The sequence below is a fragment of the Rhyacophila brunnea genome, unplaced genomic scaffold, assembly GCF_057557595.1.
Source record: "Rhyacophila brunnea isolate RB1 unplaced genomic scaffold, BYU_Rbru_1.0 scaffold_1, whole genome shotgun sequence".
Taxonomy (NCBI): Eukaryota; Metazoa; Arthropoda; class Insecta; order Trichoptera; family Rhyacophilidae; genus Rhyacophila; species Rhyacophila brunnea.
In genome coordinates this window covers 31,804,207-32,052,144 of record NW_028232751.1, presented here as the reverse complement: position 1 = coordinate 32,052,144, position 247,938 = coordinate 31,804,207, and the positions used below count along the sequence as shown (strand labels likewise).

Below are 247,938 nucleotides of genomic sequence, written 5' to 3'. Positions count from 1 at the left end.
ATTATAAAGGGAATTGAGATGATTGGAATGTGTAGAATAAGACTGCATCCGTGAGGTTAGCCTGCATAGGGGGGGGGGGGGGGGGGAGTGGGACGTTTCCTGAACGCGACCAAGGACTTTTTGATCAATAACAACTACTTTTAAATTCTTCTAATAAAAGAAAATAATCCATGTCACGTGGATTTGTGGAAGTTTAACTTGAGTGTAATTGCGCAGTTTGTTAACATTAACAATGATTAAGACGATACATCAGTGAAACGGCAAATAATTTTCAACTATAGGCGCGACGAAATTTTGGACTCGCTGGCATTGGTAGAGCGAACGCCGAGGTGTGAATACGTCAATTTGTTTCGTGATGGCGACGGGGGTATTAATTCTTAAATCGTGTAAAGATGACTAAAAACGTTACCCATTTACTTGAAAAAGAAAACATGTCAATGAATATACTATTATTGTTACTAATAGAACATATGTTAAAGTGCCCACCACCACCCGTCATATATGCACAACCGTGGATATGCACGGCCGCTTTCTATGACGCTTTAAACGTGTCTGAAAGAAGTGATTTTAAGTGCTCATTCCTTCCCGAGACGGAGCCGCACGGGACTGATGCTGCAACCATGCACCGTAGATCTTAAAGAAGAAAGTTAAGAAAGAAAATTTTTGTTTTTTGGACTGGCTCTGCTGTCCGCTGACGTTAAGCGCTTTGTGTACCCGCATACTGAGTGTCACGAATTGAAATGGATGAGTCTACAGAAGAGTCGGGACTATCCCGCTCCCCATACGACGCTGCAAATTTCTCAAATGCCGCAAAGTTGGCCTCGGTTGCTACCAGATCTCCATGACCAATTGGACCCGTGTGAGGACGGACCCTGGCAAACAACTCCGCTCGTTCGAATTCCATAAGCGGGCAATCCCAGAGGATGTGTTCAACATCTTGGTGGTCATGCCCGCAGGTACAACCCGGCCCATCTACTATCAAGCCAAACTCGTGGAGTCTGGCGGCGAAGTTGCCATGGCCGGTGAGGAACTGGCTAATCCAGTGCGAAGGTTGGAGTCTTCTAGTTTGGTGCCTGCAGAATACGTCTGGAAAAAAACGGTAAGTGTGCCGCCCCTTGGGGGAGGCGGTCCACCTCGCCTGCCATGCCGTAAATGCGGTCTTGTACACAATGTCACTTACAGTCTTCCTGTAAGGATCGTCCTCGGATATAAACAGAACATTAAATGGGCGCATGTTGGATTTATATGACAAATTATATTTCGTTCGGAATGCGTCATTTGCACCCGCAACCCGCAATCCGCGCATCGCCTAGCCACGATCTCTTTAGACCATGCCTCAACTGAGGTATAGCCGCTTTAATTAAGGTTTATGATCCGAGTATCTATATATGATTATCTTTGTAATAATATTTATAGAAGGATGTGAAGGTTATATGAGAAAAGTTATATAGTTATATTATGATTTCACTAGAAAAGGCTCGCGCAGGCAATGCTGGAAAATAGGTCAAGACTCTCCAGGAAATGCAGTTATATAAAAATGAAAATAATATAATAAACACCAACCAACTTACTAATAATTAATGTATGCTCTTGACCTGATCCATTTTTGTATTTAATTATAACGTTTACGAATACTGACATATTTTTAATTTACACCGATCCCAGTGGAGCATATTAATCATTCAACGATGTGTGTGAGTGGTTATGCCGTTTGTTAAAAACTTAATAAACATGATTTTCTACAATTCCGCCTGGAGACGTATAATATTAATAATTCGTACTGTAATTATAAATTGTAGCGGATAATACCGTTATTCATAGAGGAATTACCGTAACAAAGTTCTCATCCCCGGAAATTGGTTACTAGGCAACGCCACCCACATATATTGTAGTATTAATAGAAAATAGTGCATCAATAATGTGCAAAAGTTAATTAACGTATGCATATAATATATAAAACCACACTTGTTTTTCAATACAATAAATGATCGCACTGGAGACAACATTTATTAACAACATTTCAAATTAAAAACTGAAAGAATAATAAACAAAAAGAAATAGGTTACCTACCACAATAATAATACAAGCGCAATCCCAAAAACTAAAATGGAATAGTCCAAATGCGTACAAATAAAATTAATATTGTTTCTTACGTGATCATGTTGTTGTATCTCCGTGGTTGTATACTTTACACAGTTTTTTTTAAACAAAGCTTTGTTTAATAAAATGTAATCACACTAGCTCCCAGCGACAATGTAAACACGGCCTAATTCCAGCTTTTATACGAAAGTTTTTAAATACGTCGCACCAACGAAATCTTCAGAAAAAAACTTTTTTACTATTATTAAAAATAAGGGTAAGATTTTTCCTTGTGAAAGCGCAAACTTATTTTCGGATGACGCATTACATATTTACTGGAGAGAACCGATATCTACGACATCGTCGAAATAATAATTTAGGCTGCCCGTGCAATGGGTAGTTTATAGAAACACATCATAAATCACGGAAGTGCAAGATGCATCTGTCGCAGTTCCGCATAGCGCAAATTTGGATGCGTAACTGCAACAGCAAGATAAATAAGATCGTCAGGTGTAAAACGTTCAACGTGCAAAACGCGTACAGTTTTAAACGAATGGTATTACATTTTAAGTTAATAATACATTTTAATGTATCATTTAATCTGCAATGTATAATTTCATTTATAGAATATCATTATTATAAATTTGAGATACCTATCCTATGTACCTATCAGCAATTATTATTAATATTATCCATTGCAAAAAGTGTGCGTCTAGAATCGCAGCCAGTGGATAGCTCACGTTCAAAATACCACAGTGCAATTCTATTTTGTGAGAAAATACACTAGGATATCTTTCGTAGATGGTATTTTGATATAAGCGTTTGTAGTGGGGGGTTAGTCTGAACGTGTCCGGATGAGATAACCTGCGCCTGTGCGTTCATCTTTCGCGCCGAAAGCGGGTAGCTGAGTCGGAAGGGCGAAGGAGGCAGGAGGGCAGGTCGGGTCGCATGCGCGGCAGTGTTGCTAGACTCCCTACAATAATATAATTTGCACTATGTATACATATTTCGCCCCGCGTACTATGTAGGATAGTACGCCAAACGTGTGGTCTATAACAGTTGCGAAGACACGATACTGATCGATTATTTACTCGTGCGTATTGATGTATTATTCCATTCGTAAGTAATGAAAATACAACGTGATAAATTAGTTTCATAATAATATAATATGGTATCATAATATCATAAGGTAAATAGTAGCTAACATATTTTGTTTAATTAATAATATAACTAGTGCCATACTTTGCAGGAAGAAGAAGTTCAGAAGTTATATTTAAAATAAACGAGATCTATAGTTTATTCTGTAATTTTCTGGGTAAATAAAAATCTAGCAGTTAGCAGAATAGGTCAAATACATGAACGCTAATATGCAATATGCACATATTATAATATGTATTATATAATATGTGTATACTAACATTTATTACCATGTTAATTGTTACCTTATTAGAAAAGAGCAATGCTTAAAAAAACCGGTTTCCAACCCACGGATCAAAATATTATTTCTTTGTTTTTCCATGTCATATTGTGAAAGTCTTGGATTTGTATTTTGTAAAGTTTATTATATGTAAATAAATAAATTGGAATTTTAACCAAATAGTAAACTAAAAAAATATTGATTGTGTTGTAAAATCCATTTAAACCCGGTCGCATATAGGTACAAACTCGACTGCGCGTGTCGATATTTGAATGAAATACTGTTGAATAGGGATCGTATTCGGATGGAATTTCATATACCTACCTAACATATTTCCATTATATTATACCTACTAACCTATATTTTGTGTAGTATAAGTTTATACATATTATTGAGTAGGTATTATTAAAATCAACCCGTCGACCGAAAGCAAAGAATTCGGCTGAAAATGGAAACAAACAGTACCTATTGGGTTTTATATAAATAGTAAATGGAAAGGGTAAAAATCGTTAAAAGTTACAGAGACTATTAAAGTAAGTATGAATAAAATGTTATCAAATTTAAAGGAAGAAGCCACTCCTTGGTGGTTGATAATTCACATACATAATATTATGTATTATAGAGACCGACTAGAATTTTTTAATTCACGTAGACAAAGTGGAAGAGAATGCGATTATTATTACGTCGTCGTAAAATGTATTTTTATAGAAATGTGGCAGGTGGTTGCAGATTAGTTGACTATTACAAAAAGGGATCTTGAATCTAAAAAAGGTTGGAATCTAAGAATTGAGCACAGATTTGCAATATGCACTTTCATTGCATTGTAGGTAGAGTTAGTTTTTCAATTCCATCTGTTAAATAATGAAATTAGTATGAGCAGACCCCGATGTCAATGAGTAGGGTCACTTTATTTTTCAGATATTGTACCGACGCTTAATAACTTGACAGATACCTGGTATTTTAGTGTTTTTTAGGATCGGTTTAGCCCTTATATTTTTACCCCTTTGTAGTAAAATGTACTATAATTTATTTAATAAAAGATGGCAACACCGAGGCGCGGGCGCCGGACGACTCGGCTCAGTCGCGAGCGGGTGTTTCGCGCCGCCGCGTTGCATAGTGCGCGAGTTGCGCGCTCCGCGGCGGCAGCCAACTTTCGGAGTCCAGTCTTGACTGGTGAGTAGTGATCTGAGAGCCGCCGAGCTCACTCGTGTCTTCGACATGCAGCAGTGCGGCTTCTGTTCTCTGGTGTCAGGCCTCTTGAGGAGAGCCATGTGTGTCGGCAGCAGGAGAGGCAGCGGTGAATCCTACCAGAGGGATAGCCCGGAAAGAGATCCTCCGGTAAGTGCTTTCACATGAGTAAGTTACATCGCAGCGACCGACGTGATACTTCCTCCCGTTACTCTTTATTTACCTTCGCGTATCGACGAGGGGCCACTGCACGCACTTTACGCCCGTGCGACGATTATAATCAATACATTAATTGAACGGGAGTTGACAGTCACGTGTCGATCGAAGCGAGCCTGTTTGGCATTTGTTTTTATTTATATTTTGTCCGTCTGACAGCCTCTCGGAACAAATGAATCCAAAAATCTTCATTGAAGAGAAGGCGACCTTGGGTGAGGCGGTTCGCACGCCGCGTTTACTTCTGAAGTTGTGTGTGTGAATTTACAACAGAGAGATACAACGCTCCCTTATATGTGAACGGCTGCACGTGTATGTGAGAGCCCATACCTGGATAATCATTTATTTGGAATTGCAATTGCTGTTTTCCTATACCCGTATTACGGAAGTGATCAAATAAAGCTAATGTCTTTCTGAGATGTTGATTGCATTTCATAGAAGGAAGCTCACTGTTTGCAGTGTTTACGGAAATCCAGTTTGACAGATGCGGCAATGTCGTATGGACAGTGTGCGGACTACAGATGTTTACAATCGGCTACAACTTCATTGTAAAGAGTGCACACACACACAACATAATAAAGTGTATGGAAATCATAAAAAAATGCATATTATATTCGTCGCTCGCCGCTCGCATTCACAGAAAAAACATTCGATTTGATATTACTGATTTTAGTTAATACTATCGTAATGATAACAAGATTCCATATGTTCTATTTTCATGTAAAATTATCTAGCACATAGTCAGAAAATAATTTATACACCGGGAGATAAGAATATTATATTCTCTCAAACAATACATTACAAAGTAAAGGTACACTATTAAACTAGGTAATACATTCGTTTGCAATACACGTGTGTTATTTTGGCTGTCAACTCCATTAACACAAATCTACTTATATGTCGACTAAGCAGGTATTTTGACATGCTCAATTCTTAATTAATTGTTATCCACATCACGGAGGTAATACTTTCACTAATCGTGCATTTCGAATTATCATAACATGTAGTACCAACTAATGTTTTCCACCTGTGTATCCGATTGAGTGGAATATTCGTCGAAAAGTTCATGTAGTGTGAGATTATGTCAAATTAAAATCGCCAGACTGATCATTCTCTTATATTGTACATTGAAATATTTTTGAAGGTGTGATAAAGAAACCCAATGTAGGTACTTGTATGATTACCAAAGGACAAATTAATAATAACTGGCGGTCTCTATTACTTGGTCCATGAAAAAATCCGTGATATGACTGGAATACAATGAATAAAATAAATACTGGATTACCTGACCGGCAGCTATTTTGATAGAAAATATAAACATCTTAAAAAGATGCTATTTTTCACATTATGAGCGTAAAAATCAATCACAACGTAAAACAACCAATCAACATGTAAAAATTCTTCATTAATAAGTCAGCTATTGTCTAACACTCAGAAGCAGTTTATCGAATAGAAGAAAGAGTCCATCCAAAGAAAAATTCGTACAGCTAAAGAAGAATGGATGTCCGGCCAATGCAAAGAAAATTAAAATATCCAACGAAAATACGACTCATTTAATATGCATAAGAAGATAAAAGAAACATTAGGAATTACGAGAGGAACCTCATCAACTATCTTGAAAGACGAAGATGGGCAAATCATACTAGACATAGAAAAGAAACTGATATATTGAACAACTGCTTGGGACCTATTGGCTATAATTTTGATGAGCCATTAAAAGAGCACAAATAATATTTACTAAATAATAATACATTTTAAAAATGTTAAAGCACTCGGCCCTAATAATATTATATACAATGAACTGACAAAAGTTTTTAGAAGTCCAATTAAAAATTCTAGATTTTACGAAACTGGCATAATCATTCATTAATTTTATTATCCCATTAATCATCAATCTCATTATTATTATAACATTAATCACTCACAAAAGAAAGCGAGTTTGATGAGCCAAATGATAAAGATTTTGTTAAAAATCATTCATAATAGGGTTTTTATGGGTTAAAGTACAATATACGAGGGTACGTATCGTATGCATATACTATATAAAAAGTACTATTTAAGTAAATAATCTAAAGTTAGTAAACACTTATTAATTAAAGTCTTTATAGTGTGAATAATATCAATATTGTATAAACCTATAATGACATTATATAAAAAAAATATTCGACTTTTCTATTCTGCACCATAAGTTCTGTGCTTTTCATAATTTTGTAGAGATTCACTAAAGCGTACTCAAAGTAAATTACAATGCGGCCTGCCTTAATAATTATTGTAAAGCTTTAAAAAATAATACATTTAATCTTATCGTTACGTAAGTTAAGTACTTGTATTAAATTGAATGAAGCTCTTGTGAGTTTGTAAATTATGATGGAAAAATACAATTTAACTGAGTATTGTTATTAATCTGTTCTGTTATCAAAAAGTAGAATAGGAATTACACGCCGACGACAAATTTTTGTTGGTAACCTAAATTTAAAAAAATGTTATAGATATAAACATTATAAATTATGTCAAAGGGAGGCGCGAAAAGTTTAACATAATAATGTAGCCACAGGTTTGCAAGTGCATAATTCATAACACGGCAGTTAATTATAAACTACATAAAAAAACAGTCCTATAAAAGTTATGTTGTTTGCAAACCTGTATGAAGATAGGGAGACTAATAATATTATTATAAGTACCTCATTTCTATACTATTGTCCGTGGCCCCCACAAGATGGGGACTGACAGGGCTCCAGCCTGGGGGCCCGGCGTTGCGGATCGACCAGTTAAGTGAGATAAACACGCACCACAAATCCGTTTTATTAGTAAAAAAAGTCACCTGGGGCGCTGTTTCGTTTACAAAATACTAACCTTATATAATATATGCGTCTGTGTGATACAAGCAATGCAAGTAGGCACTGTTACCATTAGTAACATCATATTTATTTGAAACGGGATTTTCTGCATTAGATGCAATGAAATCCATATATCGAGCCCGTTTAGTAAAAAAAAGCACTTTGTGTAAAATGTATTTAATGAAATAATGGCGCCAAGATTAGATTTTTTTAAAAAAGGGAGGCGTAGTAACGTAAAGTTTGAAAACCACTGTCCTAACATATCACTTAACTACAAAATCAATAAAAAAGTGATAAATATATGATTTGAAAAGAACCATGCACCTTCGTGCTTAGAGAAAGATTTTAGAAAATAAAAAAAGAATCTTGACTTGCTCTGCCGTAATTTTGTCTTTATTGACACGAAGTGTCCTCTGTTGTACCCGTGTACTGAAACACGAGTCAGGAGTTGAAACCGATGAATCTAAGTAGGGATCGGAATTATTCTGTCCTTCATATGACGCTGCAAACTTTTGAAATGCTTCAAAGTTGGCATTGGTTGATATCAAGTCGGCGTGGCCAATTGGGCCCGTGTGTGGCAAACATCGCCACTCATGTACATTTCGACCCGTGTTCTATCAGACTAAAACCGTGCAGCTTGGCTGCGAAGTCACCATGGACCTTAGACAATAGATACACCATGGACGGTTAGGAACTGGGTCACCCAGTGTGTTGGTCCTAATTATCTCATCTGAAGCCTGCATAACACACCTGTCGTATTCAGGTAGTTAATTATCCCGGGAAGTTAACTATTTTATTACACACCCGCCCACGACTGCGTTCACTCCACCCATGTCGTTGAGCAACACAGTAACACGTCTTACTTAATTCCAAATGCATCCCATTAGAATCAAGTAAGACACGTGTTAAACATGCTAACAATTATTGTAGATAACCGGCTTGTTTATGGAATTGCTCCCGTGTGATATCTGTGTTATTTTGGAGCAATAAAAATAACAGAAATGTGTTAACTGTTTAGAATAGTCTTCACGACATCATTTTCATAAAGGATTTAGCATCCAATCTTTATCAGACATCTCGATATTGTATTTTATTATAAAAAAAAAATCTCTGGATCGTAGTAACATTTTATCAGTTTCTTGATTTCGAATTTTTTAGAGAAAGAATTTGATGAAGATAATACATACCTATATATAAGTATTTCAAAATACAAAAAATTATAATATTTATGTGGACTCAAAGCATTTACCTAATATGTCGAGCAACAGGCCACATATTAACATATGAGGCCAACACCCATTAAAAAATCTTGAGAAATAAATTATAAATTTGAAATTATTCTCCGGAAAAATGCTATTGCTGACTTCATTGGTACGTACGAGTAACATTATATTATGTATTTATATACTTAAATATATTTCAGTCGGACAGAATTTATATAACGTTTCTTATACATGAAACATATCATGTATAGCTTATATACCTTGTTCACGACACAAAGCATAAATTGATTTTATACTATTATTGTCTTCTTCGCATAAACATTAAATCGATAGTATTCTCAGACGAGCTAATCATCCAAATCATAATCAATCTCGGCCAATCAATGAACCGCGACGTTTTCCCTTACTTGAAGTTACCTAGATAAAACCTATACTAAATTAATTTTTAAAAGTTATACATGCGAGTTATGGTACTTAATATCAATAATTTATATTCATATACACACACACACATATGTACTTTTAATAGTAAATATTATATGTATATACTTAGCCCTCTATAATCTGGCCAGACCAAGAGTAAAATTTTCAGCGATGCTATCTATACGAGCACTCCCAGCAATTTCGTATTCCTACTGCAAAATACTCTGCTCATTCGGTGTTTTAAAATAATTATTTTTACATTTGAAAACTTATTAAGTAATTATTATTTATTGTTGTGAAAAAATCTTTTGTATATCGATCGAATATTATTTTCATAAAATGTCATATTTTTTTGCGTTTTAATCTATTTAAATTTAACGTAAAGTTAATAACTATTTCCATTAATATAACTACCGCAATGTCAGTAAGTTTTTTTGATAGTTGCATTTTCGTAGGCATGGATCAAGAAAATAGTGTTGGATACATTTTTTTGCAATGAAAACTTCCATATGTAAATTTAGACAAGCTTTGAAAAGCTATCGTCTATTTCAAATAATTTCAGCATTACCATTTTGTAAGTCCAATATTTCCCGTTCAACAACTTCAACTTTTGCATGAACAAGTTTCGCAATTAATTCAGCTATTTTTGTGATCTTTACACCGTGCAAGCACAATTTAAAAAAAAGTTAATGAACACCGAACAAAATTTCACGAATTTGTCGGAAAAACGTAGATAATGGAATATAAATACGTTTTATTTGAAATTGCGATATTTAGGGAAACGGTAGAAAGGTTCTTCTTCTCGGTCGTTGCTTCATCGCTGAGGATCTTGGTTTTTATAAACCTATTCTACACGATTCTCTTTCAGGTATTGAATTCACTAACATATTTAGCTTAGATCGTTTATCGTATTAAATCCAGTGGCGCACCCAGGATTTAATATTGGGGGGGCCCTAGGAGGAGAATGTAAATTAGTCCCATAGGCTCCTTTTCTTCTTCAGAGCCTAATTTCTCGTTTATCGGTCTTTTGTCTATTGCGCTCGGTGTACCTGCACCATGGTCCCCACATCCTGAAACGGGCCTTCAGGCTAGGATATTTGGCGGTCCCCCTACCTACCGCTAAGATTAAAGGAAGTGTGAAACACTACATTAACGTTTTTCAAATTGTGTTTTAGTTCAAATTAAGGTACTTATACAGTGAATTATTGGCGATTTTTATTACATCTACTTTAATAATGGAGCTGTTGAGTATCGCATAATAATTAACAAAATTTATTGCACAATTATATAATTGAAAATGTTCATGGTCATGAAGCATAATAACTTAGTTTTTTTTACTATTAAAGCTAGTTTATGATGTGTGTTTATCTCACTTATCTGGTCAACCCGACACGCCGGGCCCCCCACAGCCCGGGCCCCCAGGCTAGAGTCCTGTCAGCCCTCCCCAGCCATGACCTACACCACTCCGGAATTCGGGTGGACACCGAGAATTTTTTGACAGTTCCATTAGGGATTTGGTTTCTAAAAAAACCTGACATTAGTGTTTCGAAATTTTTGTGTTAGAAATTAAAATCTAAGATAAATCTAAGATCTAATCTAAGTGCTCGGCCGTAGTCAATTGGCGGGCGCGGCGCGGCGGCGTCTTGCGAAACTCAAACGTATAACCGTGTGTATTTATGACCCAAAAAAGACACTGTCTACTAACATTTTACACACGGTTATACGTTTGAGTTTTGCAAGACGCCGCCGCGCCGCTCCCGCGCGATCACTACGTTCTTGCACTAGGGTATAGTTTAATGGCTTTCAATTTCAATGTTTAAAATCATTCTGATAATTTTCATGTTTGGGAGGTGCCAGGGCCCCTTGGCTCCCCCCCTGGGTGCGCCACTGATTAAATCAGTAAAAGTTTTATCACAAAATATTATCACACTTATCAGGCACGTGCACTTGTATACTTGTGCACGTTTTACGATACGCTGGTTTAAAAACGCTATGTGAACATAAGACAAGAAAGACGTAAGAAAAGCCAAATCAAATATTTTGCATTCGTTTGGAAATACGAACGTCTTTAATGATCAATGAATTTAATATTTTATATATTATAATATATGCTTGGAAACAGCCTCTTCCCTTGTATCGCAAAAAATAGTCAAACTAATGAAATGGGTTTCTCATTCGTTCTCGCCAACACCGCACCGCGTCACTCGTGTAATTTTTTTCCCCCAGAACCTCCAATAAGCGGCTTTCAAATGAACATAGTTACTATGTACGAGGGTGGGTCAATAATTCCTTAGAAAAAAGCATTAAAACAGTTTTTATTTTTGTATTTTTTTTTATTTCTCAACATAATCTCCTTGGAGCTCAATACACTTGGTTAGACGTTTCTCAATTTTTTTTAAACCGTCAGAAAAATAAGTTTTCGGAAGGTCCTCAAAATAAGCATTTGTCCGATCGATGACTTCTTCATTTGAAAAAAAAACGTTGTCCACTTAGCCATTTTTTTAAGTTTGGGAAAAGGAAAAAGTCACTGGGGGCTAAATCTGGCGAATACGGTGGGTGGTCGACCAATTCGAACTTCAATTCTTCAATTTTAGCCATTGATCGAAAACATGTGTGAACACGGGCATTGTCCTGATGAAAGAGGATTTTTTACCTGTTTAAATGAGGCCGTTTTTCTTCAATTTTGTTTTTTAGCTGGTTCAATAAAGATGCATAATAATCCCCTGTTATTGTTTTTCCTTTTTCCAAATAGTCAACGAAAATAATTCCACGTGCATCCCAAAATACTGTAGCCATAACCTTACCAGCTGATTTTACGGTTTTCGCCTTCTTTGGACATGGTTCGCCTTTCGCAATCCACTGCTTTGACTGTTCTTTCGTTTCGGGAGTATAGTGGTGTATCCATGTTTCATCTACAGTCACAAAGCGACGAAAAAATTCATCCGGATTGCGTTGCATGAGCGACAACAGGGCTTTAGAGGCCACCACCCTATTGCGTTTATTGTCGACTGTGAGCAAACGCGGCACCCATCTTGCAGAAATTTTTTTCATGCCCAATTTGTCATGTAAAATAGAAATGACGCTACCTTTTGAGATCCCTGTAACCTCAATTATCTCACTCAACTTTAATCTTCGGTCACTTAACACCATATCGTGGATTTTATTGATCATTTCTGGTGTAGTCACCTCTACAGGACGTCCTGAGCGTGGTTCATCCTTTGTTGATGTACGACCACGTTTAAATTCATTTAACCAGTTATAAATAGTTGCAAGTGAAGGAGCAGATATGCCGTGAACTAAATCCAACTCATTTTTTATTTCCTTTGCTGTTAACCCTTTTATATTAAAATGTTTAATAACAGCTCTAAACTCAATTTTCTCCATTTTTGTAAACAAGCAAATTTTTTTTTTAAATGTACGAGAAACACACAACAACCCGACCAATCTGATTGAAACTTCGCAGCATACTGAATCGGTAGTGCCGCTGCATGAAAACAAACCGCTTACAGTACTAGTCGCGCCACCTGTCGGCTTTTCTAAGGACTTATTGACCCACCCTCGTATTAATTTAATGACAAAATACATTCTAATGTCGCGTAATGATTGGAATGGTCTATTAAAATAAATAATGTTGCATCGGCCCGTTTCCATACAGCACCGAACTTGAAAAACTACGAATAAAATTATTTATTCATTTAGCTACTCATACTTATGTCGAGGATTGACGTTTGGCGGGAAAGTTTATACCAACAATGCCGAGTATTATTAAAGGAGTAAGTATATTTTTATCGATTACCGCAGATTGCACCATCTCTAGAAGTCGTCTCTATTTGTGGGCTTCACTTACAAGAATAGATATACAAATCATTTATATTCTCTACTCGGAATCCATTCCTCTATTTCGAGTAGGGATTGCAATACCGAATGAAAATGTCAATACCGGTTTTTCGGTATTTCTTATTGAATACCGGTATTTCTTAAACATTAAAAAAACAGAAGTAGGTCGGTGCTTATCAATAAATATAGCTATTAAAATCTTTTTAAATATTATTTTATAGAAAAAATCTACATACCTACATTTATTATGTTGACATTTAAAATATGTATTGAACATAATAGTAGAACGTGATTTTTTACAAATAATTTGAATAAGTATATTGATAATTTTAACTAAACCCCTCAAAAGTTCATCAATTGCAAATAAGTCCCGGTTGCAGGAAAAGCTTCTTAAATTCAACGCTTGTACAGTCATCAATAATTATAGAATAATTGAACATTTTTGTCACGGATGTTTTCTATTTCGAAATAATATTATGATAATTCATCGCGACAATTATGTATATAAATATATTTGATGAAATTTGTTTTATTATTTTTTCACCTCTGCTGGATTCACTCAATATATTTGCATTTTAGTAGCACATAACTTATAATTCATTTTCAAAAACGTAAACGAGTGTACTTTCTTAATACCGAAAATTCCGGTATTTTGGATTTTTAAAACCGGTATTTCGGTATTGATAAATACTGGAATACCGGTTTTGAAATACCGGTATTGCAATCCCTAATTTCGAGCATAAAACTTTTAAGATTATATAGGTTTCCATGATAAAATGTGAATATCCATAATATTAACAATATAATATATTTATATATTATTATAAGAACGTCATTTTAACAAATTGTTCATTACAATAATTACTTGACGGTGTTCATATGGTTGTAATTGCAATACAAGTGGTGTAATATAATCAAAAAATGAGTTAGTATTAGTCTATGGATTTTTATGCCTAATAACCCGTTTACACATGCATGTATTTATTGGCGGCAGTACGTATTGTCTCGACCATAATGATACAATGCAAAAATGTAACACGACTGCATGCATGGATCACAAAAGTTTAACGGCTTCTGAATTTTCATGCAATGGTTGGAACTGCATGATGTATGCGCATGCACAGTAGAACGGTAGTGGCGAACCTGCCGGAAAAATACAAACTACACTGCGCGGAGCATTTTGACGTTTACCAATTTTCACATCCGGTCAAATGGCACCATATAATGAAAATTTATAGACCAAACGAAAAACAAACTCCATATAGAGTGAAGTGTCAATAGAAGTAATTCCCAACCTTTTAGCTTTGCGAAAATGTAAAATCATTTTCTGGCATTTTCTGGCATTTTCTGCGAACATAACATCCCACGTGTTAAGTAGTAAATTAACGAATAAAGTATTTAAGTTAAAATTTAACTAATTAAAATAAAGCTTTTAAAAAATAAAGTATTTAATTACCCATGCTATAACATTGATCACAACTGTTCTGCTTAGAAGGACATTGCCAAAAACTATTTAAATAAACAGATTTAAAGATCAAATAGTAAAACATTAATAAACTAATATTAACATCCGAAATCGCGAACAAACAAGTTTTCACAAAATAGTTAAGGTTGAATATCTACTCTATGAAAGAAAGCCTTTGTAATAGTAACTCAATGGAGTTTGGGCATAACCTGATAACTGCTTTCTTGGTCATTTTATGTTAAGAGTAAAAATTGGGTCACTATAGTATTATCTTCCATTTGGTAATAACCCGATATCTATATTTCACTTAAAATGCTCAAAACGCTATTGTAATAATATGATGATATGTGAACAAATACAGTGGTTAGTTTGGTCAAAACATGACCAATGACCTTATCATAGTTTGATCACTGATAAGTGACCTTATTTTCCTAATTAGTGAAATAATTGACAATCTAATTATTGTCATATTCTTCTTCATTTATTTATTTTTAAATGTTTTTTTTCAATTTTAAACAAACAAATAAACTGAAATTTATGTGGGTAATTCAAAGCTTAAAATGGCTCTCCTGTAAATTTAACATTTTGCAGTTAACAGGTTATGCCCAAACGCCACTGAACTATATGTTATTAATACCATTAAAAAGTTGTTAGAAGTATGTCTTATGTTAATTAAAAATATTTATTACTCGAAAATGTTGAGAAAAACCTTCATCTATAGAGATTAAGCCCAAACATAAAATGACTATGTACTAATTTTCATATAAACCTGCAGAGAGGTGAGCTTACGCATTCTGTAGCGTAGACAAAAATGGCTCTTACGACAATCGGAAACTTGCTTCAGTGATTTTAATGGGAAATAGCAGAAGGAACGATATTCAGTCAGAAGAAGGGTTTTTTCTACATCTTTGGTATTCGAATGTGAATAAAAATATATTATTAATGTCATGACGAAATGTGAAAATATTTTTGGGACGTTGCTTAGTGAAAGTTTAATAAGAGTTAACATAATTTTTGTTGGGATGATATGTATTTTCTAAGATTATGAATGTTTATATTATGTTATGAATAATTACGATCGTGGCCGAAGGTTACTAATTATTATTATTTATTAGTTAATATTAGCTATTGGCAGTCACAAAAGGGAGAACAATAGCCAATGAAATTGTAATGTCGTTTTGAACCTAGAAAGAACTTCAATTATGATTTGAATGCATTTTCTATTTGTAAATATTACATCGCGATTGTTAGCGTTATCAAATTAATCATTATTATAGTCGTGACCTGATTGATAATTACATATATTATTAACTGAATATGTATATATGAATGTGTATAATATATAAATATAATTAAAGTCTTGCATCTCATAAATACGTAGGTACCTATATCGACTTGGGAATAAACAATATCACCAGAATAATTTAAATTCTATTTGAGCTCATGTACAGATTAAAATGTTTAAATGAATTATTATTTAAGTACACATACTTCAGAAATGTATATGTAGGTTAGGGATCGTCCATATATGACTTCACACCCCCAGGGGAGGGAGAGGGTCTGATGTAATGTGATGATTTGTGACAGATAGGGGATTTTATGAAATGTACCATCGCAAAACCAACAAAATTTAAGTATTGAAATCGATAATTTATTTTATAATGGTTGGGGGGGGGGGGGGGGTTAAATACTGGAATTCGCGTGACGTCTTTTATGGACAACTCATAATTTTTGCTTATTGCTTTATAACCAGGACTCTCTACCATAGTATATTATCTATATTATATATCTATAGTATAGTATATATATATATAGTATAAATCAAGTATATTATATTTAATTATATTATAGTCGATACAATTAAGGCAGACTTTATTTTAACCATGTATATGCAATGTACATTTATATTGTAAGATTATTCCTTAGATAGAATACATGTAACCTCATCACATAATGACTTGCTGACACATTGTTGCGACGTTTAAGATATAAACAATATAACTCCATAAATAATTCATATTGCATATATACGTGTTTCGTTTACATAGTGAGCATTATTATGGGTGTCTTTTCTTAGATTCAATTTGGCACCTTTATAAACGGATCATAATATAAATGACCGTGTACGATTTTCGTAGCAATACTTATACATTCTATAGAATAAGAAAAGACATTTTTTTTACCAAAACGTAATTGCAAAGAAAGATTGACCTTGTGTTCTTAATGTTATTTTTTAAATTAACAAAAATGATAACCAATTTTGCTTATTTTAATCTATTCTTAATATAGTGTACCAAAACTATTCCCTGTAATCGTCAAGTCCACACCACCGGGATCAATTCGTAGATCCAGGTGTCCAAAATGATTAAAGGGCTTATGTTATAATTGTAATATAATAAATTTGATGGGAGTTATTTCAAAACTGTTTTCCACGAAGTCTGGTTAAATATTATAAATATACTCTGCTAGACAATCCACATACTTAGGATATATTTAAAACATCGTCATAAAGGACATGAAGGGATCATCTTGTACAGGTTCCCCTACTCTTAACAGATTTCATTTTGTTGAGGGTAAATTAAAATAATGTACATGGCTTAGTTTATGTTATTTTTAATTATACGATTTTATAGCAAGGTTATACTTCTTGCAAATCTGTTTTCAATTCTTTATTTGGTACCTATTAATTATGATTTATATTGAACAACAGGAAATGGCAGGTATTTGTTCAGTTCTCTTAATTATCGTAGCATGACATAATCTATATGAGACTGCATACGACGATATTATGCTATCTCAGGAACACGAACGGTAGCTAATCAAGTCCTTTGGGATTTAACCGACATTTCTCCTGATCTCAATCTTGCTTTTATTACTCAGTAAAATGCAAACTTTTGTGATAAAAATAAAACTTCACATCTGCACCGTGTCTCTTAGCATATTAACTAATAAGATATTCTGAATTTATATCTATAATCATTCTCTATGTCTGGGTGGTTCGGGTCTAAGTTCAAAGAGTTTTTACTTGTGACAAGATGACATGAACGTTTACTATTACAATCAGGGCTTCGAACCGGAACTGAACCTAAAACCGATAAAAAACGTTATTTTTGTCTAAACGAAAACCGGAACCGAATCGAAAAAAAATCGGTAGTCGTAGGTAAGTCATATGTGCAGTGACGTCCCTAGACAAAATGCCACCCCATTTTTTATACTTACAGTATTTTTTATCACCCATATCATTTATGTTCACAATGGACGTCGAAGGGCGACGGAACCCGACAAAAAATACAGTCTTGTTAAACTAGTAGGTTGAATTGTTTGTTTAATGGGAAGATATTTTCGTTACCTATTACTAAGTTAAGGTAGCTATTTCTCTATGTACCAAATGATTCTCCTCAATTTGCCGCCCCCAAGCGACGCTCAATCTGTCTACCCCCACGGGACGTCACTGCATATGTGTGTCAAATTCAAGGCGCAAAGAAATCATAAATAATATCATTGTAATTGTAAATAAATGTAATGTACTTACATACAAAATATGATTAATTTTGTCACAGTATACAAATATATATAAAATCATGAATCGACAACATCGGCAACCGTGGGTACGACCAATTAAAAAAATGTTTATTTAATTTGGCGTTAGAGTTACTAACGTTAGAGATCTGGCTGCATCGATGTACATACGATTATGGTTCCAAGAGCCGACGATTCTGCCAAAATAATCTATGACTATCATCAAAAATGTAGAAAAGCTACATACTTCAGGCATGTTTTTCACAATTAAAAATATAATTGAATTCAACTCATAGTTCATGGATAGTATACATATACATAGTAGGCAGCAGTGGCAAAGGGTGACTTTTGGAAAGAGGTAGGCTGTGGAGATCTGATAAAAAAACACACTTGTCAGGTATACTTACGAGAAATAATAAGATAATACGATGTTACTACTAATGAATAGGTACACACAAATGACAACGAGACAATAATTTAATGAAAGTTCAAAAACTCACTGACGACATAAAATTAAGCGATCAGCTGTTTAAATAAAAGTCTAAAGTATACGCAAAACACTTTCATAACGAAAAATTGTAATTTGGCAATCAATGCGCACGCTACGCATGCGATGCGTTCATCTGGTGAACAAAAACATGCACAAATGCATACAGTGCTATTTGACTTTCCGGATGGATATAAGTAAATACCTATATGTGTGCTCTGAACTAGTTCAGTCAATACGATTCCTATTCGCGTAGCCTTTTTCATTATTAGTTTCGGATTGAAATTATTTATAGATATGACTGCATAAGTGTGAGCCCAATTTATTTACGAGTCAATGTCGCGAGTAATTTCTTATCATTTTTTTTAAGTAGTAACTATATCTATGCATTTATTTGTACGCACGTGTGTGGCTGTACCTATCTGATGTTTAATATCATAGATTAGGCAGACTATGAGCTTTTTCTGTTGGATTATGCGATTTTAAGGATTGGGAAATAACATATTTCGGTTTAGAAGTAAAGTTATTACTATTTTATTGTCATTGGCACCGTATCCATTAATATATTATTATGTGCGCGGTCATCATTCTTATTAATGCAACGGCCGGAAATGGGTCTCTGCATTTTGCAACATTTACATCTAACCAAAATCTCATAAAATCATTGACGTACTTCAAACAGGCCATGAGTATAAATAGTAGTGGCATTGAAACAATCACAGAAACTTCCAGGTTGTCAGAAAATCAGATGTACCTATATTATATTGTGACATTACCGCGAATCGAAACTGGAACGCCGAATGTGAAACCTTTGCCTTACGAATCGCACAGCGAGGGCCGCCTAATGATGAATGAAACGACTGCTATAAAAGACCCTGCTCATTTACACCAGGATCTGCTCACATAAATTATCTAATTTCGTAAACAGACGTGAATGTGGTTGATAAATTACTGTATCTACGTTTCAGTAATGGTGATTATTCCAAATCCGTGTTCTTTTTTTATAAATAATTTTTGTCATTTTCTGTTGACGTGGTCGCTTATATTTTAATGCATTTTGTCATGACCGAATTTATGACCGAGGCAAACTATATCGCGTTTTGGTTTTCGCGGTTAATTGCAAACTCCAATCTACGAGTCAATTGAAAACTCCAATAGAAAATTTTTCTGAATATATTTTACAAGATAATTTCGGCAAACGTTCAATTGACAATAATGTAATGCGCATTTTGACTGAAAAATAATTTGAAATAATCATATAATTTTGGATATCTTCAGAAAGGAAATTTTGCTTTATTCTCAATCTTAGAATACAGATTTTTAAAATAATATTATGTAGTATTTTATTTATTCTTATGATGAAGAAAAATATGGCATCACAATGACACAAATAACTTTTCTACAAAATGTCAGGCTTTGTCAATTTGCCGGACATTCTTAATTTTCGACCTTTATACACGGGCACGCCTTCAAAAACCAATGTCTTAAATTTATTATTCAATGGCATAACTCTGAATATTGATATTTCCGAACATCGCTTAGCTCTCGTCTCATGCGTCAAATATTAAAAATTCTCATAGCGTCATGAAGTCATAATAATATTATTTAATATCCACTATGTGAGCAAATCTCACTTAATTAGATGAATCTCAAGGCCGATTTGGATATAAACAATTCGCAAAAGTTACAATAAGAATAACACACGGGTTTAATAGCGGCGCAGTAGAAACATTTTAAAATAGTTACTGGAATACTTCTGAACGGAAATGAAAGGAAAACATTTCGTTCTCAATGATGTACTTAACACTATATTATATGATACTGATTAAATATATACAATGTTATATTATATTTGATAGGGGAAAGATAACGTTGTTGCAACAGTAAATATGTATTTAGGATACATATTATTTAGTAAGTATATTAATATCTCTACCTAACACAGCCAGTGTGTCATAGATAATGTGTTAATTATAGATTTTGTACCTACCTAAAGTATCATGTCTTTCACTGTCAATTCACCTTTTGATTCTATTTTATAACAGTAACCGAAAATTCTAAAAACATAATATGCGAAAGTCATAAATAGGCATATATCAAGCGACAGAAAATTGTGTTTTCCCGTTGTGTTCCTTTTAGACATAGGTACGATTCACTGGCTCTCAGGTAAATAATAATGATTTGGGTAGCGTGCGAATGTACTTTTTATAATATAAATATATGATAGATAACGAAATATCATAGGCCATTAATAAACATAAAGATATTATATGCGGGGGTGCGAAACACCCTGATGCAATTTTCAACTGGCATCCTTTGCGTGACCCTGGATATATGTGTAGTTTTTGTAACTGGACCAAACGCATATTGAACAAGTAATATGGATCTTGCGCGATCCATGGCTTCCAAGTCCCAGAATAAAAAAGTGTCTGCAGCACCGCGATTTCCTAACTATCGTCTCGTGTGGCACCAGACGACATGACGTTATTGTGACGTCTCGCTCGAGGCATGCCGCCCGCGCACAGTGTTCACCGTAGAAAATATCATGATGAAACACCTATATGTGTATGGTGACAATGAATAGCGCCGCTGTATGAGTAGCGTTATATTCTCGAGTGCTATTATCACTCCGGTAGTACGTCATAACGATGTCATATGACGTCATGTCGACCGGGCAGCTGGCACTCGCAAGTTCTAACATAGGACCCCTGATGCTTGATACAAATGACATTCTTTTGTAAACAGATTATTAATACAGATGAACGTTGTTGAAATGTGAATTAATTTTATCTAAGTAGGTATATAGTACTAATGGTGATTATTGCATATCCGCGATCATGTCCATTCTGTTAACGTGTCCACCAGTGGCGCACCCAGGATTTATTATTGGGGGGGGCCGAAGGAGGAGAATGGAAATTAGTCTCATAGGCTCTTTTTCTTCTCCATATAAATATTTTTACATAATTTCACAATACACGGCGATACATTTGTACAGTTTCTCCTAGTTTTTATTAAATTTGAGGCATAGTGGCGGTAACCGTTGAGCGTGTCATCAGCGACTGGCGGATTGGAAGTGAACCACGACCATGCTGGACATGTGTACCTAGTATGCTTAAACATTACTTAAATAATATTGGCTGTGCTACCCGCTTGGTCTAGAGCAGTGTTTCCCAAAGTGTGGTACGCATACCCCCTGGGGTACGGAAAGAGTTTGGTGGGGGTACGCGCTGCACCGGGTTATGGATACGCCTGGTGCAACAAGCATTAATACAACATCCATGCTAGAAGGTTTATCGCATGCGGAAGAAGAGCAATTGTTGGAATTATTGCTTCAGACGGATTCTTGCAAAATAAATATAAGGAGTGTACTTAAACATCATTTAGGTTGTAAATGCAACATGTGTATCCAGTTTTAACAGAGAAATTCCTGAAATACATTGCCTTTATCAACTTCATAATATCTATGTGAAGTTGATTTTTCAACATTTGTAGACATTAAGTCGAAGAAAGGAACAACCTTTGGGTGTGGAACAGCATCTCAGATTAAAATTAATAACCAGGGAACCAAATTATGATGATCTGTCGTTTCAACATAAATAATTTCATTCTTCTCATGGTTTATAATGAATGTTATTTTTTATAATATAACTTTTATTTATATTTTATTATGAATGAATTTTATTTTTCGTTTATTATTATTTTGTTTATGTACTACAAAAGGAATATATTTTGATTGTTATTAAAGTACCTATATGCATTTTTCTTTGACGAGGAGTACTCAGTGTTACGAAAATTATAGAAGGGGTACACAGATGTCGAAAGTTTGGGGAACACTGGTCAAGAGAGCTACAATATGTATGCCGAATTCCATCGAAAAAAGTGTTCTTTTGATTTACACCACCACCGTAGTGGGTGTAGTCATTCTTTTCGCCGAATGTTTATCGCAGATTTTTGGGTTTTTTATATTGAGGTTTCAACATATTAATAGAAAATGGACAAAAAAAGTATTATTGCTTTTAAATTATACACAACCTACTCAATACAATACAGCCTAATATCTTGTTTATCGGTCTTTTGTCTATTGCACTCGGTGTACCTACACCATGGCCCCCACATCCTGAAACGGGCCTTCAGGCTAGGGCAGTGGTCGGCAAACTGCGGCTTCTTTGGCCCCTTGAGTGCGGCTCTGCCGCAGATGCTCTCTGCCATATTTGACATGGCTACAAAGAAGGAGCAAAGAAAATGGAAGAGGATAACCGTAAATGTAATGTTGAATAGACTGAGACTTCGCGTTTATTCAAAACTTAAATGGCTTACCGACCGACTACTACAACTAAAAACTCGTAATTTTGCGCTAAATATTCTGTCGATGATGCAAGGAAGAAAGCAGCTGGGGAGAAGAGAAAATAAAGTTCTGTATTTCATTAGGTACTGAATAAAATCTTTCAACAATGTTAATATTGCAAGTTTTGTGGTTAGTAAAAAGATTGCCAAGAGAGGAAATCAAGAGCAAATTGAGAAATCGATTTATTGATGAGAACCTGGAATCGTGCTTAAAATTAAATCAACAACATACGAACCTGACTTACCCAAACATTACAAGGAGATGCAAGGCCATTATTCACATTGAGTTTGTCAGTCATTGTCATGATTCAATTTTATGGATACACCTGACTTACAATTTAATTTTTATTAATAAATAAGATCATTATTACGTATGATATTCAGTTTTATTCAGTGTACATACCTATAATTTAATTAGGACTTAAAACTTTAACTAAAGTTTATTAAGTAAATTAGCAGTGTACCTACTTACCACCTACGCATATAATTTCAGTTTAAGAAATTTGGCTCTCAAAAGAAATCTCAATCGTTGTACTGTTGATATTTGGCTCTATTGACTAATGAGTTTGCCGACCACTGGGCTAGGGTATTTGACGGGCCCCCTATCCACCGCTTAGATTAAAGTTATTACATTAACGTTTTTCAAATTGTGTTTTAGTTCAAATTGAGGGTACTTATACAGTGAATTATTGGCGATTTTCAATACATCTACTTTAATAATGGAGCTGTCGAGTATCGACACATAATAATCTGAAAATATATTGGACAATTATATAATTTAAAATGTCATAGTCATGAAGTGTAATAGCGCCGCAGGCGACTTTTTTTACTATTAAAGATAATTTATGATGTGTGTTTATCTCACTTATCTGGTCAACCCGACACGCCGGCCCCCCACAGACCGGGCCCCCAGGCTAGAGCCCTGTCAACCCTCCCCAGCCATCACCTATACCACTCCAGAATTTGGGTGGACACCGAGAATTTCATTAGGGAACGGGTTTCTAAAAAAACCTGACATCAGTGTTTCGAAATTTTTGTGATAGAAATTAAAATCTAAGAAATTTTACTAAAAAGGGTGCTGGAGAATTACAAATCATTTTTTGCCGTGTTGTTTGTCTAAGCCCAAGGTATAGTTTATTGGCTTTCGATTTCCATGTGTAAAATCATTCTGATTATTTTCATATTTTGGGGGGGGGCCAAGGCCCCCTGCCCCCCCCCCTGGGTGCGCTACTGGTGTCCACTTTAATATTGAGATTTCCTTTGTAGATTTTTGGTATAAGACAAATGTTTTTATGTTTAAAGCGTCCTGTTGGGCATATCCGCCCTGGGAAATATAATTGATTCATTTCTTTTATGCTACCAAGCTTTATAATATTATAATACAATGAAATTGCACTGATTATTATTGGAAAGAGAGTAAAGGTTCGATGACTCGCTATTAAACATTGAATAGTGAATATAACAATATCAAACGTGTGAGATTTACGAGCGTGACTAAAATATATACAGTATTGTAAATTATAATGTGTACCTAATATAATATGATATGAAAAGAATGTCTTGTTATTATTTCAGTAAGCATTTTATATAGGTACTATTATTTATTGACTGTATAACATAACATGTTATATTGATGCAAGAATTAGGTATTTATCTGTTTACTCGTTAACGATCTCTATGTGTATTATACATACATATTATGTTTTAAGTAACTACATTTAATTTAATTCGATAGCCTAGTTCAGGGTTGGCGAACCTTTGTACGTACGCGTGCCCAAAATTACCAAATATTATTTTTCGACTGTCTGACGTGCCGAGCAGTTTTTCATGGGGAAAAATAGTTTTTTTTTTTAATGAGGATGTTCTAGATACCTGTCACTGAACATAGCACACATAGCTTTGCCACTTTTTTCAATTACGCCATACATTTCGGCTTTTGGTGCATCCATTTTTGTGGGTAGACATGAAATTGTTTGTTCGTGTATTAATTAGTTTGATTCTTGACGTACAAATTGACATCAGAATTGCTCTGATCAGATGATGCATTCTCCCACTACAGTGGTCTTAAGCATTGTAAATCGATCAAAATTAAAGGTTCGCGGCGCGGCATCCCTCGCCGCCTGATGAGGTTAGTGCGATAATATTATATGTGACGCATGAAGCCGCCTAAGGACTGGCCTATGCGATTATATTCACATTAAATGTAATGCTTGTTCTTGAAGAGTATTTGCCTGCTATTTTTTAAACAGTATAATCTGTCATTTATTATAATTATAGGTATTTTTTCACTTGAAACGCGTGCCATAGGTTCGCTACCACTGGCCTAGTTCGTAGAGCAACTTGTTGCATTTTTTTGCTAGACAATATCGCTCAGTCTTGAGAAAAATGACTTTTTTTCAAAAAACGACACAGCTAGATTGCTGAGAGTCACGTGTCACGTAGCAATAACACTGAATGTTCCATAGAAAAAGTTTACCCGCCATTTCAGCCGCCAGTATTGTCAAACTGCCGACCACATATTTATATAATTTTGAAGCCTTATTGTCCTTTATATTTATTTTAAACATTAGATGGCTGCATAAAGTATTTTTATTACATAAAATCAAATAGTATTCTTTTATACCTCTCGATCTAATATTTTAGAATATAGTCATATTTCAGTACATCCATGTGCAGTGATGTTAAGATTTTTTCATTTATTAATTTTTAAACGCATTTATAAAACCATTAGTAAAACTTATGTTGACATTATTATAGTGAAATATTTACAATATTTTTTTTTTATTGATAAGCTATGTGATCCCAAATTTGACAAGAATTAGGCATTTTATTATTCAATAAATGGGCAATATTAACACATTTGACGATAATTCTAAAGATAGATACTGATTATAAGCTATGTTTTTGACCATTCAAGTGTGATAAACAAATGGTTAAAATAAATATAAAGGATAATAAGGCTTCAAAATTATATAAATGGATTAACTACAACGTTTAAGGAATATCCAGGCTTATGCTCTGAAAATACCGTACAATTTCCATTTTGACCTACGTTGGGCATGTGGGCCCAAGTGAATTCCAACTACCCGGTCCAGCATACAACAACAGACTACCGATATCGACTGCAAACTACAATTAGCTGCAGTTCGTGAAGAAAGCAATATTAATATGATGATCTTCCTCATGCTGGAAATTTAAGAGACGCAGATGAATATATAAAAAATAACATAGTTAAAATGGACAATCATGGTTCTTAAATGGACAACAATTTTCATTTTTGCAGTGGTAGTTTCAGACTTGAATCAGAACTTTTTTTTTTTTTTTTCTGATCACAAGAATGTCATCTACTATTGACAACAATACTCTTATAATAATGTTTACTTCAAAATTAAAAATACATTAATTTATTTCTCAGCGTCTGTATTTTTTGCAACTGTTTTATACCTTTAAACGCAGATAAATCTCAAAATCACTTTATTTAGACATTCACCGGTCTTGCAGTGGATCTTTCATAACTAAACGTTAAAACAATGTCAGATGGACATTCGAACTAACATATTTCATTTAATAAGATTTATTTTAATGTATCGTAATTCTGTTATTGATGACGTAGTAACACTGCATTTTATTAAATGAGGAAAAAATGAACCGGCAGTAATAATATAAGTATCTATGTTTATTTGAAGAGGTTTTGAATTAAACACCATTGTATCGATGCATACACATTTAAACGTTGACATTATTATAAAGTACCTAAGTACATATTATTATCACCGTTGTCATCTTATCGTAAGCATTTTCTTATCAGAGTCCAAAAACAATCTCAAAATCTTCCTATTATTCATGTCACCTGTTCTCTCATACTTTTTGTTTAATATTCTTAACTATATGCTAGAAACGTTAACCAGAGATAAGTTCATTATTGCATCAAAGCAAATTTCAATATCTCGATGTAATAACAAGGTAATAAGAAATAATTACAAGATAAAAAGAACTTTTTATACACAACGTTTTTAATTTTTCTGTTGAATCATATAGACTTGACTTGACTAGCTTAAACGATCAAAAAAATTTGTGCTTGATAGAAATAACACTGAAATGTCATTTTGACATGTCATATTGATTTCCATAGTAACGCACGTATATATTAATAATTTAGTTGCTAGGACCCCAGACCCTTAGCAACCAATGATGGTGTCGAAATAACTTTTAAATTTTCTAAAAAATCAAACATTAATTTAATTATATTATCAAAATCAGCAGTTAATTATCATAGTTTATAAATATGAAATATATCTTCTAAAAAGTTGCCGTTATTGAAGTATGCTCTTACTAGCACGGTAGATTATCAGAATTTGCGCTCAAATTGCATGCCGCTGAATTTGAGTGTTTATTTTAGTTTCCCGGAAACGTTACACGATAAATTCATAACTCAAGGGTGAAGTATACTGTAAAGTCAGAATCATACATCTAGTATTGGAAGGCTGACTAAGAAAAGAGTAGAAGAGATTTTGAATCTACGATCACAATATAAACTTTTAAGTCTTTTAAACGGACCTTACTTTCGCTAACTGTCGGATAAACATTATAAATGTTAAGTACCCTAGCAGAATGTTACAACTGATTTCTAAGCAATCTAAATATTAGCCTACCATTAGACACTGCGTTAATTACGAAATCTCAATATTAAACGGAGCATGTTTTATACATTTATAGAGTAGATAAAAATATTTGGTGTAAATCTCTAAAATAAATCTTATTGCAAAGTCGTTAGAGGTTTCATCAGTGGTGGTGTACCTATGGCACGCGAGCCACCAGTTTCACGTGAGATGATTTTGCATGGCACCCGTTTTAAGAGATAAAATTACCTATACTAATAAAATGACAGATCGCATTATATAAAAAATAGCAGGCATATACTCTTCAAGAATGAGCACTACGTTTAAATATATAATTACATAGGTCGGTCCTTAGGCGTTATGCGTCATATTCGTACTGACCTCTACAGGCGAAGGGGGATGCCTTTAATTTTGATCGATTTACAATAATTACTTGAGACCACTGTATCAAGAGTATACCTCATCTGATCGGAGCAATTCTGGCGTCAATTTGTACGTAAAGAACCAAACTAATTAATACAGTTTCAAAATTAGTGGACTGAAATGTATGGCATAATTGAACAAAGCGATAAAGCTATTATGTGTGCCATGTTCTGTATCAGTATCAGTATCTAGAACATCATCTTTTTTAATAGAATTTTTAAAAACTATTTTTTTCCCATGAAAAACTGCACGGCAAATAATATTTAGAAAATTTGGGCACGCGTAGGTACGTAAAAGCTTCGCCAACCCTGACATACATATTGTTATCTCGGCCGGTAAAATTTGTATTTTTACAAAAGCATTTCACACAATAGAACAACAATGATATACATTAAATTTATAAAGGTAGATTTCGAATAATTCTCGAATCAGACGAAAATCTGCAGGAGTTAATTTTCGACCACTTTCATCTGAGTATGATCTGTTAACGGAATCGGATGGGCTCGTTTTCGAGGAACTTTTTATTGTTGACATAGTACATTAAGTTGTTAAGCAATATAAGCAAATCACTGAATACAGTTTTCTATAGTATGTCTTATAAAGTGACATTATCCAGTGAGAGTTGTCGCAGCACCCGCATTTTAATATCATGAAAGTGGCATCCGCCATATAAGACCTTAAACGCTTGATGTAATTGTTCAATTGATTGCAATATAGCGTCTTTACGTGATGAAACACATTGCAAAGGTTTCCTACTTAAGTAACTATATTTCCCAGAAGGCTTACTCTGACTACATTACCGTAGTAGTCTTTGCTACGCAGGTAGATGCTGCGTAGAGATTTTCTTTTACCGTAGCGGGTGTTTTTATATATAAGTACATACCCAACTTACTTACTACAACTATCAACTATAGCAATATTATCTTATTATACTTGTGGAAAAAACATTTCTTTACTAAAAATGACTAAAATATAGTTTGTCGACAAATTGTAAGTGCTTTTAACAATCTATACAGGTTTACATTCCGCAAACATTTCTTGGTGGTGTTTTTATGATTTTTTATAAGGTAAGGTATAAACAGTAAGGAAAAGCGACTGGCAATTTTTTATGTTTAAGAAAATATAGATGGTTAATATATAATGTATAACAATGTTGATAATAAAAGTATAATTTAGTTCAGAGCCGAATTAGAAATCGCGGATATATTGTTTGAATTTTGAATGGTTCTTCGCTCTGTTGAAAGTTTGGCTTTGGTCCTAAATGGACATTATTATAAAATATGAATATTGTGACAATAAATTAACTTGTATTTCTTCTATCAGAAGATATCTCCTAATTTAGTAGTTGACTATCAATTTTAGGAGTAATACGACTTTATTTTATGTTAAATCATTTGATGGCAATTCCAGAACGCTCTTAATAATATTATGGCCAGGCTAGTAACTATAAAAAACAGTTTTATTCTATATGGTGGCAGCATTACAGTAATAAATAAATTAAAAATATACGATTGTTTAAAAAAAAGTTGTAATTGTTTAATATTGTTAATGAATGTGATATTCAAATATATGTAGGTATATATTAAATTATTATTTAACGGAATAACTTGGTCTTTCAAATTTAATTAATTCTGTGGTTGAAGAGTAAAACTTCTTAAGTTGCGTTTTACATAAGATTTTAATGCCGATGTATGTTAAATTGTGCTCTTTTTTGTGTATAACTGATTTTGTTACATGTAAGCAAAATAAATAGATATTTTAATTTGTAGAAATAGCTTAAATTTTTGAAATAAATAATGTAAAATAATAAAAAAAAGATACACCAATTAGCTTCTAAGCAAGAGTATTTTGAAAACTGTGATTTATTTGAAAAACGATTATCCCAGCTGCAACCAGGGAACTGGCTTACCGTACTGGGTGTGGTATAATAGGCTAAATATATCGAGTTTGTAAAAATAATACACGTGTTTAAGAATATGCTATTTTCAATAGTTATGTATTAAATTGCATTTTAGTTTGTCACGTTAATGTAACGTCCTTTCAATCTTTGGGAACATTCGACGCGGTTTTTTTTACTTGGGTTTTATGGCGGTCAGACCATAAACTACCCTGCTTCAGAACTTCGGTCCATGGCGATGGCTTTTACTTTTCTATTTATTAATCTGTTCTGTGGCTGCAACCAAATTGACTTAATAAGCACTTTTACCCCAAAACCACATAATTGTTATTGAAAATAACCTACTTGATATAATTATGTAAATGTTAATACATTCTATAGTAATTAGATTTCTTCTATAATATTGTACATAGTTTAAACATGTAGCACTCATCAGGTCCGAGGTTTGAGTCTGCATACTACCTACATTTTATATTTCGTTTGTAGAATACGATTTTTTAAAGTAGGTCCTGGCCATAAACTTGTTTTTCGTTATAAGAGTATTATGCTATCTGACGTCTTGTATATTTACTTAAATAAGTATTGTTTGGATTTTACACAAATCTTAATTTAAATACAGATTGAACATTATTATACAAACACTTCCTTTGACGAGAATTTAAATACATAGGTGCCAAACAAAATGCTAATTGTTTGCTAAATGTAAATTTGCTATCCATAATAATATATTGTATTATGATATGTTGCACATATTTGTAATTAACCATACAACTTAGTAGTAATGTTTCTATGGTATATTAAATTTATATTTTATATCGTTTCCGTGCCGATAGAATGAAACGTTTTTTTTTTCTCAATATTATCAAGAAATTTTAATATTCTACCTCACAAAAAATACTCTTCTCTTGAAAATCATTAACATACAACAATATACGAGTACCTATTACGTTTTTAAGTTTACAGTAGGCAATTCCATCCGCATATACCTACTTTCATTACTTTTATAGACTTAAAAACCTACCGTTATTTTTCCACCATTCATCAAAATATATAGCAGTGAATTTCGTCTTGTCTGTTTTATCGTTAGTTGAAAAATAGTCGGATAACTATGTATGCATGTATGCAGATAACGTAATTGATGTTTGAGTTCTGAATAAATTAGCAACCAATTAAAATAGAGTACCTACATAGATAGGTCAGTGAAATAGGTTGCCGCCAATATGAAGGCAGTTTTGGTTCATTTGAGGCAGTAGGTAGGTACTATGATGGTCTATCGTACATAACATAGATTCTGTTATGGAACGGCGGGATCAACTTCACATAAATACCCTTTATATTTTAAACTGGCTTTATTAGAATTAGATTTAGATTATGTTTTAGACAATAACTTGTTAACAATGTTCACAGTCTGATTTGATACAGTGATTGAATGCAGTCGATGCTTTTTTTTAAGGTTGAGTTAACACTGAATCGAAAAGCTATTTTGATTCTATAAAAAACAAACATTATTAATGTTACGCATGGCATTCTCAGACATTTAGTTTGATACGTAAAGTGAATACCCATAAAACAATATCGGTTAGAAGGAAGTTTGAAACGATTAACGATAAAAATGCATTGCATTCCAGTCTTTGAGATTGATAATACTGATAAAAGTATGGTGCGATATAGCAAATCTTTATCAAATGCAATTCCAGCCATTCATTATGCATTGTTATTATTACTTGATAAGAATACAAAGATACGCTCAAAGCAACTATTTTTATTTAAACATATATTTTTTATAATGCAGTCTCTGGATTATCATGTTACTGCTATTTTATATGAGTAAATAATATTAAAAGTACAGAATGATCAAACATGTCACTATTATTTCGGAACAGGTTAAGGTGTATAATATAACGTTACGCTCTACGCTGGGGATGGGGGTATACAAATATGACGTAACTTATATAGGGGTAAACTGTTTTGTAAATAAGTGTGATAATTAGGGATAGTGGAGGGTGGGGGTGTATAGCAATATTCGGAACACAAAGTTTCTGTTTTTATATAAATTTATCGAGATATTTTACTTCAAATGCCTTTTTCTGCAAACAATTTTTGGGATTAGGTTAGCTTTTTATTGCTCATGAATTTATTTTCACAGCTACTTGTTTACATGTGACCTTTTTCAATATTAGTATATTTTATCTAAGATTCATTCGACAGTCAGTTTCATATAAATCTTACTATGCAAACGTCTTTCTGGATATATGACAAACTGATCGCTAAGCGCCATGCATTTCCATAAAAGATTTTATGAAGTCATCATCGTCTTTTATACATTTTTAACTCTTCAATTTTGTTTGTAATAATGTAGATTCCATTAAGATAAATAATATATGTCACTAATTTAAATATGACGATATGCATCACATCTTCGCCACTGATATTTTTTGCTAAGTAATCGCATACCTAGTCTTCGCCACTGATGTAAAATAAAACGCAAGTACTTGAATTCGGTAAAAAAAAAACTCCCGCCAACACAATATGTTAAAAATATAAACCAGTTAAAAAGTTTTATTTAAAACAAATATAGCCTCAGAAAAATGCGGTTTGGACTAAATTATCTCACTAATTATTTTATTTAATTAATTTCCATATTTTACTTGCTCAAGACGTTTATTGCGCGGCGGTTGCTTTGAGGTTACGCCTGCAAAGAAAAATTCAAACAATATAATAGTGGCGATCACGAAACAAAAATTTAATTCCATGCTTTAGTATTCAAAACAATTCCCAAATAAATATAATAATCTTTCCTTTATGGATTATGTACGGATGCATAATAATATATGTCTATCCTTTATCAAAAAACCATTATATAAAAGCACAAACTCCTGTTTATTCGTCTTCGGATAATAATATATCCAACACACCCGTTGTGGAGTATCGCGACGCGTTTGCTTTCGGTAATCCTGCTTTGAAAATTTTTCAAGTCTGCTGTTTTTTTTAACTCGTTGTTTTTTCGAATTTTGAATTTCGTTATCTGACGAATAGTCAATGAATGTTATAAGATCGTTGAGATGCGATTTAGAAGTCCGTTATATCGAGGGTTTAAACTGTAGTGGTCATATAAGAGGTCGTTGACAATAAAGTTGTTTTGGTTTTATTTGATAAGGTATCAGAAGCCTTTGGTGGAGACCAAATAGCACTTGTTGGCTGGGTTGACCCGGTGATTTATTTCATCGTTTGCAGTTGGATAAGGGATCCGAGCTATAGTAATAGTATTTTCAAATCATTGACACGCACAATACGGCAGTGGCGAAGGGTAACTTTTGGATAGAGGTAGGCTGTGGAGATCTGATAAAAAGAACACACTTGTCAGGTATACTTACGAGAAATAAGAAGATTACGATATTACTACTAATGAATAGGTAGGTACGCACTAATGACGACACATTAATTTAATGAAACTTCAAAAACTGACTGACGACATAAAATTAAGCGATCAGTTTAAATTATATGATTAAATAATATAATATAAAATGATAAAATGATATAATTATATTTTACGTATTTTTTCAAAACATTTATTATACACATCAAAAATCATTAGATAAAAGTTATTTTTATTTTAAAAAAACAGTTTATACCCATTTATTAATTATTTAGTTTTAGGCTCTGCGATCGGAGCTTACCTCAGTTCATACAATTCAATAGACTTGGCGGGGCTACGTGACGTAAAGTCCATATGAAAAAAATTGAGAATTATTTGGAACATAATCCGACCTTTATTTACGTCAAGACATATATATGGCGCGCTGTGGTATATTTTTTAAAACCTTTGCAGATTGTTTTGTTATTATCTGTGTAATACATTCCTACACATACGGCATCTCTCGTTGGCAAAATAAATTATTTTTTAGAATATAATATAATCAAGTGATTATATAAATAAATATAAAAGAGTCACACAGCGAGGCATGGGGAGGTGCATGTTGGGCATCACGCGAAAGGACCGTAAGAGAAACGAATGGGTTAGGAAGCAGACAAGAGTACGCGATGTAATAGACGTTCCCAAACAGCTGAAATGGAGATGGGCGGGGCACATTGCTCGCGGAAAGGACGGCCGCTGGACAAATGCCGTCATCCAATGGTACCCAAGGGGTACGAAACGGCCATAGGGTCTCCCTAAAAGCCGCATGGATTGACGAACTGGTAAAGTTCGGCGGAAATACGTGGCAGCGAACGACACAGGACCGAGAAAGTTGGAGAAAGCTTGGGGAGGCCTTCATCCAGCAGTGGATTGACCCCGGCTGATGATGATGATGATATAAATAAATCAATATGCAATTAAAAAATATTTTTCTTAAGAAGGTAGGCTTCAAATAATCGCCTAGTATGGAGTCTTCGCCACTGCAATACGGGCTATTAATATCAATATCTATATAATATATAAGATATTCTGTACATAATTGTCACGCATTTATTTTGATTTCGTTTCGTTTCTTCCCATAAATGATCACCATACTGTGAGCGAAATACGTATCGTAAAGCATGTATTGTGCGTTAGACAAAAATATAGACGTTACCAAACAGTAAACAGTAGGTACCAATGAAACTTATTTACCGTTGACTAGTAAGTCAATGTTTACAATAAACCTAAACAATATTCTATTTTAAAGCAATCCAAAGAAAAAATTACTTCGAGAACAAAAACAATAGCTTCAATACTATAGTGTGAGCAAGGAAGTGGCTGAGAATTTTGGTGTCCAATAACTTGACTCATAAATAAACTCCACGAAATAACTCCACGAAAACACTTTTTTGACTTTGAATTGGTCGAAAATATAACTACATACTACCTAACCTAATATAATACCGCTATGTAAAAAACATCCTTGATAATTAATAATTAAAAGTACCTGTATTGATAATCCATGTCGCGGATAAATACGTGTTTTAACTCAAATAGTAAGCAAGACTATAATATAATAGTAATATCGTCATACATACTGATTCTCCATTCATTTATTTTACAGTTCTCTGTAGATTGAAATTACATAGATTATAGAACAATAGAGAAACATTGTTAAAGGTCATATTAGCTACTAATATTATTGCTTACAACTTTGTGGTGTGTGGTGGTGTATTAAGAACAAAAATACTACATATTCGTATATAGTTGTATTATTTAAACATATGTGTATTTCCTCAACGGTCGTTTATGACAGTAATCTCAATCTGTAATCGGCGGCACACATGCATTTATCATTTAGTAGTTCAAATATTTTTTAACATTAAAATGATAGTATTTTACACATTTGCGGTCCATTTATTAAAATTAATAAAAAAATACACAATCACAATGGAAATGCATTGAGTTAAATTTGCACACCATCTACTCTGATGTCTAAAAGAAGTATAACTTCAAAAATAAAATGATAATCTACAATACTTAATTAATGAATTGACGGAAGAAAATCTTTATCTTCCACATCATCATCATTGTTCTCACAATTGAAACATCTTAAACAAATTAATTCACACCGTACACAGTTTACATTCCATTTTGGACATAGCAAATCTGTAAGTGAATTCGTAGAATATAACAATGCTGTAAATGCATCAACGCATATCTATTTGCAATAATGACCCTTTTTGAATAGAAGTAGGTACATAGATTACATTTCAACCAAATTCACCTGTTGACGAATCAATGTATTTCTATAAACAAACATGGACGTCTGTCTATGAGCCGATTTGTTAACAAGGATCCTAGTTTATTCTTTACAGTATTCGATATCGGTTGCCATCTCTGTTACTATTTTTATGAAAATGCATACATTAGTTTTGCAGCTCAAAATAAGTGCATAGTTCATATTATATTGTATTATTACCCAATGAATTTTTGCAGTCTACTTTGTAACCTTTAAGGCCATGCATTAGTTGAGGCACGGTCTAAAAAGATCGTTGCTAGGCGATGCGCGGATTGCGGGTCGCGGGTGTAAATGACACCTGTCAAACGAAATATTATTTGTCATATAAATCCAACATACGTCCATTTTATGTTCTGTTTATCGAGGTGGACCGCCTCCCCCAAGGGGCGGCACACTTACCGTTTTTTTCCAGACGTATTCTGCAGGCACCAAACTAGAAGACTCCAACCTTCGCACTGGATTAGCCAGTTCCTCACCGGCCATGGCAACTTCGCCGCCAGACTCCACGAGTTTGGCTTGATAGTAGATGGGCCGGGTTGTACCTGCGGGCATGACCACCAAGATGTTGAACACATCCTCTGGGATTGCCCGCTTATGGAATTCGAACGAGCGGAGCTGTTTGCCAGGGTCCGTCCTCACACGGGCCCAATTGGTCATGGAGATCTGGTAGCAACCGAGGCCAACTTTGCGGCATTTGAGAAATTTGCAGCGTCGTATGGGGAGCGGGATAGTCCCGACTCTTCTGTAGACTCATCCATTTCAATTCGTGACACTCAGTATGCGGGTACACAAAGCGCTTAACGTCAGCGGACAGCAGAGCCAGTCCAAAAACAAACATTTTCTTTCTTAACTTTCTTCTTTCAGCACTACGGTGCATGGTTGCAGCATCAGTCCCGTGCGGCTCCGTCTCGGGACGGAATGAGCACTTAAAATCACTTCTTTCAGACACGTTTAAAGCGTCATAGAAAGCGGCCGTGCATATCCACGGTTGTGCATATATGACGGGTGGTGGTGGGCACTTTAACGTATGTTCTATTAGTAACAATAATAATATATTCATTGACATGTTTTCTTTTTAAAGTAATTTTAGAATTAATTGGGCCGTCGCCATCACGCAGCAAAGTGACGTGCTTCTGACTCGACGTTTTCTCGATGAATGCAAGCGAGTCCAAAATTTCGTCGCGTATACAGTTGAAAATTATTTGGCGTTTCACTGATTCGTCACCTTAAGTATTGCATATAAATATGTGGTATTTTTGAGAGTAACCGGACAATAATTGACGGTGCGAAAAGATTCACTAAATTATTATAAAAACAATAACAATATAACAAAACAATAATCTCTTTCAATGCAAATAACTAACTATTGACGATATCATAAGCATTGTAAGTATCCTTTTTATATTTTTGAAGACAAGGATGTTATAATATTTATATTTCAAGAATCTCTAATATTTTAAACAATCTACTGAGCTGCGTCATGCGATAATTTAACAATGTTTAAAATATTTCCGGTGCTTTCATCGAATTTCTATTCATCAACATTCGTCTCGTGTTGTTTATTGATATTTCAATTATTATTAGCCAGAGGTCCATAAATCTATACTCAAATGAAACTTAGTAATTGTATAGTACATTGCTCCGCAACCGGTGTGCCGCGAAATGATGCTAGGTGTGCCGCGGTGCATTACGTAAAAAAAACATAAATAATTTTGTATACTTATTATACAATACTTAAAATAGCCAAATTTTCGGACAAGGCTGGTAATATATTTGAGCACCTGCATGAACTTAATAAAACAATACAAGGTCAGAATGAAAAATGTATTTACGTGCTCTGATAAATTAGAAGGATTCAAAAATAAACCCGAACTTTAGCAGAAGGAGTCAAGACAAAGATCTCTACAAATGTACCAAAGGACCCACCAGACCACCATCGAAAACAAGCAATTAATTTTTGATCCGTCTCAAAAACATTTAACTTTGCTGCAAAAGAAATGTCATCATTACTATTCATCAATAAAAAAAACCTTTTGCAACCAATGCCAAAAATTTTATAGAAGCGCTTTACCTATAAATTCGAGAGGAATTTGTTTAATTAATAAACGACGGGACACTAAAACTGAACTTGGCCGATGTTCCATTGGCTATTTTCTGGATTACGGTTAATAAAGAATATCCTCGGAATTACGAAAAGGCTATGGCAGTTCAGGATCCCATTTTTTACAACATATCTAGGTGAGCAAAGTTTTTCAACTCAAGTTATAATTAAGAACAATAAACAGTCTCTCAGCTCTTACAAATATCAAGTCAAATTTAAAACTTTTACGTTCATTGAAACAAGCTCAGATATCACATTAATTAATTATTATGGTGATAATGCAAATATATGGAAATATGAACATTTAGTTCTTCCTCGTGTGATATTGTATGTTTAATTATTTATTTTATCAAATAAAAAACGTAAATCAATGTAATTTTGGTGCATTATCCCCTCAAGGGGGCGGAGTCTGAGTCAACCGGATAATTTAATTGTTTTATGAAAACACAAATTTTATATCACGCAGTTAGGGCCATACTATCACAGAATCCCACATATCACATAGTGAGCTCAATATCCACAACAATTTTCATATCTCAATAACTCTTTTGCTACATTTGAAACATCACATTTATATGTGTCAATAATAATATATTTCATATTTCAATAAGATTGTTACCAAAGATGTACAAAAATCACATTTTTCTATTGAAAACCCTAAAAAACAAGTTCAACTAAGTTCAGTCTACCCTACTGCTGAAAAAATAAAACTTTAAAATCAACATCAACGTGCCGTTACGTATAAACAAGAAAGAGGTTTCGTTGCCTGTTGGAAGGTGCAATACAAAACTTCGTCTTAGGAGAAGCGATTCTATCACATGCAAGGAATGCATTAGCTGCCTATACCAGGGTTGGCGAACCTTTTTACGTACGCGTGCCAAAATTTCCCAAATAATATTTTTCGACTGTGACGTACCAAGCAGTTTTTCAAGGCGATTTTTTTCCTTGTTTTAAAATTCGTGTAAGAGATCATGGAAGCACTTCTTTCATATTATATTCTCCATCACTGCACGGTTTTCCATTTTAGATTATGCTCGACGCAAAATATAACAAGCAGTTATTATATTTGAATGACTGCCGATACCTAATTAATTTCGTAAGGTTTTTTTGATTGAATATTTTTAATTGCCCGATCCTAAGGACCCACCTATGCAATTAACTGTATATTTGTAATTGCTTGCAATTTTTTATACAATGCGATTTGTCATTTACGCATGAATTTCGTTGTTTCAATTTGCACATCGATTGGTAAACATAATATGAAAAACCGAAGAAAATAGTGCATGGCTATGTCGTCATTATTTTTAAATATTATATAAGTAATTACTTACATAATTATATAATATGTATTTGTAAAACTTAACATTTTTTAAATACTATGCTGTATTTAAAATAATAATTTATTTTCTCTTAAAAATGAAACATTCGCGTGCCATAGGTTCGCCATCCCTGGCCTATGCGTTTGATCAGGAGGTGTTCGTTTATTTTCTAACGACGGCAGCCTTAGGGCAAGAGCTTCCGTGCAAGTTTATTGCATAATATCGTATTCGCGTACCGATTTGTAGAACGTATCAAAAGGTTATATTATAATATACATAGTACGTATATTATACAATGCGGACATGTTGTGATAAGACTGATAACAAGATAATGATAAGATTCAAGTCCGTCAATAGCTTTCTATCTAACATTTGTTTGCGGAATATAAAACAATTTGTAAGTGTACTTATTCGTATCCTTTGTTGTGCTACCCATTAGTGAGGATCGTAAAAATAGATGGAGACCTAAAAAAACCGTGCCATTCATTTTTTAATACACACATTATAAGTTCCATTATTAATTTAGATGCAGTAGTTAAGTGAAAGTGTCTTGCAGCTAAAATTTATAAAAAGGAAAATATGTAGATGGGACATGGACGCGAATTTTCAAGATGAAATTTTATTGCAATCTAGGTACAATCACACTAGTACGTATAGATATGATTACGAAACAATTAAGTTTATACAGTAACAATATCTGGACTAATTGGGATGAAGATTGTCCGGAAAAATAATGAAATAATATCCATCTTAGTCCCAGAATAATCATTTTTAATAGTAAATTTCGAATAAATGTATTTTTTTTACTCATTATAATATAATTATTTTGAATTGTACCTTTTTATTTTACCTACTGATAGATAATCGAAATCCTGATAACCGCGTTTCTACTGTATAGTATCCAGGCAGGGTAGTTTAGGTGGACTTATTATTTTTCAAATGCATTGGCAAGTCAATGGTTATTGTCTAATTAATAATAAATTAGGCTATACCTACACTCGCCTAATCCACTAGTCGATTAGTGGGTTATAGTAGCCTTAAATCGTTTGATATTGTATTATTAACGTAATCAAGCAATTACTTACTCTCTGATTGTTCTCTAAGCGTCTCTATCCCTTTAGTGTATTTACTGATAGGTTCTCTAATTTACTACATTAGTTAGTGCATCTGCGATACGTATACTAAATGTTCATTCATGTGCAATGCTATTAGGAATGGGCAAACTGCAGCTTTACGTAGTTCTACTAATTCTGCGGTCTACTAGACTAGAGCATGCAATTTAAAGCAATTACTGATAATTTATATTTAAAACTATTTTAATTAATCGATACATATCTACAAACATTAAAAACAAAAGCAGGTATATTTTTTTAATTCACTGAATGATACACATTAAAAGAAATCACGTTAAAATATATATTTGTTGAAATACCTTTTCTTATTTAATTTATAATTTCAACGCACCTAGTTAATAAGTTCTTTCAAAGGCGACAGAAGAGATTTTAAATATTTTGTAATTTTAATTAATTACCTAAATGTAGTTTTTGTATTTTATTTAAAAAATAAATAAATAGAAAACAATATAATATTGTGTAAGTAGGCACTATATGTATAACTTGAAATCCTTTTTATTTATATCGAATTGATCTTCGATGTACCTACCGAAACTAGATTCAATCCCAAAAACAATATAATGTAATAAACTATTTTTTTATTCAACGAACAATTCACAAGATTTAAGAATGTTACATTCTAAATTGAACATACATAATTTGAAATCATCTCAAAGAAATATATAACCAATAGATAAAATACGACGCTCACCGGGATTCAATACCGCGCCCCTGTGATTCGCGCCGAAAATAATTTGAAAACACCTCAGATCTGCCAAATCACAATCAGCGAGACCTACTAGAAAAAAATCTTCTAAAAAATATATCTGAGGTATTTTCAAATTATGTATGTACAATTAGGTATAATGTAATAAACTATTTTTTTTATTCAACATTAATTTGTAAACTTGGTGAATGTAAATTATTCTTTATCGAACATTAACATAATTTGAAAACACCTCAGATATATTTTTAGCATGTCTATCTGATTAGATAGCTCTGAGATGTTTTAACATTATTTGTTTACAATAATATATATTATATTTTACGTGCATACTACGTATTTACTATGTAATTTTGCTTATTCAAATATGGCACAACTTATTCGTTCTACCGGAAAACCTGGAAAGTTCAAAGTCACGGAAATGAACCAATGCGACTTTTCTAACTATAAGGCTTTCTACGACAAAGAGCTTCACCTTGCAAAGGATTCAAACAACGAGAAATTTCTATGGCACGGTATCCAATGGGTGAGATTCACTATATATTAAATTGGAACCTTGTATTATAAAACCTCGTTGAATGTCGATGCATCGTTCATGTCAATTTCATTTCTATGAAGAATGCGAAACGATTTTTCACTGATTCCCATAACGCAATAAATACTCCGCTTAACCTACTTCCAAATACGAAAAGAAAAAAAAGATTTGGTTAGGATCCACTGTTCTATGATTATTATAAAATTCTTATGCACTTCATCGCAAGAAAATGGAGAATAGGAATTTTATTAAAATTAAGCCTATAATATATAGGTAGGTACTTAAGATGTATGTAAGATTATTAATATCGGTTCGTGAAGCTTTAATAATATATTAGTTTATCTCTAATATAGGCGTTGATTTACAATGTTTATTTTCATTAAAAATATGTCCGTTCCTTTATGATTGCACTTATAAAATATTGGATTAATTATTATTGCTATACGTTGATTGTTCTTAAATAAAAACAGTACATAACATTAAATAAATTCAAATATTTATTAATAATAAAATTAATTAATGCTGTATTTATCAACGAGTAAAAAAGCCTAAACAATAAAAAAACTTGCCGAGGTAAGATTTAATACGTTATGTACTCGTAAATATAATAATAGATAAAATATAGGTACATTTAAAAATAAACAATATGTACTTTTAAGCCAAGACACAACACTTTGAAATGTGTAATGTTTTTCAGATGCTAACATCTCATTTTGACAAAATATGACTTAAGTCTAAAGCCACATAATTGTAAAAGACAGGAAACCATGTTTTTTACATTTGAAAAATTAACTAAAATAATTTAATTTACTGCTAGTAGGTTCTTGATGGGAAACTTGATAATAATTAATAACTAAAGAGAAAACTAAGTAGATTTATATGGTATTTTTGGATTACATATTTTTTTTTGGGTTGGCATTATTGGAATGGTGTCACGAATAAGGTGTCGGCCTGTTATCGCGTTTTATTTTCTTTCTAGTTATCCCCCGAGCGACCGACATTTCCTACTGAGCGCGGACGCACGGTGATATCAAATCGTCTGTGAAAACGCTCAGGAACGGAAAGTCGCCGGGGGGAGACATCACATAATCCAAATTCCTTCAATACAATCGAACGATCGCCCACCCGATGCTCTGTATTGTGAAGAATAGCCATGTTCCAGGAATGCTGCACGAAAATGTGGCCCATTGAGCTGTGACAGTTTTCTTCTTTTCGTATCTGTATTGTGAAGAATAGCTCTATTCCAGGAACGCTGCACACAAATGTGGTTTATTGAGCTGTGACAATTTTCTTATTCTTTTCGTATGTTGACAGGGTGCGAAATATAACACATAAACATGCACACTGATGCTGTTATTGATACATTAACGTAAACGATTTTAATGTTGTGTCTATAATGACGGTTTTATGTTAATTTTGCCTAACGAATAAACGGAAAGATTTGAGTATGTTCTTTTTATTATTGGCGGCATTAATTGAGTAAAATTGGATGAATGTTTATAATATTATACTGATATGGACAAACGGCCCACATGCTCAGCGTCGGTCAAAATTGAGTTTTTATTGTATTTTCAAACCATGATCCTGGACATTCCTTAAACGTTGTAGATAATCTATTTATATAATTTTGAAGCCTTATTATCCTCTATATTTATTTTATTACATTATTTTTATTACATAAAATAGTATTCTTTTAAACCTCTCGCTCTAATGTTTTAGAATATAGCCATATTTCGGTACATAACTGTGCAGTGGTGTTAAAATTTTTTACATTTATTAATTTTTAAACGCATTTATAAAACCATTAGTATAATTTATGACGAGATAATTTTAGTAAAATATTTACGATAAAACATTATATTGATAATCTCTGTGATACCAAATTTGACAAGAATTAGGCATTTTATTATTCAAAAAATGGGCAAGATTAACACATTTGAAGATAATTCTAAAGATACTAATTATAAGCTATGTCTTTGACCATTCAAGTTTGATAAACATCCTACGAATATTGATTGCTTTATAATAATTATTGACCTAAGAATAAGGTAGTGTTTTTTTGAAATACGCCATTTCTTTTGGCATTCCCCAGTAGTTAAGCTACAACATACGGCCGTAGCCAAAAATTGACAAACTATAATTAAAGTAGGGAGTACAACGTTTAAGGAATGTCCAGGATCATGGTTTGAAAATGCAATAAAAGCTCCATTTTGACCTACGCCGAGCATGCCCCCCCTTAAGTATACTCTTATTTCACTGATTCATAATATGATATCAATCAAATACGACGTTTGGCATAGGTATTACATATTGTTTTTAAATGTGTTTAGATCCATAGCATGTAGCTAACATCCATTACTTACTTTTAGACTATTCTCCGAGAGGAGGCAAGATCCTCATTGGATTATATATCCCATAAAAAGATAAGTTATACTATGGTTGATTCCATTATACTGTATATAAATGTTGTTCTTTGTTCGATATATAAAATATAATAGTATATATAAGAGAACATATAAGCTTTCAAATAAAATAGAATAACCTATATGGAATTTCCTTGTATCTGTTTTGTAAGGGTAGCTATACGAACCACTCAAGGTAAGAGGAATCTATCGTATTGCTGAACGGTGATTGCTTTATAAAGACGGTGACCATATTTTAATGCTGTGAATAGAGGGCATTATTGATTTATTTATTGTGTATCAATTTCAAGTTTATAAAAATATTTTCCTTCTAAATCGAAAGTTATGTCCTGTGTAGCTTTTTTCTCCCAATTTTCGTTCCATCCACGCAGTTTTTCTTTTAATTTTTTCCCCTTATAACTAGTTTTTTTCTTACAATTTTTACTCTCCATGTAACTTTTTTAATAAACATAACGTTGCAGATTTTTTCTGGGGTCGGCATAAATAAAGTACGGTCTTAATGTAAATTACATTCGTGAGTTTTTCAAAATATATCAAATTCAATGAACATCGCGTTCAAATAACGTATTGTCTCTAAAATAAAACACGAATGGTCACCGTATTTATACCATATATAACTGGATATGTTAGTGAAGACAATACTTGACATTTCTACTTGGCATTTCCTACTATACCTGACTTTGAGGTTACTGAGAGTTTCAAGACCGATTCGCAAATTTGTACCTGCTACTGTATGAAAATGTTATACTTGAACTAGCAGCACGATTGTATACAGGTATAAGCACGAGCCATGGGAAGATTCAATTTTACATCACTTGTATGTAACTCAATAATCAAAGTTTTGCCAAGGATTCTACTACGCGGGTACTGGACTGGTGGATAGCGAAACCATATTTAGTCGTTTCAGTATTGATCCCGTAAAAGTTCTTATTAAACTAGACCAGTGGTGGGCAACCTACTACCCGCAGGTTATTGAATTACCCCCACTACAGCATTTTGAGTTACCAGCAAAAAATATATCTAATATTTTTTTTAAATTAATATTTTTATAAAATTATTTATGGAATAAATAATTTGGAATTAGAATACATTGAATTCAAATGTTCAGTTCTATGGACAAATACATTTAAAGATCTTCGTCAGCATCTTGAAAACACAGATCACTATCACATGAATGCAATATGTATCATCATGCTGGGCGTCATTACCACAAAATTTTTCATGCTTAAAAAATTGCATTTGCTCTATTATCAGCATTTGGTTCAACATATTCTTGTGAGCAAACATTTTCTCAAATGAAATGTGTCCAGAATACTCTGCACCAGAGAATTTTGATAAGACAACTACGTATTTGCCAAATCTTGAAAAACTTGCAAAAAAATCAAAACCAAGGAAGATCCGTTAATAAAAATATTATATTATATAATATATTATATTTTTATAAAACAAATTTGTATTTACACATACATAATAATATGCAAATATACGTACATATTATATTATATAATATATATATATGTATATAACTATGCTTTTTAGTTTATAAACATAAATGTTTTTTTTTATATTAAAAATTTGTTTCAAACTTTTACCCACTGACCAATAAAATTTTCAAAATTGATTTTTTTCCCTCTGTCTCTCAAAAGGTTGCCGACCACTGAACTAGACATTCGATTCCACCACTGAATACTAATATGAGAATTACTTCATTTTTAAGATAATTTAATAAACTATTTAATGCTATCGACTGACAGTCGTTGATGGATATTGAATTAAGTATCTACCTATTTGGATTTTAAAATGTTCTCTCAGTGGGCTAAAACGTAATTATGTACGTATTCAAGCAACGTGTACAGGGAGTATTGAATCATATTATTAAAAAAATAATTTATTTATTCGAATAAAACACTGCAGTTGATAAATAAATAGATACGATTATAGATTACGTTTTTGATAATAATGAAACGTCAAAAACAGTGGAGCAAACTAATTAAAGTATTGGAAAAGTTTCAAATTACAAAGAGTGCAGCAAAGACACCACGGCGAGAAAATTAGCTTGAAAAAAGTGAATAGGATACCGAATGAAACTTCAGGAGTCTGTCGGTTATGCTTGTTATAAGTCGGCAGTGGCGTAACTCCTTCGCTGTAATTAGTTGACTAACTTCTTTATTTATATAACTGGGACAATATTTATTTTGCCTGCAGGAAATTTAAATAGATTTTTATAAATTATTGTATGTAAGTTTTGCGACTCCTCGATCCCATTCCGATATCTTAAAATAAAAATGGTGAAATCCTTTAATTTCAGAATTAGTTTTGAAATATTCGTATTATCATAAACGAAAGACTGAAGACATCGCAAACTATAATAAACACAGTTAAATAAAGACAGTTTAACAATAAAATAATATTATTCAAATCAATGGAAATTTCGGTTTACATTATTATAATTTAATTTAAATAGAAAAATATCGTCGTTTTCATCAATTTTTAAAAATCATACCGTATTAAAGATAAAACCGGTCATGATATTTGTCTTCTTTGTGACAATTTCTATTAATCATCTATTTGCAGTACATAATGTGTAACTTAATTATTGTGGTGTTCTATGGTACTTCTAATTCGATAAGATTCTCTTTTCCAAATCTTTTAAATTCTACTCCGCAGTCAATATAAATTTGCGAGCATTTGTGTTTTTTACAAGCTTTACTCATATTATTTAAGTTACAGCAACCAAATTTATTCCAAACATTTGACTCACTTGAAAGAAAATAAACAGTGCTGTGTTTCTGGATCCATATCCACACTAATTAATTTTGTAGACTCGCGGTGAATATAATATCTCTTCAGAAAGAAAGAATAATAATCTTAGAAAGTATCCTTGCTAAAATCATTGAAGCAACAAATTACCGATATGATAAAAGATAAAGAGGTAAAACACGGAATATCACAAAATCACGGAGAGCACAACCAAATTGTTCCGCTAAAATCATGTGACAGGCCAGGGTTGGCGAACCTTTTTACGTACGCGGTGCAAAATTTCCCAATTAATTAATATTATTGTTTGACTGTCTGACGTGCCGAGCAGCTTTTTTTAGAGAAAAAATGAACAAATAGTTACAAGAATTTTATTAAAAAGTTCAAAAATTATGATTGTATTACTGTATTTGGTTCTTTACGCACAAATTTCTCCGATCAGATGAGGCAATCTCCCACTAGAGTGGCCTCAAGCATTGTAAATGATTGTAAATCAATCAATCGATCGGGGCTTCCCCCGCCGTCTGATGAGGTCAGTGAGATAATATCGTCTCTGTTCTGGCAGAACACACTAACTGGAGAATACTAGTGTTGAGTAATTTGACTTTGAAGTTGTTAAAATGTTTGAAATAATTGTCTATCATGTGAGCTTATTAAATAATCCTAAAAAGATGACGTTAAAATAAAGACTGTTTATTTATTAAGAAGGTTTCCAGACGGTAAAGTTTGAAATAGGGAATATTTTGGTACTAACTCAATATGTCATTTTTTCGAATTAGTGTTTTCTGCCAAAACAGTGACGATATTATGTATGACGCATACAACCTAAGGATTGATCTATGCAATTTAGATTAAACGTAATGCTTATTCTTATCTGCCTGCTATTTTTTACACAATGCGATTTGTCATTTATGCATGAATTTCGTCGTTTCCGTTTGCTAGTCGATTGGTAAAAATATTATTAAAAACTAAAAGAAATACGCATGCCTATGTCGGCATTATTTTTTTGATATTATATTAAGTAATACTTATATATTTATTTGTAAAATATTTTTTTAAATTATTATAAGTATTTTTTCTTTTCAACATTTAATATTCGCGTGCCATGCATAATCATCTCGCATGCCACTAGTGGTAAGAGTGCCATAGGTTCGCCATCTCTGTGATAGGCGATGGCGATAATAATATACAGAAAAAAACAAAATATTGCTTTAAGAAGATACATAAGGATTAGGATAATGACATAAGGCGCTAAGGATTTTTTCGCGCTAACGGAGCTTGTGAATGCTATATGCGATCCAAACCCACGGAATCGATTCAGTGCCATGAATCGAATCATACAAATATTATTTCTTGCATGTGCTAAGTGCATTTTTTGTTTAGACTTTAGATGACGCCTAATTATTTATATGCAAGTCGTAACTGCTCGTGTCGCTTGCGCATGATCGATAATTTCCGATCTATCCCGATATAGTTCGTAAATAATAAATCAGTTTTATAATACTATTTAGTTGTCGTTGGGAATTCAACGGTGTATTACATGCGGTCTGTTCTAAGTTTGTGTAGTGGATCTGTGATCTTTTTTAGTACCTACCAAATATTTACAAAATAATAAATCTTTAGATAACAAATATTCTGCAAATTTATCAAGCAATCGGATAATAAATTCATATTATTATTTCTCTCTTTTTACGTACCATTTTAGTGAGGATTTCTGTTTATTATCCGCACCCACAGCATCTATGGACGGAACACTACTGGTAACTATTTTTCTAATCTATCATTGTAAAAAAAGCTGTAAGATTATCTCCACACCACGAATGCATATTTGCTAATGAAATTATAATTATAATGATTGCTTTGAAATCGCCGATTTATTTTTTTCAGTCTGGGAGAAAAATTAGCTGATTTCCCAGTTCTTCATTTTTCAGAAAATATTGATAAACGGTCAGGTCAAAGCTAATCGAAATGCTAGAATTCTCTTTTACTCTACACGACAGGTTCACTCGACATAATAACAAAACTCACATTACATTACATTACAGTGGTCAAATTATATTATCTATTAGCGAAGTGGATATGAGTTTAAAGATTAAAAAAGACCTCGTCAAAGCTCATGTTATATACCCGAATCTTCTCACAACAATTTGATTGTTTCGTAAACAGACGAGTGTATGTAAAAATGAACTATACTATATTGCAATAAGGGTGCATATTGAAAATGTCTTTATGGCAACAGATTTTTTAAATCTAAATTGAATAAGGTTGTTCTTCTTGTGCCATCCTCTATCACCATCAAGGCATTGTCGTATGCCACTCGTAGAACTGCACTCGTACCAATCACGTAGCTTCTTTAATCACATGGCATATTCCTACGATACGTAGAGCGTTGATATCGCCTTGGATAATAAACTGGTGAATTGCTGTACGATGCGAATGGAAAATTCACATCATTTTATACGTTATATTGCTATATCTATAATAGACGTATCCACTTCAATATTTAAATTTTACATGTACTTAAGAGTGTTTACCGTTACTACTTAAATGACATTCAGGATATTGAATTTATCCTTAATAATATTTTTTTTAACTTAATCTAAAATAGTTCCATGATATTACAATTTAACGTTGACATAATTTTGCGTCAGCTGTAATGATGAAATTCAATTAGGTATTATAACGTTTATGGGGTGATAAAAAATAGTTATTTATTTATTGTCTTGCCGTGAGTGAAAGAGCACGATCTCTACCCTCACCAAACCCATTTAGCGGCTACCCTTTGACCTGACCTACCCCAACTTAACCTAACTTAGCTGAGTATATGAAGGGAAGCCTCAGGGATGATATAACAAGAAAATACTTCACGCGGTTCTATCCAAAAATAAACCAAACATTTTTGTTACCTACGCCAAGTGTTAGTCCGACGATATTTGGCGTAATATAAGACATAACTATTTCTCAGTAACTAAGTACGAAAACTGCGGGTACTGTTCGGTTAAAGCGGATACAGCGGAAAACGCATTTTGAAAATAGCCGATAAACTGGATTATTTGTTAGGTTAACCTAACCAAACCTAACCTAAACTAACCCAAACTAACAAATAATCCAGTTTATCGGCTATTTTCAAAATGCGTTTTCCGCTGTATCCGCTTTAACCGAACAGTACTAAACTGCGAATAGTTTAACAAGAAATGGTTTTTACTATCGATTCTCAATGGAGTACCATCATAATTAACTAGTATGATTACATTAAATGTCAATGCTTGTTGGGTAGACGCTGTATTATTTAAAATAGTATATACCTATACATAATTTAATAAACATTAGGTTCGGAATGTCTTGATAATGAAACCAAATTGGCCTTTATAATGTATGCAAAAATTAATAAACTTTATCAGAATCTTGATTTTTGTGTCCTGTTCAATTTCGCGCGCGATTCACATATTGAAGAAATTTAATAACCTGTGCTACATTACAACACAGTAATTTTGTATTAAACAGTTATTTTTACATATTTATCCTTCTTAAAAAAATGTTAATAACAGCCAATTAAATGGGTTTATTTTTTCCCACAAGAAATATCTAAAACAATTTTCGTAAATAATATTATTGCACACTTAATATATAGGTACATTTTTTAATTAAGTGCCTACTTATACAAATAATTTACTTATATATTATATGCTATCAATATTATCAGTCAAGATCGATCCTCTACTCACTACTGAATGAAGGCTGCGTCACAACCCCCTTTAAACTTCAGGTTCCTAGCGCTTCGCTGTCACGTAGATACTTTTGCCGAATTTGAAGCTTTTGTAAATAGGTATGTAAAGCTATACTTAATACCATTAAAAAAAAACGGCCATTAGCATTTAATGTGATAAATGATTTTTACTCCATGAAATATTATGAAGTAATTGTTTGATAATGTGTTATTATATTAAACGCCATATCTTAGACCGTTGGCAAAGACATGTCCCATGATTGGCTGAAACTACCTTTTGGACATTGACTTATACATACCCTGCATAGAAAGTCTTAATATTAAACTGGACACGTAGTAAAATAGGTCAACGAAATAGACGGGAAATCACATCCTGCACCTCGATTGCAACGTATATTGAATTCATTTTTCAACCGTATACATTATAATATCGACTATCGAGGCCGCGTGAAGCATATCAAATTATTGATAGATGAAACCATTAAAAAATGTAGGGTTTCGTCTGGTTTAGATTGATATTTGCTTGTCCCATAATATGATACATTCATTTTTTAGAAGGGCATTTATAACGTTAACATAATTTTACTTGCAAATGACACAGAGGTCCGAATAATAGTTTCAAAGTCCTTGTGCCAACAAAATGAATTGTAAAATTAACAATAATTTGTATCTTATTATTGCATTTTCTGCGTCAGTTCAAAATGTCAATTGGAATCGCATGAACCAGGTCCTAGTTATTATTAATCTAAATGGAATTAGTACTACTACATATTGTTGTTTTATTTTAAGTAATTTAAGACCTGCATGTAAAGACAGTGGTACCTACCTAATCAAGTTTGATAATTTTCATGTATACATTGTTAAGAAGAAAGATGTTGGTGTTTGCTTATAATAATCTTAATTACAATGAAAATTATTTGTGTGGATTATTCGTGTTATAAGCATACGACAACAATGTTGTAAAGTAAATGCACTCACACATTCAAATAATGTATTCATTGGTTTCCAAAATAATTTATTATTATATCCAGTTGAGTCCAGGTACATGTACATATGTGCAGAATGTTGGACATTTGTATAATCGTACAAGGGAATGAGCGACAATTCGGTGTTAATTATTTTGTTAAATCAGCGAATGACACATTTCACCTCGCGTCCAGATATGTATGCGCGTATAGACAGTAAGTTTCATTGCAGTTTATGATATTTTCTTGTCAATGGAAAATCCCGGGAAAATGGCTCCGCTATAAATAAATTCGCAGCATCAGTTGCTTCTAGTTCAATAGTGAGGGGTAGTAGTACTTTATATAGATTTGATGCAGAGCTTTTTTTTCAGTTGGATTAGTTAGTTAAATCTCACTAATCATTTATTAACAATCTTCATTCGCCCAGATGTACATAGATATACGGATACCTCTTAATCATTCGATTGCATTCCCGTTGCATTGCAAATTATACTTTATACTCAATTACCGTTATATTATAATAAAAGGACTATTGTATCAATCTTATAAATTATCTTTTCTTTTTTCATACAATCAACAGCGTTACGTGTAAATAAATACATCGTCGAGATAACATTATATGAGATTTGTTTCATTGATCATTGCTCGTTGACAAAAAGTGTATGTCAACTCAAACATATTTTAAACTGAAATATTTCAATGTTTTTTCCACTAAAGCGGCACATTAGACCCACTGTAAAACAACCGACATAATAATAATTAGACACGACGTTCCCTATACACAAAGTGCAACTCACACCGGTCGATCGGGACATTGCGCAGTTGTGCGATCGTCGTGGTAAAAAAACTGTCACACATAATGATCTCTTCATTGCGCCTAGTTAGTTACATATCTCCCATTCATTGATGTGTGCGATTTGTATAAATACAACATAAGAAAATTTCCATTGCATTAGGAATATACTAATAGCACAGCGGTTGAAAAACACTGATTTTACAACTTTTAATTCACATTTCTTAAAATTTTCGTATATGTACCTACCTATGCGAATTTAGTATCTTCCAGTTGTTAAAATTATAAACTGAATTATCTTATATTCGGCCAATTGGTAAATCACCATTTCGGAGGGCACATAATATGGAGATATCCTAATATACTAATTACCGGATTGGAAAAAAAAAATAGATAAAAAAAATGTATTATTTATAGTGAGTAGAATTGACATTAACTTTGTTTTCAAGCCATTATAATTGAGTTCTGCCCAGTAACAGCCGGTTAAATTAATATCATCATCAAGCGGGGTCGATACCATAGTTCTTTGCTGCCACTAACATACACCGAACCTTATGATTTCATATTATAACCAGTGGGTGTTAGGGCGTTCCGTATCGTATGACGGCATTTGTCCAGCGGTCGCCCAATCGCCGAACGACATATTTAGCCCAATGCTATGTCATCTGCTTAGTGACCTCTTGCATGGTTGCAAATAATCGGTCCCGTGCGGCTCCGCTCGGGACGAAATGTGAGCAATTAAATATTCATTATAACGCAATACAGCGCCGTTGAAGGCGGCCGTGCATAATCCACGGCTGTACAGACACGGCGGGTGGTGGAGGGTGTGTTGACCGCATTGGCTTATTTTGTAATCTTTACGCGTTATGCTACACATCATTTTTGAATTTACCTTACATTAATAGGTAGGTAGATACCTATACTATTTACAAATTGATTCAATCTATTATCCGATTTTTAACACATATGGTATTAATTGAAACATAAAACATGGAACGAGATGATTCAGTTCAGCCGCATGAAACTAACTTGCAATCCACGGATTAAGGGTGAGCGTTTTGATGATTATGAGGCATTATCAGTAACCATTATTAAAAAACTTAAGTTATTGTTTTATTCTCCTGCTGTATGAACGGTTTTAACTAATATCCATTTAAAATAGTATTTTCATTGGTGCCCTATTTAAATGCTAAGCAATTACTTACGGTTGCAAATACTAAATCGTAAATTACATTTTAATTCTATATCCAAGCAAAAATATACTATTTGTTCACCGTGGAACCTCTCGTCCTTTGGTCGTAAGTCGCGGGTGCAATCCTGCGACTGAGTCAAATTGACGTTATTCATGTTAGTCAATCAATATGCCAACATCCTATTTCTAACGTCTAAGTGTGATTTATTAGTTTTGAGCCAATCGAGTTTGAAGATTGAATCTAAATATATATCGTCACCTCAATACTACAACTAGATAACTTGATTTTCACTGTTTTTGAGATAGCTTTTGAATATGATTCAACATTTCCTTCTCTACAAAATGATACAACTAGGTCAGAAGTTTATGGAAACTGTATTAATTTTGTATTTGAATATATTAGATAACTTTAAAACCATAAATGCATTAAAAAATAAAATAAGTATATCTACAATATTTTTTCATACAATTGAACATTATTTGATTGTTCCAATTAGACAAGCACAGTTTTCCATTTTTATTTAGAATAATAATTATAGCCTAGATTTATGTCAATCAAGTAAAGTTTATATTTCATTTCATGACCAAATCAGAGTGTTATCTAGTTGTAGTATTGAGATGACGATATGATGTTGATATATTATTATATAATACGACAGTAGAATTCCGGGTACGAAAGAAAAGCCGAAGAAAAGCCCTTTTAATTATTTTTGTAATTAACGTGTTAATTTGCATTTGAAAAGTAATTAGCAAAAACACAATTTTGTGCGGCTCGTAAGCATTGGGTTAAATGTGACAAAAACTATATGTAATTTAATGTGTTACAATGGAGTGTTAAAAATGGGATTGAAAATCAATGGCTAGATGAATTATAAATTATTATCAAACAATAATTATCTGACTGCTATAAAATAATCTATATTATTAATTATATAATACATCAGGAGCCTCTAGATGTGTGGTTTGGGATGTCACTGTGGTGGATACAATCGCGGCATCTCACCTTCATAAATCGGTCTAATCGTCAGGTTCGACAACTGTCTTAGCTGAGTCTAATAAAGCCAAAAATTACGACTGTCTTGTCACCTAATTATATTGTCTGTCCCCTGAATTTTTAGACATTTGGACCCTGGGACACCGTCTGATTTGAAGACGGTGGCTGAGATTTGTCGTCGCTTAACTGATAAAACAGGTGAGTGCCATTCAACTGAGTATCTGAAGCATCGACTACGTATATAAATCCATATAGGTAATACAGTCGCTGTTGTAGATACTCTTGAGATATCCAGGGGACTGGAGGAAGTATTTTATATATTCGGAGAAAACTAGTATATTAGCGGTTTTATAATTATTATTTTGTTGGTTTATATATATGTGGGTACTTATATAGTTTAATTTGACACTTTTTGTCATTTATTTTATTATTATTTCTCTATATAATTTATTACCTATTTCTCTATATAATTAATTCTAAATGTTATGTGGTTTGTAACTGTTTGTTTGCGATAAAAAATATATCATACAATATTAATAAATAATTAAATAATACTGAAATGTGTGTTTATTTATCCAAATAAACAGCGCGTAAATCATAACATTAAGATTTAATGTATTTTCAGTGTACTTACACGGATTTCCTTCGTTGTGGGGATAGATTACCTTATATTTTAGATTTTACCTATAATGAAAATATGCCTATACGAGAAGGCGAGATCGCGTAGGTGTAGAAATTTTCTGAGAAGTATATTATTATTCTACCTAATAAATAGCGTTATAAAAATTGAATGGTATATTTATTATATATATTTTTTATATTCATGTATATTCAAACTCATAACTATCATATAAGTGTCATAACTGTTGACACTTGTCAAGCTCGTCAATGTCATAACTCGAGTATTTATACATGGGTGGCATAAATTCCTAGTAAAATACGTAAGGAACTAGGTTCTTATGGGAAGCCGGTATTGATTCCCAGTGGGGTTACGATAGCTATTTATATACATATTGTTTTATTCTTAGATGTTTCAAGAGTGTTTCAATCCCATTTGCACATATGATGTCTCGCCCATTTGGGACAATAACAACCCCCACTGAATATCTATCAACGATTCAGACTAGTGAGAATAAATCTCATAGCATGATCCTGAAAGCTTTAAGGTTCGTTCGTAATACTACTCTTTACAAAGATTGAATGTGGAAACGTCTTGTAGATGTCTGAAAACCTTACTTACTGTTTTTGCGTTTTCTTGTAAGTAAAACTTATTTTAGTATAATCGTTGAATACCAATTCAAGGAAAGAATTTTAGAAAATTTTGATTTTTCCCAGGAAACCCAAAAATATTACAGTTTTATTTGCACATCATTATGTATCACTGTCAGTTTTCCCTGCAATACCTAAAAAGTCAATCTTTTCCTTAGAGACTTTTTTTCCCGAGAAAACATGGCAGCTATAGATTTTTTATTTTTCACAAAATCTAGCATCCTTCTCTGCTAAATAACTTCTATTATTTACCCCGTCTGACATTTATTTTGTTAATAGGAATTATTATTAATACTGGTGACGAGCAGAAAATGCCATTTGGCTTTTGTGTGACAAACTTTTTTCTATTATATATAATAGGTAGGTACATAAAATAATGGAATCACCATGGTATCCTAAAAACAGAATTCTTCACTTATGTACGTAATATATATATTTTAGTTGCTAATGCACATACCAATAATTCGTATGTTCGTACGTAATCTTTCGATTGAGAATGCTCCAATTCAATTAACATTATAATAACATTTTATAGATAATTTAGTTAACCTATTTCTTTCAATATTATATTCCTCCTGAACAAATACGGTTTTGTGCAGACGGTGATGATATACGGACGTCTATAATGTAGGGTAATTTTCTGAAGTTTTTTCTTGTTATCCAAACATACGTGTAGGGTGAATACCCTACCATCCAGCATGACAATGTATCTTGTAACATAATATTGTTAAAATTGCAAAATACTACTTGTAAAAACAAGCGATTTATGCGAGTCAATCAAATTTCATCAGAAAGCTAATTTAGCAAATTATATGATAATCCAATTAATCAATAATATCGCAAATTAAGAAGAAGAGGTTTACCATGATATGCACAAAAATTGTTTGTATGAAAATCAATCTTGCCCAATCATTAAAAGTGCATAATTGTTCGATTTAAAATCAATTTTTATTTATAATTATTTACGAAACATACATTTTCATCATCGTTGCAAAATGTATCTCACAAGCATAATTATTCAAATCAAATTATCTATGTCAACGTCATCATGACCCTTATAACAAAGCTGTATAATTACAAGATAAAAATAACTTTTTATATACCACGTTTTTAAATTTTCTGTTGAATCATATTATAAACTTGATAATTCTATGTATAAATAAAAACTTTTTATTGTACTTGATTAAAATATTGAATACATATTATAGAATACTGAAATGTCATTTGGACAAAAGAATGCATTGTCGTCGTGTTCTGATATATTCTAAAAGTTTCAAATCTCTAGCTAGTCGGAAAGTTAGTTAAAAATCTTCTATCGTCCAATACAAATCTTGGACACACAAGAAAAAATCTGTACAAATCTGGACAAACAAGAATACGAGCTAATAAAAACGTGGTAATAATAAATATAAATACGAGAGTTTTAACTGTTACCATCGGCATTTATTTATCCTTACAATTATTTATCCAAGTTAGCATTTAATATCAAGTAAATAATCAAGTAACTTGATACCTGTCACATTTGTAACAAGCAAATAATAACTTCGGCCTTCTCATTTCAACCTCACTACCCTCGTCCTTTATTCTTACCCCATACACGTATTTATTGAAGAAACAACAGGTGAACTAGAATACATGACCGTCCAGTAGGAGGGCGTCAACCACCTCGGCCATACGAGGGCGTACGAAATGTGTGGATTCGTGAAAAAAACAAAAATGTCTATTTTTATTCTATACGAATGTAATAAAGAAATTCTTTGTTAAATGAATGCTTGTTTGTAATGGTATCATAATAAAGCTCTCATATCATGTAATCAAGGCGGAAGTAATGTTTTCCATTCGTTTCAATGATTTTATTGTTTGCACTAACTACGTACAATCTTTATAACGAGATGAAATTTCAATTTCCGCCGTAAAATATTTTGTAGTTCTGCAAGAGACACGTTATACAAATACGGACAATGCTTATTTGTACAAACTCTTTGGAAGGCTTTATGAACACTTTTTTTAATTACATAATTTTATTGTATTCGGAGAGTACCTACCTATTACACTGTGTATTACACATATGCAATTCCAGGATTTTGTATCTTTCCGTGTTTTTTGTTGCAAAACATAACAATTTTTTATCAGGGAACACAAAGCTAATGGGAGGTGCGTTACCTTTGGTAGTGTTGTTGAAGGTTGATTCTCGACTGATATGCAGCCGCGATTTGTGCACGACGCTATGAACGTGTCAGAATGAAAAGATTTTAATGCCACACTTCCTTGTCCCGAAACGAAGCTGCATGGGAGTGATGTAGCAACCATGCACCTTGGTGCTAAAAGAAAGAGTGTTTAAGACTGCGGGAAATTATACGATAAACAAACACGAGTTAAAAATACGTTATTTTCAATTGATACTTCTATTTGTCATGTGGACGGAATGCGCTTTCAATAATAATTGAGGACAATCAGGAGGCTTTGTATTTCTTGCCAAATCTGCCATCAAAGTTTTGGTCTATTATACGGATTGGCTTTCACTTCCCTATCTTATTAATCTCTTCTGTCTTGTTAATCTGTCTTATTAATCTCTAGTGAAGGACCCATGTGCCATATAAAGGTTGAAAATCACTGATTTTTTTTTCTCTTTGAGTTAATATCATATGAAACTAAGATTACTTATATCATTTTGATTTTTATGATCAGAAAAAAATGAGCATCATAATAATATATATTTTTCCAATACAGTGTACAGATTATTTAAGCTTAGTTTCCAACGATAGAAATTATTCATTTTCGACCTTCATACGGCACCTGGGCGCCTAATGAAAGTGATATAAATGAAAATTGCCATTTCTTGCGAACTCTTAATAATAATTTATTATATTTGTGCAAAATAATATCGAATTGATATAAATTCTATGAGACGGATATTTAATTTTTTTTTCTTTATGTACAATTTAGCAGACTGTGTTAATTACTTTTCATCCACGTTTCAAAGCTTTTTGTATTAACGTATGTCTGTACGTATTAATTAAATTTATTTTCTCAGAATTAGAGGGTCAGAAAACGTTTTTTTATTATAAAATCTGCTTCCCTACTCGATCATAAAAATATTTCTCTAAATGTGAAATAATATATATATTAAGTATGTACAAATATGTTACGTATAGAAAATGAAGTTTTTTGTAATTTCCTTATGACGAAAGTTTCACATTGTCGTATGTGCCATTTTTCTATGTAAAAAATATTAATTATATAAGTATACGATTGACTAATATCATAATAAAAGTGAACTACATAATTATGTAGTGTAGGTATATCTTCTGAAAGTCATACATTTTGTGATGATATTTTCCATGATTATTGGGTACAATTTATTTAAAGTAAGACGACTTCGTTTATTTGCTTATGATGCAAAATTGAAATAAAAAGATAAAAGAATCCACTGTTGCTTGAAAAACGATTTAACGAGAGTGAGATAGATGTACTTAATTGCATATTCTTACATAGCAAATCAATATCCGGTACAAAGTTTTGAATGCTAATTCGCAGGGTTTGCTCCAAAGTCTACGCTGAACAGTGTTGCCATCTTTTATGTAGACAATAATAATTATACTTAGTACATTTTACAAAAAAATGTTTTAAATAATAATATTTTTGAAAAAAAAAACTATCCTAATAGTTCAATTCTTCAGAATTATTGTATGTATGTCATATTTAGCGTAAAATTGCAATAAGTATAAATTATTATTTTACTTACAGTTTGCACGGAATATTCGGGATATAAAAAAGCACATTTCTATAATATTAGTGAAAAATTGAGTTTATATTGCGTATAGTAATATTTTATATAAGAAAGGTACATGTTAATATCTGATAATTATAATAATAAAATGGTCAATGTATATATCAATGGATTGTATCACATTGTTTGGGTAATATGTGATACTTTTTAAACCTTTTTCTATGTTATTATATACATTAAAAGTTACTGCTATTTACCATATTATAAAGCACCAAAATCTATTTTCAACTCAATATTACGACATGTGTACTTGTCGTTGTTTACCTGTCGCATACTGAATTGTAATACAGTAATATTTATTATAAAATGTAATACGCTTGACACACTGCCTCTGAACATGACAGGCTGTCTTTTTTATTATATAACCACCACTAATGATGTACGTTGTACGGAGACAAATGTTTGCGTCCTCGAACGCATAATATGAAACCATGAATGAATTGTTCGTTTTATCAATATAAACTACTACAGTAGTACCTCGGTCACATACTCGTGTTACATATTATACTTTAACGATAACACATGTACCTGCACATGCACCCTCGTTAATTCCGTGATTGAGCTACTGGTTAGCAATAATGACTTGACTGACTATTTTACTTCTGCAGTACGTTACATTTTAAAACCAGATTTTAACGTATTATTAGATTACCTTGTCGTTGCTGTATTTTTCTTGAATACATATTTTTTTAAATACCCAAACTCCAATCTGTTTTATCAAACGTTATATGTGGTCAAACAATATGGCAATATGTAGGTACCTACTCATTTTTTTAATGTCAGTGCTTTATTAGTGGTGGCCTTCGTAGTCCAGTCCGTAAGGCGCTGGCCTTTCATCCAGGGGCTCCGTGTTCGATCCCGGTGAGGTCACAATATATTTATAAGATTATTTTACTTATACTACTAACTACACTACTGCCTATGTGCCTCACGCCCAGTTGTAGTGTTATAAATGGATATATATTTAATTAATTTTTTTTTCAATATTGTAGTAGGGATATTTTTCTATAATCTAAGAGTAGGGAATAAGAAAATAGAACATAATATTAAATGTTCGTCAATGTACGTAAATGTTCAGACAGTTTTTGTTTGTATACATATTATATAGTGCTCATTTGATTAAGAACTGGCGTATCTTGGACTGTAGGTACTGGATAGGCGTTGTGCTTCGTGAAATAAACGAATTATACAACGTATTATCTATCTCCCTCGAGAATGGACGATGGCTCCAAAATAGCAAATCCAACATAGTCCAAAACTATCAAAAACAAGACAGGTGATCATTTTTTTTCTATATGATAAAATTATATTTTGGAAGGTAACATAACTTTACCTAGATAAAATTTTAATTTTAAAATGTCCACGAGTTTTTGTTATCTATATGTTGGACGCTAAGCCAACAATATTAATTATAACTATATTAATAATTCAGTGAATTTAGAAAATATATTACTACAAAAGTATTTGTCTTTCAAAAAAAACGGTGAAGTGAAACTTGAATTGAACCCTTATTTTGTTTTCAATTGGTTTCTATAACTTATAACGAGCTCGAAACACCGACATAATATTAGGACGAAAACATACATTTTAGTGATAAAATAACCCAATACTATTGAATACGCTATAATGATTGTAAAAATATTAAGACATATATTATATAGCATTATACACGTAACTCTGAATGTATTATAGAAGTTTCTTAAAGCAACTATTCGCACATGTTTCTTTTAAGTTTAGTCATCCAAATAAAGTACAGCTTTTAATAAATAATTTAAAATGTATTCGTAACCATCTTATTATATGTCTACAGTAAAGAGAAACCAACTATATGCCGCTATGCTGGAGCAAAGTATACCACACAGACTCGTGAATATGGTCAAATTAAGGGTTGAGTCAAGTGTTCCGTTTTAAAATAGACTATCATCACCTCAATCTACTTTGAACGGTCTTAGACAGGGGGCGCACTTTTCTATTTAACGTGACTCTTGAAAAGGTTATCCGTGACACAAAATTGGAAGCCAATGGCATAATATTCCGTAAGTCAATTGAATTATTAACATATTATGCCATGAAACCACCAAATTATACACACTAAAATTACGCATCAAACTGAAAATCTACCAAAGAAAGAATAATGTAATAATTATTATTGCGTTTGAAAAATACTTTAATAATTTCAAAACTTATTCACAGTTGTGAAATTCACAGGTATTATAATATAGAATAAAATCGTCACTATCTCGTGGCGCAAAAGTAGGACGTTCGGCTGATGACCGAAAAATCGGTGGTTCGAATCCACTCGAAAAAAAAGCGGTACCCATCCAAGTACTATCTGCGCCTGATGTTTCTTAACTTTGGTGATCGGACGAGAACGTTCGACCACTCGGCTGGTAATATTCTGCGTTACATTTGAAATTTGTTTGTTGTTGAAAAACTTTCATTTCATTTCATGACTATTCATGGCGAGCGGTAAAACATATACATGTTAAAAAATAAATCGCTGGATCAACCTCGCTAACAGATGTTATTTCGGATTCCAAAGGCTTCTGAAAAACAAAATCTCAAGATATAAAATATACACGTAGGTTTGAATGTATTATTATAAAAGTTTCTTGACGTAACTGTTCGCACGTGTTTTTTCTTGAGTTTATTCTTCCAAGATCGCTATTAATTATTAATTGCATTCTATTAACGTAAAACTTTTAAGAAATCATTTTAAATGTAAGTATACCTACTATATTCTTATTCTAAGTTTCATGGTAAACAAGTTAGTTGAGTCTGCAAAAGTTTAGTTTCGTTCGGTAACAAGATTTTCTGAGGATGCATCCCTATAAATGTCTTGCAAATATCAGGCGGGCTGTATGTAGGTATTGAACGAATTTCCATGTTGAAGTGCAACTTTGTTCAGCAATATACATACAAAGTTAGGCGTTGTGAACTCGATTAAGTACTTAAGGAAGTGTCGTACGGACTAAAAACGGAAACGGAAAACGGAACATTTTAATTTCCTATAGTCAATAACAACCAAAAATAACATAATATTATTTCTTATTGTTTCATCTTTACATTTTTATGAGTCAGTTCAGTTATACGTACCTATATGTTAATTTAAAAGTAGATTTTTTAAAATTATAATTTAATATAAGTGATATATATGGAGGGGGGCCAGACGAGCAACGCTAGAGCTCTTCTAAACGTCTAAAACTGCAGTGCACATATTATAATGTTACGAATAAAGTGACTTGAAAATGCTTTCATCTGATAGTGGATTGACCCGGACTGATAATTGATGATGATAATGTATGTATGTAAATACAAAGTAACCCAGTCTTTTGCACCCAAGGTAGCTGATTCGGTAGAGTGCATGTTTATAAAGTCGTGGATCTCCGGTTCGATTCCGCAGCTGAACAGAATAAAATGCATATTTTTTCCAATGTGTTTGATCCAGTACAAGGTCTGAACACTAACAACCATTCTTGTAGGTGAGCGAAAATTATTTTTTTTCGGTAGGTACAATACTTTAAACGTATATATATATATATATATATATATATATATTTATAAATTTTTTAAAGGAATACACTTAGTACAGCTTTTAAGGGAGCACCTCGTTCATCTCGCCACGGAACTATACGTACTCGTGAAAGGGTGTGGATACGTGTCCGGTGGTGCAGGGATGGGAGGGCCTTCGGGCTTTGAGCTATGTTGAAATTACATTGCTTGTGCCCTATAACGTGATCAATATCATTAACTCATAATGTATTAAATCGTTTGTTAAAAAAGAATGTTGTTGGAGGTAAATATTGAAAAACCATTTTGGGCATTGAAAAAACAACAAATTAAAAAAATATTTAAAAACTAGAAAGATCACAAAATATGTATTATGTGAAGAGAAATGTAGGCACCAAAATCTACTTTAACACTTCCGATTGACAACCATATACCACCGCATGTTGCAAGTGTGAAAAATTAAAATCCTCCTGTAAAGCTGGCATTACCGATTTACTATAGTTCACCTCCCGCATACAGATACAGTATATAAAATTTTCAGATATATTATATTTAAAAAATTAAAAAAAATATGAGATTATCACTTCTGTTGAACACTAGTCTGCACATTGCACACAACTTCATAAGCATTCGCTAGCTAGCGTAGCTCGTAAAGTTAGCTCAACAGTTTAAATACATGCCAGTTTTAGTTTCAGTAGATCTAGAAAGCTTTCTATCTTTTTAGTCTTTCGTATTATCATGAAGAAGTTGTCTGTCAGGTATGTAATTGTTCTATCTTTACTTCATATAATTGTGCAGTACAATTGTATCTACCCTCAACGCCTGTCACACGGGAACGATTTACACAATTTGTTGCACGTGCTTTCAAAACGGCGCTAAGGATTATATATCTTACAACCGGATCTGGCTACAGGTATAAAACGTTTTTCAAAAAACGACAGTTATAAAGAGATACAAACGGGAAACTCTAAACACTAAATAAAATAATATTTTGGTCAATCAGACAATGTACTATCAACATCTAATTAATTGTTCTAATGAGAAAATGACCTAATTTTAATATTTTTTTATATACATATTATATACATATTAAAAATATAACATTCTCTAGTGGACAAACATAATTTTTCGGTTCGGTGATTGATTATTCAGCAAGTTAACTTAAGGGGGTACATGCTCCGCGTAGGTCAAAATGGAGCTTTTGTTATATATTCAAAGCATGATCCTGGACATTCCTTAAACGTTGTAGAAAATCTATTTATATAATTTTGAAGCCTTATTATCATTTATACTTATTTTAAACATTTGATGACTGCATAAAGTATTTTTATTACATAAAATAGTATTCTTTTAAACCTCTCGCTCTAATGTTTTAGAATATAGTCATATTTCAGTAGATAACTGTGCAGTGGTGTTAAGATTTTTTACATTTATTAATTTTTAAACGCATTTATAAAACCATCAGTATAATTTATATCGACATTATTGTACTGAAATATTTACGATAAAAAATTATATTGATAATCTCTGTGATCCCAAATTTGACAAGAATTAGGCATTTTATTATTCAAAAAATGGGCAAGATCAACACATTTGAAGATAATTCTAAAGATACTGTTTATAAGCTATGTCTTTGACCATTCAAGTGTGATAAACATCTTATGAATAATGATTGCTTTATAATAATTATTGACCTAAGAATAAGGTAGTGTTTTTTTGAAATACGCCATTTCTTTTGGCATTCCCCAGTGATATTAACGTGCGTGTTTGAACATGTATCTAACCGAAAAAAAATATATTTTCTAAAATAATTTAGAAAAATACGATGCTTGCAATTTGAGATTTTTTTTTTGATAATTTACAATTTCAACTGTATTAATTAATAAATAGGATGTATTTGAAAACAATAAAAAGATTTTTTTTAAGTCAAAGATAAACTTACAATTGTAAAAAAAAAGTGAATTTGTCACATATTTGGTACTTAGCTTTCGTTATTATTACATTATTTTTATAGTTATATTTATTATTAACTTTTCAAATTTTCACCGGTAAGATTTTTCACTAATTCATAGTTTTAATATTTTTTTTATATATATTTAAAAAAAAATTTTTTTTTATAAAAAATATAAACGCGTGTAACTTGAAATCCTTTTTATTTATAGCAAATCGAGCTTAAATATTGGGACCATACCTAAATAAGATTTCATATAAATAAAAAGGATTTCAAGTTATACACATTTATATTTTTTATAAAAATCGATGTTTTTTAAAATAGATAATAAAAAATATTTATATGAATTCGTCAAAAACCTAAACGGTGAAAATTTGAAAACTTAATAAACTAAATTTTAATAATAAATATAACCATACAAATAATGTAATAATAACGAAAGCTATGTAACATTTTTTTTACAATTGTAAGTTTATCTTTGACTTAAAAAAATCTTTTTAATGTTTTCAGATACATATTTATTAATTAATACAGTTGAAATTGTAAATTGTCAAAAAAAATCTCAAATTGCAAGCTTCGTATTCTTCAGCTAGGTTCTCTGTTGGCATATAATATGATCCCCCTTAAATAGTGTGCTATAATGTTTATTTCGCAAAGGAGCAATATGAGATATCATATAAGTATAACTATCCAGTAAAACAAAAACGACATTAAAAAAATTGCTATTGCAAATAATAAGTCTGTTAAAGTGCGGCCACACCGGCAACAAGTCGCGCGACAACTCGTTAAATTTTACGATAATTATCATAATTGTTTAAGAAATTTTACGATAATTATCATGCTTATCGTAAAATTTAACGAGTTGTCGCGCGACTTGTTTCCGGTGTGGACCCGGCATTATGTGGAGCCGGCAACATAATATTTCGTTCGTTCAAAAGCATGTTGAATCGACTCATAACATCGAGCACTTTTAATTATTCCAAATAAAAACGATTTTTGGCCAGTACCTCAATTAATCACCATTAAATTTTGATGAGATTATAGACCGTGAAATTATCTATCCGATTTACTCAAATAATAGAGGGAAAAGTTTTTAACCTTTTTTATTTATAACTGTAAACATTTGATTTTTTCGCTCTCCTGAACATTTATAATTTATATGGTGCTTTTTTGAGGCCCGTTGATATTAGCAGGTTTTCGTGAGGGATGATTGTTAGTTCCATGTGAAAGCATTCGGCAATTGGCAAACACGCATGAAAAAAAAACAACCTGTAAAATGGTCAGACGTACTACATACACTACACTCTACAGCCACAACTACTTTATTAATGAGGAGTTCCTCTATTTACTATTCAATAGTTTTTCAAACTTTCTTAGCTTCAAGATATTGTTTTCAGCGCCTCGAGATAATTATATCTATATCAACCAATAATAAAATAAAAGTGTATTTCATAAAATTATAATTGATTTGAGTTTTGTACTATTCCACGTGAGTCGTAGAATTCCATTTGACTATAAAACTCAAATCAATTAGAATTTATATTCTAATTCTGGTCGCGTATTAGGTAATGTATTTTTTTAGTTTCTAAAAACCTAGTTTGGAAATAAAACAATTTCGAATCGAAATTATATAATATTGTAAATAAAAATTGCTCATAAATACAATAGATTACCTATTTACTATTATTAATCAAATTTGTACATAGAAAACTACTTAATAAATGATAATAAGCATGAGTCTGGTGTTTTGCTACCAAATTTTTCTATATTAGGATATATTATTAATTATGTATTTGTTATTGTTCACTTGCTCTCCCTATTACTGGCCTTGTAGTCAAACGCCTCCATGTTATATTGCAATAACAACGAATTCACACCAATAATAGATGGCAACATTCATTGCATTTTTCTTGAGACTTTTCCAGCTCTTTGTTGTATTTCCTGGTAATTGGGTGATTACCGTAGGTGTGTGGTTTCTACCTCTCTCATATATCTACGTTTCGAGACCTCGTTACAGGGTTTTACAGTAAGGTAGATAATAAATAATATGTCGAAATAACTCAACACCGTGCATACTCCTGCTAATTGGTTACGTGACTATTTGAAACCAAAATCTATCCATTCTTATTTTACATTATTATCTATTTCTATATAGATTATTAGATTAATGATCATTTCATATTAACTATAAATAATAAAACTACTTATATGAATGAATTTAAATGTTTTATTAACGTACGTATACTTGGCTAAAAATACTTAACAATTGTAACATCGAGTCATTGTAAATACATATTTCTATATACGTTTTCATCATGATTCATCCATATTTCACTATGGATAATGGCCGCTCCATTTTTACAATCCGAGCGTTGATTTTAGTTATTGTTTCCGATAAACAAGATCCCGTAGACCGTGTGGTATTTATATTGATCTTTGTTTTTAATAAGTTTGTAAATTGATAATTCGTTCATTTTCTTTTTACGACCTAGTGAACGATGAACCTTCTCTGTAAAGCCTTTGTTCTAACATTAGCCACTTTCATATTTTTATTTCGCGGTCATGGTTATATTATATGTGATTCTGATTATAATATTCAAATATAGCATGCATAGATTAAATAATAATACAGATTGGGTGAAATTATGCTTTGTGTCAGAAAATAACAGGCTATCGCATCGGTTTTTTCCCTACAAATTGTGCTACTCCGTGCTTATATTGTTCGTAAAATGAATACGTCCAGTTTATAATATTAGCCAATCACGACTTAGCTTACAGATCGATTCGGTCAACAAATATCACAACATTCAATTGAATATACAATAAATATTGTTTGTGCGCTAGGTACCTATATCCACGTGGTATGTAATTAATTGCATCGGATTTTCTTACCTCCGTACAATTATTTTGCATATTTGCAAAATGACATTTTTTCTATTGGCTCTGGGTCACGTTACCGACCGACAGATTGAACATACCTGACAGCAAGTCCTTCAAACAACGCACAAGCTAGCTTACTAAACAATCTCTCGATTTAGATCGATTAAAGTTACAAGTAATTGGGCGTGTGTGATTTTCGGAACTCTGTTGCTTGGCGCATCCGGTTGTCACACGTTAAACAGCATGTGTGGACATCCCATATAAGCGGTATGGTAAATGCAGTTAGATATGTGGTCATCGCCGGTATCTGCCCTTTAAAGGTTTATTACCGTAAGCTCGGAGAATAAATGAAGTGCATTTTAGTATATACCTAAGCCATTTTTCTTGGCTAGAAAAGTGGTAGGACGTAATATAATGTAGATTGTAGAACCTTGTGTTGATTCTCAGAATTGGTTTAAACTCTGCCAAACGATTTCATAATGCGTTTTTATATTGAACTTAGTCTGTGAATTATAATATAACTTTGAATTTTCTTGAAGTGTATTATTCGGTGATCAACAATTTAATTAGAGTAAAACAACGCATTGTTTAAAAACATTGAAAACCCTACATCACTGTTTATTTAACTTAATCTAAGAATTTAATATGTTACTTTGTTATTATTCGGTGAACAACAATTTAATTGGAGTAAAACAACTCATTGTTATTGATTCTTATTAAAAGATCAAATAGACCACAAGCAACGTGTAATACTAATAAGATTGATTGTTCTTTTGTTTTGATTTTGAGTGACCTCGCCTCTGCTTCGACTTTAATTTTCCACAATGCATAATAATTTTAATAATATTTGATTTTTGAAGGTTGACTGATTCGTTATGAATACATAATAATATTATTTTGAAATAGGAAGCCAAATTTAAGATATCGCATGAAACTTTTATGTGTCAAAAGTTTCATAAGGATGTAGCTTTTTAAAGTTTAGTTTGAACATTTTTCTGAATTCGCTGCTGTCGTGTCACGTAAGTGTGTTTTAAAATTGTTGAATGAACGTACTTTGTTCAATTCACTCCAATATACGAATGCAGATTATTGTGGAAGCTTCCGAGTGCACGTTATGTTGTATACCTACTAATATGAATTATTCAAATGAATTCTGTGGAACAGAACTAGCAAGTGTCGTTCGTATACTTGACAAGCCAGTAGGGATATTCTACATACATAGTAAAACGTTTCCGTTATTTTAATTGGGCTAAAATAACACGGATATCACTATCTATTCCATAAACAAGACGGTTTCTACAATAAATTATTAAAACACAGTAGCTGCTGCGTCTTATTTGATTCCAAATGTATTAAAGTATAATCAAGGTATGACGTGTAAACAATATTTTACAGTTCTATTCAACGAAATTTGACAGGTTGCTATCAACACAATAATTATGACCGGCTGTGTTAAAAAATAATACGCCGACCTGAATACGACATTAATTTTATCATATTGATTATTTTTTAAATATTGATTTTGGAGTTAAGTGATGTGATGTTAGAACATTCCTGCAGAAGTCCTTCATTTTCGTGTTTTGAGTAGACGAAGCAAAGGTGAATTAAATATTGCATCATGTAATACAATTATCATATATTAAAACACAGATTAGAGTAAATCGTCCACGCGTAGAGTTGGGTATTTCCCGAGAAAATCTCAATCTCGAGATTCGGGATTTCCAGAAAAGAATTCTCGAGAAATCTCGAGATATCAAGAAATTTCAGAATTTCATTTCTAAAATCAGTGTAAAAACAGACAAATTCCAAAAAAATATGATTTTTTTTTATTTATGTTAAAAGACAAACACTAGAAAAAGGAAAATAAATCAAATCATTACTTTTTCTACTTACAAAATACAATTTCAAAAAACACACTGTCAATCGCTGCATCTGACATCGCGTACGCTTTTGAGACGCATAGTTCCCTGATGTTGAAAAATTGCGCTTATTTTGAGTCGACGTTGGCTAATTGTGTTAAATTCCCCGATCAGTCTTTGGACTTGATTTTCTTAGTTTTCTGTCCACTTTTTTCATATAGAAAAATCGTTTTTTTTCAATTAATATTTGATAATAAAGAAATCCCGAATCTCGAGATCCGGGATTTCCCGAAATATTAAAAATTGCAATGCGAAAAATTCTCGAGAATTCCCGAAACCCAACTCTATCCACGCGGACACGTTTATTCTGTTGAACAAGAGAGACAAATTCTAATTATTATGGTTTAACATTTTGGTTAAAGTACACAGTTGAATGATTATTATTTATTACGTATAAGGGGCGATGGTATTGCCTGTTGGTAGACACATAACGTTATGGGGAGGTGAAACATGCATATCGGAGTATCCTCTGATTCTCAGCAAGTGTCGACATAAGTAGTACTATTATGTAAACTTTACAGTGTAAAGTCACTTTAACAATGTGCATTCTTATTGATATGACAATGTATTCATTAAAATAAAATTAGAAGATTATATATATTAAAAATGCAATGCTTTCCGAGCAAAACCAACGTTGATCTCTATTAAATTATATGAAATAAGTAAGTACTATATATTAATACTTATGATTTATTTTAATTAAAAATATGAAAGTAATCTTAGAAACTAGCCAAGAGGTGGTGCATAATAATTATTGTAGCATCAAAATCGGGTTGCCATTTTCTGCGCATTTAATAAAACTGTGCTTAACTCAGAAGCTAAATTAAATATTAACAATATACCTATTACGCATAACAAAAATGATAAGATTCGTGAATTAGTGCATTATGTAGAGCAATGATACTCAACCTTTTTTTTCTTCGGGCCAAATACATATATTTGTAAAGTAACGCGGGCCGCATCACTACTGGTGTGGCGACAAAAATCATGAAACCCCCCCTTTTTTACAAAAAAAAATTGAGATTTTAAAAATTACGCGTGTTTTTTTAATTAATCGTGTGCAATAGCAACACTCTTATACCAGATCTGATGTGGACCATACTGACAATCCTCTTCGGGTGTCACTATCTGTGCGTCAAAGTCGAAACGAATCTCAAGATATACGAAATTCCTGATAATAAATGTGTTTCGGGCCGCACGTAAAAGCTTAAAGGGCCGCATGCGGCATGGAGATTGAGTATCGCTGATGTAGAGTGATGAAAAACAATATATTATTATGAAAATGATTTATTAAAGAGAACGTCAGTCTACGGGCTAATGAGCAATATGGGACAAACGTTGCTTACTATTAGGCCTTACGTAAGACTTAAGTGGACACGTTAGCAGAATATGTCTGAAAGCATGAAATTATTTCGTCAAAATATGTGTTACGTTTGGTGCATTGCATTCTGTGATAGTTTTTGTTCGGTTGAGAGAGTTGATATTTTAGTGAAGATCAGCGGTCAATAAATTTTAATACTTGCACATTTCGCAACTATGGATGAGGCGGGCCTGTTGCCAGTAAATAAAATAATAATATTTCGATGTTATACAAAGCAATTTGTTTTATTTTTTTTCACGTTGACTTGTACAAAATAAATATCTAATCCATATTGTCGTCCTTCTTTATTATGTTGTGTAATAAATTGTCAATACTTTGATGAAAATAAAATACGGCCCACAAGAATGTAACCTTCGTCGGTTTATATTTTCATTATAACATCCATTTCTGATATTCCTATGCATACTTACTCATTTATTTACATACACATGGTAATACAAATAAGTCAATCTCAGTGAGATCCTAGCAAATAAAATTATGTTTTTGGCGTAGGTATGTCATACAAATGTCCTTTTCTATTTTCTCATGAGGACAAGGATAATTTCGTTTGCGTCTTTTACAATTTTTGAAGAGGTCCTAAGAGCAGTGCTGTGCCATTTTTAATGTCATGCTTTATTTTGCAACAATTTGGGTACCTACCGTAAGATATCTGAATCTTATACGATATAATTAATCGTTGGACAAATTTAGTTATCCAGTGGTATCCAAGAGGTACAAAACGTCCGCAAGGTAGGCTGCTGGATCGATGAAATGATACACTTCTGCGGAAGTACTTCGCAACGCAACGCACAGGACCGAGAGAAGTGGAAGCAGCTTGAAGAGGCCTTCATCCAGTAGTGGATAGATTCAGGCTGATGATGATACCTCGTTTACACGTGCATGGTGTTACTGCTTACAGTATGTATTATCGCGGCTATGACAAGTTGCAAGATTACATGTATGGATCAAAGAAATTCAGAAGCTTCTGAATTTTCACGCAACTGTTGGTACCTACTTGCATGGCGGATACGAAGAAATACGAACTACACCGCACTTGGACGTTTACCGATTAACTACGAACCTGTCCGAACCTGTCTGAATCTGTCAAATATATACCATACAATGAAAACGTCTTGGAGAGACTTACCTACGTGTAAAAAGTTATTAACGTGGTAGTTTAAAATACACACCATTGGTGCAAGTAAACCCATGCTCTGGTACAGGCGTGATTGGGTACCATTAATTATTCGGTGACTACTATGTTCTTTTTGTTAAACGTGAGCACGGTCAGCTGTGAATGCACCAGGATGAGGCTTCACGATTGTTGCTCTAAAGGTGCGTGGATATCCATGAAACGTCTTCACCTATCGTTAGTCTACCGTAAGCTCCCTTCACTGCCTTAGCCTTAGGGATGTTTTGCACCATTCTAGATATTCACACCAGACTAGTATAGTTCTATCGACCTCACTTTCATTTATGTAACATTTTTCAACTTTTTATAACTACTATCTATATTTAAGGCAACTGTCTATCTACGATACCCGTACATATTGTAAAATATCAACATCTGTTTCGAGTATTAATACATTCAGTGGTACTAACAATATCGATATAATGACGTACGTAACACCCTATGCCCTATGGCCTATAAACGATATGTGGCCATAATTACATGTCTCTCGTTTATATGCGTAAGTAAACTATGGTCGGTATATGTGGCGCGACTTTACATATGTCGTTGAAACTAGAAAATTGTGTAACTCCAAAAACACTACTTTACAGGAGAGACAAAAAACATTATGGTTTCCTATACAAATGTATGGTTTTGGAGTGAAATCATCCATGATTTAACAATGATACAATTTTTCTGGAATTACAAAATTTGCAATACAGATAGATATTATCAACGGCCACTAGATGGCATTATGATGGATCAAAACGGAGTTACACAATTTTCTAGTTTCAACGACGTAAGTATGTTTCAATGAAAAAAAAGTACTATAAATATGTATTTTTAATGAAAATATTTATGTCATTATGAAGTCATATTTAACGTTAACTTTATAATGAGTTTTATTTTCATATGAATCACTGTTCTAAAATGTATTAAAATAAAGACATAGTTCGTTTCATAATAATATATATATATGTGGTTATTACTTATCAAACGTCATGTAATTTCATCTTTGTAATAGAATTATTATTATTTTAGCGTTTTTGTTGTGTGGTTGAAGACTGAATCTTGATGGAATAATAATAATATATTAAATCGTTTTGGAATAAAGATATTGTGGCAAATATAGATTCATAAAATATTAACTTTTGCCTTTTACTAATGTGTCTGTGACGATAAAATTAAATATTACAAAATAATATTATTAGCAAAAGTGTAATCATGGATATCTAACGAAACGAAATATTAATTTATTGTAAACTTTAGAGTTTAGAATAATGAGGCTTAACATATAATTTATGTGATTTATAATATTGGATGTAGAAAGGAAAAAGGACGTAACCTTCAGTTTTTAATAGGTTTTATTTTATACTAACGTTGTACACGACTAAATACACGTTGTGTTGTGTCCAAAGAATGTAAGCTGGAAATGCCGATTTATTATCTAAATTTAGCTGGTAATTTTTCAAAAAACTAAGAAGTGAAGTGGGAAAAACGAGTTAACCATCATTGTTGTTGGTTTTTATTTAATTAACTCAATAATTAATATCAGATTTGAAATATGAAAACCATCATGCACTTCACAGTTATGTCTATTTTTTATTTTAACTTTGACCGAAAACTATAAGAAAAACGTTTTTGTGCCTCCTGTAAAATTTGATTTGTCCGGAGTACGTCCTTTTTCGTTTTTAAATTCGATTTTTTATTTATATTTCTAGAATAGGTAGTGTATTAAAATGTTTTAAATATATATTTTTTCAAAGTTCGTTGATCGTTCAAGCTTATCCCATTTTCTTTTTTAATTTTAGACAAACATTGATAGTGCATTCATTACACACCTTTAATAATATTCTTTTTAGTTCTTGTCCCGGTCTCTCTGAAATCATCAAATAATGTGAGAATGTGTGTTAATTCAAATTGTAGACAATAGACAATTCGGCAGTGCATAAACACGAAGTAAAAATGATAAAAATTCAACAAAGTGGCGTTTAAATATTAAATTAGTGTGTGATCTAACACATTCTAGAGCAATAATAGAAGAGATGTGTGAAAACGCGGGTAAATTTTATGGGTAATAACATTGTTTAAATATGCACACTGCTATCTGACATTGTTTGTCTTTCATCAAAAGTTTTATATAATCCTACCAACAAGAGATTAGATACGATTAGTAACAAGATTAACCATTTGGTGTAAAATGAGCGATATAACAAATTGGTTGAAGAAAATAATCCTAAACATGATAATAACTTGATATAATATGAAAACGAAGCTAAAGAAAAGGTTGGTAAGGCAAATTGGCTGTAAATCATTTTGCATTGCAAATTCATTTATCTTCACGTGTATGCCCTAATATTTATTTTTCAAGACCGCAATGTGATACGAGTATAAACGCCACGCATTCATGCGACGTTTGTGAGTTTTTTTAAAAATAAAATAATGTCGAGGCAAGTCGACATTTTTATTTAATTAAACACAAAGAATATTACTTTTTTCATGATTAACAATTTAATAATATCTACCAAAATTGTTTTGGAATCGCTACTAAGAATTTAAATACACAAAGTTTATTTGACTCACTATGGGTATAGTTCAAATTGTTTGAGACATACTTACTGATAAGTTTATTCATATTACCTATTTCGTTTCATATTTAATTGAGAAAGTCGTGCCGGATTTAATTCGATTAATCTCTTTCAATAAATATCATTTACTCCTGGAGATCAGACATAAGGACGTGATATATCTTCTCCGTACTCTTATAATATGAAAACGTAGGTTTATCTACATACATGTTTGTTTCGCCTTTGGGCATAACGTGTAAAGATCACAAAATAAACCAATGTATAATGAAGTAGACAAGAGTACGCGATGTGTTAGAGGTTTCTAAGCAGATGGGCTGGATAATATGTCGCTCGGCGAGTAGACAATCGCTGGACAAATTCTGTCATACAGTAGTACCCTGCGGGCACTGAAAGTCGACAAGTAGGTACGCCCTAAAACCTGCTGGATAGACTAGCTCATAAAGTTCGGTGGATGTACGTGGCGGTGAAGAACTAGGGACGAGAGTTCTTCATACAGGAGTGGATCGACCCGGCTGAAGATGATGATGATTCAATATATTTAATATAGCCAGCATTGATTAAAAATTTAAGAAAAACTATACCAAATTAGTCAACCACACGATGGACAGCATCGCGCATTATCGCACCCGTCCTGCGATTGAACATTTGCCAACCATACAGTTAGATCTGTGATTAATATTTGTTTGTACGCCAATGTCTTTAAAATACTCCCATCTCCCACCAAGTGAATAAGGCAGTACCTACAGGAAATATGATATTCAAAATGAATTCCTCAAAAATTGACAAGCACAAAGGATTATTATTTCGTTTCTTTCAATTCACAATAAAAATGGTTTTAGGAATGTTTCTCTTAAAATGTAATGCTTAATGCTATGAATATTAAATTTAATAAATTTACTTTGTCGGGCGCTGTGGATATTTCAGCAAAGCGTCAAACTAGCGCGCAAAGAGATCGTGGGTTGGATCCCGACTGTTTGATTTTTTTTAATAACTCGTTTATTGATATCTCGAATATGTTAACTTTTATAGAACCACCAAAAAATAGGGCAACCTTATTATATACCGCACCATGAAATATCATTAAAAGCGCCTAGTTTCTTTGAAAAAATTGAGTTAGATATTATGTATTTAGATGGATATTTTAATGGCCAAAGATTGAACTTTAAAAAACGCCAAAAACCGTCAATACGTTTAATCAAAAATTAGGGTAAATTTCAAAACACGCTAAAATGGTTGGGTGTGCTTTTTAAATACCCCTAAAATAGATAAGTTAAAATACTCTTTAGAATGTAATAATTAAATTAATAATAAATAGAGTTTTTCTTATTTTTCTCAAGACTACCTAAATTCGTTTTAGGGGGTTTTGAAACTAGGCGCTTCATTATATAGGTACTTCATATGGTATAGTATCTTGAATATCTTATATACGATTGTATACCTCACTGGCGAGGGGTGGAGGTAGGCTGTTAATGCACACTAAACTTTAACAGCCATACTTACTTCTTTTCATTCAGCTAAGAATACAATTTTCAGATGGTGCTGCTTAGTACCTAAAATTCAATTAAGCCCTGCCTAACCATACCATACATAATGGTTTAGATATTCTATGGGCGATCTGACAAAAACAGTACCTACACATTTTTTCAGTCATACTTAGTTATTTGTTTTCGTTGAATTATGGATGGTGTTGGTGTTTTTTTAATTCATTAGCCATACGTAAACATTACCGATTAAAATTATTCTTATATCTATAAAATATCTAAAATTATATATGGTTTAATGGTATACTTTTAGATATTTATAAACGAATATTTTTTTACTATTATCTACTATGGCTTGGATTACGCAGGATTTAATTGAATTTTTAAAACTAACAAACACTACACTGCCCTTCCAAGGAAGAAGGCAGTAACTCGCAAAATTTGTGAAATTGAGTTATGAATGCCATCCGTTTTTGAAAGCTATATATTCTGTTCACTTTAAAATCTGAATTTTCACTAAAATACCGTTAAAATCCTTAGTGAAAAAATGGACATCTGCTAAAATAATACAAATTTCTTAGCAAAAAGCCAGTAATTGCACCTATTTATTGCAGTTACTGTTAAAGTAAGTTAAAGTTGGAAAAGAACCACATTATGTCATTTATATCGAAAATGTGTGAGAGTCAGTTACTGCCTTCTTCCTTAGAAAGGCAGTACACGTTGTACCTAGTCCTAGTACCGTAGTTCAATGACAACGAATACCTTTGGCTGACAAAGTTTAGTGTGGACTATTTATTGTCGGATCTTGACAGCCTACCGCCATAATTATATATAACCATAACTACATATGCATGGTTATATTACTGCAATTGTATTATTCAACTCAATCCTACCACATCGCGTATGTGCTCATACTCAACTCATATAAACGTTATCTATTACTACTATTTTTTAATTCTTGTTATTATCTAATGCTGAAAGTTAAGTTTTGATAATTTTAATCACAACGTACATACAAATCAATGTAGGTAGGTATCTTAAAAAAAATGGCCAACGCTGTATTTTTTTTCGATGGTACCTACTACAATATTATTTTTAAATGATGGTAACAAGAGATATGAATTTTTTTTAAAGAAACATAATAGAATAATTCATGACGAAAAAGTTCAACAAAGAAACGTCCATATAAACTGAGTTTCGCCCAAGTGAGGTTGATGCCAAATACCAAAACAATTTCATTGAAGATAGCCTTTGCTCTCATGTTATCATATTCCTCGAAAAAGTTGATCAAATGAGTCTCAATAAATTCTTAGGGCCGTTTCACACGACACACGTGTGTCTCGGACAGCAAGTGCAGTGGCCACTACAATTCACAATAGTTTATTTATAAATTTCATTCATTGAATCACTCGTTTATGCGTAAAAGTGTCTTTATTTAAACACTGTTTGGCATTGACACTCGTAAATAATACTGTTCTTTTTTTTATTATGGATACTATTTTAGTAATATTGACTTAGCGGAGATTGTTACTTTTTCTCTTGCTTGTTATCGTGAAATTAATATGATAAAAACCGGTATTTTCTAGCCGATTTGACAGCAGAGGCAAATACTGTTTTATCAGTAGAAATAAATGTATACACAAAATATACATAACAAAAAATCCCAAGAATAGTGCAATTCACAATCAACAGATCTGCTATAATGTGTACAACCAATTCTGTTGTAGGAAGAGAAGAATAAAGATTTAGTTACAATGAATATTTCATATTATGAAAGACTAAAGATTAAGATAAAGACTAGACACGAATATTAAGTTTCCTTCGTTCCGCCCTAACACGTTTTTCCGAAAAGAAAACTCAAATAATATATATCTTGTCAAAGTCCCAAAGTCGTCGGTCTGGTTATTGCAAAAGTGGTTTTTTAATGTATGTATTGTGAGCCAATAAGTTGAGCAAGTGGCTAATGTAATTTTTTGAAAAGAGAAACCTCTTCGTGAGGCAGCCAAGATCCACATCAGATTGTGGAGCCAATGAAAAAAAAAAGCCAGATGTGTCTCGACGCACACGACCATGATGCATACAACCAGTTTGGAGAACTATTCATCCAGCAGTGCTGATGATGAATAGTATGCGTTTTCAAAATAGAAGTATCCACATACAATCTTATTTAAAATCTATTTGATTTTTCCGCATTCAATTTTATGCTTTTGTAAAACTGTATTTTTAGTAGCCACTTATATTGACAAAATCCCTACGGCCTACCTACACAGATATTTATATATTAAAGTAAAGCTGGTGGTTACTATGGTTAATGATCAGCTGTAAGTAATATCGCAATAAAGATTCATTTGTAACAAGCTTTAATTTTTTGTTTATAAGATTTTGTTTGACTAGGCTGTATTGCGATATATTATAAGCATCAAACGTTTTTCATCGTCATTATTAAATTAATTTTTTTTTGATAAACATTTACTTACAATAGAAAATAACAGTACGTAAGTAAGTAACAAAGGCAAGGCGTCAAACGTTTTGAAACACTACATTTATCTATAATTACTACTAATACTTAAACCATACTAAAAACGTCCTGGAATCGATATGAAGTGTTGTAATCATTATTTATAACCATATTTCGTGGGATACAATGGCTTAACATTAATATTGAAACTATGCCTATACATATTTATTATATGCCATGTCAATAATATTGACATTTTTTTTTTGTATATATATATATGTTTGAATGAATGTAGTTGAAACTGAATTTTACATATTTACACGTTATACACATTATACACGTATTTCAAATTCTCATTCATGTCTTTATGGTTTTATTGTCATATCCTGCAAACGCGTTTCCACTATAATATAATACTGCCATAATATAACAACATTGGTTATTTAAAGTGATTGAAAAATGAATTCTTCCTGCCGATGGTCTAACATTGACCTCGATATTCGGACTTTTTCATGATGTTAAAACATTTTAAAAATAAATATCAAATTCAAATCAAATCAAATTTATTTATTTTACATATAATGAACATAACAAATTATAAATTCAAAGCGTTCACGACATGACATAAAATAAGTTTTAATAATTTTTTAAAATAAAAATACAGAGAATAAGTAATAAAATAAAAGTAGATAGATGGAAGCACACAGAGTGAACTTTGATAGACCCTATCTTAAAAACTTATAAAACAACGTCCACCTAAATTCACCCTCACGTAAGTGGAATATATCAATATCCGAAGCGATGTCATTAAACATGGTTACTGCCCTCTCAATATACTTAATCAGCTTTAATAAAAACAAAAACATACACTTGACATAAAAGGAAACTATTATTCTAAGTTTTTACAACATTTTCACCAGGGGTTCGAACCGGAACTCAACCGACAACGGGAAAAACTATTATTATTGTCGGAACAAAAACCGGAACCGAAATAAAATATCGGGTTTTTTGGTTCGGTACGTGTTCAGACATGCGCGTTAACATGATCTTACTCCCACTCCAGTTGTCGTAGGCGTAATAATTAATCACTCGGAGCTGAACCCAAAACCGAAAAAACCGTTATTTTTTCGGATCGAAAACCGGAACCGAACCGATAGATATTTTTTTTACTTGAACCGGAACGAAAACCGAAACGAATTAAAACAGCGGTTCGAAGCCCTCATTTTATTGAAAGTCAGTTGCGATTACGTGTCAATGTTAGAACATCGCAATAATGGTGCATAATATTATAAATTCACGTTCATATTATTTGACCTGTTTTGCATTGCATTGGAAAAACGCTCTATTATTATAGTTTAGGGACGTCAAACTGTTGTGAATGTGATTAAAGTTGAGTAGTTTTTAGACTCGACTTTCTTAAATTTACTAAGCTTTAAAAAACTATTTCATCAGGCAACATTGATTTGTTTTATCGGCGTTCAAACAGGTTGGCGAGAATATTAATAAAATATTTTACATATGATATATAAATATGTGTAAAATATGTGTATGAATAAAAAAGGTACTTAGGTAATATTATTGCATATACTTCAATGAAAAAAGAACGCCGCTATTTTCACCATATTTGGAATCGATGATAAAACACCATTACACACGTGTAAAATTTTCTTATAAACCTTGTCTTCAATAATTGTCTGAAGTCTTCAGTTATAAATCGAGAATAAATAAATAATATACACCAGACAAACAACAAATATTTCGAATATAATTTGAGAAACCTCAGATACCTACTATACCTACAAGAAAAAATCTTTTTTAAAAAAACTACGACGCCCGACGTGACTTGAACCTGTAACCACTGAATTCGCGACAATGTGCTTTACCGTTTCTACGGGCATTCTACTTAATTACGGTGAATTTAACTAGTAGTTCTTACATCAAATGCTTATCATATTGCGATAATGTTGGCTATCGGTTTGTTGTGTTTTAAATGAAGGCATCGATTAAGTGTTCTAAATACTAACCGATACCTGCGTTTCCATTATATACACAATATTGCTGTCGACAGCTATCGAGGGTAGTCTTTCACATGTTTGTATCGAAGTATTATAATTGTTACAATAAGTTAGCCGTCTAAATAGTCAAAACCGTCTATCTCGCTCTACAATTTAGCACACCAAAGAGAGGTGCTGTTAAAACATAACACTAAACTTGTGTATAGAATAGATGCGCTGGATCACTCCAAATTTTAGTTATAACTATAACAATGTTCACAACGTGACATAAAAAAAACAAAGAAATAGTACCTATTAGAAAAACTGTAAAGTGTGTAAACTTAGTAAATTTATGATAGCTAGTGACTCTTTTTTATATATTTACATTAAACCATTGTGTAAAAACGTAAATATTTAAGTTTTTGTTTTATTATTCAATTTATATAACAACCAACGGTTTTCTTCAAGATAATTTAAATATGACAAACTTGCAGAAAAAAGTTCGCCCACCTTGTAAAGTTCACTTGCTTTGGTAACAGACGACTTTTAATTGTTACAAAACAGAATAGTAAAAATAATTAAAACGTTAACGAACCCCCCTTTGTTGATTTGGTTGTTGTTTGCTATTCTATATTATTCACAGGGTCGAGCCGTATTCCTTTATCTGTGCTTTGATATTCCTTAAATGTTATTTATTTTACTTCTCGGTATTACCTATATCGAAGTTATGGGCGTATACTTTCTGTATTCACATCAGAGCTGTTAGAACCTCTATTTCAAAAAAAGGTTCGGTTCTGTAAAAAAAAACAATATCTTCTTCTTACTGGCGCTACAACTATATGTGGGTCTTGAGCCCCTCTAGCAAATGCCTCCTTCCAGGTCTGCCCAGAGCCACTTCCCTCCATTTTAGGACGCCCAAGGTCTTTAAATGCAACTCGACATTACCCCTCCATCTTGTACTAGATAGACCTGGTCTTAGTTTGGCTTCTTGTTTCCTATCCATCTTGTGTACATGGCCCAGCCGGCGGCCGAATTTGATGGACTGTACAATGTGTCGGCCCCTGTATAAAGCGTACAGCTTGTAATTGTATCTTTGTCTCCCCCCCCAACTGTGTGTTATTGTATGGGTCCGAAGATACCATGCAGCACGCTCCACATGCCTTTAGTTATGTACCAGGTCTCCGAGCCACACACGACTTATTAGTATTGTGTAACAGCCTTATTAGTATTGTGTAAAATATAATAAGAATAGATTCAATCTATTCTCTACGATCGGGCCAGACGCAATCTGCCAATGTAATTTGAGCTTAACGGATGTGAAATAACAGGCAACCGATCTTCATTTTCGCAGGACACTCACATTCAAAACGCTGCTTCAAAATGTAGTGTATTGGGGGAATTCCATTTATTAATCTGTTCTGTGCACATATTCTTCCGGATTACAAATTGTGGATGTCTTATCATATTAGTAGAAAACTTTCATAAAACTACTATTTGTATTTATTATGCACACTTCTTTTAAATAACTGTCTCCTTTATGAATGAAGCCATGAAGAAAAGTAATTGAATAAAAATATTATAAAATTAAACATCATGAAACAATAGAACCCTGACATTCTATTCTTAAGGGGTTTCGGTCCCGGTGCCGGTTTCAGAATATTTATAGGGTTCTTACGATTCCAGAGTTCGTTTTCGGTTCAATTTCCAGCTCTGGTTTGCATATTATGCATGATACTTCTTGTACTATAATTATGATGTAATTATATAGTAACCGTGTTATTACTATATGACGGTTGTTAAAACGATAGTTTTGATATTCGTTGGTGATTTAAAGCTTTTCTTGGAAATTGTTACCTTATAAGATTGTCGCTGAATACGACTTGACATACATACTATCTAATAATATATTATTTATCATGCGACGTAGGTACTACGGATATATTTATGTCAATTGATACTTTTAGAAGCAATTTAAAATTTGGAAACTGATAATGACATTGATCTAGTGTTTTTTTTTATATTTAGGTAATTTATTCATTAAACGCGCACGGTGGCCGCGCGGCTTAAGCGTTGGACTATAACGCCGTGGGTCCCAGGTTCGAATCCTGGGTCTGGCAAGTACACATATTGTTTTCAATTTGTGTCAGGGTATGGACCTAATAGGTTGAGCAAGTGGCTGACATCCATTTCTCGTTAAAAACAAAATCTGTCTATACAAACATCTGCTCTGTGGAGGCCCGTATGATCCTATTAGGATCGGACATGATCGAAAGAAGAATTTATTCATTTAATTATGACGAAAAAAACTGTCCACTTTGATGTGTGATAGCTACCTCAGTATAATATTGTTGCCAGGAAGGAAAAGGACACTGTCTTGTGCAAAAATAGATTTTTGAGAAAAACGCATTTAAATTTTTTTTTGGCTGGTGGAGGTTATTTCTAAATATTTTGAAATGAAATTCAGAACACAGGCGACTTATTACCCAAAGATTGAAATACTTACAATTTTTTTTTTATTTCTCATATTTTATGAAGATTTTCTTTACAAGGGTCTTTTTCTGAAACAAAATCTTTTTTTTTTTTTTGTATAAAGTCCTTTATACCGTTTAAAATAATTACACATACTTAGTACCCTTTTCTTATATTATTGTTGTATGCACTGCACATAGACCGGCCAAGTAGTAAAATGGATATAATTTGGGTCTTTATACTGAAAATAAAAATGATACATGGTTTCCGTATCGTATCGTAAGAAGGTATTAAATTAATACCGGTATTGGAAGGAAAGTATTGTCATGGTATTAATATTTTTTAAGGTAAGTATAAGTTTTCTTTTACTCAAAATTGTTCTGTAAATTCAGTGACATTTGTATCTGCTGACTATTTATTGTAAAAAGTTGGACACAATAACAAACAAGAGGCGGCCACCCCTCATATGTTAGCAACTGGACTTCAATATCTATTGATATATTGTAATCTTTTGTCGTATCATAAAGCCTCAAGAGGATTATTTTTCCGATATTCAACGTACGGCACAATTCTCTCGTGAATAACGTTTAATCTTGACATTATCTTTGAGAGAAAACTGACGTTTAGTAGTCGTAGGTATATGTAGTTACTATTTTGTGACAAAGCGCTACAGATGTTGGGCTTTATCTACTTTGAAGTGCTTTCAGTGTATTTTATTTTTTATGCAAGAAATTCGACTCCACACATTATTTTAGTTTACTGGTTAGAGTGGTTAGACCAGTGGTTTCCAAACTTTATGTTACTACGCCTCCCTTTAAAAAAAACTAATTTTGGTGTCTCCCCTCCCCCCTTTATTTCATTACATTTTTTAAACCTTTTTAAATAGTCAACAATGTACTAACACAAAAATGAAAAAAAATATACACAAATAAACAACGTTTTACTACTTCATTTTTAAATTACTTAATTTGTTTTTCATGCGACGAATGTGCTTGTTTATTAGCACAATCAATTTCGACAGTAGTCAATCCAAATGGTTCATTGACAAATGGATTCTATCATGGGCCCCACATCCGGAAGCGGGCCCCTAGGCCAGGATCTTTGGGGGGCACACCTACCTATCGCTGAGGTTAAGGGTAGTGTGGTGCTCTAATGTAGTGTTTCCTAAATTATACACGGGAGTTATCATTTAAGTATATCAATCATCATATAGGTATCACATCAAATTGCAACGCACAACCACATATTTAAAATATTTAATAGCTCTGAAACAAAGCAGCACCGCAGGCGACTTTTTTACTATTAGTAAAATAATGTGAAAAGTGCATTAGAAAACTAACCAAGAACTCAGTAAATAGAATTTTATGGAGACATGCGAACTTATTTTTTTTGTAATTTTGATTTCCAAAGCTCCATTTTTTATGAATGCCTTCATTTTTTTTAAAACAGTGAATGCATTAGTGGTCCTTGCATTGATTTATTCACTCATTTTTCACAACCAAGTAGACAAGTTTAACAACAAAATTATCGTTCCTAAACAAATTTTTCTGAAATTTCGACATTATGATTTGACCCTTTTATTTCACTTTTTCACGAGATAGCCAGCGCGTTTCACAATAAGTATAGGAGTGAGGTATTATAAAATTAGTCTCCATATTTTCAGACAGGTTTGCAAACAACCTTTTATAGGGCTTTTTTTATGTAGTTTTATTAGAGTTATGAGAGTATATGATTCATAACTTTGCACTCCGGCTCTAGGATGAAAACGATGTAATATATTCTAAAAATATGTTTTTTTACATAAATCTTTTTATTTATTTATTACTACATGTATTAATACATTATTATATCATTTGATCTAATTTTATGCGAGGTATTCAGGCAAAGTGGCATATCAGTGTAGTAAAAAGTGCAAAAAAGTGCAAAGTTATAAAACGTACACTCTACTAACTAGTGTTTTGACTCATAATCACTCCATATTTTTGTTATTGTGCACTTCCTACTATTTTAATAAACCATCGTTTTATTCAACGAATAATTTTGCAAGATTTAAGAATGTTACATTCTTATTGAATTATTCGTTAAATGAAAAAATAGTTAGTACTTATATAAAATAATGAAATGGCGGAAATATTCGGTTCATAGTTTCGCTTGTAGAATAATAGTACCTATGTCAGTTTTTGACAGCATGATGAAGCGAGTTCGATATGCATGTTTAGCCTAGATGATTTTGTTGCATGCGCCAAATGATGGAACCAAAAGTATCGTATCAATAATGTGTTCGACGGTACATTACTCGGATATATTTAATGAATGGCAACAAAATCACATTGCACAAGTAGACGTGTTGTATTCGTGTCGAGTTTGTATGCTATGCGACACTACTTACTACTCTCTTCAAAGCTTGTTGGAAACTTAACCGAGGCCTTCCCAATCCCCTGTACAATTGAAACTGACAGACAATTAGGAAAACAACGATGAGTGCTTTCTTTTTATAAACCACCGCGAACGTATTTTTAAAATGTATATGACAATTTTCTTATCTTCTTCATACACTTTTAATAATCTCCACCAAGGGAGAAACGTAAGTCAACATTGCACAAATTAATTGGTATAATAATAATATTCTCAAAGCGGTAGAAAAGATTTTCCTTTAATGAACATTTTACCTTGACATCTTAAGTTGAGATGCATATGCCTAAGGCTATACCTCAGTTGAGGCATGGTCTAAAAAGATCGTGGCTAGGCGATGCGCGGATTGCGGGTCGCGGGTGCAAATGACGCATGCCGAACGAAATATAATTTGTCATATAAATCCAACATGCCTCCATTTAATGTTATGTTTATGGTAGTTCTCGGGTCAACATAACTCGACGGCCACCCACGGTTCGTTTTGGCCAGACCTCAGTGCGTTTCTCCGAAAGGGTTACGTATCTGGGAGTAATTCTTGATGACAAGCTGTCTTTCGTTCACCATGCCAAGACGGCCGTCTCTAAGGCCAATTCGGCCTATCAGAGAATGGCCCGAATGGCAAGCAGCAATTGGGGACTTAAGCCTAGAGCCCTTAAGGTTGCATACGGCGCAATTTTCATGGGAATTGACGGTTACGCCTCCAGCATTTGGCATTCCCGAGTAAACTCCTTAACTCTCGTGAGACGCGCACTACTAAGCGGGCAGCGACTTGCGCTGATCTCGCTTACCAAAGCCTACCGCACAACTTCTACTGACGCGCTTGCCGTACTCGCGGGGGTGCTACCCCTCGATCTGCACGTCCAAGTCAGAGGATCGATCACCCTCCTCTTGAGGGGGATCAGCACAACACTCGCCGGTGTCCATCTGACACCACCGCAGAGATCCGAGGACGTTCCTTACAGGAAGACTGTAAGTGACATTGTGTACAAGACCGCATATGCGGCATGGCAGGCGAGGTGGACCGCCTCCCCCAAGGGGCGGCACACTTACCGTTTTTTTCCAGACGTATTCTGCAGGCACCAAACTAGAAGACTCCAACCTTCGCACTGGATTAGCCAGTTCCTCACCGGCCATGGCAACTTCGCCGCCAGACTCCACGAGTTTGGCTTGATAGTAAATGGGCCGGGTTGTACCTGCGGGCATGACCACCAAGATGTTGAACACATCCTCTGGGATTGCCCGCTTATGGAATTCGAACGAGCGGAGCTGTTTGCCAGGGTCCGTCCTCACACGGGCCCAATTGGTCATGGAGATCTGGTAGCAACCGAGGCCAACTTTGCGGCATTTGAGAAATTTGCAGCGTCGTATGGGGAGCGGGATAGTCCCGACTCTTCTGTAGACTCATCCATTTCAATTCGTGACACTCAGTATGCGGGTACACAAAGCGCTTAACGTCAGCGGACAGCAGAGCCAGTCCAAAAAACAAAAATTTTCTTTCTTAACTTTCTTCTTTAAGCACTACGGTGCATGGTTGCAGCATCAGTCCCGTGCGGCTCCGTCTCGGGACGGAATGAGCACTTAAAATCACTTCTTGCAGACACGTTTAAAGCGTCATAGAAAGCGGCCGTGCATATCCACGGTTGTGCATATATGACGGGTGGTGGTGGGCACTTTTTATTGTTCTATTAGTAACAATAATAATATATTAATTGACATGTCTTCTTTTTCAAGCAAATGGGTAACGTTTTTAGTCATCTTTACACGATTTAAGAATTAATACCCCCGTCGCCATCACGAAACAAATTGACGTGTTCCCAGCTCGACGTTCTCTCTCCGAATGCCAGCGAGTTCAAAATTTCGTCGCGCTTATAGTTGAAAATTATTTGCCGTTTCACTGATGTATCGTATTAAATGGACGAATCGAAAACGTCATGTTAGTATAGAGTAAGTTTTGTAGAGTTAGGTATTTTTAACTACGGCGCTAACTTAATATCCCGACTCTAAAGATCAGTTATTGATTATGTATTTTAAACCTATTCATTGCATGTGTCCGTTTAATGTAATAATATAACTATGTAACGAATTTGGATATGTAGGTTCCTAGATAAAGTTACGGCTATGGTATAATAGTAGTTGTAATAGAATTTTGAGGATGTAATTCGCTTTAGGCTGTTCCTGCATCCTATCTATATTTGTCGGGCTTTGTGGTCAGCTTCCAGTATTACTGAGGCCTGCAGTTAATTTGAGAAATTGAATTATCTCGTGAACATGACGCTACGAAACAAATAGGCCGTAGTGATGACGTAGACGTAGCTAATCTGCAACGACAGGTTCTCTATGTCATTTTCACGGCATAATAATTATATTTCGCCAGATTTCCTGTGCCGTATTAATAATATACCATCAAAATTCAAAACGATGCGGACACATTGTGTACTGAATAAAAATTGTATAAAAATAATAAAATTAATAAATGAGAAACCATGTAGGACGTTGAATGTACTAACGTATTGGTAAGTGTGCCAGACAATGTGCCAGATAGGGTAAGAACATAAGCCAGATGGCAGAATAAAATGCTAGATTAACAAATGTGTCACAATTTTAAACACCATTTTACAAGAACAATATCGAAAAAGAATTTAATATTTTACAACTAATAAGATGGGTCATAAATTTAAAAAAATCAGGTAGGTAAGAAATTAGTCGTCATTCTGTATGTAACATTTAGTGTATTATTTATAATATTATGTAAGTATAAATATTTGTCGTGATTTATCTGTACGCAAGACACCCACAGACGCACAAAAATTATCTAATTATAATGTCTATGTATTGAACACACTGAATGCCAGTGAGCGCATCAACAACAATGTTGACCGATGACGCTGCCACCTGGTATTTTTTTCTAATAAAATATAAAGTACGTAAGACTAGCATATTGATTTTCGAGCAAATATAGTGTAATATTCTAGCTTTATTATGAGGCTGTTTGCGATGTCGAAAAACGCTGGATTTAACGCCATACGCCAGATGGAAATTTTGTAGGTCGGTAGGTAGATATTGCCTATTCAAAAATGCTAGATCAGATCTTCTTTTCGTACCTATTTGCTATGCTGTTTTCTTACCAGAATCTAGAATCAAGCGACTCGCATAGGTACTAGTGCCATGATAGAATCCAATGTTTATCGGTACGAATACAGCTGTTAGGTAAAGTTCACACGCTAGTTCCATATGTATATTATCTCGGACTAGCGGGCTCATAACGTGAATCAATATGTGAAATTAATAACAGTTGTTACGCCTCAAAAACTTATTAAATAGTTCAAATATGTATACAGTGCTTCCAGACTATTCATCCTTATTAATCGATAAATTTAGCTTAACCCTAAGGCCGTCGAGGCTACAAAGGACTACGTCATATGAGTGGATTTGATTGATGAACTATTGATATTATGTATTAAAACCGTCTATAGGCGCAGTAGGTACTAATATGTAAATAATTTATCTACTAATCAACTAATATAAATATGGCTAGATATGTAACTCAACTGAGGAGTGAAAAAATACATTTTAAAATCTAGCAACAATATATTATTTTGTAAAATGTTTTACTCCGACCCTAAAATTAAATAAGAGGATCTACCACAGAACAGGTTAATAAATATAATTCAGATAGGCTATACCCCCAATACACTACATTTTGAAGCAGGATTTCGAATGTGTGTGTCCTACGAAAGTGAAACATACCTACATTATAGACGTGCAATAGTGTCAAATACTCCAATATTGAATGGGCGTCAGTGCATAAAGCGAGAGCAGTTGTAAGAACGAAGGACAAGCTTGGAACGATGTATTCTTGACACGTGTTTAAATTTATCCTATATTCTTCCACACTCTTGATCGGTTACCTGTTAGTCCATACTCCACACCCGTTAGATATTTCAGTTCCCATTAATTCTGTGTTCCCTGGTACTTATAGTTATATTGTATATTATTAAACATATTATTCTGTTCTGATCTGTCCGTATTGTTTATTGACAATTTAATGCTAGCTACAAGAAATAATAACATCATTATTAGATATTAATAATATGTTTGTTATATATTTTTATTTTCCAATTTAATAATAAACCGATACCAGTTTCATCTGACGAGATTGGAAATAAATTGACGACAAATAGTTTAATAACAAATTAGACATTCTTAAAATCGGGTTATTTAGATGACTTGGTGTAGGTACCTACTTATTTACATACCTACTGATATATCCAATTTACATATTGTTTTTTATTCTCTGCGTTTACATATTATATAAACGTGTGTGTAAGTATTATTTTACTACAATATTTAAATTTATTAATTGTAATTCTATAATAGGTACGATGTAGATTTTAACCACCTCACAATGCGGTATTTAACAGATTTAATTACAATCATTGGATGAGGTGTCACATGAAAGTATTACATGAAAATTGTCATGCTTTCAGATATCTACTTCATAAACAATGATTAATAAAATTGTCCGGACGCGGGATTCAAACCCGTGTCGACCCAAAGTTTCCACGACGTAGTAATCTCTATTTTAATTTTGGCATCTATAATAAAAACTTCTTATTTTTGTCCATACTAAGGGTAAATATCTATGTACATATTTTTATAGTCATGGAAATCTTTCTCAGTCGATTCAAACAAACCAACCCGTCACTCGAGTGTCGAAATAGTTTTCGTTGCGGCTAAAAAAATAATTAAGTAAACCATGAAATAAACAACATAAAAGAAAAATCTACTCCCTACAATGGTAGACCGCCACCGCCGCACCTTTCAATGCGAAACGATGAGGATCGCACACGAGCGTCAACTGTTTGCAACCACTGACAAAGGGCTGTGAAGGTATATATAAATGGATGAGTGCTATGAAGATGCAACGTATGTTCTTGTCTTATTGTAAGAATATTTGGTGCAAAAAATTAGCAATTTCGTTTTTCTCCAATTTTTTCTTGTAGAAAATCAAGAGAAATTAATATTTCAATAACTATTGGGTTGCAATAATTTTTCGATAAGGCTAATTTATCTGAACAATAATAAAAGGGTCTTCGTAAACAACTCTGGCCATACATAAATGGTTCTGTTCATGCATATTTCAGTCTTTCGTACCATCATGAATCCGGATGAATGTGGATGAAAAATGAACTCACATACGTTGCAATAACGACAGATATTGAAAATTCACGTTTATATAATTACGTTATTTTTGTCCCATTCTGCTAATGAGTGCGCACGTGTTCTTTTAAACGCGACCACGTACAAATACATTGTAATATATTATAGGCTGTTCAAAAATGAACTTGCATATATTGCACTGACGGATTATTCTGCAAACTTGTCCACTTTAATAGTAGGTACTATCTTCTATGTGTTTCATGTATCTTTAATACTCTCTTTTTTGGCACTACAAACCCGGTTGAATATTTGTCGCCTCAAGCAGACTAATCCATCCTTCTTCCGCTCTCCTTCTTCAATCATCGACCACTAGCGCTTGCAAATCTTTCTGAATACCACAAAGTAACCTAGGGGTCCAAAGCAAGCAACTGCTTGTAGATGGTTGATAATCGGTCCATCTCAGGCGCTGTGTTTCGGAAAATCTCATGAAGTCATGCTCAACAAAGAGTTTATGGAACCCACGATTGGTCAACGACGTCGCTATTTGATGCCACTCTTTCAGAGGTGACCAATTTTTTATTATTATTTTCTACCAGCTTCAATGTAGATGCTACATAAAGTCTATTTATAATATAATTTTTGGCTGAAATGGGTGACAAAACATTGTTATCTAAGTTAGTTACCATGGTAACGCAATTTGTGCTATCAGTCAAGTATTTCATAGTTAATAACACGATTAGTGCATTAAAAGTATCATGCTGACGTACGATATGATATTTGGAATTAAAACGCACTTATTTCTTAGCAATAATAAAATTATTAACATTTTCCTCTTTTGACCATGTCCGATCCTAATACGATCATAATAATATGGGCTTTCACAGAGTGGAGGTTTGTATTAAAAGATTTTTGTTTTTACGAGAAATGAATGTTTGCCACTTGCTCAACCTATAAGGTCCATACATGGTACATACTTTGACTGCAAACACAAATTGAATAACAATACATTGTATATATGCCAGACCCAGAATTCGAACCTGGTACCCTCAACGCATAAGCGTTTACATACTCCGAACTGTATTATGTCAATTAATTCATCATTCGGAAACACCTTAGATATACGTACACACCCATTAAAACAAATCTTGAAAAAAAAATATAGTTGCCGGACGGGATTGAATTCACATCCATCGGATTCCAACTAATGCGCCTTATCAATTTGCCCACAGCCGCAACTGTTCTCAAGCGCCCACTACGAAGTATTTAATAACGAAAAACCCCCGATTTAATCTTAAAAGTATTATTTATTAAAATCGTAAATATATAAATATTTATGTTATTTAACGAAAAAGTTTTAATTCCACTGTCTGTGAGTAAGTTCAAGGATTACCAGTGCCAAATTTGTGCACTTGTTTAGGTACGTATTTTACCTTCTGGCAACTGTGTTTTTTAAAAAACCAGCTTTCACCTGCTAAGCGACACAGCACACTGCGAGTTGCCGTTTAGGCTCCACCACTAAATCTCAAATCCCATTTTGAGCGCAATTCGAACAAAAATTGGATACTTTTCTGTCGGACGAAAGGTCATACAGATTCTACAGTTGATGCAACACTCTTAAGCGACAAATCACATTGAAATTCATCAATTCCATTTCTGATGAAGGGCCATCTTCTTGAAAATTTTCGACGGTACAGCTGGATAGTTTTTCATTTCGGAGTCCAATAATAAAATTTGAGAGGCAAGTTTATAAATGATAAAATTAATATCCTACACGAGCTACCGAAAATGCCGCCGCGAGCTACCGGTAGCTCGCGAGTGACCGTTTGGCGATCACTGGTCTAATCTAATATAATTGCGATAGTTTGTAGCCCTAAATAGCTGTCGCCGTCAACTCTGAAATTATAGAACTAACAAAAACTTCTCATAGCATTATTCATAAATTATTTAATATATCACGTGTTTCGTTCTCATAGTAATACTGGGCAAACAAGTAAGACCAAAGAACATTTGTGAAAATTTCTGCAAACTCAAATTTTGTGCATTCAAACACGCATAATTCGAATCATTCATTATTTTTGTAACAGTAGATATCTACATACTGTGAATGTAAATATCTTGGAAATTTTGGCTTACCTGACATTGTTCTCAACTAGCAACATTATCGTTCATGTTGCTCTTGTCAACGGTGAAAACATCGTCCATGAAGTCCGTGGTACCCGTCGTCCTATGACCCATATCAACGAAACACGTACAATTGTAAGTTATATCGTAATTTTATCGCAAATATGCCAAAAATACTATAATTTTCAAGAATTGTATATCAAAAATGTTACTGTACCTACATGAATACTATACTTTTTATACCCTTGTACTATATAATATAATCTGCATAGAATACGATGACAACACTGATACCAACTTATAGATAAATTCTATAAACATATTTATAACTACCACCAAATTTCTTAAAAAGTTTAAATTAAAACGTTTTTTCAAACGGCATTTCCTATAATTAATATAATAAATACGTCTTAATAATGTGTTTTTATGTAGGCAATTAATTTAATCTCGATTTTGTAAATTGTTTATTAATTGAATTGTTGTTGATAAAAATAATAATGCTTAACATTCTATGTATGAACCAGCTATAATTAAAATTTTCTCTCATACATATTTATTTATTTGAAATAAGATTTCGTAAAAGGCGTTTTATTACTCAATAATACTTATATTAATATACTATAAAATATATTGTGGTTATTGAAGACAGATAGATACTAACAGCATTATATTATTGCAAAATTAATTTGGGGTAGAAAACGTTCTATTAATACTAAATTGATCTGTTGATTTCGATCAATTGGTACTTAATGAAATCCGCTGTCATCTTTTTGACCAATTCGTTTATTTGTCTCGTCGAATTTCTAAAATATCAATATAGCACAAAATTATAGCTTTTTGCTGTCAACAGTGTTGCACTGGCTGTTGAGAAAAGCCGCTTAATTGTACGAACAATATTAGTAGGTATTTTAATTCTTTGATTTCCAAATGTCCACTGATGGATTATGCGTCTCTTGTTTTTTCCATTTCGATTTGTTGTGCCCTCCAACTCGGCTCAGCCGATTATTCGTTTATCTAATAGAGGGTCTTTCAATAATTCGATGTTATTCTATCATGCATTCGTTCTAGAACTTTTATTTTCCACCTGTAATACATTATATACACGTGGTCGGGCCATTGCCACAGGTCATTGTCAATGGTGGGATTAGGAACGTGGAGGCCTGAGGCACTGACTGATTTTGAGGCCCTCCTCACAATAAAAAAAAAAAAACTCTAAATTCCTTACTTAATTAATTACATACTTAAAATGTCAATATATATCTTTACTAGAGTCAAATCCTGCAATGAAAAATAATAATTATTGAGGGCGCAGTGACACAATAATATTAGTGGTTTATTTTTTGTGTAAAATTAGTTATACTATGTCATCGAGTTGTCGTATTATACGCCCTTTTAGTGCTGGGATTTTGTTATACTGGTTAATATTTTTTAGATACGTGTCTATTCAGTTTGTGATTTTGATATTATTAATAATTTTATGACTGATTTGAACTGTTTCGAGACCCCTTTTTTAAACTTTTCTGACGAATCGATTGCGTCATCTGCAACAAATAAAATCGCCGCTGGTAAAGGTGTATATTTTCAGTGACAATTATCAGGTCGTAATATCAGCTATCACATATCTCAATGGTATGGCATCGGATGAAGTTTAAAGGACACATTATTATCTTGTCTTGATCGCCACTTCATATTATGTCGAAAGATGGCAACCGCCGTGTAGCTTGACTATCGTATCTAGGCCCGTCAAAAAAGTTTCGATACTTTTAAGTATCGATTGACGGATATTTCGACACTTTGGTGTCAATACTTTTTGTCAGTATCGAATGATTTGATACGTTTTCCTCGTTAGAATATTTAAATGCTTATTTTACAGTATTTTAGCCATTATTTTCAGTTTATTTTTTGTCATTTTGCTCCAATTTTTTCTTATTAAAATACATTGTATAATTAGGTATTTAACATAGATAATTTAACAGTATGGCGTCTGAAACAAGAGTCTCGTTATATTGGCTAGAATTGCTAGATGCTCAATATAATATTATGTTTGATATTGAATATACACTTTGTGTACTTGCGCTATATTCCCACTGACTTGTGTCAAAGGGAGAGTCCCTAATAAACAGATGTTACAAAAAAACATCAAAAACCATTGATTTGACGGTGTGAACAATTACAATTCATAGATAGAGCACAATAAATCTCTATCTATCTAGTCTAATCAGTACTTAATTTAAAAGGTATTCATTATTTATTGATACAAAAACATCCCTTGCTATAGTATTTAACAATATAACATAATTATTACCTACTGTGGAAATTTCGTCAGTTATTGACTTATATTAAATTTTTACTTATGTTTCAATTTAATTATTTGACAGTTGTTTTGACCAATGCTATTTTCAAACATTTTGTACCAAATTAACGTTGTAAGTAGGGAAGTCAAAAACGTATCGATACTTCGATACTTTTATTTCGATACCGCTACCAGTATCTATACTTTCTTTCAAAATAACGGCCCTAGTTGTATGAAATAAATTCGAAGATATCGAAATAAATGGTGCCTCAGCATTCGTGTTATGCAATAACATTACCTATATTATGTTTTAAAAGTTAATACGTACATGTCCGTAATAATTTCATTGAGCTGTTTAGCCACGCTACTTGGACAGAATGCATTCTGAATAATTTTGAATAATTTCATCAGAGCAACGGTTGAAGCATACAAATCGTGCTTCTTTCACAGACTCCTCGTACTATTTTTATGTTAGTGTTATGTATTCACATACGTCTTGCCTGAAATACGTATTTTATCACAGGTTATTAGATCGGGCATCGAAATCGGTATGGGCATAGCTGAAATTTATTTTGACAAACATAACACGAGGTAATTAAAATCAAACTGGTTATATCCACACCTGCATAATATTTCTCTTCTTACATGACTGCACCTCAGGTAGAGCATATAGACACCACGCGGCGGCATATCACGTAAGGTTAGGTTACTCTTATATCCTCGTTACTCTTCATGTTATATCACTACATACCCAGTATATTCTCGAAGCTCAGTATACAGTTGCTCTGAGCCTTTGTTAGACGTCACGACTCACTGCCATAAAGCAGCACAATTAACGATGGTCAATGTTGTTCGTGAGACCGAATCTACTACAATACCTACGGTATCTTATCAGCATGCTGATATTTATTGATTGAAGCTGAATCCTAAATCGTCAAGGCCAACAACAAAACCAGGATCCAAATGTTTGAATTGCGGTGCAGGAGATGCATGCTGAAAATAAATTAATACTCAGCAAAATTGAAAAGATAAAAATATTAATCAATCGAAATTTAAGACATCTCGACTACCTGCTTCGGATGTATTTTTCAGGAAAATCATATTGTGACAGGGCAGTTAAGAAATATGTCTCTTAGCACGATGGTTTGACCAAATTAATATATCCACATGCGGTTAATTATAAGTTGAAGCTCGTCGCACAGCGGCTTACCGAGAGAAATTTTCAATTTTCAATGGCGGAGAACTGTCCATGTACATTTTAAGAAACATACATAAATATAAACAAAATATAAAGATAGCTACCGTCAGCAATGAGATAACTTTTATGAAAATTATGATACATAATAATATGTGTAAGATTAAATAGTGTACACGGAAACGCTTCCAAATGCTTTCATCCAAACGTGACTAAGCAAAATTGACAGCTTATGACGAATCAGTTCAGCGCATACGCATAGATAGCACCGAGAGAAACTAAAAAGACATGTAAATTTACACCGGTTTATTTAAAACTTTACTGTTAAAACTTTCTGAAAAATTTATATTACCTATGTACCTAACAATCAGCGATATCAACTAGCTTGCAAAAAATGTATCTAGCGTATGGCGTTTTTATTAGTGTTTTTTGATGCCTTCAACAATCTTTAAATGCGCTCAAAATAAGCTAGATATTTAGTTTATTTATTGAAATATTTCATGAAGGTAGGCCGGTACGTGAGAAATAAAACAACACAATGAAAGAATATGAGCATTCTTGGTGTTATAGTATAATGTATACGTATTATATTATAATGGTATCAGATATTATTTTAATGTATGCTTAGGCATGTGGCATCCGATTGACGATTATCGGGAATCCACTCTCTGGTATTTACCTAATTATTACTTATCGTAGGTTGTTAAATTAATTAATTATTTTTTGTCAATTTTGAAATGAATTTCTGAAAAAATGTGATTTTTACCATTTTTTTTGAATTTTCAAAAAAAGAATTTCAAGTCATACACATTTATATTTTTATAAAAATCGATGTTTTTCTAAATTAATATAAAAAATATTTTAACTATGAATTAGTCAAAAATCTCTTAGTCAAAAAATAGAAAACTTAATAAACTGAATTTTAATAATAAATATGACTATAAAATATATGTTATAATAAGATGGGGAAGTAAACAAAATTCACATTTTATAACATGTTTCTTAAATTGTAGGTTTATCTTTGACTTAAATTTAATCTTTTTAATGTTTTCAGATACATATTTATTAATTAATACAGTTGAAATTGTAAATTATCAAAAAAATGTCTCAAATTGCAAGCTTCGTATTTTTCCGCTGGGTGCCTCTTTAAAAAAGGCTCAGTAAAGGCTTCACCTTAAAGCGTCGTTGAAAGTTCCAAAAAATCCGATGCGTATTTTTCACAATCTGAGATTTTAAGTGTAAATTATTATTGCATCACAAATCCATTATCGCATTTTTTACACACCGTGTAGGTTTATCGCGCAGGCTATATTTCGCAAAGCTGCCTCCAAACATCTCATAAGTAAATACATGAAGCAGATTCGTACGCATATCGATCTACTTATGCAAAATAATTTAATACTAAAAACATTTACTACAGAAAATTTATGTTTTTTTTTTTTTGATTGGGTTAATCTTTATCGTATTCCTCATTAGTGTTTGGAGCCTTGGGATTAGGGATTGCAATAGATACCTCCGTAATGAAAATATTAATACCGGTATTCGTTAAAACACGTAGATAAATAAAACCATAAAAATCTCGTTGTAACATTTATATTTTATAGCAAAAATATGTTAGTAATTAAATATTATTTTGACCTTTGAAAATATGTAGGATAGACAAAAAGGATTTTGTTTTATTATTTCACTTTTGTTGGATTCAGTAATTTTAATTAAGCGTGCTTGCTTTTTTACCGTAACAATTCCGGTATTTTGGAGTTTTATAACCGGTATTTTGATATTGATAAATACTGGAATCCCGATTTTAAATTACCGGTATTTATTGAAATTCCTACTTAGGTGCTTCAAACTTAAACCACCATTTTCAGCGGCACTAATAGAATGTCCACTAATCCAAATAGACCGCCTGATTACATATACGACTATAAACCTAATGGGTATATAAATTTTAATCCTTATGATTACTGTTCATGATAAGGCTCTTTATCAAAATCATCAGCCTGAACTAATCCTTTGCTGAATGAATGCCTCTCCAAGCTGATTCCATTCCTCTCTGACATGTTCAGGTTGAGTATTCTGTCGATCCAGCTGTCACTCAGATTACCATTCAGATATTTTCTACCGCTTGAGTACCACTGCATTCCTATACCTACTATAATAATATGTCCAGCGAGTGTGTTCTTCGAGCTATGTGTATGCTAATTTCCATTTAAGGTTGTTATCCTAGTCTAATAAAGGCACTAAGTTACAATCAGAGACATAAAACAATAAAGTTGACATACTTTGGCCACATCATGCGGTTTTATCAAAAGTGCATGCGAATTTTACAAAATGTTATTGCCGACAAATGTAGTTAAACATTATAACATGCAGGATAAACCATCAAATTTACATTAGTATCAATCGTTGGGTTGAATAAATTCTTGGAAAAATTGATGTATCTATTCACCTGATTAAATATTTGCAATTCTCAAATATTTTTGAGACAGTCTGTCGTAATTTCCTATAAGGGGCGGACTTTTAATGCTTTTCCCACTTAAGTGACCATATTTATTTGTATTATGGAACTAGAATTTTTCTAACTCCTTGTATATTATTAATTTATTATTATTAGATATTCTTAATACATACAATAATTTCAACATGAGGTGTCATACTATCAGTATTATTTATTTTATTAGTTAATATCGAATGTGTAATCAAACACCCAATGTATAATGGCCAATGGGGTAGAAGAAAGCTTTTGAATGCTTATCTTAATCTTAATCTTTCCATTCTTATTTACACTGTCCTTTAAATGCGTCATTATTTTTGTATGAAGTAAGTACCTATATTGTGTTGAGTTACACTTATCTTATCAATCTTAACATCTAAGAATGCACTGCATAATATTATTAATATTATTATTTAATATAATATTGGTACCTGCCCTTTAAACTTCAGTATTGTCTCGACCATAAGACTGTAAATAAGTGCATCTAGTAACCGTTACGAAATCATTGTCCAACACAATATTATAATCTAATATATTTATATTATATCACCATTAATAAAGCCAGTTTAATTAATATAAATTCGTGTTTAATGAAGTTCATCTCGCCGTTCCATAACGGTAGGTACCTATTAATAATTATAAATATCTACAGTAAATAACGATAGTGATCGTTTCGATACAAGTGACGACGAAGATTTGTATACATTTGATAATATTGATTTTGATGATGTTGAACGTGTGTTTATTCAAAACGTATTTATTCAAGGAAGACATTCAATAGATCCAGAACAGCGGTTAAATCACGTCAATCTAGGTACGTGTTATTATGCCTGATGTACAGAACAAATATAGGGATTGCGTTGTTTGCGGTTCTAATAGGAAAGGAAATCGAAGAAAACGAACAATATAGTATTGCAAAACCTGCGTTAACAAACCGGAACATGTGGGCGGATGCTTTGAAAAATATCATACTCTGAAAAAATATTCTGATTAGTGTAAGTTACATTGGTTTAAAGTTTAAATCGTAAACTATTTTTATTGTTATAACAACATTTAAAATAAATATCATTACACACCGTGTACAGTGATCAAAAATAGTGGGATAGCTTGTTTATACTTTCTACCCAAAGGTACGCCCTTTTTACGTAAGTAACATAAATTATAACAAAAATTAATACGAGACGTCATCTTGAATATTACAGCCAAATAATAGTTTGCATGCGAACGAAAATGCAATAAGTCACAGGATAATTAAAAAGAAACTGCTCCAAGAATGTAAGTTTCATTTACGGTTATATTACCTGTGTTCTGAACTATTCACATAATATATTGGTAATCAATAGATGACTATACAACATCTTAAAAGCATACGTATTACTTTTAGTAAATTTAAGTCCAATAAATCATTTTTTTGCGAATCGTAGCAAAAACCCATTGCATCAGTAAATGGTCATACGAATCGTCAAATCTAATGAAGTTTTTTTTTAAATATCAAATTTAGGAAAATGAGTTTTTCTTGTATATAGACAAATTTATTGACATTTTTCACTCGCTGGATCAGTAGTTATTATTATTAGTATAAACATCACAAGTCGTCTAGTTTAAACTTCTACAAGAATGTCCCGAATTTCGGTCAGAGTAGGTAGCTAATACGTTTTGAAAAAAATTGAGCAAAGTGGGAAAGGTTAAATTATTTGAAAACAAAATCTACTACAAAAACATTTAAGTATATGGCACATTGAACATTACCTTAAAACAGTTTTGGCAATAACTTATTTTTATATTACACTATTGCAAGTATTCAATTGACTTAGGAATAATTTCTAGTAATCTATTAAATTGTGCGATACAATAAGTATGTAGCCGAAAATAAAGATTCATGTTCTTATGAGAGAATTTTGACTGGAACGCTATGCATCAGTTCATCATTCAGTGTAGGTATTACATCTAAGCAGATAACTTTACTGTGAAGAAAAATTAATTATCTCGGTTTCGCGAAAACATTTCGAATCATTGTTACACACTTATTTTGTTTCTTGTGGTAAATTGTTGTATCTATGTAAATTAGTAACCTATTATTAACTAACGTGTTTATTTTGTTTTCTCCACAGAAATACGATACAGTAATAACAGATATCCGAGATGAATTATTGAACGGAAGAATGTCTAGTAAGTATTAAGTCCTATAAAATATATAATATATATATGTACCTCAGAGCCAGTGTGTTTCAAGTTCGATTTGCCGAAAATAAATATATAATATAATTTGTAGATAAATTACCATATCATTTAAAGCTAACTAACAAACCATAAAGCCATAAGTAAATTAAGTGTCATTTTTTGAATTAAAATACACTGGCTCTCGATTATATAGATTTATGAATTTAAGTACCTATGCTACTAAACTCTAAGTTAATTTATTGTATGCGCAGAAAAATATTTTTTAAAGATAACTACTTTTTTTAATTCAATAATTTCTGTAACACTATAACTAGTAAAGTATTTTTTTGCAGTATTAGTAATGAATTAACTAATGGACAAAGTATTTTTTTCAAAAATGAAGGAACCATGAATTATTATTATTAATTTATCTCAATCTAAATTCTTTGTTTGGAGATCTACAATAAACATCTGTGACATTCATTTTAATTTGACATATTAAGTTAAGTCTGTTTCATGTAATATTTCAAGCGTTTCATTAATATGTATTTATTATATATTGCATGCAAATAATTTTGTCCTGAACTTTTATCAATTTTAAACAATGCAATGCGATGAGTTTTTATGCGCGAATATAATTATGAAATTATGCACCATTTAATATAATAATACTATGCTATTCTGATTTTACAATACAGCTGAAGCGGTTTTCATTTACGTATAGCGTTGCGATACAGTTGCGGTACGAATTAGCTTGCAATTTCGAATCCGGCTGGAACATTTTCATCCCGAAATCCAGGAATTAGCTTTTATATGGTTTTCATCAGAAATTACCTATTGTTGTGATGTAAAGAAAGATATATTAACGGCCCACATGCTCAGCGTAGGTCAAAATGGAGCTTTTATGGTATATTCAGAGCATAACCCTGGACATTCCTTAAACGTTTTAGATAATCTATTTATATAATTTTGAAGCCTTATTATCCTTTATATTTATTTTAAACATTTGATGACTGCATAAAGTATTTTTATTACATAAAATAGTATTGTTTTAAACCTCTCGCTCTAATGTTTTACAATATAGTCATATTTCAGTACATCCATGTGCAGTGGTGTTAATTTTTTTTTGTTTTATTAATGTTTAAACGCATTTACAAAACCATTAGTAAAATTAATTCACGTTGTCGAATTACAATATATAGGTATGTATTTGGATAGTTCTAAGATATGTTTTACAACATAACAACTTACTACTGTCAATATAAATAACTCAATTATTACACAATTTTTTTCCACTCCATTTAAATAAATATAGATAAAGAAAATGGTTAGTTTCTCAATAAATTAGTACGTGTCGTCGTACGTAGCTCAACTTAATACCATTCAGTTTTTCACCATTTATGGAAAAATTTAGTCTTATTTTTTCATAATATTACAAGCAGGTTATTTTAATAAATAGTATTTCTTTAGACATTTATTACATTTGCTGTATATATTGTTCCCTTCTATCCTACTAATGGGGATGATAGCTAAAAGATTGTTTTTTAAAGCTTATGTAATATAAATATACGTGTGAATTTTTGGAATTGTGGGATCGGAAAAATATACACATCTATTTCAACCATCACGAAACGTAAAATATTTGTATGGATTTTTTTTCCATTAGCAAAATTTTATGTTTTCATTAATCCTGGGATTCGAGATTGAAAATACATACCCAGAAATTCTAGGGTTGAAAATGATGTCTGGGATTTCAATTCCTAGTCCGTCATTTTCCTTTCAAATGGTTGCCGATTACTGGTAATTTATGTCTTGTATTTTACCCTTTTCAGTGGATCCAAAAAATGCTCGCAACTTTCCGTGCGGAATTCCAGACTCGGACCTGGCGCTTCTGTGCTCGCTGGATACGAGCTACCACAGGAAATTTAATTCCGGAAAGTTCCTGACCATCCACAGGAAGAAGAATAAACATCTGACTACCCGCAGCTTGAAGCAGGAGCTCGCTATGCTGGACGATCTCCAACATGGTCAAGTTAAGGTATAACCCATTTTAATACATTTACGAACAACTTCCAAACAATGAATTCACCGCGCGGAAAAATTCAAAAGCTTATTAAAAAGCTTATTAAAAAAAACTATCCCTTGAAACACTAATATGTTTTAAAAAAGGTTTTAATCACATGACACTACACAACAATAAGAGTTTATTTATCACAATTTGCATCACGTTTTAATTATAACGTTTGGTGTATAATCCTTTAGAGTTTTGAATAAATGGAGCTTACAGTCAATTTATCAGTGTTTTTTTTCATTCTTGAATTAAACACCAAACATAAGGTAAACACATAAATGATCATAAGTATCCTGGAATTCAAATATAACTTCGTTTTTGGTCTGCGTCAAATTGTCCGCGGCGGTCCGCACTCATTCATGATAATAATATGATGTTCAATTATCATCAATCACCCTTCAAAACTTTATGAAATGTATCAATTTGCGTTCCCAATGCATACATATAAAACAGGAAAAAGGAAATTATCATTTTCGTTCCTATAGTAGAACACGAGAGCCTCCACATACTGAAGTTTATATTAACGTACTTTTTACGAGTTCTGTGTCAAAACACATCACATTGAAAGCAATTATTGTGATTTTACCGGACTTTACATCCGTACACACAGCTTCATAGGCACGCGCGTTGGGTATTAAACGGTGACCATTAACTACCTACATAATATTATTAATAGCAGTGATGGTCACTGTCAGTTTATTAGTGTCTTTATTCTTAACCTTATTATTCTTCTCTCACACATTTTGTGGATTGTTTGGATATATATATATTACTTTTGAGGTTATTTAAAACTATATTGTTTTTATCGTTGCTTTTACAGTGTTATTTTATTATTCTTAATACACGTCTAATGCTTCTATTATGACTGCTATGTACCAATCAGAATTAGTATTATATTAACGGCGCGAGCGAATGATGTGTTAATAAAATCATATACTTATTTATTTTACTATTTACAGACTAGTATTAATATTATATTTGTAAATGTTTTATCACAATAAATTATTGATACATACAACAAAATTACTGATGGAAACTTACTGTCTACTAGAATTTTCATATTGCAATACTAAAAGATTAACTTAATACAATCTGTTATTTTAGCGTTTCCATATTTTATGTTTTTGTGTTGATTCAACGCGTTGTATATAATTGCACATAGGTACATAGATAACAATAATATTAAGTCCAATGATAATATTATTAAATTAAGATGCTATATTGCTGCTTGGTATTTATTTAATTATATTATCAAACAATCATGTACTTACCTGTTATTCATTTAGCTCAGTGGTCTCCAAACTCAATAAGGATGTGAGCTTCTTTCATAAATTGGAATTGTCTTCTGAGCTACTTATACAATATATTCCTTCTTTATATTTTTTATCATCGTTCTTTATCGTACCATACATAACATTATTATATTATGTACTTAAAATAAATTAGGACATCGGACTTATGACTTACCGACTATGACGTACTATGACGGTACTTACCAATAAAACATAAAATGCATACTTTTATAAACAAAATAATAATAGAAAAATATCTTGATATGAGTGTGAGTAAAAGTAAAAATAGTGAAATTAGTGAAAAGAATGGCATTCACCTTCCTCCACATTTTTTATACAGATTCTATAGTTGAGGCAACATTCGACAAATCACATTCAAATTTATAAATAAGATAAAATATCCTATGCGAGCTACCGAAAATGCCGCCACGAGCTACTGGTAGGTCGCGAGCGACCGTTTGGCGATCATTGATTTAGCTGAACTAGTCATGAATCGATTTTACTTGACAGAGATTGCTAATGTGAATGGGGGTTTTATTAAATTCATACTAATTAATTATTTTGTAAGTATGACAAAAGCGGTACTATTATTATAATTAATTAAGATTTAATAGTAATCAATGGTAAGTATTAACTAATTCATCGTAAGTACCTATTTAACATATCAATAATATACAGCTGTCACGCCATGAGTTCCGGAAGCCTGCATATCATTCTGTTATCCGTCTAATATGATACAATGATTGAATTGATTAGGTTTAGTATGCTGGTTTGATTTATGTCATTAAGGCATGTTACAAGCAGTGAAAAAGTTGGGAAACTCATAAAATATTTATTAAATTATCAGCATTGATTTTACCATAAATTATTTAATGTTTTCTTGCGCTAGCAACAGCTTAATTTTTATTGCTTATTCTTATTCCGAGATTTAATGGGATAGTCAAACCGAGTTGCAGCTTAATGTGTTCATGACACCAGAGTGAGACTAGACTGATCATGCCAATGCAGTTTATTGGTTCTTTTCATGCACCCTATCACCAGAATTGTAATTTTTGCAATATTAGTCATTATGAAAATACGATGCATTTCTCTATTTAAAACTCAGCATCATCATCAGAAGTGCAGAGAACTAGTTTGTGTTATGGCTTCCTCAAATAACGTTCTCTACTAAGTATTTCTCAACCTTTTTACACCTGCGGACCACTGACAATAAGAAAAACGTTTTACGACCGCTAACACAGAAATAAAAAAATATTATTTATATACTTAGTAACGTATAATAACGTCTGATCGCGATTGATTTCGTCACGTAAAACCATTAATCTATTTTAATAACAAGAACAATGCACAACAACTTAAAAGTGCACGGGTTTTGAAGATCTTATTGAAATTTAGCATAGGCATTTGGACGCCAAAAATTCGCGGACCACCAGTGACCAGGTTGAGAAACACTACTTTACCTGCCTCCATTTATAAAACAGCTTTTTTACAATTTAGCATCCCATCCCAAGCATTCGCTCCATTGGATTGCTCAACATTGCTCTCTTTACGGTTCATTTATGTTTTTACAATATACATTGCCTAACCAGCGCAGTATTACAATATCAATTTGTTAACGCTAATATTATACATATTATGGATATCTAATCAATATATTATAGGTACCCATTTTAATTCTAATAAGGATTGCAGAATACCGACTTGTATAATTAATATTTATTAGACATGAAACATTATTACTAAATAGTGGATTCTGCCATCAGCTGACAAATTATACTTACCACTGAATAAAAATATTTGCCAAGGTTTCTAATATTATATACTTGCCAAAATGCTGATAACATACATATTATAAAATAATATACCTACATGATGGTATCTTTACATATTGTGAAGACGTTATGCTTTAAAATATGTTAAGTGTGCGATCAATGATAATCACTAGTGTTTATTTTTTTTTCTTCTGATTTTAGTATTTTCGCGTAACTACTTATGACAGATTTAATATCTACTATCTTTGCATACTGCATAATACAATAAACATAGACTAAGAATATAATATATTATTAAGTAATTTAATTAATTACATATTATGTTTTTCATACTTCCTCATTTACATTTTTGCAGCAACACTGATTTTTATTGTCTTTTACGAATCTCTTGGACCAGGTTTTGATATAATTTATGGATAAATGTGAGGTACTTGTGTGAGTAATTAGTTAATATATTTTTATTATTCTGTGAGGAATTATATTATATTGTTTCCTTTCAGGCAAATGAACAAAAACAAACTTCATTAATTTCGTCGATAATGCCCATGGGTTGTGGGTTTTTGGTGGAAATTGAATTTTAATTTTAATTGGTATGAGTTTTCCGCTATTTCATAGGAATCGGTTTTAGCGATTCCGGTTTTACCCTTTGACATCGCCAGACCCTGTGTAGGGTCGTTCCATTTCTGGAGAAGCCCCTTCCTAGTTTTTTTCCGCCAACATCCGCCGAACTTTCCATTCTGATTTTCTGATTCAGCAAGTTTTAAGGTGGCCTTTGTTCATTTAATGGCCCTTTGGTACTACGGTACAACTACGTTAGTCCCAGCGTTGCCAACGCGGCGTTTTTTCTTGACATATCGAGCGTTTTTGAGGGTTTGATTTGCGTTATAAAGAATGCATCTAGAAACAGATTTTAAAGTTTTTGCAAAATGTTTGAAATATTCCAGACAACCTAAAAACGTGTCGATTTTGATTATGCTCGTACTTTTAGGTGTATTTTTACGGCCCCGACCCCCCGCTAAAGTCTTGAAAACTTCATATATAGTGCCATAAAATCGTAGCCAAGATAATATAATGGTTCTACTATATGTTATCCTCCAGCTTCGGAGTATAGGTCAAGCACAAAGTTGTGCTACTTTCCTCGGTTCATCGTCACGTAGTACCGCTGCCGGGTATGCGGAGGTCGGCCATGGCGACGAAATCCTTGAGGCTGTGCCACAGCATCGCACTCTTTAAGCCACGTGAAATGCCTCTTCGTAATTGGATCAGTCACCAAGGATTGACGTGTCATTATTACTATTGTATTCCGAAAAGCGAAATCCGAATCGCTCAAATCGATTTAAACATATTTTTAGGTATCGTCCTTTGAAACCGATTTCTTTTTGCTAGTTGAAAGAAGATTTTTTTTTTCTGAATCCAATGGGATGTTTAATTTAAAACAGTAAAACATTTATGGTGATAGTGACTTTCACCTGAACAGCTACAATATCATACGAAACTCTGGATAGAATCTGGAATTTTGCAACGCATTGAATATTATCATATGGCAGGGTTGGCGAACCTTTTTACCTACTACCTTTCGACTGTCTGACGTGCCGAGCAGTTTTTCATGGGGAAAATGAAAAAATATATTTTTTAAATTCTATTAAGTAAAAAAGTTTCAAAATTACAATTGAGTTCTTGAGATTCTATCTTTCACCGTGTTTTTAGTCTTTCTATATCTTTTATTCTTTGAATAATTTTTCCATGTTCAAAGAGATCGTTTCAGCATTTTAACCACGCTTCCTTCATAATATATTCTTCTTTATTTCTTGCATTTTTAGCGATTATGTTTAAAGCAAAATAACAATCAGCTGTTTATATTTGAATGACTGCCGATAAATTTCATCAGGTTTCTTGATTGAATATTTTTATTTGTAATTGCCTGATTGGTCTCAAGCATTGTAAATCGATTAAAATCAGAGGTTGATGACGCAGCTTCTTCCGCCGCCTGATGAGGACAGTGCAATAGTGCGATGCACAAAACCCAAAAACCGACCTATACAATTATATATTTACATTAATTGTACAAACGTAATGCTTATTGGACATACCTACTCTCTTGTGAGAAAATAATATATCAAAACCAACAGAAAAAATCTTTTTAAAAAATGTAAGGCACCCCGAACCTGCATCTCTCAGGTTTCACGCGATAATTAGAATGTTACATTCTTAAATCTTGTGAATTATTTATTAAAAGTAATTAATTAAAAAGTAATGCTTATTCTTCATTTTTTTTACTATTTTTTTATACAATGCGATCTGTCATTTATGCATTTCATCGTTTCCGTTTGTGCATCGATTGGTAAATATTATTTGTAAAAATAATATTAAAAACCGAAGAAAATATGCATGGCTATGTCGTCATTATTTTTTATTATGTTGTATTATGTATGTTTATTTGTAAAACTCTTGTATTTTTAAGGTAATTTTTTTCTCTTCAAAATAAAACTTTCGCGTGCCATGCAAGATCATATCGCGTGCCATTGGTCGCCATCCCTGCCATATGGCATATATGTATGTGATGTGAATAATATATGCTTATCTTAACCTCTTTCCAAACATCAAATTGTTGCATTACAGTTTTATAATAATTATTCAAAAATTTATTTTGTGTTTCAGTGCATTCTTGATCAGTCAGCATTCTGGAAATTCAATGCATTTACGCTTGAGACTGTGTCTGGGGGTAATACCATAGTTGTTTTTAATAATATAATTACTTAATATTGATGGAGTATTGAAACATGCTGAATGGTTTTTATCGTTGTCTTATTTATTTTGATGTTTTCAGGACGTTCCCTCTCGGTGCTGTGCGTTCATCTCTTCCATTTTTATGGGCTCATGAAGCACTTCGACCTCGATGCAATTTCTGTTTGGAAAATGTTCAGTTTGATCGAGGAAGGTTACCACAGCACTAATCCGTACCACAACTCGATTCACGCAACAGATGTTACCCAAGCAATGCACTGCTTTCTCCAAGAGACAAAGGTGAGGAACGATGAATTATTTTTTATATTATTCAATGGGAATGCTCACTTGAAAAGACTTGACGAAACTAGGATACTATACAATATACATTAAAATGGCTCTTGATGTAAGGATCTGGACTCATCTTTGAAAAAATTTGAACCAAACAAACCTAATGGTATATAACAAAAAGAAGAAGAATTGTCAGTGAACTGGGATATTGGTAATCTTGTAAACAGGATGGAAATGGAGTAAAAGCTTGTTAAATTAAGTAAATTTTGCAAGAATTTGTGATTGGTAAAATACAAAGAAGCAACAGCACTGTCAATGAAGCTATGGGGCTTCATCATCCAGAATCAATGGCGGCTGATAATTACATAATTAATAGAAGCTGCAAGCACACACATGGTGAAAAGCCAACCAGTAAAATATAGCCCCTGTCTCGGCACGCTATTATTTTCATGTGAATTATCTCTTTTTGCGAACATTCGTTTGTTTTTTTCAATTGTTACGCAAGTTCATAGTATAATACTTGTTAATAAAATATAATTGTAGGGTGAATACCCTACCATCCAGCATGACTTGGCAGAAAACCGTTAATTGCAACAATGGTGATCGGAAATTGTTCTCTTTGTAAATTTTGTTATTATTTTCCTATCACTTCCTCTAAATAATTACAAACGTTATTGCTTGTATTCTGGTTTCTCTATTTTAACAAGCTGGGTAAAATTATTACGATATGGACTTAGGATAGTGTTACCCAGAACAAAGACACTATGCTCAATGCTGTACCTTTTACGATTTTCTATATTTTATAAGTTTAAAACACTTGTTTTATGTAAAAAAAACTTATGTTTCAGATTTGCGAAAATTTGGAGCCGGTTGAGATAATGGCGTCGTTGATCGGTGCTGTAGCTCATGATGTTGACCATCCTGGCGTGAACCAGCCATTTCTGATTGCCACTTCCAATCATTTGGCAGCCCTGTATCAGGTAACAATATTTTCATGGATTCCCAACCTTTTGGTTGGATGACCTCTTAAAACATTTTGTAAAATTTCAGGGAATCTGGATGACATATTACATATGACATGTTGACCCATAAAACAGTTTCAAATATAAAACAAGCTTTTACAAATTCTTACAAACCTAGTTGTGAATCACTGACTTTATATTATAATACCTACTGTTAATAATATGTATGATGATTTTAGCTATTGAATATTGAGCTCCTATTATTAAGCTGTCGCTCGACAAGTGGACTACTGCTGGATAAATACCGTCATACCAGTGGCGAAGGGTGGATGTAGGCTGTAGAGATCTTAACATAAATAGTTCACACTAAACTTTTTCAGACATACGTTTGTGTTTTCATTTAACTATGAACACAAATATCAGAAATTGTTGGTTACTTTTTAAAATTCAAGTGAATCAATGCCAAACCACCCAAGGACCACTAAACGACCACAAGAACGCCGTAAATCCCGCTGGATTGGGGATGTCTTCATCTAACATTGGATCGACTGCGGCTGATGATGGTGATGATAATTTTAGTCTTAATGACTCCAATTTCAAGATGACTGAAAATAATTATGTGATTGACCAGTTAGGAGAACATATCCAATCGGCTTATAAATGTTTTTATAAAAATAAATGTAATTTGCAGCAACACTTTCATGAGACGAAACTGTTAGTTAAATTATCTCCACATGACCTGATATGTTATATAGCATACTATGAATCAGCCAAATTTTAATAAAATTTAATTTCAAATTTATTTAATGGAAGAGGTAAAGACAATCAGTCTAGATTTTTCAGGTCTATTATGGAACGTCATCTGAGGGTAAGTGGTGTAGAAAGAAATATATTTTTCCGAGTTGTTTGAATAGCAGGCGTTCGTGAGATTGTTATAACCGAGCATACATAGTGTGATGTGGGACTAAAATAGAGAGTTACAGGTGGGACTAAGAAGTACTTGTGTGAAAGAGTTTGACGCTAATAGCGATTTAAGAATACTGCACAAGGAGATTCTATATAACACAAAAATATAGACTTAAATATCAGAGCGTTGGAGCGGAGCTCGGAGCAGGAGCACAGAGCAGGAGCACTGGAGCAATGGGGGATTTTACTCGGAGCACCGAAAATTTGTAGTGCTCCACTGCTCCGGATGTTTTTTTTATTATTAAATTTTTGTCCTAAAATCCAATGAAAATGGTATACTTTGACACTTTGTAGCACTGGAATTATTTGAGATATGGTAACACTGCCGAGTGATAAATAACCTCACTTTTTTAACAGAAGAGGCAAATAATGAGGGACGATTTCCTGTCGGAAATTTTGTTTAATACTTTAATAGAATTAATAGGTAATAAAAATGACGATTATTTCAAACTACTTATTTTTTTAACATTTACTTATATAAGTACATATAATATTTATTAAAATTTTTTATCCGGAGTGGAGCAGACCATGGAGCGGAGCCAGAGCAAGTATTAGGTCCCCGAGCGGAGCAACTCAAAAAAGGGTCTGCTCCAACTCTCTGCTTACAATAGATTACAATAGATAAGAATGATTCTATATACGAGATAAGTTTGGTAAAAAAGTCAAACAATTTATTTTTTAACCCCCTTTAAGTCCTTTAGGACTTTTCATACAACATTTTCCAATTTACAAATTTGCAAAACACGGCGATGACATCCTGATTCAATGAAAATTTCTCCTACCAATCCAAATTTTTAAATTCGTGATCAAATGGGAATATGGCAGATTTTTATGCAATTTTATCATTGCGATGGTCGCAAAACAGAAAACTATTTTTTCCATTGCTGCGGCGAATCTATATGATTTAGATGGCTGACAAAATGTTAACTATGTGTTTGACCTGATTGAAATTTTTACAAATCATTTGAAAAATGATATTTGCCAGTAGCGATGTTACTTTACGAATTGTGGCTAATAATAAGGTCAAAATGCTAAGGGATGTTCTGGCAGTAGTGTGAAAGATGGTTAATTTTGGACATATCAACTGGTATATCTCTGAATGTTTTGCTTTAAGAACTCATCAGTGCTGGAGAACCACCATTGGCGGACAGTCATCGGCTGTGTGGTGGAAAGTGGTGTAGCCGAACAAGTGAAAAGTGTTTGGCCGCAACTGGCGACTCAAATCAGCTCTCTAATTCTTGCTACCGATATCACCAGGCAGAAGGAGTTCTTGGCGCGTTTGAAGGTAACTGAAGAATACTGAAATTAATTATTTCTAATGATAAATGAATCCGATATCATTTGGATATTGCTTTTTCAATATCTATTTGATCCAGAGCAAAAACCCATTGGGTTGAATAAATGACTAGCAATCATTCCTTTTAAAATATCCTCTACTCCACGGAGAGCCTAAGCTCTGAAGCGTGAATAGTATACCCTTTTTTAAATGGGTAATCAAAGTTTTCCTGAGTTGAGATTCATATAACTCTGATGATGGCCGCTCGGCTTAACCGTCGGCCTATAATGTCGTGGGTCCCAGGTTCGAATCTTGGGTCTGGCAAGCACACATTGTTTTTCAATTTGTGTATAGACCTAATATCGAAGATATCGAAATTCAAAGGGGTCTCGGAATTTCTCATATTCTTCATTACTTTTTTTTTGGTGAGAAGCAAAACCTATACATTTTCAACATATTATTATGACAATGCGTACTATATTTTTTTTCCAATATACTTTAATTTCTTGGACCGCATACTATAATTCAGTACAAAAAGATGGCAACGCTGTTCGACACTAACAGTGTATACAGTGCACGCGTTAAGGCCGCCTTATGGACTGTAGGTGTTTGGGCTTCTGTGGAGAGACTGAGGTTGAGTGATGGCCATCTCTACTACCATATTACTAGTTGAAGCTATAAATCCTGAAAAACATCCAGCGCCCTTGGTGGGGAACATCTGGTAAAGCTCTGCGCAGATTTTGGAATATATTACATCAATATCAGAGTATAGGTAGTTTGCTCATGGTGATAGTCGGTATTTGACAGAGTAAAGATTGAAGATCATAACAAATAAATTATAAGATAAAAAGGACTTTTTATATACAACATTTTTAAATTTTCTGTTGAATTATTATGCTCAATATGTTCAAACTTGTAATATGAAGTAAATAAAAAACAAACAAACAAATATAGAATAATGAAATGTCATTTTGACCTGTAACTTGATATTTTAATGTTGCCATATAAAAAAATATTCTAGGTTATTGTGAAAAAATTTATATCATTATATTTGATATATCTGTTTTTTGAATTCGTAAAATTTAATTTTTAGTATCACTATATCTGTTACGAAAGAAATGTCTACATGAAAAATAATCTTATACGAGTATTAAGAGAAGATATTGATAATAAACGAAGCGAGAACATTTGAGGAAAATGTTGCACCAACTCAAATTTGAATTTAAAAAATCTATTTCCAACTGGTTTTTTTTTTGATGAAAAGATATGATATAGTTCTATGGCGCAATAAATATATACAACTTATGCGAGATAATAGACATAAAGCAAAGAGGCCTGTCATTCATATAAACGACATTTATATTCACCTATAATAATAATATGTCGCTAAAAAGTACTGGCATTGTCAGGAAGTGTAAGGTGTCATGATGCATGATTCTTTAGGACGATTCATAATAATTCATGCTTGTAGGGAAAACAGCTTTTATTAATAATGGTCTGTTAATTAAGTCAGGAGATAACCATGACGATGTGAATTTTAAAAAATTTTCACATTGAGTAGATACCCAATTAATACCTATATTGGAAAAAAGACTGCGATCACGTAGGAAAAATATTACGAAAATGAAATTAGCATTGATAATATGGACAGTTTAATTATATCGTGCAACAATGCAAATAGTGAAGAAAGTGTTTAATATGTTAAAAAGTTGCGAAATTTTAAGGAAGTGGGAAATAATATCTTCCAATCCTGGCAATACTCTCACAACACGAGCGCAGCCTCGGAGCCTCACGTTAAACTTGTTGGTCTCTACCTACACAATTTAATAAAAATACTGCAAATATGATACCAGCGAGGCCTGGAATCCGATAGCAAGTTACGTAAATGTTGATGCTAATGTTAATTCAAATGCAAATGCAAATGCTAACGCTAATGCTAAGCTATTGCTAATTCAAATGCAAGCACTAACGGTAACGCTAATGCTGATGCAGATGCTATTGCCAATACCCACTGCCAATGCTGATGCTGATGCTAATGCTGCTGATGCTATTGCCAAAACCCACTGCCAATGCTGATGCTCATATTGCTAACGCCAAAGACATTGCAAATGATTATGCCGATACTTATGCTAACGCTAATGCAAATGCAAATGTGATAAATGATAATGTTATGTAATGTTATTGCATAATGTTTAATTTGTAATGCCTCAACGTCCTTAGTCAGTTAATGTTGAAGAATGACAATGGTAGAGTGTGGTAGACCACTACTAGTACCTAAATAACACCCTACTTTAAGTTAGAGATGCATCGTTTAAGTCTTAAAAGATAGCATGGATAAAGAAGCCATGAGATTTGTCTTAACTTTGATCCGCGGTTGTGCATCATGATTTTTGTGTCATAACCACCACTATATAGTTTGGAGTTTGGACTATGTATTCTTACATGGTATTCTAAATTATTTATGTTTAAAGCTCAATACGTATTGATGGTGGTTGACACAGTGCATAAGCCGATTGTATCGCATTTCATTGAGATATTCAGGATGCATAAGATGTTCAGCGAGAGTTGATTTCCTGAAAAAGTCATCATTCATCATAATATCAATAGTTTTTTGAAGAATCTACAGTAAAGTTGTCCAATTGAACGAATCATAATTGCAACGATAAATGTGTCCCCCGATCATCACATGCTACACGTTAGCAACCAAATAACGATAAGCATATTTATTAAAAGGAAACCAAGAGCTCATGAAACATTGTAGGACCAGTATTCCGTACCGATTCTGAAGACTACGATACGTCAATGAAAATCTGTATTCAAAGGTGGAGTGCTTTGTTCTGCAAAAACTTCGTAGATTGGAGTGGCCAAATACCGTATATTGCCAAAGAAATCATGTTCTTGCAGAAAAGAACATTGTCGATGATTATTGCGTCATTGCCTTATTTAATATCACATTTTAACATGTATATGTCTTACCGCTGGCCATGCTATTAAAAATGTATACACAAAATCCAACGTTACGCAGAATGTTACCAGCCGAGTGGTTGAACGCTCTCTTCCGATCACCCAAGTTAAGCACCATCGGGCGCGGATTGTACTCGGATGGGGGACTGTTTTTATTTTCACAGGAAAAAATAAATCGCACTCGGGTGGATTCGAACCACTGACCTTTCGGTTACCAGCTGAACGCGTTACCTTTGCGACCATAACGACGATTTTACTGTACAATAACTGGGAATTTCACAACTAGGAATAGTTGTGAAATCAAGTTGGGTTATAGGTACAACAATAATTTTGCCAAGGTGTAGGTTCGGATCTCACTTCAGACAAATATTTTTATATTTTATATTAGTATTAATGTGTTTTATTTTATTATTAATATATATTTCCTAAATTATTAATTTACATTATACGTTAATAAGTGAATACGTATTGTAATATGAAAAATAAAATTGCGAGTTGCCCTGGTGAACAATTTTCTTTTCTTTGTATTATAAAGTATAACAAACATATATCCATAAATGGTTCGGTGGTAGAATGCTCGCCTGCCACGCAGACGTCCCGCGTGCAACTTTTTTGTATTTTATTATTAGTATTTTAGTATTTCTTAAATTATTAAGTAATTTATATTAATTGTATTTAATTATTAATATGTATTTTAATTCATCAAGACCTGCTTAGACTAAACAATTATGTTTACTGCTGTAGATGAAAATGTCTTGTCATATAGTAGTATTTTTTTTAAAATAAAAACGCACACACTTTTTTGACTGTTATCTAATTTAATTGACTTGGATTTAGGGTTTAATCAATTTTGGAAAAAAATATTTGGTTAGTGGATAAATGCTGAGTACCTCCGCTACATGGAAGTACATTGGAATGTGGATATGTGTCTTCAATCGCTTTCAGACATATACATGTTCCAATGTATTTCTGTATAGCGGAGGTACTCAGCATCAGGCTACTGATGCATTTTACTTTATCTTTTATATTTTTTTATTCATCACATTAGATATTTTCGTTACAAATTCCATTGTTCAGTGTTTACTATATGCTCTCTATAGGTACTAGTCACTAAACAATCTATATACTTACAATTGTATGAATTGGATATTTGACAAAAAAATGCTATAATATGCTAGTAATTTCCTTGCTACGTAATATGTACGTACAATTCTTGAATGTGGCTAGTGATGTGAACAGCGGAGGCCATTCTGCCGAAAATCTAAATCCTATTTAAATAATTTCAAACGACCATAAACCCTCTCTTGCGTATAAATAATTGATTAATTATTAACAATTGAGGTAGGTACCGAATCATAATCACAAATAAAATATTTTGTAGGAATTCTGGCAGTCTATTTATATATGTACTAAATCAAATTATTCTCCTAGGTTATTTAAAAAGCAATATTATGTTGTAAGGAAGTACTCATTGATTTTTAACTGAAAAAATATATCCGATTCAAATGTTTTAATTATCGTGTGAGCATATTGTTTACATTCGAGTTTGGTATTGTGCATGGCTGTCAGCACTACATAAATACTGCTTTAACATGAATCACCAAGATTCTACATTCAGATTACATATTTTTTTAATTTTGAATAATTTAAAATATATATTTAATGATGACATATGAACGAGAATGGGCGTGGTGTGTAAGTATCTGAAGATATTAAATTTTGTCATCCGATTCTAAATTCTCTACTCACGTAGTTACTAAATATATTGTCTTACTAAAGATCAGAAAGTTTTTGTCAAAATCTATGTATTATCTTTATTTATTTTAAAAAGTAGCTGTATTCAACAATTAAATATTGATAATGAAATATGTTTTTATACATAATTAATATTTCTATATTTTGTATTATTATTTGTTGATAATTAAATTCAAAGAACTACAAAATAACGTTTGGTTTATACTAAACCGAATATACCTACCAGTAACTACCTATTTCTCAAATCATAATAATTATAATGACAATGATTAGATGACTACGGTTCATTTTGGTTCTAGAAATGATATTGCTACCTACCTAATAATGGGTTGATTATTATAGGCGACAATTTCATTTCATTTTGGTAACCTTTATAAGTCCTAGCTAGTCCGAGCTGGACTCGACATCGTATTGTTTACGTGTACTCCTTTATCGAGTTGTACTCAACATTTTACAGCACTCTTTGAAAATGAATTTACGATCAACCGCCTTTTTTCCTTTCGAGTAACATTTATTACTTATTAGTATTGCACAGAATGTGCTTTGTCCGATTGCAATATGTAAACTATAATAAGAAAACTATAATAATAGTAAATTAAACAAACACAGTATTGTCTGAGCGCGCAGTAATTAAGGCGACCATAATAAAATAATTCTTATGCGTGTAGTGACTCCCATTATCTTTTATCTGTAAACAATACCTAGTCTGTATTTGTACCACATCTGTGTTCCCGTAAACATCTACTAGTGATAAAACTGATAAATTATTAAGAACGGGAACTCAGAAATAATGGGAACTGAAATACGATGTGGAGCGATAACGGTGGTAATGGGTGTGGAGAAGCAAACAACCGATCTTGAGTGCGGAAGAATGCAGGATAATCTTAAACACTAGTCAAGAATACGTCATACGTCGAATACTGACAACTGCTCTCAGTTTATGCAATGACGCTCATTTAATATTGGTGTATTGAAGGTTGCAACACACTATTACACGTGTATAATGCGTGGTTCAATTTCGTAGGACCAACTGAAGGTCAGACAGACTTGAGGAATTCTCCTAGGAGTACAATGAACCATCATAAATGAACAATTGTGTGACATCGAAATTAACCCTTTAAATTTAATATGCATTTTTTCATTTTACCAACTTTTTCATTAATTAAAAAATAAACATTTGTAATTAATTAATTAATTATTTGAATAGGCAAAGGCATTGTACAATTAATTAATCAATTAATTTATAACAAATTTTATAATTGCAAATTGATTTTCAACACTGTGTCAATGTCTATGTCAAATTCAACTCGACAAAAGGGTACACATAATCAATATGATATCTAGTCCAGATACACACGACACGAGTTTTAATGGTTAAGTAAGAAACTGAAGCAAGATCATCAACGTCAGGTCACTATTTGCATTTTATTTGCAAACCATGTACCTATGCATCTGCAAACAAAAAATATTAATATTTCCATATTAAACAATTTAATCTTACTAAAATGTTCCGGAATCACTATCAAGTACTGTAATAATAATAGTGTTTGATAAGCTCGCTCTTTATTAATCCAAATTTATTTTGTTTGTACTACTATAATTAAAATTTAAATAAAGCAACGATGTTGTGACAAATCTTTGGATTGAATTGAAAAAATTGTTTAAATCGTTTTAAAATGGTTTTTTTTAATGATTTCAGAGATACATGGACGAGTCAAACCTAGATCTGACCAAGGCAGAAGACCGCCATTTTGTCTTGCAGATCGCTCTCAAATGCGCCGATATATCAAACCCATGCAGGCCATGGGATATTAGTAGAAAATGGAGCATGAAAGTTTGTGAGGAGTTTTTCCGCCAAGGGGATTTTGAGAGGAAGCTCAACCTCCCGATAACGTCTCTATGTGATCGCCATAGTAATTCCATCCCGAAGATACAGACAGGTAATTGATAATTTGAGTATATAACAGATAAAAATCTAGCAGTGATGAAAACTCAGTACTAAAGGATTATTTAAAGAATACCTTAGTGATTTAAAAAAAATAATTTAGTGCACAAAAATTTGTTGAACATACAGTGCCAAAAGAATTCATTTTTCATGCGTTTGAAATTATTGTAACCAGAAAAAACTAACATTGCAAATAGCATGTAATTATTAGTCCAATATTACCACTTAAAATTTGTATATAAACCACTAACACAGAACCCTGGCAAAATAAGGATGATTCAGTAATTTCTTCTCAAAAATAATATTTAAATTAAACTAAAACAACTAAAAAATGTAAGATTTTGAGAGTTGATGCCATTGAATTCAGAAATATTTTTTTTTTTATAATTCAGTAACAAGTCAAAAACATTTTGAATGTGTCATAAAATCATATTACCTTTCATAATCATTATTGTAATTCGATGTGAATGTCTGGTTTGATTCCTTATTATATTGTAAAACTTCATTAAACTTTGTTAAATTGTATAAAGGCTACATAAAAAAAAACGCCGTTATCTTAAAACATTTCTTTAGTGGTTTTCGAAATTAACAAGGCTATCGATATTCTGTTTTTCATTGTTTTTGGGGTAATTTGAATTTGAATAATAATTCCAAACAAATTATCACACTCCGTTTACCATAATTAAAAGAAATAGAAAAGAATTTTGAAAAGAAAAATTATATTATAACAAAACTACGCATATGAATTATATTCTTGCCATATATTCTTATGAAAAACAATTGTTTGTTTGAAAACAATATATTGTATAAAAGCCAGTGTTATTAATCTGTGAACACTATTTATTTCATAGAAATCCGTTTCTAACAAGGACGTCGACAATATTGGCAAAAGTTTTAATGGAGACACATGCTACACAAGTAAATAATATCAAGGTTCGTCGCTTAAAACTTTCTCGGGCCTCAAAATGAAAGAGCTGTCATACTTTAACTTCGCTAATAATTATTATTTTGATACGACAGCGACAACGACTTTTTTTATTAAAATTTATTTAATAATTATTTATATTATTGTCTATGAGGCATCTAATAACAAATTCTGACAAGTCACACATAAATGGTAATGATCTTTATATCCCGTTTACACGTGCATAGATTTACTGTGCACAGTAAGAAAATGTATGGGGAAATATGTATTAGCCTGGAGTTGGCAAGATTGCGTGCATGAATCAAACAAGTTTGGAAGGTTCCGAATTCAACACGCAAGTAAGATTATATTCGATCTGCGCCTGCGCATTAGAGCGACAGGGGTGGCGAACATGCCGGTAAAAAAACAAACCACCCACTCATTTTGAGCTTAACCGATTTTCAATACGACCTGTCAGATAGTACTATAAAATGACAACATCGCACCTCGCTTACTCGTGAAGAATGAGATTGGAGAGACAGTCAGCACTTTTACGTGTAAGCAGTAAGTTATTGTCATGATAGTTTAAAATAAGCACTATTGCCGACAGTAATTCCGTGCATGTGTACAGGCGCTATTAACTTCTAAAATGCACCAAAATCATTAGAAAAAACAGAAACTGATTATTTAAAGTGATCTTGAAACAGCTGATTATTTGAAGTGATCTACCCTTAATATTGATAGGTTCAAATTAATTTTTCTTCTATATTTATTTCAAAAGTGATATATCGGCTAATAGAAATCGGCATATTGATGTAATTTGTAAAGAAAATGATAGAAAATAGAAACTAACAGTAAAACCAACCAGGTACTCTTGATGCACAAAAATATAATTTAATACTTACTAAAATATTGAATTGTGGACAGTTTTTGTAATTAGATATCTCACAGTGGCTCATACTTAAATTTTTATGTTACTATTCTAAACAGTCTGTAAATTTAATGTATTCATATTAAATGAAATAGGATAAATAATACAACTTTAAACCATTTCTCACAAGTAAAACATACCTAATGGACGAAAACCAAATTAGTAAACCTCAAAATTGCCTAGTATGGAGCCTTCATCACTGCTATGTACAGTACATTTACAAGAGTAACTTTTTAATTGTTTTATTTTCTTTTCCATTTCGGTTTCATATAATTCCTAGTACTATTTTTCAATCCATGTTCGAACCCAAGAAAATCATATGGGCCTCCACAGAGTGGAGTTTGAATTAAAAGATTTTTTTTTTACGAGAAATGGATGTTGTTAGCTACCTGTTAGGTCCAAACACACATTGAAAAACAACATGTGAATTTTGTCGCATCCGGGATTCGATCCCGGGACCCACAACATCATAAGTCAACACATTACTGCTCGGCCAGTGTGGGCGTCAAAGTACTATTAGTATCCTCATTTATTAATTTTGCATCATGTGAGCACATAATTTAAAAATAGGAAATGTCCAATTTTGACTTATGGAAACAAAAATATTTTTAACCCTGCTTCTTTTTTGGAAATCCTTAAATTTTTTGTGAATATTTTCATTTATTGTAAATGTTTCTTTCCAGGGTTCCTGAAATTTGTTGTCACCCCTCTGATGAATGAATGGCACAGATTCCTACAGAGCGATCTTTCATTTACAATGATTGAAAATTTGACGACGAATCAAAACAAATGGGATGCCCTGGCTATCCAAGAGCTCGCCGAAGAAACTATCACTGAAATATCAGATGCCGACCAAATTGATGATGTGAATGAATCACCTGAAGACATCTCCAACAGTGCTGACCTCCTGTTGCCGAAACTCCCTCTGCTGGCAGAAACATTTAAACGGGATCCATATCGTGATGTAAGGCGCCGGTATTCAGTCCCGGCTACTCCTTTGAAAACGGTGTCATCCGCTGGGCGGAGAGACAGCCTCCCAATTGCACAAAAAATTGTTCAACAAAAAATTTTATTCACCAAAGAGAATGAATTGAACTTTAAAGATACCGAATTCTTTTTCAATTCCACACTCAGCCTCGGTCTTAAGGCTGAACCTGAAAACATGGATGTAGTAAAGGTGGAAAATCTACTGGCTGAACATTCTATAGTAACAATTACATCAACTCAAGTTGATGAGCTGTCGCTTGTCTTGCACGGTGCAGGAAAGAAGAGTCTTCTGAGGCAAATGACTTTTCCACCTGTCATGCCATTCACTCGTACCCGGTATCTATCTGTTGCCGGAGAAATGCTGTCGTGCATTGAAAATTCGCTGGAGGAAATGGTTCACTCGAATTCTTCGGAGAGCTCTCACACCGAAGCTAATTTAATCGAGACAGATGGCAATGCTAAAATTAGCAATATTAATATAAGGAAAATTGAGACTGATTGTGAAAAAGATGATTCATGCCAATCATTGTTAAAAAATGAATCCAGTAATAGCTTAGAGGAGAAGGAGGACGTGCCAGCTTACATGCTGAATACAGAAGAGGATTTGAACTCCATACCGCTATACGAGCTGCCACCGATTGTTTCCAGCGCTATTGTGAATACCATCTTAAACGACTCATCCGATCTGAAGACTGAAACAGATCACATTTCCGATGGTAATTAAACTATAATTATAATTAACCCAATACTTTATTGCAGTGTTTTTCAACCTTCTTACAAAAGCAGCACACTTGACCTCCCAAACTCCCATGCCATACCGAGCATCGACATAAGAATAATTAACAAGACACTCCCTATAAACAGACTCACACTTGGCCAATTTGACGACACATTTTGTATAAGCCAAGCAAAGAAGTGAGGTTATATTAATGGCCCACATGCCCAACGAAGGTCAAAATGGAGATTTTATGGTATTTTCAAAGCATTAGTCTGAACATTCCTTAAACGTTGTAGATAATCTATTTATATAATTTTGAAGTCTTATTATCCTTTATATTTATTTATTTTAAACATTTGATGACTGCATAAGTATTTTTATTATATAAAATAGTATTCTTTTACACCCCTCGATCTAATCGATTTAGAATATAGTCATATTTCAGTACATCCATGTGCAGCGGTTTTAAGATTTTTTAGGCTTATTAATTTTTAAACGCGTTTATAAAACCATTAGTAAAATTTATGTAGACATTATTATAGTGAAATATTTACGATTAAAAATTATATTTATAATCTCTGTGATCCCAAATTTGACAAGAATTAGGCATTTTATTATTCAAAAATCATCAAATGTTTAAAATAAATATAAAGGATAATAAGACTTCAAAATTATATAAATAGATTATCTACAACGTTTAAGGAATGTTCAGACGAATGCTTTGAAAATACCATAAAATCTCCATTTTGACCTTCGTTGGACATGTGGGCCCTTGAGTTTGTATTTAAACGATTCATATTTTTATCTCCAAAGATTGGAAGAAGTGATATTCTATATTTTTTCAAAAGATCAGGACACTGTGGTTGTGCAGAAGGCGCGAAAACTAAGCAATCACTGACGACTTTGTCATGTTATTATGCTCTTTATAGGTAGAATTCAAAGATAATTTGGCAGCAGGGCATTAGGAGGACACTTGGAGGCACAACGGTTGAAAAACACTGCTCTATTGTATAATTCACCTTTTCACTGGGTATATATTTCAATTTATATAATTTATTTATTTTAATTTATCGAAATATATCTGGTAAATCTTAGAATAGATTAACAATATATACTGATAGAGTTCATGTAATAGATAGTATTGAAATAAGACAATATGGAGACAACTTGAATGAGAAACAAATTGAGTAAGCCTGCACTTGCACCATAGAATATAAAATGTTGTTTAAGGGGCCATGTGCCCCGTTTAATGGTTGAAAATGAAGAATTTCGGGTTATCTTTGGAGGTAAGTCTGAACAATTCGTAGAATTCTTGAGAAAGAGGCATAAGTATTTTATATTAGAAATTGACATTTCATGTTCAGTTAAAATATATTAATTGGTACCATAAAAGAGTATTATTGTCATTTTTTTGAAACAAAGTTATTTTTGTTAATTCTACTTTAATATTAATCGTATCCTATGTCGAATTGAATTTTACTTTATACAGAACAGTTTGAAAATGAATTTACAATTGAAGAGTGTTATGTCACACAAATGTCAACCTGAGATATGGTTTTTGTCTGGCGTTGCTATAGTGGTCATCTGTTTGTCCGGCGTTTCACAAAGGGAGACTTTTGATTTATGATTCCTATGCACTATCAAGAGTGTCAAGTCTGACGTGAATCTAGATTGTAGACCATAGACAATACATGTTTTTATCCTGAACGAAATTCTTGTTTTTAGTATGAATGATAATTTTCAATGCTCTATAATGCTTTGACCGTTACTATTGATGCTGAAATTAAAATACAGAGATTGCATTGCCAGTTTAAAAAAATTAAAAAACGGCACATAACATGTTCTTTACCAGTACCCTTCAATTGTAAAATATTTTATAAATTAACTATAAAATAATGGCCTATCTAATACAATTTATTATGATTATTCTTTAAATTAATTAAAGAGTGCAAAGAGTTAAAGTAAAAATAGCAAAACTAACTTTGTTTCAAAACTATTATAATTGACTTCTACCACGTAAACTCCAGTTCATTTAATTTATAATATTATTGTCCTTTTGAATTGAGAATAAAAACATTTTTGGTACATGAAAATGTCTGATTTTTCACTTTATTCTTTTGTCAACTTCATTATATTATATCTGCTTGGAATTTGCGATTTAGTTATGCACTCGTGATAATTTGATTTAATTGATATGGTATTACCTTGATTATAAGAACTAAATTGGGAATGAAGACAATCCAGATAACAATAAATCCTGATAATCGAAAACATAATACCTAAAACAATTATTTTACTTCCATAATTAAAAATTCACCTTTTTTACTAAATATATATTTTAAACTACATTTTATCAGACTTGCAAAATTGATGTTCGAAAAAAAATCTGAATAATTAAAGTCTAGATAACCGAGGTTTCTGTTTTAATAATTTATTATTATCTCGATGACTATTCTTTCCGTTACAATAAATTGAAATAATTAGAGAAAGTACATTTTTCATTAAAAAAAAACCCCGTATATCTTGTCTACTAAAATATAGCTGTATTCTCCATCTAAAATGTCACCGATTACAATAATACATACTCTTTTATGGTATTAAGATATTTTATATGGTTGTGAAATGTGATTTCTAGGATGATAAAAATAGTGTAGCATAATAATAAACCTCTTCTCTTACAGAGTCTATAAATCATTCAGGTTTAGTCCCCACAATACCACATTCTTAATTTTCGACCTTTGCACGGCACGAAGACCCATAAAACAAAATGTGTATTAAAAGTATATGTACTCAAAAATGAGACTTGTAATCAAAGCTTTAAATCTGATTATATCTGATGAGACTTACTATTTAATAGTTATTAACACTGTCTTAAATCTCAATATTAAAGTAGACACATTTACACAGTATGTAGCATGCATTCTTATTGTAATGTAAATATTATAGTTCATTGTTCATTACCACATTCACTTGCATTCATCTGTGTTTGATATGAATGAATTATTAAATTTGTATAAGCAGATCAAGATGTTTATGAGTAGGTATTTATGAAAGCCCTTTTAATCTTTAAACTCAGTGTCCATTAGTTAGTCAATGAAAATAACCCGGTGAACAATTGTCAATAAATGTTAGTATTAGTAAGAAGCTTTCAAATGTTAGAGAGAAAAGAATGTTCTAGTCATATTGTAAATGTCTAACTAATATTTTGTCGTACTTATATTCAAATGACGAATAAAATTTTTGATGTGTATTGATATTCTACAAAAAATATTTAAATTATTCACATGTTAGTTTTAACTACATGTTATTATTTTTTTGAATAGATATGGATGTAGTAGGTAAGTAGGACAGATTAATTATGAGTTGTTGCACCATTAAAATCATATTCTGTGTTTCAAAAGATCAATAATAAAAACCTAATAAACATGTTATTATGGAATAATAATATTTCTTACAATAAAATTATTTACCACTAAGAAGAGTGATAAGGACCCTATCATTTGGACCATATTATGAATTAATGATCAAATGATTGTCTTACATGCATAACGTATCTCATTTCAATAAAATGAGATACATTATGAAATAGAGGTAATACCTCCCCTCCAATGAGCTTATTACAAACATTCGATGATGACAAAATCTCTGCTACCTGTTATTTCGATAAATCAAATTGTTCAAAGAGTTACAAAAAGGCATTAGAAGTCTAATTTCATGTTTGAGCTTATAAAACAGTTTTTTCTCTTCCCTGTAAAATTTCTATTTTGTCACATCTGAGGTTTTAATAGCTCATTGATGATATCCACAAATATTAACTGTGAATGACAAATGGTACAATATTAAAATAAAAAAATATTATTCGGAACAGCTAAAAATATACATCCATATTCATATGAGAGTTTTGAATTATGCGCTAATTGCACCGATTCCATACATATCAAAAAAACGACAAAGCATATTGAAGCCATTTCTCAGTCATTATTATCTCAGTTTCACCAAAAAGTCACTATATTACCAATTGACTGATTAATGGAGTGGTGATAATATTTTAATGTTTGATGGCACACTGACAAAAAAATACTAATTAGACATTAAACCTGCTATTCACCACACAGTTTTTCAAATCTTGGAAACAAACTTTGTAGAACTACCCTCATTCCCATTTCCAATTGGTTTTTATTACAGCTACACCCGAAACCCAGCTTTGCAAAGGTAAGTCGTCGCAAATCGAACCAGAATTTGCTGAGCTTTAAGCACACAGCAAATAATATTCATCCTTCATCATTCCTAATTTAGGTAGTAGATATTGCTAGACAAGTAAATCAGACTCCTTCACACCAAAAATGGTTTACATTAACAGGTGACATGGAAAAATAGTTTATATTAACAGACATCTCAGTTATTAGATTAGGTAGGAAATAAGTTATATCTGGTTATGACTCCCTACGTAATATTTGCAATTAAATCAATAGCCTGAATTATTAATTCTTTCAAATATCCTGCAGCATACTCTTTTAAAACCCCTGTCTTTACAGAATTCGGTGTATCTGCAAAGTTGAATGTTTTTGAAAAATAAAAAAAACAGGTAGGTACAATCTCAAAATATTAGAATATTTATTAAAAATATGAATGATATTTAAAATATATTCAAACCGTAATATCAAAAAAATATATCGACCAAAGACAGCATTTTTGTGGCTATACTGAATTCCCTCATAAGCAATAGAAATGCAGCATATGCATATCTGATATTATGCAATAGTGGAGTGACATTTAGTGAGTTAATTACAAAAGTACTTTTGATTAAGGAGGAATATAGTGCTGCTAGAGATATCGTGTGACAGAATATGAATGCTGCAATTAAATACAATTTACATTTTCAAGTGTTTTAATAAATTAATCATTACAAAAAAACATACTTTTTAAATTCAAGGAGAAATTTAAAACCTTATAGAAAAGGCTTTTTATCTAATCAATAATTTTCATCTCTTAAATTTACACTCAAATGTGTTTGAAAGATTGTTGAAAAATCGTTGATTTTTCTAGAAAATGAAAATGCATTGAACAATCATTGAATTCTTGGAGCACATTTTTATTTTTTGATAAGTTAATGTATTTTAAATCAAATAAAAAATACATTGAATCTAAAAAGTATTCAAAAATCTTAACTACACCGAGAGAACTTAATTCAAACTATAGATAATAAAAGTAATTGTAAAAATAATGTGTGCAGGTCACTCATGGTGAAACACATTGTCCAGTAATGCGAGCTAACCTCAATAGTACTGTCTGAACATTTGAAACTTGCCCTTGTAGGGTTCTGTTGCATGTTCATTGCGCTCGGCGGTGGAGCAACGGGCTTACTCTAATGAAAGTTTAACAGTTTTAAGGGTAAATTTACAGTAGATTATATTAAATTGCATATTTTGTAAGTCAGTTACTGGATGTCCCTAATAGTGCAACACTACAGTTTGCCTTAAATATATATTTTGATACGTAAGTAGTGATATATAGCCGTAGTATTCAAAGTATGTATCAAGAGTACCCAAGGTCATCGCAGGCTCTTCAAAAATAATCATAATTCATTGGATCATCACAATGATAGGAAAAGGGACATAATTCACACAAATCAAATTTTACAGGAGGCACAAAAAGGTTTTTTGTTATGGTTTTCGGTCAAAGTTAAATTACAAAAATAGTCATAACCTTATATCCCTTATCTGATATTAATTATTGAGTTAATTAAAAAAAAACCAATAAAAATAATGGCTAAGTCATTTTTCCCACATCACTTACTTTTTTTTTTTGAACTGTTAGCTAAATTTAGATAATAAATCGCCATTTGCAGCTTACATCCTTTAGACACAACGTATATTTAGTTGTGTACAACGTTATTATGCAATAAGGGCTTGCGCAGACAGAGAGCGGTCGGAGTTCTGCGTTCAACCGACCGTTGACCGCTAGCGTTCAGGGACAGCAGACAGGTGGCGGTCAACAATATGCGTTCCATTTGTATACAAACGTTGTAGTGACACAGGCGCTGCATAATGCGAGACCGCTATATTCCGACTGCGAGTGGAAGTGAGAAAGCACCGCTGTTGCGTACTTACTCCCCCGTGTGGTTTCTGTGGTGCTCAAATTCCATTAAAATTTTTATTTACTTTCGCATGTCAATACAAAGTTAAAGCTTCGATGAATTATATAATTTGATTACATTTGTAATCTAGGTACTAAAATTACTGCTGTAATCAATGCATTTTATCAAACCGGATATTTAAAAACTTAATATCGATGATTTTAAACGAAGTGACATATAAACTTATTTGTTTGCGTACCTACCTCTATCTATAACATTTGATATTTCGATTCTAACCTTTTAATTTTACCCATAACCTCACATGTCAAATTTATTCTATTATTGAACTATGAAAACTATAAATCTCGCCAAATTATCAAGTATTTATGCACGTAAATCAATCAAGTGTTGATTTAAAAACAATATGTTAGTATTAAAAACGATTTATATAATTTGCGTCACTTAAATCAAGTATCAATCTTCTCTATATCGATTCAGTTTTCTGATCCAGACATTGCAACGGTTGAGAGGTACGGAGTTCTTTGTAATTGCAGGAATAGAACTCTAGAACGCTAGCATTCCAATTGACCGGCGCGGTCTGACCGCCGGCTGTGTGCCCATACAGTATGAAGTCCGTACAGTACAAAGAACGCCGAATGCGGAACGCAGACCGCCTGACCGCTCCCTGTCTGCGCAAGCCTTAAAACCCAATTTAAAAAAACTGAGGGTTATGCCCACAGAGTAATGATATATAGAGAGCACCTATTTTTCGGCAAAATGAAGCCGTGTTTCTTCCGTATAACTTCGATTTTATTATTATCAACTTAACTATGAAATGTTATACCACTATATCGTCACTGTTCTGGCAGAAGACACTAATTCGAAAAAATGACATATTAAGTTAGTTATACCAAAATGTTCCTTATTTCAAATTTTGCCATCTGGAAACCTTAATAAATAAACAGTCTTTATTTTAAAGTCATCCTTTTTACGATTACTTAATAAACTCACATGATAGACCATTCCAAACATTTTAACAACTACAAAGTCAAATTACTCAAAACTAGTATTCTCCAGTTAGTGTGTTCTGCCAGAACAGAGACCATATGTTCTACTGAAATAACTAAAAATAATTACCACTAAATTTATATTTACTTAACACAAAAACAATAAATTTCGCAGATTTTAAATGAATGTAATCAGTCTAATCCATTTTTACCGGCAACGCTTTCGAAAAATATTGAATTCAGCCGTAGAAATTCTATCTTACTCTAACGCAATGATACTCAACCTTTTTTTCTTCGGGCCAAATACATATATCTGTAAAGTAACGCGGGCCACATCACTACTGGTGTGACGAAAAAAAATCATTTTTTACCCCCCCTTTTTTACAAAACATTTTTGAGATTTAAAAAATTATAAACTAAAACAATAATAATATACATATCTGTTCGTCAAAAATTAATGATTAATTATAATTATATAAAAGTTAATGATAATTCCTAATAATAAATGTGTTTCGGGCCGCACATAAAAGCTGAAAGGGCCGCAGGTTGAGTATCGCTGCTCTAACGCATAGAGCAGAGATATAAGCCTGCTGCATGCTTACTCGCTCGGACTTATCGTTCATTTTTGTTCAGGCCTTGGTTACGCCCTTTTTCCTATCTACAGTCGATATGCTTAGGTAGTTTTCTTCAGCCAATAACAAAATAAGCTACTCTTCTTTATCCCAGATATTATGCACAAAGTCAGATTCGAATTCAGATTGGCCAATTACCAATCGATACTTTTCGGAAAATCTTAAAATTCTCGAATTCGATTTTGAAGGGAAAATATACAATAAGCTATATAGGAAGACTAGTAAAGATTTCAAATTAGGAAGCAAAATTTTTCAATTGGTCAAACAGAACAAATTATTTTTAGGATTATGAAAAAGTATTTATATAATATAGGTACACTAAGAACGCTTTGCGTGAAACTTTGAAAGCCACTGATATATACTAGTATTTGGGTATGGGACTAGGCAGCCCCCGGCGCTGCACAGATGAATGAAATAGAAAATTAAGCACAGGAGCCGCAGAAGTTACCAAACTTTGGGTCTCACGTTTGCTTTCACTATGTTTTCAACCTACCGGAGCCCAACGTCCACCCCAGACATTTTCAACCTTTCAGACCCCAACATTCACCCCAGATGCCCTTAACCTTTTGGAGCCCAACATCTGTCTTATATAACGTCACATGATTTTAGCTATTTTTAACCCCCCCCCCCCCATCGTCACATAACCTTTTACCACCCTGTCTGTATTGCGTCACATTTTTGTCGGTTACATGTAAATTGTACGTAAAACATTTCACAGTGGGACAGTTCGCAGTGAGCTTTTTTATCGGAGAGAGATGACCGTATACTATACGGTCTCCAATTTTATTAGATTCAATATGAACATTAATTCAATTTTCATGGCTGATTTTGGCAAAATTCAAGAATGAAAACCTAACCTAACAAATAATCCAGTATATCGGCTATTTTCAAAATTTGTTTGCTGCTGGCTTCCTGTAAAGTGTAAACCGACAAGAACCGTGTTTTATTTAGACATGAATTTTATGTCAGCATATGACCCAAAGAGGTTGGATGGTCTTTAATATACGGCCATATTATATTTCCAATACAACATTTCACGGTGAAGTGTGATACAGCGAACTGCATACGTACAAGTTTCCAGACACGATTTTTATCAACCCGCACCACGTTACTAAATCCCACCCGATCGATGATAAACATATTTATATTTTTTGTTTACATTGTGACATCACATTTTCTCTGACCCTGTCACAAATCATCACATTATATCAGACCCCCTCCACCCTTAGAGCGTGACGTGATATATGGACAGCTCCTTAGAGATTCTCAACCATTTGTACCTACAGTATGTGTCAAAGGTCAAATGTCAAGCTTTGATGTCAGTAACAGGCAGTCATCCAAGGCGAGCTGATGGAGGACCTTCTCAGACCTGAGAATGTCCATGGTGGATGTTGGACTTTAAAATGTATATAAAATCGTGCAAGCGGATGTCCGGCTCCAAAGGTTGACAACGTTACAGTGACGAACGCATGGCCTACAAAGCTTGAAAACTTCTATGGCTCGTTTGCCTGAATTCTTATTTCATCCATCAGTTGTCTTGACGCCGAATCATCCTAGACCCATAGTATTAAAATTTTTTCTATTTAACTCGAAAGGTTTTACTAATTGCTGTCATTCAATTTTTATTTTCTTTGGAAAAGTTACTTGGTCTCTAAATTCATTTATGTTAACCCCACAAACATACCTATTTTATACATTTCGCTGTATCTCACTTCACGGTGAAATGTTGTATCGGAAATATATATGGTTGTATATTACAGACAATGACATATTAAATGGACAACTCACTTCATATCGGCGCGCAAGAGAAATTGTGCATGAAAGTCATTTACAGATGTATAAGTAGACATCACGTGACCATATGACGTATCCATTTCCATTATGCGATACAAGCTTCGAGAATTTATAGTAATATAACCTTTATTGTAATGGCGTATTAGTGTCATTACTCAATACGTTAGAAACAGATTCTAGGTTACTTACGACTTCTCGGAGATTAGACGCATGTGAGCCCAGCGCATCACAGGCGTCTGTCCAATGGTTTCTGTCATTCAATTGCATTGAATAAACATTCATCAATATCTTAAAATGGCATTTTATCAATAATAAATAATACTAACACATGAAAAGTGATATCCCATCTTTCTTGGAGTGCTTAGTAGATTTTTTTTTACAATTTTTAACTAAGCACATTGGCATTTTGTAACACAACAATAACGGTGGAGTCGAAACCTGACAGTCAGAAATTTTGTATGGGCAGACCCAGCGGTGTCGCCAGACCGCTTGCAAGCAGAATGTTCGTTCGAGCGTAGGATACCGATATTAAAATATGAATTTCGCCATCCGGCAGACCCGACACAAAGTGAGTGTCATTTTATTTTCTAGATGCTTCGTCCATATTAATGTCATTGATTACAGACCATCCAACATCTTTGGGTCATATAGTACTGAAGTAAAATTCATGTCTAAATCAAACACGGCTCTTGTCGGTTTACAGGAAGCCAACGTCAAACAAATTTTAAAAATAGCCGATATACTAGATTATTCGTTAGGTTAGGTTAGGTTTTCATTCTTGAATACATGAATTTTTGCAAAAATCAGAGATGTCCGTATGGTATACGATCATCTCTTTCCGATAAGAAAGCAGCGAACTGTACTATGGTGAAATTAATACATACAACTTACATGTAACCAAGTTATTATGCGTTAGCCCCACTCGCCTTTATCTTCTGCAGACATTAACATATTATTAAATTTATGTGCACAGTGTGAGGAAAGAAATATCCTCTTAATCTACCATGCTTATCCAAACTGAGTCTCCCCGAGTCCGTAAATAGATAAGTACATGTTAAAGTATGGACCTAATAGGTTGACCAAGTGACATCCATTTACCGTAAAAAACAAAAATCTGTTAAAAAAACAAACCTCCACTTTGTGTAGGCCCATGTGATTTTATTAGACATGGTCAAAAGAAGAAAGAAAGTATTTGAAAAATTAGCTCTACCTACATTATACTAAATCTGCATTTATTTCTATATCTCGCGAGTGGAGAACTGCATGATTCTAAGTGTTTGTCCTTGGAGAAACAAAAGTAACAATGAGGCAGCTTAGAATACTACTTCATTGTTGGGTTTGTTTTTTCAAGGACGAACACTTAGAACCTTGTAGTATTAGGCTCGCGATATGTCATTATTGTTCTGTCTGATTTTAGTTTATTATCTAAAATAAATATATAAAAATTGACTACCTATATTAAAATGAGAATTTAACAGATGTTTTTGACATATTCTGCAAAACGTGTCCATTGTCATGTTGAGATTTAGTATGGGAAGGTGAATCATGAGTATTAAATTCGACACATCTTACGTAGAAGGTGGGAAAATGGTAACTTTTCAGTAGTAGGATTTCAATCTATTTTATGACACCACGTTAATTTAAATGCTGGAATCATATTTTTTTAGTTATGCCTATAAAATATTGATTGAATTTTTGTTTTTTTTTTTCAATATCATTTTATTATCATTGAAAATATTTAATAAAGCCAAATACTTAAGTCAAAATAGCCAAAAAGACAGTTCCGACCTTTTACGTAGGAGGAGTCGTAATGTTTGCAGAATCATAGAAAAAAGAGACCTGAACAGAACTTATGTGCTAGGTCAACGTAGGCAATAAATTATATCATAATTTCAGTGATGTTTATTCGATAATATAATAGTTCTATTAGTTAACGTATACAATAATTAATTAATACATTCATTTATTAATAATTAATGAAGATTTTGTTTGGGTGGATTTCAGTGTCTCTCTATAGTAATATGTATGTAATTTTGCCCATTATTTTTTTGTTTCTATTCAAACATTTTTTTTTACTATTTTTCAGGTGATCGCAAGCACAAGGATATTAGAATAACTGAAAACTTTATTGATAAGATAAGAAAATATGATAAAGAAGCATTTTACCTGATGACAAAAAAGCAAGAACCTCTCGGTAGACGAAGTTCTGCACCTGTCAATGCCGTCTCCGAAATCACCAATCACAATATTCTGTCAGCGCTAAATTCCAACAGTGTCAAGAGTAGGAATAGGAAAAAGACCCTGCTCCGGCGTAGTTCCGGGGGGTCTGAAATGATCAAAGGATTCGGATTGATGTCTCTCGATGAACCGAACAGAAACATCGTTTTGTACCATTGGTCCCAGCAAGCGAGTTGCGATCTACACCAAAAGACTTGCGAAAACGTTAAACGCCGGGGCTCCCTACCTGTTTAAATACTACTGATTACTGGTAAGCCATTCATATGTAATTATTATCGATACAATACAAAATTTGAAACTCAAATTCGCTACTTTAAAATATAATTAATGATAAATATCATTGCTTCGTAGTGTTTGTTATATACTATTATAATATTAAAAACTGCTACCCTAACCTTAAAAAAAAGCAATTGTTAGTATTCAATACTTCTAAATATTGTCAAATCCATGTACATAACAATGCCAGATAATTAACTGGATGTGACCAGATGGACAGATCATAAGCTTATTCAAAAAAGTATATTGAAGAAAATTGATAATCGATATGACACACAAAACAATAATTATGTATAGACCAATTTCACTATAAATAAGATTTGATAATACGGATTTAAGCATCTCCTTATAATTTTGAATATTTCAAATTTACAGCAAATTGAAATGAGCTGCTCTGGTGATTTTTTCCGTGATTCAAGCTGTACAAGAAGTAGTTATGATTTGAGTTACCCCATCTCCACCCGCCATGTACATGCAGTCACGATTTGTGCACGGCCGCCTTCCATGTCACTATAAACGTGTCAGAATAAAAATATTTTTATGTCATACTTCCTTGTCCCAAATCGAAGCTGCACTGATACTGAAACCATGAACCTTAGTGATTAAAGAAAGAGTTTAGAAAATAAAAAAGAATCTTGACTTGCTCTGCTGTCATTTATCTTTAATGATATGAAATGTCCTCTGTACCCGTGTACTGAAACTCTGCCGAAACAGAGGAGTCAGGAGTTGAAAGTGATGAATCTAAGGAGGGATTGGAATTATTCTGTCCTCCATACGATGCACCAAACTTTTGAAATGCCTCAAAGTTGGTCTTGCTTGATATCAAGTCGGCATGGCCAATTGGGCCCATTTGTGTATAAGACTCTGGCAAATAGCTCTGCTCGGTCGAATCTCATCAGCGGGTAGTCCCAGAGGATGTGTTCAGTGTTTTGATGGTTGTGCCCGCATGTGCATTTCGGCCCATTGCTGTACTGGCTTACCCAGTGTGTTGGTCTCAACTGTCTCATCTGAAGCCTGCAGGACACATCTGGAAGAAACAGATACGTTTGTCGCTCTTTGGTGGATGCCAACACTTTGACTGCCATGTATCAAGTGCTGTCTTGTAGACTAGCTTGCTGATAGTTTGCCTGTAAGGTATGTCTTCATATCTCGGTGGTGGTGTTAATCTTTCTCAAGAAGAGGGTGGTCGATCGTCGCACTTAGACGTGCAAGTCGAGGGGCGGCAGCCCTGCCAGAACAGGAAGTGCATCTGATGATGTTGTCCTGTAGGCTTTTGTTAACGAGATCAGCGAGAATCCCTGTCCATTAATTAAAGCGCTCTAGATAATGATTTTATCTGCATCCTAATGTGTCCATCATGAGATATCCACGTATACTTGTGGATGTCTATGTGGGGAAAAACGGTGCCTCCAATGGTGAGTATATTCAGGAAGGCTAATAAATACTGCATAGCTCAGTAAAACCCTCAAATGTTTTATATACCACTAAAATTAAAATATAGGTAGGTAATAATAGAAACAAAGTATTTTACGATATTGTGACAGCTGTTTCAGGCTGTAAATTTTGAAGATGGCTGCCTCTCGTTGGCGTGACATTCACCATAATGTACATGCATTTGGTAATAATTTTGATTAACCATTTTTTTTCAACAAATAATGTTGCAAGATTTGAGAATTCAGACAACCTACGACTTTTGAACATTCTACTTTCGCACAATTCGCTATTTCGTACATTTCTTAAAATTTAGATTTTTGTTAATGCAAAAACTGTGCGCTTCCATGCAGTCGCTTATCTCTCCTCCGCTCCCCGTCATCTTCTCAAATACGTAAAAGGGTGATATTCAACTATCTCTTGACATGTTTATAAAGAAAACACCTGATTGCTAATACGCATGCTCATTAACTTTATTATACCCATTGATAATTAAATATTTTAAATTACATTTTTTGATGTATTTTTTACATCCGTCTGTCTACTTTCAAACACATTTTCAGGAGCCAATTACATACGAAAGTCGAGGGCCTCCTGTATAACATTCTTTATTGAACATACATAATTTGGAAATACCTTAGAAACACACTAATTAGAAAAAAACCTTGATGATGCCATGCGTGACTTCCATCGAATTTCGGCCAATGTGATTTACCAATTTAGCCACCTACACCTTACTTACTTCCTTCCTTTTTTATTCGTTTTCAGCGATTAGTTTGGCCATTTTATCCGTCCATCGCTGCTCTAAATTAACTAATAGTCATGCAACAGTCGTCACTGTATTTAAAATACAGTAGACTCCGGATTATCCGGGCTAATGGGGGGGAGAGGTGGCACGGATAAATGAAAAATACGGATAATCCGAACTATGATTTTTTCTTTTTAAAATACTACATATGCATTTCTAAAGCAGACAATTATTTTACCTTGTTTAATACTTACTCATTATTTATTATGAAAAACTGAAATTTTGGTTTGTTTGCAGGAATCTTTTAATGATTTACTAATATCAGTTCGAATTTTCTTAAGGGGGGACGTGCGCCGCGTAGGTCAAAATGGAGGTTTTATGCTATTTTTAAAGCATGATTCTGGACATACCTTAAACGTTGTAGATAATCTATTTATATAATTTTGAAGCCTTATTATCCTTTATATTTATTTTAAACATTTGATGACTGCATAAAGTATTTTTATTACATAAAATAGTGTTCTTTTAAACCTTTCGCTCTAATGTTTTAGAATGTAGTCATATTTCAGTAAATAAATGTGCAATGGTGTTAAGATTTTTTACATTTATTAATTTTTAAACGCATTTATAAAAAAAAAAAAAATAATTTATATCGACATTATTATAGTGAAATATTTACGATAAAAAATTATATTGATAATCTCTGTGATCCCAAATTTGACAAGAATTAGGCATTTTATTATTCAAAAAATGGGCAAGATTAACACATTTTAAGATAATTCTAAAGATACTGATTATAAGCTATGTCTTTGACCATTCAAATGTGATTAACATTCTACGAATAATGTTTGCTTTATAATAATTATTGACCTAAGAATAAGGTAGTATTTTTTTGAAATACGCCATTTCTATTGGGATTTCCCAGCGGCTAAGCTACAACATACGGCCGTAGTCATAAATTGACAAACGATAAATGAAGTAGGGAGTAAAATCATGGTAACGCGCGTGTTTGAACATGTACCGTTTTAAAAAAAATATTTTTAATATATTTTAAATACATGTTCAAACACGCGCGCAAAATTAGTCAAAAATCTAAACGGTTAGAAACTTAATAAACTAAATTTTAATAATAAATATAACCATAAAAATAATGTAAGAATAACGAAAGCTATGTACCAAATATGTGACAAATTCACATTTTTTTTACAATAATTGTTAGTTTATCTTTGACTTAAAAAAAACAAAAAAATCTTTTTAATGTTTTCAGATATATATTTATTAATTAATACAGTTCAAATTGTAAATTATCAAAAAAAATCTAAAATTGAAAGCTTCGTATTTTTACGCTAGGTTCTCTGTTGGCATAATGATCCCCCTTAATACACAGAAACGGTGAAGCGTTTTGCAAATTTTGTTAATATTGGCAACCAGCTTTTGTGGCTTGGTTTGTATCAAGGAACCATTAATAGTATATCTATACCTTGATTCATAGTTGACACTTCGATATCAAATAATGTCTTTGTATAATTTAATAGGCATTTTTACTTTTATTCATATATAAAAGGTATTTTAGTTTGAAGATAAGTGATTAGTTAGTAAAGTTTAACATTTTTGAAAATAATCTATTAGACATTAGCAGATGGCACCCTCAAAAGTGTATTTGATGAATTAGTTTAATTTAGTACTAAAATTTATCGACTTACTTTTCTTTCCTTTCTTGACTTTCTTTTTTTGTTATTCAAGGTTTCAGGCTTGTCGCAGAGATATCAAATAACTGTGAAACTCACTGGTATATACACAGTAGGTATACAACTTTAACTGATTTTCCACTTTACACTAAAACACAAACGGTTTTAAAACATTTCTTGATGTGTCGCTAGATTTCAAAATCAGCCCATAATAAATGAATAGGAGAAAAACAGCTTTTTGTTTTCTCAAATACACAGTCAGAAAGGTGAAAGTTTATATTATTTTGAGTATAGAATATTTAAAATTAATAAGTTCCATATTTTGATAATGCAGAAATGTTAGAAAGCAGTAGTTATTCAGCAATTCACAAAAATGTCAAAAATACCTAAAGGTGGACTTGGCTGATTTTGAAATGTAGCGACACATATAGTCTGTTTTCAAGATCGCTATTTTGCTCACAATATTCTCACAGTACCAAAGTATTAATAATTAAAAAATTACAATTGGAATTTAAAGTATTATTTATTTAAAAACTTTAGTTCAATAACACGTTCACTTTAGACAATTGCTGAAAGCATACTAACAATTTTTTATAATGTATTATGAAATATTTCCCATCTTCCTTAGTCAGCAATTCCCAGTCGGATGATGACATATTGTAAAAATATCAGATAAATAAGTGTAATACTGCTGCACAGGCATACGTCACACATCATAGTGAAATCTGATTCCCAAGATATAGGAATATGTACTTAGTGTAGAAACAATAAATGCAGCAGTGTATTTCGGAAATAAAAATATTTAATATAATTGGAAGTGTTATTTAATCTCATAATGATAACTTGCGTACAGAATGTCCGGGCCTCACTCCATACTCCCGCGGAACAATGTATCAATTTTTTTTTCTAAATTAAGCAGTCGCCAAGTCATGGATGTAGTGCTAGTCTACCCACTTCTCCCATTTTCTTCAAGACCACAAAATGTGAGATGTATCTTAAAAGACTTTACGAGATATATGGTTGTTAGTTATTCAAACAACCCATTGGTTCGTTGCACAGGATCAAATACACATTGATTACATACATATTGATTGAAAAAAAAAACAAATTAGTACCTATTATTAATTATATTTACTGTTTATTCTTGGTGGAATGACATGTCATTACTAATAAGTAAATAAAGTAGACCGAGATACCTGATTTAAACTTGCAATTCATTGGTCAGGAGTCAAGCCTGTTAACTTCTGAATTTGGGTAGATGCTGTCCATTTTGAGATAGATAATCTATTGATTTTTAAACATCTACTGCGATGACAATGACTCACTATCGGTGAAGACTATAGATAGTAAATGATTATTTAACATTTCCCTTAACTTATAAAGAAATTATGTCATTATGAGCGTTTAAAAACAACAATATGCAGTTAGTGCTAGAACATTTCAATTTATTTTATGGACTATGTCGACTGCAATTCCATGTCAAGTAAGAAAGCCCACAGGAGGCGGTGTGGTAAGTTATTGAATTCACAAAAAGTTTATAAGGCATTACTCAAAGCACACAAAAATCAGATGCTCCCGTACTCCCCATTATAGTTTCTATCGAAGTATCTTTACCTGTTAGGTACGAGGGTGGGTCAATAAGTCCTTAGAAAAGCCGACAGGTGGCGCGACTAGTACTGTAAGCGGTTTGTTTTCATGCAGCGGCACTATCGATTCAGTATGCTGCGAAGTTTCAATCAGATTGGTCGGGTTGTTGTGTGTTTCTCGTACAATTTAAAAAAAAAGTTGCTTGTGGAAAATGGAAAAATGGAAAATGGAGAAAATTGAGTTTAGAGCTGTTATTAAACATTTTAATATAAAAGGGTTAACAGCAAAGGAAATAAAAAATGAGTTGGATTTAGTTCACGGCATATCTGCTCCTTCACTTGGAACTATTTATAACTGGTTAAATGAATTTAAACGTGGTCGTACATCAACAAAGGATAAACCACGCTCAGGACGTCCTGTAGAGGTGACTACACCAGAAATGATCAATAAAATCCACGATATGGTGTTAAGTGACCGAAGATTAAAGTTGAGTGAGATAATTGAGGTTACAGGGATCTCAAAAGGTAGCGTCATTTCTATTTTACATGACAAATTGGGCATGAAAAATATTTCTGCAAGATGGGTGCCGCGTTTGCTCACAGTCGACAATAAACGCAATAGGTTGGTGGCCTTTAAAGCCCTGTTGTCGCTCATGCAACGCAATCCGGATAAATTTTTTCGTCGCTTTGTGACTGTAGATGAAACATGGATACACCACTATACTCCCGAGACGAAAGAACAGTCAAAGCAGTGGATTGCGAAGGCAAACCATGTCCAAAGAAGGCGAAAACCGTAAAATCAGCTGGTAAGGTTATGGCTACTGTATTTTGGAATGCACGTGAAATTATTTTCGTTGACTATTTGGAAAAAGGAAAAACAATAACAGGGGATTATTATGCATCTTTATTGGACCAGCTAAAAAACAAAATTGAAGAAAAACGGCCTCATTTAAACAGGAAAAAAATCCTCTTTCATCAGGACAATGCCCGTGTTCACACATGTTTACGATCAATGGCTAAAATTGAAGAATTGAAGTTCGAATTGGTCGACCACCCACCGTATTCGCCAGATTTAGCCCCCAGTGACTTTTTCCTTTTCCCAAACTTAAAAAAATGGCTAAGTGGACAACGTTTTTTTTCAAATGAAGAAGTCATCGATCGGACAAATGCTTATTTTGAGGACCTTCCGAAAACTTATTTTTCTGACGGTTTAAAAAAAATTGAGAAACGTCTAACCAAGTGTATTGAGCTCCAAGGAGATTATGTTGAGAAATAAAAAAAAAATACAAAAATCAAAACTGTTTTAATGCTTTTTTCTAAGGAATTATTGACCCACCCTCGTATCACAAAAAGTATGAAAAATCGATTGGTGAAAAATTCAAAGCGACCAATTTAACAAGATAAAGATGAGTGAGCTAGGTGGCACCGCCCTCTAATTAAGTCTAGCAGCGTAAAATGAACCGTATATTGTAGGCTCTACAGTATTAGAACAAATTGTATTTTCTTTGAGTTGTCATGTCGCTCGAAAAATTGAATTACACGGTGCCATATGTTTTGAGTTTCCATAGGTGGTAAAAAAAATATCTTCAATAAAGGCAACAAACTTCATTTATATTAAACAGTTTAGATATAGTGATGTTGACACACGTTTTAGGTCTTTTGTCAGAACGTTGAAGCGATTAATAATGTGGTTTTTTTCTATTTTCTTTTTACAGATTGACAATTGTGTCACAAAACTTCAAGGTGCCGGGAGACAGAATATTCCATCACCGTCCAATTAAGCATTGCGATTAGGACCAATCATTGTAGAATGATCATTATGAATTCAACGTATTATATTTAAGAGTGTTAGTCAGTAAAAGTCAATGGGTTTCTCAAGCGGACTCACACATAGGCAATGCTAGCAAGAAGCAATGAGTGCTATTATTTCCGTTCATAAAAGCACATGTAATTTACATGCACCGTATTATAATCGTAAAGTAAAAACAATTTCACAGTATAATAAATAGTCAACGATGTACATATAAAGACTTCATTTTAATTTAAATGTGTCTGGAAAAGAACCTATTTAAAAACAGGTGTTAAAAGTTTTAAATATAATATATTTTGATTTATCATCATCATCAACATTGGTAATTCAACTCAATGTGATGGCCATCTCCAACATATGTCTCCACTTTCCTCTGTCTGCCGCACTACTGTCTTAGCTTCCAGGATGTTGTGTCTATGTTTACACAGTCCAACTACCTCAGTCTCGGTCTTCCAACCTTCCTTTTCCCTTCTGGTCTATTGAAGAGGAGCCTCTTAGGCTAAATGTATGCAGACGATGCAGTCCGCGTAGTGCAGGGCAGCTCGTTGTACTGCCAGCACAGATTGCTGCATGCTTGCGCGTCAGCATATGCTTAGCCTTAAGTGGTTGGATGTCTTCCACCCGTGAGACGTGGCCTGCCCAATGGAGTCACCGCACTTATGCATGTGAGACAACGGGGGGGGGGGGGTCACTGTACAACACATACAATTAATATTTAAATGAATTTAATACATTTAATGTGATACTCGCTAATAATTTAATAAATTTATCAGTATTTTATGTACATAGTAGTTTTCGTCTTTATTAGTCTTTTAAAATCATAGATGCAGACACTTCATTAATTTGGTAGAAGAGTCTGCTCTGCCGCATCCATGAAGTTGTCTAGTTTGTGAATAATTACGTTTCATTTCTATGTTACACAAGAGATTTGACGATTTATGTCCTTCCTTTCCTATTCGCAATAACCTATGTCGCATTAGCACCTCAATGCCACTCAATGATTGATATAGGTATGAAACATACTGGCATACTGTGAATCAACATTACGACAAGTTGAATTATACTTTTAAATCACTGATAACAATAATTGAAGCCTCCCCCTCAATAATGATATAATGTTACATTTTGGCAGCTTTGATCGAAATATGCAACAATGATCTACATCACATTGCATTTGATCTAATAACATATGTTATAAGTCACTTGTTTTTGATCCATTATATTGGCCACTCTACAATAATGATCTATGCATTTATCAAAATGGAGGATGACACGATAGTTTTTGTTAACCCTGCGGATGCAAAAGACTTCACAAAGAATTGACATGGAAAATTGGAAGAGGAATACAAAAATTCAGGAGAGGCCTATTAATTATAAATAATTTCTTCTCAACAAAACAGTTTTCTTTGATTATCTCAAAATGCCCAAATGTAACATAGATCATTATTGAGGGGGAGGCTTCAATTAGTAATGTTAGGTCAACTTGTTTTTGCGCCATATTCGCTATTGGACGTTTGTGATGATTTTGACCACCTTTTCCATGTTTGTCGCAGCTCTAAGTAAGGATAGAATAATGACCTGAAATCATTCTCTGGGATTATTGATCTCTTTTGCCAGGGCCTCGCCTACTGGAAAGCTTCCCTTGAATGACAATGATATGGCAAATGTATGCCAACTTTCTAATGTTTACGTCTCTGGTTATTTCTTTTGGGTTTTTTTATCCTTGATATTCATAACTACTGATATGGATGCAACTGTACACCCATATTTCTTAAGATTCAAGTTTTCCTCTTCCACTGTATATAGTAGGAAAAAAATGATATATCGTCTTTCATAACATTGGTTCGGTTGAAAGTCATTCACCATTATCTGCCACGTATCATGGCATTATGTCACTAAGTTAAAACTACACAGATTCAGCAACCTTCATATCGACTTATATTGACTTGGGGTCAAGTGACTAAAACTGCTTCTGATTAAGAAACTTCTACTCTGAAGTGCCATTCTATCTTCAACTCCAACTTTGTTTTTTAATGTGATTAGCAATAGACCATCAATATTTTTTTTACTTGTAAATACCGAAAGCATTTTTAAATATCAGTATTACTTACTTCAACAGTTTAAGTCAGTACTACAATGTATATTAGTCTTGCAGCATGATCTATGTTCAATTAACTCAAAGTTGTATAAAGGTCACCAATGTATTCTGTGACAAATAAGTCCCAGTGTATTAATGTGTGAATGCTGTTACCTATACTCCAATATGTCTGAGAAATGTGGTACCTAACCTAAGCTCAAGGCTCGCAGCTTTTGAGAATCAATATTTTTGCTAAATCTTAAGGGGACCCTGGAATATGCTCGTGTCCATGAGCAGACACAGAAGTAATATCATTATAGGTGACTTTAATGCTATGTATCGATAATATTGTGTATTAGCGTACTTGTCTTTTACTGTAAGCGTTGGTTATAATTTGTAATAGTGTCTGTGGTGTGTACTTAAATAGATATCATACCAAATGTATTATTAGCTGCTCTTTGCTAACATTGTTTATGTGTAGGCCCGCATATTTTTTGAAGGAATCTCGTAATCAAATGATATACATACTTACCTACCTAAATTTATTTATTGTCCGTGTAACAGTGTAGATGTTCAGTCTTCATATCAGGATGTTTTAATTTACTCCATAATAATTTTACTTAAAATCGTGTAAATTATTGAATGAATGACCAATGTATTCTACAGTAATCTCATCATCAAATTAATGTTATACACCTTACCTAGATTTATTTATTATGCATTTGTCAATATACATGTTTACAGTTCATATCAATGTATTTTTCATTTACTCCATACTTAATGTTAGTCAATGAATTGAGTGAATTATTGAATGAATGAATGACCAATGAATTCTACAAAAATGTTACAATCAATATTAACTTATTGTTATACAATTTAGCCAAGACTATTTATGTTTTCTATCAATCTAAATGTATACAATTCATATCAATGTGTTTTCATTTTACCTCCATACTGATGTTTCCAAATCAAGTAAATTATTGAATGAATGACCAATGTATTCTACAATAATCATCAAGTGGTTTACCATATTGTAAAAACTTAAATGAATTAAACAATACATTAACTTAAACATAATCAAATGACTTTTATTTTTGTTTAACTAAATGTATATAACCTTTGGCCTAGCGCAGACTATAGTTAGACAGTCTAAGTGTCCAGTTCGAACCATGAGAACAAATGAAGATGTGCACACTGATGATGAGATGTTTCATAGAGAAAATGACTAACTGCCGTCTGCTTCCTTTTGAAATGTATGCAGCGTACAGACAATGACAAAAGAGTCTAGCGCCCCATCTCTTTTCTGTCAGAATTAACTGAGCGCCTGCAGGGAAGAGACGTGTTTTGTCTTGCTTTATTTGCAGAACTGTGTTTACAGATGAGGAACAAACAATAAAAATTAATCGGTTAGATAGAAAAGCGCCGGTTTTTTATAATAAATTGGCAAAAGAATATTCAAACATCAATTTAAAAGGGGCAAATGGGAAGAACTAGCTGGTATAGCCAGATGAAGATATGTGTTTTCATAAGTAATTGACACATACCTGTTATCAACAGGCTTTTGTTGATTTTTATAAATATTAAATAAAAACAGGCCAAACCGCTACCCTGATCTCTATAAACAATTGAATAAAACACCTGATCTGGTTCCCTGCTCAACTACGTCAATATTTTATTCATGAGTAAAGGCCTTCGTCCGGTGCGTGAAAATCACTTACTGGGCGGAGGTGTAATTAAGATAAATTTTAAAGTATAAATGATGATGGATGAAAGAGATAATTTTAAGACTAAATATAATATATAAATAAGTATTTAAAGGTTGTAAATTTTGCCGCGCATTGTGCAACGGTAAAATCTTCGCGCGCCAGGGTCAGGTTCGTGATTCGCCGAATCCAAACATCATCCAATCAGACTTGGCTAATCACGAGAGCTCTTTAGTAAGTCGGCGTGGGTTCGGAGGAATTTCAAAAAAAGGAACCCCGAGGAAAAAAGTTAGTGAGCGTCCTTTTTTCAATGTATACGGGACCTGCGACTGTAACTGTAAAAACCAAAAATATAAACCTGTGAAACTAAGAAAAATATAAGACAAGACCGTCACGTTACGAACACGAAAGACTTTGTTTTATTTGAATGCCTTTCGTCTCAAATTTAATTTTTTTTTTGTGAATCCGGGGTTCGATCAACACCTGAGCTAGCCACTGGAACCCTGGATATCTCATAATGTAAGTCCCAATCAATGTTAACAAATTATCAAAGTTGGATACACATTTGAAAATATCTGATAAATTTTCGAGGTTAGGTTACTATAAGGTTTACGAGGTTAAGTTACTACGGTGTATAAATTTTTGCATATTTTGTTAGCCTTTTGTAATGTGTAATAAATACTAGGATTATCAGGGCAGCAGCCTCGGTGACATCCATTTTCATACCAACCAAAAAATTTGTCATAGTCTTAAGACTGATTTGACTTAGTGTCGCAATGTACTAGTCAAAACTGTTTTATCTTATTTTTTACGACAATAACAAGTGTCTGACAAGGGCTGTCTCATCTATGGTTTGCACTAGGCCTTGTCTTACACTGTGGCCTGGTGAAGCAGAAAGTTTTGCATATCACATTCTGTTTTTGGCCGCCAATGGGTTCAAATATAATCTTTCTACACATTAAGTTCAGTGGTGCACGCAATTTTTAAAGGTTTAAAGGAGGGTCACTTTTAAAATGTCGAATATTTAAGGTGTCTAAAATTCAGTACCTACCTAATTTAAAAATGAAAAATGTATTTCTTTTTATTTTCTGTCAATGTCTGCTTCTCAGGTCTAGCATATGGACACATCCTGGCACTTCCAAGAGTCACTGTTGCTAGCCAGCCTACTTGTATTTTCCCCGGCATCTCAATATCCTACAGGTCCGCTATATACATCTTCTGAAAGGTATTTAGTGGTCTTCCAGGATGACAATATCTAGTTGGTTTGAAAAAAATGGCAGGCCAGATAGAGACTATCTTAATGCATTTCTAGTACATGGTATAAGCACCTTTAGTTCTGCATGCAATTCAATCATTCAGAATTGGAAGACTGCTGGTTAGGTTATGTATATTGTATGAACGACCATAAACTATCACTATCTGATAGCCTAGCACTTCAGTAGGTTATTGAAGAAGAGGCTGTTCAAAATTTCACAGGCTAAATGGTGTGACCAATGATTGCCAATTGCTTGGAGTACCGGATTGATAAACAACTGTTAGCAATGAATACTTACATATATTATCTAGTATGGTCTTTCTTACACCTTCCTTGATACACACTACACAACGAAAGCCTGAAAATACATTGGTTATGATTTATTAAATGAATATTATCAGATAGGTACATAATAGGCACTCCTTTTCAATTGAACACAGATTTCACGAAACAATACAGTATACACAAGTAGTGTCGTCCCACTCAATCTTAAATTTCTAATTGAATTAAAATCTTTCTACCATTACAAACTAAGATAGCTGTTTATTCAATAAGATATGTGCACAAGGGATTATTATTAATAGTAATTTAACTCAAATATTGTAATGATTGTAATTCTTTGGTTTCAATCAAAGTTAAATCTTCGTCCTCCGTCAAAGCGGAATCCATAGGCAGCTGCATTCTTGGCATCAACCAGCGCCGGGTTCCTGTATTTGTAGAAGCTGCCATGACCATGTGCAGGTCTTACTGCACTGTTTGGAACGCCGTGGGCCTCGCGAGGGTAAAAAGCCTCGAAATCGCCATCTTCTGGAAGAATATCCTTTAGGCCTTTGTCATCAGGATCGTAGGCACAGGCGAGTCCGAGTAATATTGATATTACAATAATTGCTAGACGCATCTGAAATGAAAATAAATAGATATATATCAAATTTAATAATTAATGATAGTTTATAGATTAACTTTATAATGTTTAATGAAAAGTCAGTTTTGGTTCAGTCTTCTTCCAACTTCAAACAGCTGTATTCATATTCTGTCATTGTTGCCCCAAGTGTATGATCGACTATAATATGAATTAACAACGAGCTTGATGATTATTGTATAACAGCCATCAAGGCTCGCCCTCCATTACAACTTCTAGGATCTAACCATATATAGTAGGTGAATATTTTACGAGCGGCTTAGTATAGGGATATTAGACAGGGGGATGCGGAGGATTTTCACGTTCATCAATCTACCTTCTATTCAGATGTCCAGTTGCAGCTCTTTCAATCGTACCGCAGTTTGATAACGTTAAAGTGCCCACCACCACCCGTCATATATGCACAACCGTGGATATGCACGGCCGCTTTCTATGACGCTTTAAACGTGTCTGAAAGAAGTGATTTTAAGTGCTCATTCCGTCCCGAGACGGAGCCGCACGGGACTGATGCTGCAACCATGCACCGTAGTGCTTAAGCGGCGATACATGTAAACCCCTTTCCTCCGCTTCCTAAGTCCAAAATGTTCATATAGACTAGATTTTTAAAGCGGCATGAGGGAGCGGGCTTAACAAAATCTGGCAGATGCCACTGACTTCCACATTTACCCGTCAACTGCTTATAATTTCAACACTCCAACCGCGGAATACTGCACTTTTACAGGTACATTCCCTATACTCAGACACTCAATATTTTGAGTAGCGATAGATACATGATTTCCAGGTGTAACTAATTGCGAGCTGTCGCATCCACAAGTGGTTATCGAATGCGTGTGACTTAACAGTCAGAATAAAATTCGATAGTGTCCGTTTGTGTCGTCCGCGTTGTATTGTCTCTTAGACATGCGCATCAGAATATTAAAGCAAACATTGGATGCCCCAGATAGTTGCACCAATTTATGTGTGGTTCTAGTGCCACATGGCTTGCGTGTCGTAGAATACCGAGAGAAGCCAACCCGTCGAGAAGGTTCGATAGCCAAATCATCCGGGCCACTATCCTCAGTCATGATGTCCTGATGAAAAAGAAGGAAATATTCCAATTACCTAAATAATTTGTACCTAGTTTAGCGTTTCTGGATGGGAAGGGGGGTTTGGACCCGAATCCCCCGTTGTGTGCACGTCTGTTCATTTGAGATTAGCAATCTACCCATTTAGTGTTAATACAATTTACGCTAAAATAATATTACAAGAAAGTCTCAAATAGCTGGAATGTGATACGACAGATAAAATTAAATAAAACAAAAATAATTACTGGAGTACCTAGTGAAAAAATACGGAGTAGGTAAATTTTCACAACTTTGAGAAAAGAATAATCAGTGCCGTCATTTTTAGTTTCAAATTTTCCTGCAAATTCGTTAAGTTAGGTTAGGTTAGATTAGGTACTTACCTATTTTATTATTTATTTTCGGCTGTCTTAAACAGAAAAATATACAAAAATCTCTAAATTGTCATACACATTATCTACAGTGGCGCGTTTAGGTTGAGTCCGACGAACTATGAAACAATGAAAAAATATTATCTGTAAAGTTACTATGTAAAGTAGTTTCAATAACATAAGGAACGTTACTATATATAGCTACTAACGGACTACCAAATATATATATATTTTTTTAAATAAAACATATGCAAGGACCCATTAAAAATATATATTATTAAAACTTAAATTACATAGGTAACCTGTACCCAATACTACAATGGCAACGGTAATTTTTTGTATTGCAATTTTTGAGCGTGCGTTAGAAACTCAGTGAATCAATTTGGTGTTGTTTTTGATTGGACAAAACTTTATTTATTACATTTTTATACTGTATTATTGACACTTGGAAAATTTATCTGTATCTGTATATTTTACATTTATCAATTAAAACATGTTGCGAGTTACTTAAAAGTGGGGCCACACCGGCAACAAGTCGCGCGACAACTCGTTAAATTTTACGATAATTATCATAATTGCTTAAGAAATTTTACGATAATTATCATGCTTATCGTAAAATTTAACGAGTTGTCGCGCGACTTGTTTTCGGTGTGGCCGCACTTTAAGCCTTTCTTTATGTAGTTTTAAAAAACGATTTGTTCTCTTAAGTATAGTAGAAAAACACCTCCCACATCATTACTCTGAGCCTCCCACTTTTAACGGAAGCCTCTTAATCGTTTATACATTATCTTGTTTAATAAATTTAAACACTCTCACCAACTGGAAAAATATCAATGGACTTGGCACCGCATGATGGTTGTCTCGACGTTGGGCAACGTCCAAATCAGGAATACTACTTGCATAGACAGACCTAAAGTGACCAGCAAATGCTTCTGCCACTCTAGTATGTCCGGTCATCTCTTCGCCTTTCCAACTCATCGAATCGGCATACCCACCATCCCTAATTCCAAAACGATTTGGGATTTTCACGAATACAATCTTCTACTGATTCCATATAGGTATGTTCGATAGGCCATTCGAACAGCTTGCCTCACTCTCAAGCGATAAAGGCTAAACATTTCATAGTCGCGTTGACTATGCTCAGCTTTCCAAGATTTGTGATTGCAATGCTTGATCTGAATGTCCCCAACAATCTTGAATTTAGGTGGACGTTGTTTTATAAGTAAGATAGGGTCTATCGATAGTTCACTATGTGTGCTACTTTTACTTTTATTTTTGTTGCTTTATTTTATTTCTTTTTTTATTTTATTACTTATTGTATTATAAGGTCACATTTCGCTGTATTTTTATTTTAAAAATTGTTAACACCTATTTTATGTCATGTCGTGAACGCTTTGAATTTGTGATTTGTTATATTCATTATAATATGTAAAATAAATAAATAAATTTGATTTGATATTTGATCTTTAGCAATTTGGTACACTGTATGAATAATGATCACTATTATTATAAAACTGCACTTATAAAATAACCAAAGAAAAAGGTTATCACTACCATTAATGAATTAATAATTTTCTCTATTATAAATAACCGACATTTCACGTTTATTCACGAGATAAAGAAACTTCACGAAACGATACTGTCTTTCCTTCACCAAATTGAAGAGTATGCTGATTTAAATTGGACTACACATACGTCAAAATATTTCAAGATACGAGTACCTACATACCGCATTATTTTATTCCATGCCTATTTTTAAATTAGAAAATAATCAACTTTATTGTTTTAGTTTTTACAGGCACTTTGAACAAACAACATTTTGGTCCTCACAGAATACAGCATTGACCTCCATGCGACTCCATGTTGGCTGAATGCATCCCCGCCATACCCATGCGGTTCTAAGCTTAATGGAAATACTACCATCGTCGGAAACCGTGGCATGTAAGTATTGAACCTGGTCACCACCCCGATGGGCAGACCGTAAACCCGCAGAGGAGTGTCGGCGTCAATGCATGCAGCAGTGCACATGGATTTGGTCTTAGCCGCTTAGGAACAGTGCCCCAGAGACTGGAGGGATAGTAGCATGGTTACTCTGCTCAAAAAGGGGACCCACGAGACTATAATGATTACGAAGGTATCACTCTCCTCAGCGTTCCCGGGAAGGTGTTGGCGCAGATTTTCCTGTACAGGATTAGAAGTCCCATGCTGGAAGTTCTGCGTGGGCAACAGAGTGGTTTTGTCCCGGGGAAGTCTTGCTCGGAGCATATTTAAACTCCCCGATGCCTCCTGTAGCAGTATCAAGAGATGAATATACCTCTCGCCTGTTGCTTCGTAGACTATGAAAAGGCATTTAACAGCCTCACCGTGAATCTCTATGGCAAATTCTGCAGGGCTATGGTGACCCACGGAAATTATTCGCCGTGATAAGTGCTCTCTAAACCAATACCGAGTGTCGCGTGAGAGCAACTGAAACATTTCTGACCTCTTTGAAATCACGTCAGGAGACAGGCAAGGCTGTGTACTTGCGCCTTTTCTTTTTATCATCATGGTGGATTTCATAATGCGTAAGACAGTGGGATACACCTGTATAATCATCATGACACAACCGAACTATGTGAAGATAGACTGTGCGATTTGGAGTATGCAGAATGATGTTGCAGTCCTGTTTGACTCGACGATCGAACGGTTGGAGGTAAACGTGAAACGGGAAACGTATTTTGCAACCATTCCACCATACAAAAAGAAGAAGGAAACGCCATTTATTTTAAATAGAATTAAACCAATTCGATATAATATGTTATAAGTATAATAATTCATTTTGTAATTTAAAAATAAACAGTGCATTTACCTATTATGGAAGAAAAAAATATAACTCAAATTGAGGCCACATACCTAAGCATATATTATTATCTATAGCTAAGCGGTGTATTTTTTCTATAATTCTTAATTTCCCTGATTGGACCACATGATTTTCGTTTCTTTCAAAGTCAGACACAACTATAGAATATAATTTGCAAAAGTAAATTAGGAATAACGGTAGTAATTTATCAATGTAGGTTCAAGAATTCGATATGCAAATAATCAAATTTTGTTATGAATGAATAGGTATGTCTTAAATACATAAGAGGTATTAAATTACTTAAATGTAAAATTATATTAATAAAATTTATATAAGTACTTAAGTAATTATTTATAGTAGTATATTTTTTATATTTATATAATATAGGTAGGTACTTAATTATAATTTTAAAAAATTTCAACGGATAATACTGTCATCCATTCTCTCAGCTACTTTGCACCAAACACATGCTCACAAAACAACATGTGATTGTTTGCCAGACTGATTAGACCAGACTGCCAGATTATCCGCCAATATAATCGATAGTAGGTAAGATCTTAGATTATAGATGGTAAGATGCTTTAAATTTAATCATCTGTACTTCGTAATTATTTACGTTATGTAAAATTCTTAAAGCTTTGAATACAATAAAAACGGTCATATTATTAAGAATGTTTTTATTATTATTAATTGTATTACTGAATCCTTAGATTATAGAAAAACTGAATCGTATTCTATTCAAGATTTTTGAATAAAATACTTTTATGATGACAATAATTTTTAAAACTAGGAAAAATTGAAACATACATTCTATTCGAATGACTAGCGCATGAAATCTTGGAGGCCCAATTTTTTTTTTATATTATGGCACATTTTTTCCAATTACAAGCCTAAAATTGTATAGTGCGCCACTGGCGCTACCAACAAATTCAATGCACCAAATAATATAGTCTATCAATATTTATAAATAAATTTGTGATGTGTACGATGTTTCTTCAATTAAAATTCAATAAAGAAAAATAATTACCATTCTGATGAATTTGCAACTTCACTTTGTTGTAAGTAATACGACACTTTTGGCGATTCAAATAAAAATTTATATTCCGTAGTCAATGAACTAGGTCTCTACGTCATATGTATACGTCACAAATCGTGAATTAATTTTATTCACAGATAAATTCAATTAATTTTAACAGGTCTCTATACAATTAAAATTACTCACTTTCAAATTAATATCTTCTTGGATTAATTAGTTTCGCATCTGTACGTTCGCAGCGGCTGTAAATACTAAAATGTTGCCTCGCAATTATTATCGAGACGTTTGACAACTAATAGACTGTACTATAGACAAAATATAATTTTAAACAACTTTTTAACTTTCTCCATATTTCTGTCGGAATAAAGTGTGGGTGCGGTTTGACCATGAATGATAAAGTTTTGCGCGCTCTAGCTGATAATCGAACCATACTTTTTACATTCACTTATAAAAATAAATCTTTGGAGGATTTAAAACTGTCTCGGAATATTTTCACAAGGTGTCGGTATTGTGAAAAACAATACGAAGTAACGCAAAGCTTATTATAAAAGGGCGTGCATTTTTGTCAGAATTTTAAATAAGGCGAAGTCTTCACTGAGCCTTTTTTAAAGAGGCACCTAGCTGAAAAAAACGAAGCTTGCAATTTGAGACATATTTTGATAATTTACAATTTAAACTGTATTAATGAATAAATATGTATCTGAAAACATTAAAAAGAATAATATTTTTTTATTTTAAGTCAAAGATGAACTTATAAATTATAAAAAATGTAATAAAATGTGAATTTGTTGAATCGAACCGCACCCTATTATTACATATTATATTTTATGGTCATGTTTATTATTAAAATTTATTTTATTAAGGTTTCTAAGCATCACCTAAGTGATTTTTGACTAATTCATAGTTTTAATATTTTTTATATCTATTTTAAAAAACATCGATTTTTATAAAAAATATAAATGTGTATAAATTGAAATCCTTTTTATTCATATCAAATAAAGCTTCAATATTAGGACCATACATAAATAAAAACAGGAATCTATACTATTTATAAATAACACTGATAGATAATAGGTATATTTGCTTTGAGAATTTTTTATAATTTAATTTGAAACGAGAAAGGGCGAATCAATATGTCAAGCATTCTGGGATCTAATTTTGACAGCTGAACAGTGGACCACTCGTTGCTTATGCAAAAAGATATGCTCAGGCTTTATGAATCTAAAGATGGCGCTGAACGCTGATAGTGCCAAAATGCCGCCAAATTATTTTATACACTACTTTTTATTATCCTTTCATGACTCAAATATTTAAGAAACGTGTTGTATGGATACATTACTAACAAGATATAGGTTTACCCACAGAACAGATAATAAATAGAATACCAATAGGCAATATTCAAACGCCGCACGGTGAAGCAGGCTTTTGAATGTGTGAGTCTCCTACAAAAATGAAGCACGCATTATGCACGTGCAATAGTGTGTGTAATACACCAACATTAAATGAGCGTAAATGCATAAACCGAGAGCAGTTTTTAGTATTCGACGTAAAACGTATTCTTAACACGTGTGTAAGTTTAACCCGGATTCTTCCTTACTCGAGTGACTCGACTCGAGTCAGTTACCTGCTATCGCATTACCCATTGTGTATTTCAGTTCCCATTATTTCTGAGTTCTCTCGGTATACCACTAAATCTAATTTAAATGCCATCTCTGCTTCGATAGACAATATTGTGAGTATTCGGTTTCAGATAGGTAGGTACATTTAAAAATACACCTGACAACTTCAAAAACTCGCGAGTGACTGGCAAACATAGTTGGATAAGTTTTAAATTAGGTATGCACGTGTCATTATTGTTCACCAAGAACGTGACGTCCAAGGACAACGGAAGTACACTAAACATCGCGAACCCGACCAAAAAATAAAGTCCTGTTAAAACTAATTTATTAAAACTGTTTCCAACCAACCAGTGATATTTCCGATATTAGTTATTTCCGTTATTACTAAGTTTATGTAGCTTTCTATGTATACCTACTCAGTAGCGCACCCAGGGGGGGGGGGGGGCAGGGGGCCTTGGCCCCCCCCAAAATATGAAAATCATCAGAATGATTTTACATATTGAAATCGAAAGCCAATAAACTATACCTTGGGCTTAGACAAACAACACGGCAAAAAATGATTTGTAATTCTCCAGCACCCTTTTTAGTAATATTTCTTAGATTTTAATTTCTAATACAAAAATTTCGAAACACTAATGTCAGGTTTTTTTAGAAACCCGTTCCCTAATGAAATTCTCGGTGTCCACCCGAATTCCGGAGTGGTATAGGTCATGGCTGGGGAGGGTTGACAGGTCTAGCCTGGGGGCCCGGGCTGTGGGGGCCCGGCGTGTCGGGTTGACCAGATAAGTGAGATAAACACATATCATAAATTAGCTTTAATAGTAAAAAAAGTCGCCTGCGGCGCTATTATACTTCATGACTATGAACATTTTAATTTATATAAATGTCCAATATATTTTCTGATTATTATGTGTCGACAGCTCCATTATTAAAGTAGATGACGTACTGAAAATCGCCAATAATTCACTGTATAAGTACCCTCAATTTGAACTAAAACACAATTTGAAAAACGTTAATGTAGTGTTTCACACTGCCTTTAATCTAAGAGGTGGATAGGGGGCCCGTCAAATACCATAGCCCAGTGGTCGGCAAACCCATTAGTCAATAGAGCCAAATATCAACAGTACAACGATTGAGATTTCTTTTGAGAGCCAAATTTCTTAAACTTAAATTATATACGTAGGTAGTTTAGTTAAAGTCCTAATTAAATTATAGGTAGGTACACTGAATAAAACTGAATAAAACTTGTAAAGTTTGGGTAAGTCAGGTTCGTATGTTGTTGATTTAATTTTAAGCACGATTCCAGGTTCTCATCAATAAATCGATTTCTCAATTTACTCTTGATTTCCTCTCTTGGAAATCTTTTTACTAACCACAAAACTTGCAATATTAACATTGTTGAAAGATTTTATTCAGTACCTAATTAAATACAGAACTTTATTTTTCTTGACTCTTCTCCTCAGCTGCTTTCTTCCTTGCATCATCGACAGAATATTTAGCGCAAAATTACTAGTTTTTAGTTGTAGTATCTCTCTAAATTTGAATACGTCAATTTTTCCCGACACATAAATACAGGTCGGGAAGCCATTTAAGTTTTGAATAAACGCGAAGTCTCGGTCTACTCAACATTACATTTACGGTTATCCTCTTCCATTTTCTTTGCTTCTTCTTTGTAGCCATGTCAAATATGACAGAGAGCATCTGTGGCAGAGCCGCACTCAAAGGGCCAAAGAGCCGCAGTTTGCCGACCACTGCCCTAGCCTGAGGGCCCGTTTCAGGATGTGGGGGCCATGGTGTAGGTACACCGAGTGCAATAGACAAAAGACCGATAAACGAGATATAAGGCTGTGTTGTATTGAGTAGGTTGTGTATAATTTAAAGGCAATAATACTTTTTTTGTCCATTTTCAATGTTGGAACCTAAATATTAAAATACCAAAAATCTGCAACATTCTGCGAAAAGAACGACTACACCCACTACGGTGGTGGTGTAAATCAAAAGAACATTTTTTTCGGTGGAATTCGGAATAAATATTGTATTGTTGTTTTAATTTAATAAAACGTAATTTTTTTTTATAGTACTTATTCCACTTTTATTAAATAGATTAGGACCAGTTTCGTCCGCTTCAGAGGGACATTTTCAACTAGTTGAAAATGTCCCTATGTATATCGCCATGTATTGTGAAAATATGTAAAAATATTTATATGAAGAAGAAAAAGAGCCTATGGGACTAATTTACATTCTCCTTCTTGCCCCCCCCCCAATAATAATTCCTGGGTGCGCCACTGTACCTACTGATTCTCTTTGATTTGCCGCCCTTTGGGTAACTGCCACCCCCAAGCGACGCTCAATCTGCCTACCCCCACGGGACGTCACTGAGTAGCAAGCATAGACAAATCGGACGATTTATTGTCCTCGAACTTTTGGCTCGCCAATGGAGCGGAGCGCCTGCATTACATCTTATAAAAAATATAGTAATCCACCGACGAGGGTCTCAAAATAAGCGATATTAAAAAATAAACAGAGGAATTAATATTTCAATTTATTATAATATTATAATTTTATTTATATGCACCTACCTAAGTATAACTATTTTCGTAAATATTGTTAGTAGTCGGATTAGTTTTCAATGATATTATTGAACCATGATTGAACGAACCACGAGACAGATAAGAGAATTTATTAAATTAAACAAAACATTTCACTACAAAGATAGGTAGGTAAATTATGTGAAATGATTCATTTATACGTATATATATATATACGTAATATTATATATATACGTAATTCCAAGAAAAATTTTTAATTCATTCAAAAATTTTGAATTTATTGATCAACGATTGGTACCAAAGAGACTTTGATTGGTACTAACTGTCCACATCATTTGCGTTTGAGGAAATATTTTTTTATATTCAAAATTTTCAATAGCCTGGTCACACTGTTCGTTTGTTTACACGTCTACTTGTTATGAAATTCTCCTCCTATCGTCGTCTACAATATCACAAATTTAACAAACTGTCGTATTCATTTATTTTAAATGTACAAAATATAAATAATGCTTCATGAATAGGTAGCCATTTAGTTCATTTATAAGATTTATAAGTTGGTATGACAAAAGTTTTAAAAATTACTTTTGCCTAAAGCTTTTCATAATTGCACACTATTGTTTGATTTCATGTCGACAGTATGATATTGTGACTTAGACCATAGTACCCAACATAAAGTACAAAGTTTGTAATAACGGAAATATCTTTTCAGTAAAAAAATCAGCTCACTGGCCGGAAACAAAATGTATTAATTAATATTAAAGGTTTAACAGGACTGTATTTTTTGTCGGGTTCGCGATGTCTAGTTTACTTCCGTTGTCATTGGTCGTCATGTCCTTGATGATCAGCAATCGCACGTGCAGATTTGCGAATTATATTTGAATTATAGGTAGGTACGCACTTACCTAGTTGATTTATCCAAATATTTTTGGCAGTGATTCGCAAGTTTTGAAATCTGCCAGGTGTATTTTTAAATGTATCTGAAACCGTGGACTCGCAATATTGTCTTTTGAAGTAGAGATGGATTGTGTGGTATATATTTTGTGAGTAATGTATCCATACAACGATACAACACATTTCTTAGAGATTGGAGTCATGAAAATAATGAAAAAATACTGTATAAAATGGGATGGCATTTTGGCGCTGCCCAGGGGCGGCATTTTGTCTAGGGACGTCGCTGATTAAATCGAACTCTTTGCATAGAAAATATGGCTGGATTTTGGGATAATAAGACCAAAGGTGGCTTCTTCTTCGCGTATGGTTACTTATGAATATTAGGTATTGATTATTAATCTATATTGTACATAATTCAAGTGAACTCCTGGTGTAAATGTTTAAAATATTAATATGAACATCTCACAATAATATATAAATGCCGAATAATGCTTATCACTACTTTGACAGATCGTCATTAGTCTATAGATGGTCAGAATTATTGGTTGGACGTTTCATTCCGAACCATTTCTGATGGTCTGAGAACGGTTGGATTTTCAATGATACACTGAACCAAACGTCAAATCTCAAACCATTTCCGGTGTATTATCTACTCATACAATTTGTACGTATATTGTCTATGGTTTTGCTTGATTTGTTCGATTCGTTTTCAATGATACGAATAACCATTCTTACTAAATACGTAGTAGGTATACGTTACGGTAAATACGTTAGTATCTTAAAGGCTCTAAAAGCTTGCTCATGACACTCACATTGCATCATTGAGCTATTTTATAGATACAAATCAATGCTGCTACACAAAATAGGCGTAAGGGATGAAATAATAGAGAAAAACAATAAATACTATTCTAATAGTAACAGCCAAGGCACAATCTGTTCTGGAGAGCCGGACAGAATAATACTATAATATTAAGTTTAACATAATACGGAAGCTCCTAAATAAGTCATTTCTGTAAAAGAAAAAAATCTGTCCAAATTAGATTTTATTGTGACTAATTGATATGTATACTTACCATTAATTAATTAAATAATTCTCTATGCTTATTTAAATACTTCCATAGAGATTATTTTTATACTTACCAATAATCATTTTTTACTTGTATTGCTCTTAATGTAATATTATGTATTAAATAATTGCCACTATTTTAATAAAATAATTGCTATTTTTTATTAAAATATTTGCTATTTTTGCATAAAATATAAATACTTACCAAAAAATTTGAAGCCTTATAAACATTACAATATAAGATGTATCCTACGAAAACTTTTTTATTTTTTAAGAAATCTAACAAGTTTTCTTGTCAAATCCGTCTTTACCTCGTCTGGTGTATTTCGACACTATAACTTTAGGGTTGGGAAACTAATAGCTCGAAATACTATATAAAATAACACCCACTAAATTGACCTCCCGTTTGGGATTAGGACCGAAGCCGACTTCTAATGGTCGTATGTAACAAGGTTCTACGGCAAATATTAATTTAAAATTTTGTTGATTAAAATAAATATCCAAAATTATTGTATAACAAACATTTTATTAAAATTTACTTTATTTAATGGACTCGTCCCACTTTCCAGTTGTAACAATGGCAATAGGTACTCAGGTCGCGATACTAGCGCCAAGACCGCGCCTCAAGTTATAATAAGACTCTAATCCCCTCCCCCCAGTATTGTTTAATTTACTCTGATAAATTTGAAAGATGTGACAAAACTCTGTGTGAAAATATGGGTAAATTGGGTTAAACGAAAATTTTAACTTTTTCAAGTCAAGTCAATGATAGGAATTATCTCAATTAAATAATATGAAAAAAACCGTAATACAGACGCATATCAAAATAAGTAATGCAGGTATAATAGTGGATGGATTAATGGATGCGTTTGTATGCACTTAAGTATATCTTGTTAGAAGTTCCTACAGAGGACGTACCTACATTCGAAGTAGACTAACTGTTCATACGCACTCTTTAACACTATTACTACGAGAAGATGTTATATTAAATATTTATTTACTTTTTTTATTGAAGACTTAATATAGTTATAATAGAGTTTATAATGAAGGATTGGTTCTTTATTGAAAATACATAGGTAATTTAAAAGAGCGTAAGAATTATTCATTAGAAAAGTATTAGAGAAATTTTCGACTATGTGAGATTTTAATACACTATAGTCGTATTTTGATTATTAATGATTGATTTAACCAATTAAGCTACTACTCAAGTACCATCCTTCTAAATACTTCCTAATGATTATATTTAGTACGTGTTATTTTTTTAATCTAAGAATTTATTTACAAATGGCATTTTCAACATTATTCAACAGTTATCATAAAATTTTGAATGATTTTGTCCTTTTCAGATGTCTTTTTATTATATTATGGATTTTTTCCCCCGAAATGGACCCACATACTATTTTCCTGTGTAGGTCTCACCTCACACATACGTTCTAAAAATGTTATCAAATGAAAATAATATATTGTAAAATGTGTATTCGACGAAGTCTCGTATTACAAAAATAAGCAGTTTTCAATTGCATACACATTTTCGCTGCTATGTGCACATAAAAACTACGCTACTTTGTATGAATTGAGCCCATATGCGGAAAAATAGCGTTATCATGAAAACGTTGTTCAGAGATATTTGCAGTTAAACATTTCAGTTGATTGTTGTGGAGATACTTATTATCGAAAATATTTAATTCTGATGAATAAAGGTATTTTGAGTAATTGGGAACACGGTTTATTAAACAAAAAACTTTTTTGGATAAACCAATATGTTTATAAAAAAAATACGAAATAAAATTTAACGCTGTTTTTCCGTGAACATAAAATAATCGTAAACTTTCTTAATCCCTAACTAATCCTTTATCCTAAGTTTTTAATCAGAGTCACTTAAAGTGATGTCTTTGTCAGGAGATCCATTTTCAACATTTATTGGGTTAAATTGCAATATATTTTTAACCAATCAGCACTTTGTTGGCTTCACAAAAGGCAAACAAGACAAAATGTCTTACATTTTCTTTACATCCTGTTGGATTTTGTTTCCCATTTCCCAAAAATTCAACTGCTGAAAATATTGTATTGCACAACTTTTGACAGCACTTACCCACATACACCAAAGTATTCTTTTCTTGATAATCTTTCCTTTAAAAGTTTTATAGCTTTGACCACTATTTCATTTTGACGTAATAATTAGTTTTATCAATGACATGCCATTTTTAGAACAAATAAATTCAGATTTTATACTCTGAAGAGTTAAAACAAAGTTATCGCAATCGCAAATGGAAATGACGCGACCGTCCCACAAGTCGAAATTGTGTGTATGTCGTGTACGGCATATATATTATGGTGTATTGGACTATCAACTGCCACCTATTGTTCTAATATCAAAGTAATATTTGGTGAGTGCATACATAAATGTATGCCGCGTAATTAAAACTGAATAAGCAAAAAACAGCGTTATCACGATAACGCTCGTTTTCCGTATATGGGTTCAATTGTGTTATTTTATTATATGTGTTTTTTGCTTCTGCTGTAAATATAATATTGTGATCGTGTTATTATAACGTACATATTATTGTATATTATATATATCTCGATTGTGTAACGTCAATAGTATTTTCAAATTTATTATTGTCTACCGTAATTTTTCTACTAATACTTTTAAACTAATCGTTTTAATTTTTTGAATTATTGTCACATTGTGATGAATCATTATCTCTCAGATTCAACCTATAATATTACCAATATCACAACCATGACTATTTAGTATAAAACTGTATATATGTATACTTATATAAAAAAAACATTGGCAAAACCACTTGTATCTACTTCTTCTTCACATTCCTTGGTCCATTTAGATTCGTAGGTATAGCATATATACACGAAAATTGCTACCGTACGCCAGTCTTCTTGCGTCTTTCTAGATCATGTCGCTTTTCGTAGCTCCGTCTAGAGACGTCATATCGGAAGAAAAAGTACCAACGTATGGATACTTCAAAATATCAATACTTTTTTGACGTCTTTAGCTCCGTCATATCCTGTGGATGAAATTAAGCGGTAATCCTGTTATTTATAAATTAAATATAATACAGATGGAGTGAGCTCATGTATAGGAACAGAACCGCCTTGATATTTTTCCTCTGATTCCGTACTATTTTACTGCAAGCCCACTGCATACAGCATACATAGATACATCCAGTTTATAATATTATTTAATCAGAGCTTAGTGTACAAATCGACTCTTTTACATTCATAAAATTGTTGTTGTATATTTTTTAAATACAAAACGATTTTTTTATACTTTTTTGGTGTTATTTGCTCAGTGTCACCGACTAACATACTGAAGGTGGCGGTCAACGAGTCCTACAGAAATTCACAAACTGGCATATTAAACAACCTTTTGATTAAAATTGACTGTGGTCCTTCCTTCATGCTATTAAAATTCAATTGCTTTTTATTTTGAGTGATTTTAAAAATAAAACAAATCCATTGGGTTAATATTTCAGAATATCATAATAGACATATTTCGATATTGACAGTCGGATTAACAATGAAAAGTCTTATTCCAAACAGACGCTAGTTTTAAAAACATGAACTTTACCAACTTTATGAAGACTTTACCTATTGATAAAGTTTTTCTACCAATGAGAATTCTTCTTGATTATATTACTAGTAAAGATGACTACGTCATATTCTCCCAATATTTGTTGCGATAATAAAGTACAGTAAGTTAGTAAGATTGTAATAACAATAAAACTCAACGGAACGTCAGGTGTTAAGGACCGCAGAGGGCGGTAACCAAGGGAGCGCTCTATAAAGCCCGAAACTCACCTGTCCATAACACATATCCTCTTTCATACTCTCCAGTGATTATACCTCTGAATAGATTACACTGCCCCGCTCTATTCTCCGTTTTATGCTCGAAATATTTCGAAGTATTTTTCAATTTGAATTTATTGTGATTTTTTCGGCTTTTGCTGTTTATTTTTTTTTGATTTATTTAAAAGGCCGGAGTAAACTTTGTGCAATGAATACGGATATAAGGATCTCGGTGAGTTACAATTTAAATTTAAATAATTGTGTTTTTAAATTATATAAAATCGTCTTGTTCAAATAATAAATAACGTAACATTTCAATTAATTCTATTCACCAAAAATTAAAAGAGTATATAAAAAAAAGTTTTTCTAATATTTTCGCTGTCTTTATTTTTAATTTTTATAAAATCAATATTCCACGATAACTATAAAAATATATGTTTAATAAAACATGAAATTATTTTTTAGGGATAAAAAAATAATCATTTTTGTATGACAAGTATTTCCATAATAGATTAGCCCATATGTACTCTAAAATTCATATTTAATTTGAATTAATTCTCATAATTATTAAGTTTATAGTTTTCAAAATAGAGTTTGTTTAATTAAATTTGTTTTTATGTTAATATATAAGTATTACGTCATTTTATCATAACTAGTTAGAAAATTATGTAGTTAAACATACATAATATTCTTAAGTCACGATCGATATTTTTTTAATTGAGAAAAATTTCATATCATTTATTTTATTTGATAAATAAAATTATTTTTATCCCACATATTTTTCATAGCATTCTAATTGAATAAAAAATTACGTTGTGTGAATAAAATGCAATATAATGAATAAACAAAACATTAATTTTCGTGCTGATAGAACTGACAATAGTGTCATGCAATATTATTTTTATATTAATGAAATCGATGTATTATGAATTATTCAGTAAATTATTTTATTTCCGACAGTTCGATCATAAATATAACGTACGAAATTAAACATGTGGTAGTATAATATATTATTCTTTATACTGTAGGCTGTAGGTATATCTAGTCCGTGTGATAATAATATGATTTACCAGTTCTGGCCGCTAAAATATGAATGTAGATACTAACAATGTCCAATATATTTAACTAGGTATCTAATATTACTTCGATTTCGAAATTACCCGGAATACATAATATTATAGTATGGACACAAAGTATTTGAAACAAAGTTTATCTAAACTAAAAAAATGGATGTCATTATCAATCTCATAATAAATATGTAGAAAATGCAGTAAGTTACTTATACTATCTCAGATAAATGATAATGTTGCATTGCTTGCGTATATTCTTCTTATTGAACTACGAGTCGTTCTTGTATTATAAAAAATATTTTATTAAATAAAACGATGCGAAATAAATCATTTTATCATCAGAAGTTTAAAAATACCGTTTAAATATGTTTTAAATTCTAATGGATTCAAGTATTAACATTATAAATATGTTTTCTTAATAACCATGTAACAACATATTCGGTGATTATAAGATGTTATAATCACTGTTATAACATGTTATAATCACCATAGTTATAATAATTGTATTTTGTTTTTTCTTTTACCTGCAGTGTTGTGATTATAGTAAAATAATACTACCTACCGAGTTAAAAACTTCAGTAGCATCATCATAAAAATTATAATTCAATAAATAAAATATATTGGTATATTATTAATTACATTAATATTTTTAACATAATATTGTGGCATGATTTATTTAAATGCATGAAAAAGTAAATATAATATAGCTATTATCGAGTTCTAAAAAACATTGGTTTATAGTTATATATACGTTTATCTTATAAACAAATACTTGTATATAATATATATCTGCAATAGCAAAGCGAATTTATATTTTAAATTAAAATAGCAAAGCGTTAATGTTTAAGATAAAATGTATAGATTAATATTTTTATTTGTTTACTATTTTACTATTTTATCACAGAAAATCCGAATCTTAGTACCGACATAAGTATTTATGAAATTTATATTATAATATTCCTGGATTGCAATAAATCGTTGCATGTGACTTAAAACAATGAATAGGTACAATTTTAACCTATTTATTATATTAGTATTAGTGAATCATAATATTATAAGTATAATTAAGTAAGTGTATATCTACTTTACTTGAATAACAACCAGCAAGTAAAATTGAATTAATTTTATTTTATATATTATGTATAGCAAAAAAACGCATGTCTTATAGCAATGTGCAGCATTCAAAGTACTATAATATACTATCATACAGCACTTAAATTATTTGTTCGATTCCACGATCACAAGAATAAGTACTGTTAGTGAGATCGCAACGCACTAAGTGTGTTAATGTAAATAAAAATGGGGGAAAGTGTTGAATATTATTAATTTTTTTAATATATATTTTTCAATTATTTGCAGTTTCATCTCTTCGTGGCGTTAGCTTTCATCGGCTTAGGAGATGCATTCTTCCTTCGTTGGGGAGCAGAACCTGCGTAAGTGAAAAAAATAATTTAAAAATACTTGAATTTATGTTTCTCATTAACCTATAAACTATACTTACCACTAATTCCATATTGTATATTTGAATACAACTTTGTCATAAATTGATTGCCACGCGATTTGAGCGAATATATGTAATTTTTCTAACACGTCTTATTGGTTGGATTTGTAATTTGCTAATAATTGTTATAGTAAAATAAATTTTTAAATGTTTAAAAAGAAAACTTAAAACATTAATATACTTACCTACATTTAATATTAATCATGAAATTATTAGATTATTTGCAATTGCGGCAGTTTTTCTTTTTTTCTTTTTGTGTCATATCAGCTGTTATCGGACGTCAGCAATGATTTCTGCTATTTTATTCATATATTATGTCGCCTCTCTGATTTAATTGAACTAAAGATGTGCTTATATTTGTAATTAAAAATATTAACAATGTGTATATTTTTCATATTCGAATGAGTAAAAATAAATATATCGATGGTAGCGAAACTAAATATAATGTAATATACCTACTTTTATGCCTTTTAATTAATAATACAATCGAAAAAGTGGATTTATGTGTATTTAAATTTGAAATGTTCGTCTATTTTAGAATCAGTCTTAATATCAGTATGTAAAATGTTTATTCCAACTTTTCTCCAATGACTATTTTTCATGATGACCAGGATACTGATAACACTGTGGTCATCTACTACACTCCACTTCTTATGCAGGAGTCCCACGTCTTTTATTACATTATAACTCTTCTTTTGGCTTCATGACTAATTTAACCATAGAAAGTTAATAGTAACCGACAAGTATTGTCTGTGACTGGCGCAAGCAAAATGAACAGAGTTTGTTAAACGTTTAGATACTGACTTCAGTGACAATTGCTGTTTATTTAAACCATTATATACAAAACTTTCAACATGCTAGTAACTCTTTGATTTCATCGACAGATTCAATTTTAATAACGAATTGTGAATCTTTTTCATTGTACTATTAGTAACGCTGCGATAATCACTGACAAGTCAAATATTATTATGAAAAAAAAACCATGTACCTTTCAATTATTTTGTGTATTGCCACACACAATAATTATCCATTTTCGTAGTAACTTAATATAACTACGCAATCGTACCTAATAGACAAAAGTACATTATTACATATATACATAATTTGAAATAGACTTACATATTTTTAAAAAATCATTGAAAAATATGACTTGAATCCCAAATCGAGCGAGAGTTTTACCAATTGAGCTACAGTCTCAAGTGATATCCGTGTTGATATTTTCTAAGAAATAATTATTATGCCTTCGAGTTATTCCGTCAAAATGGTGATCATGTGCTGTAGTTTACCTTTAGTTAGTTAGTGTAGTTAACATTTACTTATATTTGCAAGTTAATAATTTACATTTAATTTGTATTGAAAAAAACAAAAATAAATTATTTTTACTACATGTAAAAATAGTTTATTATTTAAAAAAAAATTCATTCACTATTATCCGAAAAGCCTCTAATATCAGTCGGGGATTTTATTTGACCCTTATCAATGAAATCTCCATTCTTATTATTTTTTAAGAAGATTCACTAAAACGGGTTTTGTACGTCATCCCGAGTTCTTTAAACATTTTACGACTTTTTATTAGTGGGGATACTTTTTGATATTCTTTTTTACCGCCATTGGACGTTTAGTTGTAATAAACTTTATGGTTTATTTTAGTTTGGGTAAGATTCCCACATTAGTATTTTATTTCTTTGATAGCTTTATAACTCATCCGAAGTTGATCACAAAATTATCGAAGCACTTATTTAATATCAGAGGTCTTTAACCGATTCTAGATAAATCGAGAATTATTGAATAACATGCCGATATTTATTACGGAGTCCTACCCAAATAATGATTGAGTTATAACAATACAATATTAATAATATGTATTTATTCCGAGAAATAATAAGTGAAATATTTAATATGTTGGTAGACTTAATAATATGTTATACCTATCGCTGCCTTGTATTCTTGCAACGAAGCGTTAATAATAAAAATAACACTGGAATACAATGAGTTTTATTAATATCTTCGTTACCTATCGAATTGTTCAAAAAATAATTCAAGATTTATTATGTAAGTTTTTTATTTGGAAAAGTACCCAAATAATTATGTAATAATTATGTAATAAAATAATGTGTGTTACTAGTTGGTTTTACGATATGTAGGAACTATATAGATATTATATTGGGTGCCTACTAAGGTAATATCTTAATAATCTACGGTAACGACGAATGATTATAAGCTATTTGTATACTACAATTTGGCACATCTAAAATCGGACCCTCTATCGATTATCGATTTTGTATATTTCTCTTTTGCAGGCGATTAAATTCCTAGATGATAAAACAATATGAAGCGTGCTCTTAGAAGTTATAATATTTATAATGTATTATCGCACTTATCTAATTTTATATGTTTTTAATATAAACTTTGTTTAATACATTTTTAACTCTCTTGCATTGTGTTTTGTACTTTTTCTTTTATTTTAACATGGATTTCGGAATATTAATATTTAGATACCTGCTAATAGTTTATTAAATGGTAGCTGCATTAGTCATAATGATTAATTTTCCTGTGTAATTTTTAGCCAGTCGGCCGCCCCAAAAGCATGGATGCCCGCCCAGATGGCCCAAATGTCACAAGCGTACCGCGGCTACGGATACTCGCCCAGCATCTACGAGCAGCGCCAAAAACTCTACTCATCCCAGGGGGGGTCACCGTACGGTCCAGTGTCCATGGACCAGCTCCTGTCCCCGATCCCAATCAGCGTGCCGCTCCAGGCGAGCTTGACCCCAGTATCCTTGCAACATGTCCAGCTGGTGCCTTGCATGTGCCCGGTGGCGGCGGAGGACGCGGACAAGCTCCACGAGGCGGCTGGTCCTGGCCCATACCTGGCGCAGCCGTCAGCGTCTCAGCAGCAAGATCAGCAGACCTCAAAACAGTGATGCCGTCTCATAACGTCAGCATTTCCGATTTCATAATCGATAAGTTCGCCCAGGTTCTGGAAATCATTTTTGATATTATTTACATTGTCAGACATCCTTCTTACTGGTTTACCAGATCTGAACACTACATCACTGTTAGGTATCGAATTACGTTAAAGAAAAATGCGTTAAATCAGATTGAAGTTATTTGTCGAGGGGAATTTTTGAAGAATGATAATAACTAAAGATTACTTTCATAAATTAAAGCAACATAAAAATTTTATGCTGTAAGTACAATAGTAAATTTTACGTTACATTTACGTCAATCTCATAAAATAAGATTTATCCAATAAACGCAGTTATATTAATCCCAGACTAAAAGAATAACAAATATAGCAGAAGTAAGAAAAAGGAAATATGTTTTATGAGTTATTCATGTTATAAAGAGTTTACAAAAGTATTATTACATATCCAGATAAATAAATAAATAACTTGTCTATGTTAATAATAATTTATTTAAGACTGATTAAAACAAACGACGAGACTGATTAAAATAGGTTTAAATTATTATATTTAGGTAAAAGGGAAAGTAAAATTGTTACATAAATATCAAAGAAATATAAATTAAACTTTCAAATACCTATGCATTTTATTTGATACTTCCTTTGTTCCTTACCTTTAAATTAAATCAAATATATCATTATACCATACACAAATAATATAGCTAAATGATTTCCAAACGGCAGCTCAGGGCGCCTGGTGGTCAATGAGCTACCAAATGGTTCATGCAATGATACATATAGGCATTTTTTAAAGTTTAGAGGTTTTTGATGATCAAAGAATGTAAAAAAAATATGCGTTAGGATATCTAGCTACATAAATGCTACAGAAATAAACACCCAAATAAAAATAAATTGTGTTGTATCAAAAACAGTCTTTAACCGATGTCTAGGTAGGCACCTACTTTCCGTAATTATAAATAGGTACTCGTAAAATATGTATCCTCAGTAGGTACAGCGTGGAATGAAAAGGTGCATGTGGGCATAATGCATAAACATAGAAAATGAAGCGGTCTAATAAAGTTTGACAAAACCTAAAAGACTAGGCAGGATATACCTATTATAGCTAGTATAAGAAACATAAGAGAAGAGATATTATGATAACTGAACAAATTGATAACTTCTGAAAGGTACACGCCGCTTGATCGACAAGATGCTTAATTCTGTGAAAGTACATGGCAATGCAATGCATACAACTGAAAGAAATATAACCAGTTTGGAGAGGTTTTCATTCAGTAGTGGTTGATACAGTATATAACCAACAATATTAACGAATGATGAGAAAATATCTACCCATTGATATGATCATCATCATGATCATCAGCCGGAGTAGATCCACTGCTGGATGAAAACCTCCTCTAGTTTCCTCCACTCCTTCTTCACTGTCGCATCCATCCAACAAACTTTATAAGTTTGTCTATCCAGTGGGTTTTAAAGCGTCCCTTTGATCGTTTAGTGCCCCTCAGGTTCCATAAAAAGACGGCATTTGTACAGGGGTTATTTACTCGTTCAGCGACATGACCAACCCATCGCTGTTTCATCTGCTAAGCGACCCCTATCGCATCGCGAGCTTTTGTCTGCTTCCTTGTCTTTCGCGTTATGCTCATTTGTATTGTACAATGTATTTTTAAAATTTCGGTTACGTTAGAGTCCATATTTCATATGTATACGTGAGCACTGGCAGGTAGCACATATTGAACACTTTACAGACAGTGGGTGGTTACTTTCGAAGATTTGTTATTCAGGCGCTCAAAATAAATGCAGATTCAAACTGACATGGAGTGTATTCAGGGATCTATCAATGTATAGGTATAAACGTATAACTAAAAACTGTCAAAACATGCTCATTATTTTAAGTACCTACTGGAGAATCAACAGCGATTTATGTTAATTTATTATATTATGGTGGATGTAACTTGTATTGAAAAATGACTTAATGGCATATAGTGTAATTGTCAGAAAATAGTAAACCGGTAAAAAGTTTATTACCCGCTTTTTTAATTTATAAAAAGTATTGAGCAATTATATGCGAATTGACAATGACATTCAAAAGATTTAAACGAATGCGACAAAACAAGCCATCAAATATTAACTAAGAGAAACGTATTTTTTTCTCTTGAAAGACCGCAAAGATCCATTAGTCGCTAAACCATAACCACTGTAGATCAGTGGCGTGCACACAGTATTCATAATTGGTTAGGTATCCGGTAAAATTATATAGTAGGTAGATAATATGCTATTTTGGACACGAAATATTTTAGAGAAAAAAAATCTGAACACAATCACACAACCAAGATTTTTTTTTTTTAATTTGGAGTTAGATTGAATGTGGGAGACGAAAGTGTTTTCTAATATAATCGTGTTATACAATATTATATACCAGAGGCCATTGCCATGACGAGTTTTCGATCTAATGGCTCATGTGATGGTACAATCAGTCAGTTGAATTGTTTTGATATTAGCTGCTTATGTCAAACGGCGAATGGCCAGTTCTTTGAAACCGAAATAATCAAAAACTAAAAAAATATGCAATATTGCTCAAGTCACTTGTTTACCTCATGATACTGACAAAAATGTGATATTATGAAAACAATAAAATTAACACATACCTATGTACATTGAAATCCTGATTTTTGCAATCATGTTAATTTACGGAATATGACGTTGTTGATTTTATTGTTAAATATAAAATATCGACATAGTTTTGACATGTAGGTATATGTCTTACCGCTGGCCGTGATATTAAAATTGTGTGCACAAAATTCCAGCGGTACGCAGATTGTTACCAGCCGAGTGATTCGAACCACTGACCTTTCGGTTACCAGCCGAACGCGCTACCTTTGCGCCACGGCACGGGACTGCTATAGCAACGATTTTACTGTATAATAACTGCGAATTTCACAACTGGGAATAGTTGTGAAATCAATTTGGGTTATAGGTACAACAATTTTGCCAAGGCGTAGGTTCGAATCTCACTTCTGACAAATATTTGTATATTTAATATTGGTAGATATTAATGTGTTTTATTTTAATATTGATATATTATATTTCTTAAATTATTAATTTACATTAGATATACGTTAATAAGTGAATACGTATTGTAATATGAAAAATAAAATTGCGAGTTTCCGTGGTGAACAATTTTCTTTCCTTTGTATTATAAAATATAACAATCACCGATATCCATAAATGGTTCAGTGGTAGAATGCTTGGCTGCCACGCGGACGTCCCGCATTCGATTCCCGGCAAATGCAACTTTTTTGTATCTTATTATTAATATTTTAGTATTTCTTATTATAAGTAATTTATATTAATTTTATTTAATTATTAATATGTATTTTAATTCATCAAGACCTGCTTAGACTAAACAATTGACAAAAAAATTACAAACTAAAAAAAAACTAAAATTGAATAATGTTTACTGCTGTAGATAAAATGTCTTGCTAATGTAGAAGTATTTTTTTTAAATAAAAACGCACCATTTTTTTTGACTGTTATCTAATGACTTGAATTTAGGGTTAAATTTAATTTTAAAAAGTAACAAACACTATCTACATCAGTGGTCGGTAACCTTTTGAGAGAATGGGCAAAAAAACAATTTTGAAAAAAATATTTGGTTAGTGGGTAAATGCTGAGTATGTCCGCTATATGGAAGTACATTGGAATGTAGGTATATGTGTATTCAATTGCTATCAGACATATACATGTTCCAATGTACTTCGGTGTAGCGGAGGTATTCAGCCTCAGGCTACTGATGCATTTTTATACCGTTTAAAAAAAAGATTTTTTTTCGGTTAGGTACATGTGCAAACACGTGCGTTAACATGTTCTTACTCCCTACTTCAGTTTTAGTTTGTCAATTTATGGCTATGGCCGTATGTTGTAGCTTAAATACTGGGGAATGCCAAAAGAAATGGCGTATTAAAAAAAAAACACTACCTGATTCTTAGGTCAATAATTATTATAAAGCAATCATTATTCGTAGGATATTTATCACACTTGAATAGTCAAAGACATAACTTATAATTAGTATCTTTAGAATTATCTTAAAATGTGTTAATCTTGCCCATTTTTTGAATAATAAAATGCCTAATTCTTGTCAAATTTGGGATCACAGAGATTATCAATATAATTTTTTATCGTAAATATTTCACTATAATAATGTCGACATAAATTATACTGATGGTTTTATAAATGCGTTTAAAAATTAATAAACGTAAAAAATCTTAACACCACTGCACATGCATGTACTGAAATATGACTTTATTCTAAAACATTAGAGCGAGAGGTTTAAAAGAATACTATTTTATGTAATAAAAATACTTTATGCAGTCATCAAATGTTTAAAATAAATATAAAGGATAATAAGGCTTCAAAATTATATAAAAAGATTATCTACAACGTTTAAGGAATGTCCAGGATTATGCTTTGAAAATGCAATAAAAGCTCCACTTTGACCTACGCTGAGCATGTCACCCCTTAAACATTCGATTACAAATTCTCGTTTTATAAATATTCTGTAAATGAGATATCGGTCTATTAGTAATCCATTATTTCAGTTATAGGTACAGTTAATTAAATGTTAAAAACAGTTCTTCATCTTGAAAAAAAATTAAGTCGCCCACCCTACGCGCTCTGGGTCTACTCCATCATTGATAACCATCATGTCATAAATTAAACAGGGGTCGGGGTATTTATAGATATGTACATGAAGGAGCGGGGGATGGATGTTTGTTGTTCCGCAAATTTTAACCCGCGTGTACAAGCGCCACTATTTTTTTTTTTTTTTTTAAAAAAAGAAGATATTTTTATAACAGAATTGTCAACTGTTGGACATAAGCGCTTTTCATTTATCTCCACTTCGTCCGGTCATGTGCTTTCCGCATCATTTTCCGCATAAATTTTCTTATATCTATAGTACGGGGTATTCTAATGCCGGGTCCACACTGGTAACATGTCGCGCGACAACATCGTTAAATTTTACGATAATTATCATAATTACTTAAGAAATTTTACCATAATTATCATACTTATCGTAAAATTTAACGAGGTTGTCGCGCGATATGTTGCCAGTGTGGACCCGGCATTATACTTCGAAGTCGAGAAACCTGCATAATATAGGACCTTTCTTATCCTACCATTCTACTGATGGCGTTGGTTCATTACCACTTAAGGGGGGACATGCTCGTCGAAGGTCAAAATTGAGTTTTTATTGTATTTTCAAACCATGATCCTGGACACTCCTTAAACGTTGTAGATGATCTATTTATATAATTTTAAAGCCTTATTATCCTTTATAGTTATTTTAAACATTTGATGACTGCATGAAGTATTTTTGTTACATAAAATAGTATTCTTTTAAACCTCTCGCTCTAATATTTTAGAATATAGTCATATTTCGGTACATAACTGTGCAGTGGTGTTAAGATTTTTTACATTTATTAATTTTTAAACGCATTTATAAAACCATTAGCATAATTTATTACGAGATAATTTTTGTAAAATATTCATGATAAAAAATTATATTGATAATCTCTGTGATCCCAAATTTGACAAGAATTAGGCATTTTATTATTCAAAAAATCGGCAAGATTAACACATTTGAAGATAATTCTAAAGATATTTATTATAAGCTATGTCTTTGACCATTCAAGTGTGATAAACATCTTATGAATAATGATTGCTTTATAATAATTATTGACCTAAGAATAAGGTAGTGTTTTTTTGAAATACGCCATTTCTTTTGTCATTCCCCAGTGGTTAAGCTACAACATACGGCCGTAGCCATAAATTGACAAACTATAATTGAAGTAGGGAGTAAAATGATATTGACGCGCGTGTTTGAACATGTACCGTTTAAAAAAAAATTAAAAAAAAATCGGTTAGGTTCATGTTCAAACACGCGCGTTAACATAAATTTACTCCCTACTTTAATTATAGTTTGTCATTTTATGGCTACGCCCGTATGTTGTAGCTTAACCACTAGGGAATGACAAAAGAAATGGCGTATTTCAAAAAAACACTACCTTATTCTTAGGTCAATAATTATTATAAAGCAATCATTATTCATAAGATTTTTATCACACTTGAATGGTCAAAGACATAGCTTATAATAAAAATCTTTAGAATTATCTTCAAATGTGTTAATCTTGCCGATTTTTTGAATAATAAAATGCCTAATTCTTGTCAAATTTGGGATCACAGAGATTATCAAAATAATTTTTTATCGTGAATATTTTACAAAAATTATCCCGTAATTAATTACACTAATGGTTTTATAAATGCATTTAAAAATTAATAAATGTAAAAAATCTTAACACCACTGCACAGTTATGTACCGAAATATGACTATATTCTAAAACATTAGAGCGAGAGGTTTAAAAGAATACTATTTTATGTAACAAAAATACTTCATGCAGTCATCAAATGTTTAAAATAACTATAAAGGATAATAAGGCTTTAAAATTATATAAATAGATCATCTACAACGTTTAAGGAGTGTCCAGGATCATGGTTTGAAAATACAATAAAAACTCAATTTTGACCTTCGACGAGCATGTCCCCCCTTAAGTAAAAGTTTCTTGTAACTGCAACACACATATCATGATTTAGCTATGTAGCACCAGTGAACACAAAATTAAAGGGAACTGGCTTACTGGTGTGGTATAACGGGCTTCAGATTTTGAGTGTGGAGAAATATGGGATAAACTTAAACAAGTGTTAAATAATACCTATGTTATTTTCAATAGTTACGCCTGTATTATAATATACATTTAAGTTTCAAGTTTGTTACGTAAAAAAACGCGCATACAACTTTTGAAGACAGTCGGCGCGCTTTATGTTCTTTGGGTTGGGCCATAGCAAGGTCCAGGGCAACTGGCCTTCACATTTCTCTTATATTAATCTTTTCTGTGTGTAGCACGATTTAATCAAAACCAAATTCTATATGGTAACGCGTTGCTTCTTCCGATGAAACTTGTTTGTTTATCAATATTTTTGTACAGGGAAAAACATATATATTTATATCATTATTTTAAATGTTTGTAAACAATCGTTATGCAGTTTTTATAAAACGTTAATTTGTTCATGGGCAGATGTATTTTGACCTGGACTAGGCGTTAGGGCATAAGTAACTCGCAACACAAATAGTTAATGAATAGTAATAAAAAAAGAATTATGTATTATTCTCCTCCAGAATTACCTAACTAAGAACATTTACCTACTACTTAAATCTAAGAATCATTCATATCGCCGTATAAAACTACAATAATTTTTGAGAAATTTCCACCGTAGAAAGTGTAGGTAATAATAATAATCATACAAGCCTCCAAAAATTTCTCTGGCTAAACGCTAAAGCCTACAATTTTATGACGAAACTTTCGGTGGAGCTGAATGAAAATATTATATTATAAAATAAAACCAAACATGATTGTAGTAAATACAGTAAATAGTATCTTAAAACGTAACAATTCTTTATTATTGCGAGAAAACGTACAGAACAATAGAATATTTTTACATATAGTATATTTTTTAAGCAAACCTACTTCGCAACGCAAAACCATCAGGATTAATTTGACAATAAACACCATCCAGAGTTGCTAAATTATTTCGATTTCGGATTCTTTTGACGGTATTTTAAATGGGTTTGTTTTAAGTTACTACCCTTTTCCGTAGATTTACTGCAGGCGATACAATCAAAGTTACCGATATTGGTCTCCTAAAGATAGGCGCATATATCAGTGACACGCTTGTTAGTGTGGTTCTGCATCGCCCTCTTAATAAGTCAAAGGCCTACGTGTCGTATATTGGTCGAAAATTAAGAATTTTGAGTATTTTACAACGTTTTTCTTAGGTCGTATTCTTATTTGTCCGGTGGTTGGTGTCCGGTACAAATCTTGCAATCGATTTTGCTCCCCGATTAGATTTTTGATTAATTCATCGTGTTAATATTTTTTATATCTATTTTAAAAAACATCGATTTTTTATAAAACATATAAATGTATATAACTTGAAATCCTTTTTATTTATATCGAGCTTCAATATTGGGACCATGCCTTAAATAAAATTTGATATAAATAAAAAGGATTTCAAGTTATACACATTTATATTTTTTTATAAAAATCGATGTTTTTTAAAATAGATATACAAAATATTAAAATGATGAATTAGTCAAAAATCTAAACGACAAAAAGTCTAAAACTTAATAAACTAAATTTTACTAATAAATATGACCATAAAATATAATGTAATAATATGATGTGACCCTTCAACGAATTCACATTTTATTACATTTTTTACAATTGTAAGTTAATCTTTAAATTAAAAAAAAAACAAAAAATCTTTTTAATGTTTTCAGATACATATTTATTAATTAATGCAGTTGAAATTGTAAATTATCAAAAAAAAACTCAAATTGCAAGCATCGTATTTTTCCGCTAGGTTCTCTGCTGGCATGCCTCTCCCCCTTAAGGGGGGACATGCTCGTCGAAGGTCAAAATTGAGTTTTTATTGTATTTTCAAACCATGATCCTGGACACTCCTTAAACGTTGTAGATAATCTATTTATATAATTTTGAAGCCTTATTATCCTTTATAGTTATTTTAAACATTTGATGACTGCATAAAGTATTTTTGTTACATAAAATAGTATTCTTTTAAACCTCTCGCTCTAATGTTTTAGAATATAGTCATATTTCGGTACATAACTGTGCAGTGGTGTTAAGATTTTTTACATTTATTAATTTTTAAACGCATTTATAAAACCATTAGTATAATTTATTACGAGATAATTTTTGTAAAATATTCACGATTAAAAATTAATTTGATAATCTCTGTGATCCCAAATTTGACAAGAATTAGGCATTTTATTATTCAAAAAATCGGCAAGATTAACACATTTGATGATGATTCTAAAGATACTTATTATAAGCTATGTCTTTGTCCATTCAAGTGTGATAAACATTTTATGAATAATGATTGCTTTATAATAATTATTGACCTAAGAATAAGGTAGTGTTTTTTTGAAATACGCCATTTCTTTTGTCATTCCCTAGTAGTTAAGCTACAACATACGGCCGTAGCCATAAAATGACAAACTATAATTAAAGTAGGGAGTAAAATTATGTTAACGCGCGTGTTTGAACATGTACCTAACCGAATTTTTTTTAATTTTTTTTTAAACAGTACATGTTCAAACACGCGCGTTAATATCATTTTACTCCCTACTTCAATTATAGTTTGTTAATTTATGGCTACGGCCGTATGTTGTAGCTTAACCACTGGGGAATGACAAAAGAAATGGCGTATTTCAAAAAAACACTACCTTATTCTTAGGTCAATAATTATTATAAAGCAATCATTATTCATAAAATGTTTATCACACTTGAATGGTCAAAAACATATCTTATAATTAATATCTTTAGAATCATCTTGAAATGTGTTATTCTTGCCGATTTTTTGAATAATAAAATGCCTAATTCTTGTCAAATTTGGGATCACAGAGATTATCAATATAATTTTTTATCGTGAATATTTTACAAAAATTATCTCGTAATAAATTATGCTAATGGTTTTATAAATACGTTTAAAAATTAATACATGTAAAAAATCTTAAGGGGGGACATGCTCGTCGAAGGTCAAAATTGAGTTTTTATTGTATATTCAAACCATGATCCTGGACACTCCTTAAACGTTGTAGATGATCTATTTATATACTTTTGAAGCCTTATTATCCTTTATAGTTATTTTAAACATTTGATGACTGCATGAAGTATTTTTGTTACATAAAATAGTATTCTTTTAAACCTCTCGCTCTAATGTTTTAGAATATAGTCATATTTCGGTACATAACTGTGCAGTGGTGTTAAGATTTTTTACATTTATTAATTTTTAAACGCATTTATAAAATCATTAGCGTAATTTATTACGAGATAATTTTTGTAAAATATTCACGATAAAAAATTATATTGATAATCTCTGTGATCCCAAATTTGACAAGAATTAGGCATTTTATTATTCAAAAAATCGGCAAGATTAACACATTTCAAGATGATTCTAAAGATATTTATTATAAGCTATGTCTTTGACTATTCAAGTGTGATAAACATCTTATGAATAATGATTGCTTTATAATAATTATTGACCTAAGAATAAGGTAGTGTTTTTTTGAAATACGCCATTTCTTTTGTCATTCCCCAGTGGTTAAGCTACAACATACGGCCGTAGCCATAAATTGACAAACTATAATTGAAATAAAGAGTAAAATGATATTGACGCGCGTGTTTGAACATGTAGCGTTTAAAAAAAAATTAAAAAAAATTCGGTTAGGTACATGTTCAAACATGCGCGTTAACATAATTTTACTCCCTACTTTAATTATAGTTTGTCATTTTATGGCTACGGCCGTATGTTGTAGCTTAACCACTAGGGAATGACAAAAGAAATGGCGTATTTCAAAAAAACACTACCTTATTCTTAGGTCAATAATTAGTATAAAGCAATCATTATTCATAAGATTTTTATCACACTTGAATGGTCAAAGACATAGCTTATAATAAGTATCTTTAGAATCATCTTCAAATGTGTTGATCTTGCCGATTTTTTGAATAATAAAATGCCTAATTCTTGTCAAATTTGGGATCACAGAGATTATCAAAATAATTTTTTATCGTGAATATTTTACAAAAATTATCTCGTAATAAATTATACGAATGGTTTTATAAATGCGTTTAAAAATTAATAAATGTAAAAAATCTTAACACCACTGCACAGTTCTGTACCGAAATATGACTATATTCTAAAACATTAGAGCGAGAGGTTTAAAAGAATACTATTTTATGTAACAAAAATACTTCATGCAGTCATCAAATGTTTAAAATAACTATAAAGGATAATAAGGCTTCAAAATTATATAAATAGATTATCTACAACGTTTAAGGAGTGTCCAGAAGCATGGTTTGAAAATACAATAAAAACTCAATTTTGACCTTCGACGAGCATGTCCCCCCTTAACACCACTGCACAGTTATGTACCGAAATATGACTATATTCTAAAACATTAGAGCGAGAGGTTTAAAAGAATACTATTTTATGTAACAAAAATACTTCATGCAGTCATCAAATGTTTAAAATAACTATAAAGGATAATAAGGCTTCAAAATTATATAAATAAATCATCTACAACGTTTAAGGAGTGTCCAGGATCATGGTTTGAATATACAATAAAAACTCAATTTTGACCTTCGACGAGCATGTCCCCCCTTAAGAGAGACTTAGAGCACGATGTAGCGATGATGCGCGATATCTGGATTCACTTTACAATAAACACCATACATAGCTGCTAATTTAGCTCGACTTAGTCGTGTCTCGACGGTATTTTAAATGGGTTTGTTTTGGGCCACTGCCTTTTTTCCTTAGATTTACTACCTTTTAAATTATGTATGAATATTGTAAGCAACTAAATTTATGTTACCGATATTGGCCTCTTAATGATACACGGATATCTTAGGAACTTAAGCGCTTAAGTATGGTTACATTTATTTTTCATTGGCATTAACTGACCTCCGCGTACAATATGATTGATTGGTAAAAAACAAATTTATATTTTAATTTCAAGATTTCTTACCATTTGTGTAGATATTTTATCATTGCTGCATAATATAAAAAGAAAAATCCGCTGGCGTAACACATTCCATTGGCTGTAAATCAAATTATGCAAAACTGAAAGAGAGATATACGTGTATACGTTTTTTGCGGTAAAACAAAATATGGTCGATGCATATAATATTATTATTTTGCAATATCGCAGTGAGTGGATAATTATTTGAATAGGTACGTCTGTAAATTTGTCCGATTTCGATTATTGGTGTTTTCGAAATGAATGGTAAAACATATTATTCAAATTAACATTTATTTATTCACATATACTTAATACATATTACAAATGCAAGACGTTCACAACATGACAAGGAAAAATAAATAAATTTAGCATTAAAATAGTATAATTAGTAAACACAGAAATTATAAATTAAAATGATAGTCCGCCGAATGAGCTAAGTTGACCATAGTATTTATAAAACAGCGTCTATTTATACTCACCTCACATAGGTGGAAGTTTGAAGCGATTTGGTTGAAAAGTGTTATTACCCTCCCAATTGGCATCACCATGTCAGGTTAGTTCTGAATCTTAGGAGAACGAAAAACGATTTCTAACATATTAATAGTAAAGCATGTGCGGCCTGTAGAGTTTCGAGGTTGATATGTTAACATTTATTTTGGGTTATAAACGCATTGACAGGTCAAAATATACATTCAACCCAAAACAACTACATGTGTTGATTTTTAACATAAATATTGAAAATCAACAGATTTATAACAATATGATAATTGTATTATTGTATACGCCCACGATGGCCGAGCGGCTTTCATGTTGGCTTATAATGTCGTCGGTCCCAAGCTCAAACCTCGGGTCTGGCAAATACACAAGTGGCTAACATCCATTTCGCGTAAAAACAAAATTATCTAATAATGCAAACCTCTACTCTGTGGAGGCCCATTTGATCTTATTAGGATCGGACATCGGTCAAAATTAAATAAAATTACGTATGTTACTGTATGAATTATATAAATATATTTAATTTAAAAAAGTTGCCTGCGTTAAGCTCTCTCCGTTGATAAATCCTCAAGGAAACTATGTATCTTTCTTCGCAGTTAAACTATGTTGGTTTAGCTTTACAACCTCTCTTCTGTAGCAGTATCATCAAATGCTGGCCATATACGTACAGTTTTCGTAACAGGTTGAACATGCCAGTTAATACGTAATGGCGGCCATACAGTTATATTTGGTAGATAATTTGCTGCGCCCATAGACGGACACTTTTCGACCTGCCAGATGTGTGCCAGGTTCAAACTGCCAGCGACCCCCTACTCCCGTGTTTTTGTAAAACTGTTGGAGTTTCAACTAGCCGAAAATTCTCGGGTGACGTTAGCTAGCTGTGTCGTAAAGTAGGAGTAACTGGCGCGATTTGGCGGCAAATTTTGACAGTTCTGTCATAATCTTCTAAGTTCGTTCGATAAGAAGTATATTATTTTTGTTGCGTATTAGTTCTTTTGCTACTCATATTATATAATTACGAATATTGTGAAGTGTCAACTAGGTACCGCAAATAATATTTTCCACTACTTAAATAAAAAAATATGTCTAGGTATCATGGAAACAGACGCCAACAACAATTAGTATAATATGAATAATTTATTCAAAATAAAAGAATCTGGACATATATTTACACAAACAATAAATTGTAATCATAATAAATCTAACAAAATCAATATCGTTCAATATACCCTACTTAAAACTAATTTAACACTAGGTAGGTACCCCTGTGTATGATCTCCGCGAACATAACCTCCACAGTTTTTGACACTTGATCTGCCACAGACAATAACTGTACGTATATGGGCACGTCTGGTGACAGTTCGACCGATTTAAATGGGGTAGTTAAACTGATCTATGGTGTGGCCACTAACGTACAGTTATTGAACAGTTATTATCTGTGCCATGTTCAACCTGTTACGAGAACTGTCCGTCTATGGCCGCCTAAAATGTAAGCGTCGAAGAAACCATGCGGAATTTGGTTTGAAGACACTCCGTATCGAGTTAAGTGTTGCTATAGCCATTCCCATTCGATTAGCTAGTTCTTTTTTATAAAACACCAATTCCCATGGTCTGCACCCCCAGATATTTAAAACTGTTGTTGTTTTACCCATCGGTAATCAGGATAAAATTTGGATCGCGACGGGTGCTATTATGCAAAACGTAGGTTTTCTTCCAACTTATTTTCAATACAAAGTCAATGTATGTATCACTCAAAAATTTTCTTTCAAAGATTTATAACATTCTCAAATCATTTTTTACATCACTATTCTTATAGAGCTTAAATCTAAATGAAATTAAACTTCTAATTGATGGGTTGATTGCTCAGCAGTCGTAGAAAATACTATAACCAAATTTCAAAATTAGGCCTAACTTGTCTAAAATTAATGGACAACTCACTCACTACTTACAAACAGGAAGTCTTATTTTATTTATATAAAGTGATCCACTGCAACAACAGTGCATCCTGTCATTATTAGATGCAACAAGCGTGACAGAAATGCAACTAACAGTATGCAGGTAGTAGACAATGGCAAATATTAATCAAAGAAATATTTATGATTAAATGATTTATATAATTTTAATTAGTAATGATTAAAATAAATACTGTGTATTCAAATACTTATAAGCAACAAAGTTTATATGTACATACAAAACTATTTTCTTTAATTCGAAAATAAACCATTGCTATCGAAATCAAAGTAAATGAGTTACTAAAAAGTTGGTATACATTATAGAATAGCTAGTGTAAAACTCATTATAAAACAATAAAAAAAACTTGTAGACGGTGTAAGCTGCCATTATGCATTAAAAACACTTTGATTGAATAATTTGGCAAAAAATATAAATAGTTACTTTACACAAGATCACGGTTCAAATAACTATCTGGAATTTATTTTTAATTGAATTAAAAATAACACAACAAAGGTGCATTTCATTGAATGGAAGTTTTTTTTGACCAAAAAGCAATTCCTCGCTCGTGGTTCAAATGAAAATAGTATGTAATCTTTTTTGTTTTGTTCAAAACTAATTATTGCGAAAATTACATGCTATGGTTACGCATTCATTGTTTGTGGAGCATTCGTACTTTTTTGTATAACAATGTGAGACTTGTATCGAAAAAAATAATTGCGTATTGTTAACTGTGTTTATAGAAGCGCTAAGCTTTAAAAAATACAATATTAATATAGGTACCTACTTCAATTATTTCAACATCTCAACTTACATAATATTATTATATTAATACCTTCTATCGACTGAAGGTACTTACTTGATGGAATTTGAATTTAAATTCTAATGGATTTTACCATGTATTCTATTTGAGCCATTTTTTCAACCCGGGTTTCGCCATTCGGCATCTTCATGCACTATGTTCACTCACCAAAGGGTAAATACACACTGAAACGAATATAATTAAGTAATTCTAACTTATATAATAGTAAATTAATACAATAAAGTAGGTATACACTTTATCACGCCGAGGATCACTATAAAAAATATACAAACAAATTATGAATAGTTAAAGTGTTTGTAAAAACCTCCTATCACTAATAATACAATCAATAGGCGTATATATTGTCAAAATCTTAATAATAGATAATTAAATAATACTTATCAATAATAAATAATACATATTATCTACTACATTTTTAAGAGGTGTAAAATTGTCAATACTGGGAAAACAATGGCAAAGTATTGGGAATTTAATGGAGTTAATTAATGAGATATACCTATCAATAATATCAGTCTTTAAATAGTATATTAGTTAAACAAATATTCTTACATTAGAATTATATCGATGAATTGTCATTTTAAAAACACTAATAATATATCTTCCATGAGGACGATCATTACTCTAGTATTTGCTAACCGTAATAATTCGGTAGAGCTACACTTTTCCCAATCATGGAGGTTCTTAAGCCGCAAAATATGTAGTGACATCATTGGATAACGAGTTTGGTAACCCAGTACGTTTTTCCTTATAATAATTGGCCTAAGTAGTGTATTTTTCTTGTTTTGATACGACGCTCGATCCTTTCCCTTTCTTTTGAGGACGTCAAAATTTGTCACCATATAATAAGATGTAAATACTAAGCACATATATTGATTGAAAACAAGGAAAGTCTTAGTGTGCTAATTGCATTGACTGAAATAGTAGGGTGACGAATTTTTGTATCTTTGTATATAAACACTCCATCTGCGTTTTTACTACATCCATGGTTAATATCCAGTATTTCTGAATCCTATAAGGAAACCGGGTAATTTAAAAAGTATAATTTTTTCATTCAATTATTGTTTTATTTCATGATGAAAACAGGTACCTACCTACGTATGCTGTGATGTCTTGTAAACTATTTTTAAGCAGGCAAAGTTATTAACCCTATGCTATGAAGGTCCAGAAGGTTAACCCGACTAGATTTGTGTGTTGAGGATTTCCCTCCCTAGGCCAGAGACTCAGTTTTAATACCCTTTGTTAACTGATGTTAGCTATATATGACGCTACAATACCCGAAGGTCGCCAGAAGCTTTGCAGATAGAAATTGCTAACCATTTGGCATTTTAAAACTTTTGCTATAAGTACAAGTATACACATCAATATTACCACTTAAAATGTGATAGAAATGGGAAAACCAGTCATCACTTTGGGTTATAACTTCAAATTATGAAATGCAAGAAATATAAAACCTTCCTTCAAATATTACCAATATTTAACGCGCGTTTTTATTTATATCTTTTATTATATCGCATATTTCAATACAGACGTAGGCAATTGAGAATTTATCTGATAGTTGTTCACACTCCAGATTGCTACCTTCACATAGTCACGCCCGGAAAGTAAGTATTTATGTTCCCTGGTTCCAAGTATGCCGAGGCGCAATTTTATTATTTATGGAGTGTGGAATTTTAATTTATCATAGTTTTTCTTTCTGTCAAAGTGGAAAACAGTAATATAATTTAGGGTTTTGTTTTATTGTGAATCTTAATAAATTTTAAAAGATAAAAATAAGCTTTAAAGAGTTATGTTTGTTACTGGTTTTGTTTAATGTTTTCGGTAGATAAAATTTTTGCTAATATGGTGAATAACTTGAAAATATTTTTTTATCAATTTATGAGCACTGTTTTAGATTGATTTTGAACTTTTTTAAATGTATCTATCTACAGATTATCAAAAATAGGGTGAAGCAAATATTAAAAAAAATAAGTTTTTCAAATAAAAAAAAAAAATTAAATATTAACGAAATGTAGTATGTATAATAAATAGTATTAATTGTTAATGCTCGAATTTAGAACTAAACTCATCACCGTATAAAAGTATTGAATTATCTGTCAAATGTTAGCAAATGGCGCCCTCACTCAGCCAACAACTTATACTGGTGGATCTATGTCAATCGGATTAATAAATATAAGAATAGTTTGAAAATATCACTAACATCTATTTTTAACGAGCCTACAGTGACTTGTCTAATATCTAAATTAATGAATTGACGCGTTAAAACTCCGAAACTCAATAATTGTCATTTTTATCTACACGACATCAACATGATTAAATGGTTATTTTTTTTTTTTAAATAATGTAGCAAACAATTTATCAAGCTCGATGAATATTTTTCCCCGATAAGATGTGAGTTATAGTTTTGTAAAATTATGAAAATTAATTGACCCTGTTCATTCTTCTCTGACACTGTCAAGTGAGAAAGTGTTCGTAGTTCAACACTGCGCTATAATTACGCCTTTATAATGTCTTATCTCGAGTTAATTATAGAGAATTTCACAAATTATTAAATACATCTCTACGTGTCTATGGTTAATATCAAATCGTGTATCGTGTGTATAAAATAGTATACCAATTAATTAATTTAATAAGATGATTTATTATAGCAAAGATTTAAAGATTAACTCAAGTTATTATCATGCATAATATAACACTTTTACTGTACTATATACAATTCAAGATTCAGGAAGCTCTTGGGCATGATTATAAATGCATGCTAAAAAAATCAAAGTGTATCTACATACATAATATAAATATTAAAATTTTGAACCATTGGCGTATTTGTAGTCACAGATTTATTTACAAAAGCTCAATGTTTAAGTTGATATTTTAGAAGATGAGAAATATGAACCCGATTAATAATATTATAATGTCGCCTTATTGCTAGGTAGGTAGCTAGAATTCATTTTTCAACCACACACTTATCTTATAATAATATGTGGAAATATGTAAGTGGACACGTTAACAGAATGAGACAGTACAGTTTTAAAGAAGTAAATATAAGTTTTCAACATGTACCGTTGTTTCAGTACACATAAAGCAGTTATGTATATATGTCACAAAAGAATGTAATCTGTATAAGCAAAATCAAATATACTATAATATATTATGAACATAATTATTGTTTATTAGAGTGCTATTATTTTTCAATAGTTAATATATCCATCCGATTCTAAACAATAAAACCTCCAATGTCCAATTAATTAAATAGAATTTTCTCATAATTTTGCGTTTATCTAAGTTTTTTTGGTAATCACAATGTTCACAGGGATTGTGACTATTTGACTATTTTTTTAATTTGGCTGCGACGAAATATGACTTCATAATTATACTCTACAAGTACATTATTAATTATGGATAAAATTATAATATATTTATTATTTAAAACCTATTAATCATCATCATCTTCAGCCGGGGTCGATCCACTGCTGGATGAAGGCCTTATCGGTCCCAAGTTCTTTGCTACCACGTACATCTACTGAACTGTATAAGCTCGTGTATACAGCGGGTTTTAGGGCGTCCCTGTGGGCGTTTAGTGCCCCTTGCTTACCACTGTATGATGGCATTTGTCCAGCGGTTGTCTACTCGTCGAGCAACATGTCCAGCCCATTACCATTTTGTTATAATATAATATATGGGTTATTTAAAACCTTTTAATATACCTATATATTTGCATAAGAGAATTATGTTTTTTTCTGCGAATGCAGGGAGCGTTTACTCGTTTATTTCGATTGAAATGAATTACTCTAAATCATGGGTGGCCAACATGCGGCCCGCGAACCGCATGCGGCCCACTAGGTGTCAACTTGTGGCCTGTGGAGCAGTGAAAAATAATATCAAATGCTCCCGCTAGATGTGCTAATTTCACAAATTAAGATTCGATATTGGCTCAAGATTTTAAAAAGCACCGTGTGCTTTTTGCTGCATTTGGAACGCCATTCTCCGTAGACGTGAATTTATTACCGGGAAATTTACAAATGAACATTGTGTAATATGTTGCGATGAACAGTTGAAGGAGAAATTCCATCAGGTTGGTTTGGAAGAGTTTTACATAACATATTTGGAGAAGGAGAAATATCTTGCATTTTACAAACATGCTATAATGATGACTTCGCTATTTGGAAACACCTACACGTGTGAACGCTTTGTAGATGCTTTACGTGGCTAGGACACGTCGTATTCCAGATGCCGTCAAAGAGTGCGACACTTCGCACCCTTGTGGCACAGCATCAAGGGTTCCGTCGCCGTGGCCACGTGAAGAAGACACGTGTGAACAGTTTTTTAGTCGGATGAAGCATATCAAATCCCAAAATAGAGAACAGATAGAGAACACGAATCACTGATGTGCATTTGGAAAACTGTTTGTGTGTAGGAACAACACACCGATATCGATATTAATGCCCTTAGTTCTGCCACACAAAATCAAACTTCTCACTAAAATTTATTATTTTTATATTATTTTGTTTATTTAATAAAAGTATAATCTAATAAATATGTTGGATTCTCATTTTTGTTTTATTTTATTAATATATATATATATATATATATATTTCTTTTTTGTTTTGTATAATAAAAAAATCGGTTGTGCGGCCCGGTAGGAAGTCTCATTTTTAGATTCTGGCCCGGCTGCTGAAAAGGTTGGCCACCCAAATCAAGGGCTATAGAAGAGGTCCCAACGCCAAAAATGTGGTATTCAATCTAAATATCACGAGTAGATGAGTCGAGCGTTTATCTTTATATTTAACTCCGAAATATCTGTGAAAAGTTTCCATCCTAGTCAACCTCAAAAAAACCATATATTTTAGCTAAATTTACGCAAAAATACGTGGACATTAAAAGCATTTTTCATTTTTATTTCTTGTAAACATTTTAAAGCTATCTGCGACATATAAATATCATAGATTTTATACCATGTGATAGGTGGTTTTTTATTTAAAACTAGATGCCTACTCAAGTTAAAATATATATACCTGGCAAGAGAAACACTAGTTTGGCAACGCTGTGCTTTATAATGTATCATGTATATAGTTAACAAACACCATCAAATGTTTAAATGGGTTTTATTATAACGATCCTTTAGTAATTACACCCAGATCCTGAGTTATACTGTTAACAGGTCTATGTAATGAAAGTTAACGATGCATATCCGATATTTGGAACGAAACATCGATATTTCAACTTGCGGACAAGACACAAACCTTGAATTGAAACGCTCTATAAGAAACGTTGATTGTAGTAAAACAAATTTCCTATCTACTTGAATTGTGTGTAGTTACGTATTATTTTTTGAAGTTACGTTATAGTTGGTTTCTTTGTTTTATAGATTACGTCGTTTCTGTTAAAAATTGTCCGAGACTTTCATATAATATGTTCCAGCTCACATAATAATAGTCCTCTAACTTGTAGTATGGCCATACGTTCCGTTTTAATAATATCTGATGCATTCATGTGATTTGTCGCTTTGAAAAAAATATCGACAAACTACAAATAGAAGCATTATAATTTTTGTAAAAATATCAAACAAGTTTGTCACTAACGTTACTTAAATAAACGACTGTCTTAAAAAAAATACATATAACACACACACTCTCTCTCTTTCAAAGATCTGCACATCTAACAGTAAACTGCCTCTCTATCTGACACGCGTAAATTTACATGCGGAAGAGTTTGTGTCTTTGTTGCCCGATCGCATAAATGGAATATCCAAGTTGCATCCCTTTCACGCGCGTTTCACTTAATTAGTTAGTCATGTATTGCACTTCCATCACACGCTTCTTAACCTTATTGTATTAAAGCTTCATTATTTTTATAAATCAATACAATATTATTTTCTTGTTTTAATGAGATTTTGAGATATTTATGAATTGTATAGACTTTAGCTGAATCAATAAAGCCAAGTTCGATTATTTTCAGCCCGTTATTGGGTACTGAAAATTGAGTATTTTCGAGTGCAACGCGGTAACTTGTTCGCGATGAATGACAATTTTTGATTTAAAATTATTACCATTTATTTGAATATGTAATAATCATTATTTTATAGAAATAGTTCACCATACTGCAATTGAAGTATGAGCAATAACTAGCACTACCATCGAAGTGTACAGTTTTAAATACGGCCTAACTAGAATGGGCCTTGGGTAAAGCTCACTGCACGGAATGAGATAGTTTTTTTTAGTGTGTATGTATGTTTTATATGATATGTAGCGGTCAACAACCTTAGGCCTTGTTAGCGATTTTACGACAACGCAAGAATCAGCGATTCATTCAACTATCGCACAATCGCCGCATCTACGATTAGTACATTCGATAGGTGTGACATACTTCGATAAGGGTCAACTACCTCGGACTTTTTCATCAAAATGACTCGAAATTGTAACGGTGCGGCGGTCAGCATATTTCCCAATTGTGACCTACATCAACAATTATGACCTACATCAGCACACTCTCTCACCACGCCTCGCTTGGAAGCATTGTCTTACTGTGCCTGTGACTGAAGCATCTCTTCCACCGAGCCTCGGATCGCTAACATCTCTCCTGCGTTATTTATTCTTATACCACCTGTATACTGTTTACGCAGCAATACATTTTTGCTCCTCCATTCATCAGAGCAACCTCCTACCAGTCATTTTTCATCTCAACACCTATCACCTCCAAAAATAATATATCACATACATGCACGTGTCTTATTATTATCGTGAATATTTTATACTGTTCTCAGAAAAGTAAAGTTATGGTCACCTTAACTATATAGAAGAGTTATTTGAAATGGAAAGTAATGATAGCCGTTAAACCGCGAGTATATCGAAATAGACTCTTTACTTCATCAATGAACGCACAATTTAATGGATAGGCATTTGAATAAGTAATGCGGAACATGACTATTGAACAATTTTCTTCATATCGGTCGAATAACAATTCAATTGCGTGCAATATTTTTGTTGTGTCTAGTTGTTTTTCGGAAGGAAGCGATGTGAAATAATGTCAATTTTAACATTTACTAGATATCTTATTACTGATGAGCCGTTAAACGATTTCCTTGATAAACTGAATAGTGTCCATCAATATTAATTAATTAATTGATCGGTTTGTCAAGAACTAAGTTTTTATTCACTGAACATATGTTTTCATGGTATACCCACCAGTGGTGAAAACTCCATATTGAGCAATTATTAAGGGTTATTTTCTTAATAGATATAAATTTAAATATCCTAGAGACATTTCAAACTATTGAATTAGGATTCACATACACATAAAGACTTAATGTATCCAAGTGTATTGAATCTTATACATATAAACCGAGGCTTGGTATAATCCAAAGTTTTTGAAGTTATACTTCTTTAAGCGCGTTTGGGAAAACAGAACAGAGTGTATTTTTGGCGTGGGACGAAGTTGCGCGCGCAAATGTAACGCATTAATTTGGCGTGGGACGGAATTTTTTCCCGCCGATGCAACATAATTTATTTTGCGCGGCGACGTTCGGGTGTTCTAAATGCTGGAGGTTTGTAATTTTCAGCTGTGATATTGAGGGCTGTAGCTTGGGACGGTTGGGTAAAGACTGAATTTTGCAACTTTTATGTATGAGTAAAACTATATATCAAAAAATAAATAAATTTTGTGAATGTTGAGTTGGTAAATAATTCAAGTAATGGTATGTTGTAAATTTACATTATTTAGACACTTCATACAAAAGAATTAGTAAAGTATTTGTCGTATATCACATGGCAATTGATTTATTAGCGGTTTATAATAATTGAAGACAATAATAATTATTATGTTTCACCACAAAAGCTTATATCACATTTCAGTTAAACCATTAAATTGGCAATGTTTTACTTTTGATTTGTAATAAATTATTATTTTTAACGAAAATAGTTGTACAGTCATCAGCAAAGATGGTCGAAATAGCGGTGTGCTAAATTTTTCAAACACAAGAAGTATAACTTCTAACGCGCGTACATAAGTAAACACACCGATTTTTTTCGTATGAAGTTTGATAATGTTTGTCACTGAGATCTGAGAACTGTCTAGGTATTTAACTATATAAAGCAATTAATTCTTTCACGACAACGCCAACCTATCTTTACGCATATTATTTTTATTTGCGCACGGTAGGCAAACTCCAGGTGGCCTAACGGGCAAGAAGTCCAACTATCAAAACCGTAGATTTTTTTAGTGCAAGTTCGATTTCCGGTTCGGTATAACTTTTTTGTAAAACATCGATTTTATTGCAAGTTGTCTTAAAAAAAAGTAAAATATAATATTTTATGTTCAGTAAACTGTATCAGGAAAATAATGAAGATTAAACAAAAATCACGTAAACATAATACACAAACCTAAAACAAGCACCCTTCGCCACTGATATCCCTGCTGTATACAAGTGCAATAGTAAATTCATATCCATAGTTTCCCCATACGATTATTTAATTTACTATAGTATGATCCATTCGTTAAAATACCGAGTATCAAAGTATCCAGAATATGTAAATACATCGTATTGTTAACAAAGTTAACAATTATTAATGTTTGTCAAGTTAGTGTACTTATTTTACAATTATTATTTTTAATATTATTTTATTGTGGGGAATGTTTGCAAGGGTACGTACAAATAATTTGTTTATTATTACAAATTGATTACAGTGGAACAAAACATCTTATTATGCGACACATGTTTTTATACATACAAATAATATTTATTAAAAAATATTATTTGAATAATTATAGATTATTAGTGCAATTTCAAAAAAAAAACTGGTAATATCATACAAAATATAGATATAAAATTTAAAGATTTGTTTGGTTAATTTCTTAAAATAAAATCGTAATAATATATAAAGTATTTATCGCGTAAGCAACAGTGTGAATAGCATGTTATATTTGTATGAATTATACGATTTTGCTTCCTACATATATAATATTATTAAAGTTGTATTTTTGGTATCTTGTGGAGATAAACACTTATTTTAGTTTTTCAATAGTCCATTTTCAAACAATTTCATAATTTATCAATCATCATCTTTTTATATCACACAAGAATATAATTATAAGAGAACTCTTGATATATACATACGAGAGATGGAACCTAAAAAAAATAGAAGAACATCCACATAGGATTATAGAACAAAGCATGGTGAAAAATATTAGATTACGCGATGAATATATTACACAATTATTAAAAATACCTTTTATAAATTTTATTATAACTGTTGAATTTTCTTGAAAATGCACACCAAGATTATTTCATTGATAATATATATAAATTCTAATTTGACTTAGTACTATTAAATAATCATTACATTGTATTATGTAAACCTATAAATATATAATCCTGTGCTCTTATAAGCATTCGGCACTAGCACCACATTCCGAAGGCATCAATTGCCATCCGCTCACATGCCCTCAGCGTCCATGACTCGATACTGTACACAAATATGGACAACACTAATGTTTCTACAAGCATAATTTTCGTGGCAATTGAAATTCTTCGATCCTTCTATAATATTATAATGGCAAGACGTGCCATCGGATTTTTCGCAATTTGTGCGCGCCTTGTTATCTCTGGTTCACACCCACCTTTTCCACTAACGGTCGATTACAGACATACAAAAACTCGTCCACTGTTTCTAAGTTTTGGAGTATACTTGCTGTTGGTAGAAGTTTAGTCCGGTCAATAACCATTAACTTGGTTTTATTCCTAATAAGACGACCGTATTTGCGACTTTCTTCCTCTACCCGGTGTAGTAGCTCTGTGAGTTCCCTTTCATCAGCAGAAATTAGCGTGGTATCATCTGCGAATCTTATGTTACTTATTTTCTAGCCACCACTTGTTATTTCGATTTGTCAATAATTTAGGATAGGAATCTAGGGTGGAAAATCGGTCGGATGATCGGTCAGAAGATGACGGAATTTAAAGGTATATGAAGTAATCTTGTATTTGTGTAAGATAATATATTATTTATTATTGTATAATTATTTACATGCATACAACAATAAATACCTATTAATTATCTTATTTATTACATATAAAGAATGAATTAAATAAAATATTACCTATGTTGATATTTCAATCTATTAAGGTGACGCATCAGTGAAAAGCCAAATAAGTTTCAACTGTACGCGCGACGAAATTGTGTACTCGCTTCACATTCATTGAGGGAACGTCGGGTCGAACGCACGTCACTTTGCTGCGTGATGGCGACGGGCCAATTAATTCTAAAATCGTGTAAAGATGACTAAAAACGTTACCCATTTACTTTAAAAAGAAAACATGTCAATGAATATATTATTATTGTTACTAATAGAATAATAAACAGAACATAAGATGGACGTATGTTGGATTTATATGAGAAATAATATTTCGTTTGACAGGCGTCATTTTCACCCGCGACCCGCAATCCGCACATCGCCTAGCAACGATCTTTTTAGACCGTGCCTCAACTAATGCATGGCCTTAATCTTTATGTGTAACCATAAAAAAATATGTAATGTAATTAAACTAAAATTTAGGTATCTAAGCAATATTCACATACTTAGACAAAATTGATTACTATTACTGTAATATAATATTATAGGTTATACCGATATTTTTTTCTATACAACAACAATTGTTTTCACCAACATCATTATTTTGCCATTTGGTATTATAACACACAATAGATCTTTTATTTCCGATTGTAAGAGAAAATTTACTTTAAGTGATTTTACAAATATGAGCCCTGTGCTGTGCGTACATGTCAACAATCTGAGATACGGCATTGAATCTATTAAGAGATTCTTCTATATAATAAGAAGTCGAGCGATATTATCCGTTTTAAAATATTACCAAAATTAATTATAATTATTTAATTGACAGCATATTTAAGTTATTTTAGATAAAAATATATACTTAATAAAATGGAAATAAATAGTATTGATTTAATTTATTGAAAGTGGAAAAAGTACTTAGAAAATTAAATTAAAAAAAAAATTATGATAACTAAATCAATAATACAATCATTTCCACCACGAATTCAGTTAGAAGAATAACATACGCATAAATATTGATATACACGGGGTACTATTTCTGCAACCATTGTTAATTAAATGATGAAAACAGCTGCTTTTATAAAATTTAAGCTCTTTAAAAATTTGTTACAGTTATTTTTTTATTATGGATTTTTACCAACATAATTCTTGTCGTGAAAGTCTGTGGTGAGTCCCAGCTTCTCCTATATGTATATTTTTCTAATTCTAACCTAATATCTGGTATCTCTTAATAATCCGAGATATTAATTATAATTTCAAGTAACTACCACAGCTTGGCGTTCCTAACACTCCCCCATCCAGATGATTTCACATCAAGACCTTTTCGGGGTATTCACTCCGTTTCCAACGAATGTCATGACCAGCTCATATAAAATTTTTGTATGAAAATTTCTCTTAATTTTTTTAGTCATACGTCACATTCGATCTTTATTTTTGGCTCCAAATATTTTTCCAAGAATCTTTATTTAAAATTATCTTCAGATTTTTTAAAGATATTTTACTTATAATCCGAATCGAATGTTGGGCTCGTTTTATCATATTAAATAAATGGAACAGTAACAAAGAGTAGTGTCTTTAAATTTATTTCATAAGTAACTATATAAGTGATAAACCAAAGACTTGGAAATTGTATAGTGTCTATTACAGATTATAATTATTGAGCACTGTAATTTCGTTGACCTACTAATAAACCTGATTTCGGACCTGAATTTCGTAAACTTACTATTGAACCTGATTATAAACATAATATATTTTACACGCTGCTGCATATGATCATAATTCATTTGACATTGTCGAACTGCATGCAATTTAGGTTTTGAGCTTATATTGGCTTCAAAAATCCACTTGGCTGCCATATCATTTAGCTGATTACACGCTTTGTACCCCACTATTTGCGCTGTGAAATTCAAAGCGTAGGTTAGTTGCTTCGTAAAAAATCACAATGGCTTAATGCCTTCGATCTGCCAGGCTATATAAATAATTGAGCGATGATTTTCAAAACATCAATCGTGTTTCGTTCGTGGAAGTGTAAAGAGCTGAGTGCTAAACCAAAAAAAGTTACCTCCCCACCAAAAGAATTTGCAACATGGATGTGAAACTTGTGGTAGGCGAATCTATTATACATACACATTCTAGAATCAATTCGACACCAGTGACTAATTAGTGATATTAATATTTTTCATTTAATATACATATTAACCTTACGGTTATAAAAAGTTAATAAAACCAAGAGTAAAAATTATGCTTTAAGTATGTGCTTTTTTCTTAACAATATTGGCGCTAAAAAGATAAAATTTGTCATAAAAGCGCATTGCAGAAGATTCATAATTTTAAATTTTATTGGCACACTACAAATTTATTATTATGTGTATTAAATTGTTTTAATGTGAATTATTGTTACGTGCTATAAGCGCATACTGTTGCATTAAAATATAATATATTTTTAAATTTGTAATTAGGTATAAAACACATAAACATAAGACGAATGATTGAGAATTAAAATCACAAAATATAGTATTGCTATGTTTTTATGTTGTAATTATAATTATGTAGCTTATTAATATCATAGGTCATTTATTATTAAAAAGTAAAATATAAAGTAAATTCTCTCTTAACTGATTATTGAGTTGATGTCTTATTAACAATAAACGTTTTACAAGAAACGGCTGTTAACTTAATCAAAATACATATTAGATTGATTAACCATATAATATGTATTTTTGTTATATGCTTCATTCGGATGAATTGTGCTTTATTATCAACCGCACCGAAACTTAAAGCATTGTTTCATTTTTTTTAAATTGACATTCTGACACAATAGAAGTGGATAATTATAAGCATATGTAGCGTTTTACTTACCGATATTTGACGTCGTATTTATATTTCTCATCGATAATAACTTTCTCGATCAGCGGTTTATTGATTTTTTTTTAAACTGCGGGGTTCCCATAGAGTTCATTGTCACGTACCGTGTAATTAAACTTGATCTTAAACATTCTGTTTACAAGCACCGGTACATATACTTAGATGCGCGTATTTTTTATTCTCACTTTTTATTTATAAACATCGATCATTATAATCTATAGCTATATTATAATCAACTATTGTGTGTATTTATTAGGTTTAATTACACATAATAATTTAAATATGATTTATTTCAATATTTTTTATACAGTGCTGAATTTCGAAGGTAGCATCTTTTATTGAGAATACTTTCCCTAAAAATGCATCTTATATAGATATTACAATTTTTTATTGTAACAATTCGGTCTAAAGACAATTTTAGGCCAAATTGAATTCCAATACGCATTTGAGATGATGTTACTTGCATCGGTATCTCAGTGGATATAGCCCTCGTTTGAAAAGCGTTAGACGTGTGTTCGTATATATCACAAAATGTAAGGTTTCCGAGGCTTTTCCAAGCTTTACATTTAAGTTTTTTCGCGATATTTTGAGAAATTAATAAATATATTTAAGATAGGTACATCATAATTATTATTAAGTAGATAATTATGACTGCAACCGTTTCATAATATGTGACCATTAATACGAAGCGATGTATAAATTTTTTCAGTTGAAAATATTTTTATTAGAATACATTAAAATCATTAATATTATTGACAGGACCCATTATATAATAATACATAAAAAAAAAATTACTTATTGTAACCTACCTAGGAAGTGACCGAATTTGATAATGTTTCTTTACATACCAACCGGTTTCGTTTGTTTAATAAGATATCATAAGGAATAATATGCTTTTATTGTATTATTTAGTTACCAGTTTTAACTTGTTCTTGTAAGTGTAATTTATTATTCTTGAGTAAATTGAGGAAAGTAGAATTACATATCGCAAAGACTGATTTATGATAACTTACACCAATTCATAAAAGGAGTTATTTTTTCATACAATAAGTTAGAAACTAAGTGACGGAATATGTATTTCGTAAGTACCTTGGCATATAATTAAACTGTTATATTGATTGCAATATATTAATACCGGAGTGCAAAGGAGCGCCGATGCGGTTCATAAAATCCCCAAAATTATTGCTCCATCTCATGAAAAAAATATTTTGACCGACTGAGCTAGATATGCCATATAAAAAATCTAACACTTATTTTTATAGAATACATATAAAATTAGATAACTATGTCACATTTTCGTAAAATTATAAAGCGCTCCGGTTCGTAAGATTTTCCATTTCAAGCGCTGTAAATAAAGTAATATTAGTATATTGTATTGTACGTTATGTACCTGGCGCATATATTATATGTAATTATGTTATAATTATTGTGTACAGCATAGATATCGTGTTGGTATTTTTTTTCAGAAAACTACTTCATAAGAAGTCAAAGTATGGAACAGTCATCACAAAGAAATTACAGTAACGTTCTAAAAATTGCAGAGTAGAAATTTAGGCGTAATTAAAAATTTAAAAGCGTCCGGGCGAAAATTAAGAAAAAAACAATAAAATTACTTTTCATTGACTTTCCAACAACATTGAGTAGTTTCAAAAATATTTCAACAAACAGCAATTTTCCATACTCGAAGAAACGCTAAAGAAAGTGAAATATGTACCCAGTATAACTAATCGATTGGAGAGGCCGGTGAAATCAAATTAAGTCAAGGCAATCGATGACTCGTAGAATTAGCCCACATTATTTAGTCGCACTTTTCTATTCGATATACACAATGAAATTAATAAAAAATATCAAAATAAAGTCTCCACTTGAAAATTGTTTTTATCTAGTTTATATTTTATCAAGACATCTTTGTATCTAAACTTAGACCAGCTTGCATCAAACTGCGTTATTTATGAAACATGTATTATCTAATACATATATTATATTATATACACGCGGCGCGGTATACACGTTTCGTTTAAGAAACATATAATTAGAGATATTATTCAATTAAGTCTATATTTCACAAATATTATATTTTAAAATATAGAAAATATAGAGGATTTTTTTATAGTGCCAATTGCGGATAAATTGTATACGCAATATCAATGTGTTTTACATCAATTATTATTATAGCATATACATTAAAAATATTAGTATTTTTGGCGTACTTATTAAACAAACTTATTATCGACAGTACAAATACTATAAGAGTACGGTTAATAATACAACGAAGTACTTACGTGAAACACAGATGACTGGGCGTCTTACGTGGGCGAAGTCGGCGAACCGTTAAGCGGCGCGCGCAACTCAAACGTATAACCGTGTGTGAAAATGTTCGCAGACAAAGTCTTTTTTGGTTATAAGTTTATTTGGTTATACGTTTGTGTTGCGCGTGCCGCTCAACGCGTCGCCGAACGCGCTTACCTAAGACGAGCCGTTAGACACGAAAAAAGAGTTCAATCGCATACACTTTTGCATACCAGCAATACGCGTAGGTACTTACTTACAATAGTTTAGGAGCTTTGGAAGAACATTGAATCGATTAATTAACTAACTATTTGGTAAATTACTAAAAGGGTCGTGAAACTTTTTTTGGAAAAGGCCAGATCATAACATTTTTAGGCTCGAAGGCTCGGCAGAAAACTCGAAGACATTTACATGGGTAATATTCTATTCAATATTTATACACATGCTGTACTAGTTGAAAGCATAAAATCAAGCTCTATAATTCGCCGGTATTCGATTGTCAAAATCAGTAGTCCGCCGCGTACAAGTATACAACACAGATGAAACGGGGTTATTTTGGAAACTTCTCCTTCGTGAAACGTACGTTCATCGCGAAGAAAGTAATGTACCAGGGAGGAAAGTGCCCAAGGACCGTATCACAATAAATTATTATGCCGTGCTCCAATGCAACCGGGACACACAAAATGAAACTTTTGGTCATAGGGAAAGCCAGGAATCCTAAGCCATTCAAAAATATCTGCCTCACTGAACAACTGGTTGGTCAAGTGATTTACTGTTTAATATTTAGTTACATAATAAACCCACTTTATAAATATGTATAATTTAGTAAATACTTGCTTTTGATTATAAATAAAACCGTAATTTTCTCGTACAAATTTCTCAAAAAAACTATTTTTACGAAATACCTGTTTCAATATTTATCATATTTTGTGTGTATCTATGCACTATAATCCGCCGCTTTCACTAATTAGACACTTGTCTGGTTTTTGGGGTGGCGGATTACTGAGAGAGTACTGTACTTATTTTCAAATGGTCATCTGTTTATAATGATCTGCATTACAATTTTACATACTAAATTTTCAAAAATTTCACTCACATCGGTAAGTACTCCCAAATTTAGATATAAACCCCTTTTCATAATATGATTTTAATTGAACGTAGGCCCTACATTGGCGATGTGAAGCATCTAGTTCAGTTTTAGACCGGGAATGCCCTAGGACTAAGGTTGCTACGCTCAAAGTGAGCTCTGTCTGAGTTTAAAGAAGTTACTTTATAATGCAAAGTGCTGGGGAGAGAGTTCATGGAAAATGGACAGTCAAATTTGGTTAATGTATTTGTGTTTCACATATGAGCACTGTTTTCAATGTAATTTTAAGTTCAATTCGTTAAGATTCCCACAACGTATTAATATAAAATGCTAATTTGAATTTTTGTGAGCTATTAATTTTTGATAATATTCGTTGTGGGCCGGGTTAAAAACAGGCGGAGGATCGTAGTTTGCCGACTCCACAGGCTAAGCTATACATATTACTCAGTTTGGGAAGCGTAATCTACTCGATACAGGAAAGTTTTGCAGAAAATAATATAGATTTTCATTGTTATTTATTACGTTGTGACCCGAGGTAAAGAAAATGACTCCACAGATAGTTTAAAAGAAAAAGCGTAGGGTATAAATAACCATTAGTATTCACAAATTTTACAAACAATTGATTGATTTATTTATGAGTATAAAAATTCTACCAAAAACAATATTATGCCAATTTTAGACGCAATGTAATATGTGAAAAAATAATAAGTTAAAAGTAGGTAAGTCACCACGTTTGTTCCAAAATTAATCATAATAATATGAATTTACGTTTGGAGTTTGGACGTATTTTTATGTCGGTCATTCATTCCATAAAATTACTGTATACTGAATCCAAATACAACAAAAAAATTATGTAATAATAAACAACAATATGTAAATTTGACATTATCACGGGGTATCATTCTGCAGTGGCACCATAGGCGATTTGCGCGTGTATTGAATTGCTTGCGAAAATGCTTGTTTCAATGCTAGCAAACAATACCACTACAGCTGCAAGCCGCATTTACCGTACCCATGGTGCCACTGTAAAACGTTTTACCATGACACCAAAGAAAATAGGGCTCTCCTTTATGGTGGATATACTGGACCTATACACGTTATCGGTACAAATTACGGCTAGATCAAACTTATGAATTTTACATATTTGTGAAAGTCAAAAAAATCAATTGTTTAAAATAACTTTTCAGAAATGAATTACACTGACATATTATAATGTATAACTGGTATACAAATTGTACTATGGTTTACAGGTACACTTCAGAATAAGAATTCTTAAAAAGAAAATTAAAATATAGTTTTAGACAACGATTGTAGGACTAATCAAAATGATAAATATTAGAATAAGCTGGATTATTTGAAAAGATAATTGAATGTTTTGGGAGCCAATTAATGTGAATATGATACGTATTCGAGGATATAGGTACATCTGCCCGCTGAATACATTGTATTGTCTTACTTGTAAAAGTGGATCAACTAAATGGATGAATGAAGTTACTCAAAAACCCAGTGAGCTATTTATTCTTCAACTGAACGGAAAGTTAAAGGAGGGTTCGAAGATCTAAGATTAGTAGGTTGAACTGTGTATTCTTAAAACTAAATCAGTGATTACGGAGCTTGCGAAAGACAGCGTAATGGCGATGTTTTCTGGAAGCGATTAAGACATCACCAAAAATATTTTCTAACGCGATAATTTTTTATCTTTCAGACGTAATAAAAAGTTAAAAATAACTATAATAACAATATAAAAAAATTCTTGTTAAATACAATAACGTGAATTACACGGATCTTTAAAGTTATTTAATGACTGCATTGTAAGTGCACACAATATTATGATCTTATAAGCATCTTAAATCTAGGGCCGTGAAGTCGGAGTCATGATCTATGTTATCTCTGGTGGAGAGCTTATTTTTTGTGAATGAATTTTATTAAATATGTTTTTTAATTTATAGATAAATAAGTGTATTTTAGATATTTTTTTTTCAATAAATAACTCACAAAATTTAATAATGTAGTATTCGTTATTGAATAAACATAATTTGAAACACCTCAGAAAGATGTTTATTCTTTTTTTAATAGATAGTTCTTGAAGTATTATATTATAGTATGTAGGTATAATCTTTTTAATATAAAACGATATATTTTTATATTTAATTGTTAAAATCGGATTGTAAATCTAAATTATTTTTAAAACGACTATTACTACAGCTCTGTTACCACGCTGCGTTGGGATTCTCTAAATGTTATAGTGAATTTATGTATTTAAAGAAAGAAATATAATTATATAGCTATGCGGTGGAGTAGAAAATTATAAAATATTATAATATAAAAATCCATATATCTATAAACAAGATAAAATAAATACGTACGTATTATAATATTGTAAGTGAATAATATATTTAATGCACGTTCCACCTGCATTATTTTGTTAGTTTGTTTTTATTCTTTATTGCTGCATCTCAAATAATAGTGACGCCCATTCATAACGGCATGCGTAAAAAACGATACGATCGTTACCTCTTGAATCAATGAAATTAGGTTCCAACTAAAACTTTTTTATTCGAAATAACAAGCCAATTATCCGGTGTTAGTGTACCTAATGCAAAAAATGCAAGTTCGTTTCCTTTTAACAGTCCAGTGAAAGCGATAACAAGCTTTTGTCTGCTTTTCCTATTGGGAGGCACACAGACAGCTATACTTACTAATATTATTACGATTGCTAGCCCGTACGGGTACCAGGCAATGGTCAATTATTATATTATACTTTTTTTAATAATCTTTTAGTGCCTAACGCAGCTATTTTCATCGCGTTTTGAGTATTATTTAATGAATGCGTGATTATTGCCTATTTTACATAACAAATAATAATTATCAATAATCGATCAACAAACTACGTTTAAATTGTTGCGGTTTATACTTATTTTATGATTACACTAAAAGTGCACTCACTGTTAAAATCACACTTTATTTATTAGATTGGTTTAACATCCAAACAATAAATATCACTAAAATATAAATTATATACATTGTAATATATTCACTGTGATTAAATTATAATACATACTTTATCTACCTACTAAAAACCGCGACTGAAATACTAGGGTACTTCAAATGTATATACTTATTCTATATATTAAGTAATAATCTAAAAATAGCACTCAAGTCTATTAATCTGATTAGGTTTAACATTGAAAACTAATTTGATAAGTTTTTATCGAAGCGTATTTTTTTTTAATAATTAATAAGTAGGTATATTTGTATTTATTTAAATATATATATAAATATATTAAAAAGAGATTTAGTATTATCAAAGAAACTGTATTTTTATTCACGATTCAATTTTATAGAATGTAACATTCTTTATTGAAGATAAATAATTTACACAGAGCACAATATGGGCGCAAATCCAGCGGGTTCGAATTCCGATGGGGAACGTCTAGTAGTATATTTTTTTTATTATCATACGTTGAACCTATTTCAGTAATTTGTGTAAGTATCTCAATAGACGTTTATAAATAGTAAGTAGCATTGCGGTATCGTCTGACTATTAAAATAATAAAAAAATAACAGTATGTACATGAGAACTCGTAAAAAGATAGCTCAAAAAATTGGAAAAATTAAGTAGCTATATCATAATAAGTACAACATTTTTTTCTATTATTTGTTTGATTATAAAGAAAATTAAAAAAAATATCAATGATGTCGTTATAAATAAATTATGAAGAGGAAACGTGAAAACATAAGGAATTAAATTTATAACTAATATTCAGCAATACTATTAATACATCGTTATTGTTCGATGAGTATACCGTGAAGTGGTGTGTCAGGTATAATTTCTTACAATATTTCAATCACTTTCCGAGTTTATTGTTTGCACGAAATCTCTACAGACATGCTATCTGATACAATTGTACACTGTATATTATTAATTAACTATAAACTATGAACAAGACTGTCTTTTCAATCAGAAAATAATTATTGCCTGCTAGCGTAATTAAATATAATTATATGTATATGTTCTGCTATGCGAAAATTACTTCATTTAGTTGTCTTTATTATTATTTTGTGAAATTTAATTAAAATGTATTATATATAATATGTTGCATAATTAATTATTATTTTAATGTATGTATTGCTAAAAATTGTTTACCGATTTAATCTGTGTCATATGTTGAATGTTGTAGAAAATATTTACACGCAAAGTATTATAATATATTTCAGAATCAATTCATGTTTTGAGTATATTCAAACAATATATACGTAGACGACCACGCGGTTTAAGCGTCAACCTATAACGTTGTGCGTCCCAGGCTCGAATCCTGGGTCTGGCAAATATGCATATTGTTTTTCAATTTCTGTACGAGTCAGAGTAATAAGTTAATCAAGTGGCTAACATCCATTTATCGTAAAAACAAAATCTCTACTCAGTGATTTTAGATATGACCTTATTAGGATCGGACATGGTAAAAACAAACATTAAAGTGCGTTTTACAGAAAGTTTTCTTTTCTGACATATGTTACACTCTAGTACATGTTATATACCTACAGATAGTTTACAAATACTCGTTTACATTAAACGTGGAAGGTAAAGAATGTGTATTTTTTATGTTTATGGTTGAGTAATTATTGAAATAATCGACTTAGTGATTGTTAAATGTAATTATTAGTGCTGTTACCATGAAACACAAAAATCTGTTTCTGGTAACCAATAAAAACCAAAAATAAAAAACTGGTAAAAAAATCAAAAATTAAAAAATTACGGAACCGAAGATATCTCAATCACTCAGTTTTTGTCAATATAATAATGCTAATAGAATATCAATGTATTAATGACGAAGGCGAATTCAATCACGTGACGTTTCTTAATGTAATATTGTGTATTTTCGAAGTTATACTTCTTTTGGCGCGTTTGGGAAAACAGATCAAGGTGTATTTTTTGCGTGTGACGAAGTTGCGCGCGCCGTTGTAAAACATAATTTATTATTATGATTATATTCATTTCGGTCTCAGGGTACATGTGCACGTGCATAATGTCATTTAGTAAGTCGTTCAATACAACCAATTAAACAGCACGTGTTGTAAACATAACCAATATTGTGTCATAATAAATATATAATATGTTTATAAACAAATTTCTGGAGACTAAAATTCTACACTGTTAATTTATATTCATAAAACTTAATTTATATTGGAGTGTATATTTATTTTTCATTGTAAAGATTGTGTATCAAGATTTGAGGCTATATTTATGTAAGTATTATCTATGAGTAAAATTATATATCAATAAATAAATAAATTTTGAGTTGGTAAATAATTAAAAAAATATATTAAAATTTGATTTTTTTATTAATTCATCATGGGCACTTCTGAATCGATTATAACCGCTGTATGGCAAAGATGAGTTTTGGTTCAAACAATAATTAAATTACAATAATTATCATGTGCTATATGAGACACAGATGAATCACGTACGTTTCATCAACCTAATCCACTGTAATGTTAATAGACTTAGGTAACGGCTCATTTCGTTTTGTTACGCAAAAGAAGTATAACTTCTAACGCGCGTATATAAGTAGGTACACACACCGATTTTTTGAACGCACTGTTTTTTTATTTTATCATTGCTAACCTGCCGCCATACGTAAGAAGTTATTCAAACTTGTATTATTATTACCTATTTTATTATGCATGATTCATTTAATTCTGGTGATTAAATTCTGGGCAGTAATATTTTTATATGATGTTTTATATATTATCAAATAATGATTTTTTTGTTTATATTGTTATGCGAATGTGTTGACTGTGGCCAGTTTTTCAAAAAATATATTAAAAAACAGTTATTCTTATTTTCTCGACATTTCGGGCTCATCGCAGAGTCTATTCTCAAAAGATAATGTAAATAAATGTATTGTTAGGTATATGAATAAGCGGTGACAACCCAAAAATTTAGTACGATAGCAAACAATCGTGAAAATATATATTTAAGCTTTAATATTCTTCACAAAGTATGAGAAAAAACCTGTCAGTTCTTTTCATATTGTTTCTCCACCATCTTTAAATGCTTGAGTTAATGTAATTAAACAGAGCCACTCACACGTTACTAGGACCAGGGTCTTGCTTTAACAATAATTATGGAAAATAATAATTTATAAGTAGAAACAATCCATATATTATTATTTACTAAACTTAAATTGCTAGAGGACTGTTATACTACAATTAAACAACTACAGAAAAAAATTTGCAAGTAGAATAATAAAGTTCAATTAAAATTGGTTTTGTTTTTATTTGCTTATTAAACATGCTAGCCAATAGTATCTAACTAAATAGCTGAGTATTGAAAAGTTAACTATATTTAACAGTATGTTTCATTTGTTTCAGATGTTTGCTTTCCTGGTTCTGGCAGCACTTATAATGTCATCAGAAGCAGGGTACGTTCAGTCATGATTACTTTTAATATAAAGACAGTATGTAATTAACATCCCCTAAATTATTACATTTGAAAACTTATTTTCTGTGTAAACGACTTTACCCTTTATCCTTTTTTTTTTAAATTTATATAAAAAACAGATTTTAGTTATGATATGTATTAAAACTATGTAAATCGTAAGAAATCGAAAACTTACCTTACTAATATAATAATTAATTATGTTATGTGGATCAGTAATGAGCAACAGGTGAAGCCCAGCATTTTTTTAATAATGAATATGATTTTATTATCCTGAAAATAACGGTTGTTAATCACTGATGTACAATAATATGTTACCTGTCATATTTTATTTTAGTATCTTTGTACAGTAAATAGCGTTGCAAAAAGCGTTTGATAAAAATTATTTAATAATAACACATGAAAAGCATGCGAAACATTTGCATTTTGGCATATGGCGTATTATGTGATAATATTACAACAAAAAAAAGTGAACTAATAAAGTTGTTTTTCACATAATTCCAGCAAACGCAAAAAGGTGGTGATCCACGTCCCATTCAAGGTGAAGAAGATCAAACATACCCACACCATCTATAAAACGATCCACCATCATCACAACCATGGGGGTGGCCACGGTGGTCACGGGAGTCACGGTAAAAATGGTCACGGCCATGGAGGCCATGCCAAACACGAAGAGCATGAAGAACACGAGCATTTCCATCACCACGGAGAAGTCCATGGCCATCACTCCATGGTGCATCCCGTTTACGCGCTACCGAGCTATAAGCGAGCGAAGATAATCCCTGTCTACAGGCGAAGACGATAGAAAGGATATTCTTTATAATATTCTTAAGACACGTGCTATACTTACGGTTACCATATTTTCTTGGAAAAAATATAAATTAAATCTAAAAAAGTTTATAAGAAAATAGTTAGATAGTATATATGTTTGTGTACCCACGTTGACTTAGTTGTTAAAGCGGCCGTGTCTGAAGCCATGGATCGCGGTTTCGATCCCGTGGCTGAATAAATAAATACTCATGTTATTTTTCCAATTTTTGTTTGAATGGCAAACAACAATTCTTTATAAATATATCCATCTGCGATGGATCTATCTTGGTAATTTAGATTTTTATAGCCATTATACGTTATATAAACCTACAAGCAGAAGGCGACGTTAAATTATTAACATTGCATACATTATTAAACAATTAAATCAGCTCCATCTTCCTTCATATTATACAAAAATTCAAAACCAAGACCGTTTGCTCGAACATAAGCAGAAAGTTTGTCTTTTTATATGCACATAAAATACATAATATACTGATGAACAATTATAATATGTGCATATTCAAGCAGAGGGTTTAGAATCATTACTTTAGTGAAAAAATCTTAAAAATGCCATGTACACGTCATACAATACGATGTACGGAAGAACACAAATTTAAAATGCGATTTTGTTGAGAAATCTAGGATAATGGCCTAAAACCCTAAAATAAAGGACTGGCCTCTATATAAAGATAGGTAAATACAAATAACAATTATAATATATAAAAAAAACTTTCTCTCCCTGATCATCGACACCAAATATGTTGAAGAAAACCTTCTTTTATGAAGATGGAGTTTTTGTATGAAAGAGCTCTGAGAATTATTTGAAACCACACACTGAAATAACGGCAGTTTGTAATAATTTTAGTGGTCCAATTGAAAAACTAATAAAATATATTTTATAAAATCACGTTATGTCGCATATAACAAAATGTGCGAAGTAACTAATGTAAGCAAGACAAGGGCGCCATTATAATTATTATGAAAAAAAATGATAATAGCAAATCTTCTACAGTTACCAATTCAAAAATAGATACTAAAAAAATTTGGTGACGTGTCGTAATATAAAAATATAGTCAACATCATCATCAGCCGGGGTCAATCCACTGCTGGATAAATCCCTCCACTCTTCTCGGTCCCCAGTTATTCGCTGCCACATACATCCACCGAATATTATGAGTGCCCTTGTATACTATTGTATGACAGTATTTATCCTGCGGTTGTCCACTTGCCCAATAGTCATATCTGCTTAGCGACCTCTATCATATCGCGTATTCTATCATATCTGCTTCCTTATATATCGGTTTATTGTTTGGTCTTTCCGCATTATGCTCAATATGCATTTTTACATACCACACCGTGGAACCTGTATTTTTTAGATTTCTCTTACATTAAGGGTCCACGATTCACATACGTACGTGAACACATTGGTTGGACATTTTATACTTAAAACATAATGGGAGGTCACATTTGATGATACTATAGTATCAAGGTAAAAATAATGGTACTCATTGATACTAACCTACTATGATTTTGGTTGTCTCTATTGCTGAATTATCAAACTTACCTTTCCTCGGTTTTAAAATTTTTATAATACTGCAATATTTTATATTAAATCTAACAACATACTTACGTATTTATCTTAACCACACCTCTGTTATATTATTTCTATAAGCTGTGTTTTCGTTAAAATATTTATTTATTGTTAACCAATAACTGAATGAATCATAGATGCAATACGATGGAGTTCTTAATTTTGAGCCAATGTATGTATTTGTATTGAGTACCTACCTATGTTTATTCTAGCCTATTTAATAGATTCTATAGATTATTACTATCTGATATTTGAATGTATCTAATTGAAATGTTGTTAAAATGAAATCAAATACAGTGGTAAATGAATGACGCGAGTAGGTTATAAAAAAAGATCAATCAAACTGTACATTGGTATGTATCTTGATTATTCAACAAAGTTTATTTTTCAGATTTAGTGATTCATTCATTCATTAAGTTAAATAACATTTTTTGTATTTATTGTAATTTTTCTACTTAAAAAAATCATTATTACTTAAATCATTAATTTATATTTGTTTATATGAAAAAACCCAAAGACTTTACCATAATATTATAATGCTATTAAATATGCAAATTTTGTAGCTTTGCTCTATTTTGAATAACTCAAATACAACATTATATTATATCAATTTTGATATCCATATTATCATATGGTAATCTAAATGGTTGAAACAGTTAAAATAAGAGTTACCAAGATAATTACACTATTTTAAGAAAATACTAAGAGTTACCGTTTAGTTACCAAATAAAGTGTGACGTATAATATTAACGTAATACTATTTTATTATTTGATAATTTACATAATCCATTAATTATATTAACTGTTAAAACGTGACCTTATATCTTATAGATTTGATAATAATAATACGTCTTTTTAACTAGTATACAGATACTTAATTTTATTACTAATTGAACTGAAAATTACATGGTACAACTTCAAATATATATATTTAAAAAAAATATGACTAAAAACTTGTTTCCAGAATTATGAATCGTTTATAGTTTACTTATATTATGGCATTATTGTCCTTGTGAACGCTCAAAATCTTATTACGTTTGATAATGATTAAAAAAATGGTGTTGTTCAATCGACATCTTTCTTATTAATTAGTTATAAGTCTGCGAAATAACATCCGTAATAGAGTAATTAATATAGTTTACTTAATTTATTTGTAGCCATCTATTTGTGAAATACAATATGTACCTATACATTTTCCTTAAATTGGTTATACTATTTGCAATTGATTTCAAAATATTATTTTCCACTATATACATATTTCATATAAAATTTTCTATAAAAACTTGGGATATTTAATACATTATTATATCACACTGCATTCAATCGTTAATTTAAAATTTTAAAATCATTAAATATTGTTATGTTTATTTCTACTCGTAATAAATTATTTAATTTCTTGTTATGTTTTTTTGTATGTCTTGTTATTTATAATAATATTGTTTTGTATAAGTATATAATAAAAAGAGTGACGGTAAGAAAATTAATTATATTTTAAATTCATATGACAATAAAAATTATCTTGCCTTGCCTTAAATGATTGTTTTGGTAGTAGGTAGCTATGTTAATTGTATCTGTATATGTTAAATATTTTGGAATACGTATCTCACCGTAAAATAATTTAGTCCCAAATATTTATTAGACGAATTACCAAGCGTTTACAGGGACACTTTAGCTTAATATTACTTTAAAATAAAATAAGAATAAAGGTTAGAAAACTCTAATCAGATCCATAGTGACGTTATTTAAGAAAGATATAATGAACTGGACATATTTAAAAGGGAAGTATTGATATGTGTCTTTAGATATTTATGTATAGACGTGGTGATGAAAATAGAACCACGAACTGTATGTGCTACGTGAAAGGCACGTGCCTTAAAGATGAACGATACCCAACTAGCCAAAATAATATCCTCTACAATATATCAGAAGTCAACAGAGTGATGAAAATATCTAAACTTATGCTGTTGACCTGGGTGTAAAAAGACATACTATCCTTGAGCATGGCCCTCACAAGGGGGTGGGGGGCTGATAGGGCTCTAGCCTGGGGGCCCGGCGAGGCGAATCGACCAGATAAGTAAGATAAACACATATCACAAATATTCATTCAATAGTATTATTTAAAGTTATGTGGTTGTACGATACAATTTTTAATTGTGTATCAATACTTGACATCTCCATAATTCGAATGGATGTATTAAAATATACAATAAAACACTAAATATACCGCGTACATACTGCCTTTATTCTTAGCGATAGGTAGGGGGGCCGCCATAGATCCTTGCTTGGGGGCCCGCTTCACGATGTGGGGCCCATGTCCTTGAGACTACATAAAAGCAAGCATATGGGAGTGGAGGCATTTCGATACCCTTATTCTATAAGGAAACAACTCAAATATCTTATTCTAAGATAATGGCGACTGAATTTTTTTTAGTTCAAATTATCTTAGCAATACACAATACAATTTTATAATTTAACAAATAATCAACCCGAATATTCCCGTTTATAATTGAATTAATGAATAATCTCAGAACGGGTAATTCGATTTTAAGACTCTTTGAAGAAATTTTGATTATTTTATAATTGAATTATAAAGAAAAGACCTCTCTACTTTCTACATCGAATGGCATTGTTAACTCAAAACCCTTGAAATGTTGAGTTTCTTCCTTATCGTTCTAGAACTATTGTATTGATTTCCTGGAGGTGATCGACACTGGGTTGTATTGTTGATATAATTTTTAAAAAATCATTCAGAAAAATACAGCTAATTGGGTTGCAGTTTTGTAGATTTTGGAATTTTTCATTATTATCATCTATAGTTATAAATCGAAATATTGTTATTAACTTATAAGAAGAAAAGACACATCAGGTATTTGCTACAGGTTAATAGAATCAGACTAAAGAAATAAAGAAAAGAAAATAAAGCATTTTTATCGAGTTTTAAAATAACTACTTAGGCCGGATGCGTTCTTTTGTCAATAATTATTACGTTTACCCGTCTTTGACGTATAAGATTCAATCAGTTTCATTATATAGCATACTAAAGAATGTTTAGTTATTTTCAATTTGGACCCACCGAAAAGACATCAATTGTGCTGTTATATTGCGTGGCCTAGGATACACGAGCGATTGGACTCTCGGATTGGATGAGAATTACGTAGGATAGACTGGACTGGGGAAGACGACTTGAGGAGGCCAGGTCCCACCCTGAGCTGTTGCGACACGAGTGATGGATGATGATGAGGAAAACATTCGCAATATAACAATTTGGAAATTAATAAAAAGTAGGCAGTATACAATATTCAAGTATAATAAACTATTTATTTTATTCAACGAATATGACAAAAGATTTAATAATGTAACATTCTATATTATATTGAACATACATATTATTTTGAAAACATCTGATGTTTTTGAAAAAATCTTTTTTGGAAAAAATACGACACCTGAAAAAAGTTTTTTCTAGTGGGTAGGCATGAGATATTTTCAATATATATATACAAGTATATAAAAAATACACTTAGAAGTATAATAGCATATCAGTTAAACAAAGTATATGTGAAATATAAAATAATATTCATTTAAATTCAAATCCATATAATAATATATAAAGTAAATTGATTAAATTAATATAGATCCATTGGATTTCCAATTGTACTTTAGAAAAAACAATGCTAACAATTTTTCTTTAATAACTAAATCATAGTTACCCTATCGAATTAAGTGACTACGTAAGTAGGGAAGTTGTGTTTTATTTTTATATTATATACATACATGTCTAAAATAAATTTAAGTAAATGTTATTACATACTACAATGTACAAATATAATAAAAACCGATAAATAAATACTACCTACCTACTATACAAGGCCTGATTATATAAAATATATTATATTTTTAAAATACTAATGAATCATATTCGATGTACTATTATTATGCAATAAATTTCTATATTATTCCGCTGAATTTTTGATAAATAAAAAAAAATCAATAAAATATGCACCCATATAGTAATTAATACTATCCACCATTGATACAAATTTCATTAAAAAACTCGTTTCACCGTTAAAGTGCCAAGAAATACTCGAAGTTAATAATTTTATTAATATCATTGAACTTCCTGCTACCACGTTAAAATGAGGAAATAAAATTATTGTATTGTTCACATAAACTTTTTATTATTGAGACAATTTACGTGTAAAAACGTTAATTTAAAACAGTGTTATAATTGCAATTAATAAATTATACATTCTTTAAGTAGTTATGGGTGATGTTGTAATAAAAAATGTATATGTATGCCCTGCAATAATTATTAATTCAAAACCAAAGTTGTAGAATAGATTTCGCCATTGCAAATTTCAATATTAATACTCTGTTGGCACACTAGATGGCACAAATCCTTTTCTGTGCTCAAATTACAGACAGTAACAATAATTAATAAAAATATTATACACGAATAAAATTATCATTTTAACCTTTAGTTTTAACCATCTGAATAATTTATGTATCGAATAAAATGTGGTTCAATAAAACTTTCGATATATATTTATAAAAGATAAAACAATGAGAGTAGGTACATCTTACGCCAACAATAAAATTATTCCATAATTCACGAGAGCCCGTTACTGAAAATCCGATTCGAATCGACGATAAAACGCAACGGTACTTCGGCGACATCAAACGAACAGGTAAATAATCTTCCGACAGAAAGGTATCGATAATTTTATTATCTTGTACCAACAATAGAGGGCGTCAACCTGATTTCTCAGTGATTTACTGTTTCGTTCACAACAATCGCTCGTTTAAAAAAATAATACATTTATTATAGTATATCTATCCTATATTGAAAATAGTCATACTTGGTTATATTATACTTCTATTGTATCGAACCAAGGCGTTGAATAATTACTTCCCTTCAGACATATTCGGTTATACGTAAAACTGTGTATTATATTGTTTTGGAACATACCTATATTCAGTTTATTTTTAACTCAGGAATACAGAAATAGATTTTATAATGATATTAATTTTACCTATCGGGAAATAAGAAAATAAGTATGTAGATTGAAGGCGGTTGGGGATTATCAATAAATGTCGATAAGCAGTCTGGATCAGTAGATGTAATGCTAATAATAATAATGTAAGTTTATTGAATATATTACATAATTTGGAAAATCTTAGAAACATACACATTATAATATATAATATATCTTGCAAATTCTCGTACACGCTATTCACAACCAGAGTCATGGAAAGTTATCCCTGAGACACTTACAGCACATTAACTATTAACGGCGGTATACGACTGAAAGGGTGTAAGTATATTATTTATTATTACGGTGAATGGTGGAAAGAAAGTACGTGAGTTCCTTAAATAAACAGTTATAGGGTAGGTTTAGTGCCACAGCACAACTAAAATTCATAAGAAAGCTACGTAATAATATTGTTTTATAATATATTTAATTTACATAAACACATTTCCCGATTTGGCACTTTATTAAATTCAATCAACATAATATTATTATAATCATAAATTAAAATAATAATAAAATATTACCCAATGTCTCTATACATTTAATATGTAAATTTAGTTTTATTTGCAGGGAAACAATATAAAAGTTTCCCTTATATCGCATATTAATATGTTCGATAATTTAACTGACCTATTATTGTTATCATAAATATTTCATAAAAAGCTATAAAATCTGATTGATTAATTTATTTCGGTAACGGATATTTAAATAGTATATTTGAATTAATTATAACATAAATTTTAGTCAATACTAGATTACCAATTAATTTCTAACTCACTATGGAATGATTTTTTTAGTACTTATCTATTAATTTATTAATATTTCATTATCATGTAAGATTCACAAAAAAGTAATTAGAATTGTGATACAAAATGCTTTTAGAATATCGTCGGTGTTTTGTAAAGAGGGCGAATCAACCATTTTGGCGAAATCGAGATTTTAATGAAAATACAATATGTACCCCACTAGCTTTGTTGTGTAAAACGGCGAATTTATATCTCCACAGGAAAGTACTTAAAAACGATAATGACAAAATTAAATTAATTAAAATTACGAAATAAAAAGCAAATGTGACATATTAGGCCTTTTAAAATATTATATAATAATACCTATTATAATGCCAGTATTCTTTCTAAGCTTTATTATAAACTTGTTAGATATTTATAACATCTACAGGTAAAAAACAAATGAATGTCAAAAGTTAAAAATCCTCCTCCTGTAAAGTAGCATTTTGGTTAATTCGCCCTTTTTACAAAACACCGACAATATATTTCATCGATATAATCCCATTATTAAAAAAAAACATTCGAACTAATAAATGGTACCTAATTGTAAAGTAAAAAATTATCGCGTGGAACATTTTTTGAGCCTCCGCAGGGTGGACAGATTTTGCAGAGTAAATGTATATCAACTCTTTATGTAATTTGTATTCTAGCAGAAACTATTTTATAATGTCTGCAATAATAATAAATGACTCTTAAAAGTAATATTAACTAATTTGTAGGCAATGAAGCAATATTTCACTCCGATCATTTAACTATACGTACACTATCTCCATAAGTTTTCGACTATCGTATGAACCAGTGGCGAGGGGTGGAGGTAGGCTATTAAGATTCGACACTAAACTTTGTCAGTCATACCTATTTATTTTCATTTAGGTAACTAAGAATAAAATTTGCAGATGTTGCTGATTAGTTTTTAAAATTCAATTAAACCCTTCCTCAACTAACCCATAATACTTTAGATATTCTATGAGTTATCCGATAAAAGTATTGTACACCTTTACAGTCATATTTATTTGTTTTCGTTGAATTAAGAGTATATGTATGGTATAGTACACATAGTGTTGGTTAGTCCATCAAGCCCTGCCTAAGCTAAACCATAATCAATTAAAAACATTGAATCATACATAATTTTAGATATTTTTTAGATAACCGAATATTTTTTTAATATTATCTATTATGACTTGGACTAGGCAGTGTTTAATTGAATTAAAAAAAAAAACTAACAAATACTACGTACACATTGTAGTCTTAGCTCGATGAAAACAAATACATGCGTTTGACTGTCAAATTTTAGTGTGCACTATTTATGTCGCATCTTAATAGCCTACTTCCACCCTTCGTCACTGGTTACTACTACTACTACTGTCCTGTTCTCGCTTATTAACTCGAGATTCGTTTGGACACAGGCCTGCTATATATTTAATTTATAATCATTTTGTAACAAAAAATAATAATACTTACATGTGATTTTTATTTCTATAATTTTTGTGTTTTCTTCTTTTATGATTTTTTTATAGTGGTCAAACTTATTTACTATACTGAAAACGTAGACTAATTTGGTTATGTTTATTAAGACAAACATTTAATTATGTTAGTTCTAATATATATTTTTTAGTATATCCGCAATTTAAAAAAATAAGTGTTGATTATTTCTTTCTATCAAGAAAAATATAAGTGAAAGAAAATATTAAAATATTTTAAAATTATTATGACGGATATAGTGGTGTAACAGTTAATTTATTTTTCTAATGCATGATACGAGGGTGGGTCAATAAGTCCTTAGAAAAGCCGACAGGTGGCGCGACTAGTACTGTAAGCGGTTTGTTTTCATGCAGCGGCACTACCGATTCAGTATGCTACGAAGTTTCAATCAGATTGGTCGGGTTGTTGTGTGTTTCTCGTACATTTAAAAAAAAAATTTGCTTGTGGAAAATGGAAAAATGGAAAATGGAGAAAATTGAGTTTAAAGCTGTTATTAAACATTTTAATATAAAAGGGTTAACAGCAAAGGAAATAAAAAATGAGTTGGATTTAGTTCACGGCATATCTGCTCCTTCACTTGCAACTCTTTATAACTGGTTAAATGAATTTAAACGTGGTCGTACATCAACAAAGGATGAACCACGCTCAGGACGTCCTGTAGAGGTGACTACACCAGAAATGATCAATAAAATCCACGATATGGTGTTAAGTGACCGAAGATTAAAGTTGAGTGAGATAATTGAGGTTACAGGGATCTCAAAAGGTAGCGTCATTTCTATTTTACATGACAAATTGGGCATGAAAAATATTTCTGCAAGATGGGTGCCGCGTTTGCTTACAGTCGACAATAAACGCAATAGGGTGGTGGCTTCTAAAGCCCTGTTGTCGCTCATGCAACGCAATCCGGATAAATTTTTTCGTCAATTTGTGACTGTAGATGAAACATGAATACACCACTATACTCCCGAGACGAAATAACAGTCAAAGCAGTGGATTGCGAAGGCAAACCATGTCCAAAGAAGGCGAAAACCGTAAAATCAGCTGGTAAGGTTATGGCTACTGTATTTTGGGATGCACGTGAAATTATTTTCGTTGACTATTTGGAAAAATGAAAAACAGTAACAGGGGATTATTATGCATCTTTATTGGACCAGCTAAAAAACAAAATTGAAGAAAAACGGCCTCATTTAAACAGGAAAAAAATCCTCTTTCATCAAGACAATGCCCGTGTTCACACATGTTTACGATCAATGGCTAAAATTGAAGAATTGAAGTTCGAATTGGTCGACCACCCACCGTATTCGCCAGATTTAGCCCCCAGTGACTTTTTCCTTTTCCCAAACTTAAAAAAATGGCTAAGTGGACAACGTTTTTTTTCAAATGAAGAAGTCATCGATCGGACAAATGCTTATTTTGAGGACCTTCCGAAAACTTATTTTTCTGACGGTTTAAAAAAAAATGAGAAACGTCTAACCAAGTGTATTGAGCTCCAAGGAGATTATGTTGAGAAATAAAAAAAAAATACAAAAATAAAAACTGTTTTAATGCTTTTTTCTAAGGAATTATTGACCCACCCTCGTATTATCATAATATAAAATTTTCTGAATTTAAAATTTTACGATTTTTTCAACGCTAAGTTAAATACGATAAATTTGACAATAACAAGTAAATTTTTATTTAGCCTTTTCGAAAGTTACACTGTTACAGATCTACTAAGCGCTGGTAAAAGTGTTAAATCGAACAGACAGCGTCAAACCGACTCAAATAAGATCAATACAAATTGAATGAATTCCGTGCAAAATTATTATATCTCTTATAACCGTAAAATTCTTATCCAATACTTAAAGCATTTAAATGTCGAGAGGTATTTATTGCTTGATCTTAGGGCTTAATTATTACCTAAAGAACGACGTTAGCTTCAATAGAATTACTTATGATAGATAGTAAGTATTAAAATTGATATCTTTTTCATTTTCACTCATATTTGTGGCGGTTACATGCAAGTTGTACGTATTACATTTCGCTGTAGTACCAAAAATATGTGGCCGTATAGCATTGAGATCAAAAAATAATGCGTAGTTCTTAGATCATCGCAAACAGTAATAATCTAATTTTATTAGATTCAATAAGAATATTAGTTTGATATTTATTGGTATCAAAATATCTGATATTAACACTATCATTAGTCATTATTATCAAATATTAGGTACGAGCTTACGAGCGCCTACTTGCTAACTTACTTTTGATTCATTCAGAATTTTATATAAATACTAGCTGACCCGGCAAACGTTGTTCTGCCATATAAATTATTTCTAGTGAATATTTGGGTTGTTAAATAAAAAATAACGAATGTATCGTAAGTGTGTGGGGATGGGATCTATGACAGAAAGAGGAATAGAGCACTGTAGACGATGACCGCCGATAAAAACAAAAAAACATCAACCATTCATTTTCTCAATTCAAAATGACTAATGATGTTCATAATGAAAATGAATTACCTGACAGGATCTCGTTGTTTAATGTTTATGCAATATCCGTCTTGTCCCTTCCAGAAAATTAGCGGATATTGGAGAGCGTCGTATGAACGGTGTGTGTCAGCGATGAACTCCAGATTATTGTTTCTTCTTCGAATCACGATTTCTCGCGTCGATGTGCGGTCGCCAACCATGATTCCAGCAATGTCGTCAACAACAGGTGCATTGAATTGACGCACGTGCTCTCCAGCTGGTGTTTTATCAGGATTGATGATAATAGCGTGATTGTCACTTTGCAATTCGTGCATGTGTGCTTTGAAGAATTTCAATAATTCATTGTGCTCATTCAACAGGGCGTCCAGTTCGCCGACGATGCGCCTAGAAATAGGCGAATTGAGGCCATTGTAGCCGCAACGTGCATCCACATGATTGATGTCCTCACCGCCCATGAAGTAGACTTGTAAAAATTTATGTGGTTCGTTTGGCATTGGCAGCAATGAGTCTACTTTGTGGTATACTTGGCCTTTGAATTTGAACGTAGAATGGAATTGTTGACCATTTGCCGCAGTATTGTGAACTATTTCTGTTGCTCCGAATGAAGTCATTTGGAAGCATGAATTGAATGTGCGAATGGACTTCAGGAACAGGTTTGAATCTGGAACCGTGCCGATGAGCAAGCCGTTCAATGGTTCTGGTGGTATCTCAATTTCTGGTAGTTGCACTTTTCCTGATGCGCAACACATCCCGGCTGACTCATTTTTGAATTTGAGCGCATGACAATTGGGACATTCTTTGTCCATAGCACCAATCAGCACTTTCGGATGAGCGGAATATTCAATATCTGGCTCGTACTCGAACGGGAGACGAAGGAACGAAGCGGATGTAAATGTTCGATGTACTTGTTGGCGTTGTCGGTCATTCGCTCTGCGTGTGTTAACTACGAACCGGCGCGCTTGGCTCCGTTCCAATTGTCGTTGTTGATTTTGTTCAGCTCGTGCCTCTTGTGATTGAGATGCACGCAATTGCGACATGCTTACACGCACGTTTTTGTTCTCTTGTTGGATTTGTTCGTCTGTTCTTTTTGCTCTACTATTTCGCATGTTTGTTGCTTTATTCGTTCGACGGCCTAAATGGCCCCCCTTGCGTCTTGCTGGCATTGTGCACTGTAATACACGCACATAAAAATAGATACATTAAAATAAATTGTACAAAATTTTGCACGCACTGCGTTGTGATATGCCGAATGAAATGTCAAAATGACGCGACGCTTCTCTTGAATTCTTCTCGGACGTAGCGCCATCTGTCATTCAACAACATAAATAATTTCGTTATGTTTGAAATACGAACGACGGTTAAACTTGTTCATACAAAAATAATAAAATCGCGATTAAAAAATGGGAGGGTGGGGGTAGGAGAGTTAAAATTTGATGTTATATGTATTTTTTTATGCCAAATAATAAAAAAAATACAAAAAAAAAATTGTCAAAAAAATAAAAGAAAATTTTTCTGGATAGAGATACCCTAATCACCTAGCGGTATGAAATATACTTGTTGACCTATTCTCATACCTAAAAAATATACATAAAAAAATTTATTAAAATCGGTCGAGCCATTTCGGAGGAGTTCGACCACAAACATCGTGACACGAGATTTTTATATATATAGAGATAAACGATATGATTGTAGGTATTTCTAATTTACTAACTTACATATTGTCTTCTGCCATTCCCTTGTATTCCGGTTGTTTGTGTTGCGTATTTCCCCATATCATACCGGACCTGGAAATTTCCGTGATTAATGTTTATTCCTTTTGCAAACCGGACCCGGAAATTTCCGGTTTTTTTTCCGGGCCATAATTAATCTAATATTTTCAGCCATTTATTGACTTTTTCGAAAAACTTTTGATGCAGTCAAGTAAGCAAAGATTAAAACCACTCTTCTGCATCGTTTGTTAGTAGATACTACTACTAATACTATACAGTCATCGGTTTCAGATACAACATCGCACGGTGAAATTTTATACGGCCAATTCATGCGTATAATTTTCGGAAAATTTTTAACACATTCACAGATGCAAAATTGTATTGACAATACAACACACAGTACTGGGAGACCAATCAGTAGAGTCCCTATCCATGCCAGTGCATTTTCATCAGCTAAGCAGTCTCAAAACTATACTCAGCTGTTTACACAATTATGCCGCTTTACTTAGCTGGACTATAAGTGAACGAGTAATGTCAGACAAAGAAACTGAAATTAGGAATACTTGATCGACCTTGTACTTACTAGATGAACGAATAGTGTAAAGTGGGATTTGTTTAATTAGTAAATTGTACATATAAAACTGGAGGACTTTATACAGACCTAGATGGAACAAATGCTTGAGAAAGCCAATACCCACATAAACTGCGGCTCTCGTAGTGCAGTGCCTAAGACGTTGGCTTTTCATCTGGGAGCTCGGCGCTCGATTCCCGGCGAAGACAAGACAGTGGTGAGGGGTGGATGTAGGCTGTTAAGATTTGAAATAAATAGTACACACTAAACTTTGTCAGTCATACTTAATTGTTTTCATTACACTAAGAATACAATTCAGATGGTGCTGGGTAGTTTTTAAAAATTCAATTAAACCCCGCCTTAACCAAACCATAATAGTTTAGGTATGCTATGGGCGATCCGACAAAAATAGTTCAGACTTTTTCAGTTATATCATATATCAGTTTTTGTAGAATTAAGAATACATAATTGAATTCGTGTATTAATTAAGGCTCTAAGTACCAAAAAGTTGTATTGCCTGTAGTTACAAAATACCGAGTTATTGCAGTAAAATTTCATGAAGCAGACCTTTTGAAAAATGTGGTTTTACAGTGTGAGGAAATCACGGCAGCTTCTATAATTTTAGGTATTAATAACTCGCAAGTGTCAACACACCATCGTCAGCCTTTTTATATTGAATGAGGTTGACCACTGTAGTGCTATTTACACCATTATAAATAAAACAGGCCAACGGACTTACAACGTCGACAGGTTTAAATATTTTGCTGTATTTTTTTGACTTGCTTGAGGCACTTAGACCATAGTTGAAGTTATTGGCGTTAGTATGTAGAACACTTTTCTATAAAAATGTCAATTTTTTTGTTTTTGGTACTTAGCGCCTTAATTAATACACGTATTCAATTATTACAGGCGGTCTTAGTTAGTTTTTTTTTTTAAATCATTAAGCACATAATATGCCAAACAATGTTTAGTGAGCACTATTTGTGTCGAATCTTAACAGCCTACATCCACTCTTCGCCACTGGGAAACAATGAATCTATGTTATTTTCTCAAAGCTTTGGTGTTTGTGATTGTTACATCTCTATTACTAATTACACTATTGTTTCACTGTCATTGGGCCTCCAGGTTTATGTTATTAATAATAATAACAAAAAAAAAGTTCTAGCACCAAGATGTGTAGTGAAAAATATGGTACTTTATACAAGTACGTATATAGCGTTTTAATATTGACAGAATTTATTCTAAATATTACTCTTGCATCGAAAAAGAGGTGACAATATTAAAGATACTGTTGGTCCCTAGTTCTTCCCTGCCACCTACATCCACCGAACTTTACGAGTTCACCTATCCAGCGGGTATTAAGGTATTTGTGTGGGTGTTTAGTGTCCCTTGGGTACCACTGTACGACGGATTTGCCCAGCGGTTGTCTACTTGTCCAACCCATTCTATCACAGCACGTACTCTTGCCTGCTTCAGTATCCATTGGTTTATGTTGTGATCTTAATGCGCTATGCCCAACATGACACGTAGCATTAGTCGTAATCTCGTAATATTTAAGTACTGTTCATTAATATTATATTTTTTTTTGCAATGTTCGATCCTAAAAAGATGAAGAACAATGAACACAGAGTGAAGTTATATTAACAGATTTTACTATAATATACCTAATAATGTTGCGTCATATCTTTTGTTTTACTATAAGACATATTAATAACTCAGAAATGTAATTCAAACGGTTATTAATAATATTATTACAAGACAAAACTTTTCCATTATCAAACTTGTAATTATTATGTAAATACATAAAAAAGCTATTACCGGTGTCAAAGTACCTATTAAGCTAGCGTCAACACTACGTCACACAATAAGATAAAAAGAAAAAAAATAATTTGGTTAACATTTTATTGTTAGACATTAGGTCTAAATTTGTTTTATTTCGAATTAAGTGTAGCGTAAACATCTTTTCAACATTCCTTATGGCACTTTCTATGTTCGGAATTCTACCGTATTCACCGATTTCTTTGTGTTTTTAATTCGTGAATATCGGAAAAATTTTCGCGTTTTTTACGTTTTACAAAAAAAAAATGACAAACAAGATGTTTGAAAAATATTTGCAATTATTCTGTTTTGAGATAATAATATTAATCACAGTTTAATATGAATGTATTAATGGATAATTTGTAGAATATAAGAGATAGTTATTTTGCTTAAATATAAATATTAGAGAGTTTATTATTAAAGTGGATCATATCCATAGAAAAGAGCCCAATACATTATATTTTACAGCAGGATTTTGAATGTGTCAGTGTCCTACGAAAATGAAACACACATTATATACGTGCAATAATGTGTGTTACAACCTTCAAATACACCAATATTGAATGTGCGTCAATGCATAAACCGAGCAGTTGTCAGAACGAAGGACAGGCTTAGAATGACGTATTCTTGACACGTGTTTAAGTTTATCCCATATTCTTCTACACTCGAGATCGGTTGCCTGTTACTCCACACTCGTTAGGTATTTCAGTTCCCATTAATTCTGCGTTCCCTGATCAATGATCATATCGAACATTTCTTAGACAAATGATTTCACAACTCATTTGTATTAATTCTTTCTTCGATGGCGCTACAGCTCAAGTCGAGCCCTGGCCTGCTCCACCGCCGTCCTCCAGCCGGAACGGTCCTCCGCACGTCTTTTCCAGTTCATGATTTTTAGCAGCTGGTTGGCATCTTTTGTAATGTTGTCACCCCATCGTGTGCGTGGCTCTCCCACTGGCCTTTTCCCCCCTGGGTTTCCTTCGTTTTTGTATTAATTAGGTAATTGCTTTCTATTTAAAATACACGTCGGTCGTTTATAAATACATATAATTTAAATAAGTACGCGCAGTGCTTTTTTCAGTTCAATGTATTTTTAAATAGTGTGTAGTTATTTTATGTAAAAAAAAATCATAGACGTTAAATCCGTGGTGGATTCGTTTCGTTGAAGAACTGAAGATTTAATTCAATACTAACTGAAAGCCTCAACATCACCAGGCTGACTTTCGTCTATTGAGTAGTAAGATATCGGCCACTCAATATATTCAACACTCTTACTCCACTGTCACATATGTCACCAGCTGTTGGGCCCATCGGCCCATTCAACTAGATCACCACAAAGGACAATTTTGTTGCATTTAAAAATAATTGCGGCGTCTTATTGCGGATGTGAAGATATCATCACATAGTTTTGCTTTAGCTTTATTTTGTGTGTACATACTATAGAAATAATTAGAATCATTTGTTTTTTATTAGTACACCGTGCTCCTCTCTTTCATTGGAAAGTCTAGTAGTAGTAAAATCAGTAAAAGCGCACTTGAGTGTGTGGAGACCTCAGACTTGGGTATCTGCTCCTGAGACATTCCCAGACGTAAAAAACTGTTGATGTTTCACATCCAATTGTAGGAAATCTGGGTTAAGATCGAGTGTGGTGCAGAGTGGATTAGCTTGGAGGAGTCTATGTTTGGGCTGTCACCCATGTTAACTAAATTCCGAAAATAGTTAAATGGCATGAAGTTTTGTTTGCATTCAATCGATACAACGCACGCTAGTTCATAATAATTATATTATATATTGGCATAACTACAATTGTATTTAACTGAAAAGAAATAAGTAAATACTTGATAATATTTAAAAAATATATATTAGGTATATATTATATATATCCTATAAAAATTAAATATTTTACCTAATATATTAACTTGGAAGATATAGAATACTTATACCTTGTAATATTATATTACAAGTAATATTAATACTGACGTATTCATTTAACATTTGAACGCTGTATCTATTCTTAATGAATAAACTTGTTAACATAATATAACTTTGTATCCACTGTGGGTTTTTAAAATACCATCCAATCTGAGGTCTCAACAGCTTAAAATTCATTAGTGGGCATGATTGATTGCTATAACGAAACCCCCTAAATATTAATTTGAGTTATGTACAAACTACACCTTTGCATAGCGCTCTGTTAACAATATAAACATTGTATGTTTCTTGTTCTTAGATTTTTACTTAATCTTTTTTTAATTTCTTATTAAATAATAAACTAGTGCATTTACCTGTCATAAATATCGTGTCTTGTAAATTGTACATAAACAGCTGTAAGTATGCATTATGGCCATAAACATTTATTCAAATAATATTATGGCAGTATGCCACTAAGAACGAATGATACGTTTATCATCCAGCATTTTACCTAGCTGTAGTTTGTATGTATTTTAAAAAGACATCTACCGTTTATTTGAGATGCGACGCTTATTTGTAGACAGCGATGTTTAATTATATTTAATTAGACAACTTGACATTATTTGTATTAAATATCTAATAAGAATGATATATAGGTACTTATACCAATAAAGAAGCAGACAAGAGTATGTGGTTTGATACGTCATGTAACCAATTTGATACGATGGCAGTGGGGCTGATATCGCTCAATGAGTGAACGACCGCTGGACAAATTCAGTCACACATATAGTGTTATCCAAAGGGAACTAAACGACCATCACATTAAACCTTAATGGATTGATAAACTCATTTGGTGAATGTACATGGAAGCGAAGAATTATTATTAGAAACTGAGAAAGGTCTGTATATAAATAATTCTATTAATAAATTAATGTTTTTTTCATAAAATTCTTTTTCCAGTTCATCTTATGTAGATAGGTACTATCTTTATTACAGGTTGCATTGCATACATTATTATATTAGTAAGTATAATTAATAATAACACAGATAAGGTGTAATGTAATAGTATTGGCTATAAACTACACATGGAAATAGACTGAATACAATACAGTTTGAAGAAGGGAGAATCGCTGAATAAATCTGGTCATCCAGGGGTACTTAGATATTATAAAACCTCCGAAAAATGGACCCAAAGGCCGCTGGTCTACAAATAGTTCTGTGGACGTACATGGAAATGCAATTCACAGGACCGAGAGGATTGGAATCAGAGAGGCTTTCATACAACAGTGGATAGATTTAAGCTGATGACGCTGTATTTATATTATAATTTGAATATCACAAAATAATATGTTTAGCGTTTCTAAATTATTGTTTAGTTGAACCAAGTGAGCGGCAATATTTAGGCTTTAAAACGTGCCGCGGTCGGGTGTAGTAGCTATTTGCTATAAAAAGGCGGTGAAATAATAATTGGCGATTTCAAAGATTTTTGACTTCCAGATAAACTATTCTACAGGCGATTTTTGGCACTTGGCGTGAACATCGCAAAGTCGCGTTCAGAATTTAATGTTACAGTTATCACGTTGTGCGTTCAATGAGTAACATTTTATGAGAAAATTTATATCTTACCTACACCATTTGAATTTACATAAATATTTTCTTAAAATAATTTATACTTTCAAAATATTACATTAATTTATATCTAAATAAATTGTTTTTCACTTAAATGTAATAGTGTTATAGTAAATTTTTTTGTTCTTTCTGCTGTTTTTCAGTTAGTACTGATATTGATTGTAGTTTTGGACTAAAAACACATCATATACCCACCTAAATAATATAAAATTTACACATTTCTTATTCAAAGTAATAATTAATTATTATTATCATTAAGTATATTATCTTTGCTTGATTAGCTGATATAAAATACAAATGAATTAAAGTTAAAGTTTTTTTTTGTATATAAAATTATTTTTATACGTATATCTTTAATCATAATTTCATTATTCATTAAATTAAAAAAATCACATATTTTCTTTGTAATGTTTACATGAGTTTTTCGGATTTTATAAAAAATAAAAATAATTTTAACCTTAATCTACGATATTTTTAGTATGTTTTAGATCTGGCTTGGGCAAACTACTGCCATAATAAATATTTATCTGATAAAGCTGTAAGAATAATATATTATTTTCTGTATTAAATTTAGAGTAAATTGTATTTAATTGTATGTTTATATATAAAATAAACTTGGAGAACAATCCCAAAAATGTATATTCAGCAGCTATCTAATTTATAAAAAAAATCTTAAATAGTGTATACTTACCAACTTACTTGAATATTTTCTTTCACTTGAAGAGCGCTGTCAATTTTTGTTATTTTGTTAAAGTTAAATGTAAACATTATTTTGGTTTAAAAAAATCGCATTTTTTGTCACCATTACCGTATCGCAGTTCGTGCATAAAATATTTTGATTTGCCGCCAAATAGTCTTGAAATGAGATTTCGTCATCAACATTTAATGAATAAAACTAATCGTGAGAACACTGACATAACTATTACATTCAAATTTAAAAAATCATCATGGATGGTAAAAGAAAATAAAATATTCACCTATGTTATACATATTACAAAGTAAATGTGTATCTTATAAAAGTAAATAATATGCATTACAAATTCAGGCCGATAATTGTAATTACCCTTTTTTAATTGAATGCATTAGTTAAATGTATTGTTAGTACACTGGTTCTCAACGATTTTATTGTCGGTATCAAATGTCAAACCCGGCAACACTAAAAATAGAGAGCAGCAATATTTTTTGACGCAAATGATGCAATCGATTTGACATATGTTTTAAAAGAGGTGCACGAAACAGTTCAAACACTTTACAGTCATGCATTATTAAATTATACCAAAGTAAATACATTTCAATTTGAATTGGCAGAACCACTCAAACAGATACGTACTTCTAAATAAAAATGATAATTACTAGACATTATTAACGTAATCTCTATTAATTTTAATGTATTTTTATCGTGAATGGATCAAAATTATTTGGGCATCCCTAAACTCATCATTGTAAACAGATAATTATATTACACTTACCACATAATTAATTATATTTTTCTATGACTGGCAAGAAGTGACAAACAACGCTGAGAAAAAAGCTAAATATACCCGAACCAACATAACATATTTGTATATAGAAGAATATTATAATTATGTATTGTATTTATCACGAAACATCGTGTGCAGACAACCGCTGTTCACCACGGCTTGGGGCAAAATAATAAACCATTATAATATTTGAAAATTAACACTTCCAGCTAACCCATAAAACATCTTCTACAATCCATCATTCTCCCAGAATATGACGTCTCACTCGACTCCCAGCCGATTGCTGCCGACAGCTTTACTAATACTAAAACTACATCCAACACAACTCTTTTTAATTGAAACGTTATACCTTTAAATTAATTACTACACGGAATACAATATCGATAGATAAATATTTGACTAACGTATATAACATCATCATTGGCAGTAGAAACGATCTTTGTGGTATTGTATATTTCAATATATGCCTTTTCTTCTTAGTATACTTTTATTTTTACTACCCTTAAATAGTGGAGCATATAGACACCAACCAGTGTTTTCAAAAAACCGTATCTCTCATCAGTTTTATTGCAGAATCCTAGCTTATTTATTTATTAAAAAAACATATTATATTGAGCACCTACATAACAAATTAATTTAAAACGTTCACAATATGATATTTAAAATATTTAAAAAAAAAAAAACAATTAAAGACAGTTATAATAAAATTCTTAAACAAAAATAATAGTTGAAAAATATAATATTTACAAAATTAAATACATAGTGCGTTGATGCCTGATAACCTTGGCATGAGGAAATACTTTTGATCCATAACTATGTAAGAACGAAGATGAACTGACCCGTCTGTTCACGAATTTTACTCATGTTGTGTTTGTGACGTGGCATCCCGGCATCTGACTAAAGCTCAAATTTTTCGACTCGGTACGCTTGCAGATTAAGAAGCCTCTCGTCACATTGAATGTGAAGAAATGACGCTGAACTTGGCTCATCCACGGATACGCTACGTATGCCTCAGGATAGTTTAAACCTGGTTTGCCTATTTTTCAAGCCAACCGGATTATGTAACTGAAAGGTCGCCAAATACCATCCACTGGATATTGTCATGTCCTGAGAAAACACAAGAAGACTGCCGGGGGACAGAGATTAATATTTGGAAATGCCGCGTGATGTACATAATATGCTCCAATTAAGGAGTGAACATCTGACCTCATAAAATAAATAGCCTTAATATTTTATCAAAATGTGTATAATAGGCTATAAAAAATGTCAAATATGTTATTAATATTACAATGTTGTAAGAAATAATGATCCTGCTCAATGTTAAATTATATGAAATAATTAATATTTACTTTAATCAATCAAAAATATATTCTTTCATCACTATACCAATATATTTGCTGAATAAGTAATTTTCATTTGCTTCAATTTTAAGCCATTTATATTAATTATAATAAAGTAATTTTAAAAAAATGTTGAAAGAAATAAAACTCGAAACTTGCATACGAAGGATTCCGGCCAATGTACTAAATTCCAAATTATGTATATTATAAAGATAAGGTAATATTTATTTTAAGAGGTCAGTATTATAGAGAGATAAAAAAATATACCTTTGAAAAATCGATTTTCCCTTAATATAACTTATAAATACGATGGAAATTTTCTTATGATTAATATTACATAATAATTATAAAATAATTTTCTATCGATATCTACCAGTATTCTGTGGCAATACTTTATTATAAACACTGTGTAGACCAATAGACACATGCTACAGGTGATTTCCGGTGGGAGGGACCACCGACCACCCTTCCTCCCCTACTCATTTGATCCTGACTTCGAAATCGTGTTGCTTGTGGTGAGAAAATTAATGAGTTGCTTATACGCATGCGTTTTAATGCGTGCACATAATATATACATACTATATAATATCTATAGTTATATAATATTTTTACGTGCTCTGGTTTTAACCCAATGTAAACTTCACACTATATAGATGTATATACCTAATAATTTACTGCAGTAAAAAACTACAATGATCTTATTAAGCACATTAAATGTTTAAACACAATTAAACATAATAAGAAAGTCGATGTTGGTATACTGGAATCATTCTACAGTGGTACCGTGGATATGAAAAAAGCGATTGATAGTGGCATTGTAGCAAACAATAGCAATGCATTTACCAATCGTCTATGATGCCATTCAAGTCGGACTATATTCAAGCCGTGGGTCAAGTCTGAATTACAATTACGATGATAGTGCTAGTTATTGAGTATCTTCAAATCCAATGCGGTAACGTAATATGCAACAATCATCATTTTCTACAAAAAGTTTCTAGAAACTACTGTCGAATTCGAAATATGTAACTTCGAAGTTTACAGTTTCACGCCACGGCCTGTCTATAGTAGTGGCCACTGTAGAATGGTTCCAGTATAAATATCAAAGAGTATAGACTATAACTACAAGGAACGTTTATACGGCAATACTCGCTGGCAATTCTAGAATGTTTTAGTGAGGATAAATTAACGGTAATATAAAATTTTCATTTTGTCGATTACATGCATGGTCGCAGTTTCTGGATCAAAACTAGGTATGTCCCCATATCAGGCGACAATACCGATAGCTGCGCAACTATCAATGCGTCCCCCTCAAGGTGTAGATATTTCCAATTATGCGCTGTGTATTTTATTGGTTATTTTTTATTATTCCGTGCTCTGTATTTGTATTACAATTTCCTCACTCTGTCCTTTTATATCTTAATTTCATATTGTAAACGTCATCTGTCTTAAATAAATAGAATTATATTATTATACATAATGTTATGCATTGATATTTTGGAAGGTGGCGGCTATAAGATGTTTCGACGTTTTGTAATGATGTTTATTAGAACGCGTCACGAATTGAAATATCTCCATTTCTGAACCCTCCAGAAAGATACACCTAGACTGCTACTTTCAGTGACTTACAATTGTGTCTAGCTGTCATAATTGGCGAGGAGCATTAATTTCTAGCTTCTAGGGGCATATATGAATACATGCAATTATTAATTGTCTTATAACTTGCGCTTTTAGCTATAGATCTACCAGCATACATTGTCAGCTGAGTGAGGGTACTACATGCCAACGATTGTCATATCATTCAATATTTTTTATACTGTGATGAGCTTAGTTCCAAATTCAAACACCGGGTGACTTATGTTTGTACTCATATATCAGCTATAATTTAGAATTTTTCATAAAAATATATCAGTTATTAGTAGTCAATTTTTCTATTACAATATTGTAAGCTAATCAATATGATATTGAATATGTTCTTGTATTGTATAATATCCACCGAATAAATATAAACCATTGATAACCAAAGGGTTAAAATCAGATAAAATCGTGAAGCTACAATTAAAAAAGTTCACACACATACAATAAACATCGTAAGCAATGTGTCGTTTTTTATTCATTAAGTTAAGATCGTGTCTTATATTTGTATCCAAAGTGTTTCTGAGACACCTCAAATAAATGCGCTTCATTTAGTATTGAAATGCATTTTGAATTAAGAGCGACAGAGGAACAGTTACATTCGTTTCTTTTTACCTGGGGGATATCTTTGCCCTTATCTATAATGTGGAAATAAAGAAGAAACGGGACAGGTATTACAGAACAGGTACCGTTTGTATTTTTGTTACGTGATATTTTAATCGATAAGAATTTAATTGATAACACTAAGTTTTTAAATTAAGAAGAATGCTACCCATTTTTAATCAGTCGGAATGTTTCAGAGAGAAAAGTCATTACCGTATATTAAGTGCATTGTATTCGTTGGCATAAGATAATATATTTTATTCCAAATACGTATATAACGGGATTTATAAGTTTTAATGACTATTAAAATATATTTCTAAATTGGGCGTCGGTTAGCGGAAAAAAACTGAGTATCGTTCGGGTGAGTATCTGGGGCAGCGTATTAGCATGGAAATCCAAATTAGTCAAGATGCTATCTTGACTAGTTGCCACGAGGGGATTGATTGTAGAAAGTATTTTGCATATTAGGGGATACATGGGGTTCATATAATTTGGGAGCCTATTCTATGTATTTATTAATATTGTTATTATTAAGTAAAGTTTTACCATTATACGATGACAAAAGTCCAGCATTTCCCAACTCATTATATAATGGATAATCAACTATAAATGTAGTAGATAACGATACCATATTTGGTTGCTTAGCAATCAAAGTGATTGGTAGGATTGCAGCTCTAATGACCTGTTCCGGGTGGCAGATAGTAGAACATTTGTCGCCCTGATGGTGGTCGACATTTGATGGGATGGAATGAGAAGGAAAAGATTGTTATTTTACTTTAATTAATGTTAATATTGTAGATACTCGATTAATGTTACAATACTTAATTCTCTCCTATTTTAAAATTTATTTTAATTTAAAAAAAAGCTAATAAAATTTATTATTATTAGGTATATTATAATATGTTTAAACAGTTTATTACAGGTCATTAACTAATACATATCAAATGTATTTTAAAAAAGCTCAGAGTCAGCCGGAAAATTGAGGGTCAACTTGGAAGAGGGTGATCGCCTAAATCCCCTAAACGATGGTCCGAGTACACGAAGGACGCCACGGGTCCTTTTATATATAATATGCAGATGATGGAGTGTAAGGATTGCTGGAGAAACATAACTTGGGCGTTTAAAAAGAGTGACAATCCTCAATAGTATGGGACATGAAAACAACGAAATTAATTGTATTCTTATAAACGTTCTATTTCATTCTATAATATATTAATGGTGTATTTTAATATGGTTTAATAATACGTCAAATCATTTCAGTGGTCAAAAAAAATTAAGAATGCCTAGCTTAATTGATATTCCGTGCATATCAATATATTCTGGTTGTATTAATTTTAAATTATTTTAAGTCTCTAACTGTCGCAAATAGAAAGTATATGGTTTATATTCAATTTTATATTGTGAATGTAATTTAAATTAGCAAAATCAGAAAATCGATGTGTAAAGAATATCTTTTCATAGTACCTACCTAATTTAAATGTACAAAACGGTGATAAAATCGTCCTTAACCCCACTCAGATGACAAGGCATGGAATATGGACAGTATAATTATTAGGTGGCCAGGATCTAGGTACCAATAAGAGAGAAAGAAGGATAGGTGAATTTATTTATCCCAGCTTATGGTAACTGATTATATATTATAATTATATTATACTAACTGGCCATATATATGACAGTTGTATTCAACTTAACAAAGTAAGGAATTAAAAAATATAAAGGTATATAAACGTTTTCATAAGATTATAATGTGCAAAAGAAGATAAATGTACTAAGGTATATCTTGCTCATGGAAATTTTTCCGATGTGTAAAAAAATCTTTCTGGTATATTGTCTACATATTTAGCTAAAAAGACATAATTTAAAAATTTATAGAATAATATCGATTTAGCTCTCTTACATTTAAGTGGAATATATTAACTAATTAACACAATTGCCGTGTTTTTTCGCATGAAAGATAAACCAATTTAAATACGGTTAACTATCGATACACAATAATTAGAAAAAAAAAAAAAATACACAATGCTCATCATGTACCTAACTGCCTTTTCAGGTCACAACGGAATATAATATTCATAAAAGATATAGCCCACAAAGAAAAAAATATTTGACCTGTTTTGTTTCAACATTATCTGAGTCAAGTTTACATTAGTTTAATGTATTCCAATGGTTCACAAATATAGTTTTATACGTCATAATTAGATGGAAAAGATACCGACAATACGATGTGGATGAAACTAATCAAGTCTTTTATCATTTGGCTAATAGTCTCAAGAAATTATTCTAATCCGAAAATCATAGAAACAATAATGATTTGGGTATAAATAATTTCTCTGAGACAATGTTTGTGTTTGGAATATTATGCTACGGATATTTGGAAATATTTGAGAAAAAAATATTCACAACAGAAATATATGTTTAAGATTCAAACATAAGGTTATAAATAATATATACACATTATATCGTCTCTGTTCCATCAGAACACACTAACTGGAGAATACTAGTTTTGAGTAATTTGACTTTGAAGTTGTTAAGGGGGGACATGCTCGTCGAAGGTCAAAATTGAGTTTTTATTATATTTTCAAACCATGATCCTGGACACTCCTTAAACGTTGTAGATAATCTATTTATATAATTTTGAAGCCTTATTATCCTTTATAATTATTTTAAACATTTGATGACTGCATAAAGTATTTTTGTTACATAAAATAGTATTCTTTTAAACCTCTCGCTCTAATGTTTTAGAATATAATCATATTTCGGTACATAACTGTGCAGTGGTGTTAAGATTTTTTATATTTATTAATTTTTAGACGCATTTATAAAACCATTAGTATAATTTATTACGAGATAATTTTTGTAAAATATTCACGATAAAAAAATATATTGATAATCTCTGTGATCCCAAATTTGACAAGAATTAGGCATTTTATTATTCAAAAAATCGGCAAGATTAACACATTTGAAGATGATTCTAAAGATACTCATTATAAGCTATGTCTTTGACCATTCAAGTGTGATAAAGATCTTATGAATAATGATTGCTTTATAATAATTATTGACCTAAGAATAAGGTAGTGTTTTTTTGAAATACGCCATTTCTTTTGTCATTCCCCAGCGGTTAAGCTACAACATACGGCCGTAGCCATAAATTGACAAACTATAATTGAAATAGGGAGTAAAATGATATTGACGCGCGTGTTTGAACATGTACCGTTTAAAAAAAAATTAAAAAAAATTCGGTTAGGTACATGTTCAAACACGCGCGTTAACATAATTTTACTCCCTACTTTAATTATAGTTTGTCAATTTATGGCTACGGCCGTATGTTGTAGCTTAACCACTGGGGAATGATAAAAGAAATGGCGTATTTCAAAAAAACACTACCTTATTCTTAGGTCAATAATTATTATAAAGCAATCATTATTCATAAGATCTTTATCACACTTGAATGGTCAAAGACATAGCTTATAATAAGTATCTTTAGAATCATCTTCAAATGTGTTAATCTTGCCGATTTTTTGAATAATAAAATGCCTAATTCTTGTCAAATTTGGGATCACAGAGATTATCAATATGTTTTTTTATCGTGAATATTTTACAAAAATTATCTCGTAATAAATTATACTAATGGTTTTATAAATGCATCTAAAAATTAATAAATGTAAAAAATCTTAACACCACTGCACAGTTATGTACCGAAATATGACTATATTCTAAAACATTAGAGCGAGAGGTTTAAAAGAATACTATTTTATGTAACAAAAATACTTTATGCAGTCATCAAATGTTTAAAATAACTATAAAGGATAATAAGGCTTCAAAATTATATAAATAGATTATCTACAACGTTTAAGGAGTGTCCAGGATCATGGTTTGAAAATACAACAAAAACTCAATTTTGACCTTCGACGAGCATGTCCCCCCTTAAAATGTTTGAAATGGTCTATCATGTGAGTTTATTAAATAATCGTAAAAGGATGACTTTAAAATAAAGACTGTTTATTTATTAAGAATATTTCCAGACGATAATGTTTGAAATAAGAAACATTTTGGTATAACTAACTACTAACTATATATGTAATTTTTTGAATTAGTGTCTTCTGCCAGAACAGTGACGATATATAATATATCAGCGCTTTAACAATGTCCTTGTAATTAAATATATCGTCACCTCAATACTACAACTAGTTAACTCTGGTTTGGTCATTAGTGGGTAAATGAAATTTAAACTTTACTTGACTAACTTAAATCTAGGCTATAATTATTATTTAATTATATATTGTATTAAATAATGTTCAATTATTTGAAAAATTGTAGAAATTTTACTGCATTTATGGTTTTAAAGTTATCTAATATTTTCTATAATTAATCCTTTCAGTGCTGACGGCACAGCAGTTATGTCCTCATTAGTTATCCATTAGATATAATTAACATGTTATTTAAATGTGGTAATTAAATAGTAATTAAATGCTCCGCGGTAGAGTTTCCATTATCTTCTGACTTACCTAGTTTTATCATTTCGTAGGGAAGGAAATGTAGAATCATATTCAATATGTATCTCAAAAACAGTGAAAATCAAGTTATCTAGTTGTAGAATTGATTATTAAGAACCGTGCCTTTGCTATTTTGGTTTCGGCTCAAAGAGCTAATTATTACTAAAAGTTATTTACATAATATTCTGATTTGTGGGTAATTAATTTAGAAATTATCCATTGTTTGGAAAAGACAAATGTATTAATGAATTAATGGATAATAAATCATCGATCTCCTAAAAATACATTCAATAAAAATGTTTATCACCTGATCAATAAAATATTTTTAATACACAGTTTGGAGATCTCTAGATATAAACAGCGGCTGGTCAGTGCCTCCAGGGTTTTATTTTTTTGTCACGTATACTCAAACTTTTTATGCAAGCAACTAATTTAAATAACATTATTTTTGTAGAGATTATTCACTACTGAGCTGGTTGGGGGCGCTAACTTTTACGTTTGGTGTTCCGCTATTTAATTAAACAATCTGACTGATAAATATTAGCATCCATAATATATTTGATTAAAATTTTTACGTACTTAATTATTATTCCATAATATTATTTCCTTCTTGTTAGAGATTAATCTGCTATGGTTTTAGTCTTTTTAATATAACAATAATTCTAATGTTACATCTACACAGTGGTACATAACCTATTTAAAAGAAGGGCCAATTTATTAATTTTTCACGAGCCGAAAAAGTGTTAAAAATAATGATATTATATTATATTAGGTACACATAAATTTTATTATTTTAAATTTAATAAGTTACATATCAGCTACTCTTATCACTCTTCACTCTGTATTGCGTAAATATGTATTTGCGCAATAGAACTTATTATATAGGAAAATAGAATTTTATCGTATTCAATAAAATATTTGGTGATGAAGTACTTGTTATCTTGGTCCGCATGTGGCCCGCGGGCCGTGGTTTGTGCGTCACTACTCTGCACAGTCCCACGAAGACAGGCGTGTCATGCATTGCTTAGGGATGGCATATTCTAAAGAGAGGCAAATGAAGAGATAAATGATGAATAATATAACTTTTGGTAGTTAGCTAACAGTAGCGGTTTTACATAAAACAGACGATGCAATCGTTTTGTTAAACAGTATCAACATTTGACTTTAAAAAAATACCAAAGCATAAAAACTCATGGCAACATAATTATTATTGTACTTATTATAATATCAAATTGCGGTTTAATATACGGGATTTTTTTACAAATGGACATTCAAACCTGTCAGCACCTCAAACTTCCATATAGGTTCTATCTCTGTTTGAAAAATGATTTCGTGAAAATGTTGATAATATGTACCTATTTCGTTTTATAAGTGGTTTTTTTTTATTGCAGTTGTCTGTTTAAGATTACCATAAATAAATAGGTACCTACCTAAGATTTGCATACAATTTAACATTAAAAATTAAAAGGGGGGCATTGTAAGTAAGTCTAAGGGCGGCACTTTATCTAGGGATGTCACTGTCTCTTCATCAATTATTTATCAATAAATTATTTTACTATATATTTTTTAAAAAGTTTATTTTTTTAGTGACGTCTAATATGGGTTGTCAATCAAATTGCAGTACATATTCATATTGTGGAGTAGTCGCATATATGACCTATTCTGTTGACTCCTAGCGGAATGCACAATCTAAAATTTCGATCCTAAGGATAAGTCGCCGAAAAACATGACTTAACTATAGACAATCCTGATTATAGAGTTAAGGAATCCTTAACCATAGACTACTTTTGTTATGAACACGCCCCCTTTTGTATTACCATTTACCACTGACAGCTGCTGTCAAAATAAATTCGCATGTCTATAAAACAGTCCATACACTCAAATTTATTTAACAATGTATCTCAATATGGATATTGATAGTGTTAATTCGTTTGGCATGTACTTGCAGAATATTATTTTACTTTTATACGCCAGCCCGCAGAAATACAAAATGCCAGGTGAAGAATGACACCTGACGCTAGTGTTACCATGTTAAAAAAATATCTTGCTGTGCCTGTGGAATCACGTATAATGACTTATAACGGAAACATAAGAGTATTATAATTAAATATTAATATGTATTTATAGTTATTGCATTTATAAAATGCAGTTGTCATATTTTTGTCATCGTTTAACAATTATAAAATAATTTACCTAAACTATAGGAAAGAGAATTTTTAAATATGGTATTATTTATAATAGAAATGATCTTAACTAAGGACAATGTTTCTGCATAGTGTTTTCTGCTAAGGAAATTTTAGTTATGACAAATGTTTCTGCATTCCGCATACCCAAGAAAATCTTTTTCAGAAAAATTTGAGTAATACTAGTAATTACCAATGGAAACAGTTTTTCTGTGTTTTATGGTAACAATTAATTATCATAGCTTATTTTTTCACCCTCGTCATTGGTGACGTGACTAGCCCAGGAAATTCTATTCGTATAACGATACAATCTCATATTGAAAGATAAATTTAGATCAGAAAGTCTCAGTATTTTGATTTTAATGATACTTTTTACTTCGTCGATAGTATCCATATTTGTTTTTTAAGATAATTGTGATAATAATGTGATAATGGTGTAGTATTTTTTTTTAAATATAATATCGTCTGTGGACAGTTTTGCATGAACTAAATTAATAACAACAACATAGCCATGTTAATTTTGTTTCGTTTAGTAACTTTTTACTAAAATACGTGGAAGTATTTCAAACACTCAAGGCCAAACAGTTTTGTTTTGATACTTTCTCTGATAAAATTATTTTTGATAAAATATTTTTTTTTAATAATATACATATACCAAGTTCACATCGTCGAATATTCTCAGCAGAAAATAATACCGTTGCATTTACAATTTTGACTAAATGTTAGGTATATTTTAAGACAAACAAAACAATTCAAGCAAATAATATAATAATTATTTTCAATGTCAGCAGACAATAAAAGAATACACGGATTGAATAAAATATGTTAAGCATTGTTGAAAATTAAGGTGACCGACAATGTTATTTATGCATCCGGCATCATTTCAATTTTATTTGAAAAAACAGTGACAACTGAACGCGTAATTAAAACTAAATTTTAGTAAGTACCGTATTATTTATATCCCTGGAAATATATAATTATAAATATTCCAAAATAATTGATTGTATATAGTTTACAATCCTTCGATCTTCTTCCTTCGTCTAGAAAAAAAATCAGGATTAGTTTATCAAAATAAATGCATTTTTTTAAATGATAAATATAAGTACATTAAAAAATTAACTAATTAAAGTTAGATAATTGCCTTAAAAATAAATATCTCACCTGCCATAATCATGCAATCAATGCAATCATAATCTATAAGAAAAACATAAAAACTGGTCACAAAATGTAACATATTTTACCCGTTTTTTCATTGGAATACTTACGTAAAAAACCCAGTCATATTATGTATAGCAGTATCTTCAAAAGTGACTTTCCATTGTGTATTAAGCGTACAGTGTTCAACCAATGTGTGTTACCAGTTATCCCGTATGCGTGTGAACCATAAACTGTAAATGTAAGAGAAATCCAAAAAAAAATACGTGATTAACGCCATGTGGCATGTAAAGGTGTAAGCTGAGCATAAAGAAAAGACCACAAAAGAAACCAATTTTATAAGGACTTTGACAAGAGTATGCGATGTGATTGAGTTCGTTAAGAAAATTAATTAACCGCTTGTAAATAAATATCGTTATACGTTGACACCCAAAGGGCACTACACGGTCACAAATGCTCCTGAAAACCCGCTGGATAGATCAACGCATAATATTAAATGGATATACCTACGTGGCAAGCTAGGGTCTAAGGATTGTGTGTGGACCTAGAGGATGGATGTCTTTATTCAGCATGATGGTATTATAGATCGCTTTCTTAATTTTTTTTATCAGCCTCAAAGATTCTTTTTGCGACTTTCATATCAAAGATACCGATTTATCTCATTCTGTGTACACAGTACTCAGTTATTACTCAATACCTAGTTTCCTACAGATGCATTTCTAAATTATGCTATTCCATGTTTGTGAAAAAGACACATAATATTATTCTTTTGCGCAGTTGGTAATTTTTCATGAATTAAGAGTTGTGGAGATAACTAACTTTGCAACCAGTACCGTAAATTTTTCTGTGAGAAAACTATTACATAGGTTTTCTTTGAGCCGTAACTGTTTTAAATTAATTATGATTTTTTTTAGACTAACACTTATAGTAAAGTTAGAATAACGTGATAAATCGAATTCGATATATCGAAATAGTTGAACAAATTAACCTTTGAGGTTGCTTTTTCTTAAGTAGCTATTGCAATAATATCACTCTTAATTTCACTTTCGTTTCGGAGTAATGATACAAGACAGAGACATTGACAATAAACATTTAATATGTCGTCATCTCGTTTCTAACTTTTTATTAGTGAAAATTACTTTGTATTGCGATATAAAAGATTGGCATTACCAAGTTTTTTTATACGATTTACCATAATTTTTTATAATATTTAGATGAACATTCACAAAATTACTAATACCAGTATGACATACTCACATACCATTACAACAATACGTCATTTTATATAGGTATTTGTCCCAGTACTCGTGGCCTATAAGCATCTGGAAAAAAATGATAAGTACTCACTTTTTTGTCGGATCTGCCGAATGGCATAATTCATATTTTAATATGAATATCGATCGCTCAAATGAACATTGACACTGGAAACACTGTTCTAACGCCATTACAATAAAGGTGATATTGCTATAAATTACAATAATGGAAATTGCGACATTTTGTCACGTGACGTCTACCTATGCATGTGCGAATGACGCTATGCGCGAATTTACTTGCTGGCTACTGTACTGTGTGCGTTGTCCATTAATAATGCCATTGCTTATAGCTAGTAGATAATATCAGAGATACAATAATATAGTGATTGAAATTATTAGAATTTACAAAAAATAACTATGTACATTTATTACAACATAACTAAATAAAATACTAGAAACGGCATTAGGTATAAAACAAAGATTTTTATGAGATATTATTTATTATTACGGACAATTGTAATAATTGTAATATAAATTGGAAAGTAAAATAATCAAGTAGGTATTTTATAAAATTTTATTTTACTCAAAAATATTCTTAATTAGAAATATTAAGATTCTGAGTTAAATAAAAATATATCTCAGAAAAACTGAATGCTTTTTAAATAAAATAAATTATACACAATGCTATGACGATCAGGTAATTAAAAATAATATTAGTGATCGCGGAAATAACTTATTTCCCATTTAATTGATAATAATAGTTGATAAAAAAGAGTAATAATAACTCAACATCTGTTCAATGAACGCTCACCTTTTTTATTTTATTTTATTTTTGAATTAGGAGACTATTATCATTTTACTATTTTTAGATAATATTATGTATTATTTTCAACACTACAATAGCCTAATATGCCCTTATGGCTCAATGACAATAATAATAAAATTATTATGTGCGGTCATATTAGTTAATTCGAATACTTTTTGAGGTAAAATTTTCCTAGTAAAAACACCCTTAGATAGTTTGTAATGGCACAGTGCAGATCTACAGAGAGCAGCATTTTTTAAAACCATGCATCCCATGAAACTACGGATTGCACTGCCGAATGAAAATACCAATATCGGTATTTCAGGTTTTCCTATCGACGACCTGTATTAATACAGTCATTCGTATTATAATCGAAAAAAAATAGAAGTATCCACCAATAAAAATATAATATAATATGTCAAAATCCATTTGTAAAATGTTATAGCATTTGTCACCGTTGGTCACCAAGGATGATCAACAGCCACGGAAATAAATCAGACATCGCATAACCAGACAAAAATGTACAGTCCCGTTAAGCCTTTTATGCTAATTAATACATTTTGTTTCCACTTTCAATAGGTACCGAATATATCGGTATTGTCTGATTTTAAAAACCGGTATTTCGGTATCGAAAATTACTGGAATACCGGCATTGAAATCCCTACATGAAACACTCAATTACAAAATAAAAGTCGTAGTAATTTACATACTAATTTCTATACTCCATCCTGAGAATATTAATTGTAAAATCACAATATGGTGCCACTCCATGTGCTAAGTTTCATGCTTTTCGCTGTATTAGCTTTGCAGTGTGTAGATCGCTATTGTAGCTACGTCGAAGGGTGAGTGTATGTCCGGCCTTATGTCGACGCCGATGCATACTTACACGCAAAAAAATATTACTGCCTGGGAAAACCCTTTAAAGAGAGTAAAATAATTATAAACAATTGAATATTGCATTTACATTTTAGATTCTATGGTAATTTATTATTTATTACCATTTACAAACTGTTCAATACATTTGAAAAATAAAACGGTATTCGTAAATTACCCTGCTTATAGACGCGAGGATCTGATCATACAAGTTTAATATCTTTGTAAACAGATTCATGTGGTTGAAAAATTAAGTATAACTATTTTTCAATAGGGATGGATATTACAAAATATTCTATATTTTACAAATATTTATATTCGCAAATACATAATGTTCGTTAGTTTAGTTAATTCTAACTACATTGCAAAATAGCGTCTTCTGTTAACTTGCCCAAAATATTTTCCCACCCTCATTATCCAATACACAAGGCAGTGGTTTCTCATACAGGAGCTAAGAGTTTGATTCCTGATTAGGGTGATTAGATCTCATTGCCAGTTGTCGAATTTAAAATATAAAAAGAACTGATTACGTATTTGTTCATTAGTAAGCCAGCATTATTTGTTACTTACAAAATATTGATTTAGTTTTATCTTGCCAGACAAAGAGAGTACTCAGTAGGTGACCATTGAAAAATGTCACATATTATAAAGTAATCGGTAAAGTTCCTGACGCATGCTTTATATATTTTAAAATAATCTCTCAACGTGGTCGGCTTTTACTAAAACCACTCTCGAATAACGGTTGTATTACCTATTTCATGCTATGTGGATTATCTAAGTATTTCCAATCAACCTGCTAGGATTACACTGAATTCCTCTGACTATTATTGTATACATTGAGAGTGTAATGCAATTAAATTTTATAATTGTGAAAATCTTCAGAAACATGCCTATTATAAAAAATCAGTGTTTACTTACTTATGTACGCGCGATAGAAGTTATACTTCTTTGGCGCAATAAAACAAAAATAAAACTTGCGATAACCTAGATTCTTCGATTAGCTCTTAATTATATTGTCAAATTACACATTCAAGAAAAAAAGCCGGTTATAGGAGCACCGTTAGTTTATTTCTATACACTTTAACTTATATTACTAAATTATATAGTAATAATTATATCTCGTTGTTTTTATGTTTAAAGTAACAACTGTCACTCTGACGTTTAATCGTTTGTTTACATAAAGAATTGCAAATGGCTGACAATAATAAATTGGTTGCCTAGGCAACGGAACAATACTACTATCAAACTTGCATTTTGTATACAATGACTGATTCGCAGCTGATTTCATATTGTCGCGCACTTTCGTAAGGGTGTGCGCGCGCAGCTCTCAATTTCACTCTCTATCAAACGCCCCAAAAGAAGTATAACTTCAAAAAATACACCGAGTAATGATAATTTTTCTTTTAAAACAATTTTGGATTTATTCAATAATTTAAGCTTTATAGATAATTAGAATTAAATGGCCAACATTAGGTAATAGAACTCGCAGTACGTATTATTTAATCTAAATTTGATGACAAAATTGCAGAATAACTTATTTTTCTGGACAAGTGATATCAGATCAACAATGCCGTAAACTTTGAGATACTTACGGAGATCGTGGAAGTAACGAAGAAAATCTCTTTCTGTCTTCGACTCTACTTTTATTAACGTTTCGTTGCATTATAAATAGAGAATTATTTATTAACTATTTAATAAAATTACCAATATTTTTTTCATTCTAAGAAATATGACCAAAGTATGTAGCCTATCTGCGTTTAATAATAGCTTTTAGTTATCTTAGCTTATTAGCTCATATTAGAAGCTCCTGCGTGTGGACGTGATACCCTAGCTAGGCCCTACATCCTCATTCAATTCCGGTACTGTCACATGTCGAACATTTATACTTTTCAGGTTTTACATTGTATATATTATAAAGATTCATTTAATCACCCTTCTTTTGATGGGTGCCTAGTCTTATTTTATCAATTGAAAAAATCTTTTTTTTTCAAGTGTGGTCATCGTCATGTCAATTCTGTTCTAGATTTCATTGTCTGAGAGACGCCTCTAGGCTAATCTTATAAGTTTAAAAGATTCTTGCAGCACACTATTAATGTAGTTTTAACAATTTTAACATAATAATATAGGCAGTCTCCAAAACATATTCATGTTGACGTATGCATGTCAATTAAATAAATGAACTCAAATATACTGTATATTTTCTGGGAAATAAAAATAAAAATATAAATATATTCTATAGTAGGGGGGCTCTAAATAAGTCAGCTCTTGGAGCCAACACCTAGGACCTCAGTAAACGGCCACAGAGTAGATAAATTTCTGTATTATCTCTAGAATCAGTAGAAAGGGAAACTTACATATGGTTTATCTAACCATATAGTCATTTATATAACTGAACCAACATTAGATTAACTTAGGTTCTAGTACGTTAGCAAACCAGTTCCTATTGAATCACCTAAGTTGAGCAGTATTATGCATAGAGAGTGATTTTATTATTTACATAACGTCTTGTAAATACATACTTAATAATATATTCTCATAACTCATATATTTTCTCATATCTTGTTATAACCACGATCATAATTCATATCCTATGGACTATCATATATAGTATATATGACAGTCCATCGGATATATTATATTTACATAGTTGAATATATAATAATAATAATAATAATAATACATATTTGAATTATAAAAAATGGGTTTTTATTGTTCTCACATGATATAATTACAAGTGGTATCAGTCGATCGCCATAAATAATTTTTTCAACTAGTCGTTCCTAGATTAAAAAAAAGTGTGGCCACCCCTGATATATACGCATCAATTTTATTTACTTTTTATATTTTATTTTAATATATTCACATTATATTTAAATAATCAAAGAGTAATATTAATTGGATTGATACCTAAATATATAATTTGTTACGTATGCACTGTGACCCAAACTTAGCAGCAAATATATTGACCGATTTAAATAAGTTTTTTTTTATTATTTTTAATAAAACTATTTAAAACTGAATAATGGTATACGTTGATGATATTTACGAAAGTTAGTATTACGTACGACAGTGGGTCTCAACTTTTTTGATAATGTGACTGCCATTGATGAAAAAAAAATATTTAGTCTGCCGTGGCACCCACACTACTCAACTTGTTCTCACAGAACAACACAAACGTCGATCCCTCCAAACACGTGCCTTAGTTTTTCCAATATTATGTATCCTCACTCGAGAATCGTACGTTTTACAACCACATCCAAAAAGTAAGAATAGTCTTGATAATGATGTTACAACTAAAATAGCTATTGACTTTAAAGACACCTGTAGAATTATTAACATAATTTATATTATCATTGAAAATACAGAACGGAAGCTATTGAAATTTCAATTCAATCAAGTCAATTGTGAACACCAATGTAAATAATTATACTGAATATAATATTTTACTAGTACATACTATATTATAATGTTAACTGAATATAAATCCTTCACTATGTATCTTCATACCCAGGCAGTATACACCTACGTGGAGTGTCTAAAGACATCGCTACCCAACATCCGCTACGTATTTCAGCATATATCTATCTCGAAAATCTTAATTTTTTACATTAATTTGAGCCCTAAAAATAAAATAGTAGTTATTCATGATTTTGTATATTTATTAATATAATTATTAAAATCTCCTTGTATGTCACGGATTATTGGTTGAGAATCACTGAGTACGGAATACTAATAATGTATGTAGCATTATTGTAGAATAGATAATATTTTTGTAAAGTAAAGTTGTTATAACAATTTTGTTGTGGTGTCGAATCCAGAAACCCATTCTCTCACGTCAATAGAGGGCATCAATATTGATTGATGTACCATGCCTTGTTATCTTGGTAATATTTCTCCTTTTTTACCAGTCCCGAACCCAATATTATGGGGTGTGAGCATGACTCGTTTTTTTATCCTCGCCTATTTTATTTGAATAGCTTCGGTTCATTACCGAATAAAATAAGGGCATTGCCTAGAAAGCCGGCCGTACAACCGAATTTTGAATAAGATGCATATCTTGCCACGTCTGCGACCATGTCTAGGTGAAATAACTGTTCATAGCATTATCATAATATAAGCAGTGACATTTTGAAAACTCGTTTTGGATGGGAAAACTACTACGCATCGAAATTTCATAGCGATGCAGAGATAGATTATGTATACCTACCACATAATGTCTCGAGTACAGTCTCAGACATTCATATATAAATATTATTATTTAATACTATTCATCACATGTAATAATAATTTGTTGTGAGTAGTTTTTATTGTATTAGTACCTACATCTAGAGTGGACATGCCAAATATTATTCATGTACCTATTTATAAATTAGTTATAATTTATTACCCGTTAATTAGTTACTAAATAGTCCCACATTTTGCTTGCATAAAAGGTAAAAGGCAGTACCGAGTAACCAGTCTTACATTATTTTTTGAATAAATAATTAATAATGTGCTTCTTTACAAGTGGTTTAGTAAATTCTAGAAAATTACTCATGATTGTTATTTATTCAACTAATAAACTTGATTATTTGAAACATATTGTAAATAATATTATGTTTTATCTTTCGATTTGCATAATATATTAAATTTTAACGTTCGATTCCAAATTTAATAAAATGTAAAATGTTATGTTGATTTTATCTATTTATCTACGAGCGATTCTATATTGTCAACAACCAAAATATAAACAGTTAATTATTGCCAAACTAGGTAATTAGTTAATTTATAGCTTAATTATTTCTACGTTAATAATATTATTACAAAATCTGGAAGAACCGAGACCAATAATAAATAATCCAGTGAAATATCTTAAAATATTAGACATTCTCATATTAGAATATAAAATGTAAAGATTTTATTGAGGTGCATGTTTATGGATTCATCTTAATCTATATGTTAAACACAAAATCAATATTCCTAGATAAATTCTATAGTAGCCAGTATACAGGTTCCCAAATTATGGGTCACGATGTATTTTCCACGAGTTCGCCAAATAAATAATAAAAATAAAAAATATTGACTCCATCACATTTTTTTAAATCGGTGTCTCGATGTTTGAATAACAAGCTATTGAATGCAGAGCTAAATGAATGGAATTTAATTATTACATATTATTATATTTATTTTGTGTTTCGGAAAATCGATATTACTTGACTTACCTCGTCAACCGAAATTCACAGAACTATTTCAATATAACACAGCTGACACAACAAACAATATAATTAGGTACCAACAAAAATAATTTAGTCATAAACATATTAAAACATGTAAAGATTGACAATATACTGATATAGTATAGTGAAATCAAAAATGGATCAGTAACGTCAAACGTGAGAGAAAATAATATAATGATTGATAATCCACGTATAAAACCAAATTTTATGTGTATTTTAAATGTGTTTTCCTTTACATTACATATCAATTTCTTTTTATACAAATATAGCAAGGGATTGCGGATTACATATGTGGTTCTATAAAAGGGGCTCTAGCTTGAAAAGGATTCGGAGTTTGTGAGATAGTGAATATAATAGAAAATAATTATACTCTAGCTACTTTTATAAGCCTTCGGATCTATTTTGAATAATTATAATGAAACAAAAATAAACACAGAGATCATCAGTGCGCCATCCTCTTAATACGTGATATTATAATAAATAATGCTAATGCATGGTCAGTGAAATAAAAATAAATGGTCAAATTAAATACATTAAAATCATGTATAATTCAATACTCACGTTCCTATAAAGTGGATAAAGCTTGATTTAACCTATGCATCGATATACAGGCTATGGCTATGCATATCAAATTACTCGACATTGTAAATAACCGGATAATAGATTAATCTGGAATTTAAAATTCGGTTAACCGGCGAGTATGAAATCAATAGTTTAAAAGAAGCATTTCAAGTATGAACATTATTTTTTTAATCCTATAGGTATTGTTATATATTGTATTATAATATATTTAGCAACACACCAAAAAAGAATATGAAATAAAAACGTTGTTTTTTTACTGAAATATAAGAAATATCTTAAAAAAACTGGTGACATGAATAAAAAGAATATAAATAAACAGAACATGAAGAAACAG

General features: G+C 32.0%; 3 protein-coding genes across 7 annotated transcripts; 2 read left to right on the top strand and 1 right to left on the bottom strand.

Annotated features, from left to right (window-relative positions):
- Nucleotides 1–4,573: 4,573 nt before the first annotated feature.
- Nucleotides 4,574–142,613, top strand: LOC147079683 (uncharacterized). 4 transcript variants are annotated; one of them, XR_015070076.1, is made up of 12 exons: nucleotides 4,574–4,834; nucleotides 100,939–100,996; nucleotides 102,820–103,025; nucleotides 108,781–108,844; nucleotides 108,950–109,146; nucleotides 109,986–110,117; nucleotides 112,180–112,350; nucleotides 118,760–119,000; nucleotides 121,524–122,543; nucleotides 134,141–134,542; nucleotides 138,491–138,547; nucleotides 141,737–142,613. XR_015070076.1 is itself a non-coding variant. In XM_085943205.1 (11 exons), the coding sequence occupies exons 1-10, from the start codon at nucleotides 4,715–4,717 to the stop codon at nucleotides 134,524–134,526; spliced, it is 2,595 nt and encodes an 864-aa protein (XP_085799331.1). In that variant the 5' UTR covers nucleotides 4,574–4,714; the 3' UTR covers nucleotides 134,527–134,542; nucleotides 141,737–141,875. The 4 variants fall into 4 exon arrangements, 2 of the variants coding, with proteins under 2 accessions (XP_085799331.1, XP_085799316.1); XR_015070077.1 differs by having other exon boundaries at nucleotides 138,491–138,551; nucleotides 141,737–141,868; XM_085943205.1 differs by lacking the exon at nucleotides 138,491–138,547 and having other exon boundaries at nucleotides 141,737–141,875.
- A 4,782-nt stretch (nucleotides 142,614–147,395) lies between these two features.
- Nucleotides 147,396–153,458, bottom strand: LOC147079682 (uncharacterized). 2 transcript variants are annotated; one of them, XM_085944173.1, is made up of 2 exons: nucleotides 153,279–153,458; nucleotides 147,396–147,764 (listed from the first exon to the last, which is right to left on the bottom strand). In XM_085944173.1, exon 2 carries the CDS (start codon nucleotides 147,762–147,764, stop codon nucleotides 147,492–147,494), a length of 273 nt encoding a protein of 90 aa, XP_085800299.1. In that variant the 5' UTR covers nucleotides 153,279–153,458; the 3' UTR covers nucleotides 147,396–147,491. The 2 variants fall into 2 exon arrangements, with proteins under 2 accessions (XP_085800299.1, XP_085800248.1); XM_085944122.1 differs by lacking the exon at nucleotides 153,279–153,458 and adding an exon at nucleotides 153,084–153,230.
- Nucleotides 153,459–165,459: 12,001 nt separating this feature from the next.
- LOC147079681 (uncharacterized) lies at nucleotides 165,460–169,132 on the top strand. The gene is made up of 2 exons (XM_085944027.1): nucleotides 165,460–165,527; nucleotides 168,162–169,132. Exon 2 carries the CDS (start codon nucleotides 168,187–168,189, stop codon nucleotides 168,517–168,519), a length of 333 nt encoding a protein of 110 aa, XP_085800153.1. The 5' UTR covers nucleotides 165,460–165,527; nucleotides 168,162–168,186; the 3' UTR covers nucleotides 168,520–169,132.
- Nucleotides 169,133–247,938: the final 78,806 nt, after the last annotated feature.

Excerpts from the sequence above, each read along its gene's own strand:
- LOC147079681 (XM_085944027.1), top strand. The coding sequence starts at position 168,187 with ATGCCCGCCCAGATGGCCCAAATGTCACAAGCGTACCGCGGCTACGGA.
- LOC147079683 (XM_085943205.1), top strand. The coding sequence starts at position 4,715 with ATGCAGCAGTGCGGCTTCTGTTCTCTGGTGTCAGGCCTCTTGAGGAGA. Across the intron at positions 4,835-100,938 it reads GCCCGGAAAGAGATCCTCCG|AAATACGATACAGTAATAAC; the intron begins GTAAGTGCTTTC and ends TTTTCTCCACAG. Across the intron at positions 103,026-108,780 it reads TCCAACATGGTCAAGTTAAG|TGCATTCTTGATCAGTCAGC; the intron begins GTATAACCCATT and ends TTTGTGTTTCAG.